This window comes from Lipophrys pholis, assembly GCF_963383615.2.
Source record: "Lipophrys pholis genome assembly, chromosome: 10".
NCBI classification, from domain to species: Eukaryota; Metazoa; Chordata; class Actinopteri; order Blenniiformes; family Blenniidae; genus Lipophrys; species Lipophrys pholis.
In genome coordinates this window covers 19,432,920-19,721,277 of record NC_137640.1, presented here as the reverse complement: position 1 = coordinate 19,721,277, position 288,358 = coordinate 19,432,920, and the positions used below count along the sequence as shown (strand labels likewise).

General features: G+C 40.4%; 7 protein-coding genes across 10 annotated transcripts; 3 read left to right on the top strand and 4 right to left on the bottom strand.

The window, feature by feature from the left end:
- Positions 1-108,113: 108,113 nt before the first annotated feature.
- On the bottom strand, positions 108,114-124,051 carry atg4c (autophagy related 4C, cysteine peptidase). 2 transcript variants are annotated; one of them, XM_080473548.1, is made up of 11 exons: positions 123,857-124,051; positions 120,980-121,063; positions 119,763-119,993; positions 116,769-117,111; positions 115,149-115,219; positions 113,518-113,720; positions 113,225-113,303; positions 112,373-112,449; positions 111,771-111,890; positions 111,180-111,363; positions 108,114-108,694 (listed from the first exon to the last, which is right to left on the bottom strand). In XM_080473548.1, the coding sequence occupies exons 1-10, from the start codon at positions 123,930-123,932 to the stop codon at positions 111,196-111,198; spliced, it is 1,452 nt and encodes a 483-aa protein (XP_080329674.1). In that variant the 5' UTR covers positions 123,933-124,051; the 3' UTR covers positions 108,114-108,694; positions 111,180-111,195. The 2 variants fall into 2 exon arrangements, with proteins under 2 accessions (XP_080329674.1, XP_080329673.1); XM_080473547.1 differs by lacking the exon at positions 108,114-108,694 and having other exon boundaries at positions 109,275-111,363.
- Positions 124,052-124,209: 158 nt separating this feature from the next.
- Positions 124,210-175,581, top strand: dock7 (dedicator of cytokinesis 7). Its single transcript, XM_080473286.1, has 51 exons — positions 124,210-124,305; positions 125,702-125,834; positions 131,994-132,093; positions 133,381-133,556; positions 134,513-134,581; positions 134,666-134,795; positions 135,135-135,347; positions 135,490-135,575; positions 135,676-135,742; positions 136,232-136,381; positions 136,865-136,945; positions 137,129-137,291; positions 137,879-138,021; positions 138,160-138,253; positions 138,366-138,528; positions 146,870-146,987; positions 147,146-147,216; positions 148,868-149,006; positions 149,577-149,678; positions 149,861-149,947; positions 151,071-151,302; positions 152,632-152,796; positions 153,346-153,515; positions 156,197-156,286; positions 158,036-158,131; positions 158,242-158,382; positions 158,553-158,666; positions 158,924-159,091; positions 159,227-159,366; positions 159,963-160,132; positions 160,781-160,959; positions 161,090-161,272; positions 161,806-161,941; positions 162,165-162,261; positions 163,032-163,049; positions 163,875-163,971; positions 164,161-164,295; positions 164,421-164,573; positions 164,879-165,037; positions 165,235-165,335; positions 165,436-165,628; positions 165,760-165,903; positions 166,371-166,502; positions 167,647-167,661; positions 170,212-170,337; positions 170,437-170,526; positions 170,612-170,848; positions 171,606-171,749; positions 171,837-171,943; positions 173,150-173,317; positions 174,808-175,581. The coding sequence occupies exons 2-51, from the start codon at positions 125,797-125,799 to the stop codon at positions 174,848-174,850; spliced, it is 6,333 nt and encodes a 2,110-aa protein (XP_080329412.1). The 5' UTR covers positions 124,210-124,305; positions 125,702-125,796; the 3' UTR covers positions 174,851-175,581.
- On the bottom strand, positions 139,440-143,890 carry angptl3 (angiopoietin-like 3). Its single transcript, XM_080473290.1, has 7 exons — positions 143,216-143,890; positions 142,680-142,790; positions 142,401-142,512; positions 142,171-142,284; positions 141,893-141,988; positions 140,862-141,134; positions 139,440-140,708 (listed from the first exon to the last, which is right to left on the bottom strand). The coding sequence occupies exons 1-7, from the start codon at positions 143,741-143,743 to the stop codon at positions 140,524-140,526; spliced, it is 1,419 nt and encodes a 472-aa protein (XP_080329416.1). The 5' UTR covers positions 143,744-143,890; the 3' UTR covers positions 139,440-140,523.
- A 613-nt stretch (positions 175,582-176,194) lies between the features above and the next one.
- On the bottom strand, positions 176,195-185,807 carry usp1 (ubiquitin specific peptidase 1). 3 transcript variants are annotated; one of them, XM_080473289.1, is made up of 10 exons: positions 185,668-185,804; positions 184,974-185,236; positions 183,681-183,825; positions 182,139-182,240; positions 181,737-181,903; positions 180,009-180,706; positions 179,401-179,559; positions 178,913-179,114; positions 178,006-178,472; positions 177,142-177,940 (listed from the first exon to the last, which is right to left on the bottom strand). In XM_080473289.1, exons 2-10 carry the CDS (start codon positions 185,141-185,143, stop codon positions 177,810-177,812), a joined length of 2,241 nt encoding a protein of 746 aa, XP_080329415.1. In that variant the 5' UTR covers positions 185,144-185,236; positions 185,668-185,804; the 3' UTR covers positions 177,142-177,809. The 3 variants fall into 3 exon arrangements, with proteins under 3 accessions (XP_080329414.1, XP_080329413.1, XP_080329415.1); XM_080473288.1 differs by having other exon boundaries at positions 176,195-178,472; positions 183,681-183,822; positions 185,668-185,792; XM_080473287.1 differs by having other exon boundaries at positions 176,201-178,472; positions 185,668-185,807.
- A 1,524-nt stretch (positions 185,808-187,331) lies between these two features.
- Positions 187,332-201,126, top strand: slc25a24 (solute carrier family 25 member 24). Its single transcript, XM_080473174.1, has 10 exons — positions 187,332-187,826; positions 190,926-191,052; positions 191,185-191,272; positions 192,731-192,842; positions 196,129-196,287; positions 196,462-196,614; positions 196,794-196,901; positions 198,421-198,588; positions 198,675-198,825; positions 200,199-201,126. The coding sequence occupies exons 1-10, from the start codon at positions 187,644-187,646 to the stop codon at positions 200,378-200,380; spliced, it is 1,431 nt and encodes a 476-aa protein (XP_080329300.1). The 5' UTR covers positions 187,332-187,643; the 3' UTR covers positions 200,381-201,126.
- Positions 201,127-207,285: 6,159 nt separating this feature from the next.
- Positions 207,286-212,935, top strand: insl5a (insulin-like 5a). Its single transcript, XM_080472674.1, has 2 exons — positions 207,286-207,553; positions 212,388-212,935. The coding sequence occupies exons 1-2, from the start codon at positions 207,382-207,384 to the stop codon at positions 212,528-212,530; spliced, it is 315 nt and encodes a 104-aa protein (XP_080328800.1). The 5' UTR covers positions 207,286-207,381; the 3' UTR covers positions 212,531-212,935.
- Positions 212,936-216,410: 3,475 nt separating this feature from the next.
- sgip1a (SH3GL interacting endocytic adaptor 1a) lies at positions 216,411-269,032 on the bottom strand. The gene is made up of 25 exons (XM_080473409.1): positions 268,598-269,032; positions 241,774-241,837; positions 241,244-241,268; positions 241,053-241,073; positions 239,981-240,043; positions 239,524-239,587; positions 238,646-238,824; positions 234,486-234,497; positions 233,136-233,157; positions 232,945-233,029; positions 232,313-232,395; positions 230,538-230,618; positions 229,943-230,014; positions 228,964-229,761; positions 228,407-228,528; positions 227,993-228,146; positions 226,798-226,857; positions 224,446-224,505; positions 223,378-223,489; positions 222,335-222,490; positions 221,134-221,269; positions 220,776-220,978; positions 220,420-220,484; positions 218,792-218,956; positions 216,411-217,618 (listed from the first exon to the last, which is right to left on the bottom strand). Exons 1-25 carry the CDS (start codon positions 268,605-268,607, stop codon positions 217,596-217,598), a joined length of 2,835 nt encoding a protein of 944 aa, XP_080329535.1. The 5' UTR covers positions 268,608-269,032; the 3' UTR covers positions 216,411-217,595.
- Between the last annotated feature and the right edge of the window lie 19,326 nt (positions 269,033-288,358).

The following is a 288,358-nucleotide window of genomic DNA, read 5'->3' as shown; positions in this document are numbered from 1 at the left end:
GTGGAGTGGAGTGCTGGATAATGTAATACCCCTTTTCTTTCTCCTCCTCCCCTGCCCGTTACCCCACGGTGTGTGTGCCCAAGGCAGTGGGCGCCCTGGCTCCTGTGACTAGTGGGTTTGCTCCCTTCAGCGGCACCACTCATCTCCCTCTTTAATGTCATTTAGCTGCGGGGTGGCCAGCGCCTCACTTGCCCATTAATCCCATTCCAAATGCCATAACATTTCCCAAAAAGCCCCTGCTTCTTAAAGCCGATAATTAGAATGTCTATTTAAAGTTCACCGCTCTCCCTTGCCGTTATCAATTAAAAGCCGTTTAAAAGAGATCGGAGGCAATAGTCAACAAATTAAATCTCTTCCTCGCTCTTTGACGTTAACTCTAGAATACATAATAGGGGTCAGAGAAGGCCCTCGGAATAGAGAGCAAATTGTGAAATTTGCAAACAGCTCTAGCCGAAGAGAAGAGCTCCTTCATGTCACTGTAACTCTCTACAGTTGCATTTTTAGGGATGTTTTTCAAAAGGGCAACATCCTCGTGTGATATAATTTAATAAAAAAAAGAACATACAGCAGGCCAAGTGAGGTCATGATTAACATTATCAAGGACAGTAAGGTCAACTAACCTTTAATTTAGTCAACAGACCAAACAACTTTGTTTTTGAGTCAATAAAAGCCACTAAACATAATCAGATTCCTCGCACTCTTGTCTTCCTTTATGCAGTGAAATTACTGTTAGAGAGATGATGAATTGACTGATACTTTCCTTACAAATCAATTAATACAGTTGTGACAAAACCACAAATAAAGATTTTGCGTCTCTCTCAATTTCACATCCCTGAGTGATTTTCCTACCAGTTTCACTGATGAACATTCACTTTGCCTCATGAATCACAGGCCTGTAAAGGCAAAGAGCTGCATTTAATTTGAATCAAGAAAAAGAAGGAAACACCGGAGGCAGACATGAAATTTATTTTTGAGATTTTCATTTGAAGGCGTCCTCTCATTACCGACTGACGATGACACATTAGTGTCACACACAGGAAAAGGATTATTTTCCAGTGGAAGCCCAAACCTTATTGTTGAGAATGTACCATCTGGATCTCAAAGGGCTCGGCTCCCACATCTATCTTCACTGGGGTATCACAGGAGTCGGCACGGGGAGGCAAGACTGATTGGTGATGAATTATGTATACTTTTTAGCAAATTGTGGTATTTGCGATGCTGCTTCATGACATCTCCAAATCATCAGCGTGGCCAGGCCCTAATGATCAATTGCACATTGTTGAAAATGTCTCTCAGCCTTGTTGCAGCAAATAATATTGAACTCGGAAACAAAGTGTGTATTTTAGGTCACATTTGTTAAAATGAAAGTTCCTCTTCATAGGCAAGAATGACAGTCCAGATGAGAAGCAGTAAAAAATAAAAGTCAACATGATGAATAACGTTTTGTTGGCTGTGTGCATGGATGCAAAGACCATTATGTTTGATGTCGCTCTCAGGGGCACACAGTGTCCCCTTGTTCCTCCTACCTCTGACAGTGATGAGGTGAGCCTGAGGAGGTGTGCCCTCTAATAAAACATTTATATCCAGGGAAACAGCATGTTCAGCTCCAGCCACAACACAGGCGTTGACACCGGGGGCTCTTTTGAAGTTAGCCACCAAGATTTGGTGGCTTTTCTAAGGGGGGCCCATTGTTCAAGGCTTTCCTCTCTTCACATTCCCTCCCCTTGGTGCTAAAGTCTCACAGTAGTCTGTAGCCACTTCAAAAGATGCCCTACATGAAAGGGCTCGGTTTGACCCCTGCCCAGTAAATAGCAGCTAAATTGGTAGAATCGAAAAGTGGGGTAATTTGTATCAACTCCGTAAGTTCCGACGCAGCCAAACAGGAAGGTCGTGCCTTCGTGCTGTGGCCTTAGCCCCGGCCCCATAGCAACAAGACATCAATGTAACATCAGTTCCACAAAACACCAGTGTGCACTCTCTGAAATGATACGTATAAACAAGACCCGATTGTGGCAAAACAATCAGCCTCCAATTGTGGTGCACAGGCGTGCAAAAAGAAGCAAAGTGAGGACAGGAAGTGTGTGTCTTGCGCTTCGTTTTTTTTTCTTTTCTTTTCTAATGCTCGCACAAGATAACTGTTCCACTCTGGCTTGGAGATTACGTCTGATAATGGTGGACTAATGATGCTGGGCTGATTGAATTAAGCCAAAGGTCCAGTGGGTCAGAGCCCTGGAGCCTGAGTGACTCACCTTCCCCCTGCAGCCACACACACACACACACACACACACACACACACACACACACACACACACACACACACACACACACACACACACACACACACACACACACACACACACACACACACACTCCTGGGAAAGGCAAAGATCGGTGTTTCCCCCTGGTCCCAGTTTTTACAGCTCAACCAAAATTCTCATGGCACTAAAATCAATGTTGCCATTGTTGGGGCCAAACGGCACATCCTGACCATGGCCAATGCAAAGAATTCCAAGTGGCAGAGCCTGCTGGCCTGTTGGGATCTACAGATTTGATTATGAGGAGGGCTAACGTTGTTTTTCAAGCCTGACACATAAAGGCGGTCTTGTTCAGCATCAGGACAATGGGACCTCTAAGTGGCATGTGAAACTGACCCGGCTATGTGCAATAATTCAAGCCTTTGATTTGACAAATGTTTTTGTGCCTTCTCCCACATCTGCAAATACCTCCACTTTTCTCCTAATGCGCCTTGTATTTATTCTCTTGAGCTCGTGTCTCTTTTCTTTTGCCAAAAGCCATTCCAGCAACGACTGGCTTACAAAAGATTTACCTCAACCAATTAAAAAAAAAAAAAAAACGGGAGCAAAACGTAAAAACGTAAAAGACCAGACGCACTTTGGCAGAGAACAGAACTCATTGTGTTGAAGGGAAAATGTTGGGCACGCAGATAAGTTTGGCTGTTTGGCTTTTGTTGTTTGAATTAAAATAAAGGTTTCCTTCTCTGCTGTCACATTAGATTAGCGGCAGCTGCGATGGCTGCTATCAGCCCTGCTCCTGGCTGCAGCTCTGTGTGGAGCGAAGCTGACGGTGTGTGGAAACTAACACAGGCACTGTGCTGTGACCGCGTCACCTGCAATCAGGCCCAGCAGCCAGCCAGATTAATCATGACAGTAGGCAATATTTCCAACATTATTAGAAGAGAAACCTAATATTTTGGGACATCAGGGATCCCGGTGCCGGTGTCCATCAAAGTGAGAGCCTTCATTTAATGCTCCTTGGATGGGTAACCCTGGCACTTAACCCCTTTTAGATATTCCATCTCTCTCCTCTCCTCCTCTGCACGCACGCACACGCGCGCGCACACACACACACACACACACACACACACACACACACACACACACACACACACACACACACACACACACACACACACACACACACACACACACACACACACACACACACACACACACACACACACACACACACACACACACACACACACACACTCGCACAAACAGATACAAACTGATGGCTTATGATGTGGCATCCCTCCCAAACAGAGGTGATGCATTTATTCCCAACACAATTTCTCACTGCCATTACACCATGTTTTTACAAAGCCAAACAAGAAAGTGAACACCTATATCTGCCTTGTAACATCAGCCCTATTTGCTGGGGATTGTGCAAAGGCTATGAAGGTTAGTGAAAACAAAATGGACCTGCCACACCTGTGTACGTGTGTGATTGTGTTTGCAAGCGGGGATTGTGTGCGTGTGTGTTTCAGTACCTTTGTATTTGTTGTACCTGTAAGAGGTGTATCCATAGGGTCTTATTGCACGTCTTTTTAACACATACTGCTGCTTTGCATTTTGTTTTAGGCCTGTAAGTCTGTGTACGTGCCCGATGGAGGTTGATTAGATGTGATTGCGTGTGGCATGTAGTGTGTGCAGGTGCTGTGAATCGTGGCGTTCCTAATCGCGAGTCATTCCCGCTCCTTTCCCCTGCTCCCAGGATGTTTCACCCCTCAGAAGGTCCATCGATGGACAATGTGTTTGCATATGGATTAACAACATGCTCAGACACAAGTACGCAATCACACTCATCTGTGGTACAAACAAAAAGCTGTCGAGTCTCTATCTATCAATCTATCAATTCACTAAAGGAGGAATGGAGGAACCCCCCCCCCCTCCCTTTAATGAATAGAGTCTGCAAATTATATGAATTTCATTGAAAAAGTTCATTACAACCTGAGGCTTTAAAGATATTAACAGAATAGATGTCATGATGTGATTCAGACTGAATGAAATGCCAGACCATAACAAACATTTCCATGTGTTAGTTACGAAGATTTACTATAACTCTTACTTACAGAATAAATGCCTCTAACCAGCAACAAAACACCATCAGAGGCAGTTGACATTAATAGATATCATTTAGAGACCACAAAAACCTGGAATTCAATCAAAATACTCAGAACAGGTTGAGTCATGTGTTGTGTATTGTGAGTGTTGGGAGTTTAGAGTTAATCACAAGAGTTTCACTCTCAGTAGTTCATGATAAGTGATTTCAAAATATAGTTTTTTGATCGTGTTTCTTGTGTGGATTAGCTTTCAGGCCCTCGTGATTGTTGAATTTAAAGTTTATCATTGATCCTCGCCATCAACAAAAGATTAGACACATTATTCTATTTGAAGTGGTACTTTTTTTTGTTAATTTAGCAGTTAGTGAAGCTGGTATACAATTTATACTCTGATTTATAAATCCAGGTGGATTCCTTATGTATGATTGTGTTTGATTGTGTTTTTCCTTTCCACCACTCAGATATATATCCATCGTATATAATTGTCTCATTTAAATCAGAGTTATGGGGAGCTGGAGTTTCATTTAATTTCCTTTGTTTTGTTCCTTTCATAAAAGCAAAGACATTTTTACAACAGTACACCCTAAATTATGAGAAACACCTCTGTGATTGGAAGGGAGTTCATCCCAACCAACAGTAGGCACACAGCAACGTAGATCCTAGACAGGTTGCTAGTTCATCACATTGCTAACACACATTCATTCAAACACTCTCTGTTGCAGGTGATTTAGACTCATTCAATAACTCTCACATGCATGTCCATGTACCTTGAGAAAACCTACTAATACACAGGTATAACATGCAGATTTTAACAAAGCGAGCTTGAGCCTTGAATGAAGACAGGATCTTTTTAGTTTGAGGAAAAAGTGCAAACCACTGCAGCCCAATCTGTGTTGCTCATACAGGATTTGCCAGGATGTCAGGATATGTTCAATTTATTATATTACCTCAGTGTGCAAGAGTAGGTTTGGAATAAACACAAAAAGATGTGTACTGCAATACCACTGTTTCATGGTGATTTTAAGAATCTACATCCTAATAGGTATTATTTGTAGGCCTAAATAAATCGTCTCAAGCAGCTTTTTATGGTTTCTGTCCACTTTTTTAATTTCACCCACACCCAGTACCAAACAAATGGTGCCTTTCAGAATCAAAACATTCTTCCGTGCAACTCAAAAATGTGAAAATGTAAAATCATTCCATTATTTAATCAGTTTGATAATTGAAACGGAAATTCTTATGTACCGCAAAAGGTCTTTGCGTCAGTTTGTGTTAGTGTAAGAATCATAACAAAACAAGTTTCACAATAAGATGTAGTTGCAAAATGGGATGTTGGAACACATCTGCAATCGTAGGACTCATTTGTTGACAACTATTCACTGACCTTTTGTGCTTTCACAACCTACATGCACTATGGCACGATGCTGCTTCAATGACCAGATGACATATCAATCACATTGATCCCTGAAATTGGTGCAGTTTATTTGCTTGTCAAAGAAGTTAATTGGCAATCAATGCACACTTTTATCTTGCTCATTGACAGACTGTACAGAATGTGTGCGTGCGTGTGCGTGTGCGTGTGCGTGCGTGTGTGTGTGTGTGTGTGTGTGTGTGTGTGTGTGTGTGTGTGTGTGTGTGGCATTATCCTTCTCCTTCGCAGAGCCTTGTTTAGAGGAGAGGAGAGCCAGACAATGTTGTCCTGCTGGCGTGTGCCTCGGCTGTGTTCATCAGGGGATTTGGGGTGCCTAATACACCATGGCGGTCCCCCATTTGTTTAATTTGTAAGGCTCTGACATCAATTGTTGAGCTTCATTTGCCCCGTCGAACTGTCACATGTCATAGCTAATGGGCCAAGCTGTGCGTGTGAAACGTATGTGTGTGGAGTGTGTGTCTGCATGTTTGTGCATAAATACAACAGGCCGGGGATTATGTGCCTGTATGTGTATATGCTGGTGGGAAGGTTATTTCCAATTTTGGTAATTTATTGTCAAGAGTTTAAGTTTTCCCAACAACAAATAATAAGAGGTAATACATGACGGAAGATAAAGGGAGCATGTGTACACCACCATTCTAAGCTTCATTTACTGGACCGAGAGTTGAAAACTGATTTAAAAGGCCACTTGAAATGTTTTTATAGATTGACAATATGACTTTTTCTTTAAAAAATGTTAGTTAGCTAGTTTGAGTTAAAATTACCTCAATGATAAATATCACAAAAGGAATGAATTTATCAATAATTTGTTACTCCCTATCAATTTCTACTGTGATCATTGAAAATCATGAAGCTAATACAGTTCTTTATTAGTTATTCTTACAATGTACAAACACAACTGAGTAAAGTAAAGACGAGTTCGCTTGTGGCAGGCATTTCCAAACTGTAGGACTTTTATTGTCTGATATTTTTTATGAGCAACATTTGGATGTGATAATGTGAAATATCTGGTGAGAGTTTTTAGTTTACAACTCTTGCAACTGTTACACATGCAGTTCTGCTATGATGCTTACTCAGTAATTATCATTAGTTGCCGTTACACAATAAATACATTTTAAAAAATGAGTCAAGAGTTTAACCCACTCCTTTTTTCATAATTTGTATAAATTTCAAATTACATTTGAAGCTCCCCTTGAGCTCATGAGATTCTTTAACATTTACATTAGACATTTAATTTGACCTTCCTTCATGCTGTGAACCATGCAGAGATGATGGAAAAACTAGTTATTTTCTTTTACCTTATTTAAAATGATCAAAATGTATAATGCTGCTGTGGTGTTCCACAATACCATGAGGAATCTCACAACTTGTTTAACTGAGGGTGGATGAGGTGCTGCTGGTCCCATGTCCACCAGGACATACAACAGACAATGCTTCCAGGCAGGGATCCCAGGGTGGGGGGTAATTAAAAGAATCTGTTATGTTACATCAAGGATTTTTAGATCACGTTACTTTGAGAAACCGTACAAAGCTCTCGAATTTTCTTGAACAGAAAAACTCTTTGCTTGAAGAACTCACACCCTAACGGGCTTTATGCTACTTAGTGAGGAATATAAGCTGATAATGTTCCTGTTGTAATCAAGTGTTCTGCACAATCTAGGATTTTCATCAGAGCGCTACATTTGTACTTATTAGTGCATTATTACACTAGAATGGCATGATAATTCCCAGATTGACCAAAGCCACAATTTTGCATGCAATTGTACAAATAAACAGTAATTGTGCAGTGCAGACTGACTTCATATGATTATGCTTCCTTTGGTTCTGGACTCCCTTGGCTGAAGGAACACATCATTTGACCCACCAATCTGTTTTGAACAAATCACTTGTGTTAAAGAGGCGACTCAATGGAGCATCATGGGAACTCAAATTTCCACAGATGCTGCATGTTCGTGATAATGACCAGTGGTCTGTTTGCAGTTGGAAAGGATGGCTTCACAGAAGTCTGCCGCTGTGGTCCATTCTTTTCCCTGGGCTGCAGTGACTCAAACACACACGCACACACACGCACACACACACACACACACAGGCACACACACACACACACAGGCGCTATATTGTCACTAAATGAGCATATGCATGCCAGCATTAACACCCACGCATACATATACACGCTCACACACAGGGACACACATAAATCTATTTGTCAGACAGTGAAAAGCAAAGTGCAGAGATGGACAAACAGAGTGAGTGAAGGCCCACGCACCGCAGCGATAACCCTGCTGCATGACTCAATTCATGGAATATGCCCAGTCACATCAAAACACGCTCTTTGTCACCAGGCCCCCGAAAAACATGTTTGTCATGTTGCCCTCTGAGGGTTATGTGTTCCCCAACTTGCAGGTCCAAGTATAATTATTCAGCGTCTCAATGGTCACCATTCATCTTCACTTATGGCAAATCGCTGGCCGGAAGTGATCTAAACATGACCGCGGGAACCTATCACAGAATATTTGAAAGCAAAGCGGGGGAGTCCAGGGGCATAATTCTGTTGTGAGGGGCTAATGCATTCACACCCACACAGATTGACTCACCCTGACAAAAGAGGCTGTGTTGTCTATTCTAGGCAGCTGGGCAGGATGGCGAAACTTGGAATCCTTTGTAGGCCGGAAGAGAAGTCGTCTTTGTCACATTTTTACTGAGTGTATTTTATCATACGCCTTTGCATGGTCGGTCAGACATTCAACGTTGCAATAAGGCTGAGGAAAGTTTGCATAGATTAGCAGTGTTATTGTAAATGTTGAGCCCACTTACGTGTTAATCAAGGCCTTTTAAAAATGCTGGCCTTGTCTCCTTTCAACAGTCTTCTGACACTCTGAGCTGTTCATACAACACACAGGCAAGCTGTGTAAGAATGATTCCTCTTTGTTTCTCTTATGTAAACCATGTGTTCACTCAGTGTCACTCAAAATGGAGCAAATACATTCATATAAGATTAGGATTTTTCCTCTGCCATGAATTTCTCCCCAGCAGTATAAGAATGGCTTTTTCAAGACACGCTACAGTGAAATCTACTGACAATTCAGATTTTGATGATCATCATCAATATCATCAGGAACAATTTCAACACTCAAACAAATACAGTAGCTCCACAGATTTTCTCCCAATATAAGAAATAAACCTGCAACAAACATTCAAGTTAATTGCAAGTGGTGTTCAGCTTGAGGCTCTGCATAACTTTTGAGTCTCCTTTTCACAAACCGACTCAGTGGAAAGTCTTCTCAACAGAGTGGTTGAAGGAGCAAGCTCGTGACGAGACGCTCACTTGATCACAAACCTGGATTGGCAAGAAACTAAGGTTGGGAAAGTCACAGCTTGTTACCTTTTCAGCCCCGTGGGCCCTTAAACAAGGTTGTAATCCCTGGATGCTGTTAGGGTTGGTAAAGTTAAATTGAATTATGAATAAGTTAGGTCAAATACAGATGAATAATGCCTCCAGAGGGATCAGTGAAAAGTAACATCATTCATTTAGTACCTTCACAATAAAGCAAAATGTTTTTGCCTTGTGTTTTCACAAGAGTTGGAAATTTGTTGTGGCGTTCTTTATTTGTATTGAAACTATCCGATGGTAATATATAACTCAGATTGCTTCACAAAGGATGGATAAAAACTCAAAAATGAAATATATTTATGAACAAACCGATCCTATTGTATCCTATAGACATGCCTGTGGAACATAAAACACGTTTGTAAATGCTTTTATTTAACAGAATGTTGAGTTGTTGCACCCCAGCTGGGATGTGAGAAGTTTCTGACCTCAGAAGAGGTCAAGGTCACGGGAGCCATTAGAACTGCTCAGTGCAAATGTTCAGCTTCCTGCTCTCCTTTACAACACTGTTGTCTGTGTTCGTTACTCATTGCATTTGGGTCACAAACTTTTCATTTCCCGCTCACACTGGATGCACTAATAGATAGGGAGTATCCTTACTGCCAATCAAAATGAGCCTCTTGCCCCCGGCTGGGTGGAGATTGTTGCACTAGCACTGAAGCATCCTGTTTAGTTATTCAATTACCTGAAAGGCCTGTTACCACAAAACAAGTTCATTGAGTTATATGTAAATAAAAAAATAAATAAAAGATCGTAAAACACCGAGCTATGTAAAATGGTCTCTTGCCTTTCACCTCTGAAATGCTTTTTGTCAATGAATGCAGATTGAATCTTTTCATTGTAGTGGAGGGAAAAACAGTTTCAGTTTGAGATGGGTTACTTTGAGAAGTCAGAGATGAAAAGAAATAAGATACAAGGAAAAATGAAAGCAGAGCAACGAGTAGAATCTCAGACAAAATTAACGGCTGTTATGTGATGATAATAGATATGTTTTCCCCATTATGTTCTCCAACAATCTGTCCTCATCTTCGATGAGCCTAATCTTGTCTTCTTCTGAACACCTAACATCTTTCATTGTCTTCTTCATAATTTCTCCACACACAAAAAAAGTGCCGGTGCCTGCTTGCGGGCGTTTGTGCATGCATGCCTGTATGCGTGTCTGTCGTCTTGTATTTCTCTAATTGTGGCACTTAGAATCTGGAGCTCCACTACACTTGTGTGTCCCCCGCTACACTGTGGTGTTCAAAATGAAGGGAACAACAGCAATTAAATGATATTAATTTCAAAGTTTTGTTTTTTATAACTGTGGTCACATTTGTACATTTGGCTAAGATTGGGTTTAAGAGCAGAATCTGTATCAGAGACATAGTTTTGAAGGATAAGGTTAGAGTAAAAGGCTAGGAAATGCATTCTGTCATTGAGAAGGCCACACAAAGGTCAGACTGCAAATCTGTGAATGTATGTGTGTGTGGCTGTGTAGGTGTACACTCAGGTCACTGTGTACAGTATGTGGAGCAGGGGTTTTGAGTCTCAGTTTTCTTGTGTGCTCCGTCTGTCACAATGCATTTAGAAGCTCTCATCCTCAAGTCAATGTTTAGTTACTCTGTCAGACCTCTTTGGCACAGAGCCCACGTTGCAAATTAATGTATAGTTCCTATGTACCTCAGTGATTTGTTCTCCATAGGACTGTTTAAATAAGGCATTAAGTCAGTGGTGTTAATCTACTAACCACGGGCTCAGCTGTTTTGCACGGATACAATGACTGTCAAGATCTCAACTGGACGTGTATCTATGCAAGCACAGCTGATCAGCATTGGTGTCCTCCTCCCGCCACATCTCTCACACTCTTGGAAAAAACACACTCTGCGTTTGGCTTCTTTACTTTTTGAAACATGATGATTGCGAAGACATGAGAGTTAATGAGCGCTTAAATTTGGACTTACACGCTCTGGATAGAATTGCACTCTGCAACAAGTGTGAAAGGAGTGTATGTGTGGGGTCTGGTACATAACCATTGTACATGCTGTGTCTCTTGATAGATAGGTTTGTACTTCTTTCTGTTTTCACTGTGATGTGTGCAAAATCCTCACAAAATATATACACCGGCTTCATTCAGTGATTATTTCTGTACTCTGATTGACTTCAGATGAGAGGCACATGGCGTTTTAGTTCATGTATGGAAATACTTTCTTCTCTATTTCAGCTGACCTTCAGCACAAAATTTTCAATGAAGTGCCAGACATAGCTGCACTCGTGACTTGTATTTGTGTGACTCGATAATGCTACTGTTAATGTTCCAGATTCAGTTTACCGAAGAACGTATTTTGACTGAACGAGTCTATAATGTTGTTAAATGTGAATCTGGTGAGTGATAAACAAAATGGCATCCTGGACTATCTTCCTCTGATAAGAGTCATTATCATCAGAAAAGTTGGTCTAAAGCGCTCTATTGCCAAAAGTGTATTAACAAATATGAACATTTCATACTGACTCCACACTGTGCAGCCTTGATTACTGAAACGTCCATCAAAAGGAAGAACATGCAGTTATTCATGGACCATTTGAGGACATTAAAATATTCAGGCCTCTTCAGGTGAAGAGACCCACTCAATGGTGTTTTTGGACAAAGTGCAATAGATTTCCTTGTGAGTTATGTTGGTGTTGACACATGTTGCTGATCCTGTCGCTCCAGGATTTTAAGAAAAATACCATTTCTAATAATAAACGCATAATGCAGTTACATGAGGACAGTTGATGTGAAACAGTTAAGAATTTCTTTTTTTTTTTAAAGCCCCATAATATAACAACAAGAGACATGACAGTGCCTTCCATTATTATTGTAATTATCAACGTGTGCAGCCGTGGTTGCTATCACAACCGTCAAAGGGAAGATCAAGTTATTTGTTGAATTTGATTTTCCTTTTTTGGGGGAACATATGAGAACACATGGCTCATTCAAGGTTGCCTCAATCCCTCAATCTATGTTTTACACCAAAGACCTTAAAGAAAAGCCTGGTCACATCAGTCTCCACGAGCTGTAACAGTCGTGGCTTTGGATAATATGTATGAATCCGTGTTTTTTACAACACTTTTTGAAACAAATTAGCTTGTTTTAAAAACCAGCTTGTTTTCATGTTGTTGGTCATGTTGGTCATGTTGATCATGCGGCGAGCCTGCAAGTTGCTCACGAACTGCTATGAAGTTAAAATTGGCCTGGATATCAGTACAAGCCTATTCATCTTGCTAATGCTTCTCCTTGATTCGTTGCCACTCAAAGGCATGATTTTACTTTGAACAAATGTGACATCTTTTTATGAAAATGTGAAATTTATTTGTTTTGAACTCCTATCAATTCAACCACGCTGGCTGAACGGTTCCATAATTGTCACCAATTGGATTAGTGTTATCTGGTGAGGAAACTTAGAAACATTGACCTTATTTCAAAGTGGTACCCTTTGTGAGCTCATCACATGTTCCTTTAAGTATGATATGAAGCCACTTTGATACCGGGTAATTGAATAACTTCTATATTGAGTTAGTGTTTAGAAGTGAAACAGAGAACACCCTCAGTTGTGACACAAACCTTCCGAGCTGGTATGCTTTGAGTGTGAAAGGAGGCACTTCGACAAATTAAATGACTGAAGCCATTTCTGTGTTTCTCTTCAGGGTTTGGAGCTGCTAATTACAACTTAAAAACTTTAAAAACCTACTTCCCCGAAAAGACAAAAGGAAAATATATTTGCCTGTACTTCAAACTTAGCAATGACAATTTCAACTTCTCAGATGATAAACAAGCACCTTTCAGAATTAGAATTTTAATCATGAATCTGCTTTACCAAGTTTATACATTAATACAGATGACACTTTTTTAAGGAAGCAGTGGATTTAAGGCAAGTTACATGGAGTATACATTACCATCTCTACTTAGAGATATCATAAGGAGACATACCGTATTATCACCTGCTGATTCACATTTACTGCCAATTTATATTCACTCACTAACTTAATAAGTCTGTATAATGTGGAAAGAGGAACTTGGAGAAAACCAGAGGAAGCCAGGGGAAGAACTTGCAAACTCGATAGCAAACCTGCAAAGACCCTCTTGCCATGAGGTAACTGTTTTCACCACTTTGGCACTATGCTGTCCTCATTTAAAGTCAATGAAAAAACACATAAGGGCTGAGGCTTTTGCTACAACATCCCTCCTTCTATTTTGTACCTGCCTTACCCGATTTACTGTAGAGTGTTGCAGTGAACTGGAGCCGACAGTAGTTGAGAGGCAGATCAAAAGCACTTTGGACCAAAAGCCTATCACGGGGCTAACACAGAAAGACAAACATCTACACACACAGTCACACCTCGGATGTTTGAGTAGCTAGGGAAAATCTATGCAAGAGCAGGGAGAACCTTCAGACTTAGAACTTAATTTGAACCTTGTGGCTGATAGACACTGTGTGGCCTTCACCCACCATGACCAAAGAATATTTGATTATTTATCCCAAATTAGTCTAATAAAACAAGAGGGTTAAGGACTGTGGTTTTAGTCAGCTGAATTTTTTCAAACCGAAACATAGCCACATTTCTCAAACAACAGTTAACCAGCATGACCTCAACTCCAGTGGCGGGCTGTCAGGGCCTGCAAGGCCTTCTCTGCAGGCCTAAGAAAAAATATCAGAATCACAGACTGATGTTGATTATATTTTGTCCATGAATACTGCTTAAATAATTCCAAACTGTCTGTCCGCTTCTTCTCATAGCTTCTCCCCTGTCTGTGCTGCTTCCAGACATGTACTTCCATATTAAAGCTTTAAACCAATCACATTTCAGCCATCACCTGTTGCCAGTGATAAAGAAATCTGCCTGAGGCCTTCAGATTCAATTCTGCAGGCGTCTGCAGCGTAAAATAAGTGTCGGTGACGCTACTGCTTCAACCAATCAGATTTTGATATTGGCAACTCGGGGCATTCTAGAAGGCCGAGGGTGACGTAGCATATTCAAGCTCTCTGATTGGATCATCAGAAAGTTAACTCTCCAGCGCTAGCTGACTGCATCTGTAACGAGCTGCATGAACAAAAATATAGTTGTGTTGATTTAAGAGCGGTTTTGTTAACCTACAATGGCTAAAGGAGAAGATAAAAAGATTTGGTTGCAGATTGATTGTCAAAGCAATTTACTTGCACTCACTACAATTTCCTTGGCAGGATTCAGGATTATGCTATTTGCCATTATATTATTTCGAAGATCACGAAAAGCTGACGTTTGTCACCCTCCTCAACCCCCAGAAGTTTTGGGAATAGGAGCCGCTTTTTTATGCAGCTGCAGCAGAAGGAGAGATGTGAACTCTGATTTTTTTCATCGTCATAAACAGTCTTCGTCATGAACAGCCTTCGTCATAATCAGTCTTCGCCCCGGGACGGAAAACTAGCCAGGTCCGCCACTGGTCATAAAGGTATTTATTCTGGCTATACGAGTATCTATCTTTAATGCAAAGGCTTTTGATACTGCATTTCTGCATGATAACATGGTTTTTGTAGCCATAAAATAGTTACTGAGGGGTGGATTGACTCAGACCAGCACTAGTGAAGGCCTCGGTCTGAAATGCACGGCCCGCCACTGCTCAACTCCTATTTTGGTTTTGATCAACTAAATGAATAAAAGCATGTGATATCATTTCTTAGACTAACACTGAACTGTGGTATCAAGGCAAAACAGAAACACACCAATGACCTGGTTTGAGTGAGAAAGACAAGCAAAGCAGTCAGGTTTTCTCACAAAGTTGCTCATATTCTCTCATGACATTCTTGACTCTTGACCCTCTGCAACAATCCCTACCCATCCAGCTGTGTGGCCAAAGTTCAGAAGAAGACCCTTAGGTGTCTTTGTGATTGATCCAGACAACCAACAATGGAGACTGTGTGCCTCATACAAAAGAGTCATCTTGGAATGGGTCAAAGTGCTGGCCATCTTTGCTCCCTCTCCAGCAAACAGTTGACACATCATGATGAGTGAAAGGTGTGCAGAGGGTGAGGGAGCAGGAGCAGCACTGGAGGAGTAACGGTACATGTCAGGGAGGTGCAAGCTTTGTTTGGGCCTGAGTATGTTGTAGGGGAGCCCAACTGGAAGAAATTTTAATGCTGTCGGAGGATGGCAGGTTGGAATAATCATAGATATTTGTTTAGACAGCAGAACCTCCGATTGACTTTTAATGGCTGCAGCCTGTGTACCACTTCCAAGAGCCCTGATGATTTTGATTGTCATCACTGTGTGGAAAACATTCACACATCTCTCCGGCTTTCCTCTCTTTGTTTACATGAAGATGTTGGGTTACATAACTGATGAAGTAGCACTGAAGCATGCTGGTTTGAAAGTTTTTGTGTGCTGTACAGCTCATCTCTTGGCCCAATTGTGACTTTTTAATTCAAGCCAATTTGCATAACACAAGATATCCCACCCCCCAGAAAGGTACAGCACAGTAAGGTAGAGTGAATAACAGTCAACCAAACCAATGGAACTAATCAGATCAGCTGAAGTGAACCCTCTTTTTGCTTTTTATCATAGAAGTTTCCCCTTTGATTCACTTCTTGTGGAGGAAAGGTGAAAGGCAATGCTGTTAGCTCTTTATAGCTGAATAATTTTGCCCTGGGTGTGGATAGGGATGACACATTCAGTCTGTCACTGCAGTTTAACCTGGACCCCCCCAAAAAACGACCCAAAATTTTGGGTTTGAAGATGAGTCTGCCATCGCAACAGAACAGAGAGCATTTGGACATTTGGACACACACACACACACACACACACACACACACACACACACACACACACACACACACACACACACACCGTACAAGTGCTTAATTACATTAATATGCAATATCAGTCGTTAGTGGCTCTTTAATTATGAATGGAGATGTAATGACACTACCATTAATATTTAATTAAAGGGCAATAAAGTGTTATTTGGCAGCATTACAAAACTAGACACTAATAAAGGAATGTCTTTAGCCAGTAATTATTAGAGACAGAGGACTCCTGTCCCTCTTAAAATTTGACTGTGTGAAACTGTAAATACGGAGGACAAGTGAAGGTCACAAGTGTGACCACACAGTCTGTTTGTGCGTCTATAAACTTAACCCTTCTGTGTGACCAGAAGTAATAGAATAGCTAATGGCACTAAAGTGAAACGATCTGATCAAACTGCAGCAAATGTGTTGTCTGTGCAGCTTATCTGCTGGACTCAAAAGACAACGCTGACAAGCACAATCACACAAGTAATAGGAAAAATGGGAAACAAAGGAGGTACGGTGGTGATAATAAAATACCCCACTAACATTCACAATATCCTCCCATTTGGTCACTTCCAAGTCACGAGGTTGACACAATAAGCTGATTTAGCTGCCAGGGGTTCAATAGGCTTCAGATTATTTCTGCTTAGTTTTCTTCATGATTAACACTTGAGGAAGTCCTATGTGACATCAGAGCTCTTATGACCCTTAATTTGTGCCCTTCCCAATGGCAATTCACATTGCAACCCGTATATAAATCTCTAAGAGGGACTCCACCAGGCAGAATTGTGTCCAAAGTTTGCCCAGGCAGGAATGCATGGTGCCAGCCGGAACAATGCATTGATTAGCAGTAGACACCCATGCAGTGACATTGAGATGCTAAAGCTGTAGCTTGTTTACACAACTTTCCCCCCTTTCTCCACTCAGACACCAGACAATAGGAACAATGTAGTCTTCGTGTGTGAGTGGGACGGACTGACAAAGCAAGCATTCAGCTGGGGTGCTCTGGTTTGCTCTGGAGTGGATATTTACATCAGTGGGAGGAAGCATTGATTTAACCTAGAGGACTCTGATGTACATACATTTTTCCGGGCAAATGAATGCTGTATTAATGTTAAAAAATAACATTGCATTTTTCTTCAAAGCCCCTTAATCTTGAACAAATAAGACGTATTGTTAATACTTTAGAGAAGAATGAATTCCCGCTGCAATTATTTTCACAAATTTGAATTTCACTGTCTACCATGTGATTGATTGTGATCCTTAAAGCTTCCAAATAAAAGCCAATAACTCTTTTTTTTTTAACTATTCCTTGACTTCAGAGTGAACTTTATTAGCTATGATTGGAAAAACAATGCAAATGTCATTGTTTAAATTGCAGTGTGGTTGAGGTAATGAAGATTTGGAGGCTTTGTTATAGAATCAATAGGAAAATATATTCATAAAAAGGAAACTGAACATTTGCCAAAAAAATATTTTTAAAAGCTGTTTTTTATTGTGACAGTGGGAAAATGTCCAATGCCAACATAATACTTGATGTTGCATGTCCTTTAAATAATTATTGTAATAACAAAAATTGAATAGTACACATTTTAAACACTAAAACTTGATTTAGAAACAAAGAAATGTATTTTGTGGGTGACTTCATTTCGCTATTTCCTGCTTCGCCCCTGTACCCCTGATAGAGCTGTGTTCTAAATGTGTAGCAATGTCTCTGCACTAACTTCATACAGAGAGCAGGACTGATATGCAGGCCCCAGAGCTCCCTCAGCGTATATTAAGTCCGGCTAATGAGCTGGTCAATGTGACAAGAGGCGGCTGTGATCGATGTCCTCTCTGAATTGATGTGCTCTGCCAGCGAAGGACACTGACCCACCGAGAAATGTTGATGAAGTAGCCGCCTGGAAACTTATGCTTCTTCCCACGGGCGGCGAGGAGCCTGCGCACACCATCGTCACTGCTGGGGTCATTTCAGTCAACATTTGGAACTCATCAAGAGCACTTTACCTCTCAAAAGAAACATGTTATGAATTTCTGTAGTTCAATGAAGCTAGTGTAATAGTGTCTGTGATAAACGAGATATGGATTATTTTAGTTAATGTACATTTTAGATTAGATTCGGAAAAAAACATGATGAGGTATAAGTTTTATTTGTTTTTAATGTTTTGTAAAACTATAATTACAAAGGATTGAGTGGAATATTAATTCACATTTCACTTTTGTAAAAAAAAAAACCCAACATTTTTTCATTCTCATAACTTTTTTCATTTATTTTAACTTTATTTACTGATAAGCTTTATCCTGTTTGTCTGTGTTCATATTGTTTACATTCTAATCAATGACATGAAATATGATATGTTTAGTAAATGTCAAGTATGGGACTCTGAAAGTTTGAACTTATGTACACACACTACTCAATGGCCTTTAGTGGCCAGGAGCAAAACTGAGGTTGTGTTTTCTTAATGATGTAAAACTTGATATGCAGTTCAGCTCCCTTCAACTTTGTTTAATCATGAACAATGTGAGCATGGCTCCGTTTTTGTTCATTTCTGGCCTAGTGGAAGCGACTAGGCTGAATCTGCATATAGTAATCATCAGAAAATTCCCCAGCAGAATATATTTGCATAAGATTATTACTCATTGGCAGTGACCCCGATTAAGGATGAGCCACATTACTTATAGGCTTCTCTTAATGCTAATATATAAATCCTGGGGTATATATCCGCTTTGACATTAATGACTAAATGTTACTTCTCAGCCTTGTCGCAACGATGATCAAAAGTACTTCACTTGGCTTTTTTCCCCCTCTCCTTTTTAAAATTTCAGTTCTGTCTTCCTTTTCCGACTAATATTGTGGATAAAAGATTTCTGCATGTCAGACTTAAAGAGAGAAAATTATTCAGAGACTCTGGTGGAGAAAGTTTTCGAAGCACGCAAGAACCGACAACTTCAAAGTTATTGATGGACATTAAATTTGTAATCGTAATAAATCAGACACTTTTGATATAAATATTTAAGACTGAACGACATACATAAATAACTTTGCTTTTAGTTGTGTCTGGAAAATTTGGTGTCATTCTTTTGTACAGATAATATTTTGAAGTTCTTCACATGCCTTTACCTGTCCTACAACAACCGTCTTGAGAGCACATTAAACAGTAAAGATGGAATGTTTCCCAAAAAAGAATAAAAAGAGGCCGTATCCCAACCGACTGGTCTACCATCCATGGGTACTGCTCAGTATGCAGCACGGGCAACAACTCAATTAACCACAAGCCCCTAGCCATCATACCAGCAGGCTGCCTCATAATATTTCCCATAATGTTTCATCCAATTTGGAGAGTTTGACGTTTACCCCCTGCAGGACTGCAGGGAGAGACAATGACTGAAGGCGAGGGGGCACTGAGGTGGTGGTGAGTGTGAATAGTAATGTGGGCTGGAAATCATCGCCCGGGCCTGCAGGTGAGAATGCATCATCACCGGGGTTTTTTTTTTTGTGTGTCGCAACCGACTCTTTCAAAAACTTTGCAAGCGCTGAAATATATTTTTCAAATTCTTACACATAAACTTTAACAGCCCACAAAAAGTAGAAACAGTATGGGTTAGAGAAAGAGTGTGTAAAAAATGATTTTGTGAAATATTGCACATGCTGCAGAGGTAATAGATTATTGAGATCAGGGTAGCAGGGTTGGGTTGGGGTGTTTATAGCGCTGTGCCATTGGATAAAGATAATGTTTTAGGAGACTTTCACAAGGCTAGCAGCAATATAAGAACCTCCGTGGTAAAGTCAGGATTTTGAGAGGCCTGACAATCATTTTAAGACCTCCCATCATTGGTGTGACCCTACTTTTACCTCTCCACCCTGAAGCCTCCACTCGTTCTATCTCCCAATCTCTCAGACAGAAGACGACTCAGCTTCTAAGTGACGGCAGAGGAGCCACCCCAGTGGAACTGATGCCCCCGATCAGCGATGGGCTGGAAAAGCATAAAGACAGGGAAGGAAGAAGTGGAAGGTGGAGAAAGAGGAGAGCGCTGAGACAGCACTTTCACTAACCCACAAAAAGAGAGAGAGGGCAGTGGGGTAGAGTGAGGAGGGTAGGGAGACAAAGGTAAAGACATGGAGGAAGAAGAGGGAGGGCTCTCATTTAGGATTAAAAGATAGGCCAGATAACCCTGTGAGCCTGGCCCATCACTCTCCTTTAAAATGAGGTTCTAATGGCGCCCAGGGAAGAAGGGGATACTTGGGCATCATTAACCAGAGTTTCTGAATCCTTAACCTGGGGTAGGGTGACTCTCACGTGAAGATAAAGACCACAAAAGCTGCTATATAGCAGTGAGTCATATACAAACGTATAAGTGAAAGTAGATTTACATAAGTGTGAAAAATGTGTGGTTTGTCAACATGTCTTTTGATTTGTTTTAACTAAAAAATCAACAAAATCCCTCAAATTAATTGAAATTAGGAGAAAATACTTGTGTGCATCAATGCACAGTATTTTATTTGTGCCACTGCAGATCTGTCACTGCTGTGTCGCTCTTGACCATGTCACTCTTCACGAGGAGCTGATTAATGATGTTTGTCAGTAGTTAATACAAGTTTCATCATGCCAAAGTGTTGCTCACACCACTCTGCAGCCATGTTTGAATATAGTTTCTTAGGGCACGTTCAAATCTCCCTGTTTGATCCAGGCCAGAGTTCTCTTCAGGGACTTTCTGGAAAAGTCTGTTTCCTTTGGGCGTCTTTGAACGTTCCTCTGAGCTCTGATGCAGATCTAACAAGCAGTCTCTGGTCCTCTTGAAGACGTCAGTCTTGGTTTTCATGCAAGCAGACTTTCCAGCAGGTGAGGTGAGAGGACAGGACATGGAGCGCAATGCGTTTTGGGTATTAAACAAAGCTAACCGCACAAATCAGAAAAAGGAGACGCAGAAAGAAAATGTTGGAAAATATCTTTGCGGCCAGACTTGGAGTAGTTAGGAAGAAGTAGTGAGAAAGGTGCTAATTGATATTTGGTCTGAAGACTATATATCGCAATTGTTCATGGCGACTCATTAGCCACGAGCTAATTAGCATAGCCACCACCAGCAGGACTTCCGCTTTTGGTCTGGACCAATCAGTGAGCCGTGTTTCTTCTTTACTTCCTCTCTGGTCAGTGTTTCTTATAGGCGACAGCGCCCCCAAATGAGCAGCTGTTGTAATTGCATTGAGGTTTGAACTGGAATGAGGCCCAAAGGGTAAAACTCTAAACTCAGGTAAAACTCTAATGGCAGGTGCCCAGGGCATCTGAGTCAGTTGTTAGGGAGGCCAACGCAGTCTCTACTTTGAAGATCAGGCTTAAGACTTTTCTGTTTAATAAAGCTTATAGTTAGGGCTGGTTCAGGCCACCATCGACTGTTTTCTAGTTGAGCTGCCATATGTGTAGACTGCTGGGAGACATGCACTTTCTTTTCTTTATTGCTCCTCATACAGCAATGTTTCACTATTACATGTCACTAACAGTGGCTCTCTCTCTTGTCTGTGCTCTCTCTCTCTCTCTCTCTCTCTCTCTCTCTCTCTCTCTCTCTCTCTCTCTCTCTCTCTACCTTCATGCCGAATCCCTGACAGTGGAAATAAAAGTTTGTAGTCTGAGGCGTAGACTCCGTCCCATCTCAAGTGAGTGGATTTATGACAATCTATTAGTTAGCCTTTTCTCTCTTTCTAGTCTTTCACCCCAACCAGAACAACAGAAGGCCGCTACCTCTGGGTCTGGTTCTACAGGTTGTTTCCTGTTAAAAGAGAATTTTTCTTTCTGCCGTTGCCTGTTCTTGTTCATGTGGAATTGTCGGGTTATTCTCCATAAAACTTCCTTGAGATGACTGTGTTGTTTTTGGTGCTACAGTATAGAAAGAAAACTCAGTTAAAGTGAAAATTTTATTTATTGTTTTCAATTAATTCTACACAAAATGTGTTGGAGCCAATGGGAAAAAAAAGCTTGGATATAATATCATAAGATTAGGTTTCTCCTACTTTGTTAAACTCGCTCACCCTCCCCTATCAATTTCTAATTGGTAGTTAATTCTCCACCATGAACTTCTAAACTTTGGTTTCTTTGCTCAGGCTTTGAAAAGGCCAAACTCCTGCAGCTGTTTGCCAGCCCCGACTTACAGTCTGAATTCATAGGAATGCTAACAGTTTGCAACCTGACCCAGTGTCTGCTCAGTGGTACCCAAACCGGCAAGTTCCTGAAACCAACACCAAGAGTGTTTCCATAACTCCTATTGAGATATCAGTGTCTTTATAGTTAGAAATCACCCATATTTTACCAGCTCGTTCTACACCTGCCCTCATAACTCCTGCTTTTCTGGGTTGCAAGTAACTTATCCATCTTATTTTGGGGCCCAAATCCGCATGACCTTTGAGAAATATCAAATGAGTCAGAATAAAAATGTAATAAGTAAATATTAATATGTAAAGGGCTTGTCAGTGACGAATATATTCATTGACGAATGGATTGACTGTAAAAGCAGAACAAACACTATTACAGGGAAGTGCTATGGAGTCTGATGGCCACAGCAATGAAAGACCTGTGACTCCGAACTGCACTTAGCTGGTATGAGTCTGTTGCTGAAGGCGCTCCAGCTGTTGACCACGATGTCATGGGCAAGGGACCTTGTTCATGATGGACCTCAATTTGGACTGGATCCTCCTCTCTTATAGTGGAAAAAACAAAAAGGGGAAAGTTTAACTTTTACCTCATCCCTTTATAACATTGTTATAAACTTGCACAGATTGTTCACTTTCCCTTATGGAAAAGCTTCGTGTTCATGGGGAGCTGTATTAAATGCTGTTACATTATTTAAGCCAGATAACATGCCTGTAACAGGAATTAGTTATACCTAAATGCTGCTTTTTTGTGGACATTTTCAATATTTCTGTTGTGTGATTGTGTTTTTGGGGAAAGTATCATCCAGTTCTGTTGATTTACATTGAATTGTTTATTTTATACTTACATCTGTCAGTGGGTCATCATAGTAAGAGTAAGAGCTTTGTGGGTTTAATGTCATTACCACAAGTTGAAATGTTTGAGAGACTCCTCAAATAGATTAAAACGTTTCTGCAAGCACAACGCCCCCTGAAGGGCTGAAGATCACAAACATCCCATCTTTGATATTCAGCCATGTCTTTTTCATGGTGAGTTCTCCTGATTTTATGAATCCTTAAAGTCTTCACAATTTTTTTCTGCAATTGCTGCACAATTTTTGAATGGTCTTTGTCACAAATTCTTGAACCTAAGTACATTTTTGCAGTGTTCCTTTTTCACCCACTGACGTTACTGACCCTTCAAACTAATTAGTTCTCTAATGCTCCTCCAGGTGATTTCTGCCAATTACTTTTAAATCCTTTTCTTACCTGCCAACATTATCCATGATGTGTTGCTACAATCAAATTCAAATTACCGAATATATTCTATGAAATTGAAACATTTTTAACATCTGATATGTTGCTGTTTCTTGGGAATAAAATGCAACTTTATGAGACTTGCAAAACATTGCATTGAGTCCTTTTTTCCTTTATGTAATTTGAATTTAACCATTTACTCAACATTTATTCGATTAGGGTTGTATGACTACTGGCATTCGTCCAATAGATTAGAGAAATAATTTATTTTTAAATCTACAACATAGCTTGATAATAGCCTAATTCCACAAAGTCAATGCATACATGCAATTACGCAATTGTGAATATATTTCGGTATCAGATAGGGGTGTGAAACCCACTATAATGCCTCTTCAAAATGAATCCCCTGTGGGCTCTGTGGTTGACTGATCAGACTGTCGGACTGGGGTAGGGTAATTCACAGGTTTAAGTGCTGCTTTGGACATCAGATTTCTTTGGCTGTCCTTGAACATGACACTTTAACACACTTGCTCCTTAAAGAAGCAAGTGGTGTCACCTCTTGGAATTTTCAGGACGCATGATAATATGCTGAATGGCACTCGGCCAAGTCAGCCATCTTTGGGTCCCTGATCAACAGACCCGGGAATGAAACTGTAGTGCTTGCAGTAGTTGGGTCGACAATTGGGAGTTGTGCAGGCTTTGAACCTAACAATCTAACCTGTGTGTGTGTGTGTGTGTGTGTGTGTGTGTGTGTGTGTGTGTGTGTTGTCAGAGGGGGCTGTTGACAGTGGAGGGAAAAACCCTTTTAGCACGTTCATAAAAGCAGCATTTAGCATTGTCACAACAACTGCTTAGGAAAAGCCAAGCCTCCATTAAACAAGGGCAATGATGCACTACAAAGTCACAGCCCCTCAGCATAGCGGCCGACATCCAGCCAGCGGCCCCCACTGCATAACTTACTGCCTGCTTTGTGTACTGTTCTTGGTACACAGCAGCATGGGAGAGTTTTTCTGAGTGATTTCCAGTGTGAAGTTATGGTGTTGATTAGCGCAGTGACAGCTGCCATGATTAAAATGGCTGATAGTAATAGTGCAGCATTCATGCATTGACAACTTTGCTCTGCATGGCTTTGTGAGTGGTGATGTATGACACCATTAGGGTAACCTCAGGGCCCTGGAGGACACTTATCTCCCTCGTCACGTCCTTCACACTTCCCATTCTCCCTCCAACAAAAGGACGCCTGCTCCCCAGTCTGCATGCTTATGAATTTGTGTGTGTGTGTGTGTGTGTGTGTGTGTGTGTGTGTGTGTGTGTGTGTGTGTGTGTGTGTGTGTGTGTGTGTGTGTGTGTGTGTGTGTGTGTGTGTGTGTGTGTGTCTGTGTGTCTGTGTGTCTGTGTGTGCAATATGTCCTAGTATCTCTTCACTGTCCATCATTGGTTGTGCAATGAACATGAGTTTTCTCTGTAGTATATTTTATTAACTCTGCATATAGACTGCCAGTTTGTAAAGCTGTGTTAAGTGGGCTGTTCTGCTACATTGTGAAAGAGAGGTGGTCTCATTTTGTGCTGTTATTGCTCATAAGTACCAAATTAGTTTTCTGACACCAAAGATAGTATTTAGAATCCAAATGAATACAGTTTTATTTCGGTCTGTGCTTTTCCGTACTTCAGCAGCCATTTCCAAAATGTCTAATCCTATGGCAATTATATAGAAAAAATCTATTCTTCATCCAATTTCTGGATTTCTTTTTTTAGGATGACATACTTAATGATCCTATTGGGGAAATCATTTATTTGCATACATCCCCATCCTGTTCATAGTTACTTCATTTCACATACTGGGAGCAGTTGTGTGCCACAGTACGGTCCCCAAGGAGCTGCTGCGGTGCAAAACTACAAAACTAGTAAACTGTTGGCGGTGGCATTCAAATGTGATGTCCGCACACAACAGGGAAGTAATGCCTTTTCATTTACTTTGATGAGCGACTGCATTGTCATGTTATGGGTGCCACCGTGTCACGCTCCACAGTTGCAGAGCATTAAATAGGCCAACGAGTTTCAGCTCACAATCTGGGTGGATTAATTTTAATGCAGCATCGTACTGTAAACCTCATCACGATGACAAGAGCAGGCAAAATGCTGTTCACAGTTATCAAGCTACGGTTTCTCCTGTTTTACAATCCGATCTCATGACATTACAATTGACTTCTTCAGTCTGGAAAGTTATGAACTTGTAATTCAAACCAGGCTTATATATTTGTGTTTGGTAGTTCTAATGTAATGTAATCTGACATCCCGGGGTCTCACAACAGAACAGCTTGTAATAGAGTTGGGTGACATGTTGAGTGCCTCTCAGAAAAAGAATTATAATTAATTATTATCTTTGAAAAGGTAATTGTTTTGTCAGTTGTTTTTAAACTGAAAATACATCAGCTAAAATGTTTCAAGAATTTTCTAAACTCTAATAATATACTTTTGTCTGACTATATTTTTTTGTTTTTCGAAATAAATTTTAATAATATAAAAACATTTTAAATATTTTGCTGGTGACTTTTTGAATGCTATGTCTTTTTTTTTTTTTTTTTAGGCTCACCTGTGCATTACAGCTATTTTTAATTTACTGAATAAACAAATAACTACTTTTATTCTTTTGTGTTGGATTTTTGTCTGTTCTTTAGTACACTATTTTGGCAAGAGAACATGAATTAATAGTGATAGGCTTAACCTATCCTAACCCCAACAAAAGTATAGCTGATGATTGCTAATATAAACATTTATTCTTAAATTTTCTTTCTTTTTCCAAAGTCTTACCCTAATGGAATACAAATTGTAGCTGAGTTTGAGAGTTTCAACATTGATAGAAAGTGTTTTTTTTACAACACAGTCAACATTATATTGTTGAAATAACTTGCTTCTATGGTGTTGGTGTGGACAGCTGGTAGGGGAAAACAGACAGGTTTCTGTTGTCTCTACGTTACTCACACATGTTTGAAACAGGCCTCGGTGATTCTTATAATATGTCAAGACTGATTATCGCAAGCACAGAACTCACTGTCATAGTTAATATACTGCCTCAGAGTACATCATGTGGATTTGTGCTCACGATGATGTACATAGAGCAAAGAAAACTGTAAACACCTCTTCATGCCCAAGGGGCCTGTCTGTCGCGCTGCGCTGGGCAAATGTTTGTGAGAACACCTCTGTAAACATGCACATCCTCGGGGGGGTCAGCCAAGGGGTGGCTGACACCTAACACACTCCCACCACAGATACTGCAGTCATGTCAACGGAAGTGTAAGGCAATACCCAGTTTTCCTAACAAGTTGAACCAAGCTGGAGGCGCCCTGGCATCCCGAGACTCCAAACATATGTCCCCTCCCCACTTCAAAAATACACACGCCCTTATTTTCGGTGGCATGCAACCCCTTAATTATTTCAGTGCACTGAATTTGAGACGATTAGGTTCTTAAGGTTTTGCATGGGGGGCATGGAGTCAAGATACCAAGGAATAGCAAGAAAGAAACACCGACGGCAACGGGATATTTCAGGGGTGGCGGTCGCTCGTGATTTAGAGGATAGACACGTAGACACACACACACACAAGCACACTCACATGTACAAACTGCTGTCCCTGTCTCTCTCTCTCTCTCTCTCTCTCTCTCTCTCTCTCTCTCTCTCGATCCCTTCCTCCCAATCGTCTTGCCGCTGCCCCTCCACCGTTGATGAGAAAAACAGACACAAGCGCTAAGCTCTCTCTTTCCCTGGGATTGATAACATTTGTAATTGAGGTGCTTACTATGGACTGCCAGCTTCCTCAGACTTGGACGGTAGTTTCCAGGTTGTCTCAGCGCAGAGACACGAGTCGAAGGGGTGATGGGAGGAATTTGAATGTGTTAAGAGTGTGTGGTGTCCACACTACCATGAGCAAACAAACTCAGGCGGGGAAAGCTGAGATCAAATTCAGTGCCATTTAAAGGCCCCCTGAAAGATATATACAAGAACCTTTTTTTTTATGTATGAGAGAAGAAACTACAGTAGGAAAAATAAACCTAAAAACATATCTTGACAGTTATGTGTATTCATCCACATATAAACTGTGCCATTTACTGTCCTGATACAAGTTGAAGTGTTGTAAATTTTTAAGTTGACGCGTTAATCAACGTGACCCGTTTTCAGATGACCGCCACATACTGGGTTTTTTTTTTCTGAGGGCACATATCTTTAGCTCCATGCTGCTTTCACAGGTTTTCCTTGAGACTAAATAACATGCTTTGTATTGATTTATATGGATGATACTGTCATTTTGAAAGTGTTGCGTTAACATGCTGTAAAATATAGCTAAACGAAGAGAATTTGTCATCTAAAGAATTTGTGATCAAATGTCTGACGGGAATGATCCGCCTTTAATGTGTGTTGTTCATGTCATACTTATTTGATTGCAAACACCTGTTGTTTGCCTATGAAGAGGGTTGTGTGGAGAGTGATGTCATGGAACAGCATGAATATAATTAGAGTAATGATACATTGACATGTGGTTTGATGCCAAAATGTGAGAAGCAACAGCACGCCATGATGAATGCCTGCGTTACAGATTTACTGATTGATGTTAACATGTATTTGATTTATATGCATTAAGCTTTCAAAGCTTCCTTCTCCTTTCAAATTTTTAGGAAACGTAAACTGTATACTTGTATAATGACTTTGTTTAATTGGGTAAACTTGTTGCCCTCTGGAAGTTGGTTCACATCCTTGTAGGACCGACATACTTAAGGGCAGTTTTTAACCCATGGGCCATCACAGCCATAAACTCTTGATTGTGCAAAAATTGCAAACAACAATATCCTTTTTTCTCACTGGAAATGCTGAAGCAGTTTTTTTCTTCTGTAAATAAAGCTATAGCATATTTAATTATTTTATTCATATTATATTATATTATATTATATTATATTATATTATATTATATTATATTATATTATATTATATTATATTATATTATATTATATTGATAGTTTGCATTGTTGAGTGGCAGCTGTCATGTATTTGTGAGGCCACCCACCCATTAGGACAATAAAAACATTCTTATTATTCTTATGATTAATGTCTATCAAAGAACAAAACAACAACATCAGACACCCCCAAATCCAATAAAGCTTAGATGGAACTCATCAGTACTACAACTGCAGATCAATAGAGACTGAATGAGAATAATAGCTTCACCTTAAAACACACATTTTTCAATTAAGCCCAACATTTCTGGTAGACGGATGGCATTTTTAAAGCAACTGTTGCTTGAATCAGCGGTTAAATATAAACTTCCAAGATTAATCATTGATTACTCAAGGCATCTTTTAAAGAGGAGACATAAATAAGAGCTACACATGCAAAAAAAAAAAGAAAAAGTGGGAGATAAATGATATCCCACTGGTTTCGTGTTTGGGAAGACTAAATTACCTTCTCCATGCGTTTGTGCCTCACGTAGTATTAAAGTTTAAAAGTAAGTTGTACAAATGACCTACAGAGATTGGGGCTTCCAAATGGCAAGTCTAAAAGGAACAACTCCGATAAATCATACAGGGAAACTTGAGTCCAGGGCTGTTGTCGGAGATTTATCGGCAGCTGTATTTTTCTAGTGTCAACTGATGTTCCATAAGACTTAGCCAGCGTCTTACATTGCTTCCACACACGCTCACTCCCCATAGCACACACACACACACACACACACACACACACACACACACACACACACACACACACACACACACACACACACACACACACACACACACACACACACACACACACACACACACACACACACTCGGTGCCGATCATACACCGCACCTCTCCACTCCATCAACAGCCGGCCAGCATTTAAATTTGAGAGCTATTCCTGTGAGACTGTTAAACACGACAGATTGAGATGAGTGGCAAACCTCTAGTGCTAGCATTATCCCACTTATCTTATTAGTGGGGCAGCTCCTACACACTTGATACCCCACGGCTACTGCTGCTGTGGCCTCAGGGAACCCGCAGCGGCTTCAAAGACTTGATCTGGCGTCCTGGTGGCTCAGCATGCTGAGATGCATACCACAACGATGTCGGTTTGAACTCGGTCCGCGGCAGTTGCTGCACGTCTTACTGAAACTTTATCTTTGCAGAGACCAGCGAGAGTAAACTATTTGAAGAATGATACGTTCCGGCAAAGCTTTAATAGATTTCATTTAAAAATTGTGAAAATAGTAATAAATGTGTGAAGCTGCATTTGAGGCTGTGATTTAAAAATGGATTTGTTTAAACTGTAATGCATACATAGTTGTGTGGCCTTTCACTTTTAATCAATGACAAACCAATAAAATGGTATTGAATTTAAATTTCTCCGATTTATGACGTATAGTAAAGGACTTCCATGCTGTCATTGCAAAATTGAAAACTATGAAGAATACATTTATAAGAGTGACGCAACTGCATTAAGAACAAGCAGTACTTCAGAGGCAGCTTAAACTTGTGTCCTTTTCACACCCTCGCCGTCTGCTGCGTGAATGAAAGGGTTTAAAGGTCTTAAACTCACTGACAGTCAGCGTTTCTCAAACCATGGCTACTGACCTCTGAGAGGGTCACCGGCCTATTTCTGGTCAGAACACGCAGCAACACTACAAGTTGTTTTTTCACGAGTGTGAGGTGCTGAGTTACTTTTTTCAGTCGGGTTCATTAAAACCGAGAAGGAGACATTACAGATGATATTATCACGGTTGTTGTCTTTGCTTAGTGTTTTCTTGTGTTTAACGTATTGGTTTGCAATTTATTGAATTTCAAATCAGAATTCATATGAAAAAAGACAAAACCAAAGACAAAACATGAGACGAAGCAGAGTGAAAGTGAGTTAGCAGCAGTAGGAGGTTCTTTTTTAACCTCCTCCTCATTTATTTTTTTTCATCATGTATAATGAATTTAGAGTTAGAATCCTGAAATACATTATGATAATTTCAACCATCAAAAATGGTGAAGGATATTGAATTACCACATATTCTACCAATAGTAGTAATATTCATGACAAAAGTATTGTAACTTAAAATAACAGAATGAAAAACCCAATGTGCAGGCATCACAGGGCAGTTTGATCAAGCAGCACTTAAAATTAGTTTTAAAGGTTTAGAAGTTCATGAGCAAAAGCGTCAGCATCCAATTCTCATACGTGAAATGCTGTTTCCCATCGTTGAATACAGAAATCTGTGTATAATTTGTCCAAACTTTGTCGATAATTGTTGCTACTTAATGACTTTATTTTTACAGAACTTTTTTTTTCAATTAAATCCATTAATTTTACCGAACAATATGTTTCTCCTGTGGGTGTTTTTTGAAATGACCCACTTAATAAGTGGTTAGTGTGGGATTGACAAGTGAGTTCTGTGGCGGTAATGATCTGGTGTAAAGGAGTCTCGGTGTGTTACTGTAAGTAGCAACACATAAGTCTAACCTTTAGCTGCTTACTGAAAACTGAGCTGAGGAGAACTGCTTTGATGAGTTGAACCCCGTGCTTATGCATCAGGAACACATACAAACACACACAGCTGCAGCGCAAGCTGAGCCACACACAAACCCGCCGTAAATGCTTATTTTGCAACCTGCTGAATCGTATGCCGCACCTTGACAGCCGTCGGTCCTGCTAAGCCCCACGGGTAACAGGAAACAGCTTGTGATCTCTCTCGGATCCCTTCCTGTTGGTACTTGGAGTGACAGGTGAAGGATAGTCAACGGTCTTCTTCAGCTTGTCTTCTCTCTCTCTCTCTCTCTCTCTCTCTCTGTCTCTCTCTCTCTCTCTCTGTCTCTCTCTCTCTCTCTCTCTCTCTCTCTCTCTCTCTCTCTCTCTCTCTCTGTCTCTCTCTCTCTCTTTCCCTCGCTCTCTCTCGCACATAGTTACACAATCCTCTCCATCAGCACCCCCACTGTAGAAATCGCTTACCAAGACTCTTTGCTATTCCTGAAGTAGTCGTGTGAACATGTTGGGTGGGCAAACAGGCACTCCACTGCTCACCTGCCTTTCTTTAGCACACTCCTCACTCTTTCTTTCTCACACTTTCTTTGGCCTCAGACACACACACACACACACACACACACACACACACACACACACACACACACACACACACACACACACACACACGCACACGTACGCACAGACACTTGTCACCATAAAACAGGTTGTGTTGTCAAGTTGCCTGTCACCATGCTTGTTCCTCAGTGCCATATATGAGCCCTCTCAGCTGTTCCTCACAGTTGAACCACAATTAACCTTACACACATGCACACACGGATATCTACACATAGTTTGCACTCTCTCTTGCTCTTTCTTACTGCGGTTGCCCTTTCACTATCCACTCACAGACTGCAACCCAATCTGTGCAGCGGGAGGGTCGTTCACTCTAACGGTGTGTAAGTGTCACTAAGTGAGCTCACAGCGTTTCTACCGTGGTTGCCGCAATGCATCCTATTTCTTGTTGTGTAGGACTCAGTGTTTTCACTTGTGTTGTAAACTGTGATTAGCAGTACTGATATAATGTGAGAAATGAGAGAGGGAAATCCATTGAGGAAATGGCAAACTCATAAACCAAGAATAAACTCGGGTAGAAGTCTGCGACCATAAACTCAAAGATGGGAAGTGACATGGGAACCGGCGGCATCCAAGTAATGTGACATCTAAATAAAAAACACACTAAAATGTTTCAGGCTTGTGTGCAAACAAAATCATGTTTTTGATGGACTTGTATTATTATTTATTGATAAATATAGATCTATACATCACACATCTAACTCTAAACAATCTAGTCTTGAAACATGTTTTTGACCACGTCCCTTTAAGTATGGTAAAGCAAATAATTACTTATTATTTAATTCTTGTTGATTTTGCTTATCATGACAGCATATCTGTAGCATAACTATCTTGATTGTTCGACAATGGAAAGATTATTTTTTAAAATGCACAATCTTTTTATGTGAATAATCACTCCTTAGTTGTTAGAAAACAAAATATAAATGTTGGATTATATAAAAAAGCACAAATTTTTCATAGCATTGCGAATGAGAGCCATTTAATGATCTTATGATTTAATTTTGATTATTGTCTCAATAGTTGATGATTAGAAAATGTGAAGTCCCAAAATGATCAATTTGTACATCAGTACATGTTGATACACCTTCTAAATATGATATATTCAGATCAAAACAGCTTATAGAATTCTAATTATATTTACCTAATTGTCAATTTTTTCCATTTCATTTCTCTTCATTTAATTCTTTTATTGTTTACTGGAAATGTATAGATGTTAGGAATTATTCAGCGAATCGCTTCAACTTGAATATTGCTTTCGTGTGATTTTTGCAATTTTACTCGAAAATATCAAAAAGCACAGATGTGAATACTACTGCCAATCCATGATACTGTGGACTGACTATATCGGTGTTTTGTGTGCTCACTGGGGGTAAATGGACGTCGGCGCTCTAGTTTTTCTGGCGCTACGCTACAGAAGCGTCGTGCAGTTAAACTGGCAGTGATGAGCGTATTTGTCAACACACGCGGGCTCCTACAGCAACACTTCGTGGCACAGCCAGAGTTCCGTCTAACAAAGCACAATACAGTTGAGGAAAGCATTAAAAGCCCCTCCACCAACTCCATCACCATCTCCAAAGTGATCTGATGGAGATATTACCTAAATGGCTGGCAAGCTGTGGGCTGCTAACTAAATGCTAATATGTGTCAGGGTGCGGGGGAGGATTTATGGCTCGCCATCTGCTCACCAGCATACAGTACAATGTTAGCTTACAGTGTTAGCTTTGATCAGGACCTCCCTGTTCATTCCTCCTCATCACTCATTCGAGTTCTTTCTCCTTAAACCTAATCATGTTCTCTGCTCGGCAATCCTCATTTGAATAATAATTAATTTGCTTTCTTGGGGCTGACTGTTCTCGAAGCATGCGTAGCAGTGCAAATACCGTTGTTTTTTTTGTTGTTGTTGTTATTTCCTAACATGATGAGGAGGATTTAAGGGTGTTTTTATTACTGGGTGTGTATTGTTTTTGGTTCGAGTGCGACGCCGATGCACCGGCGTGAAAATAAAAATAAACTCCGGGCCGAACTAAGGCAGCCGCTTTGAGCGGTCATGGAGTGACTGCAGTCTCACTCTGGTGCGGCCTGAATGCAGTGTGAAAGCAATTGCAGTAAATTACAGAGTAAATGTCCCGTGTCCCCCACAAGTTTGAACAGAGAAGGCTGAGAAACTTTACAAACTACCCGCAACACATAATAATAAGGATGTTTGTATCTTGTCTAGTAAACACCTCATCGGGAGGGGCTTTAATATATAGCAATGTCGCATAAATGCAAAAAAAACCCCTCCAAAAACATTAGTACATCAGTAACCACGTTACCGTGATCCACACCATGTGGTCATATGGAAAGGTGAGGCTCCACCCTGGTGGTGCAGTCTTTGGCAAAGATAGAAAAGTTATTTTGAAAGCAGCTGCATCCAACTAGCTTCTCATTTACATTTTAGTCAGCCCCAAACGTGCACTTCAGTTTGAGCTAACCAATGTGAAAGCACCTTCAGATGAACTCACTAAAACTGAAGAGCCACTTTTGTTTCTGAATGAAGACAATCCTTTTTTTTCTTTCTTTTTTTTTAATTCACTTTCTTTTTAGCAGTTTCAGTAAATACTGAGACAAAGTTACTCAAACTGTATCTGACACCACGTTTTGTCTTTAAAAACATTGTTGGAAATGTCTTGTGGGGTGAGTGCTTCAGTGAGCTTGTCTTTGTGCTTATTGCTCAAACACTATGTGACATTTAATAGAAGCCACATAATGAACTAACCATTTACTGGTGATCTATATGGATCTGTGAGGGAAAATAGTGAACTTTGTGAAGAATTCCATCCAATCCGTCTGTCTAAACAAGTTTATTCTAGCATTTGTCTTCCTGGAGAAACCTCCAGGCCCTGAGCATACCTAATGTCATTTGATGAAACAGTAAAGATTCTCCATATCTTTTCCACAGTAAAAGGCTAATTGCTTTGCTGTAGTCAGATTTACGTCCTCCTCATTCTCCTTTATGCACCAGGCATCTGTAAGCCCTCATGCTGCCAGTCTCCAAAGGGGTGTATGTTATGATCCCGTGTCAGCGAAATCAATCCTTATCAATTTTAAAGTTCAGATTTTTATTTCATGGCTTTCAAGGGAGCGCCTCTCAAGCGAAAATGACTGTTCCAGCTATTTTTTTTTTTCTCCTGCCCCCACCTCTCTTCCCATCTGCGTCCATATTGATTGTCTGTATGTGCGGCTCTCCTGCGTTTTTTTTTTTTGCCCCATGGCGTCCTCTGCACTGTTGTCAGCAACCGCCTGAAGACAGAGCTGAGTTAAATAATTATAACTAAAGCTAGTAATCTGCCTCAGTGTGATTTCACAGGATTAACAAGCTCTGGCAATTGTTGTGTCCTCCTGATTGTCTGCGAAGGAAACAACTAAGGTCAAATGTGGTTGTATGGCAAACCATGTTGATGGTTTGTGTTTTTATTTTCCAAACACTACAATTTCTCTGAAAATGATGTTCAGGCATGAAATAGATGCCGCAGATTTTTGGATTGTTCTCCAAAGAGTAAATGATTGGATACTCCACTCCTTTTCATTGTTGTGTTTAAGTGCGCGTGAAAAAATCAGTGTTTATGTGAGACAGTAAATGGTGTGGTAATGGTGTGTGTAAAGAGTCAGATTTCAATCTGCCAGTGAGAAGGTTAAAAATCGCATCACAAACTTGCATCATGCTCCTTGGGGAGATTTTACCTTCGGGTGAAAAAAGGTGTGTATCTACGAAAAATAGAGACCTGTATGCTTCATAGAGATCTAAACTGAGAATATACACCAAAAAGAAATCAGATATACAAGCAAGAGGGAAAAAAAACAACAAGGAATAAACAGGCATGGATTCTGTGTAGTCTTCTTATACATAGAAGCAGGTCATGCTAAATTGTAGTTTTTCCAGCTAAACAGGAAATTAACACAATTCATAGCTGCAGAATGACTGTATTGATAGTTTTCATCTCAAATGTGCCCCAGCTCACTATATATCCATTTCCCTCCAACTTGATTCAGAATCCTTAAGAGAAAATGTAAAGTGAAGCTACTTTTACCTTGCCCAGATTGTCTTGACCTGCTTTCAGTACAACAACAGAGAAATAGTTCCTGATAGTGCCAAGTCTAAGCATTTACTGGCAGCCAACAAAGTTTACCCCCTCGGTTTTTTTGACTCTTTTCCTTTTACAACTTGTGTCAGGTAAACATTGAAGGGCTGAAGATTAGGCAGAGCTGCTGTTCTCCACATTGTGCGTTTGTTGTCCCCCCCCCCCCCCCCCCTTGTGTGTGTGTGTGTGTGTGTGTGTGTGTGTGTGTGTGTGTGTGTGTGTGTGTGTGTGTGTGTGTGTGTGTGTGTGTGTGTGTGTGTACTGTGCAAGGGATAGCTGTGAGGCCTCCAAACAGTAAACTAATGGTTCAGCGCTAACAGCCCACTAAGTGGGTGGGACAAGGATGGCCTGACCCCACTGGCCTTCCCACCAGTCCCCTCTAACAGCTTTGGCCTCAGGGTCAGCTCAATTTCCCCACTGCTGAGTGGTCATTACGGAGCACGGCTTTGATAAATGCTCGCGGCTGCTGCTGCTCCTGCTGGCTAGAAGCTTTGCTCATCTGCCAGGCACCGAAATCTCCACTGTGCAGTCCAACAGTGGGAGAGGAGGGAAAACAAATAGGAGAAATGGTGGTGAGGGAGAGCGGAGAAGACACAGGATCAAACAGACGAAAGAACAACTGCAAGAAGATCGGGCTAAGAAGGCAGTACTCCAACCAAAACAGGACACAGATCCTGATGTCGCGTACAGCCACAAGGCCATCGTCGCCTAGCAACCACATGATCTGTGTCTGCTTGCATTTTCTCTCAGACAGAAAAGTTATACTGAGGAAGATAAAGGAGACGGTGAGGGTAGTGGAGGAAAAACAAATCAGATGAAGATTGTTTGAGACCCTGGTGACACCCCTGATCTTGTGCTCTCTGCTCCCCCTGCCTCACTCCCACGGAGACATTGTTGATAAAAACCTCTGAATGTAATCATCTTGCATTCACCTAATACCCTGAACGCTCCGAGATGCTAGTTTGACAGCACAGGACACGAGGCAGATTCGCTCTGCTGATCTTTATAGCCGTTCTGTTGTGTTCTCAGCATGGCTTCATCTCAACTCTCCTGCTGCCAGTTTGGTAACAGCAGTTGATTTAGAATAAGAATACAGTGCAGCAGGCACCGGTAATAACATTTTGATAAAAGTTCTCAATTTACGTGAGCCTCCAATTTAGCACACTTTAAGCGGGATGTTTGTAAATGAGATTTTTAAAAGTGTCGAATTGTAGAAAAAATGACTAACTGTAGCCTGGCGAATAACGAAAATAATTGAGATGACTTTGTAACCTCCTCCAGTTCAATTCAGCTCAACAATTCTTGACTGTAGGTCTTCAGACATCTTGAGATTTATGGTTCACATCAGCAGATGCTTCTTGTGAGCCACACAGTGAAAACGTTTGAGTGTGAGGTCAAAGTGATTCTCCTCCGTCTTGTTTTGTTGATTCAACTGGAAGTTTGGTGACTCCTGCATAAAACGAGGGACATTTGAGGGGTTCACACACTTTTTAATTGCCATTGTATGTCAAAAAGAAAGGTGGTTGGAATCCTTCCTCTTTACCAGTTTTATCCAGACTAGGGTCATAGAGGGCTTGAGCCAATCACACCTGACATTTTGGGAAAGGTGGGATACATCCTGGACGGGTCACTAGAAAAGTACAGGGCTAAAACAGAGAAAATGCCATCACCCACACACATCCACACCTACAGCGCAGTGTATTCATTTGAACCCAGACGGATGGACCACCATCCCATCCAGGCAAACTCCGGCAAATAATGTGACGAGATTGGAGCCTTTTGGTGATATTAAGTAATCATGGTGAACATTGAAACAGTGACTCGCAACAAAACATATCTATGTCATATACACTTGACATTTCTATTGAGCTTGATTTTCTGTGACAATCCATAAACCTGTGGAAAATAATTCAGTTGTTTATTTTAATGAATGTTGTTCCATTGTGTCTTCACAATCATTTGATTTTCATAAAGGCAGCTAAAATGGTGACAGGTAGAAAAAAATTTTTTTTCACCTCTTTTAACTCTATGGGCAGAGGAAAGCAGAGTCGTCACAATGTTAAAAGAGCCTTTCTCATTCACACAATCGCAACTCGCCCCACAAGCTCTTAACAGTCTTAATTGGACAACACACGGCAAGCCAAAAACCAGCCTTGTGACATATTGACTCCTCCGCTGCTGCGCAAGCACAAAACTCCTCCTCTTGTTTCCTGTGTTATCAATATTCTGACCTTGTCTTGCCTTAACTTTGAATTTGCAGCTGCCAACAACATCCTGAAAAGATATAAACCGATCCATAACAATGACAACAGATGTTTACCAATGAAGTGTGTATTTGAAACACAGATAAACACAATGTAATTTTTCTCTCCTTTCTTTCCAGGCTGACAGGGATTGTGTATTCCAGTCAGGCTACGGCACAGTTAATTTGTGCCACTTCTTTGAACGATAGACCCATTCCCACTTGAAACATGAACCACAGCGATGTAAGAGAGGGTGAGTGTTTATGGTGTCCTGTCAGTTTGTGTTTTTTTAACCACACAACGAGGGAGAGTTGATTACAACACCCAGCACAATCAAGAGGGTCTTTTAAAGGCCTCGTGCCACACCGGCGGAGCATCTGATGGACCAAATGTAAACTATTCACGGAAGCAGCAAGACAGACCGAAGAGAGTATGATCCTAAATAGCTAAAAACTGTCTTCTCACCTCTGCTTTCCTTTGCTTTAGTTTTTCATCACTTTGTGCCATGTATCTTGTATTTATGATGTTAGTCACCACAATATAATTTGAGGCTGTTGAGTCGATAGTAATTACCAAAATGTTCTCAGACTCATGAATTGTAGTTAAATACTTTCTAAAGATTAGTTGTCTGTACCGTGCAAGGGACATCGTCAATGTCTTTACCCACTTCACATCCTCCAAATATTGTTTTTCTTTCTTTGTTTTTTTTGCCATTAGTTTTGCTTTGATGCTCATGAATGATTAAGCTGAACTGTTTGTATTTGGCTTACAGGCATTTATTAAATTTCAGTTAACATTCACAACACACCAATTACTGATTAACAAGCCTTGTGATATAAGAGAGTGGAATTTAGTTGCATAGAAAATTTTAAATTTATTTTGTCAAATAGGTCTCAGTACCTTGTGCATTGTTTGTCCGTTGGCCATTGTGGCGTTGTGTCATCCAGCGTAGTGATGGTAAGCTATTATCCATTACATTACTGTAACATAATACATTGTGTGTAACATGGCTGGCGTGTGTACGAGGTTGATCCATGTATGTGTGGGCGTGTAACTGTGTGAATGTCTCCGAGCCTTAGGAAAAGATTGATGTGGTGCAGCGAGCTAAAGTAGCCTCACACCTCCCCAGCTGCTCTGCTCGAGACAGAGGCCTGCTGCTTCTGAAGCTGTGCAGAAACCCTGAAAACCTTTGGCTTTCACTAAACATCAAAACTAGAAGCTTCCCCGGTGGCTTTCACTCTATAGAACTGTTGGCTCTGGAGTAGATTTTCCTATCAACTGTTGAGCATAGAAATACCGTGCTGCCATTTTACACCAGCGTTGGACATAATATCACTATTAGTGAGATGACTCTGGAACTGTGCCACTGCTGCACTGCATGCTCCTCAGACATTTACACATCTTATTTAGGCCAACTACTGTTGCAAACTGTAGTAAGCAGATTAACAGTGGATGGAAAAAGAACCCTTTCTATTTCCCTTCTCATACTTTCAAAACCACCACATTTACAAGTTGTCAGGCAGGGTAAGTATTCTTTTACAATATGTGACGCAACGATGTCTGGAAATCAGACATGCTTGGACTGTGAAGTCTTTCCTATCCAGTCAAGGAGAAAATATCGCACTAAATAAATCACGTAATTTAAGATGAAGAGTTGAAACTAATAAGAATATATTTTAAGTACATTGATACTTTCTTTGTCTAGATGTGTGAGTGATGACATTTATGGAAATTTACTGAGGAAACTTTTGATTTGGGACGTTAGTATCCTCTGAGGTTTATGACTAAACACAGTCCAGATGGTATGAGCTGTCTGCACACTTTTTTTTTTTATACAGTAATCACAATTGGGTGTAAATTTACAGACTCACTCAAACACAAATTAACAACTGCACGGACCCTCAAAACAAACACTCCCAGACATGAAAACGAAACTGAGCGCACCTAAGCCTCAGCTCATGAGCTTTGATCTCAGTGAGTTAAAAGACTTTGTGGCCATGGAGTGGTATGTTTAGTACAAATGTTACTTCTGTTTGTTTTGTTAGAAATGAGCCGGACGCCTCTGAGTATTCAGCTGTTATTCTGAAACCTTTTTCCTTATTCACTAGTCCACTGTGGGTTTTCTTATTCAGTACTGAATTCTTAGTGTTCTCTCTTCACAACTGATCTGTATAATATTTGAAGTTCTCCCCAGGAACAAATGCTTAACATCCCAGTTATTTCTCACCTTATTATCGTGAAACTTGTGGGCATTTAAAAAAAAAAAAAGAATACAAGATTCACCCTGCTATAATTGGTACATTAATGCAATCCATTTGTTGAAGTGTTATTGGATAAATAGATAAGCAGTTCTATAAAGATGTACTGCCTGTACTATTATACATTTTCAATCTTCTGGTCCAATATTGCAAAAAGGCCTGTGAGCAGGGAGCCAGGTCGACCCAAGTACGAGCTGCAGTCTGAAGCAGGGAACCTCTCCACCACTCTAAACACTGCATATGACCGTCAAATACCTTAAACAGTCATTATTTTTGAGTCCTCGTACAAAGTGTATATGCTTTTCCTCACATAGTAAAATGTGTACGTGTGTGTGTGTGTTTGTGTGTGTGTGCCTGTGTGTGTGTGTGTTTTTGTGTGAGCTTTTGTGTGTGTAGCTACTGTGTCTCTAATGAGAGAAACAGAGAGCAGGAGACGGGGGGGGAAGAGGCGGGGCGGCAAAGGTAACAGCTTGGCTGTGAAATATTGTGGAGTCTGCCAGTTGCACCATGATGTATTGGGAATCACTCGCTCACTAATTACCTTAAATTAACAGTAGAGTTGGGTGTGACAGTTCATGTAACTGTTTTTTCTGCTGCTACAGATGAATGGGCTGGGGGAGTTGATGCCAGGACACTGTTGACAATCGAATTCTCCTTCAAACTCCTTCTAATCAATTTCTCTCCCTCTACATATGAGGCAGGAAGAGATGTAGACGGGCCAGTGAGCCTTAGATGAGGTTCACAGATTTCTGTGTCAATGATTTAACTGAGATTAGTAGTTCGATGATATCTTTGTTTATGATTTGAAATCTCCATTGCTTTCATAAAGTGGGCCTAGAAGATGACTCTGTAATCATGTGCCATCCACCATCCAATAATATTTTGGCAACGTAAATAGGCTCAATGAGCCCGGCTTGCTCTGTTGCCATGGACACATGGCTCATGTGGTACAGCTTCAGCATGTGCATACTTTTGTGCATGAGTTTGCTCCAACACATGCATTAATAAATGGACATTAAGGTTGCTTTGTATGAAAACAAGCCAGAAGTTGTAACCCTTGTCAGCATTATATGTTCACAAACACACACACACACACACACACACACACACACACACACACACACACACACACACACACACACACACACACACACACACACACACACACACACACACAAACAACCCACACATACAGTACATTATCTTCAGCCCCTTCTAAAAAGAGCTCAGGGAGGATTTGTGGATCTGTGGAAAGGACCAAGAAAAATGTTTTCTGATAAATTATTCACAGTCCCACAATCCCTTTTGGGCAGAGTGTTGCATTGCCCTGTGTGACGCATTACACCTTCACCATCTCTGTCTCTGTCTCTCTCTCTCTCTCTCTCTCTCTCTCTCTCTCTGACTCTTTCTCACTCTCTTTCACTTGCACTCATTTTTTCCTTCCTATGTCACTCAATCACTATTTCACTGTGCCCTTTTCCTTTCTGTGTTTCTGTTTCTTCCACTCTATCTCTCTCTCTTGCTCTCACAAACTTTTTTTTTAATGCTGCGACACTGGGCCTCGCACCCCCAGAGAAGGGCCCAGTTCTCAGGCAAGCTGTCGCTGATAATGGTGGCAATTAATAACATGTCATAATCCTGCAGAGAAAGAACTGTGTGTGTGTGTGTGTGTGTGTGCGTGTGCGTGTGCGTGCGTAAGAGGAAAGATCCACACGTTTTGTGTGCACTTAGGCTTTATGATGTCATGTTTGAAAGGCAGGAGGATGTTTTCGATACATGTACAAATGCTTGTTATGCTAACGTTCCTCTGTATGTATCCTTTGTGTGTCCTAATGCCCGTGTGTGTGTGTGTGTGTGTGTGTGTGTGTGTGTGTGTGTGTGTGTGTGTGTGTGTGTGTGTGTGTGTGTGTGTGTGTGTGTGTGGCAGTGAGGGCGGAAAAGGTTTAGCAGCTGCAGGTCTTTAGCACATCTAATGCTTAGTGGACACAGGTGTTGTACACATCTGAGGTCACCAAGCTTCATACACTCACAGACATGCACACACACTCACATGAAGGCTTTAGACTCTCCTGCCAAGGCACGGGCCAAGTCACACCCTACTGGTACATATCTGAACACAGAGCTGCACTGAACAGAGGGGACAGTTTTTTGTAGTATTTACCATAACATCTTCCTCTCAACATACAGAAGCCGCGGAGGATACAGAACATAAGAGGTTTGTGTGTTAAACAATAACTTTCTTCTTCAGTTGTGCCATGTAGTCATGACCTAAATTGCTCAAATATACTGGTTACTCAGGATATTTACTATTTGCAAAGATGTCTCATGAATTTAAGTCTACATTAATAACTTGGTTTAAGACATTATATTAAATCAGAATGTGAACCCTAATGTGTCTTCAGTATAGCTTTTCAATCGTACTCTCCATGTCAGCTATTGTAATTTAAGAAATACTTTGCAGGGACAGATGTTTTGATGGTTTAGGGTAATTGTAACAGGATAAGTAGACTCTAACTGATAAACAATTTAATTTGAACATGGCAAACCCATGAACATAGCAAAGCCATGCAGCCATCAGGTCCCTCTCTCCAGGTGCACAGGCCTGTATAGACACTGTATGCTTGTTGTGCCACCCTTCACCTGAGTGCAAACTGCAGCAGACAGGTGTGACTTTAAAATACTCTTCTTCGCTCTTAGAGACTCGATTATAAACAGATGCATCTGTATGACCGTGCACCCATTTCTAAAATGTGTCTCTTGTTTGTGGGTCTTAAAACATCGAATTACATAAACATATACATGTCCAGTGGTTTACACACCGCACATTAGTTTTGACGCGTGTGTGCGTTTGGATAATATTGGAGTGTGATAAGACAACATTTTCAAATGTAGGACATGTTGAGTGGTGAGGTGAGATGAGAGATCAGGGTGTAACATTCCTTCCTCAGCTTCCACTTGTCTGTCCTTAAACAAATGATATCTTCACTGGTACCCTCACTTCCTAATATCCACAGTGGATGGTAGCTTTTGATGACAGCCAGAGTATCATTCTGCCCACAGATAAACTTTATTTCACTAAGGTTTGGAATTCATTTTTCACACAATATTATTATTCTCTCTGTCTTCGACAGACAGATTTCGCTATTCCCAAATGTTATAGGTAAAGAACCTGTATGCCATCGTTGATATTATTGAAATAAGTATGGGCCTCATAATGGTGAAGGTTTTATCCCGGTACCTTGTGTAAAGTTCAAAAACATGCACATAAGCCATTCAGGCTTGCTTTCGCAAGGGGGCTTTGGCGCACAACCCAATGGTTAAAACAATTAGAAATCCAATGTCAGTGAAGATTTGGGCTTTCACTTGGAGCTTTGTCAGAGGTATAAATTTGCCATCAAATTTATATCTTTGAACAGTACAATGCACACTTGCAGACTCATCCTTTAACATTTTTATTCGGTATATCCATGCAAAAGTGGTGGTAGAAAATATCCAGCCAGCCATCTTCTATACCGCTTCAGCCTGTTCAGGGTAGTGGGGCAATGGAGCCCATTCCAGCGAATTGTGGGGCGGAGAGCAGGATACAACCTGGACAGGTCGCCAGTCTATCACAGGGCAAACACAGAGACAGACAACCACACACACTCACGTTCACACCCAGGGGCATTTTAGGGTCAACAGTGTTTGGACTGTGGGAAGAAACCGGAGTGGAGTGGAAACCCATACACATACGGAGAAAACATGCAAACTCCACACAGAAAGGCCCGGCCGGTATTTAGCACCAGAGGTTCTCGTTGTGAGGTGAGCACACTATATGGTAAAGCCACAAGTTACTCTTCTTACTGCATCTCGGGTCTCTCTTCTCGTCCTACTGTCTTTCCTACAATATTTCTCTCTTGTTTGCTCTCTTGCTCTCTTTTAAAGTGGGTGGGTCATTGTCCATTTGGTAATATTTAGACAGGAGTAAGTCTATGCAATCAAAAGAACTTGGTCAAAGTTTGAAATAAAACAAAAAACATTGTATCACTGGAAATTGCATGAGATGACAACTGCGAACAACAGGTGTTACACACATAGCAGAGATGACCTTGTTACAAACAGATTAGAGTGAACTTGTTAGTCTGTCTAAAGTCAATTTTTGATAAACTCACATTAAAACCCCCACTTTACATGCCCTCTCTTCCGTGTGTCATCTTCCCTCTACCTGTCTCATAGGTGAACTCAATGCTGAGAGAAGGACCTCTCCTCCTCTTTGTTTGAACAGAGTCCAGCCCCTCCGTCCCAGTGTGCAACTGAAGTGTTGATTTAGTTACCTACCTACATCCATACTGCAAAGCTGCCTGCAAACCTTACCCCTGCCCCAAACAGGCAAAGTTTACAAACCTCGGGCAATTTGTACACTCCTATTAGTGGCCATGGGAGGTGCATTAGTAACTGTCAGTGTGCCCTGCCCGATGCAGTGGTCTCATTTGACCCAATTCATTCCAGTGGGTGTGTCCCAATGGCAGTGATATATACCCCCTGTGATTTTACTGATGTATAATCATTCAGCTCCCTCACATCCCACAGTTATCTTTACCTCAATAGGCTGAGGAAACAATGAGAGTGCCATACATAAGCTTTCCAAGAGGTTGGGGCAAAAGGGGCTTTGTTGTGGTGTGTAAGTGAGCGCGGCAGGGATACTGTACTGTGGATTGGAACAAATGGCTCACAGCTGCCTACTCGGTTGAGAGCAAATATGGTGGAGCCACTATTTAGCTGGTGATGATGCTGCTGTTAGTGTTAAACAAATGCCATTGTGGTTTGGAGGTTTCACAACTGAATCTAATTTGGTTGAAGCTATATTGGTACAACAAGATAGTGGTCACCATGCCCTGGGAAACACAAAATCCTCACGGGTGAGACTGGAGTCTCACAGATTCCTTAGGTGATTGATTTTAAAAATAGGAATCCTCAAAATGTCTGGAGAATTATAGCTGCAGCAGCCTTAAACAAGGTGGTTTCCCCAGTGATTACATGGGGATCCGAAGACATTTCCAAGTTGTTGTGCGAGATGCTTCATACTTACTTACATACACTGTTATACTGACCTGCGATAAATGTGTTCATGAGTTTCCTCCAGGTACTCTGATTTCATCCCATGGTCCAAAAACGTGCATGTGAGGATAACTGGTGGGCCTAAATTACACTTAAATGTGAATGTGAGTGTGTGTGTGTTTGCCTGTCTCTCAATGATAGTGATTTCAATCCTAACAATGAAGGTGTCATGAATGTATTTAGTCATTTTCTAGATTTCTGCTTAGTGGTGTATCCTATCAGAAGCTTTTGTAGTTGTTAGTGATGATATGGCCTTAGAATACCATCACAGTTATTTTGGGGTATTCATGCAACATACAATGCCAACATATAAAATGTTATAGTTGGATGTCAGATTGAATATAAAAGACTTTATTATTCTGTGTAGAAACTAATTTCTCAGATCTTCATGTGCAAAATAAAAAACTTTGCAAGGTTTACTCTATGTCTATCAATCTCTAACTCTAACTGGTGACTTGTACAATATGGATATTCAGAGGTGGGTTTTTAAAAAAAAACATACTGTAGTAAAAATATTTTTACTTTATCATAGCATTAATGTTTTATGAATTATGTTTGTACCATTGATTGTGGAAGAGAGCTCATTTAAGGCATCTGTATTTATATCTCGCTTTAGAGAAATACTATTTTCTTATATGTTAGAATTTTCTCCATATAAGGAGGAAACATACTTTGAATGAATTACATTCTAAAGGACCTTTAAGAAAACTTTGTATATCATTAAAATCCCTTGAAGCTGGGCCAAACATCCTCTGCTTTAGAAATCAAATGATGGTCAGCCTATGTTTGCGCCACTGAATGTAAATCACTCCATAATAAACTGAATGTCAGAAGTAGAATTTTTATAAAAACTTGCGTCCCAAAATAATCCTCTGTAATTTTGCAGAGCTTTGAGTGAAATCACATGACCTGCTGGCTTTGTTTCATTAGTCACAGATTCACGTGCTGGAGCTTTAACAGGAAGTCTCTCCACCAGAGTAAAATAATTTAATTATTTTAATACGTCCCAGTCAATTGTCAAGCAGCATTAAGCCCAGTGTAATGGGGCTCAAGTTGTGGTATTTTTTTCTTCAGGATTGTAATCAAGTAACAAGTATGCTACATTTAAACTATTCTCACAAGCAGAATTTATCCCAAAAGTTCCTCCAGTGGATGCAATGAAATATATGGAATGCATTACGTCACACTTCTGTGCATTTTATACAATAACCTATGAAAATATTATATCAAGATTCCAATTTCAATTATATTATAATGACGATTGTAATGTACTATACATCTTTGAATACCTTTACTTCATCCTTTACCTTTGTCTTTTATCAAAATGTCCAGTACTTTTTTCCAGTTCTTTTTTAACCCATTTGTTAATATTTATGCATGCCATCAGGAAAACAAACTGTTTTATTTGGGCTGAATGTGAATTAGATTGGAGAGGCTGGCTGAACCAGACCCATCGCAGTGATTGTACCTGGCTGGAATGACTCTTCACCATGGATGTATAGATCCGGGAGTGTAGGAATAAATGCTGCACATCTCCGATTGGCTCCCTATTGTTGTTGCAAAAGTACATTCTGGTTTTCCCCTGTATTCCTAAAACGCTCTTCTCATTTCTTTTGCAGCATGTTTGTTATTAATATGGCATGGTGGACAGCACCCAGTGTGAGAAATGTATGAGATTCATCACAGCACCTTTCCAACCCCAATGCAAAACAACAACCTCTGCCCCACCGAGCTGTTTCATCACAGACCCTTCATCTGTGCTGTCTCTCTATTGCTCTGCATAGCATAGCATAAATCAAACCCTGTGGGATTCGCTCCCTTTCTCACTCAGTCCCCAGAGTTGTGCCCCTTCTGCCCATGTTACATTGTATTCACAGATTTAGTGGCATTGTAAATACATATACACAAGCAACATCTATCAACGCAACTCCAAGAGAGGGTCTGTAATCAGAGTGCCGGGCCTGCAGCCGACGAGGCTATCTCCATTTACCTTGGGATAAATCCATCGGTGTGACCAACACCGGTGCACCAGTGGAGCCTGACAAATCACCCCAGTCAGGCCACAGGGCTGCTGGGCCTTATTGGCCGGGCCTATAAGTGGTCTTCCCTCTCAGCGGAAAGGATGGGCCCTGTCAACCAAAGCCAGATTAAAAAGCATACTGTGAAAGAAATGATTTGTTATTAGGGAATGCCTCATTGTGAATCTTCAAACTAGGAAGCAAGTATGTATGACAGCAGCGGAGGGGGGACTCTGGTTGCACTGAAAGTCCTTCCTGTTTGCTTTTTGTCTGTTCCTCTTGGCTTCCTACTCCCTTCTACATGTTACTGTTTTGTTATTTCAGTTTGTGTGCGTATTATGTTTTCTGAATGCATAAAACAAGGCAGACTGACCGGGTTATGAGGATGGGTTGTGATCGTGCTTAATATTTCACAGTGGTGACTTTGTAAGGATTAAACAGAGAGAGCACTAAAGTTGTCAAAAGACAGATAAATATAACAGAAAGATATGGGCCTCTCCAGTCCATCACATGGCAGAGAGAGAAAGAGAGACTGGACTGGACTGGACTGGACTGGATCTTTACTTTTTTAAGATGCCACCATGAGGGCATGAAATGGTATCATTGCACACATTAACAATTTATTTGATCCAGAGGTTTCAATGTTCTCATAAGCACAACAATGTCCCCCAAAAATATTGATTTAAATTTTACTCTCACTTCATTTGCATATGTATTACTCAGATTAAGCCTCGCAGAAGATGTTTCATACAATAACGTATATAGAACACTCTGTGATCATTTCAACAAGCATTGAAGTCAAATGTTTGACCCTTGTTTCATCTTGATACTAACATCAGCTACTGTTTTTGTATCTATGGAAAAAAATATGTTAAAAAGATGTAAGTTTATAAGGTACTTTCAGTCAGTCTACACATCAGCAGAACCTGTTATCTAGGCATTCGTAAATACATTTACAGTGGTATTATTTATATGCATTTGACTTCAAATGTTCCTTACAGTTTTATCAGGTTTTAGTTTTTTCATTCTAATCTCCTTTTTATCATAACTGCAAACAGCAGTGCGTGCCTCCATATGTCATGCGTGCATACATACATTCATATACATGCATACGTGGGTGCGTGCGTATTATGCACATTGAAAAGCAGCAGTTACACCGTATGATGCTGCATGGTTTTTACAAGAAGAACCATGTAGAAATATAGTCTCTGTCCCGGTGATAAGATGGAGAAGTGCTGAAGATTTGTCCCCCGTGTTTAGAATCCTTTGAGCTCAGCTGAAGGTGAACCCTGTTCATGATAGCAGTGAATGATGGGATGTCATAACAAAGCAGTGTTAAATAAAAATACATCATTATTTTTCCAAGTAGCCAGCGTTTGATGGAGATGAAAGAACTGCAAAGGGACACAGATATTTTTTGGGACCTCCAGACAGCCACACTGCCACCTTCCTTCATCTTTTATGCACCATTTTTTTTTTTAAATTGTTAATTTATTCAGACATCTTGTCAAGATAAGTGACAGTGACCAGGGCTTGTAATTTTCTCTGGTGTAAGCTGAAAGTCCTGTGTCATCATCAGGACTTATAAGTAATGGAGAATCATGTGTGGCGGTGTTTGTGGTCACTATTAAAAGGCGACTTGTAGAGATCATGAGGGAATTTGCGAGATATATGAGCTACCGGTGTACTGACAGCATGGTTAAGAACGGGGCCAGGGCCGAGAGAAAATAAACATTATTTCTCTGTGGTTTACCTGACGTTTGACTTTGAGGGCTGAGATTTAGTGACACTTTTGCGCCAAACACTCTGTAGACACACGGCAGTAAATTACTTGAAGGTTGGGGGTATGCACAATCCCGCTGACAGAAAATATTAGGTGCTTTTTTTTCCTTGTGTGTGCGTGAGCATGCGTGGGTGCATGTGCGTGCGAGTAAGAGTGCGCGCGTGTGTGTGTGTGTGTGCTTGCCTGTGTGTGTGTTTGAGAAAGAGAGACCATTTGATTGTTATGTTGCCAGTTGTGGCCATTTCACACCTCAGCGGTGCTATTGAAACTCCTCTAATGGACAGGGTGCCCATTAAATACATTTCATTTGTGTTTGCATCATTTCATTGAGTTAATCCTAAATATTTATTAGATGTGAGCCGTAAAAGAAAATCTGTTCCCTGGAAATCTGGCCAACGACTGACACTGGGGACAAAGAAGGAGAACGCTTGTTTTTCCACCGAGAGATACGCAATCTGTGCTCTGCACTTGGCTATGAAAAGAGATCATACAATCTCCCCTTAAAACCGAAAAATCTTGAAAACAAATTAAACTTCTTGCATGACAATTAAATCCCCTCAGAGAAAGTTATTTTCTCCCAGTAAAAAAGAAAAAAAGAAACAAGTACAAAAACATTCACTCAAAATATTCAGCCTGAACACGCCTCTGAAGCTGTGCAAACATTTGCTCATTGAATCGAGTTGTTTGCAGATGAAATTCACAGTTAAGGTCAAAGGCATTGATGAGAGGAAGAGAGGGGGAAACTATTTGTCATCACTGGGTTACTGGGGAGCTTGGCCTTTTTGCTCTGACGTGCCCACATTGTGTACACAGATATACCTGCACCGTCCCTGCTCATTCCAGACACCCACATTCTGAGACATACCTACACACACTGGGACAACACAGCTGGAGGAAAGGCCAAAGGTCACAAAATTCCTTAGAATACACATAAGCTGATACACACTTGTCCTACTTGTCGATCCTCCCTCATCCGATTATGTCAATGCGTCTCACCTGTGTCTTCTCCTTCCCAAAAGTATACAAGCCTCTTTCCCTTATGTGGCCATCGCCAGATTATCTTTGTACCTTCGCGTCATGACTTCTCAGCAACTTCCATGCGTTTCCTAGTTTTCTGTTGTGTTTTTGGACATTTCGTACTTCTGGACTTTGCTCCTGTTTTGGACTTTGTTTAGGATAACTCTCTGGATATTTTTCCCCGGGGTTCTTCAGTAAGCTCTTTGAACGATATTACTCTCATATATTACACTCTGCTTTTGGGGTCTGCCTTGATCTGTACTACTTTCTCCAAGGCCAACCTCAGGAGTTTCACTGAAAAGTTTTGGGGACTCACTGATGCAGATGTTGCATTCTTCATTAAAAAAAATGATGCATCTATGCTGGTCCACGGGAGGGCGCTGTCGCTTGTTTTTGTAATGAGACCACACAGACTTGTGTAGCAATACGCTATAAACATGAAGAAAATCGAGAGAACCCGACATCCATATGGACTGATGACGAATCAGATGCTATCAGGGGTGAGTCTTAACTATAGAACTACTGATATGGACTACAATACTAGAATACGGACCGTGAGTCATACCACGACGGGTCCGCCATGTTTATTTACAGGCACATGAGCAAAGGAACTATTAACAGCGTGAGGGGAGGGGGCGAGAGATGCGCAGTAACAGTGCTTTGTCGCCTCTGGCAGTCTCTGAAGGAGGGACTCGCCACCGTGAAAGAATCTTTCCACCTTGGGAGCCGTGATAAAAACTTTGTGGATCCGCACACCAGTGTCGTGTAAATCGCCTTTGCTGATACACTCACATTCGCTGTCTTGTAAACGGACCCTAAAACTGCAATTTTCAAAACAGTTTTTAGACAGGAAGGTGGCGTCACATTTTGGTATTTTTTTCAATCAGGTATGCTATTATTTGATGATGATAGTAGTGGTTTTCAAACAGTGAAGACAAAGCAAAAGGTGATGTTAATTGATCAAACTCGGATATGCTGTATACCCAATTCTTACTCCTTCAGTCCTCACTTTGGTACTCACACTCAAACTTTCATGTTGGCTTTTGCATATTCATTGAAGATGTAACACACAGACTCAATTTGAGGAATACCTTGAAGTTCCTGACACACCAGAACAATCATAGGGATATTTATGTGGTCAAATTGTAATTCTCTAACACATTTCATGATGTTTTTGCCCGTCCTATTTTCTCTCATAGAGCTGTGAACTGCTGAATGAACACGTGTAGCTGTCCTCCACAGCAATGTAAAAAGGCCCAGGTAACATGATAGAAAATGTCTTTATTGCCTTATAGGTGATTCCTATTTTGTAGCCAATCCATGTTCATTTAGTATTTGACCGACCTGTGCTACACCTCCGTCAAGCTATGGGGAAGATTGCCTCTGCAAAAGTGGAAGAAAAAGAGAGAAATAGTACATAGAAAGTATGAGAGTGGCAGACAGTCTTCCGGTATTATTACCCTAATACTCGCCTACTCTTTCTTTTAGTGTGTTTTTCTTCTTTCACTTGCTGTCTTTCTCTTCCCTCACCATCAGTGCCATAGTCGAACTCTGGTCATACCGGAACAGACTCAGTGGCCCACAGCCTGCCTACTTTTCAAGTATTAATCTCCTCTGGCCCTCTGGAAGACCATGTATCTATTCGTATCAATTATATGTTTCAATATTAGACATCTGTGATTTAAATAATTGTCATTAGAATGGCTTAAATTCACTCCTAGACAGACCTACGCCCTAAAAAGATATTTTTCATAACTTTACTGACATTCTGTGCTGAAGGTTTTTTGTGTTAGGTATGTTTTACAAATCTGAACTCTTTCACGATGCTCAGAGCGGTACAGTTGTGTGCTGATAAAGCAACGTTTTCCCGAGAATTATGATGACCTCTCGTAATATTATAGTTCCCCAAAGTGGCAGGAGAAAATGCAATGATGGTGGTGCCATCAACGATGGAGCAGTTAGAATCAGGGATGAGCCATCTGTCTTCTATACCTGCTTTGTCCAACTTAATGTTGCGCGGGGTCGGAGCCAATCCCAGCTGGCACCGAGAGAAAGGCAGAGTAAATCCCCGACCGCTCGCCAGTCTCTTCTAGAGCTAAAACAGAGACACAGACACATTCATACCTACAGGCATTTTACAGTCACTGGTTGACCTAACAAGCTTAACCTAAAAAGCATATCTTTGAACTGCAAGAGGAAAGAATAATAACTTCCCCACCACCACCATCGCCCCACCAATCCGCCAAAAAATGCATGCACGGTGGGATCGAGCTGGGAATCCCAATACTGCAAGAATACACACCACTCCACTCACATGCTCAAGGAAGAGCTCAATCACATTTTTTGTTTCAAAATCGAATTTGGGTGTGGGATGAGCATGGACAAAGATTAAACTGTCCCCTATTGAGAGTCACTAGTTCTTGTGCTTGGTCAGAGCCATTTCTTTAAGAGAACTGGGGCAACTGAGACGGGTTATTTAATTGATACCTATTTGTCTATCAATGTTTTTTCTTACTTATCGTGGTGCCAAATATAGACCCACATAGAATGTCGAAATACACATCTTCATTTCCGTTTTGCCACTAAATAGCCACCAATAAAAGGTAACACGTCCAAACCTTCGTTCAGCTATTCATTTATTCCTCAATCTTTTACTGAACAAAACTTCTTCATAAAAAAAAAACAACAACAACTATTCATTCATTCATTTTCTTCCGCTTATCCGTTTCCGGGTCGCGGGGGTGACAGTCTGAGCACCATCACCCAGATCACAATGCACCGATTAAGAACCTTCCTGCAGGTGGTGAGCCCACGGGAAGGTGACGCCCGGCGTGGGACACGAACTCACTACCCCTGAGATTGTGAGTCTCATGCTCTACCAACTGAGCTAAAAAAACTAATTAAAAAATAAAGCTTCGTGGTCACAAACTACAAGTTTTTCAGTTAAACTAACCTCAGACACCCAAAGCGATGATTATTAAAGTTTTAGATAGTTTATGATAGTTTTGTACCTCAGAGGACAAAGAGGTGTTTTTTTCATTTTTTATATATATATATATATATATATATATATATATATATATATATTTCTTTCATCCAAGTAAACTCTCTGTCCTGCTTGGCCTTGCTGAATATGTTTGCCCGTAACAGTTTATTCTTCCTATGAAACACAAGATTAACATACTACAACATGTCAGCCACATAACGCCATACAATGTATTGTGCCCTGTAGCTCTTGTTTTATGATTTGGTCTGGAGAAGCATCAGCAATACAATTTATTACCATAGTAAATGTTCTACAAGCTCATCGGAGGATGACATTTTTTACAAATGTATTTCATTATAGACTCCTAATTAAATCTGACCTACATAAGGAAGATTTTAGTGGAACATTCTGACAGAATAAAGACTGGCTTTGCAGAAACAAACAGGTTAATTGAAGCCCAGAGCACGCCAGCAGACACCAAAGGGAAAAGGCGAGAGCGACGGCAGCATTTCCCACTAGTGCTGCCACACTTACCTTGGACTTATTAGCCTATAAAATCATCATATTTGGTCCCTCTGTATTTGTTTGATTACATTTTCCTCCATGCCACTGAGAATATGTGAGATGTTATGTTACACCCTATTGATTACCGGTGTTAATTAAAATTTTAATTAAATTTTTTTATGGTCAGCGTTTCACTTGTGATAATAGTATAGGGAGAGAAGACCCTGGCTTTCATAAATCTTGTCTTTATTTGCAGTGGCTGGCCATCAACAAATACAACTGTGTACATAAAATTTTACTAACATTGATTTTGAAAATATTAATATTACTTTAAACATTGGAGATGTATTATTCAATTTAGAACCGCAAAGCATAAAATCCTGCTGCTATAACTCAGTTAATGAACAGGAAAAGTCCATTACAAACCTATCAGTAGACGCATCATCTGATCCACATAAGCGGCTGTGATAGAAGCAGAATCATTTACTTTAAGCTGTACCGAAGACTCCTTTAATAATAGCGGGCGAAGTATTGTTAAAGCAGTACGAGCGCAGATGAATGAATGTTTTTTTCTTGTGTCTTACGAATACAGAAGACATCATAAAACCACATTTCATTTCGTCCTTTCATATTCATCATGTAGATCGCTGGCTATCATTGCATAGGGATCCTTCAACTTTAAAAATGTCCTGGGTGAGGTAATGAAAGCATCTGCGGGGGTTTAAATGCATAGGAAAAATCAATGAGTGGGTTTTCTTAATGCTTGCCTTTTGAAGTCTAATGGAGCTAATTCTGTCGCGGTGTAATTGGTTGATATGATAAATGAATAAACATTTACCACATCCAATTTGTTGGACAAACTGTTTCTTCAGATTCTGATGCAGCCATGTTTCCTTCTGCTCTCTATTAGCTATCACAAGACTCATGAAAAAATAAGTCGTCTGGAGTCTAATTGTGTTGAATGTGTGTGGAGTGATGCAGTCTGTGTACTTTCCATGGTATAGCTCGGACGTGTGTGGTGTTGTCAGTGAGGAAATTGCTGCAAGACAGGAAATTAAATGACAAGAGAGAAGATAAGATTGAAGAGCAAAAGAAATGTGATGACAGAGACATATAATTGAGTAAGCAGTAAAAATCAAGGGACACACAGACAAGGCTCTGTACTGGCTCATCTGTACCCAGCAGTGTGTGTTAATTAGAGGAATGTGAGTTTTAAATGAAGTGCTGAGTAGCGTGGAGCAGTAATGAACAGAGATTGGCCTGGCACTGGGTAATATGCTGGAGGCCTTATGGTATTTATGACCCAGGGGGCCTCTGCTTCATCCCTGTCCTCCTCAATTCCACTCCGTGCCACATTATTACCACTTTTTCTGTATACCTTTTACATTTCCTGCGCTATATTTTCCCAAAACAAATACAAATACCAGATTCTTTTTATCCGCCACTCCTTGATTCTTATAACCGAGTCCGGGAGTCCTTATTGTCTAACCTTATCAGTGCCGCCAGATATTTCACTCCTGAAAATGTCAGCACTTTTAGTTTTGCTCACTTTCATTCACACAATTTTTGTTCTCGTTAATTTATTGTGTTTGAAGTTTAATGCCACAGATTACATGCAGTAAAGGCTCGCAACTCCTGGACTGCGCTCAGGTTTATGAGTACATTTCTGAAATAATCGTACTTTTGGTGATGCGTCAGGTGTCGCCGCGCAGCTATTGTTTCAGGTTTTTGATTTCACCAGGAAAGAAAATGAGAACTGTGTCTCCAGAACAAATGCACAGGCTTCGGTTTTATTTCTAAATTACTTGTATTTCATTGTTTGTGTACAGCACTTTGTTTCAGCCGTGGTCGTCTTCAAAGTGCTATAGAAATAAGGTTGTTGCCTTTTTCTAAAAGAAGCAAAAATAATATATTATGATTTAATTTGTATTTGGATAATGGCACTTATCCCCCAGCCATCGTGAAGCTCTCCTCTTTCAGTTCAGGCCATGAAAAGAGCCGTCCCGTCGGGAGGACGTTCCCAACGGGACAGCACCATGGGGGCCCATTGTATGCCCTGCCACCGTCCCTCCCACACAGGCCTGACTGATGTGCACCGCTATTGTTTACCAGGAGAATCATTGGGATCATTGAGTGGCGTGTTGTTTTAAGGGCTAAGCTCTAACCGAATGGCTCCATTGTGTGATCCGTTCTGCCCATGGCTGCTAACAGCCCAGGGGCAGAGCCAAACAAGATGGACTTATTTACAGGCTCCGTGACGAGTTCAGTGGTGTCCAGCTTTGAACGATGCTGTGAGTTACTCGTACAAACCATCCTCAGTTTAAAATCACACCACCTCCCCAATTTGAGGGATAATATTTTTAAAACGCCTCTCATAGTTGTCATGGTAGTGAAAGCTTGTGGTTTTTGTAACCACATATGAAAAAAGGAAATCCAATAGACAGAAAAAAACCCAACCCTTAATAGTTCCTTTTCAAGAAAAAACATTGTTATATAATGAAGAAAATAATTAATTTTCAAACCAAGTTTTCAAAATTCACATTGAGCGAATTATCCTTTTTGATTGGCTCATTACTTTATGATCGCCCTGCAGGTTCGGGTTAACCCAAGTGTAAACTAGAATGTCGTTAGGTCTATATTCACATTAGGCGATTATTTTATGACTCTTTGTACTTTTAACTTTTTACACCCACTGTCACAGTTTTAATTGATCAAAATGTGGCATAAAATGTAATCCAAACTCTTACAAGCTCGTCTTTGTGCAATGTTTTGATTGCATACAGATGCAGCATCTGCTCTGTGATCTGGTATATTCAGGCCTGTAGTTCAGCCACATTCACCTTCTTTTTGTTCTTTTTGAGGATTAGTATTTTTGTTTTAGTCGAGTTTAGAGAAACTCTACTTTGAGATTAATGGTGTCTTCTCATTTGAAGAAGAACCACATATCGTCTTTTACTTTATTCCTGAGCCGCTGCAGTGTCCTTCAACTGAAGCACTATGGATGGAAAAATGCCTCCTTTTAACATGAGAGAAAAAAAAATACCCTCAACCACACTGAAAGCAGAGCATCGATACTGATAACTTTAGACATGAGTTCCCAACTCGTACATTATAAAGATCTATTTGCCTTAACACTTTGGAAATGTTTTTCAAAAGAAAATCCCTCCGACAAATGTAGATGCCCACAGATCAAATTCTTTCCCGCAGAACCTCACATACTCTGGGACACATTACTTTTATCACAAGCACGCAAAGATGCACACACACTCTCATATATAGGGACACATATCATAAATTTTCACTCACACACGTACACTTTACATGAACTGTGTCTGATCAGCAATTCTTCTAGAGGTGAGTATTGACAGGTTTTGTTATTCATAGCATATTCAAGCTATTATATTTTCTCCTCTGCTGCCATAATGTTGCCAGTGTTGCGGAACACATTGGTAGCTATCATTCGCCAGCTCTTTTTAAAAAACGTCTTGAGGCGTGACATTATTACCCATGAGCCATAACGAGCCTATTCAATGACCAAACAGGGCTGGTTGTTCCTTTTATGGCCGCCACGTTCCCGGTGAGCATCCAGGGTTCAAAAGGGCACGGCCTTTCTGCCCTGGCGACACACAGAAGCCATCTTTTTATACCTCCTTTAATCGAATCACTGTGTACTACATCACAGTTGTGCTTTGGGCAAATTAAGGTCACTATATTGATTTCATATTTGTCATTATATGCCAGGCACCCGTATGCTCACAAATCGTCCCGTTTGCCTCGTCCCTGTAGACAAGTCTCCCACATCTTGCAGTATGTCATCCTCCATAGAGCCATGTTTGTGCAGGAAGTGTATTGTATCTTCCTTTGTTTTGGTGTAGCTTGGGCCGGAGTTGCTTTTCAAGGCTTTGTCCTTCCCAGGAGTCACTTAGTGCTATAAAGGAATCCGGTTGGATGAGTGCTTTAAACATAGATTTGTTGTCCAGCATTTGTCAAAGGTCAACAGCAAACAAGCCCTTCGGTGGCCATTTAACTCTGCCACTGAACTTGTTCTGTGTCTCGCAGCGATTTGTGATTAGGAAATAGCTCTCACCTCTCCCAGCCACTCAGTTCAGCTCAAAAACAAGTGATTCATAACAGGGCTAAAAGGTCACGTCAAGTGGCATGTTAGTATTTCACTTAAACTTTGATTAAAGATTTTTGGAAAAGATGGGAAAACGACTTAATATCTGTGTGGTCCTCCCTCTTCCACCTCCGTGCCCGGGGTTCTATATTTCTTGCAGAAATCAATAAGGTGGGAACTGAAGAAACTATTGCTGCGCTCTCTCTGGGTGCAGCGCTCATTCATTCATCCTCAGCCTCTCTAATGGATCATGGGAGCTTGCAGGAGCATACAAACACAGACAGAGCTCTCTTCCCTGCATCACCTTCACAAGTTCTCCATAACAACAAGTTATTGGAAAAACAAAAACGAATTGTTTGATTAGATGTTAAATCTTTTTCATATAAAACTAGTTCAATATAAATGTGGCTTTAATTACTTTTGAGGTCAAACATTATACTTAAACATCAGCTTTGTGGTTTGCAGTTGCTCTGGGTTTAGAAAGTATCGTGTTTTAAAAGAATACCACGTTTAATTCAGGCCCACAAAATCTCCCATTGTAAACATTGTAAGTTTAATATAGGGCATGAACCCCCATGCAGAAGATCTGGTATGGACTGATGTTGTAGTGAGTTAATTAGATCAACAAGGAACTGAGTAGATTTATTTTACAGGCTCAAGTCACAAACAATACTTTTTTTAAAAAATTTTTGTGAGTTCCAGAACATGCTGGGGAATCTGTGTTAAAATATTCGAAGATATTATTTCTGCATCCTATAAAGTACCAAGAAAATACAAACATATAAATTACAATGTGCCATCAGGTGTAGAAAACTTCACCTTCAGACTGCTGTGACCCATGCCGGAGCCTGCCATGTTAAACAGTGTGATATATTTCACCGTTTAGAGGACTCGTGTAATGATAGCAATAAGGAGGCCCTTAAAGGTCCTTAAGAGCTGCTGCCTGTCAGCACCGACAGAAAAAAAACACACACAGAACAAATAGCACAGAGTCATATTTATCCTCACTGTCATTTGGTAGCATACCGAACATTGTCTCATACACATACACAAGACTGTAGTGAGACAACCACACAGACACAACCACACAGACACCAGAATAAATGCAGCCAACTGAACGCAGTAGCTACTGTATGCCTCTGTGGCGTACTGAATTATGCTGCATGCACGCTGCATATTGCACACATGCAAGTTCTCACATTCATCATGTCTCATTCAAAATACAAAAGTCCAACGCCTGAGGCCTGGATAGGCTAAATAGACTCTGTGGTCCTCTCAGGAGTAATAGAGCGACTGAGAAAAAAGGGGGGTATCAGCCCAGATAGGCCTTTACTTTCTGCTGCTGCTGCTGTAGCTTGCGAGAACAAATGTCCACTGGGGCTGCTGGGGGTGGGGGTTGTTACGGGACAATTTGTTAGCTGCTTGTTCATTAACTGTAATATGAATGTAACTGTACGCACACTCAGGGGAGCTAGGCGCCAACCACAATTACCGCTGACCCCCAGTGTATTGGGAAACAAATTTGTGGGAATATTGCTGGCTATTCATCTTTATTTACATGTGGTAATGAGGTAGCGCGTTAAAGTACTGCAAGGCCATTCTGTGGGAAAGCAGATACAGACAAGAGACCTACATGAAAGCAAGACATGCAGACACAAAGGTAAGCAAAACAGACGGGTAATCAGCTCGGAACACAGACAACATGCGAGGCAAAACTAGGCCAGTGTAATCCAGGCAAATTCACAGCACAGACTTATCCTAAACACAAAATGAGGAAATAGCACTCAACCTTTAAGACAGTAATACATGTAATATCTTGTATTCCTCTTTGATACTAAGCCATTATTAAAAAAAAAAAAAAAAACTTGCTTAAATTTGCAAGAATGAGAATTTCTGCATACATGGAGATTTATATTGAATTGTACATTGAGCTGATGGCATAGTCCAAAAAATGGATCAATCGTTCAGTAGTGCCACTGCCTCCTATTGATCTCACAGCTCGAGATGAATGTGTCCTGGAAACCTCCAACCTGCTTTAAAAGGAGCTCGCTACTGTCACACTACCTATTTTCCTTTGTTACACAGCTCACTGTACTGTTAGGTTTGTTCATACAGAAATGTTTCTGCCAATATGTGGGCCTCCATTGTGCTTCTGGTAAAAAATAAACAAATATTGAATTGAACTTTTAAAAACACAGCTTACATATGTTGGAGGTTTTCAACATAAACATTGTCATCAACATACATATAAAATATAATGAGTTACATTTTTATTTTGCATCTATCAATGTACCCTTTTTTTTAACATATCAATAACTTTGCATGCAGAGGTAAACCTACAACAAAGGTCTCGAGAAAGTACACTTTATATTAATATTACACTTATCAATAATCTTTCTAATCAAAGCTATTTCACCATCCCCTTGTTTTGATGGGAAACTCACACAGCGCTGGGAAATAAAAATCCTCCTCATAAACAAAGAGCCCTTTGTGAGTGTGTCCCTGTAAATATATATCCTCCTCTCATCGCATGCCCCACTGCTTCCTGAATAAGCGTCACTAAAGCAGCATTCAGCAGGACATGTTCCTGTCAAAGATGCTAAACCATGCAAGTCGGCACTCGGGTTCTCTACATGAGTCCCCCTAAATGAGATGTCCGCGGGGATAATAGGACGGCCTGCTTGCAAGCTAGTGCTCTGTATGGCTCTTTTCATGCCAATTAGACTCTGTGATATAGTCACAGCAGATGCACCGCCGGCGCCGGGATTCCCATCTGATCAGCTGCTTGGTCGTCCAACATGGCGGGTAGATGAAGACAGGAAAAAAAGAAAAGTATTTATACTTTTTGTGGAAATTCCAACAAAAAAAAAAAACGGATGTTCATGAGTGAAAAAGTGTATATGTCATTAATTGAAACACAGTAAATGCAAAGTATTTAAGTTGGAAAATTCTGAGTTATGTAGTAAAAATTCAGTCCGTGACTGGTAAATTAGATATTTCGTAAAAATTCTTTAATCAACCAGCAATACCTTGAATGTGATTGGTTTTGAAGTATCTAGTAGTTTTGGAAATTGCGAGAGACCTGCCTTTACATACTGTGGGGCCCTTCTGTGTGGAGCGTGCATGTTAACCCGGCATCAACATTTTAAAAACATTTGAGGTTAATTGGTAACTCAAAATTGTCCGTTCTTTTGAATGAGTGAGTGAGTGTGTGTGTGATTGTCCTATTATTTTTTTACTGGTGATCTGTCCAGTGTGTGCCGTACCTTCATATACACCTTTATATACTGCTGGACTCGGATTCAACCCCCTGCATCCCTGAGATGTAAAAAGCAGTAAAAAAATATATATATATACAATTTGAATGTAAATATGTTGTCACTTAGATTTTATTTGTCTGATAATATGTTACTTTGTTCATTGTGTCACTTGTAAACATGTTTGTCATATTTTGCTTTAAAATGCTTTTTTGTTTATTTGCTCACTACATTATCACAGATTTTCAAACTTCGCGTTAGTTTGTCGTGTTTTTGCATTTTCAGAGCATTTATTTGAACAGGTGTGTGCAGCTAAGGCACTACAAATATTAAACAGTATGCTTCAACAATGCATGGTTGTGATAACTACCCCCTGCATCTTTCTAGCCCCCTCTACTGCCCCACATACTTGCCCTGATGGTGTTCATTGTGTCAGTGAGAACATTAACCCAGTGATTAAAAAAGAAAAAGCCTGTAATACCCCTAATAAAGTGTGACTAGAGCACAGAATCTCCCCTGCTGACGCACAGGCCCCCAAAATTGGATTAGTGATTAACCATGTTGTCCCGCATTGAGTCTAATGGCTGTGGCGACACAAAAAAGCACTCAGTGCCCAGTTTGCTGGCCCACCCTGCTGTGAGCGGATGCCTCAGGAAGAGAGGTGAGGGGTGGGGGAAGAAAAAGAAACATAAAATGGGGAGAGCAAGGAAGAGGGGACAAACAGTGAAAGGATTGAGAGGGAAGAGAGAGCAGCAAGATAGGGGGGTGTCCCGAGGGCTCCTAGCAGCGCTGTGTCTAGAGGTCCCGCTGTGCAGTGAAATGAGAATGGCTCCATGCACCTGAGCAAGCCCAGAAGGTGCCTGAGGCACTGGGAGAGTCTGAGCAGGATTCTCCCGTCCTCGCTCCCCTCCTTCATCCTCTTCCAAGCTGCTCCTGACATATATCTTACCATGAGACAAGTGACAGTCAAACTCACCAGCTATAAATTACCCCTTTCATTCCCTCTCTCTCTCTCTGTCTCTGTCTCTCTCTCTCTCTCTTTCTCCAAATCTTCACCTTCTGCCCCAAAATCCTGCTTTTGCCTGTCATCTCTGCATACCCGCTGCCCAGCTCCACTCAACATGCAGCTTCCCATTGCAACATAAACTTGGCTGTCAGGGGGGCAGCTGCGACGTGGCAAACTTGCCATTGCAACAGACAGCTTGACAAATGCAGATGGGTGGCAAAGGGTTGTGGTCCACATTCTGCACCTCCGCCCTGCTACCGTCGGTGCATTAAGCAGGAGCGAGCAGGTGATGCAAGGAGAGGAGAAAGAATGGAAGACCAAGAGCAGAAGAGAGGCGAGGAGGCAGGGTGAAGAGAGGAACGAGAAGGAGGAGGAGGAGGAGGCAGAGATAGAGAGAGTGACTTTCAGAGGGATAATGAGCCTTTGAACGATGGCTGAAATGTTGCCGTCAACCTGCCCTTCTGCTGCTGGGTAATTAGGTAATCAGTAAAGGCCTAATTATGGGATCAAGGTGCAGGGAAACAATTAGCAGAAAGTATTGCCTCATAAAACGGAAATTTACGTTCTGCCAAAGCATGTTTAATTCCTGTATGTGTGTGTGCTGTCCTTCCTAAATAACCACATAAAAAGGACATTTCCCTTGCCTCCTACCTGCCGAGTGAAAAGGTTAATTTTTATGACCCAGTCGGCATTTGTGAATAAATATGGAAATTTTGTAGGTATATTATCAAATTGAATTTGTAATTGTTATATTTATTTATTTATTTTTATTTTCATTTTTTAATCCTCTGCTTAAATGCATTTAATCACTGGGTCACATATATGTGAAAGGCTCTCGTCACGTTTGTGGGTGTATAAGCGTGCGTGCACTATGTGGTTGTGTGTGTAAAATTGTAGGTTTGCTTTGTGCAAATAGATGTATTGTTAAGTAGCCTCATTGGTTTGGTAAGTGATTGCAATTAAATTGTGTTGCAGGGCCCCCCTCTGACACAGCCGCCCTGTGTGTGCTAGAATTTGGTTAAAGGATGGAGGATTTGCAAAGACAGAAGGCAGGGAGAGAAAATGTGGGGGGAAAAAAAGGATCACTCAATGCACTCAACAATGCACTGGCAGCCCATACAAACATAAAAAGGGAGAGGAAGAAAGAGAGAGTGTGCGAGAGAAAATTGAGCTTAACAGCCTGATTCTTAACTATTATTTATCCATTATGGGGGGAATGGAGCCGAGGCGCTGTGCGGGAGAGGATTAGAGAAGATTTGTGGGCTTTACAAGGCCCTGTCCTCCCATCCGCATCGCTCCAGCTCCCAGGGGCTCCGCAGCCAGCGCCGGCTCAGCTTGTCTGATCATTTATCCATAATTAGAAAATTAATATTTTAGATGGCGCTATGATGAACCCATTATGGTGATGGGCCCCGATATCAATTATAACTTCAATTTCAATTTCACTTACAGCCACGGCAGCAAAATGGCTCCGGGTGGCGGAGTCGAGTGATGGGCTCGGTGCCACAGAGCATGACGAATACAGATCACTGCACATTAGGATGAGCAATTATTTGAACATGTATAAAAACTATTTACAAGCATTGTAATTGACCAGGGTCAGGGGGAGATGCGGGAACAATGGACAGGTTGACAAATTTTTGTTCCCACCAACAGAAAAAAAGGGATTTATTAATTTTCTTTGAGGCTGTAATTGAATTTTTGAGAGGGGTTTCTTGTTAAGACTCTCCTGCGGTTCAGGGCTCATCTCCCACTATGACCTTACATACATCTAATACCAGAGACAGTGTAACCCCCCCCCCCAAAAAAAATCCTCTGATGCACACACAGGCAGTCCCCACAGCAGAATGGGGTGGGGGTGGGGGTGAAACAAACAAAACAACCCCCCCAAAAAAACCATTGCGGTGGGAAGAATAGATGAGGAAAAGACGATTGGAAAAAAAAAAAAAAAAAAGGAATCCACCGTCTGTTAAACTGTTTTATCCCCCCATCTTAGAGATTTTATAACAGAAAAACATAAACACACTAAATCCTGGTTTGTTTGTTTTTCTGGTGTTTGTTTTTGCCACATTTCTTTTATCATCAAAATGTAATTGAAACTATAATTTAGTCATTCTTAAAAAATATTTGTGTCATATTAAACATTTTTGACATATTAGTAAACACAGCATTGACAGTTTCTGATTAGCTTTTAATTTGAAATACATTATTATTGATTATTGATCCTACTCCTCCTGCATGCATGTATTCAGCACGGTGCTATGATTACTGTTTAGCATCCCATGTGCCATCTAATGTATTATCTTCATTACTTCATAAGTTTCATGCATTGTTTGCTAAATATTTGTGCATGTGTGTTTTTGCTGGCCCACGCTCCTCCTGCTGTTGTTGCTGCATAAAGTGAGATTATAATCCATCATTCAGCCTCATTCGACCATAGCAGCGGGGGGGATATTACTATCTCACCACTGCTCCAACAAGGTTAGATGAATCCCTGTAACAGCCCTAATCATACACACACTTCATCACCGAGGCTAAACCACTGCACGTTAATTATGTAGACATCACTCAAAATACACTGCTACGCTGGGCCCTGTGCCTCAAAGAGCTCATTTGTCAGCTGTGTGTGTGTGTGTCTCCCAGAAACAGAAAACAAAAGGTCAATCGGGTGGACTTGATTTCAGATAGTCCCCTTGTCGACTTTAGTAGTCCTTTAGGTATTATGTTTGTTTGCTTGCCTCTGAAATCTCTTTTATTCAAAATAATGTTGTCACATTGAATCCAATTTTGCTTGCATTTCTGCAAGCAAAAAAACCCCAACTAGATTTATTTCTTTCTTTCTTTTTTTAAATAATGAAAGCAATTTTAATCGTTCTGTCTTTACTCTGGACCTGTGGAAGAACAAAGACAAACCAACTGTTAATCCACCCACCGTAAGAACAGCTCAGTCCAGTTATGCTATTACCATGTCCTATTTCAGGTCCTGACCAAGACTTTGAACACCCCCCCCCCCCCCTCACCCTGAGGGAATGGTCCTTGTATGCATGCTCGACGCCTTGTTTTCCTCATGTCAGTTTAATTGTTCACTGTCAGGGGCAGAGCAGCGGATAACAAGCTTAGCAAATGATGTCTGCTGTTGCTACACATTGATTAATATTTTACATGTTATTATCCTCTGTCCATTACCACAGCAAATTAAACTATAAATCACCCCCTCTGCTGGTGTCACCGGATCATAAATTGTCTCTCCCCGAGCTGCACGCTGTGCTGTGAAGTGCCGTGCAAGGTCTTCTCTTTGGTGAGACAACAAAGTGGGGAAAGTGCCTGTGTTCTTTAGCCTGAGTTATGGACTAGTCACGGTCACCATATACATCAGAGCCGTGAAAAATGAGGAGTTTGTTCTGCTATAAAACAAAAAGAAAAGCAAGCAACCTACTGTTAAAGTTTGAATCTGCAATAGTTTTCATAAAGTGGAAACATGCGTCGACGGAGGTCTCATTATTGTTTATCTTTTCAAAAATGGATTACCGTTGTTTTTTTTTAGCAGGAATGGTATTTGTCCTCGTCTGGCTTTTTGAGATAAACAAATCAAAAGATATCAGGTGTTCTTACTGAGGTAATGTCATTGCCAACGAATGCACACATTACATGTTAAAATGTATTTTAATATATTCCTCATATGCTTCAGGTTTGCTCGCATTGGTTTGTGGTGCCGGTCTGCTAAAGTGGCCGCAGATAAACACCATTTTACCACGGAAGTGGTGTTACTGGTGTTAAATGGAAATTCAGATGGAGCTGTAGATAAATATTTTTTCCCTGACTGTTTAGACCCATTTTTCCCGGGATATCATCTAAGATATCAGATGACCTTTCCTGCCTTGTCATTTTTTTTCTCATTTTCCCCACGCTGGTGGGACTGATGCAAAGGTGCTTTACCAGCAGCTGGAAATCAATTTATACAGTCTTGCGTTGCATGTAGGGGAGAGATGGGACAGAGCGGGCCTGATATAATGACACGGCCAATTGCATTGTGTTGAGCTGCGGGGGTCAAGTGGGGTCTGGGTGTGCCACGGATGCAGGCTTTGTTCGTATGAGGGGCATTAGGCAGGAATTGCACAGCAAGGTCAAATGACCCAAACCCAAGGAAGCAGCCAGCCCCCCCCCCCCCCCCTCCACAACCCCCACAACCCCCACCTCTCCATCATCTGGCTGGGGAAGATGAGAGTGACACGGGCTGACATCCAAGAGAAAGGGGGTGGAGAAACACTCCCGCTAAACACTTCACCTACTGATAGGTGCCGTTGACCCTTCCTAAATCTCATCATTGTCGCACTCGACGTAGGTGGGATAGCGTGGGATTTTCTGTGACATCCCCTTCCATCCCTCTTTTCCACTTTCCATTCGGACTCTCAGCCGCCCTTTTGCTGGTTGTCTCTTTTACAGGCTCACTCATTTGTATACAGACGCATACGCCTCGATTTATTTATCTATCTGTCTGACAGATGTAGCGGATGTCCCCTGCTGAAGTTGGCAATACTCACAGACTGATCCCCTCTAAGCCTTCTTAGCATCTCCCAGCAGATTCAGTCCCTGTGCGTCTTTCAATGATTTATCAATTTATAGTGTTTGTTAAAAAAGCTTTGCTTTCATGTCCCACTGGCTTAACCAGCAATGTTGCATCACATGTCCCCGCATCACTTTTGAGCTGATAACCTTGAGATGTGCTTCATCTCACCTGTCTTCTCCCCATCCTTCATCTGATGGCAGTGGCACTGTTACCCATGTATTATTAATATAACAAGATAGTGCATGATCTAAAAGACAATATGCCATTTCCTGGTGTTGATTTCAGCGCAGAGTCGGGGATCCTTCATGCTGCTGGGGGCCCTGACCCTCTGACAGACCAATGGAGTGCATAGATCTGGGGTTAAGTCATCTGACCTGACTGGCTGGTCAGTCGCCTCCTTTTCCCCGTAATTACTGCTCAGACAACCAAACTTTTTCCCTTTCCTGCTCCTAAATCAACACCAATCCATCCCTCATAGCAGCCATAACCTCTGGCTGCGTGGCTCTGACATAACCTCTGTATATTGGCCTGCCACAGTCTGTCTGTCAAATTCACTTTGATTTATCAATATGACAGATTCGTCTCAGAATCTTACTGGCGATGCATGCAAAATTACATCTGTCGGTTGTCTGAGTACACACCAGGCATTTGAGACCAAGAATACAGGGGCAGCACAGAATCCAGCTCGTAATTCTACATTCACATTTGTCTTTTAAATGAATGCTTTACACAGGTTTGGTTTATTTCACCTCGGTTTTAGAAATTTCTGGCGTTTGGTTCCACACACTCTCACACATTTCCACCCAAGTTTCCTTCAGTGTTCCTTTCAAATAAAACCCCATCATATTTCAGACACAGTGCCCAAACAGAAAGAAAGAGAACAGATTTCTGATGTGTTTTCTGTCTCATTGTTAACTTTTGTCTTCTGGTGTCAACAATGCGGTGCGGTCAAAATGTTGTGGAGTGGGGAAGAGGTGGCTGTGTTGCAGGAGAATCTGGGCTTTTTTCAGAAGATCTTGATTCTCATTAATGACAAGATATTATTCAAATATATATATATATATGTATTTGAATAATATCTGTATATATATATATATATATATATATATATATATATATATATATATATATATATATATATATATATATATATATATCAGAATTAGAAGCGATTATGTGAATGCAATCGACAGTATATGATTGCCAGTAAATCCACTTAAACTATAATCTCACAATTTGGATTTCAGGGAATTTTTTCGCATCTTACCATTGAGTCAGTAATTGTGTATACTCTGGATGAAAAACTTGTGTGAACTCTTTGGCTTTGATGAAATGACTGTACATTTGTTTTTAGCAGGGCAGCACTGTGAACAAGCAGTGCATTGACCTTATGTATTCAATCCACAGCAATCCAGAGCCAAACAGCTTGTTCTCATTCAGTGGTTTGTTCCGGCATCGGCCATGCATATGTAACTACTGCTGCACATCTGATCTAAAGGGGATGCAAAGAAGTCTGATGGAGGGGAACCATTACAGCCCGGTTGTGACAGGGTGACAAAAAGCAAGAGATTAAACGGCTGAAGGTAAATAAAAGCACAGCAGATGAGAGGGGGATAAAGATGAAAGGGTGAGAGGAGAGAGAAATCAAGCGAAAGAGAGAAAGAGCAGAATGGCTCCTGTCAGCTGAGGTCCACCACAGTGAAACACTAACTGTAGCGACAGGCTGATGAGTCAGTGTCTCTTTAAATGGCAGCTTGTCAGGCCTCCAGCTCTGAGGTGGGCTGCCGACCTGTCAGGGCCCTCACCACATTAACCAGCTGACCCTATCATCCTTAACATTGCTCCACCACCGAGCCGCCTGTCACTAACTCTGCCATTCGGCTTTCCAGAGATCTGCCAGAGAGGGCAGGCACAGCCACCTCTTAGTGTTGTTTATTGATTTCTGACCTGCCGCTTAATAGTTTTCCCAGTCCCCCTGAATGGCTTTTGTAAGCAATAGGGTTTGTACATCTCACAGATCAATACCTTTTATATTTACAATAAAATTGAAACGGCTTCTTGGTGGAGCTCCTCGCACCTCGGCATTTGTCATCCTTCTGCAAGGGAAAACTATGTCATTATCTGAATTAAAACATTTATTTCTGATTAAGAGAGTGTCCTATCTCATTAATTTTCCCCTTTCCAATACAAGGGGAATGGAATCCTATTGATTTTTGCACTTTTTACACATCTCCACTACTGGGAAGATAATTGAGAAGTTAGCCAGAATAAATGAAGTTTCTAGTCCTGTAGGGCAGCCAATACCTTGGAAATGTGAGGTGTTTTTGTGGGAGCAGGCCTTTAATTTTGTACCAGCAGAGGACAGGGGGACTGAACAAATTGGATTAATGCTGGGGATGGGGTTGAGTTTGGGGGGTGGTGGTGGTGGTGGTGGTGGTGGTGTTTCGGGGCGGGGGGGGTTACCACACAGTGTGTACCAACACTGTGCATGTCTAAGTGTGTAAGTGGGTAAAGTTGGTATTTCACCAGTAATAGGAAAGACCCCCAACCATCCCACCTCTCAAATCACAAAGACGCCAAAAGAAGCGCAGATTAAAGCATCTTTAGGCCATTAATGAGAAGTTGCCTCCCCCACTTATCAGGAAGAATTGAAAGACAGTAATCAATGTTTGAACTAGACCTTTTAACACAGCAGGCCGCATTGATTAAGCATTATCAAATAATGAGATTGAATTAAGTTGTGGCCCTTTTTATGTTGTGCTGCAGGAACAATTTTAGCTCTGAAAATGTTAGAATTTTACATACAGTTTTCTATTTTCAGAATTTTACAAACACATTTGCGATACGTACTGAAATCTGTCAAGCATGACATGTTCTAAGTATACTTTGTTTTAGATGTATTTTGATCTTCAAGCAATTCAAACATGCGCAAAAATGAACTTTCATTTTCAAAAAAGAATGTGCTAGTGTCTAACTCGTTGTGATGTTTTTATAAATAAGGTTTAGATCTCTGTTTAAGATCTCATACATCTATTTTGCTCGTTGTGACATCGGGGGAAAAGAAAAAAAAAAAGTCACAGAGTTGAAATGTAGTTAAATGTTGCCCGCTCACTGTGGCATGGCCAGTGTGCAGATTTTCAGAAGACAGGGCCGTGTGGTCAGCTCCAGTTTGCACAAGCCCCGCGCAGCTGATATGGGGGTCGTGAGAAGGGTGACTGAACACAGCAATTGGACCTCACAAACACTGAAAGAGGCTCACGCCAGCCTACATCTGATGCTGCCCGATCTTGCTTCGGGGACTGAGAGAAAATGTTGTCGGACTTGGAGAGGGCATCGTCCATCATGGCCCCAGTCCGCCTGTCAGCTGGCTGATTGTAGGAGAAAAGAGAGAGGGCAAAAGAGAGAGAAAGAAGCACAGGAGTCCACCAGGAAGGCTTAGAGAAAGGAGGAGTGGAAAAAACAAGAAAAAAGAGGAAAACAAAGGGAGTATAGCCTCTGCGCCCATCCACTGACTCACTGTCTGGCTTTGGGCCACAGGGCCCCTGGGCAGATTCAGTCCTCCGGTCCATCCCTCCATTCTTCAACCACTACTCTCACCATCAAGAATACATCCCTCTTTTATCATTCCATCTCTAGGCCCCTTTGAAGCCTTATCTCTCACTCTATGCATCCAATGATCCCTCTGTCCTTCCATCCCTCCTTCATGGACAGCTGAGTGTGAGGCTGATAGGCCATGGAGTGAGTGGGGCAGCTGCCAGCGCCCTGCAGCAGAACCGCCTCTGACAGGCCACTAATTCAACCGACAGAAGAGAAACCACAACCAAACACTCAGATTATAGGTCCAAAGAGAGGGGAGAGAAGTTTAGAAAATGGGAAAATGAACTCGCAGAGACAGAGGTGGTAGGTTAAGGTCTGGGGAAAAAATATTCTCTTACTCTCTCCAAAGACAGAGTTTTTAATGAAAGGCTGAAAGAGTCTGGAGAGGAAGATGGATTGTGAAAAGATGGTGAAATTGTACTTGTCCGCTGTCGGGTTTTGTTCGTAGAAAATGAACAAAATGCCCGAAACTTTATTTGATTGTCCACATTTCATTAGTTATTTATGCAAAAATTGTACAAACTTCTATGAGACCGAGGGTGTATAAATACAAAGAAGGGAGAGAGAGAGTTTCTTTTTTTGTGATTCACAGTCAAAATATTAGAATGTGAATGGAATGTTTAGAAATTGCTTTCACACCGTAACATTTCTACTTTATTAATAGAATTAGGTCTGTGTTCTTAATATCTTAACTACATTTTTGAAAGCTTATTTTGACAAGTTTATTTATTTATTTACTTACTGACTTGTTTATTTCTACCTATTTAAGCTTCTTCCATATCCCTTGCAACTTCCTCTGGGGCATGCCATCTCTTTTGATGGGAGAACCATCTACATAGACGTGGAGTTGCTGATTCACACCCTAACCACCTCGCACCTGGTGACAGTCTGTTCTAGAGCATGCTGGAGGCCTTCACATAACGGTGCAAAAAGGATAATATCTTTTGCAAAGAGCACATAATGCCCTCCTGAACACAGCTGCGTCTCGACCTCCTGTCTAAGAAGATCGTGAGCAAAAGAGGAGACGGTGCGCAAGTCCAACTTAATGTCAAGTAAACAGAGATGTCTCTCACACTAAGTACAGAGAATATATTGCCCACCACCACCACCATGAGACGTCTTCATAGGTTTCTGTCATATTGTCCTGTATCTTGATATTAAAAAAAGTTTTGTTAATATTTTCTCTATGTTGTGCTATCACTAGTATTGTAGGCAGTTGTTAAGTTGTCGTTGGACAGAAATCTTTGAAAGTGCCATAACATAATAATGAATAAATAATGCGTATCTGGATAAGTGGACTGTGATATATGCAAATCCTCACCAAATTATAGATCTGCTACTCATGTCTGTAGGAAAAAGTGTATAAAAGAAAAATTGTGCAACCTTTAAAAGTAATTCACGAGTAAAGAATGTTGCGAAATAGTTTCACAACATGTAAAACTTGAAAATGAAAAAGTTGAATTAATAATAAAGAAATAAAAAAAAATACCATATGCCTCCTTTGCAATAGACCAGGCATCAAAACCCACAACACCACTTCTTTCCATTTGTTTATCTGTATAAACGTACTCATGGCCGGCCAGGAACAGTGTTCAATGAACAGCTTAATTTGTGGATGCATTTCTATGCCTAAAGTAATCTAAGGAGGGATGCAGAAAGGTTGGGTACATTCATCACAAACACAAGCTTAACATAAGTGAAAAATTACAGGATTCTCAATGACCTTCCAACCAATCAGGCCTGGTAATTACACTCATTCATTACAACGGAAAGGAGAGATGGAAGAATACAGAGATGACCCTTCAGGACAACAAAAATGTTTATAGATGGGAACAAAGAGGAAAATGCTAATGGCTTGGCTATCTGGTTGGATGGCCCTGAGACAATGCAGAATAATAATTTCCCATCACAAGCTCACTATAACCTTTGTAGATTCTTTACACGAGAATTTCTCTTTTTATCTCAGCAGCCATTATTGGTCTAGAATTTAAGAATGTCACTATACACAAACGCAGTTTATGCAGCACACTCTCTGGAGATGTAGTAATAATTTGTTATTACTTCGTATTGAGTTAATCAGTATTTAATGTGCCCACATCTTTATGTGAGCTCATTATAAAGTAGACCTTACACATGTCACCTTTTCTACTACTTTTGTTTTTACATTCCTTACAAGATCTTTTGGTTTTGACAGGATTGCTGGTTCTCTGTATTTTTATATAATCTTGGTACTGGCTAGAGGTCAACAAGTATATTGTCATAAGTTTTAGTAATGCATTGAAACTTCTTCTTTTTTTTTTTTTTTTACAAATTTAATGTATTCATATTTGTCCATGTTCAGTTTCAGTTCATGTGATCTCAATTCTCACTTTGGGATGCTTTCAAACTAACTGTTTGGTCCGCTGGAAAAGCTGATTTGTACTGATTTGGTAAGGACCAAACAAGCAAACTCAGGTCAGCTTAAAAATGTGGGCCTTGGCACATGTTGCAATCGAGAGCGGACTATCAGACAGACAAAATTCAGGAAGGGAACCAAAAGCAGTGAGGTATAAAACGTTTTTTTTCTCCGTAGCAAATAAATAAATAAAAAACAAGCCAACAACGCTCACCCAAGGAAACTCAAGAAAACAAAGCAAAAGTTGGGGAAACTTCTCGCGGGCAGATGTGGAGTAATGACAAGATGCAGTCACTTATCGATACTTGGTTAGATAACGATATATTTATTGCTTATGGCCATCCGGAAGAACAATGTTTATTTTTTTGTTCTCAAAAATTGCTCCATTGTTGTGTGAGTGATTTCATTAGGAGTGTGTGAAGTAGGCTAAATGAGAGGGATTCTCAACGTTCTCCTGCTTTTTTTTATTATGTTGTCATTTCAGCAGCTGCCCCCCAAAACCGCAGCTGTTGAAACTGGATAAAATTGTGACAGTGGCTTGAATGATTTCAAAGCTGTGAACCAAACCATATAAAGATTGTGAAGGTTTTTCGGCTTTCTTGGCCCAGTCGAACTGGGTCCCTGGATTACTGGTCAGGGACAGACAATATTTAAGACCGGCCTTAAATAGATATTTTTGTTTCAGAAGAAAGCATCGGGCTCTTTGTTAGCAGTGTGTAGATGTGTGATTAAAAAAAAAAAAAAAAAACGTTTCTTTTTATTGTTCAACATTTGACATTATCAGACATTTCTTGTCTTATGTGTCATACTGTATGCAAATGTAATTTTAAGATGAAACTGACATGACTACATAAAAGAAGCTTTATCAAACCTGATGCATTTTCTTTAGATGTTTGAAAAGTCTTATCTATCTCTTGGAGGTTGTGTGTCTTGGTCTCGGGTGTCTGCTCTGGGGTCAGAAGAGGCTCCAGATAACTAGTAGATTATAAAATAGACAAAGTGATAATTTACTAAGTGCCTGGTCTTTCATCCCAGATGGAAAATTGACTGCCAACACTTGACTGCTAAGTGTAATGTATGAGGGAAATAATGATGATTTGCTTTTTACCTTCATGGATTGCATTTATCTGATTGGTTGTTTCGTCTGATCTATAATTTAATGTAGACTATATTAGTATACAGTTTCCAATAATCTCTATGTGCGTGCGTGGATGCGTGTGTGCGTGTGCGTAATTTGCTATTTGCTTGGATAATAGCTGAAGCAGCCGCAGCACGCTTGTTTCCGACGCACTAACATGAAGATTCCTCGCTGACTTTAAATCGAATCACTATCGCGCATAAATAGCACGATGCTCCGGCACTGAACTTTTCGATTCAATCCATTTCGCAGACGATGGTACCTGACTGCTTTTCTCTGATTATGCAGATGATATTACTTTTTTTTCCCGTTGTTGATATGTGTTTAGGTGTCATTTGCAGTGGATGATGTTCTCATTGCTCAGTTTACCGCGCCCGTAATAAGATCACCTGTGGTATGAATACATTTCCCTACTCTGCTCGTGTATTTGGATTTGCAGGATAAATGAGTTTCTCTCAGCCTCGGAAATAAGGAGAGAGACGGAAAGAGCGAGAGTGGGAGAGAGAGAACACATCAAGCACGTTCTTAGATTCACTTTAGAGCTTGACACCTCTGCGCTCGGTCAGTAAATGGCTTTTCTACAGGAGGAGGTGGGATAGGGCTTTGTGTGTGTGTGTGTGTGTGTGTGTGTGTGTGTGTGTGTGTGTGTGTGTGTGTGTGTGTGTGTGTGTGTGTGTGTGTGTGTGTGTGTGTGTGTGTGTGTGTGTGTGTGTGTGTGTGTGTGTGTGTGTGTGTGTGTGTGTGTGTGTGTGTGTACCTGCATCAACATCAGGGGACGCCGTGTGTGTCTCGGTGCAACACTGTACGTGTGTTTGCTCATGTTTGGGTGTGTCCTTTGTGAGTGTGCTTGCGTCGATGTGTGTGCGCGTGCAGTGGAGAGGCTGAATTTTTACAGCCACATCTACATCCATTCACCCTCTTTGTATTCAACCCCGCTGCCAAAGCACAGGCCTCAGCTGTCATTATTCCCTGTCCATCCACAGAGAAGTTATAGTTGGCAAAAAACCCATCAGGTGGGCAGGACAACGGATAATTGAGGTGATGATCGGAGCTGTTCAAAGACAATTGATAGTGATGGAGACAGGGGGAGCGGGGAGCTGAGCCGGCTGACCGAGATCTCCAGGGGCTCCGGGAGCACCAGACCAGAATGTGCAATAACACATCGCATAGATAGCGATGTTTTTTTATTTTTTTTTACTCCACTCAAAATTAAATATTCCCCTTTCAGCTAGATGTTTTCAAAGTTATTTGCAGAAAAATAGTCATCATTTTTCTCCTTCGGCGGCAGCAGTACAGAATGTGCTGGCCCTGAGACCACCTAGGGTTTTATTAATAGCCCAAATCCCCTTCGCCAAGCCTACCTCAATCACACAGCAACATATTGAACTAGCTGAGAAAGCCATGACCCGAACATCATATTTCCACCTGCTCCAATCCGAGTGACAAGTTGCCAAACTTCAAAATCCCCCAGAAAACCCAGTTAAGGCAAAGCAAGTTGTAAAGGCGTTTTTCATAAGCCGAGGGACAAGGGGGAACAAATGGAGGTTATTACTTTCCTCCATTCCAAATAGCCCCCTACTGTCTGGCTGAAATAGGCTCGGCAAAAAAATGTCTTTATATCTCACATTAATACCTGACATCACACCCCTGGATTTTTCTATTACCCACTGGCATCTTTTTTATTCTTTTTTTTCAACATTTTTCTTTGCCCGCACACAAATGTTATCACCTGAAAGTCATCAATAGCGTACATATGAAATCAGCCCTTAAAGTTCGCGGCTCACCTGATTGACTAGTTTCAGGAAAGTTTATCTTCAAAGTCCTTGAATGTCTTTGCTGAAAACTTTAGATTCTGACAGCAAACCAAGCTGTGTGTTTCCAAAGAACGGCGTCGTCACCTGACTTGCGCGCAGGTGTTTACAGGAATCAATGGGTGGTTTGAGTCCAAGTGTGCAATATCAATAACGCCATCACACATACGTGGCGACACCCCGAGCACACAAAAAAGTCCGAGATGCTTGTGAACGCGCCGAGCGCTCTTATGTTAAACTGGCATGGTATCAATAACTTGCTCAGTTGTACAGCGATGCACACAAACTGTCACACACGCGCTGTCACACGGAGACACCGTATCAATAACTCAATATTTCAGGTGTCAGTCTTGCATGGCGTGCCATGCCCTCAGTGGTGGCGGAGGGGAGCAGGTTGGCAGCAGAGGACAGGGAGGGACACTGTCTGACAAGGCCATCACACCTCTCAATACCTTCACTCGCCTGTCATTAGGTTGTGTGTGTGTGTGTGTGTGTGTGTGTGTGTGTGTGTGTGTGTGTGTGTGTGTGTGTGTGTGTGTGTGTGTGTGTGTGTGTGTGTGTGTGTGTGTGTGTGTGTGTGTGTGTGTGTGTGTGTGTGTGTGTGTGTGAGAGAGAGATAGTTTGCACGTGTGTGGTGGAAATTAGTAGGAGGGAGGCCTGAGTGATAGATGCTGACAGTGCCAGTACAAGCCAGAAGCGCGCACACACACACACACACACACACACACACACACACACACACACACACACACACACACACACACACACACACACACACACACACACACACACACACACACACACACACACACACACACACACACACACACACACACACACACACACACACACACACACACACACACTTCAATATGACTTCCCATACACACCCCTCAACATCTCGACTTCCAGCACGCTTTACCTTAAAGCAGCCTCGCGTCGGAGGAAAACCAGCTCCAACTCCCCCCCACTTATAACTCGGCTTAACGCCCATCCCACTGTGCGATCTTCTACCAGCTTCTGACTATTGACCCAAGCTGTCACCCTGCCCAGCACCCCTGACCCCCCCTTGGCGACGGGGGATCCATGACAGGGCCGAAGGTTCAAATGATTTTCCTCTACCTCCCGCCAACCTGTTTTCCCAGTGAGCTGATTGCTAATGACAACATTAGAAAAGAGCATAATGGAGATTCCACAAACAATTTGCACCTTGGATTTGCAAACCTACATGTCTGCAAGGTGTCCAAAAGAATGATGGAAGATTGATTTGTTTGTGTTTGCTCATGGTCTTTTGTTACAACGGGGGCAAGGAAGTGTCGGGTTCTTGAAGAACACTGGTTGCTGTAGCTATTCAGCATTTCAGCATTCAGAGATTCCTGAAGTCATGCCTGCATACAGTGGTTCATAGGATGATAGAGAATCATGAGGTGAAACAGTATGTTACTTGGTGACTCTAAAACACAATTCTTTTGTGTAGAGTAATATTGCTGAGGTGTATGTTGCGATAATGATGAAAATACGATCTGATGACTTGAACAGCTTTTGTACCAGCTACTCTTCAGCCTGATACTTGAGATGTAATCCCACCCCATTCAGCAGAAAAACAAAACAAGCAGATACAGGAAAGTTGTAAGTAAAGAGTTTAAAAAATATATATATATTTCTAATGTCTGACTTTTGTACAAAAAAATAGCAAAACTGAGATTTCAGGAAAATCTCACCAAACAACAAATTTAGCTTTGAAACGTCATTGAAACAAATGGAACATGCCGAGGTTGAAACGAAAGCCCGCCTCTTGATCATAAAACAGCCCCTGCAGTCTTTTGTCTTGTACCTTTAGGATTAATGCTAATGTACCGTAAGTTTCTCTCTCGGAGCAACCAATAACAGCCTGCCAAATATCCTGAAAAGGATCCCCAGAGCAGCCCTGATGCTCTTCCATTACAGGCCTTATAATACCTGCCTGAGATATATGTATTTATGTGGCAGGAAATAACATTAGAGTGAATTGCCATAACAACTTTATAAATCAGGCAGGCAGAGGGATGGCAGGTAAAAGGAGAGAGAGAGAGAGAGAGAGAGAGAGAGAGAGAGAGAGAGAGAGAGAGAGAGAGAGAGAGAGAGAGAGAGAGAGAGAGAGAGAGAGAGAGAGAGAGAGAGAGAGAGAGAGAGAGAGAGAGAGAGAGAGAGAGAGAGAAAAGTTGGCAGTAATGCTGATGAGAGGTATCTGAGCTGGCATTTATCACCTCCACAAACCTCGACATGCATTCTGAAGAAAATGGGTTAAACCTCACTTCAACATTTCAAAGGGCAAAGCCCACCGACAAAAAAAAGTGCACCAACACGGGCCTGGTTCGGCCAGCAGTTCTTGCAGGTCGCCCTGTTTCGGCATTCGCCCAGACAAACTGTTGAGATGTGCCGATTAATCAAAAGTTACAAACAGACTTCAGCATGTCATAACTCATGTGATGGGCTTTTCTTTTGATTGATTCCTATACACACATACTGTCTATTTACCATAATGTGTTCTTGTGGCAAAAATCCTGGCAGCAGGGGTGAACATGGGTGGGGGTTTCCTGGGCGGCGGCGTTGGTAAGGGGTTTTGGGCGGAGGAGGTAGTGGGGGGTTGCTTTGAAGCGAGCGGGAAGTAAATAACAAATGGCCCAGACCCCACCTCATCCGGAGTGATTTCAATCCAATGTTCCATCATAGCTAGTGGAGAGAGGCGAGTGTTTGGGGTTTGGGCTATCAATTACAGATATGTGTAGGCAGGCAGACACTATCATTTCGCTGATTGTCACCAGTCCACCGCAGTGACATCAGGAAGTGATTCATCAGTCTATTTCCTGTGACACTCGGAGAAAGATGACGGGCTCAGGCTCGTGGAATTATGGGGCACCCTGAAAGAAGTGCTCTTTAGCATGCTCGGGGGGCCAAACACATTTTAATGCAGACATTTAACCTCTCCCCGCCCGTGATTTGCTCTGAACTGACTTGGCCCATTCATTCATTTCAGCCGGAGAGTCTGGCTTGCTGATGAAACCATCGGCACTATTTGTTCACCAACATGTCAAAAAATATACAATTGAGTGAATCTCTGAAAAGTTTCCCTTCAAAAGTAGCTTCAGACGAAAACCCCGGGTTTTAAAAAATGAACCCTTGCGGAACGGTAAAGAAGTATTAGACCCCACAAATGTATTTTTTTATTTTTATTTATGTTCAATATTATGACAGTAATGTTTAAAATGTTAGGAATTTTGTTGAATCTAAATAAAGGTGCATTTATTTCATCAGAGTGTTAGGTGAGCACAGTAATCACTGAAAAACTATACCGACAGTATACTGTAACTATTGTACAAAAAACGTCAGTAAGGAAGTTTTTTTATTCTTTTGTATTGTCCTAACAAATGGACATTTTTAAAAGCATATTTAGTTTGAGTGTTTGCATATAGTCATCTGCTCTTATTTTATTTTTTTTCTACTTTGGCCATTTATGCACAGGAAGCCTTTCATTTCAGAATCACTATTTATGGCTTACTTGTTCCACTAATATAGACTTTGCACTCCAAACATTGAAAACTCCTTTTAGGTAAATGTCGATGGACAGACTAAAAATTTTTTTAAAATCATAGTACTCTAAATAACAAAACTATTTTAATCAGTTGCTCAGTGCTTTAACGATAAAATCCACTAAGGTAAGAAAACTGCAAAGAATGCTCCGCACAGTGTCACAAAGCAGAAAATAGCGTCCTCAGGAAACTTCATGAAGCCAGCAGAAACAAGAGGTGGTTATCCAGATGTTTGTTAAACTGCACAATGAGATGCGGTAAAACAGGTCAAAGTTCAAAGCTTGATATAAGCAGTGTCTGACATTCTAGTTACAAAACCGCTGACATTAATTATAGAAATGTTATACGGGGAGTTCAAAATAAAAATGTGATGAATCCTAATTGAAAACTCAACGTTAAATCTGTTGCTTCAGTGATCCATTAGTCTACCGCTGAATTACATAATACAGAAGAAAAGGTGTGTATGGAAAATAAGATCTATCACTCGTTGTTTTGCAAACAATGCTGTCGCTATGGGGGCTTCACACAGCTACGTGCACGCACACACACACGCACGCACACACACACACACACACACACACACACACACACACACACACACACACACACACACACACACACACACACACACACACACACACACACACACACACACACACAAAGGAAACAGCAGTAAATGTCCTGGGCCTCATCTCTCACAGGTCATCCTTCCTCAGAGATTCATACCAAGTTGGAGGTAAGCACAGATGATACCAGCAGGCCAAACTTTATTCCTCCCCATTGCAATTGCGTCTGCGAGCAGTGACTCTATCAATCTGCTGGCGGTTGGGAAGATTGCCTAATCCGGTAGCCAGGGGACTGTTATCATCAGTCTGCCTTTTCAGTGTGTGTGTGTGTGTGTGTGTGTGTGTGTGTGTGTGTGTGTGTGTGTGTGTGTGTGTGTGTGTGAGAGAGACCAGCAGCCAGGGCTTCATTGGTGTGAAATGTATGTTGTGCTCCTCTGCTTAACATTATCACCCTCATTTGTAAACACAGTCATCCATCAGGCGCCGGCCCCCCACTTATCCAAACAGATGAAGAAGGTGTATGTTCTTATAATTTGCTCTCATCTCAGAGAGAGACGGAATAATAATAATCTCTCCCTGATGTACAGTTGCTCCCTCCTCCTCTTCCTCCTCCTTCATTTTTCCTCCTCCACTTCCATTGTGTCTTCTTTTCGGTTGTGAATAGTGTATTAATGAAGCAGCCTAATTTGACACCCTGCTGCAGTGTAACAGATTAAAATGCAACAGTGCCATCCCTCTGCCAGCCACAAATAAAACATGCAGTATGAATATTGTAATTCGTTCCTGTGATAGGAATCGTGGTGCCATCTTGTGTCTGCGATAATATTCTTAATCTACTGATGTTTTGCAGATCAGAAAATTCTGGATGGGAAACCCATATGTTTATTTGGATGCTTGCTGATAAAATGTATATAATCATCATGTGAATATTTTTGTAAAAGTCAAAGCTTATATGATTTTGTACCCCATATTTGTCATGGGGAGGTTTTGAATAGATCCTTTTATAATTTCTGGCATCATTTGTTTTCATCCATAACATCTTCACACATTAAATGTTATTGTTCTATTCGGTGGTAAATTAAACAGAACTGAAATGTACTCAATTAACCTAGTTTCAATGGCTGCCTTCTTTCTAAAGCATCCTGTTAGTTGGATCAAAAACGCCTTAGCGTCCGAGTAATGTTGACAAACTGGTCCGTGCATTTGTTACATTTAGTCCGAATGATGTTTTCGTTTCATATCAGGATGACTCAGTAAGTCCCTGAAGTTGATCCTGAAAGCTGCTGCAGGATTATTGAAAGACAGGGTAGATCATACTCAATATTCACTCACTCGGAATTCGATTTAAATATTAAAATTTTGTCCCCTAACATACAAAGCTCCAAACAACCAAACTCTCGAATAAAAGGCTAATAATAGTAATACTATCCCTCCAAAGCACTTTATGTCGGAGTTCTGATTTACTGGAGGTAGGGACGAGGTTGAAATACCCCTAATACAATAGGGTGAACCTGAAATGACACAAAACATAAACACGTGCTCTCTATGGGACCAACACATCATCTGAATGACCCGTTGAATAATTTGACTGACAGAAGCTGTCTCTTCAAGACTCACCAAACTATTGAAATATTAGCAAAAATAAAAGTATTGGTAACCTTGTTAAACAGTATGAGATTCACTGTGTATCAAAACTGCTTGGTCAGAAAATGATTGTAAACTTTCATCTTGTGGCTTGAATCCATCCAGTAACACACTTTATTCTCATTATGACTTGCATCCCTGTTCGAAAGTCAAAATACATAGAGGTTGTTTTTACTGCTCATACAGTTGACTGAGATTCCTATTGTCAAGGTGAGGATACACTACTTAAAGATAACTTGTCAAACATTATTATAGTACCCCCAAAACAATATTCTGAATATAACAATAACAGTATGCTCATTCGAACAATTTAACAACTGAATAAATTCCTAAACCATCACCTGCGATCTGCAGGTTTATAACCTCATCATTCTTCTGCTCTTTTTTAAACGGTCATCTCCATGTTGGTCATCACCGTAAAGCTTCTCTTCTAACGCAGCAGGTGTCTTCGCTCCAAAACTCTTCTGTCTAAGCCGCTCAGTCTCTCAGCACTTTAGTCACGCTCTCACAAGGAGCTTTGCTGCCCGTTCCTGATAAGAACCCGGCCATTGTGCTTGCGGCTTTGTCCCCTGCCAAACACAGTCGACACGCTGAGATAAGTCATCTATAACAACTTCACGAGTGGACATGACGTGTGGCAAGCTGCATGGGAATAGATCAGTGAGGCGGTTATGAGCGGACACGTTGCCATCTGTTCACAGCACTCGTACAAATATGATATAGCTTAGACAAAGCACAGAAACACCAGCATCTTATTTTAATTTGTGCATGCGATGCATTTTAAAACCTTTAAAATATGCAACATACTGCCTGTCAGCGCCGCAACTTTTCCTCAAACAAGTCTCGAAAGAAGAAATGATATCAAAACACCCTGTTGGTCAGTTAAATCAGCTGATTTGAAGTTTCTGCTATATATTATGCATCAAAGCCGCAAAGTCAGTTCTATTATCTCCCGGCGGACCAAAGTATTCAGCAGTGAACTTATTGTATAAGCACTCTTGCAAAGAGGGCCAATCCCATACGACGCTCACAGAATAGCAAAGATCCAAGTACCTGCATTTGCATTGTAGATGTGTGCGTGTGTTCTCAGTCGCTATTGAATTGTTTTCTTAATCGTTTCCTTTGTGCCAAGAAGTAAAGAAAACAGATTGTGTCTGAAGAGCATTGGAAGTGCCAATGACCTCCGGTCACGACAGCAACATTAGGACTGCCAGAGCAGCAGATAAAGAGCCAGACGGGTCAGCTGCTCTGTCTTGTCATGATTTGTTGCACCAACATTTTCTTAAAAGGAGACGAAGCTGAAATTCTGCTTCACAAAACAGAATAACAAGATACTAGATAAATGCGTGCCAAACAATATCCTCTGCTTTTTTTCCCCATTTCATTTTCATTTGATTTATTTATTTCATTCAAAGGTAATAATTAAAAACACTTCCAATCCAGCACAGTCTGAATGAAAAGGAGCAGAAGAGAAGATCTTATGATATCTGCCCCTTTGTTACCTTACATTCACTTTACATCGGTCCATTATTTTTTGCTGTGTCTTATTTTTTTTATGAATTAAGATGATATATTATCAAGAAAATACATTTTATCCTCACTGAATTACTTAGTATTGGAACCAAAATTCCTGTGTTAGTGAGTGAGTGAGAGCTTGTAGTGTTTTCTGCTGGTTTTGTATCGTTTTCATGTGTGGAAATAACACACTGTGATTTTGCAGTCCCAATTTTTAACATCTCAGAGAGCTCTGAATAAACACCAACTGAGGAGCCTTCAACATATATAAGTATGTTATGCAAGAAAACTTTACTCACTTCCACAATGAGGTTTGAGGTTCTAGAGTAATATTCCTCGTGAGATTATTGCATTTTTTTTTCATTTGTCCAGGTAGAAAGCATCTTAATGCAACTGGATAAGAACTTAGTATCACTCATGAAATTTGAAATTTTAATGTAGTCCAGCAATTATCTCTCTCACGTCAGCAGATTTATTCCTGGTTAAATCTGCTGTCCACTCGGTTCCATATGTAGCTTACATGTTGTCCGTGTGCCGGCTTGAATTTTAAGCAGATAGTCTGGCTTCCTTCTGCAGTGTAAATTTATTCTTTTTTGATTAAATGGCTAATTGGTCAGAAGGTGTGTCTCTGTGAAGGACATTGACTGTCTATAAACAGCAGCCCTCGTCTATATAAAGTGGATATATTCAGATAAACTGACTCAAAAATATTTTGACTTAAAAACGCATCTACTTAGTTACTCAATATTTCTAATTGTGTTGATAATTCTGAAAAACATTGGTTGCTGCTATTAAAAAGTGTTCAGAGATCACTTTTTTTTTCTTCTTTCGGCAAAATAACTTTGTATCTTGTCCTGTAAACATGAGATGTAATGACAAAAAGAGAGAGCACAATGTTTTACTACTTCTCTAGTCTCAGAAAAAGTCAATTTCTTGACTGAGACTTACAGAAAGCACTGAAAAGATGACCACACAGCCCAAAAAACTGTGTATGATTGGAAAGAAACCTAATTGCCTTTCAAACCTCTGTGGCACGCTCTATTTATTATTCTAAAAATGGCTCCAAATCTTGGGGATAATGAAAATCTCTTTTATAAATATGTATGCAGCGAAGTCACAACATAATAGGGTTCTGGTGAAAAACAGGAGGCAGCAAGGCGGCTGAGGGATGAGGCGCAGGCCCTGCAGAAAGGAATATTCCCCCAGCAGAAATTGGTTTAATTAATAGGACATTTTACATAATGATTACAGTGTAATTGCACCGACTAGCAGAGTGTCATTAAATATATCCTTGCTCCTTTACAACACCCTCCAGCTAAAAATAATGAGTTACATTGGAAATCACCATGCAACAGGTTCATAAATAACATTTAAGCCCATACAAGGCAAGTACTTATAAATAATAAATATTTGCCTTTTGTAATTGAAGAAAAAATGACTGCCTCTCTTTTTTTTTTTACCCCTGTCCCTGCACGCCGCTTTGTCCTGTTGTAGCCGTGGAAAGGAGATTTTTCCCATTTTGTCCTCCCCTTGTAAGTGCTGAATAATTTATTTGTTGGCTAATAGTCAACACTGTCAACACCCGGTGGTTAAAATATACCTGTGTCCAGATAAATGCAGCAGCAGGCTACGAAGCGATTATTCCCTGCTTGCAGATATTTTGTTGGATGCAGTCCCTGTATACACTGCTGTAAATCACCAACTTCCAATTACCTTCCTCCATAAAACAAGGCTTGTATTCAAATCAGGTCCCAAAAGAGAGACAGAGACGGGGACAACTGAAGCCATGCCTTGGGGCTCTGACTGTGCTTTCATAAGTCTGTGTGTGTGTGCGTGTGTGCGTGCGTGCGTGCGACCGTGCGTGTGTGTGTGTGCGCATGCACATGGGAGGGTTGAATTTGTTTCTTCGTTTAATGCTTGTTCTGTTTTACTGCAAAGTGACACCGCTCCACTCTCCCCCTGCTGTCGCACCTTCCTCCTCGCCGGGTTTTTATTGGATTAAAAAGTTGGCCACTGAAATATTTTCATTAGTTTTTCTACAACAAAGGAGCCAAGAGTTTCTCTTGACGACGGTCCAAAACAGGATGAAAGAGTTATGATCAAGTGCCATGATTGCAGAATTACCAAAGCGGTGGTAATTGTCCTTCGGGGATTGTTGCGTTGTAAGTGGATCTATCAATCACTGTATGTATTGGAGCTTGGCAAGATGTTGGAGGCCCTGTTTAAGTCCTCAGTACTGCTGGAGATTATTCCTCATCGTCAAATATGAGGCCTTTTAAGTGTGAAAAGAAAAAGACTGAAATGTTTTGGGAATTTAATTTGCTTTTAAAAGTTTCGTCAACATACTTGGCACAATAAAACTAATTAAAATGAAGTGCAATGCAGAAAGTAGTGACATAACAGTCTTTTAGACTTTTTTACGTGAGCCAAAAGATTATGACCACAATCAGGTGAAGTGAGTAACACAGATAATCTTTTTTATCATGGAATCTGTTAATGGGATATATTTAACAGCATGTGAGTATTTTATCCTCTATGTTGGTGTGTTTGAAGCAGGAAGAGTGAGCAAGTGTGAGAAAATGACCAAGTTTGACAAGGGTCTAATTGTGATGGCAAGACTGGATCAGAGCCTCTACAGCCCGGTCTGCAGTGGTCAGTGTCCAACAAAAGTGGTCCAAGGAAGTAAAAGCACTGAACCAGTGACAGAGTTACAAGTGTGGCCCAAATCAACGAATGAGAAATGTCGCTCATCAGCAAAAGTTGTTGCTTCTTCTGAGAGAAAGGTATCAGAATAAGCAGCTCGTCACAGCTTGCTGTGTAGCAGGAGCAAAAGGGAGGCCGACACAATATTCAAAAGGTGGTCATCATGTTTAGTCTGGTCAGTCTAATTCTGTCACTTTTGAAGGTCACTTTAGTAAGTCACGGTTTTTACAGTAATAAACAGGAAATATATGAATATATACATTGATCAACATTTTCAATTCAACTAAGTTTTTAATGTGTTAATGTTATTACCACAGCAAATGTGCCGTTTTTCATACTAATTCTATAGCAAGTTGCATTTATTAGTATAACCTATTTTACCAATTGAAAGAAATTCAAGCAGGGTTACATCAACGAAGTGAACATGCAGATTATATAAGACAATAAGAAGAGTCAATAAAAATAAGGAAGTCACATTCATATATTTTTTAAACTGAATAAAAGTTCTAAAAAAATGTGAATGAATCTCAAATGTTAATGACACAGTTTAGCAAAACAATTACTTGAATAACAAGCACCGGCTCACAGAACAGTTTTTGACCCTGTCTTTGAAACACTCGAACATGGTAACTTGTTCCAAAAATGTGTTGCATGAAAACTAAAAGCAAAGACCTTTGTGCATATATGTACATGTATTTTTATTTTTTTTTATCGTTTATTAAGTGAAATTACAATTTTGCATTAATTTACGTTTGAATGAATACAAAAACCAAGTAAATGAACTTAGTTGCATTCGCCAGTCACTTTCTAAGTACAGTTATACAATCTAATGTAACAGTACAACAGGTCTGACTTTTAGAAAGGCAGTAGTGTTGAGTTTGACTGGAGAGGTTTTAGGGGCGCTACCTATTCATTTTCTGAGCTTGTCAGGTGCAGTGGTGTTGATCTTGTCTGTATAATACGGAAAGTGGTTCCATATCTTCTGTCTAATGGTCAAAATACTAAAAATACCGCTAGTATTACTGATAACTTCTAAAATAAATATATAGTTAGAATAAAACCACTCAAGGTCAAGCAAAGCTGAACAATACTCCCGAGGTAAAAGTGAAGATTTACATTAGGGTTGCTGTGCTTTATTGCATTAGCAGTGGGTGAGTGTCCAATACACTACTAATAGTAATAAAAACTTCCACAATTTCATATAAGTAAATATATTGTTCCTATAAGCATGGAAGTGCAATTGCATTTTGCTTGTGTGTGTAAAATCGATGTCGCCCCCTTTCACACACCTCAAACCACCGTCTTTATGTCCTTTTATTATGAATCCCTCTTTACTTGGCTTCTCTCCCTGCATTGTGCCATCATTCTTGTCCTCACTGAGCCATTGCAGGGGGTCTGATAAATGTCCACCCGGGTATCATCATCACACATGCAGATTCCCCTCCAACACGATTCACTTTTGATCAGTTCCTCTGTACGCTGCTGGATAAAGACCATTTCAGATGCTTTCCCCACTGCTCGCCTCCCTGCCTTTGACTGTATTAGATACCTCGCTCTCACTTCTCACACACACACACACACACACACACACACACACACACACACACACACACACACACACACACACACACACACACACACACACACACACACACACACACACACACACACACACACACACACACACACACACACACACACACACAACCAAGTGCTTCCCTTTCATACCTATATTCTGGCAGCAGACACCATCAATGGATTGCATTTATGCAGAATGCATCAATAACCGGAGAAACTAAGAGGCCTTGTCAGGGACGGGGAGTTGTCACAGGCGCAGGCAAATGATTCTACGAGGTGCTCATCTGAGCTGCAATCAGCCCATAATCTGAGTATACATCAGGCCTCTGTGACATGGAAATTTCCTGCTCCTCCGATCTCATTTTCAGATGCAGTAATCACAGGGAGAGGCGCTCAACCTCACAGAAATGTATAAATAATTTTCATTCAAACATATTAACAGTCAAAATACCAGAATCCATCATGGCGGTGCAGAGCGCTTCTTTAGAAGCAATCAGGGCCCCTGCATGTGTTCTTTGTCTTTGGCAGCTGAGAGACAGGGTGCAGATTACTTGTGCGAGCCCTGTTTTGCATAATGGCCTACCCCCTTGGTGCTTTTAAACTTTCCTGCCGATCCATTACGTTTACCAAGCCCAGTTCCCTGCCTCTCTTTAATATCATGCTTCCGTGGGAAGAAGATCTGGACGAGGGTTTAAAGACCTTTTTATTAAGGCAGGCATGTGGGCCTCCATCCATCTTTCCCAACCAGCAGACACGTTTATGTTCCATGGACAGGTTATGTACCGCCATCTTAAAGAGCAAAAACTTGCCCTTTTTACTTCATTGGGAAAAAAGGAGTTTTGGAGATGAGTTGGTAGTTTTCAAGGTTGTCAGACCAGAAATGTCTTGAGCAGGAGTGGACTGAAATGCCTCTTGAATTGTATGCTGTGGGCCATCTGATTATCCCACACCATTTTTCTCAAGCTTTAGGTGAACGGCAAGTATGAACCTGAGCAGAGGCCCTTTGCTCCACTGTCAACAGTGTCATAGGTTCAACACATTTATGTCTATAGATATAAAATGGCACAAACCAGGCATAACACCATCTCATTAAAGTACAGCCAAATATCCCTTTTTTCATGCCAGAGGAGAAAGAGGATGTTAGCGCTATTCACAGGAGGTGAAAATTAAGGCAGTTTGAGCGCGGGAGCCACCCGAGCTTGACAGGACATGGGCTGCAGTTTTATGTCACGTCGTTTATCTGCAGTTTATATTTTCTATGACCGCATTGTCTCTTTCCAAATCCTTTGGAAAACACACAAGCTGTAAAAACAGCCACCTTTTGTCTGCATTGTACCTCACAAATGCTAATGTTTTTGTAACAGCTGCAGCCTCCTAATGATCCACACGTACTTTTCCTAAAGATATTTCTCTCTAATAGTGGTTTAAACGCCTTTTTCTGAGCAGCAGATGTGGGGTCAGTGAAGGTGGAAACCTTAGGAAAAATAAGAGAGTAATGAAACATTCTGAAAATGGTATAAAGCTAGTGAGGGATGCCCTCATCGTCAGCGATAAAGCACATTGAGGCAAGGAAAACACGCATGGATCACAACCCTTTTCATTACATCTGTAAGAGGATCCATGCTTTCCATTTCTCACCACCAGCCTTAAACGTTAAAACCAAAACTTTGATGTAAAGTTCCATAATAAAAAGAATAATAATGGCTCTCTGTGTGCTTACTGATTAATGGGTTGGATCCAGGCTGTGTTCAGAAAGACAAGAGAATATATTTTCAAAATTCTATCTAGAATTTAACTGAAAGTAGCTTGATATACATTTATTACACATATTTGCCGGTACTTGTACCTTGACCTGTGACGAACAGTGCAAAGATACGTTAGCCCCATGTTCATCTTTTTTTTTTCTCATTCAAAGCAAGGTCATTAAATATTTTCATTGCATCACCAGTCTCAACACTCTCCACATGATCAGTCACATTCACCCAGAGACAGACATTCCGATGGCGACAGCCGCCATTCAAGGTGCTGCAACAGCAGTGGGAGCAATGTGGATTTCAGTTTGTTTTCCAAGGACACTTTAATCCATGGACATAGCGAGATGAGGGATTGAGCCACCAATTGGGCTTGTGAGATGACCTGCTCAGTGCTGTTGGACATCTCTGTCCAAACATCAGCCATAACTAACATCCAAAGAAGATTGAGGCTGGTCTGAGTTTTAGAATCAATTTAAAATTGAGTGTTTAAAGATTAATCATGACCACCAGTGGAATCTCAATATTTGAAGTTCACCGCTTTATCACTTTTAAAAAACACATGACTCTGTTGCTTCTGTATCCAACAGCGCATGCGTATAAGCAGTATTTTTAACAGTCTGCATGCTTTTGGTATCCACCTGCTTTTATGCACCAACTCAATCAAATGGATCATTATCAACTTTGTTCAAAGCTTCATATTAAGATCCATTCACTTGAGTCAGCTTGCATGGCACTGGAAGATATACTATAAATCATGCAACTTCTTAAAACCATGTTACTTTCATTTTGTAAATAAGCAGTGTTTTATCGAGCAAGTAGTTGTCTTAATAGTCTTCAAACATTTAGCTTCTATTCATTAACCTTTTTTTAATAAAAAAAAACCCCAATGATTTATACTTGCAGTCCTTGCACATTTAAATAGTATCATACCATTCGAAACAAGGACCCGGCAGTTTTAATGACACATCAACTCGAGAGGCTGTATTGGGAAAAGCTTGCTCTTGTCATATCTGTTTCTTGCTCAGTTCAGCCTCTTTTTTTTTTTCTCCTATTGCTCCAGTCTCACTGGCCCTCAGACTGTAAGGGCAACAAGGAATTATAGCTCAGTGAAGTGCAGTGGCAAAGCCCCAGAGATTCATAGACAGTCTCAATGATAAAGTCCAGTCCAGGAGAATTGCTACTAGTGCAATAACAGCAAGAGAGGGTCACAATAAAGTTTAGTTTAATGACAAGAACAAATAACTTTAACATTTGGCTGGGGCACTGAACCCCTTCTCTGGGATCGCATCTGATATATCAGCAGGCAACTGGCCGTGACTGCTGGGCGATTGTGCTCGCCACTCTGGCACTAGTGATGCATGCGGGGTCTCGTGGCAGGTGTCCATTTTATAGAGTTATTCAGGTGGAAATGCTGGACTCTGGCTGTGGAGCAGGACGGGGCGGAGAAGCCTGGCTGGATTATTGTTAGGACACAGCTGACATTTCCCATCCTGCTCACTGTGCAGCTATCTGGACCAGGGACTACAGCTAACTGTTAGCTTCCGAGTCGCTGATAGCCGGCGTCAGAGGTGATATCAAGGCTACTGCTGCACAGCTTGGACAGGTTCCTGAGGACAGGGGCATTTATGCACTAATTGCCACACAAACGACCCCGAGCAGGAAAGAAATTATAGGTGACCAGCTGCTGGTCAGTTTACTCTGCTGGTTCTGCCAGCCAATAACACAAGACTCATGCATTTGATGTTTCTGACGGACTAGTAATGAGCTTTAACTATGACAGGCTTACTTATTCATTTAGATGCTTGGTAAACTTCGAAAGGTTTAGGGTTTGTTTCGAAACATTCCATCCAACCCCCATTTCTAGTAAAGTAAGAAAATTCAGGTAAAACAGATAATATAGTCTCTGCTGTTTAAGAACTGGGCGGTATAGATTTGTTTTATAAAATTCCTAAAATATTATTGTAGAAAATTGGCAATTAATTTTCAAGTGACAAGTGATTTTTTTATATTTTTTTTGCTTCTTATATTTAACAAAGTAGACTAAACTTGCGTTCTCGTTGTCATCCACAGCAAAGCAACAGAATAAATCGGTAAATATTAGCAGATGCTAGAATAAACTTTGCAGCGCGAGCTCCTCCGTCTTTCGTCTGCTAACTACACGAGTATGCATGGTGCACTGATGAGAAAGATCTATGAATCATAACACTATTCAATTTGCATCCCCAGCACCCTTTGATGGGGTACTTAGCCTTGGTGAGTGATGAGCTCCGATAGCCTGAGGTGCTGCCGACGGCTGCATGGGTCTGCTGGGCAGCTGCTGGTCTGTGGCTGGACCAAGGGGCTCAGGCCGGCGGCCATATTGTTGAAACCAGCAGGAGTGAAGGCCGCAAGGATGTAAATAATGGAAGATAGACACTAAGCATAGTCCAGTGTTCACATATGTAAGGATTATATGCTGGATTAATTGATGTTTAATGTGGTTTAGCTCACTATTTATTTATTTTTTAATATATATTCCCTCTATTAATACTAATGCTATTTCTTAAATTGCACTCAGCCATCCCAGACACTCTCCTTCTGGTTCACATGTTGCCACGATTTTAGTTTACATGGCTATTCATGACCGCTTTTTATCAAATGCAGGCCTCTTATGCAGATCTATTGGAAGGGGCCATTATCCCATAAGAATGTGTTCGCCAAAGTCAAGACAGGCTCGTGACAAATGATCAACCTGATAATAGGCTGTAGGACATGCTTACCATGCTAACAACGCAGCGCACAGAATGGACGCGCCTCCCCATCGAAAACAAACAATGTGCTTCCAATCTATCATCCTTGATCCGTGTCATCATTACCCCTCAATGGCCACGCGGACATCAACATGACAATACAAGATGCCGAGGCTGCATTAGCGCGATAGATTATTATCATAGAGAACGTGGCACAAATCTCTTATGGAGCATTATAGCTGGTGTGGCGAGTTACAAACAAACAGATTTATGTCGTGCTCTCTCTGAGGAGGCAACTTGGCCAAGGAGAGTGTGTGTGTGTGTGTGTGTGTGTGTGTGTGTGTGTGTGTGTGTGTGTGTGTGTGTGTGTGTGTGTGTTGGAAGGCTTTGCAGGTGAAATGTTGTGCTAATTCTGCACAGGTTGGGCTAATGTCGAGCCCCCGGGTCCCGTTCTGTTGGCAAGCTGATTGGTGATTAGAGATATAATTAAGAGCAGCTTTGACACAGGCACTGTCCTCCACCTCCTCAAAACCCCCGTGCACACATATACGTACGGTGACTGCTCCAGCCACCCAACCCTGCAAAGCCCCCCAGGCCACTTCCCATCGCTGTTTATGGTCCTTGCGCCATTATCTGACAACAAAAGGAGCCCTCAACACACAAAACCCCAGCCAGCTGTGTGCCTGACATGGCGGGGAATACACAGCCTCTCTCCTGCAACAATAAAAAGAAACTTGAGTTTAAACAAAAAAAGTTAGACCATATTTGCTCAGACTAACTATGATGAAAGGCAATGAAGACAAGGGATCCTCATGTAGGTATCAATATAAATATTACTGGAAGGTCAATTAATATGTAAATTAACTCCTCCATTTAATTAGCTATTTAACTATTTTCCAAGGCATGGACATATTAAATCATGCTTAAAGACCCCTCTAACTAGCCTCCTGACAATAGTGCCAGGGAGTCGTGGGCTCATAAACTACCGGCTTGACCTATAAAGAGCCCCGAGTCTGCTAATTCCATCTCAGCCTAATTTTATGACTTGCATAAAATAACCATAGTGCAGCTTTGTAGCTGTAAAGAGGATATGGGTAATAAAACGGAGCCGGGGAAAGCATCAGAAATCTCCTCTTCACTAGTGTCCTCATTTATTATTCTATTATTCTTTGCAGGGTACCGGGCTCATGTGAAAGACAAATGACCTTATTATATTAAATAATTTGTGAGGATATTAACCGTTAATCACACATAAACAGCATTTAAAAGGTATTGATTTTCCAACGCTCTCAACAGCTTGTTAAATTTACGTCCAATAACATGATAATAGATAATCAGGTGAATGATACTCATTTGTAGGGGACAAAGGAAAGGTAATGGGCATCACTGACCCTGACTTCACCATATTTCTTTATCCTGTTCTTTCATGACTTTTCTTCAGGTATTTGACCTTGAGCAGGTTTCAGCACAGGCTCACAGAGATTGACAGCCATGTAATGCATCTTATGTTCTTTTTAACCAGGACTTACACAGAGATATCCAAGCTTGGAAATACTTTTCTGGGAGTGTTATTTGGTAGCATCTCCTATTAAGATTAAGATATAAAGATATCCAAGATATGGAGGTTTAAACAAATTACAAATTATTTCTTAGATAAATGCAGTCAAATGTTCTATTTTTAAATTCTCCGTCAATAAATTGAGCCAGTTATAATTATTTGTTTGTTTGTCATTTTAACTCCCACGAAAATCACATATCCTGTCAGTGGACTGCCGAGGCTCCTGTTTTGCAATTTATCCAATAAATGGGTGATTTTAAGGGAACATTTTCCGATAAAGATATTTGTTTTTCAGTGAATTATGTGAACAAAACATAACTGAAAAATCTGTAAATTTTTCAATGATTAAAAAGTATTGCTGCAGGAGATTAGTTACAATATCTTTCTATTGATCCGCGGAGCACAATTTCAATTATTTTCTTGACTTCACTGGACAATTTAGTGTCAGATTAGATACATTTAAAAGCTGGTCACCGCTGGGGGAATTATCTACGATACAGCTTCAGTCACAACCTCCTAACAAATACTGCAACCAGCATGTCTTTGCCGGCCAGACGCACAATGCAATGTTGACCCTCCTGTGTGGCTTTCTCCGAGGCAACAAACTTTGGTTGAAGAGTTGATAAGTGCTTCTTTGTGTCTGAAACAGTCCAACACTTCATCAGAAGCATCACTTTGTGTTTGGTACCGTTGACAGCCGTATTCTGATCTCCATGATTACTTTTTGATGCAGCTTCTCCCTTTCGTCTTTGTGTGTATGTGTGTGTGTGTTACAGAGAAAGATGGGAGGGAGGGAGAGAGAGAGGGAGAGAGAGAGAGAGAGAGAATGTGTGTGTGATTTCTATGTGTCTCCTGACCGCCTGCAGATACCATTTAGGTTTGAAAAGTCCTCCAAGTTGCTGTTGGGGAAGCTGACTTGCCACAATAATAAATTTGCAGCAGGTAGCAGAGAATAGCGAGTGGCATGCAAATCTGTCTTGGTGTCCCTTTGGGGCCCCGGTGCTCACTGCGGGAGAAAATGAAGCCATGCTGCTCCAAACACTGTCTCTTTTCTCTCCTGGGCCTAAAGTTAATTTCAGTGGAGAGAGCCAAATAGGGTGTCAGCCGGTCGCTTTTCTCCAGCCATGTAGGCACACCGAGGCTTGTTCTAGAGATGGATATGTGAGAGGATAGACTCACACTACCTACCTGACACTGGCCCTCTTGATTCATTATGACAGGCCAATCTTTTATTAGCCTGGGCTTCGTATTCAAACCCCATGAAGGAAAAAAAAAGTGGAGAAGTTGAATTTTCTCTCGGATGAATACAGCAGATTTATTATGCAGCGCCTCCTCTCTACTCTCCCACTCCCCCATACAGCGGTAGATAATTATTGGCCTCGTGTTTTTGACAGATCTGGTTAGAAGGCTGTTGTTCGATAGCCACATTAACTGCAACGCCGAGATTGACAGATGTTCCTGCAGCCCACCATACTGCCCTGCAAATTATTATTTTAGAAGACATACAATGTCTGGGACCTTCTTCTGTGTTCTCTCTCCCTCGAGGCTGAAAGGACGTGATCAAAAACATCCTGTTTCACTATTCCTTTCAGATTTCAGAAGAGTAAATGAATACAAGGGTGGACGGTAGAGTAATTCAATTACAGTGTGGCAGTGCAGGCTCAGTTTTATAGCCTGCTCCCTGCTCTGTGAGCACATCCACAGCTAAATGAACATGAAAGGCAATGGTCATCTCCCCCTGTTGTTACAAGATGGCTGTTAGGCTGCCTCAGTAATGATATAAACCAGGCCTTGGGTTCCAGGACTATTTATGAGGCATAACACAATATTTCAATTTTGTCGAAGGATTAGATTTCTGTTTTTTATTGTTGTCTGAACACACGTCAACTCATTAAAACTTCAACACCAGCACTGATATGACATGAAGGTTCCTGAGACCTCTTGAAGCTACAGCTATGATTTTTCAGGTCAGTCTGTATATACAACAACTATATGTTTAATCTGTAGCCGTCTGGTGGATTAACAACCTGCAATTGTGCATCCTCACTTTGGCTCTGAGATATAATAGTCTAGATAGAGCAGATTTTAAGGAAGATTGGAGTTGAATGCTTCTGCATTTTGTGACACTATGATGTCATCCTCGGCCGTTCTTGTAAGAGTATTTCTCTTTCCACTCATTAGTACTTTCATCACACTTTGGCCGACCCCATCAGTGGTCTCAGTTGTTCATGTTTTACACTAAACCACACTCTCACACGCATACATGCATTTCACTAATGCAACCCACAATGCATTTACTGATTTCCACTTGCCATTTATGTAGGTATTTAGCTTGTTTTAAATTTGATTAGTTTACTACCATATTGTTTAAATCTATTTTCTTGTTAATGTTGTTGTTCTGTTTTGTTGCAACCATTTAAGCTGATTTGTGAAAATTGAATGACTACATGGAAAGATTAAACAAACAAAGGACATTTAGCACTAAACTTCTCAGGTCAACACTTTAACGTATATTATGGTATTAAAGTTATATATATATATATATATATATATATATATATATAAGTTATACTTTGAGAAACAGTCCTGTCCAAACTTTTTTTCCCCACAATTCCCTAACTCTGCCTGTTTCGTCACTTCAAACAGTATATGATTTTTTTTGTCAGAAGTAACTTATCTATAGGAAACAGCACTCACTATAAATCAAATGCACTGTAAATTTGTGAATCAGCCTTGAGTCCCATCCTGGGCTTTCAAAAGCAATACTTCTGTAAAATAAGCCCCATTTCTACATGACAGCCAGCCAGCCAGCCAAAAAGAGTCAGGAATTGCAGTGAGGCTGATTCTGCGGCCTGTAGATGCAGCGTTGTTGGATGGATGTGCCGTAGTGTCGGGGAACAGGGGTAAACTGTATTGATCCTGATTCAGTCTCATTTTTATAAGCAGACGGCGATTTCACACTGTGTTTGGGTTCCTTTTTGATGGCCCTGACAGCTTCTGCTGAATGCTGTCGGAGACTATTTGACAGGCTGGACGAGGGCAGGAGGAGGGAATGAGTAGGAGGACAAGGGATAGAGTGAGAAAAAGGAGAAGGAGGAGGGTTTCTGTTCAGCCCAGTGCCGGCTGGTGACAATCGCTTCAGCCTTGGAATCAATTCCCTCTGTTTACAGACCATTTCACAGTCCTTTACCTGTAACATCACTTGTGTCAGTCCCATTAATACCCCCAGAAATATAATGGTTGAATTAGCATAATGGCTAAAGCAAGGTCTTGGACTGTGAGCACACAGCAAATGTCAACATGTTCTCTTCACTAACCCAATTAGAGGCCATTAACAAGGCTGTCTGGCTGCAAACATCATCAAAGTTAAAGACAATTTCAAACAGCATCTCTCCAACCCCCTTTTTCACTGTCGTAATAAATGGGCCATAGAACCTGAAATGTTAGTAAACAGTCAGCAAGCTCACACCTCTGCTTGGTCGCCTTTAGTCCTCAAGATAAATTCTTGCACTGTATTAATTTGGCTTATCATAGTGTATTGCTTTGCATGAAGTGACGTCAAACTTGCAATTAGGGGAGAGAAGAAGACATGAAATTCTGGGGAAACTAATTATGGAAAAGAAAATAAAAAAATCTATATTTCTCCTTAAAAAAATATTTGTCATTATTAAAAACTGCATGCTGAAGTGAAAAAGGTAGGCAGGCATTCACAGATCGTTAATTCAACCACTCAAACATGTGCTCACCATGCCTGGCATAATTTAATGAATTGAAATGCAGGCTTAGTGGTGGCCTATTAACTTTGTTTTCAATTAACAGGTTCAAACAATTTACTCAATTGCACTTTTGTCTTGAGACAGCTGGTAATCTTGCACATGCTGGCAAATTAGCAATAAGGTAATTAGCAGTTTAAATATATACAGAGTTATTTTACATCTGAAGAATCCCGTATACATTCCTCACCGATAGTGTCCTTATGGCTTGGTCCTGCTGGACGACGTGGTCTTTTATATGTGCAGTTTCTATGTTCTCCCTGTGCCTGCATGATACTCTGGTCTTTTCCCATAATCCAAAGGTTTCCAGGCTAATTCTTGTGCATGTATAAATGATTGTGCATCTTTTTGTGTTAACCCTGCGACGGACTCGAGCTAGAACAGGGTTAATCACCTTGCAACCCTACAGTACAAAAAGCAGGTGTAGAACTTTTGCAATTAAATTTGATCAGGTAGTATGACTCTGGTCTCTGGTCTGGATTGCTACCATAACCCAAACAAAGCCATCCAGTCATTCATTCATCTTACTTTCAAATAAGGGCCTGATATACTGGAATCCTGTAAAGAGCCTGCGGAATCGCATGCTCACTCAAATATATTGTATTGCAGGTGATGAACTAAGTTCTGTATTGTTGCTTGTGTTCTCCAGGGAGTCATCAGATAGAGTCCTGAGCCCCTATAAGCACAGAATGAATATGCTTAAATGAAGTTGAATATCGAAAGTTGAAATTGTCCCCAAAGCATTCATTTTCTGCAACCAGAAAGCTTCGTCAATAAATAGATTTGTTGATGTGTGTCTTTAACACCAGCTTCATTATGAAATGAAAAAAAAAAAAAAAAGCTTGATGGGCTTATGGCCGTATAAGCCATAATCATGTTCTTATTGGCCTTAGTGGTTTTCAACAGTAAACAATTCCAGTTTTGAACAACTTTTTGCAGCCATTGTGTAGACTCCATGAGCCCCTAAATATTCCTGAACCAATCAGTTCAATCAGAACATATTGACAAAACCCTCACAGACGCTATTAGGCTCCAAGCTCTGCAAAGACGTTCCCCAGTATGGAACATTGCTAACCCCAAAACATCCATGTTTTGTCCCAATTTAATCGTATTACATTCCCCAATATTATTGCACCATTACATTTTTCTATTATCCTGAATACTTTCCTATTGCATCTGTCAAGCCTTATTTATCATTTAAAATAATTAAATTATTATTTGATAAATGGCCCAACCATAACCTGGCATAACTGCACTGTAATTTCTGGTTCTTAATAGAAAACATCTGCAAATGTCTGGTTTGAACAGACACTTAATGAAAAACATCAACGTCGGTGTCGCAGTCTCTTTGATTTTGGGTTGAAGCTCCATTCCCAGCAGCTGCATATGCTCTGCTTTAGAGATATTTCCCGTCTTTCTCGGTGTTGGCTCAGTGTTGGTTTATAACAGATTGTTTACTGCCTGGTGGGCAGGTCGCTGATGCGACCACCAGGCCTTCCCTCACGTCTGCATCAGGATGCAGCCCACTGTCCGCCACCCTGCTTGGCTCAGCTCAGCTTTGCGGCCAGGCTGCAATGATAAGTCACCCAGCCAGCCGGTATTGATTGGGGGTCCTCCAGGCTTATACAAAGGCAAGGAGGGAGGTGACTGATTGTGTTTTACAGAGAACATTATCACTCCACTCAACGCAGGAGGGCCGGGAGAATTTCTTCGCCCAAGAAATGGAGACGACCACCCAGGCTGGGAGTATATGACTTGACTCACTGAAGCGCTAAGTCCAATTTGAAAGCCAAATTGTGAGGCTTAGAACAAAAGGGGGAAAAAAGAGAAATGGTTACAGTTTGTCTGGTGATTTTTCTCCCTTTAGCGTTGACCAGTCCATATGATACTACCCGTTCTATGAATTCATAAAAGTGCTGAAACAAATTGATCTTTTCTGCACAGGATTTGCATGCTTTTACTTTTTGTCCCGCATGAAGGGAAACACTGCCTCTGTCAAGTCAGACTGAGTCTCATCTTTGGCACATCTCACTTGATTATTTTATCGTGTCAGGCCACAGGTCTGCAACCCATGGCTCCGTGGCATCTCTGTATTGTCTCCTTGCAGCTTTTGTAAATTGCATGCAAATAAACAGATATTGTCATTGATTATGTTTAATCTTGTTGCATAGCAAGATATTTTTCAAATAGATTCCTGCAGGTTTACGTGACACATGTGACATATTCAAAATTAAATGAAAAAAACAGATATCCTCAATTTCCAAACAAATTTCTTGTTCAGTTAACATTGCAATGTTTGTTTTTGCTCTGTATAAGAATTTGCTCTTTTTCTTTCCTTGAGCACCCTATAATGGGAAGAATTAAGTTAGGTGATTTTATCAATGTACCCTGAACTACATAGTCATAATGTCTAATTCATATAATGTGCTATTTAAATTTTTTTTATTTTATGTGTTTTGCAACTTTCGACATGCTTTGTTAAGCGTTAGTAAGGACAAATTGCTGAGTTTAAGAAACTTGCATTTCCTTCTTTTCAGTCAAATGTGACATGAAAGATTATATAAGATGCCCTAACTATACTGACCGATGCTGAATGAAGTGTAGACTGATATGCTAACATATAATTGACAAAAGGTGAAACTCTCAGGTTTCCAACTGTAAACATGACCAATAATGGACAGAAATATGCCCTCGGGTGCTAATTTGTCAAGTAAATAAATGGATACACCTCCTTTAATGTATTGGTATTTATGTTTCTTTTTTGGGAAAAAAAGACCTTAATGTGATAGATGACAGAATTTTATAATCCACAATAAAGGATGTGACTGGAAAAAAAAACAGTTCCAAAATGATGGTATCTTTGCCTTTTTCACTTTATTTTTCTCTTTTCAGCAATATTCATAATATTTTTTAACTTGTTTAGTGGCATAATAAAATGATTTCCAAAAACCTCTCCTCTCCTCTCCTCTCCTCTCCTCTCCTCTCCTCTCCTCTCCTCTCCTCTCCTCTCCTCTCCTCTCCTCTCCTCTCCTCTCCTCTCCTTCTTGATCATTTTCTGCCTAAATAAAGCTTGCACTCTCCTCAAGTAATCAGGCAAGAGTATCAGGATCTAATAGACTCACACAAGCTCCCTTATCAGCCAGGTGCAATCTGAAGCTGATGCCGCTTAACAAGGAATTAAACATTTTTCCATGCTGCTGCCAGCACTATAATTGATTGATGTTAAAAGTTTGGAAAATAAAAACCTGGTGCGTTTAAAGCGGCATTGCTTTTTGGCCCCGCCGGACCCCGCAGAGAGGTGAGTCCTGGATTAGAAGTGGCAGTTCAAATTTTCAACATCAGCCGGCCCTGTCATGTTGGCCGAGCCAGAATGTGTGTGTGTGTGTGTGTGTGGCATGTGGTCTGCCACTTCACATGGAGAGCAGCGGCTGAAAGACACATGTACTTGAAAAAAAGGAATCAATAGAACACTTAATGAACAATTAGGAGAACAGCTGTAGGCCTGTCAGACACCCATCTGCACACAGATCTGCTCGGGAAGAGGCAGCAATGAGATGGAGGCCTCGGTGCAGCTCTGAGGCTATTGCTTCAGGACATGTGTAACACCTCCCTCCCTCTCGCTGCTCCTGGCTATGAGAGCCAGGCCCAATTTAACCAAGCAGACCTCCATCTCCAGCCATCCCTCACCTCACATTAGCAGGAGAAGCTGCTAAAGATATGGAAATGGCACAGGACATCCTTCAGGCTTTTGTCAGGGGAGTGGGGGGGATCGATAAATTTGACAATCTATGGCATTTAATTAAAATGGCTGCCGGAAGCTAGGCAGTTTGTTTTTCTGTGTGGGACCCAGCCCGGCGTTTATTGCTCAAATGAATACATAAGTGTATTCATAAGCACCCTGTACATTAAATCCACCTCACTCTTTGAGATGGGTTGGGGGGCTTTTCAACTTTCAACGCTGAGCGAGCACCCGGACAGATGAAATTAATATCTCCACCTCTCCCCCCAGTGACTTTTAACGTATTCTTGATGCATAAAGAGATATCCTCCTCAACGAAGGCACTGACAAATGAACGTCGACCACAGTCAGCTCCCCTGATTTGCTTGTCTGTGACAGTGGCGACCTTATGTGCCAGTCAGGACGAAAAATAGTCAACAGTAAACGTACACTGACAGAGGTGTTGGATAGATAGGTTCAGCCTTCGTCTGGGTGTCTGACGTTTTTACGTGTAGATCAGCAGGCTATGACTGACAGCTATTATGGCTAACTAAGCACAGGGATCCAAGAACAGCATCAGGATGGGCAAAGTCTGATAATTGACCTTGTACAGCCTCACCGTCGTTCTTTATTAAAACTTCATTTAAAGAAGAACAACCCCGGGTGGCTGCTGCTGAAGACTCTTTATCTCCCGCTCCCTCTGCAGCTATAATGGATTACATAGGAATCCATTATGCATTCCACACAAGAAAGAAGTAGGGCCCAGGACCTGCTTAAAAATATATTTTTAGTACTGAAAATTAATGCGTTCACACAAGCCACTGAATCATTTTAAATGTTCTTTTTTAGTATATTAGGTATATGTGTTGAAAAGACCTATATTTCAATGAGGCCGTGGGCCCAGCAGTGTAAGAGTAATGGGTGTGCTAATTTATTCATGATTTTAGCTGTGTCGTTATCTGTGTTTTTTTCCCTGGTTGTTATTGTATTGTTAAGCAGTGTATAACTGTGTGCTTTCAGATCGGTGTTGCAATGGACCACCATTCCCATACACTTCTGTTATTGAATTTAGATACCATAAAGGAAGTATTAGCTGGCGTGTGAGCTCCTTTAAACCACCGGCACTTTGCACACCACCCAGGCTTAGGAACTCCTACTTTGCACACCATCAATCCCACCGCACCCTATAGACTATATTTAGGTCAAGATCTTTATAGACTTTGCCCGACAGACCAGTCTCAAAGCCATTAGGTGTTTATGTCTGCTGAACCCCTCTAGTTTAGCCTGTGCTCTATATTTTGGGGAGATTTGAGATCACTTGGAAAATAAGATGAAGACGCGCTCACATTGTAATTCTGATTCGTTTGTAGTAAGCGCGGTGCGAACAGTAAAGAAAAGACAAGAAAAGAAAGAAGTGGATGCTTCACATGACAGGAGGATCCTTTTCCCCAGCATATCGAATATCTTGTGCTTTTTAAAACGAAAGCATGTCCAAAAATTAATCTTGTATAATATATAATTATTAACACATACATTTTCCAATTGTATGTAATGATGACAAACTTAAATTGTTAAACAAGATGTCCACTACGGACATGAGTAAAACATTTGTTATGGTTTCAGGCCTGTATTTCGCCGTGAAAGAAGTTCTCAGGCTTTCTTGAACACGTTCAAATTCAAGTGAAACATTTGGAAGGCTCGGAGACTTGCATGAGTAAATTGTGAACACCTGCATACGTTTTGAGATATTTTGTAATATATCAGTAAATTATACGACAAGATTTTATTAATCCCAACATGTGGAAGTTCTGACATCACAGCAGCTCAACATTATACACATACTTAAAGACAGTCAGGATAGTTGCTCACAAGAGAATAGACTATATGTATATATTAATAGATAATTGTGTTGTGACCAATTCTCCAGTCACAGTTTGACCGATATCTCAAACAGCAGTCGTGTTTGCCGTCAAACTACATTGGTAGAATATACTAATAACCACCAGAAGGAAGGCCTGACATCACTTCATTCATCCATTCATCACAGCGTAGCTGCAGTTATCATTTGTTTTAACAGTAGGAACATGTTAAATAGTGGCACTTTAAACACTACCCTGCCAACTAGATTAGATTTAATTGACTCATTTCACATAATATTTGTTATTTTTTTTGCCAGGGGTGTACCTGTTCTGAGCAGAGTGACAGAGCCCTACAGATATTGTGTGATAATACACGAAGTGTCTTGTTATTGATCCGTACATAATGCATGTGGGAGCGTTTACAGCCAACTAGGAAGTAGAAAAGAGGAGAAAAGCACCTAAATTTCTTAGGTGACGCTATTACGGAATGAGTGGAAATGGGTCGATTTTATTATTCTGCACTATGATTTTGGCCACGTATTAAAAAGGCAGCAATAGTTCTAAATGAGTAGCAGTGAATTGCATTAATGTTATTGACCCACAACCATTATTTAATTTGTGTGTTTGCTTGCATGGGTGTTTATAACACTGTTAGTCATTTCTCTAGGAGACTCTTTTATGTTGCGTGAACTCAGACTTGGTAATTTCTCCAACATTCTGAGTTATCAGTGGCATAAACGATATAACAAGTATAATTCTTTCATTGATGAATTTAGTGTTATTGTCATTTCCTTCCTTTGTATATACGTACTTGCTTATTCATAGGTTTGTCTCCTGTGAGCATTTTTCCCAATTGCTAACATTTTCATCATATCAACCACAAAGGTATGTAAAACACTGATTTACAACCCGATGCTTGAAATTTGCAGCGACGCTTCAACTAATTGATTAACTCCAGCCACGCTAAGATTTCTCACTCAAGCTGCCATCTCTCTAGGACTGTGACAAACTGCAAACAAAATTCACAAAGGAGCTTTGAAAATATCATAAAACTTTCAGAGGTTCACAGTTTCACTTGCGAGGAAATGTGTTGTTTGAATTTGAAATTGTTAAAAAAAAAAAAAAATTGACATTATTCTTGCGCAAGAGTCTTGTGATATTCACGGACATTTGAAACCTGTCTTCCTCACTTTTTTTTTTTTTTTGTCCCGTAACTAGTCACAAGTTATTGCGACTTGGTAAGATAGGTGCTTAACTCACTCGCTTTCCTCTTTTTCGCACCATCAGACATGCCCACTCAGCAGACTGCAGCTTTAATATTTGCCTTGGACGATAGTCCACTCATTGTCCACTCAAGAGATTCAAAATACAGAATGATTATCATGTGTATAATTTTTTACTATTCTAATTTCTGGGGTATTAAAAGGTTAGATTGCGCCATTAGGTTGACTGTGAGCACAGGTGCTGATTAAGTTGATTCACTGAGGCAATTACAGCCAGATCCCCTTTAATTACTGTGGGTTTTATTGCAACTGCATGATAATGGTGCACAGGGCCTGCAGGAGTTTTAGATGGAGATGAGATTGCAAAGTATCACACAAAGACACAAATCTACAGGATGGAGGAGATCCTTCACACACACACACACACACACACACGCGCGCACGCATGCACACACACGCACACACACGCACAAAAGAGAAAGAAAAATGCCCAAAAGAAAAACTTATATGCCTGTCTCTCAGTTTTTCTCTGGATTTATCGCTCCCTGTCGCACACACTTTACCGTATGTCATTAACCATAAGGTTAAGGGAATACTAACTGGCTGAAACTTGCAGGTCAGACTATGGCAGAGACGGATGCAAGTTACTCTAAGGTCTAGTACGGCTAATACCGTGTGTGTGTGCGTGCGTGCGTGCGTGCGTGCGATATTCACTGTTACATTCATAGCATGTCCTGCCACACACATTTTACACACAGACAGGCTGACAACCTCCTAACCTCCACCCTCACCACATTCACACAAGCGCTCAACACACTCGCCACCCTGTTCAACACAGGCACGCAATAAGAAACAAGTCGACAGCTACACAGCAGGCAATATCCCCTGCCTTCAGCCTCGGTGCCTGTTTCGGATGCATCTGGTTAGTAAAAGCTGACAGAGGGCTGGCCATGCCTCAGAGGACAGCAGAATGAGGAATTTCGGCGTTCCTCCGCATCACCCCTGAGATGCTCGGAAACAAAGGAGCATCACCCCCGCCCCCCACAACGCACCCCCCACACAACACTCGTTCACACACAAACACAGCCCGTGACGTGCTCCTAACATCCCCTGTCACCAGGAATGGAAATCGAAAGTGGCACACACATCCGTTATCTAAATGTTAACTCCAGTGCCCTTCTTGTTGTCACAGGCGGGCCAGGTTAGCCAACACGAGGTGAGGAGCTTTTCTTTGGGCCTCTGCAATGAGAAATATATGGCCGAGCTAAGTAAGGCCGTTCTTTTGACATTAAGTTTTTGCTCCAAGTTTTTCTTAATCCATACTTTTAATATACCGTTCCATTGGGCACAATGAAATCAGCAATATGACCAAAGCTCCCTCCTGGACCAGAGCCTCGCTGTATAGAGGTTGAATGTTTGTCTTTCCTCTGGGGACGCCGCGATTGCTTTCACAATCCACAAACATGAACGTGTAATAATAAGTAACTCCAAATTGACTGTAGAAAGAAAAATGTGTGTATGTGATTGTTTTTCTATCCATGTTGGCGCTGTGACCCATCCATAGCCCATTCTACATGTGGCTGCAAATTAAACATTCAAAAGACTGGATCAATTGATCCAAGTCAGTTACACAATGTTATGAAAATACTATTATGCTGTTTTATAGGATAGATGCAAAAAAAAAAAAAAAAGATAAATTCTGAAATGGTCGAAATTAATTGGAGGGAAAGTCAATCTGGCTGTTTTTCAAATCAGTTTTCAAACTGGAAATGTTGTTCAAAGTATTTCTGAGTTGTCTGTGACAAACATTACAAAAGGAACAGGAGATGCACACACACTAGATACAAACATACGTACACATACACCCATCCATATAAATATAAATGGTTTAAAACTGTTAAAAGTAGTACAATTTATTTTTATTTTTTTGAATTACAATTTGATAGATATATAGAAATATAGATATTTGTTCTATCTTTTGCGTCTGCTGTCAGTGTGTCAACACCTTATGTTTAGGTAGTATGTGAGGGATATTTTACTTTGTGCTGTTTTATGACAGTATGGTTGTTTCAGCACAAATTATTGAAGATGATATTTTGATAACAGTTATTATTTATAATAAAGTGTGACATTATGCTGTGAAGATCAGGCCAACTGTCCAGGTTGCGCCCTTCCCTTGCTCTTAGTTTGGCTCGGCTCCACCGGCCCAAAGCCCTGAACAGAAATAAAGCGGTGTAGAAGATAGATGGATGGATTGACTATATACTGTATGTATTGAATATGTCTGTAATGAATACAATGAGGTGTTTTTTTTTGTTTTTTTTTAATCAACGTGTATTTTTGGCCACCATATTTATATCTATAGTAGAAATTTACATTTATAACCTGTATAATGTAACATATTTGCATTAGAGGCCACTAGACATTGCTCATGAGAACACGATATGAAACGCGGTTTTTAACTTTGAGAAGTAAGAAAAGGTGAGAAGCCTTTGACCTACTGGCTCCTGTAGGTCATGTTCATGTGGTGGAGCACCTTTCAAGCTCCCATCCCCCTGATTAATCACAACATCATGACATGTGTCTGGCTTCGGCCCAGAGGAGATGTGTGCGGCATGCAGTGCCTCAGCACTTCTCCAGGATCTCTGGGTTGGGTGGTGAGGGGGGGGTCGAAGGAGATGGGTGGAGACAAGTGGACAGTTGCATGGACAGACCCCAGACGCTGAATGCAGTCGGTTGCAGCGCAGGCGGTATTTACGCTCCGACGGCTGCGGGATCTGGGAGCCGGGTATATTTAGCCGTCCTAGAGATATCACGCCGAGATGAGATTTCAAAGTGAAGTACCTGTTTGAAGATGCATGGCATTCCACAAGGGTGGGCAAGGGCTACTGGGTATAAATCTAGCACCCCTGCACCTGGTGTGAAGACAGGGAGGGAGTGTGACACCTAAGATTTAGAATGTCTAACACACAGGCTGTACATGTGTAAACTACACATTCATCCAAATAAATTTACACACTACTTATGAATGAAAAAGACCAGAGACATCAATTCACATTATTAACATCCACACAGTTGCACACAGACACCCACACGGAGAATATTCCCGTTTCACCCGTGTCTCTCCCATTTTGTTAAATCTAATTCTCCTGGATGTCCTTGTTGTCATCCATCATAGTCTGGTCTTGGTCTGTGAGAGCCACAGGGTTGGACAGAATAGAAACAGTATTTGGTGGATCATAGTCAGCTTCAAAAATATTTGTAAATGCTTATATATTTTTACTGAAAACATAAAAAAAAGAAATTGTACAATATGAATAATTTTTTTTTGGAATGCATTTGTCATTAAAAAAAATCTCAAAGTGCAACAAGCACATAGTATAACTCTGTTGGCATTTAACTGAAGAGTGCTCACAACAATCTCTCCTCATTTAATCTGCGTCTAATAAGTATTAAAGAAAAACAATAAATGTTTAATATTTAATGTCTAGCTTTATGATGCCTTTACAGTGGTTGTTTTTCTAATTTTACTACTTTTCCTAATGTATTTTCTTTTTTTTCTCTCCCTCCTTGACATGTTGTTCGATTTTAAAGTGTGAAAAAAAAACATTTATCATGATTATAATATTATCATCCATGTGAAAATAGACAGAAAAAAACAAACAGTTCTGTCTAATGTCAGTTTTCACAGAACTGTAAGAGACCCTTTTTGGAGAAGACACGTTTCATTTTCAAGTATGTGTCACCTCATTCTACTTTTTATATAATCAAGCAGTATGTTTGCATACAATGTTGTGAGGAAATACATAGTTAATTTCAAATTAATTATTCAACTGGAATATTCTGCACAATTTGTAAGTGAATGTAGGATTTATGCTTTATTCAGCTTTGTTTGTATAGGTTTATGTTATTTTATTTTCTATGTAAGTACACCATACTGTGTGTATTATGGACAAAATAGCCCATATGCAGCTTTCAGGGGCCTGCGCTGTTTATAAAGACAGGGTTAAAATTACAGTACCTTTGTCAGGACACCCTCTTAAATTAAAAGCTCCCGTCACTATTGACCAAAAATATATTTTTTGCACAGGCCAGCTCTTTGGGATCTGTGCCACCTCTGGTAAAATGTTAACTTGATCGGGTCGTTTTCACCCTGAGGTTATTTCAATAGGGCGCGTTATGCCATTTTATTTAGCCTGAATCACGAGACAATCTTATCTTCAAATATGAAATATCATCTATTTGGCCATTACTTTATGAGTGTGACAATATGATTTATCTTCTGCTGATTTTCTACAGCAGTGACTCTGAATGTGGCAAAGTGAATTTGTCTCAATTACACTTGAAATCACTTGTCAGCTAAAAATGTGTGTTTTATGTATGCTCGTGTTGCATAATGATTTGTTTTTCTAAATTTAAAAGAAAATATGGTGGGAATAGACGGCCCGGCAGACCCTGACAGACAGCCTAATCATGGAGGTATGCTAAAGACAAGTATGACCTAAAGATATTAGAGGGCATGCTGATCCATGTAAAGGCTGCATACCACAAGACATTTCCTTCAGAGGAACACACCAAAATAAAATCTTTATTGGGCGTCTCAGTGTCTTTACGTCCATCCCTCCCTCCTCCCTCTGACCCGTCGTCCATCTGTGGAACAGAGGAATGACTCTCGCGGACTCCCTCTTTGAGAGGAATTTGCTGGGCTGCAGATTAGATTTTCAGGAATCTTAAATATCAATGTCACTTTAGGCAGCTGTGTTAAACGACAGTGTGTGGTGTGGTGTGGTGTGGTGTGGTGTGGTGTGTGTGTGTGTGTGTGATCAGCTTGCTTTGTAAAGCCACCACTTGCTTATTGGATTTCCCCTGAGCTTGTGACTCATTAATCAAATATTCATACGTCCCCTGTAAATACACCAAGAACACAGCCCCGCACATCGCTTCGTGCCCTCGGGCACAAATGCGCTTTCATGTTTCTGACAAAACTCCCAAATGTCTCATTGTCTCCCGATGCGTCCCCCCCTGTTCATTGGAGCCTTCCTCTCCCTTTCCATCTTCCCGAGCAGAAGAATGCAGCTGCAGACCCGTTGCTCTTGCATATTTGATGTTCCTGCTCTGTCCACACAGCCGGTCGCCCCAGCCACTAAAGGAAGGAGAAGAAATTTCAATGAGCACACAGATCAGACAGGGGATCTAAATGATGCCTTTATGTGCTTCTTCATGGCGGAGACGAGAACAGACGAGGGATTTTTCTTCCGTCTGTCCATCCATCCTCACCCTTGCCCCCGTTTCCCCTCAGACGGGACAGTTCCCTCCTTTAAAAAGCATGCCTCATCATAATACAAGAATTTGTATTGTACAGGAAAACAGTCCGGCATAGCTCACACTGAGAGGGCAACAGACATATTATCCATGGTAACAGAGCTTTGCACACAAGGATATTTTCTTTTCCTCCACACAGGAACACAATTGCTGCTAGTGTCACTGGGTCACATTTTTTCCAGTTCCTGGTTAATGGGCTGTAGAGATGGTTAGCACGTACGATTAGTTTTAATCTAGTACATTTGACTTGGAGAGAAAAGGACTGAATATGTTTCAACACACCACTGAGGTTTGTATCCAGCATGTAAACTGAACAAAACATTTTTTATTTATTTTTTTTATTAGTTCAGAGTTACTTCAAATTCCTTGTGTCGACAAAAATGAAGCACAAAATACGAAAGCAAAAATATTTTGACTTTATTCTGGTACTTTGTGGCCGACAGCGTTAATATACGTCATATTTGAAACTTAGAAGGATTTTTCAGCAAACAGTCATCCAACTGATAAGGATTAACCAGACAGAATACACCAGGGCTTTTCAAAGTGAACAATGTGCAGCTTGACATGTCTTCTTCACGTGTACGTCTTAAGTGACGAAGAACAGGAAAAAAATAAAAATCATTATTCAGTCACTGCTGGGAAGGGAAAGAAAGGAGTGGAACAGTTATTCAGGGATGGCTTGAAAAAAACTTTGCTTGTGATAAAAAAAACGAACTGCCATACTAATTAGTCATAACTGCTCGTTGTACATAAGACACATAGGTGATAATACTGATTCTTACATTTTCTATATATGTTGTTTGTTATCAGTCAAGAAATGTTGAAACAACTTTATTGTTATAATTCCCTGAATCCAGTTTATGAGAGTTTTTGCATGCGACTTCAGATATTTTAGTAAATATGTGTTACTCATAAACATATTCCCATATGTTTAAATTACTCTCTTTGTAAAGGGTAATACCAGCGAGTGCTTATTGAAGTACAATGTGAAATACCCCTTCAATAGACGCTCATCACTTTCACTGTAATGTCATACACAAGTACAGAAATCAAGTGACTACACTGGTGAAATGTGCTCTGATACGAGATAAAGGAAAAGAATAAGGATGAGTCTCTTTCAGAGTGCGTCCCGAGTGTTTCTGTCCGTGAGGATTTTATTTTGGTTTATGGCAGAGGTTTGAAGAAGTTTTCTTTCTGTCTTCAGATACTTCGACCCATAATAAATAAAGCTTTTATTGTAAATTTGAGACGGATATTAATCACACTTGGCAAACTCTGAATACTTGAACCTGTTGGTTACACTACAAGTTTTTATACATGGCACAAAGGAGTCAGATTGAACTTATGAGTCATTATCCAAACATCATGTGGTAAATATGTGACATTTTTAATTAAGTTGTTGTGAACGTCTTTTGTAATTCTGATTATGTCCATTTTTACTAGCCAGGGTTTAACTTTACCTTCTATTCCGTTTGTGTATTAATATTGTTTAATAATACAACCGTAAACTTCTCCAGCACTTTATTCACGTCGGGTTGAAGGAGTGCAGGAACAGGTCCCAGCTGATTGTGGGAAATGGCAGGCATCGTTTTATTTGTATTAGTCCGTTTTTCCAGTTAGCACATTTTTATATTTGAATAGATCTGAAATGATATTTGAGATTTTTTTCTTCTTTTCCTGCCTCACAGTTTGTGGCTGGTTGATTGTTTGTGGCTCTTATTTTGTAAAAACTCTTGTGCTCAACTTTGTATAAAAAGTGCTGTACAATTCAAGTTTGATTGATGAAAGAGGTTCAATACTGGCAGTGCCCCCTTTTTTCTATTCACAAGTACTCTGTAGGTCAATGTAATGTCTGAACGTTTGCCTGGTCAACTTCCTGTTCGGAGGACAGGAAGAAATTTGCATCTGGTTATCACGGCGTAACAGAAGCCAGGGTGCAGGGAAAAGATGAAGCAGTGTGGCTGCTCGACTCAGAGTTGAGTTCACTTTCTACAAAATGGTGTCAAACTTGGAGGAATTTGTTTCTGTTTGGACTGTTGGTCAAGTGCGGTGTCCCACAGAGCAGGCAAAACTGCTACTGCACTTCTGTCTGTGTCTGTGTGTGTGTATACATATATATTTTTTTATACCCACCTTTCAATTCCTTAGTTTGACATTGAAACAATAAAGGACGATAAATGTTTTCACTGACAATGTGCAATAGCACCTGTTTGAATATAATACAGTTTCTTGAAAGTTCCCTAAACTTTCATGTCACATCAGTCTTTGGAGATAAAGCGGTTTGGTTCATTAAATGGGGACAGTACTTTTAAAACTGGGCTGTCAAAGCAGCACAAAGTCCATGGCAGTGGTGACCGTTCTCCGCGGGTCACGGATGAAGGGCCACTCTCTCTTCTCCGGGGTCATGCTGCCCGACAGGTCGTAATCTCTGCCGTGACCTTGTGCGAAAGTGAACGCAGGGTATTTTTCCTTTGCTGATGGCTGCAGCACCTGGAACGATCACACACACACACACACACACACACACACGTTTGAGAACTCTGCTTCAAACTGGAGACTTGACATAACAAGAGGCGTTTTCTCTCTCACAGAAAGCAAGCGATATTAATTTCATTAGGGAGGAGAAAAAAAAGTTGTTTAAGCAGAGACAGGATAAGTTAAAGGCGGGACTTCTAGACTAGACCTATTCAACATAGAGCCTGGTTTGAGGAGCCGAGCAGCAGTCAGTTTCATGGCTAAATGGTGCCACCTGATGGCCACGACTGGTAAAATACACACAAGCGTTTGACACTACAATAATACTCACACACATTAATATGAGAAAATAAGCCATAAAGCATTTGTAGAAGTAAGTGGTATTTGTGGAGTTATTATCAGCACCAGACAGCTGTTCCCACCTTAGACAACTCCTGTTCGATTCGTTCAAAGTCCTGGACACTCCTGCAATAGAAACCAATAGTGCAGCTCGGGTCCATCTTGCTGAAAGGCATCTTCTTTGGCGAGGGGCAATGATATGACTAGAGGGAAAAGAGATAAAATACGTCTGAAAATATTCATTAAGCTGAAGAGCCAGCTAACTGCAGGGCGTGCACACACCCCAGGACTGCCCCAACACCAAATAAGACATATTCAGAGTCTTTGATGAATGGAATCCTATTTATCTGCTGTCACAGCATCCATAAATTTACAACTCTGGTGCGTTGTCACATTGTATACCACAGCATGCAAAAGCATAAAACAAAGTTGCTATATGGTGCTGTGTGCTGATTTTTATGTATGGGTTGTGAAATATTAAGGCCCACAGTGCCTGATCCTGTATTTGCCGTATTTCTCTTAAGTGGCAGCTTCACTTATCTGAGCAGCAAATAAATCAGCAGACAGCGACTGTGTAATTGGGCCGAGTGCTGCTTTGAGATTCATACCCTTAAGTACTAACAGAAACTATTAAATTCACATTACTGGGGGGCCCAGTCAGCTCGTCTGTGTAATTTCACATTACCTGCAGAGGGAAATCGCTGATGCTGACATCCACAAAAGACTGACAGTAATGAGGGTCCATGTAAATCAAGCTGTCATCTGCAAGGACAAAACAAAAGACAAGTTATTCAAAAACATCGGATTATTACAAAAACGCATTTCTCTCCAATTTCTATGCAGAGTAGCTCAAAGTCACCTGCATGGCCCACTGTTAGGCTTGTGTGCGTCAAATATGCCTCCCAGAAGGTTGTTGCTTTTTAATATCCACAAGGATGGATTAAATCCTGCATAATCGGACGCGTTTGTTCAAGCACATTCTTTACACCCACAAAAGGAGGTTGTCATTTAATTTTTGTGTGGGGGAATTACTTTTACAAACACGCAATTATATTCGCCCATTTGCATATGATGAATGCAGAGTGGAGCCGCGCCTTGGCAGGCAGAATGTATTGCTTGTCATTTAGACATCATCCACCACTGTATTTCAAATTGGTAAAATGTAAATGCGTAAATATTGACTGCCAAGATGTACAACTGAAGGTTCCTCCTAGCTCCTGAAGGTGATGAAGAGTGGCTCACTTTGGGGCCCAGATGAAATTTAATGCATGCCTCCTATGGAAATCAATTACAGCTCACAACTTGGGAGGTTTACTTGTGATAAATGGGCGAGGCTTTGATGGGTCAGAGAGAATAAAGTAAGCCCTGCTTCACTTGCTTCCATCTCCACTCCTCACCATTTTCCTCATGCAAACAGGAATACATTAACTCACTTTGTCTCTCCGCATGCAATGGGGGGGTGGGGGGTGCTATGCAAAAATAATTTGCTCTTCCTATGTGTCTTTCTCTCATTTCTGTTGCACTACATTACACTAACCTTGAAATCCCACGAAGTAGCAGGCCTGTTTGGGCTTCCCTCCGATGATGCCCAAGCAGTACTCCAGACTCAGTATGCTCTAAACGGACAGAGAAAGACAAGGCAGAGACGACTAGTCCATCAGACAGGCACTCTTCATACTTTTGGATTTGCTTCTTAATAAACCGCACATCCACTTTTAATTTTTTAATAAAATCACTGATTTGTACTTTTCCCCCCCTTAAGATCATCTTCTTCAATCTGAACCCGCAGAAAGCAGCCAGCGGTTCTGCAAGCCTCGATGCATTACTCACCTTTGCAAAGTCAATGTAGTCAGGATTTGTCTTCTCTATTCCCAGCCTCACTGGGATGAGGATGATGACGGCTCGGTCCAAAGTCACGGTAGAAGCAGGGGCTGCTCGGTCGCCCTGAGGCAGGGGAGGCCCCTCTGATGCCGCGACTGAGAGCTGTCCCGGCTGCAGTGCCCGGTGGCAGTCGATGACATCCGCACTGTACACTGCAAAGAATCCATAACACAAAAAAGTCAGATGTAGGTCGGGTCGTCTGTCTCCGCACCCCTGCCGTCTATCTGTAAACTCTGTTCGTACGGCCTGGAGATCCTGCCTTCCAGCCACATTAGTGGTTTTTGAATCAAAAATAGTCTCAAACAGAAATAGTGACTTCAAATAAATAAAAACAACAATTCCATTTTTAGTTGTAAAAGCCCCCCCCCCATCATCAATCTAATCCTTTTTTAAGATAAATATCATGGTCTCGAACTGAAAATTTTACCTCTAAAATTAACCCCCCCCCCCCCCCCCCCAAAAAAAAACACTTTTGTTTTCAAAATGAAATTCTAACATTTTCTCCTTCAATTTTACTAAATATCTTGTCCTTTTTGTATTTATTTCTGCTATTTTGAATGATAAATGTGGTTTTAAGCAGAAATATATATTCACAGGTCCCTTTGTTCTAAAGTGAAGCTCAAGTACTTGAAATAGCTTTAAAACATTTTTTTTTTTTTAATTTTTCAACATTCTTTTGCTTTTACTGGAAAAAAAATTTAAAATTAAAAATAGAGTATTATGAAGCTAATCAAAGATTTTCCATAAAATTAGGAACTTAATGTCTAACACAAACCTTATTTTATGTCTTCATCTTCATCTTTAAAAACATCTCCTTCAAAACTATTATTTTGAAGGAGATGTTTTTAAAGAGTTTTGGTTGGTTTGTTTATCACCACTCTTTTTGACTCATCTCCTCTGAAAGATATTTCTTTTCTTTTCTAGCTCAGTTTAACACTCCAAATGATTTTATCCAACAGGCATAGTAATGCAATAAGGCCTCAATTAGCACTCATTTTCTTTATTAGATCAACTAATTGTTAATTTAAGAATAAAGTGATTATTTCTGCAATACCACAGTGCAAGAAGTTTAAAATATCAGTTTTCTTATGTAATTAGTCGATCATTCATTTTGGCTTTTTGCACAATATTATGAAAAATCTCAAAATGTTCAAGTTATGAGAAGCTGTAAAACAAATATGTTCTTGACTTTTTTTGCTCCTCATAAATGACCAGTAATAATAATTTCATCCTAGGTTTTAATTGGATGCATTATTGTGATTAAATGCACATCATAGCAAACAGTTCTTAAGCAGGACGCCTCCCTGCTCGCTCACAAACAGCGATCCTGTACTGTTGAGAAGACAAACATGAATCAACACTGAGGTCGTTGAGGTTAAGAAGAGGTTATCGAGGGAGGTTATAGATTTGGAAAGGATGTGTTTGTTGAGAAACAGACGCAGCAGACTCCTGTCACTGCTTTAAGTAGCGCCAGTCTCACAGCAGCAGAGGGATGGAAGTGGGGAGGAAAAAAAAGAAAGGTCTGCTTGGGCGCAGTGCCCAGCATCCTCTTTTATCAACAGCAGGCTCATCTTTCATACCTGTGGAGTCCTGGGAGACGTAGGCAGTTATACCCGCCAAGCCAGGGTCCATCGCCTCCTCGACAGCTTTCCTAAGAGAAACGGAGGAACAGAGGATGAGAGGAAGTGGGTGAGGAGAGAAAATGAGCAAAAACAGAAAGTTTACATTTGAAGGTCATACTAATTAGATATTAGGGCTTGAGATGTAATTCTATCATGAAATTATGTACAGTGATCCTCAGATGATTTTACTACAAGACAACAAAAGTCAACCAGGGCTCATGAACACTACTTATTCGTTTATTTATCTATTCTTTTTTCCCCCTCTTTCACAACAATGATTATCTGAAGCAGATTAATAAATAATATTTTTTTTTTAAATAAGGATGTCAGTCTTTTTGCTTGTGGGGGTTTTCTCAAGGCACACTGGCTTCTCCCCATAATCCAAAGACCTGCTAGGTTAAGTGGTGAGGTTTGTTGTTAGGGGTAAGTGTGTGTGTGTGTGTGTGTGTGTGTGTGTGTGTGTGTGTGTGTGTGTGTGTGTGTGTGTGTGTGTGTGTGTGTGTGTGTGTGTGTGTGTGTGTAAATTCAGCCTGGCGACCTGTGCGAGACATATCTGCCCTTGGCCTTAGGGTCAGCTCGAATAGGTTCTAGCCCCCTGCGATACCGACTCGAATGCAGCGAGTATGTGTGATGAATGGACGGAAAATTGGCGAAACTGTTTTCTCTCGTTTTTATCTCCAGTGTTGGCATTCGGGACCAGCACTCTCATTTATTATAAAACCTTTAAAGATTATCTGAAAAACGAAAAGAATGAACATTTGTATGAAAAATGTGCCTGCACTGATGAAAGACCAAATTGAATGACCAAAGAGGCTTATCACAACTCCTAACAGTTGGTTCAAATTCTTTATTAAAATGTATTATATATGATAAATACATGTCAGAAGCTTTTTTTTTTTTTTTTAAAGAGTTACATACATTACAATACCTGCATGTATGTTTGGTATGGCAATGATAAAATCAGCTACACTAATATTTGTTTTAAGCTTACTCATGATCCACTGATATGATTCTGTTTTTTATTTCGGTCCATTATTTCTTTGGCTCCCTTGTTTTCACGATCTAAGGCGGCCGCTGCGTCTCATGTTGCTGTTTGCTTGAGGCTTCCACGAACAGTGCATCCTTAACACAAATTAGTGTTTTTAAGACACGTGAGGGCTTAGGCTTTGAAAACTCTAATACGGTCAATTTGCATACGCGGTTTATTTAAAAACAAACAAAAAAACGACCACATGATTAGCGATGGAGATTTTTAATTGTCATTTCAGGCAATTATATATTCAATTTGTGTGTTTTAATTAAATGTTTTCTCTCTCTGTGCTGAACACCACATACGGTTTATTTTGCTAACTTGAGGAGTTATTGTATACTACTTTATGAGGTAATGAGCAGCACATTTACATCATTATAAATATTCTTAATCATTTTCAGAAAAACATGGCTCAGCTACTGCAAATGAATGATAATTTTTTTTTTTATATGATTATATTTGATATAATCTTATAATACATTGTTAGGCACCGGGTTGAAGTGGCACCAGTCTGTGCAGGTACTTACAGATCAATCTGTTAACCTTACTTGAGGATGTGCGCTACCACAGCCGGCCCGTACCAGTCCCCGGCCCGCTTCCCCATGGTCAGGCCGAGGCGGATGAGCCTGTGGAGGCCCAGCTGAGCGGAGTGGCTGTCCCCAAACCAGGAGACCAAGGTGCGGTGGTACGCTTCCTTCTCCTCCAAGTGCCTGTCTGCCTCCTCTGCAGATCCGGGGATGTGGCCCTGGGGTGGAGGTGACTCGTGGTGGGGGGGCTTGGATGAGCCTTGCAGAGAAGCTTCCAGGGAGGCCACCAGGCGCTTGGCTGCGGTGGTTGTCCGCGTTTCTGTGTCTAAAGGCTGCAGTGCGAGTGCCTCTGACCAAGTCCACTCTGTCAGCAAATGAAAAATATGTACAACAACCCAAACTCAGATGACACAAGCGACATGAAACTCCGTGTATAAAGTTGACACCCACAACAATGATAAAATAAATGCCTTTACAAAAACTTAACTGCAGCGTTTTAAAAGGCTATACAATAAATGCAACATTTTAACAAATGTACTTATTTCACCAGTTCCCTGTGAAGCTTCTTGAACGATATCATTCAACACATCAAACTTCTATTCAGAGCATTAAGAACAAAAAGTCATCAGACCTTGAAATGAAAGATTTTCGCCTTAAAGAAGCTGAACCAAAAGTGCTTCGATAAAAGAATAGGTGTCATTCTGTTCAATTAGAAGTTTGATTGTCTCCGTATTTCACTTTAACAGAGCCTTAGCCTTACAAACAGGGTGGGAGCCGGAGGAGGAGAGAATGGGAGTGGCCCGGGCCATAAAGTGGACCCGAGTACAGTGGAAGGCATTAACAAAATGACCTTGATTCAAAGTGAATCAAAGTGAAATTGATCAATAAATATCCTGAAGTGGCCATTAGTCACTTTATAGAGAAATATTTCATTAGTGGCATATTTTAGATTTGACAGAAGAACAAGTTTTAAATATTGTTTTCTAAATGACTGCATTAAACCGACCGTCATCTCATTATGTGGAGCCATAAAGGCCGGAGCTCTTCAGAGACAAAAGGCCTCCCGAAGATACGAGGAATTCACTCACTTTAAAGCCTCGCATCAACTAAATAAAACTTTCTGTTTCAGGTTGAAAATAAAGAAACTCTGTCAAAGAGAAAACAGTCTTGGTGTCTGTTTGGACAAACGGATATCAAACCATCAGGAAAGAGATATCAGCATAATCCATTCCACTTATGTTTTCACATAATTAAACAGACATTTCATCGATATTAGAGCTGCCTCATTTACAGCTTCATAAACACCAGCTACAAAACTTTAACAGAGGGAAGCAGCAGTAAAGACCGGCCACACGGCAGCTTTGCCACCTGATCAAAGGTTGCGACTGTAAAATATCAAGATACAGACACTTTGTGTTTTTTCACAAACTAAAATGCAATCCTCCATCTTCACAGAATCGCTGCAAGTAAAAAATAAAATGATTTGTCCACTACTTCGACAATCATAGTCTCTAAAAATGAAACGCTAAAAAACATTCCTTTTATTGGATTTGTGGTTAAATATAACATCTGGTTAAAAATGTAAAGATATTTGATCTTATGACAGACTAAAACATTAACACGTTTCAATTAGTCCAGTGTGATCCATCGAAAACTAAATGGAAGTTAACCTGTTTCAATTCGATTATGGGAAATATGAACTTTTCCACTTATTTAGCTTTTCATTCTATTTTTTTTTATTGATTTATTCATTCATTTGAGCATCACAATAATGCCTGACCCACACGTCACTGTTCACAACACGGACCAACACCAAAATGTGGTGATCAGAGACTTATCATCCATTGTGCAGCTTTGATTAGGCAACTTTGGACTTTGGCCCATTTAGGCTAATTAAGTTCTGAATGAAAGTAACTAACAATCAAACTTTAACCTGGTTTACAACTGGCTTCAACCACGTCATAAATGTATCTAAGTAATAGAGGCCACAATTCAACGGTGGCCATGTGGACGTCAGGCGGCAACAAAACTTTGCATGAAAAACATACGCAGCGCCACTTTTATGCATTAAACAGAAACCAAGTGAAATAAAATCTTTGCCTCTGTTCTACATTTTAGTGACGGAGCTGAGTCACTCTTGATTCGAGTTCTGTAGGTGTATCAGCAGCACATCGTACAGTTACTTCAATAAAGTGATTACAGATGATACCGTGAGGTGGCAGTAGTGAGTCATTGTAGGAACTCGTCTGTCTTCAGTCCCATTTTGGAATTTTTGTTACTATTTGGCTTTTTCTTTTTTTTTTAAACTAGCAATGACCAAAATCCCCATCCTCTCTTATTGATTACAAGACCTGGCAGACTTGGGCCAGCTGGTTAGCTTTCTGACTTCAGTATTTGTACCTGCAACACAAGATACAGACACCAATGAAAAGACAACATTAACCTTGGTTTTCTTTAATTAACTTAAGCTGTAAAGTTTTAAGCGTTACATAATGTGGTATGAGTCTTCCACTTTCGTAATTTACTAATCAAGTTGGGATGACCGAGGTGGGAATACCTTTCAATACACTGTGTAATTTTGATTTTATTCAATACTTTCTTATCATTTTTGTATCTTTAAAGAATATTTATATTGGTTAAAATGATCATTTATAAAAAATATCAATACAATATTAGCCGTGTTTGTTGTCTAAAACATATATGAAAAGAAGTAAAGCCATGTTCCTTGTTAATTTCTACCTCATATATAAACCTTCATTTTCAGTAACTGAACAAAATGCAAATCCTCAGCTACTGCAGTTTCCTCTCAAGAACTTAGTATACAATGGAAAAGTTCATAATGCCATTATTCGTCTTCAATGACAAAATGTTAATATATTTAGATTTATTACATAATAACTGAAACATTTGAAACCATTTCTAATTTCTTCATTTAACGTCTAAGTTGCTGAAATCAAAAGCAGCAGTTCCTGTTTCTTCCCCACTCGTATGCTGCTCCAGAATCACTTCACTAACCTCTGCCCAAGAAGTGCAGGATAAGAGCCTGAGCCAGCATCATCTGTCCAGCCCGCAGCATGCAGCCCCAGCCACAGTCTGAGGTCAGCATGCTGCCCGGCAGGGGAGCAAACTCTTCCCGGTAGGTCAACCACAGGCGAGATGCAAAATCCTTCCGGAAAGCCTCAACGTCCCCCATGACAAAATCCTCATCAGAGGCTTCATAGCAGGCCTCGGTGAGACAGTCGTCATCTGAAGGGGTGAAAGGAGGTTTTCAAAATAACCTTGTTAATAACAAAGGGTAAATTCATACTTGACTCAACTTTAGATTATATCATTTTTTAATGATAACTAATTATGAGAAATGCAATAATATATTTAGGGCTGCACAGTGAAGCGGGTTAATTGGTGATTTTCAAATCGTCCCGAGGTGTGAATGTGTGTGTGTGTGTGGTTATCTGTCTCTGTGTGTTTGTCCTGTGATGGACTGGTGACCTGTCCAGGGTGGATCCTGCCCTCGCCTATAGTAAGATGGGTTGTGGTCAAACAGATGTGTTATGTATAAATGATATCTTATGTTGTGCTTTTTAGAGCTGCCGCAGTCCCGGTGCACTTCACATGATCTGTCACATTCACACATACAACGATCAAAACAATCAAATACTAATGCCGACAACTGCGATGCAAAGTGCTCACATATCATTGGGGAAACATGGCGTTTATCGTCTTACTTAAGGAGGCTTCTACACATGAACTGGGCCAGATGAGAACCACCAACCCCATCAATCTACCAATAAAGCCACAACCTCTCCACTGGCTGTGGTTCAGGTGGTATGAATCCTACTATGGCAACATAAGAACCTTTCTCTACTCAGGTTTGTTTTGGTTAAGACAAGCGTGAAGTATATGATTAAATAATAATTGACTTTCCTTTTAGATAGAGAAATATGTTTAATACCACAGCTCGACATGAACAAATAATAATAAATATGCTGGTCAACAATAAAATATATGATGTAGTCGATCCAAATTACCAGAGGCACATATAAACCAATTGAGAAATATGTTACGAGATGCAACTTTCTACCAGCAACGCTGGGATTTGGATAAATGCAACAAATGTACAGCAAACATTTTGATTTGACGAACAACTGAATGTTTCATTTGTCATTACGGTAACTATAGTCCAGGTGTTTGAATTGTACCCCTTTGTGTTTGTGGAGGAGTGAAAATCTTACCTTCAGCCTTAAAATGGTAACATTTTCCCAAAAGTAAAACTGGGGAATTCCTACTGAATGAAGTCTTTGTCTTGAGAGCCCAACCTGAAAAACACACAAAAAAAACAACAGATGATATATCAATGTGGTTTGACAAGGAGAAAAAAAAAGCTGTAACTCACATTTATAGTTGACTCCTACACACTATAGGGCTGTTCTTCGTGGTCTCTGTTAACATAACACACTGAAGCCTTTTAAACATGAATGTGCGCTATTTAATAACTTCTACTACTTACAACTCATTACTATTTCTTCATACTTTTACAGTGGTAGAAAAAGTATGAGCGGAATTTTGACAATTCATCCTTACATGAATACTTACAGCTAATCCATATTTATTACTCTCAACACATTTGCAAAGTTATTGGAATTGGAGTTTTTGTTTTTGAATCCCTTCCGTTTCACATTTACTTAAACATCCCAGGTCCGCTGTATCTTCAAGCAGCTACCAAGCGTTTAGTGGGTGGACAGTTACCCAGTCATGATTCTGCAGGACACCCGGTTAAACGTGGGAATTAATTTGCCCTTCGATCAACCACATATGCAGATTTATGTGTTATTTGCCAAAACATCCGAGTGGTGTTGTAGGCTGCCAAGGTGCTGTTCAGCAAACCTCAGTTGTGTAGTGATGGAGGTTTTACCCTGAGGCGTCCTGCCATGAACACCATGCCTGCATAATAGTTTGCCTATGATAGACTCATGAACAAGGACGTTAAGCAGTTTGAATGATATCTGATTAAGTTTAAGCTGTACCTCTACGTTTGTTTTTTGTTTTGTCACACTCCTGCACTGTGCTTGAGAAACAACTTTAGCCAAAGTACTTATTTTTTTTCGTCTGGTGATCAATTTGCCTCCGTATGGACTGCTGACTATTGAAAGTCTTTCAGGTGGTTTTCTAACCTCTTCCATGTTACGAAGCGTAACACTCCTTCACCTTCAGAGGCCTTGTTGTTGTGAGGCATGTTTCACCTCAAGTCAAAACGGTGGTGTTTCTATAGGTCAAAGTGGCTCGGCACCTGCACTGTTGTGAGGAAGCAGATGTGTGAGGAAGAATAGTAAAAAGTTCTCCCTGAGCGTTGATCCATGTTTGATCAGTAGCTGCAAGAAGTGCTTAATTAAAGTCATTGTTGTCAAAGGAGGTTCAACAAGTTATTAACTGCGTGTTCAATTGATAGGTTTAAAAAAGACAACGAAAGGCCAAATAATAAAGAAAACTTGTAAATTCCAAAAGGGTTTATATATAAATACTTATTATTGTAAATATTTTTTTTACTTAAAGTTCTTTGTTTCTGTAAAAAAGTATTTAATTTTTTTCTTTTCAAAATTGCTCTCTAGAGGAAGTTTATTAGTTCATAAACAGCACTTGTTTTCAATATGAAAATAAGTATATAAGTAATAAGTCCATAGCTAATAGTGCAGGTCTCCAGGTTCAGCCAAACGGATCAACATTTTCTCAGGTGGTACACACTGAAAAGTTTGAGAACCACTGTTTTAGGGAAAAAGAACAACATTACACATGAACCAGTGTGTGACACAGATCTATTTTAAAGACTGACTCAACAGCAGTACACTCTTGTCTCCTGACGGTTGTTTATATCAGTTCCATTACAATATTCAAAAAAAGTAGTGGTGAAAATTTGTCTTTGGTCATTCCCATATAGAGTGTGTCATGAAAAGCAGAATTAAAAACAGTGATCTGAACCACAGGCCACTCACAAGTGTGGTGCTTAGTGCTCATGCCACTTCGGAAGAAAGTCATGATAATCCAACAATGTGCATGTGAGGTTCAGTGGTGAATGGTTGTCTGTCTGTGTTTACCCTTTAATGAACTGGTGACTTCAGATGAGAGGATGAAAACAGTCAGCAGTTACTGTGACATACATAGACCAACTAAGCTGCTTTTGTGGTTCCCTGATGATTTTAGACACTACATTAACTATCAAAATGTTCTTCTCCTTTCAAACATACCAAACATGATCACAACAAAATACAGGATGCTTTTCTCTGTCCATCCAGTCTGTATGTGAATGTAGGTCACAACAATAAAGCAGTGATGCATGAAAGCATTAGAAATAAAAGTGTACACAAAGAGAGAGTGTGTGTGTGTGTGTGTGTGTGTGTGTGTGTGTGTGTGTGTGTGTGTGTGTGTGTGTGTGTGTGTGTGTGTGTGTGTGTGTGTGTGTGTGTGTGTGTGTGTGTGACCTCATTTACATGACAACGTTATCCAGTGAAAACGCAAAACTTTTGTTATGTTTTGTGTTCTGACATGACAATGGTGCTCGGGGCCACTAAAAATGCAATGTTTTTGAAAACAGCTCCCAAAGTGGAACTTTTCAAAAATGATCCTTCTCCATATCAATTGGCGAAAATGCAACTTTTCTGCTGCTACTGCGCATGTGCGCCATGGCCACACTCATGAGTAGATGGACAATAGAAACAATGTAACAACTCCCAGTCCATATTCTGCTGGAACTTGGGAGGTTTATAGTTCAGATCCACTTGTAACAACAATCTAACCTGGCCGTCTGTCCACACAAATCTCAATGTGCTCACCATTATTAATGTTAATAGGTATGTGTGGTTTTAATACATAAACAAATAACAGCACCAACTCGTGGCTCAACATGCGAACTACATCGGTGTTTCTGCCATAATGGACATCGTTTCAAAATGTGTAAACGCAAAGTTTTTCTAAAACTGAAAAGCAAAACCAGTGAGTGTGTGTGTGTGTGTGTGTGTGTGTGTGTGTGTGTGTGTGTGTGTGTGTGTGTGTGTGTGTGTGTGTGTGTGTGTGTGTGTGTGTGTGTGTGTGTGTGTGCCTGAAGCAAAAATACTTACTGTACTTCACATTGTGCCACACTGATAAGAACTTTGTCCTCAATTTTTCCACCTCGTCGCTCTCTTTATTCTCCATTTGGACCAGCGAAGGAGGAGGGAACCCATTCAAAACCCAGTCTTGACAGAACAACAGTCACTTGACACACATGCACGGGGACGGAAGTGGTTCCGTCAAGTCAGCTGATCCGTGGCGCTTCCGCTGATTGAGCGGAGAAGTTGAAGGAGGGCTCGAGTAATCACCCCGGTGAGCCGAGCAGGGCGGAGTTTAGGTTGTTTCCTGAATTGGGACGCGAATTTTCTCGCTGCACCGCTCACTCGGGAAACCAATTTCAGCAAAACTAAACGTCCTCTGCAGAATAAAGCTCAGCAAAGGGGGTTATTATTAATTCCACCACATTCCGGTCCTTTTCAGAGCGTTTCACCATTCAGACGTCCAGATATGTATCGGTGTAAGTATTCGATACCAATTCCAATATTTTTCCAGACGGGGCCACATGAAAAGCTGGGATTGCGATAGAGAGCTGAGCAATATATTTTACTTTATTCAGCTTATCATGAATACTCTACTCACCTAAAAGTACAACATGACATTGTTCCGTTAAACTACTGTTACTACATCAGCCTAGTTGTTGTAATTGCTGGTTTCGTGCGTTAATTAAAATTCCAGTTGTGATCTCTCAACATGGTGAAGATGGGTATCCGCCCACAAGCATGATAACGCAAAGCAGTTGCGTCACCTAAAATATACACAAATACCAATTTTGTTTATAATTCAGCGGAGACCCTCTGTCAGGGACAACTAGTTCTATATACAGTATGTGTTAGTATAATATCCGAATGAAGCCTTTTCAGTCGCTGTCATTTGTAGCTGTGTATTTCTGGTTCTGTTTTTATTTTCCATTTATTTTATAGACTCTTTCAACTCTACAGTTGATCAATGTTTTTCTTTATGTAGGGTGGACCTCTCCAGGGGTGCAGAGAATTTCAGGGGGTGTGGCATTAGGGTAAACAGTAGGGTAAATCTAAGGGTTTGGGGTGTGGCTTTTCCCAGTGTGATTTTTTTATTAGTATTAAAATATTTTTGGACACTATATCTATATCACTATATGATATTAACGTGGAGTGCAGAGATTTAAAAAATGAATTCATTGAGAAAAAATAAATAATAAAACATGCTGTATACTGCATTAAAAAAATACTTTAGTAGATCATTTTAATAATTAGAACCAACAAATAAAAGTATTACACAAAAGAGCTTAGAATTGTGACAATATAAAATAAAATAAACAATAATAAATGCTTAACACTTTCAAAAACTAGGGACAATATGTAAACTCCACAGAAAAAGACCTGGCTGGTATTTGAACCCCTTTCCAGTCATAGGTTGAGCTGAGAGCACTAATCATGGCAGCCAAATTTATGAACCTTTCCTTAAAAGGTTTTACGTAAGAATAAATTCTATTCTGAATCTGACCTCACACACACTATGATCACCTTAACTTCATTATAATTGCCCTGTGTGTAATTTGTTTCTGGGCTTTTCTGTCCACACAGCTGCTGTAACAATGCAGATGTTACTTTATTATTGCCATGGCTGGAATAATAAATATAATCTCATGTTTGGATTTGTTTGATCACATTATCCAGTGTTCTTAGAGTCTGATACAGTCTTCATCCTGATAAAACACTCATTACTTACTTAACAATGAGTATTCAGCTTGTACGGCAAGTACAGACAGAATACTGTGATTATGTTATGAGGTGCGCACACGGCTTTTCCTCGGGTGTGTTCCGCTGCACGGTGCTACGATCATTACGGTAATGATCCATTCTCCCGTTTTCCAGTTTTCCCTGTGGCCGTAGTGAGTGAGTGGAAAGCGGAGTCTGCCTGCTCCCTGCCTGCCTGGGAATCTCGCTGAAGCACACCAGCGGCCACTGCCATGGCTGAACGCCGCGCCTTCGCCCAGAAGATCAGCAGGTAAACAGCCTCGGGGCTGCGGGACGAGCTCAGCCCGCCTCTCCTGTCGGTCGCCCTCACGGAGCGGCGCTGGGGGAGCCCCCGACACGGAGGCCCGGCCGCCGCCAGCGCAGCCTGGCTGCGGCTCGCAGCTAGCCGCTCGTCGTTAGCCGTGTAGCGGCAGAGATGCTCAGACCCGCCCAGACACACAGCGACGCTGCTAGCGGCTCCTCCGACACTGGGAGCGAACAAAGGGGCCAGATAGTGGTCTTACTGAACGTCTGCTTCCTACATGACAGTTGTTTTCTAATTACTATCCGCACTGAAATGAACTTTGCAACGGGGAATTGGCGAGTATTCTGTTATTTATTTATTTTGTTGCGGCTGTCTCCTGTCCACAGCAGCGAGGACTCTCGGTTTAATTGACAGCTGCAGGGATGTGAGTGAACTTTGTCGAGCTGTGTTCGAAGGGGAATGAAGGCGAGAACAAATATGTGAGAGGAAATAAAAGGCCAATGTCAGCTGCTATCAAATACCGATGTAATAATCTGCTCCACGCCCCTCAGACAGATCAAAGTAATCTCTTTAACAAAGGGCTTTGTCCAACCTGTCAAATACCATCATCCCAGCCAGTGTTCAGGTAGAGACTGAAACAGTCCTTGTTATTACTAACCACTTGTGCAGGGACAGTCCAAGCCCTTCGTGTGAGGGTTGAGTAGGGCCGGTGTTTGGCTTTCTCTGCTGGTTAAAAATAAAAATGTCTGCATCTCTAGTGAGTTTCACATGTGTGGCGTTTTGTGGTTTTCTGTAAGGAGGGAAACTGGACCAGGGTGGATGAAATAACCTGACATTGTGTTCTTTACTGTAGGTTTGACCTTAATAATGATATTTTATGTAAATTATTGGAAATTAATTGAAAAGAAGACCTCTACCAATACGACATGGCAAATACACGATGCACCACTAAGTGAAACAAGTCAACATTGCTCTTGTTTATTGTGTGTACATGTTGAAAATTGTTGCATTTTAAAATTGTAATACCTCAGTGGGTAATCACAGTAACAGTCTGTCATAAGTTTATAGTAACAACAGAGTTTGAGACTTGATTATTCCTCTAACATTAAAGATAGTTGAAAAAAAGCAACCATGCAGCAATGAAGACATTATATTTGTTTTTTTAATTTCAGAATTGTCATATCATTGATTTCAGATCTATCTGACCTACAACATTTCTGCTAACCTATGGTCTAATACCTCTTCTATTAAATATGGTATGATTCGGAATAAATCTATAGTGCATCATTAGGAAAATTCATAGGATAAATATTACAAATGTGATTTTGACTTTGTATCAGATATGAATCTCCAGACTGCCTTCGTTGTATCGATTATGTAATTGGACTTTACTTCTATAGCACTTTATTATGCTTCAGGAGTCTTGTGCTTTACATGATCATTCACACGCTAATGGTAACGGCTCCCATGCAAGGTGTTCCCACATCACTGAGAGCAACGTTGGGTTCAGCATGTTGCCCAAAGACACTTCAACACAAGGACAGGGCGGAATAGGAAATGAAGTTACTACTAACCTTGGGATTGGAAGATGATTCACTCGACCGACCAAGCCACTGCCGCCCTAGACCATGCTCCCACTCTTTAAATTCACATCTTGTCTAGCTTTTCCACCGATTCATGTGAATTCATGGAACATGCAATGCATTTATAGGGCACGCTATTCAGAGAAAGTGAAGTAGAGAAGATGAGGCTGAGTTTGATGTTAAGCTCATTTATTCATCCTGTGATCACAGGGTCACATTTTGAAGTGTCCTTTAGCGCAACACCAAGCCACAAGTTACTGCTGAGGACTCGCGAGAACCCGCCTGCTTTGGTTCCATTTGTGTGTGTGTGTGAATGTGACTGAGGTGCAAACCTTTACAATATGTAATGGCTCCTGTACACTGTAATCCCATATAACTTTACTGTACCGAAAAGGCAAAAACAACTCTGAAAACAGCTCTAAAAAACATCGGCACAATTTTTTATCTGTGTTCAATTGGATTCAAAGCAAAGCTTCATATGTAATAGTCAGTCGGCATCTCTAATCTCACCCATAGTTAACAAATTTCAACTTGGAGGAGCAAGTCTTTTATTTTTTTTATTTTTTTCAAGTATCTGTTAAGGAGCCTCCCTGTGCACCGTCTGGGGGTAAAACCTTGTTGGAAAAGACTAAAAGTTCGGTTGACCATCTGCTGGAAATGTTTCATCTTTCGTCTCGACTGGAATTAGTCTTCGTCCTCATCCTCATTTTTATAACCGCCTCCCAGGCTGGATGAATCTGAACATGGTCAGAAGTTTGACATGTTGCATCTTTTGTGTAATTCTTAGCAATATGAAACAAAGCTAAACCTGTTTTTTTGCCATATTTAAGAGTTGCCTCTAAGAAAGGCTGCAGACTCTCGTCTGAGATCTTACTTTCCAAAATGTTACAGTGAAGCCAAACACTGTCGGACACAGTGACTCTCAGCAGCATACAAATGCACAAGCTTGTACTAAAAACAATGGGCAGCTCTACTTAACTTACGAAGTGCACTTATTCTCGGTTTATTTTACAAGTTTGAATCTAATTGATAAACACACCCAGCTCTTTGTTTTCTACGTAGCAACCCTTTCCAATAAGACTCAATGTTGTAATATTTTACCGAAAATTTGGTGAGTGTTCATAGTTTTGTACGGTAGCTGAAATCATACTTTATGTAAAATTCACACACGTCCTAATCATCTTGTCCTCCGTCAGTTTCTGTTTTATTTATTCCCTGGGAGTTGTTGTTGCAACTACAATTCTGTTTGTTTGATCAAGTTATTCCTCAGTGCAGTGACCGGGGCTAATTAAAGGTCCAGCAGGAGACGTTGTGGATGACTTTGGTATGTTTGTCGCTTCAGTGCTTTCTGCATTTCTCCAGCGATGACATTACTGCACTGCAGAGGCCAGTAGACCTCCTGCAGTAATTTATCCTTCTCATCTTTACCTGACACATTGGGTTATGCTGTTTGTTCTTTCCTCACCCTCTTTAAATGATAAGCATGACTTCTTTTTCACCGTGTTGTGTCAGGGTTAAAGATCCCTGTTTGGATGCATGATTTGTTGTGAAACAGAGGTGAATGTGGCGCTATCACTGTTAGTTTAGTGGGCACTGGCATGACATTGGCCTTGTTGACTACGTCAGAGCTAGTATTACTGTATTCTCCATTCCTACAGTCAGGAGTTCAAAGTAGAACTAGAAAAATGTTATTGTGGTATTTGTTTTAGGATTAGCGTGAGTGACAGAAGTTTTGGGTAGTTAATTAAGACAAAAATTAATACCTTTAAAGAAAAATTCAGTTAATCACACAATGACTCCACAGACTCTCTGTGTTACCGGTGTAACGTAACCTTGAGCCGTTTGTTGCCAGCTTTTCTCCCTCAGCTCTAATTTGTTATTTGTTTGTGTCACTTTGGGCTATCTGCTGCGTTGTTGTTTTGTTCAAGGCAAAGGTCTCTGAGTGGTTTTGGTGGTTTCTGTGATTTAAAGGACCTTCATAGGCAGTGGTTGAACAGCAAAAGCTTTGTGCTGACCACTTGGGTCTGTAGATTTTTATTTGTTTCTCCCCTCTCTGTCTGGGTGTAATATATGATGTTGTCTGAGGTGGAACAGTGAAACTCTGAACAGAGTGAACATGTTTTGAGAGTTACAATCCTCGGGGATAACCCGTCTTTAACATTCAGATCAATTGCTGCAATTGTTACTTAAGGCTATTAAGTGGACAATTGAAATTTTACTATCAAATATGAGGATGTTAAATATTATTTTTTATTGTTACAGTTGATATTGCAAACAATTGATAACACCTCTATGTTGAAGTTGAAAACATTTTATTGAATTCATGCATCTGCAGAGGATCTTCCACAGCCCTGAATACAGGGTTATATTGTTAATGCAGTGGTAACAGTGTTATGATTTAGCACAGTGCTTTTTGGTCGTTACACAGGCTATTTTCTTTCACCATGCACTTTTAAGGTTCTCATCTGTGTTTGGAGCATGGACAGGAACTTTTCACCATATAATCAAGATCTCTTCATCATCAATCTTATTGATACGATAATATGTTGTATATGACTATCTAGCATGCAGTATTCAAGACACATAATATACATTTTAGTTTTGTTATTGCACAGGACTGACTATGTAGATGTCATAGCCTGAACCAGGAACATGACAAAGACAGAAAAAGGCACAAGATGTCAAAATCAAAAATCAATTTTTTTATGTCTAAAAAATAGGTCAACATTTAATTCATTTAGACCAAGAGAGTTATATAGAATATGGCTTCATAGAGGCAAAAATCAGAGTTGAATGCATCTTTTGCAGTGAAAAACTGATGAGTGAAAGTTTCAAAGTGTGCAAGCTGAAGCAGCACCAGTCCACCAACACCCAGAGGTGTGTAAACCCAAAGAGTTCATCCTCAGAAAAATGAAGTCATAGAATAAAACTGTTTTCACATATTGTGTGTTATGAGGTTCCTTGGATTTTTTTAGTAATTGTGCAGGATTTAGTCGGGGTGCAAGTGCAATAGGTTTACAATGATGCAACTTTGGGTCCCTCAAGAAAAAGATTGGGAATCACCGATCGATGTAAACCAGAAGGAGTGTTATTCCTGCTTCATACATAGTCTTACACAGCCAAGTTGTCCTTCTCTCAGTGGTAATCAAGCTGTCATCGGTTGAACCTTGTAGAAAAGAAGCTGGGTGCTTTCAGCAGTCTCCGTTCAACCTCTTGCCGCCACATAATACCCTCACCAACTTGGCTGGCATCATTTCGGAGACCAAAGTCTTTATTAAACCGTAGAACTGCTAAGATAAGAACAGACACAGTAGTGTCTGTACATTTTCAAAAGCTTGCTGACTCTAGGTACCAAATAATTTCAATCTCACATTTCAGCAATCCTGTAAGCTGGGGGGGGGAAAAAAATCTTCAGTAGTATTCCACCAAAAGAAGGATTTGCTGGAACTCATTTTTAGTTGCAAGAACTGTTCAACCATAACTTCCTTAGACTGGACTGGATACATACAACTCTCTCCAGATGCATGCCCGAAATGGCTAATACCTTGGCAAACTTGCATTTGGCCAAGTTGAAATGCATCTGCCACTCACCCCATGGATACTTTGAACATGTAAATGCAAGGTGTTACTGTTGACATTAAGATCATCTACCGTTGTAGGACAACAATACAGCCTATCAACAATGCGACTCATCAGGCATCAGAAAGTTGTAGTTGGATTTCTCAGACCGAATGACCGAACTGCATATGACTGTGTAATGAACCCAGATTATTTACTGTGCCCACTTAGAAAAAAGTATCTGCCAAAATCTCGTAATTAAATAATTTTTTCTCACAGATTTTGAAGATCTTACCTGATAGATGTAGTCTAAATGTTTTGTTTTTCTGAAGTCTGTGCAGAACCGCAGAGTACCGCTCTACAAGAAGATGGCACAGCAATGTTGTTTTGTAGCAATTACCCCTTCTGGCTTCAAGTCTGCCCACACATGTCCATTACCCAGGATCAAATGAACACCTTTACATGGAAACTCAGGATACAGCCACTTTACCATAACCATACTGCCCACAACAACCTCATGTAATAGAATTGGCAGCACAGTTAACCCCATTCTGCCACTGAAGGAATGGTCACTAAGTATTTGAACTCTGTCAGCCACAGGTGCCATTGGTTTCACATTAGATTTAATCAGGTTTTTTCTCACTGGACGCTCAGCTTCCATGGCATTAACAGCAAATTCCTATGTCGCAATATTACATGTGATGTTGTCGTGCAAAGAACAAACCAAGGTATACCAAGATCCAGCACTGTGAGGACCATGGAGACAGTGAGCGGCCTCACAACTCCACAGGACCTTGGGATGTAGTTTCCTCTCCTGAGTTTGTTCCAGATCTAGCCAATTAACATCAGAGGACACAGAGTAGTATTATTCTTATAGAGACAGCCATGGTCTAACAACCTTGCAATCCTGTATTCTTCTGTAAAAGCTATATCGCATTCATTTTTACAAATACTTCTGCCAATGTTTAATGCCTCACTAGCTTTTCAGTGCTTGTAGTTACTCTGTCTGTGTTTCTGTTTACAGGACTGTGGCAGCAGAGGTTAGGAAGCAGATCTCTGGTCAGTATGGGGGCTCTCCGCAGCTTTTCAAAAATCTCAACGTGGGGACCGCAACAAGCAACACAGTGAGTGGAAAAGCAACCAATCACTCTCTGTTTACGTGCACTGGTTTACTGTTGACTTTCTCTGGTCAGTTGATTCTCAAAACATTATGTGAGACTGGGGAATAGAGGAAGCAGATGTGTGTGCTTGCGCGCGCATGCATGTGTGTGTGTGTGTGTGTGTGTGTGTAAATGCACACTGCGAGTACCAGCTTTATTATACACTTGCATGGAATTCTAAAAAATTCCTCCATCATGAAAAAGGAATTTGTAATTGTAACTACTAAAAATGTTTAATCGTTTTTATATTGGCTTGACTCAAATCCAACTAAGTATAGTTGTACCTCCGTAATAAAATCAATGTAATTCTCTTGAGTCTCCTGGTAGAGTTGAACAACTATTGTTCATGTCATATTGCATGCCATTAGCGACAAGTCATTGTCACCACATCTCGTCCGTGCTGCGGTATTTCTTTGGTTCCTCGCTCAGCCTAGATGGGATGTTTGCTGGAGGGGTAGTGCTGATTGACCCTGAGTAGCCAGGGAGCTCCACCAACAAACACTCTCTCTTCCCACTTTAATTAGACTACAGTTGGTATTTAATTACTGTAGAAATACACACACACACACACACACACACACACACACACACACACACACACCCACACACACACACGAAACATTTAACCTCTGCCTAAAGGAGCATACTTAATACCTGACTTTCCTGAATCAGTATGAGGACAAATTGGGTCTCTTTTTTAGATTCTATTTATTTTTCTATATTTGAAATTTAAAGATGACTGAGTTTCTGGAAACAGGAAGCATCAAGACTGTGGAGACAGTGCTGCTCCTTTGTATATAAGGGTAAAAAGTGTTGATTTTTGTTGTTGTTTTGTAAATGTATGATTGTTATTTACTTTCACACTTTATGAGGCTGTGTTTGTCACATGGGATCATCAAGTCACTTACTGTCGAACTTTGAAATGCAAACTTAACAGAAAATCTCTCTTTAAAATACTTTTAAGTTTAGCACTGTTGTTCTGTGTAGTATTATAGAGTGACGACTAACCCTTAACTCTCGTATCTTTCCCAGAGGCTGCATAAGCAACTTGTTGCAGCCTCTTAGAAAGGACAGGAGTAAAGCGTTTTATATTTAAAAATTTGACTGTCTAAAACTTTACTGAGACATTTATGTACAATTACAACAATAAGCGAGAGTAGAACATACGGTGTATTATGTCTTCACAGCAGATAAACCTTTCACATCCCTCTGATCTTTCTGCCAATTTCTCTCTCTCTCATCGCCCACCAGGTTCCCCTGACAGAGGCCGTCGAGCCAGTAGATTTTGAGGAGTACCTCATCACTCACCCTCCCATTGTTGAGTCAGGTCCCCTTAGAGATCTGATTGAGTTCCCCCCAGATGATATCGAGGTCATCTACACTCCCAGGGAGTGTCGCACTGTGGTCCAGGCCGTCCCAGAGGAAGGGTAAGGGTCTGAAAGAGGTCTTCGCAAGTATAGAGTTGTAGTGGTATGTTGTGTTATTGCTCAGTATTTGTCCTTAAAATATTGGCAAAAAAAAGTCAAATTAAAAATCACATCATTTGGAAATTACTCTGAAGAAGATATTTCAGATAGAAATCTTGTTTTTTCTTTCAACATTCCAGTTGTCTGGTACAGTCTCATTGGCTAAACACAGCACTTTTGTTTTCTCACCAATCCCTGCTGATGTCTTTGGATAGCTGCATGCTTGAGGTTTCTTATGTTAAACATAAAAATATACACACACTCGATAACTGTAGGGGATAATGTGGAGCACTGCAAGTACAGTTGCTCATGACATGTATGCACTTGAAGAATTTTAACCCACTCACCACATGTCTACTTGACAACATGAAGCTCCAAAATACGGGTCGCTGTTGGTCCTCATTCAGGTGTTGCTTATTGTTTTCTCAGTTGATTTTGAATTCTAAATATAAACTAGACAAATACACGAAGCACATTTCTTTGGTTGACACAGAGAAGCCATCTTTCTTTTTTCAAGCATCGTGGTAAATGTTTCAACAAATGACCTTCGCTGTGACTCCAGGCAACACTATAGTGGAGGCTCAGCTGTTGTCATGTTTTCTGACAGTTCAATAGCACCACGTGGATTTAGAACAGCGCATTAACACCTACGTCATTGGTATCAGGTTGAACTGATTAGTTACTGTAAAGTAATAAACACATTCCATGTTGTGGTGCGTTAGCTCTGGTTGTTGGTTTTCCAGAGGAGGTGACACAAACACTGTACATGTACAGTATTTCACTGTGTGATGTTCCAGAAAGATTAAATGACATCAGTTTCTTCGCAAGCCGTCTGTATTCACATAGACTGCGTTTAACATCTGACTCTCATATACAAATACGTCTTGTTCGTACTGATTAAGTTTGTTTGGCTTCAGGGACACTGATCCTCATGTCAGAGACTGTGTCAGATCATATACAGAAGACTGGGCCGTTGTCAACAGGAAGTAAGTTTTCCCTCTTTTTCGTCAACTCATTGCACCAGTTTGCACTTGAATAACAGTGTCTTTGTGTACTTTCATCTACTTCAGATACCACAAGCTTGGCACAGGTTTTAACCCCAACACTCTGGACAAACAGAAGGAGCGTCAGAAGGGTCTCCCTAAACAAGTGTTTGAAGCTGATGAGATGCCAGATAGCAGCAGCTATCAGGATGACCAGGTAATGGACTTTCCCGGATTAAAAATGCTGTTATTCATTTAAAAAATGAACGTGTTTGGGACATTCTGTGCTCCAGTCCTGAAAGGCCACCAGAAGGTCTGACTCTTTCTGATGATCTATGTGACACTTAATTTTGGGTATTAGTCTTTTTAGAGTGAGTTCGCTGTAAGATTGCTCTTTAGATCATGCGAGAGTTAAAAAAAAATACCAGTCTTGAATCACATAAAACCTCTTAGAAAAAATATTCTCTGCGCTGTTCTCTACACTGACCATTTGAATGCTCTTTTTATTTTATTTCATTTGTCTTTTATTTACATAAATTTTCTCATTGCTTTACAGGATGATTTGAAACGGCGGTCAATGTCTATCGATGACACTCCGCGGGGCAGCTGGGCCTGCAGCATTTTTGACTTGAAGAATTCCCTCCCTGACGCCCTCCTTCCTCACCTCCTCGATCGGGCCCCCAATGAGGAGATAGATCGGCACAATGAAGAGCAGCGCAAGTCCAACCGCCACCGAGAGCTCTTTGCTCTACATCCTGCCCTTGATGAGGTACAGAGAGCAACTTTTCTTGTATTATTTTATCGGTTATTAAATCCAGGTGACAAACTTACTTTAATCCTTGTTTTTATAAGCGGTTTGAATTTGTCAGCAATGTTTATATTTTCTTGTGCTCTGCTATGTAAATATCTAGGAGGAGCCCATTGAGCGCCACTGTGTGCCTGAAGTACCTAAAGAACACTTTGGCCAAAGGCTACTCGTCAAGTGCTTGTCCTTGAAGTAAGTGGTGAACAACCTCTTCCAGAAAAACAAGCTATGTAGCTCTTTTATTTAACTGCTACTTTCTGCTGACCTGCTGCTTTTTCTCTCCACCTTGAAGGTTCGAGATCGAAATTGAACCCATATTTGCTAGTTTGGCCTTATATGATGTCAAGGAAAAGAAAAAGGTAAGCTGTTATGCTTTCCTCAGTACCTTTCTCAGCCGTGAGTTGTTGGGTCACTTCTGCAAACCGTTAAAATTGTTTGGAGGCCAAAACGAATGGGATGAGTGGACTGTAAAATTTTATGTTCTGGGCCTGTTATGCTTTTGTGAATGCTGTTAAATCATATACTTGAACTATGTTTCTATCTGAAGAAGCCCATGAAAAGCAGCTTTTTCTGCACCCCATATAGTTAACAAACACTAGAGGGTAGCAGTTCTCTGGATAAGTTGCATGTATGGCTCCTTACAGGAGCTCCATTATATTTTACAGAGAGGCTCATTTCTCTATATAATGTCTTTGTCACCAAAAAAGTTACATTTCAGTTCCGCAGACATTCAGTCAAATTTATATTCTAATGAATACAGTTATATAAAGCTGGTTTGTGTCACATTATTTTGTATTTCACAGGTGTTAATATATAGTTATAACTGTCTGTTTAAATGTTTCTCTCAGATATCGGAGAACTTTTTCTTTGACCTAAACTCCGAACAGACGAAAGCCATGTTACGTCCACACATTCAGACGGCAGCCATCTCCACACTAGCACGCTCCGCCGTCTTCTCCATCACCTACCCCTCCCAGGATGTCTTCCTTGTCATCAAGGTAAAGCAATTATGCAAGAATTACCTCTGTTGTGTAAATATATAAAACCAATCACATTTACATGTCCTTATTGTTACATGACTATCATCATAAGATTTTACAAATGGAAGGATAACAAAGTAGCGCGAAGTGGCTTCTTGATTGATTTACTCACCCGTAGCAGTTAAACCACTTTGAAATTAATTTCCACTCGTCTTTATTTCCTTATTCGTACACAAATGCATTTCACAAGCAACAATTTAATATCTTTTTCTGGATTACTCTAAAAGATAGTGTAAAGGGACTTGAAGAAAGCTGCTGACAGTTCACAATGTGATTTTCATAATTAAATAATGTGTTATGCAGATCCTGTTTAAAAAAAATAATATCTGATGTTGTCGATTTTGTAGTCCTCCATTTTTCTAACTACTAGAGAGTCAGGTCTCTGGCCCAGTCAGCCCAGTGTTGAGTATAGTCACTGAAATATTTGTGCTTTGTCAACAGTTGGAAAAGGTACTGCAGCAAGGTGATATTGGGGAGTGTGCAGAGCCTTATATGGTCTTCAAAGAATCTGATGCTGCCAAGGTATGATCATTGCAAATCAGATCATAGATTGCATTATTAAAACACTTAATACAAAAAATCACATTATAAGATAAAGTGGGATTTTTTTTCTCCCAGTTTTAATAGAAAATGTAAAATTGCATTTATTTGAACAAATCACATGTTAAATTTTTTTTTTATTATTTTTGTTTGTTTATTTAATAGAATAAGGAGAAACTGGAGAAGCTTCGCAGCCAATCAGAGCAGTTCTGTCAGCGTCTCGGCCGATACCGGATGCCTTTTGCCTGGACCGCCATCCATCTAATGAACATCGTAAACAGTGCTGGCAGTCTTGAGAGGGATACGGAGCTGGAGATGAGCCTCTCGGGTCTGTCTTTCCATTTTCACACAAAACTCTAAATTGTGATTGAACTGTAGACATCACAGTATCTACACTCTACAGTATATCATCATAAAGTCATTTTGGGGAAGAACAGCTTTAATCAACATTTCTGTGTCACAGATTTAAGGGGGGAGAGATCGCAACCGACCTGACAGTCACGCATCAGGCTCATGGACATGTCAATACATTACCGCACTTTAAAGCCTTTATCTGAAAAAAAAAAAAAAAGTTCAAACAACACATAGCACGAGCAGCAAACTCAAACAAAGAGCCAAAGCATCCAAAGAAAGAATCCAGTCGTATTGATTCTTGGTGTGTTATTTTAGGTTTAAATCCTTGTGTTTGTCTAGCCTTTGACCTCACACACTATCTTGGATGCTGACTGTGCTGATGCTTTTTGTTGGGAAATAGTTCAGGATCAAAGAAACTTTGATCACTAAGTTATATGGGGCAAATATATTGGTCCAAAGTGTTGTGGTTGTCAGAGTGAAAAAAGGCAATGTTTTACAATAATCCTTCTTTTTTTTTTTTTTTTTATTAATTAATGTACTTGTTCATTTGTCTGTGCGCAGAGAGAAAAGGCTCGTGGTCTGAACGAAGGAACTCAAGCATCATGGGAAGACGTTCCCTTGAAAGAACCACCAGTGGGGATGAGTCATGTAGTTTGACAGGCTTCAGGCCGGCGACTCTCACCATCACCAACTTCTTCAAACAGGTGTGCATACATGCTGCTGCACATATATTCTTTTTGCATGTGCTTTATACACTTTCTTCACCATCTACATCTACCATTGGTGGTCATTTTCTTTCTCTTTTGAATTTTCTGTTTTTCTTTATTACTGCACATTTTTAGGAGGGGGACAGACTTAGTGATGAGGATTTGTATAAATTCTTGGCTGACATGAGAAGGCCTTCATCGGTGCTGAGAAGACTCAGACCCATAACAGGTACATATATAACTACAACGAGTTACTTTATACTGCTTTATCACGTTTGGTAATTTGTTGACATCACTCTTTTTCTCTACCCTTTCCTGTACCATGTGATAATTGTCCACAGCTCAGTTGAAATTGGACATTTCTCCAGCTCCAGAGAACCCCCACTATTGTCTGACCCCAGACCTCCATCAGGTTAAACCTTACCCAGACAGCAGGGTGCGCCCAACCAGAGAGATCCTGGAGTTCCCTGCCAGGGATGTCTATGTGCCAAACACCACATACAGGTACAGATAATCAACCTCTATTGATTAGTCCTCAAGTTGACAGTACATGTGGTCTGAGTACTGATGCAAATTTCAAAATTTATTGCATTAGTTGCTGTGCTGTTATTTAACTAATCTCAAGGCACATTCTTGATATGCCTACTAACTTAATAATATGTCTTTTTGTTAAAATGGAAGTCACTTTCAAGTCTTTCTTGTATTTAAATGAACTTAATTTCAGCCTAATTTACATGCTTTATGTAATATCCAGTTGGCTGTTGTTGGCCTCTTGTTCCTGTGATGATGCAGACATCAAAGTTTGCAGAATATGTCTTATTTGTTCATCAAATCTAATTTATTTTGTTGATCACTGAATATAGAAGGCCTTGTTTTCATCGGCCAGTCATATTTACAGAAATTATTTCCAGTCTATTCATTGTGATTTGAATGGATCTTTGAAGAGTTTGAGCATATGATATTATGGATCTCTAGTTTCATCTGACCAGTCCTGCTCCCTGTCACTGAGGCTGTCGGCTTCCATATGGAATAGCACACACATTAATAGGGGTTTTGTCCTGTGTTTCTGGAGTGAATGTTTTGCGATGTTCATGCTTTTTACGCTGATTGTTTCATGGTTAATTTTCTCTACATTAGAGGACATTAATATAGACCTACCCATTTTGTAGAACATCTTTTTGTACTGCCCCAGACACTTTGACTGAATGATGTTTAACTCCCATTATGCTGTGTACTTAATGTACATATTCCACTTGAACAATACCTATTTTTGTCAAGGTCACCTGGGAGAGATGAACATTAGCAAACATGGCTGCTGGAAGGGCCTCAACCAGTCCAGTCTGTAACAACATTTGTAGTGTGTGTGTGTGTGTGTGCCTGTGTGGATCTACAAGCCCCTCATTGGTGAACAGTTTAACAGAGTAGTCATATATTTTATTTAGTTTTTTTGCATGTTCACAAAAACAAAATTTTATACTTACTGGCTATTTTGGACAGATTGATTTATTTTGTTTTCATAAATATAATTTGCTACTGCACAAAGCTACTTGTCATTATGTTTGTTAGTATGAGAGCATGAGCCCTGTTTACAATACATTTAGTTACAATGCAACAATGGACAAAAGTCAATATGACTCAATAACTAAAGGAATACAGAGAAAATACGCTTTTGGTTCACATGACAGCCTAAATCAAATAATAGCTTAAACACAGTTTAAATACTTTACAGAATAGAAAAAAAACAAAACATCTAGAAAAGTATCATCAGTGTGCTGTCACAGCTTTTCGTCACCAATATTTTTTACTGACTTTACCAAATGATGTTGCACCCACTTTGTGCATTCTGGCCGTGGTAAATATCAATGAACAAGAGCAAATCTATCATGTTAGAAAAGCACTGGTCAATCCACTTTTTCAGGAGTTGGAGAAGCAGTCTTTCTGTAGCCATGATGTAATAATTTACATGCTTTATGTAATATCCGGTTGCTGTTGTGCCTCTTGTTCCTGAAAACATGCAAAATATCATAACATCACAAAAATAAAATGTACAATAAAATGGCTTGGTTAACATAGATGTCAGATACATTTCAATGAACCTAAAAATGCCTAAGCAGTTGCACTTTTAGGTTTGAAACTCCTCTATCGTCGTCTGTCCTGCTGCAGCTTTGTGACCTTTGTCAGCTGACACTTAATTGGGTTGCTGATGTGGATCAATATATCTGTTTTGCAAGCGATTGCAGCGGTTGCATAACAACAATTCTGCTGTCCTAGCTGAATCAGACCCTATGGGTTAACAACCGACATGTCATGTTGCATCATTGCAATAGTGACTGAATTTACTGACTTGTGACATTTTTGCCATACGATCTGGTAGTCCACAGCCGGCCTTGACTCAGGCATAGGAAAAGCATGTGGTGCTTCTATGGAGATTTTTGGCTGAGCATTACATATTGTCATTGTATGCAGAAAATGCCAGGGCCTTTGTTTGAGCTGTGGGGCCTAGTTGGTGCTGTCAGCAGTCAGGGCTGGTCGTATGGTGATTTTGGTCATCTTCAGGGTATATGTTGATCCTGTGCTAGACCTCAAGTGGATTCCCTTCCTCCTGGCTGAGCGTCCCCTTGCCCTCAACCACAAGTACCTTCCGTTGAGGTTGGTTTCACCGCAAACGTTGAACCACCATCCTCCTGCCAAAGGGTCACAACAGAAACATGAGTTATCAAAAACTACCATCAAAAACTCCTTCATTTCCAGTAACAACGAAGTTTAAATTCTCCTTCACTTTTGATGATTGGCATACAGGTCACTGTGTTGATGTCGAATGAGCAAGAACCCTTTACCTGTGTAATTACGGGGACAATTAGCACTACGGTGGCTGTCATTGTTTCTATCTTTTGTGGAGAATCTGATGCCGGTGCTGTTTCCCATGACGTCTGGCAAGTCACCCGACAGGTGGCTGACATGAAGGGTATAGTCCTTGGAGGGACCTTCCAGGGTGAAACGGTACTCGGCCCAGTGCCTTTCCTCCTTCCAGTCCTCTAGATCCACACGCAGGATGTGAGGTCCCTGCTGAGTGAGGCTGTAGATTTTCTTCAGGCCCAGCCAGAACTCCTCTGCAGAACAAATCAAGTTTTACTAACATGTACATTTTTCAAGATTTAAACAAAAAAATGTTTCCAGTTCAAATAAAATACTTTAATTTGATTCATAGCATTACCAGTGTTTGTTCCAATTAAAATATCCCTTTGGAACAAGTGAAAATATGTATTTCTTGATGCGGTGCATAAATCAAGTTCCTATGAAAAGACTTTTTTGTTGTAGCTGACGGAAACTGCAGGACACTGTCTGTCCATCTGTACAGCTTGTAGCAGACAAGTGGAAAACATTCCAGGGCTTGTACAAATTTATATTCATCACATCAATGTTTTTTAATCTGTATTTTGTTATTGTCTTCTTTTTTTTTTTGGTGGAGTTATTTGGTGCCTCCTATAGTAGGAAAAACTATGTAAGGCCCACTCACAAGGCAGGCAATAGAAAAAAAACTGTTGTGACTAAATTTTAAAGCTGCAGTAGCCATTTGTTTTGAAAAGCAGTGTGAACTCATGAATGAACTGCTGTGTGAGCTTCCCCAGACAGGTCGGGAAGCCTGCCAAACTGATTGTATGCTCAGACAATACTCGAGGTCTTAAACATACCACCACCCTCTGAAGGTTAAGTTACTATGAACGCTCCTGTCATGGATAGATATTAAACATAAATACAGGTGGTCACTCTACTAATGGAAAGCTAGTTGCTTAATTAATTGTGCAAATTAGCAACTGTCATACATTCCCACATTCAATATGACGTCTGAAAAATAATTTCAACTCACTTTCCATATCACCAAAGCCTTTCTCATAGTTTTCCCATGGCTGGTCAAACTCTATTGCACCATCAACTCTGCGCTGGATGACTGTTGAACCTCCATCTAAAGAAGGAAGAAGATGCATTATTGCATAGATTGACAGTTGCAGAAACCAGACAAAACTTGTTGATTTCATACATGCATGTGTCGAGCTTTATCTTAGAAAGTCACTATCTCTAAATAGAGAAATGCTTTTATTTTTTGACGCTCTTGCTCAGATTTTGTTTTGCTGGAACAGCACCTACCTGAATCCATTTCACAGTAAACATTGAATGGTTCCGATTGGTTTGGTTTGATGACGAAAATTCCACTGTTGGCCTCTCCTTTGGTAAACAGCTCACTGCAATCTGTGGCAAATTCTGAAACACAGTTAAGGAAAAGTAAACTCATTCAAATGCTCCTCTCCTTGTATCGGGTGGCTCCTACTGTTTACTCAAATCATTTTGTATGCTCAGTGTAAAGCTGAAGCGGTTACCGATTGTGTCCAGGCCAGTTGAGTTTCCAGTCAGATATTCAAACATATCAGGAGCCGCAGGGTCTGAATCCTCTGGCTTATCAACTGTGTCCTGAAAACTGTCGTAACTGAGCTGCAAGAGGATGCAAACAGACCTTTGAGGTTAAATAAAGTTGTGAGCGTTAAATTAAATAAAAATATCCACTCTACATATTCTAAAGGAACAATACACTCAGATAATTGAAAGCCCATAAATATTTTCAACAATTTAAAAGGAAGAATTTTAAATAGAAAAGCTACCTTTTCCTCCAGATTTTTGATCTTGATTTTCTGGTGGTCAAGCTGGTCATGCTGCTCGTTCACTGCTTTCAGGAGACTGGTGATCGTTTTCTCCTGAGCGTCTATCACGTCCTGTAAAATACCCAACAAAAACAGGCTTTGTGCATCTTGCGTGTAAATATGTTGTTTTGTTTGCGTCATTGTAAAGAGCAGCTGCGATAAGTCTGTATCTGACAGCATATTGTGTGTTTGTTAGTTACACAAAGTTTGTCCTGGATAGTGGTTTGATCAATAATCACTGGATTGTGGATCATACTCCTATGAAGATAAATGTTGCAGTTATCTTGGACTCATTGCTTTTTCTTCACATAAATGGACTGTTTATTGAAAGTTGAGTTCATTGAATGTATTTTCAGTACAACACTCCGGAACAGGAAAACTTTTCTTGCAACTTATTCTTGACGATTCATTTTTCTTTCAATGAATGCATCTTCATTATCAGATGCACTTAGATGTATAATTGTGAAGAACTGCTACAGAGAGTTGGGTCTGCTCACCTTCAGTGTTGTTATTTCACCGAGCTGCTCCGCTGGGATCACGCTCTGCGACAGTCCCTTCAGCCTGTCCTCCAGACTCCCCACCTTACTCAGTAGCTGGGTTCGCTCCTGCAGGACGCTGTTGATCTTTGAGTTGATTTCCAGCGACAAGTTCCGGATCTCCTCATTGTTTACCTTCAAGAAGTTGGTGGTCTTCTTGAGCTCTTCCTCTTCCTCCTTAATCTCCGACGTGACCACGGAGAGCTGGTAAAAAGAGCGGTCGAAAATGTTGAGCTTTTGGAAGATGTCGTTGATCTGGGCTTTGGTCTTGTGGACAAACTCCCGTAAACTCTGTCCTAACTGGAGGAGGCCGTTTGCAAGCAGGCGAACATCGTCAAGCATTGCAAAGCGAGACTTTGCTTCTGTTGGACTCGGCGCTGTGGAGAAACTCGGGAACGGCAGAGTGGGATAGTCTTGTCTACTTGAGGTTTCCAGACAGAGAACAGCAGTGACACTAACAAGCATCACCAACAAGCTCAGGGTCTTCATTCTGGTTCTCCTTCCCCGTCCCAAACTGTGGAGTATTTTCTAATGTGTTGTATTTCTCCTCTTCTTCTTAACTCCTCTCTCTCCTTCCTTGCTGCTGAGGTGATATGAGCAGCAGGCTGCCGTGTGCTATATAACTGCCCTCGCAGTAGAGGAGGGGGGATTAGCTGATCATTAAACCCTACTGTTTTTAGGTTTGTACCCCACCTCCTCCCAAATCCCCCTCAGGCCCTCCCTCTCTCGAACAAACAAATCACAGCAGTGAGCAAATGACATATAGAACCCCCTCCCCCTCCCTCTACTAACCATTTAACCCCAATCCCCTCTATGTACAACACCCTACTCTACCCTGCCCTGCTCTCCATCTGTGTAGCAGCACTTTAGCTGATCAGCAGAAAGTCAACAATGGCCATCGCTGTTTTTGATGGATCGTCAGTCTGATCAATCTCAAACCTTATAACCCTCCACACACTTTGCTCTGATTGATAATGCTGTGTGTAATTAATGCTCCCAGGTTTGATTTAGCATCATGCTGAATCAGCTCAACACCAGACTTTCTCTCCGCCCCCGTCTCTTTTTCTGTGCGTGGGGACGGGAGCGGCCCTGTCATCTCTGCCAGGCTTGAGCTTCAGGCCATGAATGATGTTGTAGAGTTTGGACAGTGTACTCATCAGTGTGGTTTTATTGCTCAGTCTTGGCATTTTTTTTTTTAAGTTTGTCATGATGTGGGAGATATTTCTAACACCTCTTGACATGAGATGGGGTATACATAATTTACTATGTGGTTTACTGATAAGCTTCCAGCTTTTGAATAATTATTCTGTGCTTCCACTTCTATTGTAAAAACTATTTTATGGAAAATTCTCAGTAAGATGTTTCCTGCAGTTTTGAAATGTTGTAGATTAATGCTCTCCTTCGACGAGGGATTGAGAGTAATCAGAGAATGACTGTGTAATATTTAATTAGAATATAAACATTATAGCTTTGGCATGCCAAACCCAGTGTTTCTGCATTTGATGAATAAGGTCTATAGCTGTTTGGAACTGATTGTCATTTTAGAATGTGTGTAGTTTTATTCCTAAAAACTGTTTAATACTAATCAAAAAGAAGTTATATAGTATTTGTTAGCTTTTAGGTCGGTTTTCAGTTTATTTGTATGCTAGAAAATAAAGGTTGGGGCTTTATTACAAACCCATTTGACGTTGTAACAAGCATATTTTGCTCATTGCTGTTACCGTGCACCATAATACACCTCTGTAACGAAGTCTGTCATGAAGAAGGGTACGTTTCCATTGTAACCGAGCAGAAAGAGAGGATTATATGCTGAAAAGAATTGCCCCTCAACTGAGTAAACGCGAAGAATTTACTTTATCAGCAAAGAAGCTGGCAACAGTATTCACAAATCACCATCCTTCATTCCAGCACAGTGGTTAGTACTGTGGTTCAACAGCAAGAAGTTTATGTTTGAAGCTAAATTGGAGTAGACTGTGTGTCTGGAGCTGACATTGTCTGCCAAGTTCAGTTTTGCAGATTAAAATGCAAACATGGCACTGAGCTACCCCTCCAATCAGTTTAGAATAGTTTCAAGAATCCCATGTTGATTAACTGGTTTTCTTTGTGGGGGGATTGGAAGCGGGGGTTGCATAGAAGTCTTATAGATAATCTTCTTGACATCTGTTTCACAGACACTCACCAGCTTAAGAAAATACTTGGTCCCCTTCACGCAAAGAACAAAATAGTGTTGAATAAAAACTTCCAAATCTAAATTTAGCAACTGAACAAAACAAATATATTCTTCTTGGTTTTCTTGTATGCTTGGTTTCTTTTTGTTGGTGTTTTTGTCTGTGAATGTGAAGAAATTGTTGCTTACGACTGCATCTCTATTAAAAAGCACTTTAGGATACACAAAAACTTCACTTTGATCCATGTGCACATCAGTTTGATTTGTTCACAAAATATATGTCAAATGAAACAGTTGTTAATGATAACTGTGAGAATTACATTATATTTTAGTCGGATCTTAAAAAAGTCTTGAAGAAATTATTTAATTGTTATGACCGCTGACATTCTGGAAAAATGTACGATAAATCAAATTTTTGTATCCCAATCTAAATATTTTTCTTGTATCTGGAGCCTTTTTTCTTGGGTCCAGCTCTTTCAACACTATTTCATTCCGCGGAAATTTGAATAGTTGCACTGCTTAGTTAGTGTCGCTGGCAGCTGCAGGATGTGACATCAATGTTTTACTTTGTCACCTCGTCCCAGAGTGTGAAAATCTTTCCTTCAGAGTCGGTAAACACTGGTGTTTTCCCCTCATGTAGACTGTCGGGCCAAAAGTATTGAATGTGCAATGCTGCTGCTGTCAGCAAGTGTACTGGGGAACTATGGAGTCTATAAAGCAAGATTTGTCTGCACAGTGTTGGGTGGGTACTGATTAACTTACATTGAATCTGATGAGAGGAACTGAAAAGTCGACCATACCATTTGTGCTTATATGGGTAAAGTCATTCTTGGGTCTATTTCAGTTCAAGTTCAACGGCCCACTTCAAAGCAGCATGTGCTGTTGTAAGGACATGCTGGACGGAGGTTACCGAAGAATAAAATTAGTAAGATTGTAACCATCAAAGATTCCCACGCTTCCATTTCTGTTGTGGTTCCAGCTGTGGTCTCTGTGGAGCTGTCCCCCCACGTCACTGCGGTTTGTCAGCTGATCCTCAGGTTATTTTATACATCTACTCAGGGACCGCCTCGTGCTTCTCAACATTTTTATAAACTTTTTGGAGAAAGAGCAGAAAATGACCCTTTGATCAGAATAATAAATGTCCATCCATCCATCTTCTATACTGCTGGATCACGCTCAGGGTCGTGCTGTGCTGGAGCCAGTTCCATCTAACTTTTGGTGAGGGCAGGGTACGCCAGTCAAGCACAGGACAAACACAGAGAGATTGACAGACGCACACTCATATTGCAAAAAGAAATGTGGTCATAAGAAATTGTTGTCACACTTGGGATGTTTATCTATGGTGCAGGTTTTTTGTATCTTGTTATGCATTTCTGCTCCAGCCAAACATAATTTGATATGCGTGTTCTCTCTTTCTCTGTGTCTGCACATATATGTGTGAATTCCAGGAATCTGCTGTATGTGAACCCTCAGAGTCTTAACTTCGCGAACCGCCAAGGCTCAGCCCGTAACATCACAGTGAAAGTGCAATTTATGAATGGAGAAGATCCAAACAATGCAATGCCGGTACGCCATTTTGAAAGACTCAATGTTTGTTTTGGAACTAAATTTCATTCTCATTAACAGTACAATGTTTCATGTCATGATATGCTGAAGACACATTTCCCTGATGGCTGTGTAATTGTGTGAAGATGTCCGTTATACTATTGCTCTTTATAATTCAGGTGATATTTGGGAAGTCAAGTTGTGCAGATTTCTCCAAGGAGGCCTACACTGCAGTGGTGTACCATAACAGGTCAGTGTGTTTTGTTTGTTGACGCTGACACAATATGGAATATGTGCTGTGCAATTGTGGCTTTCAAATGTCTTTCCAATCAGTTTTTTTTCTTCTTCTTTTTAAAAGAAGCCATATTGAGAGAAACAATCAAGCATTGTGCCATTTCTGTGTGATTTGTCAATTTTATGAATAAAATTACTTAAAATCTATCAGCATGTTTTCGAGTTGCTTCTAAGATCATAATGTTGTCTAAGTAAGCTTCACAGATATTTTTCCATTCATAAGTGACAAAATGTGCAAATCAACCAATTGTCAGCCTTTCAGAAAGAAAGAAAATACAACCTACAATTACAGGTCAACATCTGCCACTCTTGTACTTCCTCTGATGTACATTTTATTTCATATGTTAAGGAATAAGCTGAGTCAATTGATTAGATGGTGTCAAGTGATGTCCTTGGAATAAATTCTTCCATTTCTAGGGAGGTGTCTGTTTTATCACCACTATTAGGTGCTCTTTATGACGTCCATCAGTTTGTCATTTGTCTCCCAGAGACCACGCCCTTTTCACAAAAATTTATCATCCGATGAATAATGCCGCGACGGATACAATTGTGCAAAAGGAGTAGTAGAAATGCTTAGAGTTAACGGTCAATACAGTCTTCATTTCACTCAGCAAAAGAAGATTATTTTCTCCTGACAAAGCACCAAAAGTAACATCGTTAGAACTGAATGACAAACTCTGGTTTTAAAGATACTTTTAGAAATTCTGGAAGTTTTCCACCTTTGTACTTGTATTGGATTTTTGCTCCTTCTCTTGCCAAACACACATTATCTTTTCCACAGTGATAGAAGTTAAATTTCCTTCTCTGGAGGCACAATGCTTTTTTTCCCCATGAGAAATGAAAGCCTTTCTGTGCCTTTTTGTGTTCTTTTGGTCACTCTGGTCCTTTTAGGCAATCCTCGTGGATTTGTTGAAGAGTAGCTGTATTGTGTTTTGTTTGTTTCTGTGTACTGGTGTATGGAGAAAGCTTCCTCCCATGGGAACTGAAAGAATTTAGCTGAAGGGAATCATTATGTGTTATGTAATTCCTCCCTTTTTAGATCACAGAACTTCGGGCTTGTCACCGCATCTCCCAAGTTATAATTGGTCAGATGAATATAAATTAGTGCAGATAAGATTGATTTGCATTTCTGAACTTAAAGAAATGGAAAAAAAACTATTTTAAATCAAGTCTGCAGATGGCATCTACGTCTGTGAAGTGCATTTATTATAGCACTAGCATTAACATTTCTATTAAGTAATATGTGTTCAGAATTATAGAAGTCATCTGTTAAAGTGGTTGGAAATCTTGGCTATTTATGATTGACTCAACATTAAAGAGCTTCTGACTGCAGAACAGGCAGGTAGTAGAAAAAATAAACTACGAATTCACACTCTTAACAGATTTGATAACGATATTAATCACATGTTTGTTGATGACTAACGTTATGTTTAGATTTCTGTTTCAAGTGTATGATAACAGCAGTATTTCAAATGAAATGACACCGAGGTGGCAGCCTGAATGAACCCCGTCAATTTAGCTGCACGGCTCCTCAGCTGTCACTCAGTTGGCTATTGGGAAGTTTGTAACATTCTTTTTTTTTTTATTATTGTTATTTACTGTCGCAGATCTCCTGACTTTCATGATGAGGTCAAGATCAAGTTGCCTGCATCGTTATCAGACCACCACCACATACTTTTCACCTTTTACCATGTCAGCTGCCAGCAGAAGCAGAACACACCACTTGAGACCCCTGTGGGTTACACGGTACGTAAAACTCTAATGCACAACAGCTTTCTGTGCCGTGTGGAATACCAGACAATTTTTGGCACGAAAATTAAATTGAATACACAAATTAAATTCAAACATTTACTGAGACCACATTATCTAACTTAAGGTTGGGCCTGATACAGCAGAGTACACCCTGAACAATTCTACACTTCGAAATAGTGTTTGGATTGTTGGAGGAAGTTTAAATACCTTTGAAAAACCCCACAAACAGAGGGAGAACTTATAAACTACTTGGTCTGAAACTCTGCTCTGGCTCGGTTAGTGTGTGTGTGCGTGCGTGTGTCTTTATATACACACACGAGGGTAAATGCAATATTTCCCTAAATGTCTTTGCAATTTTGAATTTTAAATGTCATAATCAATTCAAATGGGGCTTTAAAGTTACAATTATTGTTAATGTTTTAACTGAAGTCTTTCTTTTTACTGGCATCTGCACTCCCACTTAAGAATGAGACTTTTGTTATCTTTAATTAAAGGATAAAAAGTTCTATATTAGTAATTTTTGTCCATCTCTGTTGTCTTTTTTTGTGTATTTCTTATCTCTAGTGGATCCCCATGCTGCAGAACGGGCGTCTGCGCACAGGTCACTTCTGCCTGCCGGTGTCTCTTGAAAAGCCTCCACAGTCCTACTCCGTTCTTTCCCCAGACGTAAGGCAGTTCTGATCTTTCAAGGCATAAATGATCCCAATGCAGATCAAAACAGACGTGTGGTTGTTAAAAGGAACAGTTGTAGCAGTTGCTTATCACTTCAAGTAATGTTTAATTCATCAGCTTGATCTAGTGTTGATCGCAGCAAACCCTGAATTTACTCAACTATCATTGTACTTTAGGTTCCTCTTCCTGGAATGAAGTGGGTGGACAACCATCGAGGAGTATTCAATGTGGAAGTGGTGACTGTTTCAACTATCCATACGCAGGTATTTGTTGCAGGTTCCTAAGATGTTACAAGAAGTCCATTCACATTTTTATTTTAGCCAAATTTAACCTTTAGACAATCAACTAAAGACACAAGCTGTTTTCAAGTTGTTTTTTAAATTTTTGGGGGGGCAGGGGGGTAATTTTGGTTTGATTAATTTATCAAAGAGGACCGTGGTGAATGTGACGACTTCAGACATGGTTATTAGGCAACATGCTTATACTCATATATACAAATATCCATAAATTCCAAGCTACTCCACAGCAGAAAAATCAGTTTCCCTCGCTGCAGAAGTCAATGAGTAGGTGTAGCCTATGTGATAACGTCACATAACTACATTTAAAATAATTTTCAAACCAATTTTTGTTTATTTTCATCTGTCCTAATGTTATTATCTAATTATAATGATGTACAAACTATATTAGAAATATCTTAATTTACAATAATAACCCACAGTTTTATTGTAATTAAAGTTTCAATTGAATTGTTTTTAGGAGCGTGAGCCTAGTAAATTTCAGCTCGGTGGAAAACCGCCACATGGTGGTTGCACGTTTAGATAATAATTCCTTCCCTGCAGCAGTTCATTAGTAGATGAATCTTATATTGCCAGTAATTTACTGTGGTCCACTCCATCTCTGTGTCGACTGTAGTGTGAAGGGCTTGGCTGTGGTTCGTAGAAGCAGAACTGGGCCTATTGTGCCCATAAATCACTGCTCCTGGCACAGATTAGACTTGCCGGATTCTACTATGTTCTTGTAGTAATGCTCGTTTTTTGGGCTTTTTACTCAAGCGAGCCAGCCTACCAGGTTTGAGACGAGTACAAACGAGTCGACCCTAGCGCTCTTTAGTTCGCTGCATTCCTTCCCCCTTTTCATCCTCCCGCAGTTCTAACTTTACCACTAATGTGTTTTCTTAAGCTCAGTTACTTCCTTTCGCTCTGTCTTCTCTCCATCCGTCTTTGTCATGACCCCGCCCCCTCCCCCTCCTCTCGTCTGTTCTTTTACCATCCGCCTCCGTATAAACCTTTTTTACCTTTACCTTTTTTTTTTTTTTTGCATTGTGTTACCAACGTTTGTTTTCGCCAAATGGTTTTTCACACTATTTTTCTAACTCTCCATTCACAGGACCAGTACCTGGATAAGTTCTTCGCCTTGGTCCACGCTTTGGATGAGCACATGTTCCCAGTCAGGATAGGAGACATGCGCATTATGGAGAACAACCTCGAGACAGAGCTCAAGTCCAGCATCGCGGCGCTCAACTCTTCCCAGTTAGAGCCAGTGGTTCGATTCCTTCACCTTCTCCTTGATAAGTTGGTGCTGCTTGTAGTTCGCCCCCCCGTCATTGCTGGCCAGATTGGTATGAAACACAAAAGTTAAGACATTACTAACATGTTGATATAGCAATTGATTTAATGATGATGTTGAGCACAGTATCATCACATTTTGCTACTTCAAACTGATTGTGATTTTTTAAATAGTTTTTTCTGTGAATGTGACTGTCCACACCACCCATTTCACTCTTTCTGTGGGGTCCAATATCTTAGAATATGTGGCACTTTTGGGGTTTCACCAAACTTGTATGAGCTGAAATACTGAATCCAATAACTTTCTTCTTCAGGTATTAACATGAGATTTTTTTAGCTGAAGTTACAATTTGGTTAACCTTCAGAACTTCACTAGAATACTGGTGCTCCCAGAGCAGTTGAACATATATATTATAGGATCTCTTGATCCAAAAAACCTAATCTTATTGGGGAAAATTGGGATGAATCGTCTGTTCATTTGATGAATTGGAGTCTGGTTATTTTCTTTACTGATGGATTTTGTTATGCAAGCCATAGAATAGACTGTCCTTTGACTTCATTCAGTAAATAAATCATTATCTTATTATTCATTCCATTATGGACCTCCATACTGAGCTGTAAAGACTAATAGTTGTATTTCCATTTGAATAAGACAATCTAATTTCTTCTTTGGTTTTTTCAGTTATATGAATTAATAAACATGAAAAAGGTTATTTTCAATCATCAGGCAATGGTTAACACAAATCAAGACAGTCTCTTGCTGATACCTAAAAAAAAAAAAAAGGATTATTCCTTCTGTCTGATCCCTAAAATGAACTTTTTCATAGAAGACCATTTGAAAAAACACATTACAAAGTTATAGAATATGCGTATAGAATTTTTTTTATTTTACATGGGTTTTCACGAGGTTTTTTTTCTTTCCCTAATGAATGAGAAAAAAACCCCATTTAGAATCATTTAGAGACATTTAGAATCAGTCATTCTGCATTTCATAATCATTCTTGGAGAAATTCAGTTTCCATTTTGTTTAGTTATTATGACATCACTGCAGCCTACACCTTGCAACAGAGCAGGTTGTCCTGAAAGATCCGGCCTGCTCCTTCATCGTACTTGAAGAGTTTGAAATTTTACATGTTTTTTGGTGGGGTTTTACCTTGAAAGATCAAGTGGACAAAAAGCAAGAAATGGCTTTGACACTTCACGGTTAATTATACAGTTTAACACTCAGTTTGTGTAGGTAGTTTTTAGGTTTATTATTTTCTACAGCGTATTTCACATAGATAAAAAAGTTTTTGCAGGAACTTAGAACATGACTGTTGATGAATACCTTTTTGAAAAAAAAAAAAGTAATTGTAATCCCCACAAATTGTTTTTGTGTTTAGTGAATCTGGGTCAGGCATCCTTTGAGGTCCTGGCATCCATCGTGAATCGGCTTCACAAGTATCTTGACACAAGCCAGGACATGCACGGTCGCAACAGCCTGCTGTCGTCTTATATCCACTACGTCTTCCGCTTGCCCAGCACTGACCCCAACTCGCCATCGCCAGGTATTGTCCCGGTCATTACAGCTAATCTCTAAATACTTTTTCACATATTCCTTATCTGCTCTTTTGGGTTTTGTTTTTGAGTTTATCTTTCATCCAACTCCCAACTCACCTTCTCTCGGTGACTTTGGCTAAACTCATTGCCACCGTTTTTCTCCTTCTATTTCTTTTTATCTTGTGAATTTTTTTTTCTCCCTACATCCATTTTGTCTTCTGCCTGCCCAACACAGACACCAAGTCATCCCTGACAGGTAGATATGGTCCACTAATGTACATCTTGAACTGTGTGCACCTGCCATAGCCTCTAACTTGAAAAAGAAAAAAAAAAAGTAGTCGCTTGTTTAAGTCATATTTGATCTGCTCTCTAGTTGGTATCTAATCTTAACAGACCGATAAACGTGATTTTGTATTTGCTAATAGAACAAGTGCTGCAAAAAGATGAATCAGTTGTCTAACGTGACTGTAAACCCTGAAGAATAAAGACATTAATGTGTTTCGGGTTTTGGGTTCAGCATCACAGTCACATTTTCCATCTTTTGTGTGTCGTCTCAGGTCCCGGAGGTTTGGGGGGTTCAGTTCACTATGCGACGATGGCTCGGTCAGCTGTTCGACCGGCCAGCCTCAATCTCAACCGCTCCCGTAGCCTTAGCAACAGCAACCCTGACATCTCTGGTACTCCCACCTCTCCCGATGATGAGGTGCGCTCCATCATTGGCAGCAAGGTAAGGCCAAAGGGGTTTTCAGTTATTATCATACAGTTGAGTTTCTGCTTTAGCATAAAGCAGAACTCAAAATGTTACATGTGGCCAAAATCAGCATTAGTAGAAGTAAAAAAATTTCCCTGTTGAACTTTTGATCTTTTATGTCTCACAGGTGATTTTGCGATGTATTTAGACTTCTGTTGGGCAGTTGCACTAAATCTATTCAGTATTTCTTAACCCACAAAAGATAGAGGCCTCTATGTGCACAGTGACCCAGGGGCCTTTTTTATCAACATGTAAACTGTATAGCCAATGCGTAAACATACGCTTGGACATCTTATCTCCCGAACCGGCGTAACACCAACCCGTCACACACCCACCCACGGGGACGCACGCACCAACAATACTGAGTGTGAGCAGGTTGTGAAAAGAAAACATACATCACTTTTATTTTACAGTCAAATCAGTAAGGCAGATGCTGTCAGGAAGATACAACAGTGTGTTGTTTTAACAGTCATATATCTTTTTAGAGGCATTAACAGTGAAAAACACTTTATTGGCTCTTTTTTTTTGTTTTGTTTTATTTCTTTTGATTTATTTGTTGTCATGTATTTTGTCTTGTATAATTTGTTTTTCCCACTTCGGACATTTTTAACCCTTAAAGCACTGAGTGAATGATACAATGTGACTTTCTTAATGGTCATGTTCTACCTTGAACCGTGGTATGATGGATGCAGCCCCCTTTTTAAGGAATGTACCCTTTGCTACTGAACCTAATCTTTCTGCTTTTGTCAGTGAGGGAGGGGAAGTTATATTCAGCAATCAGTAAGGGGAAGGGAGAGAGAGCATCTCTGCTTGGTCCTTTGTGGTGATTTCTCCTTTATTATTAATTTGAAAGCTAACCTTTTTGGGCCCTTCGCAACTACAAGCAGTCCTGACCTCTGAACCTCTTTAACTTGTCATTGTTCCTTCCCTCCTCCTTCCCCCGTGCTGCTCGCTTGCTCCCTTGCCTTCCTGCCTGCCTTGTGTCCTTTGACCTCGGCATCCCTAGGGCTTAGACCGCTCCAACTCGTGGGTGCACACCATGGGCTGTAAGAGTGCCCCCTGGGGATCCAGCCCTGGTTCCGCTCCAGAAACCATGCAGGTGGTTTTATGAATGCCCCGTCCTCCACTTTACCTCACTGCAAAAACAACCTTCTTCACATTGAAGGGATACTATGATATTTGGAGTTTTGGTTTATTTCTGTGCTTTGCTTGAGTCAAAGATAAAAAGATGATTTTTTGGAATTTGTTTTTTTCTTTAATCATTTTATTTTAAGTCCAGTTTTTGTTTTTTTTGTCATTGTTTCTGATTTAAGACTCAAGTTAATGTGGAGTTTTGCACTGTGGTTTCCAATCACATTAATCTCACTACAATCAGTCTTTGTTAAGATGAAGAGATTTATAAACCTTGCATAATACAGCTCATGTAAAACAAAGACATAAAAGACCAAAACTTTAGAATATTACAGTATTCTGGTAAACTTAAGATCACAACTCTCCCATGATCCCATACTTGGGAGTCACAGCCACCTCCATGACCCTCCTGCTGTCCTATTAGTCTCTCACATGCCAGCTCTCTTTGTTTATCACACCTAACACCTCTCTTTTTCTTGGTAGTAAAAGACAAAGTAGCCAAAACCCACATATTGCAATGCGAGAATGAAACAAATCCAGTTACCCACCACAACAAAGTACATTGTTGACTTCTGTGCCCGTCCTGTGGGGCCTAATTATTCCGCGTGTACCTGCATCACAGAGGATTGTTGTTGTGGTAAAGAAAAAGAGTAGCGTTAGAAATCATATCCATCAACCGACGAGATTTGACTCATTTTATTTATTTCCTTTTCCGACTTTCTTGGTTCCACTCTTAACCAGTAAACCTGCATGACTTTGTTACTAATCCCACACATCTCTCGCTTTGTCACTTCAGCATGGTATATCTGTAAGTGTGACTGTTTCTACTCATCTGTAAAGTCTTTGTCAGTCTCAACCTTCACGTGATGTTATATCCTCTGACATATTTAGTTGTCATGTAAGTTACTAACATGTTTTTTTAATTGTAAAGTCTGTAATCATAGCAACACCTACACTCTCACATTACATTATGTATTTCTGTGCTAACAGAACAAGTACACAGTCAGCAATTAACATGGATGAATATTCCTTTCATAATACATACAGAAATGTAAGTCAGTGTCCCATAATGTCATTCCATGTCTGTTGGTTATTTATCGTGTTCACCTGGAGAGATGCAGAATGGTACATCATGTTGGCCATGACTTTATTTTTAAGAAAAATCCAATCACGTGATTCAAGTGGCACTTTTGTGCAGTTTTTCTGCATCTCTACCTAAATGCACTCAAATCTATCAACTGTTTTAGATTTTGGGTTTAACATGTCCTAGTGTTGTTATCCTGTCCTTTGTCCTGATTGTCTTCATCTATGAACAATGTGTTGTACAACTGTGTGTGTGGGCGTGTGTGTGTGTGTGTGTGTGTGTGTGTGTGTGTGTGTGTGTGTGTGTGTGTGTATGAGGGTGCGTGAGTGTGCGAGACCCAGCAGACACATCTACCTGTGTGCTGAGGGAAAAGGTGCAACCCCACACTCCCGTTGCTCCTCCACTAACCTTGCTGTCACCCTTCCATTCATCCCACCCATAGGCCATGGAGCGCTCTGGCAATCGCATGTCTTCGCACACTGAGAGCGCCAGTTTCTTGCAAACTTTAACAGGACGGTTACCCACAAAAAAGGTAGAGCCACTTGCACTGGGGGAGGAGCCAACCCCACCCACCTCTTAATCGCCTCCTCACCTGTCTTGCTTGTGGATGTGTGCCTCTCGATTGGTTGGTCTTGTATTTGGTTGTTGTCGAGTCTTGTCGAATGCCGTCTGTCTCCGATCTTCCTCTTGTTCTCAAATATGTTGTGGATTTTTTTTAATGTTTTTGTTTTGTTTAATTTTTGTTTTGCTTTGTTTTTGATGTGAGATGAATGATGATTGTGGTCCGGCAATCGCTGACTTTGGTACAGTGAGCTGTATCCATGCAGTCTGGGAAGTCTTCCGTCATTCAGCCTTCACAGGTGCTGCTACTCTGCCAAAAACATGGAACACTTCCTCAGCTCTTTTCTGTGGTTGGCTGTAAAAGCCAACTGTCTGCCAGTCTCACAATGAGGACACAAGGAAACCCACCAGTGACCCATATGGGCTTTCTGTGGGTAATATACTGTACATCCTAAAAGTGCAGTTGGGTTGCTTGTAATGTAATTAGACTTACTTAGTCTACACAATATGTTTAAAGCAGCAATAATATCCTCCATCCATCTTCTGTACCTCTTTATCTAGTTTAGGGTTTGGGGGGGGGGGGTTCCTCCACAGCTGATCCAGCTAAGCAAGGGCAAAAGCGTGGTGCACCTTTGACAGGTTGCCATTGCGTCACATTGTAAATGCAGAGAGTCCGACTTAAAGGCAACTTAGGCTGATCCATTAATCTTACATGCATATTATTGAAATATCGTACTACAAAGCATTTACTTACACAACTGAAGATATAGTGTATGTTAATCATGATAAATAGGGAGGGTTTGGGTTTTTTATTAAAAAAATTTCTAGCATTTACCTTAGTTCTTAGTTTTTTATCATAAGCCGTTCTAAGATGTCAATACTGACTTCTTTGTAGAAGAAGACAATGATGGTAAAATATGTCTTTTCTTCATACAGCAATGAAACCCTATAAGGATTTCAAAAGTAATTTTCCTCTATTTTCTTTGTTGTATTGACAAGATGAAGGAAGACTTGCCAGACTGCGGGCAGTACTCAGTGCATTAGCCAGACCGTGTTTGATGTTACTCTTGCATAAAAACACACATCTTGACTATTGTTCTTGATGCATAATGTGAGTGAAACAAAACAAATTCTTTTTGCCATTCAAAAACTGATTTCAAAGGAACTGCTTTTCACTTTTACATAGATTTCATAATAATAGGAAAGAGATTTATTCCCAAAAACTAAATTTTGTTGCACAGAATTAAAATATATTGTGAATTATATTTATTTCCCAAATGCATTTGTTTAACGATTTTGAAGCTGATAACATGAACTGTTCACCATTTTATTATTGCTGTGTATTTTCAGTGTCTGGGTCGTATGACCTTTACTGGACTGTATTATTGTGATTTAACATTGTTATCCATTATTATTAGTCCCAGAACTGATACCTGCGAGTCAGTTTAAGTTTGGGACAAGAAATCTTTTGAGTGATATGTCTAACATTGAAGCTTTAGCCAGTTAGGACTCATTTATCCCCTACAGGTAAATACATTGAGGAGTCCTGTTGACAATATACAACAAACAACAGAAGCTACAATTTAAACTTTGGTAGAGATGCTTTTAAAAAAACCTGACTCATATTATCACCATCTGGCTTTATTGCTTTCTGCCCCCACCCCACACCCCATTCCACCCTCCCTTTGTTTTTTTTTTTGTATTTTGTTTTCCATCCCAGCTCTTCCACGAGGAGTTGGCTCTTCAGTGGGTGGTGAGCAGTGGAAGCGTACGGGAGGGAGCTCTACAACAGGCCTGGTTCTTCTTTGAACTCATGGTAAAGCATAGAATTAAACTTTGACTTGCATGTATATACAATTCACAGATGGTTTTATGATCGTCAAGACATCGGCTAAACTCTAATTTCATCAAACACTTAAACCACAGGTGAAGAGCATCATCCACCACCTGTACTTTGCTGAACGCTTAGAGTCTCCTAGAAAGAACCGTTTCCCTGAACGCTTCATGGATGACATTACAGCCCTGGTCAGCACCATCGCTGGAGACATTGTCTCTCGTTTCCAGAAGGTAAGTTATGTCCTTGTCAGGTGTTTCATAGTTTCATGAGCAGGTCTGCTCATTTTGGAGTGCTGAAGGGTTTTGCTGCATGCACGTAAAATTGCTTAGTCGTTTTGAAAAGTGAAACGACGTAGTCACTTTTTATGAGGTTTTCAGACTTATGTTTCTCAACCATTCAGGATCTGGAGCTGGTGGAGAGGCTGAACACAAGCCTGGCTTTCTTTCTCAACGACTTGCTATCAGTTATGGATCGAGGCTTTGTCTTCACTTTGATCAGAACCTACTGGAAACAAGTACGTTTCTCGTCATGTTTTTCTCATAGATTTTTCCTTTTTATAATATCATTGTACAACATCAAATGAACATTTTTATTAAGTGATATTCAACCTATGGAAAGAACACGTTTCTTCTCGTAGTACACAGAATCTATATTGTGTTTTTCTTATTTGTTTTTGTTAGTCTTTTTACAGAGATACTTGTGTTGATATTTGGAGCAAAAACATTTTTCTAAAGTGATTATGAAAATACATGGCTGTTTTGTCTCCTACAGGTGTCCACAAAACTTTACACTTTGCAGAACCCAACCTTAGAGTCTCTGAGGCTTGATTTCTTGAGGATTGTCTGCAGCCATGAACACTACGTCACCCTCAATCTGCCCTGCAGCCTGCTCACCCCGCCTGCCTCACCCTCTCCCTCTGTGTCCTCCGCAACTTCACAGGTCAGACAAAAAGAGATGGAGGACAGTTGCAATGGTTGTGTCATAGTTTATACTCCAAACATGATGACGCTTATTAAACAGTATTGCGATCACACTTAGTTTTATTGTTTCGCTTCTGTCTCCTCTCTCCCACAGAGCTCTGGGTTCTCCACACACGTCCAGGACCAAAAGATAGCCAACATGTTTGAGCTGTCAGTTCCCTTCAGAGAGCAACATTTTCTGGCAGGACTTGTATTGTCCGAACTGTCGGTAATACTGGAACCAGACAATGAAGTGTTAGTATTTTTTTTAAAGACTTTTTAATGAGGGACAAGTGCAACTGCACATCTGCATTTTAGTGTTTTATTGATAGTTATATTCAGCTACAGAGATGAGGTAATGGTAATATAAAGTCGACACGTCAGCTGTTTGGTGTCTTCATCTCTCTTTATAGTTGTAAAACTGTTTTGTGGTCTTACCTGGAAAATAATCCCATGGTGAGTGATGGTTGTCAATCTCCACTTAATGAAAGACTTTTCTGATTTCATTCTGAGCCTTTGAGTTTGCATGTTTATGTGCCGGGGTTTTAATCAGATTTTTCTGTGTTCAAGAATCCAAAGACAGGGATGGGTAATTGGATTACTTTAAGTTTCCATTTTAAGTAGGATAAAGCAAGTGTAACACTAATATCAGCTGTTGAGGAAGCTTGTTTACACACTGAGATGCATCCTGTATGTGTTGCAAATGTAGTCACGATATATTATTGATTTGCAATGTTGCCCGATTGTTCTCATCCATATTTATTTGTTATATGAAATGTAATACTGTCAGATTGTGTCTTTAACTTGTTTTTTGTTGTTTTGTTTTGTTTTGTTTTCTACCTTCGGTACAGGATGTTTGGGCTACATAAGAAGGTGGTGAGTGTTGTTCACAACCTCCTCTCCAGCCATGACTCGGATCCACGATATGCTGATCCTGAGGTCAAAGCTCGGGTCGCCATGCTTTACCTGCCTCTCATTGGCATTGTCATGGAAACCCTGCCTCAACTCCATGACTTTACAGGTACACATAATCAGCTTTTTCCATCAGGTTTTTATTTTGGGGGAATTTCCCTTATTTGTTGCTTGAAATAGAGCTGTTAACACAAAAATGTTTTATATTTGCTGCCTTCCCATTAAATTGTCCGTAACTACAACATCATTTGAGAAAATCTGGCATAGATACTTTCAGACTGTGTAATGACGCTGGTGGAGTGAAATGTGACAAAATGCCAAACACTGTGAGCTTTACAAACAAAAATACAAGTGCAGTTATAATATGACCTTTAATAGAATATCTCATTGAACATGAAAGTTGACCTGCAAAGGGATATTAGTCTCTAACATCAGGTACCAGGTACTTTCCAACATTAGTTCATCACATTTCCTCTGCTCTTTGATTCCCACTAATTCATTGAACCTGTGTTCCCAAGCGCTCTTTCAACTATAGTTTTGCACAAACGTCACATCTTTGTGAGATTTGTGAAACTGAAACCCCAGCTGTGGTTGCCAACATCCAATGCAATGTTATACAATTGTTTAATTGTTTAATTGTTTGGCTACAAAAAAGTATCAATACATTTGGGAAAAAATAAGGTTCAGCCTAATTCTGACCCAAGGCTAAGTACTTTATAATAATTTTATTATTTTCTGTTATTTCTTGTGTAATCAGAGTCCCATAACCAGTGGGGTCGGCCAGGTGGTCCACAGGGGGCAGCAGTAGGCCTCTGTGGGGAAGAGACCGAGGGAGAGGGTAACAGCATGATCAATCAGACTGTCGCTATGGCCATAGCAGGCACCAGTACATCATCCCCCATGTCCAGACCAAGTAGCTTCTTGCTCAACTCGCAGGTAATCTTCTATTGAACAGGAGCTCCAGGACGTAGTGATTGTGGCTATGAAAGGAAGGATCTAACAAACATATACGACTACATCTTGTGTATTTTTTTTTTCTCTCTACTGAAATCTCCCATTTCAACAGGCGAGTCGGCAGCATGGGAGCTTCTCCGCTGAGTCCAGTCGGAGTCTTCTGATCTGTCTGCTGTGGGTGCTGAAAAACGCTGATGAGCTGGTGTTACAGAAATGGTTCACCGATCTGTCAGTGTCTCAGCTCAACCGTCTGCTGGATCTCCTCTACCTCTGTGTCTCCTGCTTTGAGTACAAGGTAACAGCCGTGGATGGTCACTGACAGATAAATCCAAACAGCATATCTGTCAAGACACGTGTGCAATATAGCATGTCATTATCAGCAGTCTATCTTTTTCTACATTCATCTACAAACGAAGAGCTGTTACTGGCTACCTAAAATGTGTATCTGGATGAAACTGCATATTATAGTGGACCTTTGATTTATCCTCCTACAAATATTTTGTCTTTGAAAATAATAGTTGTGCACTTTTCGTTTCCTCATGGAATATTCTTTGTGGTGAATGTGCTTTGGCTCCTGTGGAAATTCAGTAATAACAGCAGACCACTTGCTGCTCTCTATACCATAATCTTTTGCTTTCTTTCTGCGTACTTTAAGCACTTTCTGTGTTTTCAGTTTCTTTTAGCATGCCTGTACAACACTTTAACCCCACTAATCTGCTTTGCTTTCTGGGTGCTGTGCTGCAAATAACTTTCCCGCTGTGTGTTCTCTGTCTGTCCACTCACCCTCTGCGTCATGGATACAAGGCCCATGTTGTCTTCACCATGCAGGGCAAGAAGGCGTTTGAACGCATGAACAGTCTAACATTCAAGAAGTCCAAAGATATGAAGGCCAAGCTGGAGGAGGCCATACTGGGCAGCATCGGTGCCCGACAAGAAATGGTGCGACGGAGCAGGGGACAGCTAGGTACGGTTCCCTATCTGGCACCTACACACAAAAGTCAAGATAAGCATTTAACAAGTTTGTGAAATCTCTGTATCCTCAATCTCACATGTACACAGCGCACATAATGACCTTTTGAATGCGCTGTGGATACATCTCCTGCCAGACTCGGGTCACGTTTCTCTGTGTACACACAGCCTCTTTCACCGCCATTAAAAGAGTAAATAAATGTTTCCCCATCGTTTAGAGCGGAGTCCATCTGGCAGTGCTTTTGGCAGCCAGGAGAACCTTCGCTGGAGGAAGGACATGACCCACTGGAGGCAAAACAGTGAAAAGATGGACAAGTATGTTCCATTTCTACTTCTTTGACTTTTCAGTTTATCTAAATTTCCAAACATCTATAAGCCACTGACAAAACACCAAAGGTGTTCTTCTTTAGGAAAATCAAGCTCTGAATTTTTTTGTTATCTTTTGTTTTTTAAATCTGTAGAAGATAAAGCAATTAATTGTGTCTTGTACAATATATTCAGTTAGTAACAGCGTTAATTCTTTTTCTTAGTGCATATAAACTTACAAACTGCAGAACAAGTTTATGTACTTGATAGAGCTCAAAGTATGACACAACCTTGTATAAAAAATCATCAAATGTTATGTTTGTTTTAGGATATGTTATGTTTTCTGTGTCAATACAGACGTGTTTTTGTCAGCTCACACTTTATTTGATCTGATCTTTCTATCTGTGCTTTTCTACTACAGTATAAAGGTTTTATGCAAATCATGTAAACTTTATAAATTTATACCAAATACATACTGTGTTTCAGAGTTGAATAAAACTTTTATTGTATTTATGTCAGCAAATCACTGACTAAGTGTGTCTAGAAATCTGTGTCCATCATAAAAAATTGTGCGAAGTTTTCAAAATTTTGTCCTGGATTTTACCCAGTGACCGTGTTGCTATTTGAACGACAACTCAAGATGCATTTTAGCTTACACTCCTAAAGCTTCACCTGTATCTTGTGTAACGTTGATTTCAGTTATTTTGTGAATTCTCCACCCCTACATTTTTTGCCTCTTATTTCCATTTGTTTTCTCGTGTTGCTGTGTGTTTATGTAGGAGCCACAGATCAGTCAGGTATTGTATGGTCCATAATTGCTGTGTGCTCCTTTGAATTACCCTCTGCTTTAGTGCCTCTTTTAAGGTGTTACGCATGCATGTGGGAAGTCCTATGGTTGAAATGGACACAAATGAACTTTAATCACTTGTTTGTCGACACAAATTTCAAGATAATTTTGAACTTTTGAGTTTTTCCATTGAAACATAGCCATGTTGTAGCCACTGCTCCAGCCAGTGATACCTAAACACATACCTAATCTCCATTTCAACTTTTTAAGCTCACACATGTACAGCAGTGCACTAACGGAGACCTATTGATCCAGATTCTGCCATTAAATTCCCATCCCAAGCAGTCCCTCTGTCCTGGTAACAACATACATCTTTTGGTTGGTAGTGGTTGCAGTGGGTCTGTTTTGCTTTTTAACCAGTCTGCTTCTTGTTTTTGGGGCTTTGACTTGTGTGTCTCCCTGGCTGCTGCAGCAGCAGCAAAAAACAAGACAAATGTAGTTCTTTCTGTGGTTGATTGTTTTTCATAATATAATTTTAATAACGTTCATATTAACAACATGAAATCTACCCTTTTATCCCTGCGGGAAATGTCAGTGCAACAATACAGCTTAGCGGCGTATTGTATTATAAACTTAGTATTGTTTCGTGTTAATACTATTAAAGCAGTAAAATCAGCGGAGGACTCGGCATATACAATTCTTAGAAAAGTTCTCTTATATATGATTGTGCAGTGGTTTGAATGCAGTGACTGGATTTTGTGCATCATTCAGCAAAATCTCATCGCCACAATATGGGATTTGTTTGTGAAGTTCTTCTCTGAATTCTTAATTACAGGACAAGAGCAGAGCTGGAACATGAAGCCCTTATTGATGGTAACCTTGCCACAGAGGCCAACCTAATCATTCTTGACACTTTGGAAATCATTGTGCAGGTAAAGTATTAAACAGTATTCACTTGTTAAGAATGCAAATGTTCACAGACATATGAGTTGTTTTTGGTTTTGCAATCCCCCCCCAACCCACACACACACACACACACACACACACACACACACACACACACACACACACACACACACACACACGCACACACACACACACGCACACACACGCACACGCAGACGGTTTCAGTGACAGAATCCAAAGAGAGTGTCCTGGGAGGGGTGTTGAAGGTGCTGCTTCACAGCATGGCCTGCAACCAGAGCGCCCTCTACCTCCAGCACTGCTTTGCCACACAGAGAGCCTTGGTGTCTAAGGTTAGGCAAAAAGACTATTATTTACATTGGAATTCATGTTATATTTCATATCTACTTCACAAATGCCCAGGATTGCGTGTTTGTCATGAGTCCATTTTTCTGTGTATTTCTCTCTTCTCCTGCAGTTTCCCGAACTGTTGTTTGAGGAGGAAACTGAGCAATGTGCCGATCTGTGTTTGCGGCTACTGAGAAGCTGCAGCAGTAGCATAAGCACCATCAGAGCTCACGCCAGTGCCTCGCTCTACCTTCTCATGAGGCAAAACTTTGAGATTGGCAATGTAAGAATGCATAAAGATTAACAACTTAAAACCTATGTGGCATGAGTTGAATAGCAACACATTGGACTGATGCTTGATCGATGTTGTAAAGCCTCCTGGAGAGTTCTTTTATGTTGACACTGGTATTATTTGACCAGGAAAATATGTGTTTAGTGGTACATGCATTATTTGAGCTGTTATGAAATAGAAAATTTTGAAAATTAATTTACGCTAAACAAGTCTTACTTATTTGTATCCTTGATCTTGTCACATAAAAGTTAAGTTTTTTTTTATTTAATTATATTTTGTTCTTTTTTCCTTTTCAGAACTTTGCAAGAGTGAAGATGCAGGTGACCATGTCTCTTTCCTCACTGGTGGGAACGTCTCAGAATTTTAATGAAGAGTTTCTCCGCCGCTCTCTGAAGACCATCCTTACTTATGCAGAGGAGGACCTGGAGCTGAGAGAGACCACGTTCCCAGACCAGGTACTGATTCACCCATCAGGTTATTTGCTCCTTTTCAATCACTGGGCGTAACTAGGATTTTCACTGATTGAGCTTGTAGTTTTTAACATGATACTCGGCAACCTGTTGTTTTACTCAGTCAAAGACTAACACTGAAGATTTAATTAGTACACAGAAAACCAGCCCCCCTGTTCTGAGCCTTTTGCTCTTCCTTCCAGGTCCAGGACCTCGTGTTTAACCTGCACATGATCTTGTCAGACACAGTGAAGATGAAGGAGCACCAAGAAGATCCTGAGATGTTGATCGATCTCATGTATAGGTACACAACACCTGCAATTAAGCCACTTTTTGAAATGTATTTTGTTACTTCAGCTACCAGGAATGTGCCACGTGTACTTTTTATGTGTTGCTTCATTAAGGATTGCAAAGGGTTACCAGACGTCTCCAGACCTTCGGCTGACGTGGCTACAGAACATGGCAGGCAAACACTCTGAAAGGAACAACCACGCTGAGGCTGCTCAGTGTCTGGTGCACAGCGCCGCTCTAGTGGCAGAATACCTGAGCATGCTGGAGGACCGCAAGTATCTGCCCGTAGGCTGTGTCACCTTCCAGGTAAAGACATGTCTTGGAGAAATAAACCTCTTGAGTGATCAAAACAGCGTTTTGTCCCAGAAGTGTCTGCTAATCTATTTGTTTGCACCTTTGTGTTTTTGTCCGTGTGTTTATACGTACATGCCATCCAGAATATTTCTTCGAATGTCCTGGAAGAATCTGCAGTTTCTGATGACGTGGTGTCTCCAGATGAGGAGGGAATCTGCTCAGGGAAATACTTTACTGAGATCGGCCTCGTGGGCCTTCTCGAGCAGGCCGCTGCTTCCTTTTCCATGGTGAGAGAAGAGTGATCAGATTGACGTTGCCATACAGGGACTTTTGAGCAAACGGGATTTTTGATAGATAGGATGCAGAGGCCGTTTTAAGCTGTCCAGTCATTTCAATTCAGCCCTTCAAATCCCTGAAAATGAGAATATTGGAAATGTTTTGGTTGGAATTTGGAGCGCTTTAGGCGACATTCGCATTGAAAACGGAAAAGACACAAATCAGGCTTTTTTTATTTCTATGTGACCATTATCAGATTTTTGATGTGTGTTCCTAATCTGAAAAGATATCCAATATTTTTCGATGCAACTTCAGCCTGAACAAACAAGCTGCATTGCATCCAACTTTTACGTCATCAAGGTGGTGGATATAGAGCTATATAAGTAGATGCACCTGATTGCAGCTGTCTATTGTAGCTGACTATACAGCGTGGCCTCACTGGAGTTTTCTTTTTTATGTTTGCTTATTTTTCACTCAGGCTGGCATGTATGAGGCAGTAAACGAGGTCTACAAAGTGTTGATCCCCATTCATGAAGCCAACAGGGACGCAAAGAAGCTCGCAACCATTCATGGTAAACTACAGGAAGCCTTTGGCAAAATTGTTCATCAGGTAAGCACTTCCACTCACACATGATAGCTCATGATAAAACTCTGAATTTAAACAAGAAACCAAGAGACACATGTTTTAATTTTTCAGTTTAAACTCAATTAAATGTTTTTCCACCGTCAGTCTTGAAAATCTATGAACAAACTGACACATACTAAGTTTTAGTGTGAATTCAGTAAGAATTGGGTGTGTTTCTGCTATTTTTTCCAAAAAGTAACAAACACCTAAACATTTTTGTCAAAGTCATCAACTTTTATCACCTAATAATTGCCATGTTAATGAGGCAGTGAAAAGGTTTTAGATCTTGAAGATCCTCCCCACTGCCTCAGAACAACCTGCATTTCTCATGTCCTCTACACGACACTCCAGTCTTACACACACTCAGCTTTGCTTGGTATTATTTAGATTTTAAATGCCGGTGTCCTTGTGTGTTTATATTACGTCTGATCCGTGGCATGCCTTGTTTTAATTCTGAAGTGTGTTATTGATGCGCAAGGTGCTGGAAGAGATCCCGCTGTGATCTTTGTCAGAGTTGTTCAGGCCAGTTGTGTGACACATCAGGAGTATGTTGGGTTACAGACAGTCATGTGATGTGCAGAGCAGCCGTTTTAATGAGTGTTTATGTTGGGATGAAACCGAGCAGATGACAAAACTCATGCTTCAAATGGTATCACAGTTTTGCCTCACATGTTGGATTTTTTTATTTAATTTTTTTCTGATCTGGAAACAAAGATTAAAAAAAGATATATTTATTTCACTTTTGCATTTGAGAACATTTGGACTGTTTTCTTTATTCTTTTTTGCACCGAGTAGAAGATTATTACATTGTGCTGCTAATAAAATAATAATCCTTTTTAAGATTTATAGGAGTATGACTTTAAAAACACTAGCATTTTCATGATTTGTCTTTAGCAATTACTCCATGTTTGAGATCATTTAACCATAGCTGTGCTGCGCCCTTTGTACAACTCTAATAATATCAGAGGCCCGATGGTTTGTTCTCCAGCTTTAGTACCATTTAGTTAGTGGATTAGTTTCAATGCCGTCATCATGGTTGTAACAACGTTTGTCTGTGTGTGTGCGCGCCACACTCGGGAGGGTGTTTGTGTCTGTCGTTCACATGTCTTGTATTCTCTTTGTTACACAGAGTACTGGCTGGGAGGTAGGTGGCTAAACAGTTCCTGCTTGGCCCTGCTCATGTTGTTTATTTTCTCTTATTTTTATTCACTCATCTTTTTATTTACTAGCCGTGGTCATCCTGTTGCTCTCTTTTGCTTCGTTCCATACATCCAAACCATTAACACCTGCAGACAACGGCAACTGTCTGCCCCCCCACCCCCCCCCCCCCCCCCCCCCCCCCCCCACTGGGGACTCTTGTTGTATGCGCAGCAACACCCTCGCTGTTTTCCTCTCACTGCGCAAGAGGAGCTTGAGTTTTTGTTTGTTTTTTTTGTTCACATGACAGTGTTGACAGGCTGTGCATGGGAACCACGGTGTGTGACACTAATGACAAAAGTCTCCGTGAATGCATCACCTGCACAACCTGCACTTTTCCCCGTCCTCACCTCCCGTCTTGTCTGCTGGTGTGTCGGTGGACACCGGCTCATCGACTGGCACCATCTGCTGTCACACTTCATCTCATCTTCAACCACAGGGCTCGATTTCAGTGCACCGTTTTGACATGAAGGGTATCCGTTGGCCTTCCTGCTTTAGCCGTGGGTCACTCTTGCCACACACAATTTAAAAAAAAAAAAAAAAAAGAAAAAAAAAAAAAGAAAAAAAAAAAAGCCTTGTTGCAAACTTTGGGTCGAAGCTGGAACCATTTTCCAGAGTCTGTCAGGTTGTTTTGTTTTTTTATTCAAAGAGGATTCAACTCACAGTAATCTCAGTATTACTTCATTTATCCCTTTTGATTTTGATTAGGTTTACTTTTACCCTTTCTTTTAATAGTTTAAACTAAATCGATCCCTGATTTTTTTTTTTTCATCCATTCTGTTCTCTTGTTAACAATATTAACCTCTTGAGTTCTCATGGTTTGTTGCATGAACTGGACCACGCACTCATCGTTCTTTTTGGAAATGCACTGCGAGTGCATGGTGTGTTGCTGATGGTTGTGGATCTTTATTTTTCTCACTTTATCTTCAGTTTTTCCTTTTGTCACTGTTTGCCTTTGCATGGTCCGGATCCTCCACAATGAGTTTATGTGTTTTTTCTCAAAAAATCACAGCAGATATTCTTTGCTGTTAGTTTGTGGTACTTTAGAATTTTTCTGGAAAAACCCAATCCTGATTAAAATCTGTTCTGTTTTCTCCTTTTTGATTTCCCCGGTTGCCGACCCTTCCTTCCCACTTTACTTAATTGTGTCTTGTGGTAAGTGCCTCAGTTTTTAGGGCTCCTTAAGTTGTAAACGTACATTTTCTTGAATCTGCTGTTGAAATACACAACCTCTTTCTTCCCTTGGTGATTTGATCTTTAAAGAATCAGGAAGGCATTATTTTATTATCACGTCATATTTTTTTCCAGAGCTGCCACTCCTTTCCGCTACACACACCCACACAGTTTTACACACCTGAACACACCTGCTGTGCCTCCTGACCCTGACAATGGAATTGACTGAGGCGCTACCAGCCGAACATGTCTCCAGATATGACCGGGGGTTTTCCCTCACCTAGAAACAGTCTTTTGCCTCATAATCACTCAGATTATGTAGTTTGAAGTAGTTTTGTCATTTTTGTACCTGGAGACTCTTATTGTCTTTTGCACTTTTCTGAATCTTTGATCCTTCGCATTCTTTCAGGTGACGTTGAAAATGTGTGTAGTTAAAAAGTGATTTTCATTTCTAAATTCCAATTTTTCTGAAATGTGTATGTTTTGATGAAAGGAAGCGGTCTTATCAGAAAGAGCAAGTCATATTAGCAATGAACAACACTACTAAATTTCAATCAGGAAATAAAATCTGCATTTTTTTATTTTTTATTAAACTTTAGCATCATTCTCTGGTTGCCGAACCTGAGTTTTCTCAGCTCTACTTGCGTATCTCCACTAAATGTTTACTGAGCTGTAAGCTGAGGACATCCATGGTGGAAATCCACCTCGCGCTCCACTGTTTTACTAAAAGTCATAAAACATGGGACTCTCAGACACATTCTGTTCGTTGGGTGTAAAACAACTGACATGATGGTAAACAACGTTTTCCACATGACGCATGTGAGCCGTTCAGAAACGACATGTTTCATCGGATGCTGCTGATACCCGTTGAACTATTGTCTGTTGTAGTACCTTTAATATTTGTCCGGTTTGTATTTTTTTTTAAAACTGGTAGAAGTACATTGTTAAAAGATTTTGTTATACATCTTCACCTTCTCACAATTTTCCTACAGTTTTTCTTTCAGATGCGCCCGGTTATTAAACACCAACAGATTAATCAAACATGAAATTTAAAGTTTACTCAAGTTACTATTCTTACACAAACAGAGTTTGTCCTATGGTTGGCGATGTTGAGTCGTTGGTGAAGTTTTTCGCACGTTATGTGAAGCTCCAAACTGTCAACATTGTGATCCAGTGAGGAAGAAATTCTTTTAATACAACTCCCCATAAATGATGGTTTTCTCTCTGTTCTGCCCCGTTTCTGATGTTGATTGAAATGTTTATCTTTTTTTTTTTTTATTCATTTATTGTGACACTCATCTTCCTGTGCTCACAGGATGGGAAGAGGATGTTCGGTACGTACTTCAGAGTTGGATTTTATGGTTCAAAATTTGGAGACTTGGATGAGCAGGAGTTTGTGTACAAGGAGCCTGCCATCACAAAGTTGGCTGAAATCTCCCACAGGCTGGAGGTAAAACACCAGCATGTCGCCTCTACATCATATTCTGTATTTGTGGGTTAAAATGCTTCAATTCAGTAAAAACAAACTCTGTGACGTGTTTCCTGTCAGGGTTTCTATGGAGAGCGTTTTGGGGAGGACCAGGTGGAAGTCATTAAAGATTCCAATCCTGTGGACAAGTGCAAGCTGGACCCAAATAAGGTTGGTGTTGGCAAACATATTAGCCCCATGTCATAAGAGAACCTGATTTAAAAAAACAACAACATGAATGTGGCGTTCTGTATAGGCTTTCATCCAGATCACGTATGTGGAGCCATACTTTGACACCTACGAGATGAAGGACCGCATCACCTACTTTGACAAAAACTACAACCTGCGACGGTTCGTCTACTGCACGCCCTTCACCCTGGACGGGCGGGCCCACGGCGACCTGCACGAGCAGTTCAAACGCAAGACCATCCTGACCACCTCGCACGCCTTCCCTTACATCAAGACACGGATCAACATCATCCACAAAGAGGAGGTAGGTTTTCTCACATTTTCATTCACAAATGACGCATAAAAAGAAGAAACATGGTGGGTGGTGGTGGTGGTGGTGGGAGTGGGTGGGGGGGTTGCCTCTGACATTGTACTGGCATTATTTTTGCTAAGAGGACTTTTCATCCATCACCTTAACATCTGAATATACTACAGCTTTTATTACTTTAGAGTGAAACGGATCCTTGGGCTGCTGTCATTGCACTTGGTTCTCATGAGACTTGTCCAGCCAGGGAGGAAACTTGTTGTTTGTTGATGTTTTTGCTCAATAACAATGAAATGGGTTGATGGCTTTATTTGCCATGTGGACAGTTTTGTTTTGTTTTTGCTAACAGGGCTTGTCTGCAGTGGATATTATTCCAAACATAACAAAGGAGAATCATTTTTCTCTGAAATGCCTGTCTGTATTTGAAGCAGGCTATAAATCTTCACAATGTTTTGCCTCCCAGCCATGATTTTCTCAGAGAGTTGGAAACCCCATAATTGAATCAGGCCTCACCTTGAGCATTTTATCCTGGTACAACTTTCTCGTCACCAAACACAACTCTGCACTATGATAAATTAATCTAGTAAACTGATCGACTCTGGCTTTATCTATAGTGCATTCTAGTAAGTTTCATTTCAAACTTTCAGAGATCTGTCACCTGGCAAATGTAAAAAGACTTTCATCTATTTTAAGTGTCTGAACCAAACGAGAGGAAAGGTGTTTTCTGGTGTCAGCAGCTGCTAATTTCCTTTTCCAGATTATCTCCACGCCTATAGAGGTGGCGATCGAGGACATGCAGAAGAAGACCCAGGAGCTGGCCTTTGCCACCCACCAGGACCCTGCTGATGCCAAGATGCTGCAGATGGTCCTGCAAGGGTCAGTGGGCACAACTGTAAACCAGGTAGGAAAGAAAATAACAATCTGTTCAGTAAATTCATAACACAAGGGATGTTTGTTGCCTGATAATGATGGAGATTTTTGTTCTCAGGGTCCACTGGAGGTTGCTCAGGTGTTCCTCTCAGAGATCCCCAGTGACCCCAAACTGTACAGACACCACAATAAGCTACGGCTCTGCTTTAAAGACTTCACAAAGAGGTAAGGTGTAAAAAAAGAAGGTGTTTAATGCCTAAACATGAGAATTATGACAAATAGATAAAAAATATAAATTGTCAACATTAATTATGAGAGAAAATATGAAATGATCTCAAATTCTACAACCTACCAATGATCTAACGTGTTGTGTGTTCTTACAACACTTGCTTTGTCTCACACCAAATTCCATTCACATCAAGCTAAAGGGCTTTTTACTTGTGTACATTTATAAGTTGGTAATTAAACCTTTACAGACTGGATTACACAATTTAAGCATATGATTATTAGCAGATGAAACACAGACCAGTGGTGAATGTTGTATTTTTTTTTAAAAACCTGACCATTTTCTCTTTAAATTTAGATTTAGCTACTTGTGGAAAAACAGGGTTAAACACAAATATTAGTCCAATTCAGTCTTCAGCTGCTGCCACGGTATTAAAGCGTCCCCCACTGCGGACTGGTGAAGACGAAGTCTTTCGAGGCGGTTTTATAACCTCGTCCTGCTTTAACAAATCTGGATATTGAGAAGCATTGTACTTGTGAAGCCGGCTTCATTTCTGCAGATGCTTCTTGTGAAGGGAACAGTCGACTGTCTTTATGGGTCAGAGTGGTTCTACACCTCGACAACCTTGTTTCACTCCAGATTTGTTAAATCCTGACTCCATTCAGCAGAGGAAGCCACTTAACTCTTCCAGTAGCACTGCGCAGGTTTCAATGTGTGTGTTCAATGAACAAATATCTTAGGATTGTTTTTTTATTTGTCTGTACTTGTGACTTTAATGTAAATTGAAAGATATTTTATGACCAATAAACTAGTGAAGTCCAAAGGGTTTAATCACCTTTTGTTCCCTCTGTGCATCACCATGGAGGCTTAAATTTGACGCCAATGTATTAATCTCTATGAGAGTTTGCATGGCTGCGTTCACACACCAGCTCTCGGACGTGTTTGAAGATAATAGTGAAACATTGTCCGAGCGCTCTGAGAGGCTAAAAGTGAGTCTGAGGAGGCAGAAACACATTCAGTGTCCATTTTGGGGGATTTCTCATAATATCACGATGCTACTATGATGACTGGTTGATACTAAAGTTCACTGCACAATATTGTTTTTATCAACATTAACCAAAAATTAAAACAAATGTGCAAAACTTGTATTTAAAATAAATTGTATACAGTTTGTGGAGACTTTCACTTTAAGTTTTCCACTAAAGGTGTGAAGATGCACTTCGTAAGAACAAGAGCCTGATCGGTCCGGACCAGAAGGAGTACCAGAGGGAGCTCGAGAGGAACTACCATCGGCTGAAGGAGGCGCTGCAGCCCCTCATCAACAGAAAAATCCCCCAGCTTTATAAACCGGTACTGCAGGTCAACTCGCACAGGTGAGACTCGCCATTGTTTTCCGAGCGTTTGCTGGTGAGAGGGGGCGCGAGATGATCATGCTCTGACTGATGCGTTAAACGTGTTTGTTTCTGCTTCTGTGAACAATCATGCAGCAAACGGACAGCTTGACAAGGTAGTTTGCAATTTTCAGACTGTTTATGTGCCTGTTGTGTTCTTGTCACTTGCACAGCCCCGGCGGCTCGTTCATCTTTAAAAAAAAATCTTTGACTTTTAGTAGCATATCTGGGAACGAGAAACAAATGTAGATATTTTTTCTTCAGTATGTGAGGAGAGAATTTACCTCATTATGTAAAGAGATTAGGAAAAAAATCTTTTTGTCTTGTCATTCTCACATGCGGTAGTTTTACACCTGCCTCATCACCCTATCCGTTGCTGCTCTGTCTAATGAACTGCTGAGCTGGCATCAGCTCCAAATAACAGTGTCAGACATGGGATTCAGCTCTATATTTGTGGGAGCAACACTGACTGCTGTGTATTTCCACAGACCTGTGAATCTGATGATTGGATTCATCAGGTATCACATTCTTGTGTTTGTCCGTCTAAACTGTCTTACTTTAAAAAAAAAAAAAAAAAAGGCTGTTGCATAAACCAGAGCTTCAGTCAAGAGACAGAAACATTGGAATTGATGATTTCATATAACTGGACGGCCAATGAAGACCTCCAGTTTTCAGCCGAATGTCTTCATCCTCGGCTCTCCTTGTGTGGTAGTCGTCGTAGCCAAGTGGAGGACATCAGTTTTATCCTCTGCTGCTGACGATGAGGTGAAAGGGAAAGTCTGCGGCAGAGTGTTGCTGAATATGGTCAAGCCATTATGAACAAACAGACCTCATGGCCGGTGACAGCAGGCTGCTACTGCTTAACATGTATGAATTATTTACTCTGATCAGTCGTAACATTATTCACTGCCCGTTGCTGTGTAGTTCTCCTTGCAGCCTGATACAAGCCCTGTGATCCACTGGGTGGCGCTGTTCTTTAGTAGCCACTCAGGCCGGCCTTTGCTCATCTTGTGTATCAGTGTCTTCAGACCAGGAACGCACAGCAAGACCGTTCACCATTTCTTCCTTCTTTGAATACATCAACAAAGTGTCATTCACTTCACCCGTCAGAATGTTTTCACTGATCAGAGTAAATATTATTATTATTATTATTATTATTATTATTCCGTACTTCCATGTAGTCATCGTTTACCCGTGATATGATCCGAGGCAGACTCAGCATTTTAAAGTCCATGTAAACACACTCCCAGTGAATGTTAGACGTAAAGGTTTACCCAGAAGTAAGAAAGGTACTTTGGGTTTAAGAATCTGAATAACTATTAAAATTGTTCTCCTCCAAACAACCTCCAAGTTGTTTCATCATAGGAAATCATTGAATCACAGTGAAAGCGGCGGATAAACTACAGATCACCAGAATATCGTTCTGAACTTTTTCCTTTGTGTTTTTAAGAAGTGTGTATTTCTAATTCCAGAGATTCCTTCAGCAGACTGAGTCTTCGCAAACTGGACATCTGAAGATGAAGAGGGAAAACACTCATAAGCACCACCGCCACAACATAAAACAAATTGCAATATTAATTTATTCTCCTTTGTAAATACGAGCGTGTCTTGAAAGTTGGTCAGTGTTTTGGAAACAGCGTGAAAACGAAGGACAGCGCTGCAGCTTGGTACGTCATTCCAGTGTCTTAATTTGTTTACAAACTTGTACACAATCAGAGGAGCAGGTCCCGGGAGATTATAGCGACACCTTGGAATTGACATTTTCTTATTGTTGCTCATTTGTTATTGTCGGGGACAAGCGGCGATTTGTCTCTACACCTTTGAACAAAGCTCTTAGCGTCAGCCCTCACACTCACAGCCGACAGAAATAGAAAGAAAGAAAGTGCCAAAAAGCTCTTTTTCCGCCAAATTTTTACACGTATCTGCAGAAAAGGTACAATTTTCAGAGTCACGGTGTCTTTTTAATGAAGTACGATGTGTCAAAACCTGTATTTAATTTCATGTGTGCACTTTTTTCTTTTTATAATGGTGTAGCAATGCATTTTACATCTTGAAAGTTTATGTAATCCAAAGGAGGCGATGAAGTGAAAAGGAAAAAAAAAGTTAACGTGCAAAAAAAGAATTGTACCCGTATTTATCATGATGCTTTATTATCATGTTTAGTTGACGCAACAATGTTTTAAAGTTAGGTACTTTAAATCCTTGTACAATTTTATGTAGTTTTGTTTTATTTTAAATATTTTACTAAATAAAAAAAATTTAATGTTGACATGGCGCAGAGTGTTTTACTATTAAAGCTGTGTTTCCTTGTTTCTTCTGTGCGGTTTGACATTTGCCCTCGGTTCATGACTATCTTCTACATTCTGCAGACGAGGGATTAACTATTGACACGCTCTTTTCTGATTAGGAACTCCCAGTTCAGTCACGGCAGGGAAGCTTCCTGGAGCCGGTGGAGGAACTGAAGGACAAAACAAAAACCTGTAAAATACTCATCGTATTGAACAGAACGCTGGAGCAAGCCAAAGCCGTGGGTCGCCAGGAGCATGGAGGAGCTGGACGGGACACTGCAGACCAGATTGTAAGGTACGGCCACTCGTCCACAACATCTGGAAGGACTCGTTCAAATGGACCCGGACACGAGGACGACGTGACTCAGAGGAGACTGGACCAGAACAACCAACATTTCAATGGACCGAGTTTACTGGACATGGAAAACAATATAGACCTGGACGTTAACCTCTTGTCCAACGTCAAGAGACAACTGCCACCACTACGCTGAACGGTACAATCAGAACTGCAGATGACAGTAAGACGGCAGCAGTGATGGAGGGAAACAAAGGCGGAGTCCGTATTGTGTTTGGCAAGAGAGAAAACGTAGAGGTGAAACTTTATTGTTCATAGTGTGAAACTCCAACTTCTGTAAGAAACCTTTCAGGAGTATGGCAGGTGAAGTATCACCTACACAGCTGGGAAGTGATTAAATATCAAGTTTTTCAATACCAAAGCCTAATTTTATAACGGATCATAAAAAATATCACATTCAAACAGTGGACTAACCATGAGACCTTATATAAGTGTAAACTATGATTCTAAACAAATTACTCAGGACCACCCAAAAGTGGGGGGATTGTGTCAAATGTTGAGTAAAAAGAAAACTGCTTCAGAGTTTGAATAAGTTCAGAGCGTGTATCCAGGTGGGGGATCGTGGCCTTCAAAACTTTTTCACTTTCAGATCGTAGGGGGCGTGGCTTCAACTGAGAAGGGCGTGTGTTTGTGAGTGACGGCGTCACAAAGAATGCTCAGTCAGGACCTTACCCAATTAATTTGCCTTCAGGAAGTGAGTACTTTGAAAGATATAACTCAACCCTTTCTATACACTGTATTCACCTGGTAGCTGTAAATAAAGCTATGCTGAGGACACAGATCACTGTTACAGGCTGGTTTTGGACAATTCTTTGCAGTTACCCAGAAATAAAAAACTGTAAAACAGTCCAGAACCCAAAAAACAGGATTTGAATGTGGAAAAAAAAAAAATCATAATCTCAAAACAAACTGAAAAAATTATTTGGTTTTAAAAAATGAGTGAAAAATCTGAACAAATGATTTTATCAAAAGAATTCTGGAGCCGAATCAAACTTATATTTAAGTTGGGAAAACTTCAAATTTAGTTTTTTCAATCCATTTTTTTTTTTAAAGAACATGTTGGATTTAGCTCCATATGGATGCAGATCCCAATGAGACCTTAAATCGTGCGCACACGCCGACACACACGTTTCATCAAACAGAATACAACACAGGCAGTTTTTCATGATCAAAAGTACAAAGTGTATTTCAAAATGTACAAAACGGAATACATTTCAAAATAAACACACTGTGCTAAATGTGTATTTCGGTTTGTGGGTCATACTTCACCAGAAAACGCCACATTGATTTCACGGTGTTCTGGAAACGTCTGAATTGAATTCATGTTCTTCAGATTTTATTTGCAGAGGAAAATCTTCCACGAGGCCGAGAGAGAAAACACAAACGATACAGGTATTAATGGGCATTTTGATTTAAAAAAAAAAAAAAAATTGGGGTGGAAAAGTGCATTTTTCATTTGATAAAAACAAGATCAATAGGCAAGGAATGTGGTTTAGACACGATAAGAATAACTGAAGAACCAATTTAAAGAAATGAAGCAACACAAAAAGGAGTTTCCTCTGTAGGCAAACACACACACACACACACAATAAATCAATCAGCCTCACATGCATGAACTCATCTCCATTAATAAGTTTTTCAAAATCAAATTAAGGGATCAACCGCAGTACTTTTGGCATGGTTTATTGTGGAAGGAAACCTATAAAAAAAAAAGAAGTCTTTTGTCTGCCAAAAGGTCTTTCATTGTTCCGGCTTCCTCCTGTAGAACAGAAGGTAAGGAGTCGACGAGGAGCTCGTGTCTGGGGAACAGGCTCCGAGAAAATCCTCCTCCTCAAACAAACACACCTCCGAGTCGTCGAACAGCAGCCACTTCCCCTCGAACTCCTGCAGACGGTGCGACTCCTGCTGCTCCCCTCCGCTGGAGGCCGGCGGCTCCGGGCCCGGCTCCTGTTTGACCGCCGCCTCCGGGTTCTGGCCGGAGGCGGCGACAGTTTTCCTTCGTTTGGACCCGTGCGTCGTTTCCCCGCCGTCCGTTTTCTCGGAGTGTTTGCTGCTCCCCAGCTCGTAGCTGGACACGCTCCTCTGGCCGCCCAGCAGTCCCACGTTACCCTCGGACAGCTTCTTGCTTCCCGATTTCCTGCCGGACAAACTTCGACATCTTTGATCCCTGGCATTCACCTTGAAAGACACCTCTCCATCATCGTAGTCTGGCACTTTCACTTGTGCTTCCTCTTTAACGCCCTCGTCCTCCTCCTCCTGCTTGGATTCCTTCCTGACCTGTGGCCAAAGCTTCACTTCCTCCAGGCCGGACATGCGGATGAAGGAGGTGTAGTGGCCGCTGCTGATGGTGACGCCGCTGTGCATGACCACGGCAAACAGCTGGTACTGCTGACGTTCAGAGGACATGGAGTTTGTGCACCACTCGTCCAGAGACAAGGTCAGAGGAGTCTGCAGGGGAGTGTTCACTTTGGAGAGGCCGGCGTACGGGTCCAACCTGAGCGCAAAACAAACAAGGAGATAAAGATAATAAATATTTATACAGCAGAGACAAGCCAGCAAGAGATCAGTGGAATCAAACATTCACTTCAATCCATCCAACATACTTTATATATAATATCGTTCAAATGTATATTTGCTCCCGTTACATTTGTACACGAGCAGGATGGTTTTGTATCAGCAGGTCATAAATGTTTTTTGTTCAAACGTTATGTTGGGATTTCAAAATCTATTTTCTTCTTTCCCTCGTTCTGTATATTTTTCTGTGACACTGTTAAAGGACCAGCTCGTATTTTCTTAACTCCATAAACAACACTTGAGGATTAAATAAAGTACTTTTTACTTTTCAAATACATCAACTCACGTCCAGCGGACACTAGAGGTCATTTATTTTGGTTCATGTAAGTGCAGCAGTTCTGAGGTTTAAGACAAACTTACTCTAGGCTGCTGGCGGAAAAGCGCTTGAGGTGAATCGTGATGACTTCGGGTGTTTTGTCAAACAGCAGACTTCTCTCGGCCTCGGTGTAATGACAGCAGGTCTCACAGAAGTATTTGTCCTCACCGACGATGCGCTCCACGGAAGCAAACTGACCAATGGCCCATTTCAGAGTCTTCAGCTCTGGTTTAGGGTCCGGAGACACTGAGAAGACAAGGAATAGCAAGCAGTTAATGGAAACACGTATACACCATACAGTAGATGGAATATTCACCTTCAGTATAAACAGGTCTCCATTATTGTAAATGTAAGCAAACTGTGACAGACAGGACTGCCTCATCACATAAATGTATGAATTCTGTCCTATTTGACAAGCTTTTGTAGGAGTGTAGCACTGATATTGTCCTTGACAAAACATTTCTTCCCCTCAAGCTGCATGAGCCGTCATAAGTGTGCGAGATCAGTGGTTCACAGTTGGGGCAGTCCTCACCCTCAGGGAGGTTTCCTGAGCTGCTGGGTTGCTCGTCGAGTACCGGGACACTGATGTCCTGGAAGTCCTCCTGCCGCTCTGTGAAGCTCTCACACTCCAGACATCGAGTCCTGAGAACCAGCCGGCCCTGGAAGAGGCGCTCCATGAGGCCCAGATCACCTGAACCAAACAAAGATGGAGGATTAACGTCACCAAACTGGTTTGAATTGCATTTCTTCATGTTAATGACTCTTCAGCTCAGACCAGGGTGTCATCACAGTGCCACAGGGTTCTGTGCTAGGACACGTATTTTTCACATGAAACATGCTTCCTGTAGGAGATGTTATTAGGAAACATGCCATTAATTAGCACCTTTTCTTAAAGACACAAAAGCCTGGATGAGCTGTAATTTTCTGCTTCTGTACTCAGATGAACCAGGGTTGGGTTTTACTCTGTCAAAGTGGTATTTGGGTCTTCATTGGCTGAGGGACTGGAGTCCTACAAACTAAAGTCTGGAAGACGTTAACCTGTGGCTCAGTCATCTCTGTTCAGGCTCTCCTAAAAACTTCATTTTTCCCACCATCGGTAAAACAAAGTAAAATCACTTTAGACCACCTTCAGTTTCCTACCTTGAGGTTTTGTGGCTTTCTTGTCTTCATCCTTGTGAAGCGTCTGCTCCTGAGCGGTGTCTTTGCTTTGTCTGTCTGCCCGTCCACCATCCTGCTCCACTTTGTTTTGGTTCTTCCCAGATGTGGAGCTGATCTTCCCTACGCTGCAAAACTTTGAGAAAATACTCTGCTGTTTTCCAGACGGCTTAATCCAGCTGAGTGCTGCTTTTGGTTTCCATTTTCCACCCGGCTTCTGAGACGCTTTTTCACCCTTGTCTTCCTCACCACTCCCTCTATCAGTCTTCTTCTTCCTCTCTTGCTTTGCATCAGTTACCTGGCTGCTGTCTGACACGATGTCACTGGAGGACTTCCTTTTCGATCGGGTGACGGGTGCATCTCGAACAAAGTTTTCCTTGACCTGATCCGATTTCTTGGATTTGACCGATTTCGGCTTCTTCTTGGCGTTGCCCTCCTCGGTGTCGCTCTTTCTCTTGCCGCCAAGTTGCCGGTCGTCTTCTGACTGAGGTTTGGATTCGCTCAACGAGCCACTGGACTCGCAGTCGTTGGTGTTCTCCGTCTTGGCCGCCGTCGCTTTGTCATCCTCCAGTTCCTGCTCCTTCCTGATGGTGTCACAGGCCTCCTGGAAGTATCCCAAGATGCACTGCAGAACTTCCTGAGCATCGTGCTGGAAAAAGCCTTCGTACATGGGATTCAGCTGCCTGCAACACAAAACAAGCTTAGAAATCTCACCTGCAGACGGAGCTTTTACATCACAAACTGGATAGATTACAAGACACAGCTACAGTCCTTCCAGCTGAACCTACAGAGGAAACAAAGCTCTCGTCTTTGTTGTTTTGGTTTATTCTTTAATAGTGTGGAAAGTTAAGATGTAAAATTGTTTTATCAGTCAGTTTTGGCTGTAATTTCTAATCAGAAGGCAACAAGTTCAGCGTTTTCTGTGTTCAAAGATTTTCTAAATAAAGAATAGATAATAGAATAATCTTTATAATCCAACTTTTTTTATCAAGACTGAAAACTTCAACTTGGCTCCACAGATGACTGCAGTTTATCGACTATTAAATAAGAGTGTAAAGTCATTTTAACACTGTCAGGGACTCTGATGATGCCGAAAAGTGTGAAAAACAAAAAATACCTGCAGGATTTATTCCATTTCATTGAAGGCTCAACTGAACATTTACTTTGTGTTCTTTTAAAAAGAAAGAAACAAGTTTAAATTGATTAAACAAAGGTTTATCAAAATAATGTCTTTTTTATTAATACCGTGTTCAAATTAGTGGATGATCTGATTTATACGTCTGCAGGTTTACTGAGCTCAGTTAAATAGCTGTAATACATCAAGTAAAAGTCATTTGGCTTTAACTACAATCTATCATCACAATATTTTAGCATTTGTCAGAAATGTATGTATATATTCTCTGTTCCGACAGGCCACTGGAATATATCCATCCTTCATCGAACTCAAGAGATGTGGCTGCTGGAGCTGCTCCTCGCTATCAAGGCAGATACACCCCTGGACAGGTCATCAGTCGCTCAGGCAAGCAATTTGACGTGACCAGTTCACTTTAAACACACATTGTTGGTCTGGTCAACAACAAAAAGAGGAGCTGGAAAAAAACACCAGCGACAACATGTGGACTCCACACAGAAAGACTCGAACACATTACATTTTAGCTGCTTGGTGAAACTGCGACACGGACCAGGTTAAAAAAAACAAAACAACATAACTACCGGAGTGTGTGTAGGATTTTGCGAGGCGTTGCAGCCAGCTCTGCTCTGCCGAGACTGTTGGGGTTGAGCAGGAAACTGGACTGCAGCTGCTCCACTGAGGTGATGAGACTGTTGAAGCTCCCGAGGAGTTCCATGTGGGGGGGCAGAGCCTCGGAAGCACCATCCGACTGCAGGGACAAGAAAGATAAGAACCCTTACACCTGGACTATTAACTTGGTTTAGGAGGGTTGGAAACACTAAGAAATATATATCCACCCAGCTTCTTTACAGCTTTATCATGAACAGGCAAGAATACATCCTGGCCAAGTCCCCAACCCACCCTGGGGCAACTAACATTTTATTTGTTCAACTCTAAAGACCTTTCACATGAAGTTAATTTTGGTAGATTTGCTTTGCACCAACCTCTTCACTTCCCTCAATGTCTTCCTTTGGTTTGTCTTTTCTTCTTGACAAGTCGTACATCTTCTTAATTCCTTCTATGAACCCCGGACAGTAATACAGAACCTGCAGGAGAAGACAAAACCCAAACAATTAGGTTCTAACCAGCAAAACTTTTAAGAGATTCATCTGCATGGAAAACCCAAAACATTCTCCTCAACTTCCTCATGAGGATGGAAATGTTGTTGATCTTCGAAAAATAAACATAAATTAAACAATGGTAAGGTGCCCAAGAACAGGAAGTAATTTACTTTTGAGCAGAAAATTGTGACTGAATTTTGTGAAAATCCTTATTATTGTGGTTATTAACAATCACAAATTTAAATTCTATTTATTCTCATATTTATCAGCAAGAACATAAAACACATAAAAGATTAAGGAGCAGCTGAGCAGTTTAAGAGAATAAACCAACAGAAATAATTCAAACATTTGTCTCATTTACTCAACTTAAAAACATTTGCTAACAATTGCTGTTATTGACACATCTGGGTGAAAGGCGAAGGGAAACTTAATGCTCCTGAACAGTTTCAGAAACTGAAGCAAAGCCATTTAATCCTTTTCAGTTCCTGCATTGAACCTGTGCAATGTCATCGCTGCTGCAATATTCCCAGTAACTTAACACTGAAAGTTTGCTGCTTGCAAACAAACCCATCGATTATACAACCTATGGCCTGAAGGAAGAGATCCGTGCTCTTACTTTGACAGGGGATTGTCTTTCTTTTGGAAAACAAGAGCTGAAATGTGAACCTGCAGTGACAGAAAGTGAACAGATGTTCCAAAAGAGATCGTCACATGTTGTGATGCCCTCAGCGCTCGTCTCTTCACATCTGAACACCTCCAATACAGAGGAGCCACTGGGGGAGGATCTCATTTAGATCATCTGTCATTCAACACTCGAGTTTTACCTCCAGTGAAGCTTTTCTAACAGAAAGATTCCACAAAACCAAACTACACTTTATACCTATAAGAAGTAATTTTAGCAACAGAATATTTTCTGGCTGTGAGTTAAATGCCACACATGTAGGTATGCATCTTTTTTCATCACCCCCCCCCCCCCAAATGTATTACAGATTACGTCTCTTAACTGGACAAACAATTCACATTTTCTGAGCTCAATAATCATCAAAGTGGAGAGAAACGGACTAAATGACATCTGAACATGACAGATCCTTCAGAGGACTTGTAAATTAATTCAGATCTCACAAGTCATTTTCAAAATATTAAGGTTTTTTTTTTTTTTAAATGCAAATTTTATTGTTGGAGTCTGTGATTCTGTCTTTGTCACATCACACAGTAATTCCTGGAGGAACTGGAGTCAGCTTGAGAGCCGATCATCACCACAAAACAGACAAACTAAATACACACATACTTGGGAAATTATGAGCATTTGTCAAAAGTTCAATTCCTATTTTAATTTGAACTTTTAAAAAAAACAACATTGAAACAAGTAAGAGCGGTCTCAGACTTGATGGATATCCATCTTCTCTGTCTCCGGTAACAACCCACCTGGAGGATGCTGTTGAGATAGCAGGTGTTGCCCAGGTTGCTGAGGCCCACAAAGGGCACCAGGTTCTCGCTCCTCTCACATGGCAGGAGCTGACCGGGTGAAGACGGACACAGGGCGGGGCCAGGGACCACCTGATCACAGCTGCTGCACAGTGGAGAGGAAAACAAGGAGACAAACTAATCAGCTGTTATTGTGTTTAATACATAAACCAAAGCTCTTAGCACGACATGAAAGAAATGCTACAAACTAAACACAAAAAAACTACAAACACTATGATTTCTTTCTGAGAGCTACTATGACTCCATGAATACCAGATTATCAGCACTTCATTGACCCCATGTAGGGAAATTCTGGGAAGTCTTCTCTTTGCCTGATTTATTTTGATCAAACTTCATGGTTCAACCCATATTCAACACTCAAAAGTAGAATCAATACATGATATTGGAGATATCAGCTCTAAGATATTGCCCAAGCAGGTATTCTGCAGACACACACACACAGACACACACACACACACACCAGAGTCTATAAGAGGTCAGACAAACCCATGACATGCTTTATATATATATATATATATATATATAACCTCGGGTGAAGTGGTTTTCTTATGTTTCCCCATTGAATATTGGAAAAACTTTATCCATCACAGCAAGCCAAGCATAGAGTATTTAAAGTGCCCCACAGACATCAATTCATATTATCTAAAATATCTGTGCATTTAGAAGTATTTTGTTTGCTATAAATTTAATGGACTCTGAACTTTTGAAACTTTCCAAGTTTGTTAAATCAAACAGTGATGGTATAAAGCTACGCATCTCTTTGAAACGATTTTTCTATCACATAATTCCAAGCAAACAAATGCTCATATGGTATGTCAGTAAAAAAAAATGTGGATCTTAACTATTAATGTTGGAGCTCAATACAAATATGTGGCAGAAAATGCAGACTATTGGGACTACTTTAACTATAAATGAACAAAGTAAAACTCAAACCCTCTGCATGGGATAAATACATACAACATTTTTATTAGCTACTTAAACCTTATCATTTAGACAAACCTTATTATTTAGACACGTCTGTGTCTACAGACATGACACTTGTTCTGACTCACTTAAATTATTCAGAATTGCATTTCGTTTAGTAGTTTATGTCCACATGTGTTAATTGGACATCAGCATATAAGTGTAAAACATTTTACCACTTTACAGTGTTTGTATTCAACAACAGAGTGAATCAGATGATCGGAGACTTAAAGGTAAAAATAGCAGGAAGCTATAATAACAATATCCCACCTGGCCTCCGGCTCCTGTGGCTCACCGCTCTGGGACTCCTCTATCCGAGATTCAGAGAAATCCAAAGCTCGTTTGGTTTCTTTCTTGTGGAAGAACTTCAGAGAGAGTTTGCTCTTCTTCACGGGGCTCCCCGGCGCCACCACGGCATGCTCACCCTGCAGACCTGGCATCCTTCTCGGTTCACCGCTTTCCAACTTCGGGGGCGAGTCTCCTCTCTCTCTCTCTGTCGCTCGCTCTTTACAGGGACGCAACAGCGCGGCCCACTGGTGAGAAAGAGAAACGGTTATAAATCCAGCGGGCGCCATCAGAGTTGAACGAAAGTAACGACGTATTTCGCGAAGCGCAGTTTAAACGACTCCAACGTCACTGTGTGAATTAAACACGGGCGCGTGGTCATGGCCGAGACCCTCGAGCTGCATTATATAACACGTTAGCCGGCTAACGCTAACTTGTCGATGCGTGTCGTTTCCCCCCCGAGTCCTCCACAGTTACCACAGAGCCGTTGGCTGTAATATCGCTGGAAAGAGACGAAGTCCAGTGCAGTGATTCTTCTTTTAGTACTTTGCAGGCAAATGTGGGTCGACACAGTGCGCCGTCGAATAAGTGGGAGGGGAAAACAAAACACTAAGTGCTCGCGCCAGCAACTCGACGAACTGTCCCCGTTCCGGAGATCAACCAGAGCGTCAATACTCACCTAAATAAATCATTGTGAGGGGAAGCGGAGTGTATTTGACAGAATCCGTTGACGGTGCGGCTCTCACAGTTTGACTAATTCAGACGGAGCGCAGCAAGTTGGCGCTTTTTCCTACCGAGAGACCCGCTGCCCACGGTACTGCCGACACGACGTCGAAGAAAACATCCCGGGAGAAATACAAAAAAAAACTGTCACTTTTCCGTTTGAGCTTGAGTAACAACTAAACTCTGAATAAGCTATGCATGCGATACACTTTAAAAATATATCTCAAAGCAGAGTTGCGTTCCAGAACACAGGCAAACATTAAGACACCTATTTAAGATATAGCGTTCATGGGCGCCATTTTTGTAGTTTTCTTTGAGCTTTTAATACATTAATTTATCATATAAATCATATTTAAACTGATATTTAGACATTAGACACGGTTTTTTTTAACACTTAAAAAACAGGGTTGGGAAACATCTGTAATACTGCACATGCATTGTCTCAAACACAGTACTTTTAAATCTTATACATTATTATTCTTATGATTTCCACTCATAATAAAAAAAACTTTACAGTTTTGAGCTGTTTTAAAGTCGAAATGTATGTCTTTATATATCATCTGAAACTGTCAGAACTGCTACACCTGTGGTTTTGCAGAGACGCTAAATTTGTCTTTATTACAGTTACAATAAATTCTGTAATTAATAAATAATCTTACCCTCTTATTATCTAATTTCATCACAATTTATTCTCAACAGTATAAGCAAAGAAAAAATATTTCCAGGGAAGGGTCTTCCCTGACCCCCAGATGATTTTTCCAATAGTGCTTCAGCTCTCTGTCGCCCCCTAGAGGAGGCCGCACGCTTTGAAAACCACAGGTTAAAAAACATGCTTCCACCCCCCCCTGAAATATCCCGCTCTTAGTTTTTTATCATTAATGGCACCATGTTGAACCACAACATACAAACACATTTTCAGATGAGGATCCAAACATGACTAGATTGTCGTGATCAGTCGTCTCCGGAAGTCCTCGTGCAGGACAATGGACTGGACTCACAGTTGGACACTTTTAATAGTCCATTTTGCCTGGACCAGCTGTGGGATTCCTGTGGCTATGACTCACTGAGCTGAAACAGAGATTGTGTGGCATCAGTCTCAGTGTATGGGCGGGTTATACTGCACATTTATATTGAAAGTCTCAAGTTCAACTCCCTGGAAGTACCTCTTTAATAGGGCCTATTAGATCCCGTCACATGAAACGCAACGTTGACGCACGTTTGAGTGATTATTTACCCTTTTCTCTTATACTCACAACTCTGTTATGAAACTACGAAAGAGTTAAAACATTTTTTTTAAATAAAATTCAGAGCAGACTTTGCGCGTGCGTGCGCTCAATGTGGGCTCTGTGTTATACAACCACCCAAAAAGTTTGTGAAAAAAATAAATTCTATTTCATAATTAAATGGAAAAATAAAACTGAGGAGGAAATGCAAATACAAGAAAGCCGCAGCTTCACCTACACGAGTACCGGTGCAAAATGTAGGTCAACGTAATTGTGCGTGTCAGTGTGTGGCGTGTGTGTGTGCGTGCTTGTTGCTGCGGAGAAGGGTGTGTCCCTGTGGTGTGTGAGTGCGCGCATAGAAGGAGGAGGTCGTCTCAGGAAAACTGAAACAGTCTCCAGTCTCCACCCATCTGCTACGTACTGCACTGCCATCCAACCTCATTCTCAAACTGCATTTTCTGCTAGTCTTCGCTTACTCGGAGGCTGTTTTGTTTTGTCTTGTCCCAGCACATCGACTCATGAGGACTTTAGTTTGACTCGCTGCGCTGCGGAGATCAGGCTGATAAACACGATCCAGCTGCTCCAAACCAGAAGTGCAAAGAGTCGGTTTGTGTGTTTTTCTCTGTGTGTGTGTGTGTGTGTGTGTGTGTGTTTGTGTGTGTGTGAGCCGGAGCTCTGCAGGGCCTCAGATACCAATAATCGTTGAACCATGTATCAAGTTATGAGGAAGCTGTTCTTCGCGGACTGTCGGTGCGCGGGACATGATGCGTCGAAAACCTACGAGGATCTGTTCGCCAAGCTGGACACCAACAAGGATGGAAAAGTGGATGTGGCCGAGCTGAAGGCTGGCATGGCTGCAATGGGCATCAAGACCGGGAAAGGGGCGGCCCAGGTGAACGCATTACTACCTCTTGTGGAGTGAAACTTGTGAGAGATACTTGGTGTTTCTGACAGGAGCGAGCAGCCTGCAGGTCACGATTAACGCTGGAGCAACTTGTAAACCAGTGTAGGCCTTAATCGGCTTCATTTCCTCCTGTGCAGTTAGAAGATCACTGCAAAAGTGCAGCTGATCATGGTGCATTTCGGATTCATTTCCCAGTCTTCACATGAAGCCTATTAGAGAAAACTAATAGAGGAGAAACTTTCAAATTTTCTAGAATGAAAACCACATTGATGTGACATTGATGGCTACTATTTTACTTCTTACATTTTGAAACTGAACAATGATATGCTATGTGGCTTAAAACATCTCACAGGGACACATTTGACACTGAACTCGAGCTATAAAATCCTCTTATTCGCTCTCATAATCTATTGAAGGCTAATATCCAACTATGTCATGTGTGACCTGCAAAAGATATGTGTAACATGGACACCCCGAGGTGTTTAAATGTGCATGTAGGTATGAACAAAACAGTGTCAGATTTAAATATGTTCACTTTCATATCAAATATTTCCAAACTAAAACAGAAGCAATGGCAAATATGTCCTCATTTTCAGAAATTCAAAGGTCTTCCTAAACCTGAACTACAAGTCTCAGTGTTCTGCACTGCTTTTCCCATTCTGAATTATGGAATTTCTGTCAGAAGACGATCTTTTAAAGTCACCAAATAAAGGTTAAACATAGTGCCCAGTAGTTTATAAAGGCATTGCAAAACCACAGCCTGTAATTATTAGTCACTTTGACGTTTCTGATGATTGAAAAGGTCCTTTTTAAAAATGATAATATCTTTATCATAATTATACTGTAGAAAAGTGCAGTTAGAATGCTTGAGGCTTTAGACACTTTCGCCTCCATAATTGGTGTGTAATGATAAAAAAAATATATTATAATTCTTTAAACACAATTTTGATCGCAGCAACTGATTGCTGCATAGCTGATTGTTTCCTCTGGAAATCTTGGATGTGCCGATCCTCATTTCACCATGAGTGATTGACATCTAATACGGTCGTGTTCAGTCATATTCTATTAACCTTTTCTGCAGAAGGAGCTTCTCTTGTTGATACTTAAGCTGTTCAAACTTTGTAGGAGCTGTTCAAAGACTTGTTAGTCAAGTTGAGTTATGAACCTGGAGAAACAGTCCCACCTCTTTAATGAAGCTTTGCTCCAACACACCAGCTGAGCTCTGAGTTTAACATCGTGTCGTCAAATTCACTTCCCTGATTTAGGGATTTTGGCTAAAAGACTTCTGTCCCCGAGAGGAAAGTGACTGAGGTTAAGAGTCAGTCAGGAGGAAAGAATTGATCTCCAAACTGCTCCAGCATGTATCAGGGCACATTCAAGGCATTTCCCTCTAATTATTGTTGATGTGAAGTTTTTCCTCTTTGTTTAACAGCTTAAGCCTAAAAATAAACACTCGTCTGCAAAATCTACAACTATCTTTTTTAAGTAGCCGGTGATCCGTGGAAATCATTAGAAGTTAATTGTTTTTCTAGAATTCTTATCTTAAGAGGGTTCAGAATTCAATTAAATCAGTTTCATTAAATTACAACAAATGGCAAAAAAAAAAAACTATAAAAGGAAAATACAAGAGATTTAAAAACAAACTATTTGAAATAAGTTTATGTTTGAAACATCCGAACCCAAAGACAAGAAGTCAGAATCATTTTACTTAAATTAACTTAAATTAACATGACTCAAAACCAAACAATGAAAGCAACATAAACCTTATAAATAAATGTATATATGTGTGTAAACTTTACGCACATGGAGGCACTGACATCTCTGTTGTTCAACCGACCCAGTGATTGATGGGTTGATGATCCACCACCTTCATCTTACTGTCACTTCCCAACGGTTCTCATCTCGCATTTGAAGTTTCCCCTTAAACGAATAACATTTCTCTGAACTGTCTGGATTTTCTAGATGCCTGATTTCGCTGTGAAAGTGGGCTGGTAACCTCGGGCTGGTAACGACCAGGAGGGAGGGAGGGGAACTACGCCAACATTTTATGAAACTGTGACAAAGTTCACACCGCAGATTTACATTTATTGTGGGCAGGGAAGATAGGAGAAAGGTTGCACCTTTGTTAACTAAATAATCTTGCATTCCACCGCTGTCATTGCAATTCCTTTCTACGTAAAGGTTGGAATTTTATCTACATTTAATAAGTTCATTCCATTTGGGTGCTTTCAAGTCATAAACGCTTTTCAGATATGATATACTGTATAATGGTATAAAACTGTATGTTTAACTTAAAAGTAGAATGTTTTACTTCCAGGTATCTCAGTGAGTGGTTTCCCCTGGGCTCTCTCCCGGTACTCCGGTTTTCTTCCACAGTCCGAAAACATACATGTGAAAGTGCGAGACCACATTTATGCTGATTTGAATAATAAGGATTTTATGTGCTATAAGGTCATCATTAGTCCCTTTGGAGGTATAAAGTACTACAGCCCTGTTAATTTAGCAGTCACAGTTTACCTGCAAATAGAAAATAAAGGGAAGCAGCAAGTGGGACTTTTCAACCCGGGGTTGTCTAAAGTGAGACCGTCCAGTCATTTTTCAGACTATCTGGATTACTATTTGAGTACTCTGTGTTCTAATTGCTGCTGCGTTTCATCTGTATTTCACAGATGTGTATTTTGTTGCTGGTACCATAGTCTGGGAACCGTGACACGTGCATGTGGGGTTAATTGGTGACTCTGTATGATGTCCTTCGGTGTGAGTTTGACTTTGGGTGGTGGACTGTCCCTCCGTGTTACAAATGAATGAAAAGAAAAACCGTATCTGAAATTATAAAGGGAAACAGCTTGAGGGATGTAGGAGAAAATGACTGTAGACAATAAAGCTGAGCATGTGATGTGCTCCACTCGGTGAGATTGAGGTTTTCTGCCGATAGCTGGCAGCATTGCGCTCGCCCTGCCTGAGAAACTGGCTGAAGAGAGGGAGGCTCTTCCTTCACCTGATGTGGAGGTCAAACAGCTGGTCCACACACCGATCAGATACACGAAGCCCCTAACAATCATTTTTATGATATGATTTGTCGTGCAGAAAATAGTCTCATCTGGAGACCAGGACAAAGACGAAGGGCTCGACTTCGGCGAGTTCTCCAAATACCTGAAGGAGCATGAGAAGAAGTTACGACTCACCTTCAAAAGCCTGGACAAAAATAATGATGGTTTGTTTACTGAATAAATAAATAATGATTGTAAAGAATCCAGAAAAATATAAAGCAAAAACAACGATTTGAATTGTATAATCTTCGAAGAGGATGGGATCTTATATCTGCTTTGTTTTGTTTTCTCTAAAGGTCGAATAGACTTCATGGAGATCAAGCAGTCACTGGCAGACCTGGGAATGGACATCAGCCAAGGGGAGGCAGAGAAAATCCTTCAGAGGTAGTTCAGACTACTGGTTTTGTTTATGTTTTACTGTACTGCTTCTGTGTGTTGACGGTTCATAAAAATCTACAATACAAAAGCAGCTCACTGTCCCCACGCAGTGAAGGTAAGGATGATTCTGAGGGGCTGATCGGAGCTCACGTGCAGATAAAGAGCTGGACAGTAGGGGGCAGCGTCCCACACCAAGTTATCTGTGTCTGGTTTTCTTTTAGCTTTGATTGTAAAGTTCAGGATTGATCATCAGCTGTTGATCAAACTGCAATTTATTAATAACAAATGTTCTTGTCCCAGGACTCACTCTGTCTCTCTGTATTGACAACAAACGGGACATCTTAAGTATTTTTATCAATGAAAATGTGTCTCACACGGTAACACGTCTCTAGTGCTTTTTCCTGCAGGTGATTCATGTGGATAAATCTTCACAGTAAAATCCTCAGGAAAGACAACGGTTTAATTCAATGTACAAGTTTTTCAGATGCATGTCACATTTTAAACGGAGACTGCTTTTAATTTGTCTGGTCACGCTTTCATTAGTTTGTTTTTATATTTGGAGGACTCAATTAGGCCTTTATAATTCTATGCAGGGTCGCCCCTGAGCAGATGGATTCCAAAAGCAAACGGAAATAAATGAACAGCCGTTTAGGGCGACGACCCAAACGAAGAAGACGAACCTTTACATATTTACATGTCCTGATTATATGTTGTATTTATGCCAAAGTGGGTCTATACGTGTCTAGTTCTCATTCAGTGTCTGGACACATTTTATTCAGGGGGAAATTGTCCATTTGACTGTGAAGGTTGCAGACTCGCCTCTTCCATTTTGATGCTATCATACTTTGCTGTGATATTTAGAATATAAATGTAAGTCCTTAAGAGTTGCATATGTGAATTACAGACCTCTTGATTAATTAGCGTACAGTCTCTCTTGGCAGAAAACCAGTAAATGATGCTGTCCAAGTTTCTACAGCCTGACTCCGGCAATGTGAAGCCACACATGGTCAGGAACAGAAATGACAGTAACAGCAGGAAGAGGAAGTGAAGCAGGATGCGCATGACTGTGAATCAGAGAGAGCGGCTTGTTTCAAAACCGCAGAGCCGATGTGTCAGAGAGGAAGGAAAGAAAAATATGACAAGTGAGAGCAGATGGGGACACAATCAGAGGAAATTTTCCTGTTTTACTCTCAAAAGAAACATCAATAATACATCAATTATGATATTTGTAGATGTAACTTTAGGACTGTCCGGATACCGAATGCGTTAAAAATCTGTCTGTCTGTCCGTCACTCCACATATTATTCATGTTTTTTAGTCTGAATAAATGTGCTTAAATGTGATTCACAAAGTCCTTTCACTGCACACAGTAACTGTATTTCTGTCCTGTAATGGAGCCCAGGCACTTGATTCTCAACTGGATAATGCACTCAAACATATTTGTTCCTTCCTTAATGTGTGCAGCATCGACGTGGACGGCACCATGACTCTAGATTGGAATGAATGGAGGGAACACTTCCTGTTTAATCCTGCCACCAACCTGCAGGAGATTATCCGCTACTGGAAGCACAGCACGGTGAGACCACGCTGCTAATATGCTTCATGTGTCACTGTGTTATTGTGAATCTATTTCTTTCAGTTTCTTAAAACCAATTTGGTGACATTAACCAAATACGGAAATGAACATTCTCTACATTCACATGAACACAGAGATAAATATACAGATTAGGGACGTATATATTTCTTTAACTTTGAGGTGGAGAAACGTGTTGTACACGTGAACAGACATTTGCGCCCTGATGGTAGCGCATCACTGAGACATTCAAAGTCTACGGGGTGAAATATAAAACTCGCACATAGAAGTATATCCCTGGTTAAACGTTGCATCATCGAAGACATAATGTCCCTCCTGCACCCGGCGGCGTCCTTTGGCTGTGAAAGTCCTCACTGTAACAACCGCGGGACTAAAGGGGAAAGTCATGAAAGACGCTCGCCGGCTAATACAGGATTTGTCCGACAGCTTTGGCGGCCGATCACAACGTCTGCGTCAAGAGATTAGATCCATTCACTCCCGGAGCAGAGGTGAGAAAAAGAGGAGGGAGTAAGACGAGAGGACTGGGTGTAGCGGCTCGTTACTCCCGACTGAAACCAACTCCACTTTCAAAAAAACACTATTTATAAGTCAGAAAAGTTTTAAGTTTAATCTGTTAATTTCTACAAAACTGGTCCCAGTCATTGATTAATGGATAAATATATATATATATATAATGCTGCTGTTTGATAAATCAAGTAGTAGTTAATCTCACTTGGGGTCTGTACGGTGACATAATTGCTCCAAACGCACCCGGTTCTAGTCAATGGCTAATCTCTGACGTTTGTGGTTGGATGGCACGGCCCCGGAGGTTAAATTAACCCTGGTTTTCTAAGATGGGCAGAGATAAGCTGCGAGCAGATTAGCTCGTCGGTGGGATTGGGACATGTTGAGGTGAGAGGAGGAGAGCGGGATGCGAGCGCAGAGGAGCCGGCGTCGGTAACATTTGCCTTCATTGCCAGTGTGGAAAACTGAGAGTTACTGTCCAGCAGTCGGCTCTGCAGACCCCCGACGTCTGACTGGTCAGCACTGTGGGCTGCAGTTCACCAGGAACCACATTGTACAGAGTCTGTGGCTTTATTAAGGAGGAGGGATGGCCATGGCTCTGCTGCAGCCTCAGCAGCAGCAGCAGCATCAGGGAACCTGGTTTTACATCGACTTTGAGGAGGACGGGGGGATCTACGAGGTGGAGGTGGATTTGGTAGGTTCTTGTGTCGAAACCTTTAGTTTGGACGTCACCGTTATATATCGTCACAAATGCTGGACGTCGGAGGGAAACGTTATATTGCTGAACGTTTATTTACCAGAAACTTCTTGAGGTGTGTGTGTACTAACAGTATTTATAAGTCCCTGAAATATATAATAACAATAGATCACAGTGATGGTAAATAATCTGACAACAAAAACAGTAGGAATTAAAGATGTCATAAACATTTTGCTCATAGCAACAGCAGTTAATTTTGATATAACCCATGGTTTGATGGGCAGATTTCTACAATCACATGCAGTTCAAATCATAAAGACCTCTTTTACTAGTCTGAAATATATCAGCTGATGAATTAAGGAAATAAATATGTGTGGGAAACATTTTTGTCCTCCTCTAAAGGTAGAATTGTAATTGTAATAATGACACTAAGACTGTTTCAGAGTTACTAAGTCCTTTTGTGGAGCAAAAAAAAAAAAAGGAAAATAATCAACAGAAACCTCAACAAAGACAGAAATGTAAATACCAATTATGTGTTTGACATTCATGTGACAGAACTTTGAAAAGTTCACTGTGAAATGCTGCACAATTAAGATAAATGTGATTTTAAGCAAACACAATGTAAATGAAGTCACCAGGAACGCTGTCATTTCATATTTCACAACATTTGTCTTTGAATATTTTTTTAATAATACACACGTTTGATAATATTTTAGAGAAACATTTAAAGTCTGTATGTTATAGTTTCTTTTTCACCGACAAAGTAATGCAGGAGGTTTTGACCTTGTTAGCATGTTTTGGCTGCATCTGGAATCTTCCTCAGAGCGTCGTCTGACACGTGATGACGTGTCTTTATCTTTACTTTCTCAGTGAAAAAGAATCTATAACAAAGTTAAGACGGCAAAATGAATCGAATTCGGTGATTAAAGTCTGTATCGACTTGCGGGACCATTTTTCACACTAAATTTGTCGGGATTTCGTTGCTACGCGTTGACGATGTTTCATAATAAGACTCGTTTTATTGATGAGTGAAGTATTGATTTTTAGGCCCCGTTTACACGACAGCGTTTCACATGACAACACCTAATCCATTAAAAGAAAGGAGTGTGTTCACACTGCAGCAGTGCACAGAATTGTGTGCAGAGAACAATACACTGGAAACGTCAAGAGAATGGAGAGAACCCGACGTCTGTATGTACCGACTAATATTAAGTTTGTGCAAAGTTAATGAGCCTGTACAAACATGATGGGAATGGTAAGAGTAACTATACATAATACTTACACACTTGAAGAAAATGTTGTTTCACATTAAAAGACGCCTTTTCAAACAAATGATCATGATATATATTTTAAGAACTGCAAACATGAATTGAAACAAATCACCTTCAGACTTGTTCAGACAACCACACGTTTGGTTTGAAACAAATCCTGGTATGATTCTTGCAGCAGTCCTCTTGTGGAGGAGTGATCGTTCCCTTCTGCAACCCCAACTGTTCCAGACATGAGAACCATTTCTGCTGCAGTCAGTCCACCTTTGTGCACTTTGCGTCATGATGAGTTCAGACTTCCACCGGACCTTAATCAAAGAGCCGTAAGCAGACGACTCTAGAAGCACGGAGTCCTCGCAGCTCATCTTAATAAATGTTACCTCACCAAGGAACTTCTGCCACAGTTTTCACTCTTTTAGGAACTTCACACCTTGTCAGTGAGTCATACCGCAGCCATGTGGTGAGGGTCATGTGACAGAATACTTTACCGTGGCTGTACAGCCTCCACTGTGTTGTTTAGGTCTTTTGGTCTAATGATTAAAATGAAGTCTGCCAGGTCAGTTGAAAATAGTTTTGTTTCCCTGACCAGGACTCCACCAGCGGTGCGAATGCCGCCCTATGTAGCAGCCACTTATCTCCTAACACCTGAGGTCCTTACAACGTTACATTATGGTTCAAATGGTGTCTTTTAAAAGCCAGAGGACTTTTGTTTTTGCTCTCCTTTTAAACTCAGATGCAGTGACACCACTGTTACATATCTGGGACTGTGGTTTGACTGGATTCTGTATTGCATGCGCAGGCTTTGGACATCGGGGACAGCCTCGCCATCCCGGATGAGTTCACAGAGGAGGAGAAGACCACCGGCCTGTGGTGGAAGCAGTTATCTGCAGGTGCTGTGGCCGGTGCCGTGTCGCGGACAGGAACCGCTCCGCTGGACAGAATGAAGGTCTTCCTGCAGGTAAGAACGTCTCCGTTTGTCCTCTGGACCACATCCACAGAAAAATGGCGATGTAGGTGTTGTAATCGGTTCATATTAAATTAGCAAGAATGGGATCAATTCAACCAGAAAAAAAAAAAAAGTTCCTTTATTTGTTGTATTCAGCCTGCTCACAACAAACTGTTTAACTTCCAGGTCCACGCTTCTAAGAACAACAAGATCAGCCTGGTTGGTGGTTTCAAGGACATGATAAAAGAAGGAGGCATGTCATCACTGTGGAGAGGAAACGGTATCAACGTGCTGAAGATTGCTCCCGAGACAGCTATTAAATTCATGGCTTATGAAAAGGTAAACACATTTCACCCCCTCTGACAAGGCTTCAGCGTGCACTTCGCATCGTCTAGAAACTGTTGGCTGGTCATTGATGAACACGTTTTCACCCAGAAGCTGATTTATTTTATGTTTTTTATGTTGTTGTCACAATTGGCTGATTCTGAGTGACCTCTGCGGTCCCTGTGTTTCTCCAGTTCAAGAAGATGCTGGCGAGTGAACCAGGAAAGGTAAAGACCCACGAGAGGTTCATGGCAGGATCGCTGGCTGGAGCCAGTGCACAAACTGCAATCTACCCAATGGAGGTGAGTGAAAGTGTCTGAGGATTAACACAGGATCGCTGTAGCTCAGGAGGATGTTTGAGTAAAGTTTCCTGAAAGGATTTAAATGTTCAATGTGGTCTATTTATGAGTTGAACAAACAGTGAGGTGAGGAAGGAAGAGTTAAACGTAGGGCAGGCAAAGTTAAAGTTGGTGATAGGAGTCGACAAATTCCAGCATGAGACTCACAACCTCATAATACTAGCACACACTTTCTCACACTGCACTTTTCCAATACATGCCGGTTTGTGTTGTTCATATATTAAGAGAAAGTGAAACTATCCAGTGGCCGCCCCTGAACCTGAGTGTAAAATACAAGTCGTTAAAAACTTTATTACGGCTGCTCATTGCTTCTTTAATAAGTAATGATGTTATTTCTCTACTTATTCAAGATAAAAACAATTCGTTTTATTTGTCTCCTCCAGCAATGCTGTCATGTCCATACTGTGATTTTAGCGTAACACTTCAACTGAGCTGTCCACTCTGTGGGTCAGTCTGATGAAACATTAACCCGTTAAGTTCAGCTGAAGTTAGTCAGTCAGCTTGGAGTCGAATGGTCGATCACAAATGTTATCCTGGTTTTGAGTTCATCAGCTCACAGAAATTACAGTTACGGGATTGTAATAGTGGTACTCTTGTTTGTTTCTGTTTGTGTCAGCAGTGATTAACTCTTACACAAGTTACACTGACTAAATAACTGTTTTGAAATATAAGCTACTGCTGACATGCAGGTTAATGGAAATGTTCTACAAATAAAAACTGTATGAATCTTTATTGAGAAATGAAAAGCTCCTTTTCATTTAAGTAGAAAGTTTGGATGTGAGTCGTTTTTTTTTTTTTCTTGCAAATGTGAGTAAGCCTCTACAACAATTTCCAATTTTTAATTATCGACAGTACAGTGCAAAACTATGGTATACCAGTTTTGTCCAGCAGGTGGTGCTGGATTCAAATAGACTTCCTGGTGGCAAAGCTGTTGTCCTTCCTCTGTTTTAGAGTCACAGATACACTAAAAACAACTTCATGAGAAACTGTGCAGTGGATGAGTTTTATATACTGTATATTATACTATATTAGAAACGTGCTTTAACTAATAATACCAGCAATCAACATGAAAGATGCAATCATCTAAATGCACCATGTGATATCAAATATATATGTGAAGTTTTACTGTAAATCTTCTGCATCATTAAAATGTTTGCCCCTCTCGCTCTTCTTTTCTATAATGAAGTTATATTTTGTTGTAATTGTACTTCGGGCTCCTCCACACACAATCAGAGCAGTAAGGTGCGGAAGCTTTCAGGGTTTTGATGGTTAAACGGTTGTTCATTTCATTTTGGAGAGGGAAACACCACACTGAGCCAGAACTCGTCTAGTGTTCAAGATGAATGCTAATAAATGTAAACTATCATCACAGTCTTTGCTGTGGCGTCGCAACTTGTTTCCTCCAACGTTGAAAATGCCGCCTGCTATTAAATAACCTCTCTGACCGTGTTCGTGTGTTCAGGTGCTGAAAACCCGTCTGACGCTGAGGAAGACGGGGCAGTACTCGGGGATATTCGATTGTGCCAAAAGGATCCTGAAGAAAGAGGGAGTGAAGGCGTTTTACAAGGGCTACATTCCCAATATCCTGGGCATTATTCCCTACGCTGGCATAGATCTGGCAGTGTACGAGGTGAATCCGCTCTCACACGTTTATCGCATCACATTTGGAGCTCAGGGTCGGTGCTGCAGCACAGTCTGACCATATCTCCTCTGCAGAGCTTGAAGAACTTCTGGTTGGCTCGTTACGCCAAAGACACGGCCAACCCGGGCATCCTGGTGCTGCTGGGCTGTGGCACCCTGTCCAGCACCTGTGGGCAGCTGGCCAGTTACCCCCTGGCTCTGGTCCGCACCCGCATGCAAGCACAAGGTAACGTGAAGGAATCCTCCAGGTGGTGGTCCCACGGCGTTGGTGACAAGTTACAGTGTCTTTTTTTTTTTACGTAAGACAAATCTGCGTACATGAAAAAAACTGCTTAGTCATAGAAGTGGAAAAAGGACATGTTCAGTTAAGTTATTGAACTTTGGTTTGAAAATTGAGGCTTCAAAATAAATCTTTAAAATGAATTCATCTCTATTATACCTGGTTTATAAAGAAATGTCCTAATAATTTAAAGTAAATAAATATAATGATGAATGCACAACTGCAGCATATTGCGTTTAGCACATTGCTAAAAAAAAAAGCAATTTTTTTTTGAAAATGTTTCAGCAAATAAATAAAAAGTAATTTTTTTTAAAGATGTCCAAAACACATAAATAAAGCTCTGACTTTTTTTTTTTTTTTTTTTACAAATTATCAAGTAGGAGGAACACAGTCCTAATTTTGAAATATACAATGTTGTCAGTCATAATAATACTTACTCATCATTAAGGGAGTGAAGAAGCAAAGAAATCGAAAAAAATAATTATTACATTTTTAAGATGATTATTATTTATCCTTCGAAAAACAGAAATTCATAAAAACGATGAGTTTTATTTTTGTTTTTAAACGTTTGGCAAGTTTTTGCCGTCACACACAAAAAGAATTCTAAATGAACTTTAAAGAATTGAACATAAGCATGAGGAACTCTTTACTCTGGGTCTAAATTTTTAAAAAAGGATGATTTTAATCTATAAACTAACTTGTATTCAAAGGTTAACTTGTGTTTTCATCTTATTTGCGATGCAAAAAGAATTAAGTTGAATTTTAGTATTCTCAAACTGATGAACTGATTTTTTTTTTCATTTCCTGCTTGTCAAAGTAATGTTGGGATTCACACATAATCCAAACTTCCACCTCATAAATGTACAAAAAACCCCAACTTGTGATATCTGTCTCTGTAGGAGAGTTAAACTTCTATAAACTACAGTCAGAGGCTTCATTTGATGTTGTCTCTCAGCTGTTGATGGGTGCGTTCCAGTTGGTCCAGATGCTTCACAGCCTTGGCTGCATTCAGCTGTTACTAAAGACCAAAACTTTATATTACAATCCACCTGATATTATATTATACAAGCTACAAATGCACTATTTTCTGTGTAACGGCTCTATGGTCAGAGTCACGGGACGTAAAACAAACTAGTTTTTAGGTTGAAGTGTTGATTTCCAGGCAGGGTCCCTTCTTCTCCAGGTTGGGTTTTCCTGTGTGGGCAATGTTTTGTTTTGTGGATAATTCAGGCACAAATCAGAACAAATCCCAAAAGCTTTACCTGTTTGAACCACTGAGTGTCTCTGACCTCAGTTTACCTTTCGCTCCGTCTCCTCAGCTTCTCTGGAGGGCTCGGAGCAGCTGCCCATGACCAAGCTGGTGAAGAACATCCTGGAAAAGGACGGCTTCTTTGGACTTTATCGTGGCATCCTGCCAAATTTCATGAAGGTCCTGCCGGCTGTCAGTATCAGCTACGTGGTGTATGAGTACATGAGGTCTGGCCTGGGCATTCAGAAGTAGACACGAGTCTGCGTGTGTGAGTGTGGGACGGTATGCAGACGTCCTCCTCGTTCATGAACTCTCACATGACTCTTACAGATGTTGTTTACCTGCACACCGCTGCAGTCTGGACTCAAACCGCTGCAGACGGAGCCGTTTATTGACGCAGGAGTGACGGCAGGACATGCTGAGCCACGATCAGTCACAACAACCTGCAGCACCCACACACGAGAGGGACAATCTCTTTACATTTAGTTGTTTTTTTTATAAATGTTAGTCTCAGTCTAAGATGCGTTCACAGTTCCACTGCCGGTCTCAGGGCTCTCTGGGTAAAGTCTACCGAAACACTTTGTTTAGTTCCTTTTTTCACTCATCGCAGTTGTAAGTAGAAATACTTTTGTTTTCAACATCAAGGTGTTCTATCACTTCGTCAGACATTTATCTACTAATATTTGACCAGAAAGCCCCTTATCATCATAACTGTGTCCTGATAAGAAGCCCAGGACGCCGCCTCCCACCAGGTGAGAAGTTGCAGTAGTCCCACTTTAGTTTTTTTCCAAAGAGATCGACACTGCTGTCCGCCACATTGTGTTGTGTGTGTGTGACTGGTGGGATCTGAGTGTCGTTGGTATTTTAAGGGCTTTGACAAAGACACGATTGCACTTCTTTGAGCTTTGTGAATGTGGAGGAAAAATGTGCCTTATTTGTTTAATTTCCAATTATTTGCGGGCTGCTGGAGTTTACATCAATAAAATCCTTTAATACCCAAACATTGTAGTCGTCTTGTTTTCTAAACCATTTGAACAATGGAAACCATTTTTAAGCGTCTTACTGTGATATACAACCTGCAGATTCAAAAGGCTTTTTGAATTTCATGAACATAACTGCTGCTCATGTGAGGGATGGTCGGAGTCTATCAAGAGTGAACGGAAAAGAAGTGAACGGTTTGCGGGGGACATGGGACATGAACGGGGACCCACGGAGGTCCCACCGTCCAACTGGCAGCACTTAAAGAACCCGTTCCTCACGTCTTGGTGCCCGACAAGACGGCGTGATGTCATTCTAGGATCAGATGGATTATTGTGACACAACACTGGCACATAATATTAAACATTTATAATGGATGTGAAAACTACTGATTATCAATGGAAGTTCTGATGTTTTGCGACGCTCGTAGCACGTGGACTTAAGTCTTGATTTAATCCATCTATATCGCTATATCCTGTGCAGGGTCACAGCGAGGAGTGAGGGCAGGATTCACTCGGTCACCAGTCGTCACAGGAAAAACATTTCTTGCTGCGGATTATTTAGCGTCTGTTGACATGAATACTGCGACACTCGAGCAAATGTTAAGTTACTATGAAAAGACCGTTTTATATGGTTATGGTTTTGTTTATGTTGTGTAAAAGGTGTGTTTTATTGAGGTAGGAACGGGACACGTTTTATGTGAAGGGGAAGAGGCTGAATGTTCAATGACCCGAAAACACATTTAATGAGTCATTTGGTATCGACGTTCGCTCACTTCCTCTCTCAGTTACGCTGCGTATTTACGCTCCTTTTCTATAAAATGTCACCGAAAATAGTTTTGTTGACAGGAACATGGTCTTCTTTCTTGGGAATGCAACAGGAGGAGCCTTTATTTAACCGTCTCCGCACAGGCGACGCCACACAAAGCTGATTTCTGCTCCAACCTGTGAGGCTTGAATGTCTTCTGCAGTTTGTGACTCATTAAAAGCAAAACAATCTCATGAAATACACAAGATGAGTCGGCTCGGCCTCCATGTAAGATGAGAAAACAGCTGTAAGATACGATCGGCTGCAGATATTGGATCAACAATTTTAAAATTTAACATTTTGATAACGATGCTTCTGAAATGGTCTTTCTCTTTAAACACACTCTTCTGTCGAGGATGTCTCCACTATGGAGACGCTGTACATTCACTAATACAAGTGGAAAGAAAGGTTTGTGAACGGACTGAATGGTAAAATCGCTGACGACAGAAACTTCACAAAGGACAAAAAAAAAGACTTTTATGTTCATGTTTCTTTCTATTTTCAATTTGCGAGCAGGTGTTTACTTTTGTATTCTTTCACTTCTGGTCCTTTGTCTGTGGAGTTTGCATGTCCTCCCTGTGCATGTCGGTGTTTCCTCTGCATTCTGATCCCCACAATCCACAGACAAGTCTGGTTGATTGCTGCTGGGCAAATGTGTGTTATTGTGTCTGTTTGTGTTTTGGCTCAGTGGTGGAGGGTCACCTGCAGGACAAAGCAGGCATTGGGATGGATGGATGGATGGATGGATGGATGGATGGATGGATGGATGGATGGATGGATGGATATGTAAGATGTAAACCCATACTTGATTACCAATGGAACTTTAACAAAGTATGAGATGGTGGAATCAATATGTTTCTACCTCTTGATTATAAATTATATCATTAAATTATGTTAAGGCATAACAGAACTGAAGCACACAAATTAGATTTTTTCTTGTGTAGACAAAGAACTCTCTCTCTCTCTCTCTCTCTCTCTCTCTCTCTCTCTCTCTCTCTCTCTCTCTCTCTCTCTCACACACACACACACACACACACACACACACACACACACACACACACACACACACACACACACACACACACACACACACACACACACACACCGGACAGGTTTTATCAGTCAAAGTGAGAAAAACTATCTGTCAGCCTGTTTTGGTACAATTGATGACTTTTTATCACACCCTCACATGTAATCTTTGCCTCTTGTTGACATTATGCCGGACTACAGTGTGTGTTAATGTACTTTTCTTGGCTTTATAGCATTTTATGTCGGCAATTTTGAACCATTATTCCCAGAATCAGTCAATGACGGGTGCACATGGCAAACACTGGGGAGAGCTGCGGGTGTTTCTCCTGCAGGTGGACTGAGGAGAGGAGCATCCCATCTTAATGCTTCAGACACACACACACACACACACACACACACACACACACACACACACACACACACACACACACACACACACACACACACACACACACACACACACACGCACACACACGCACACACACACACGCCCACACACACACAGAGATGTTTTCCTGAGCCAATTAGGTTTGTGTCTGTTTCATCCATTTATGTGCCGGCTTTCTCTGTGAGTTTCAGTTTGAAGAGAAGGGGGCGACTGAATGTCTCTGTGAGATATGAACAATCCCATTAGGGCAGATGTTATCAGCACACATCACATTTCCTTGTTTGGATTTTTATTGTCAACATATAGCAAAACCGTTTCACTCAGAACCAATTCTCCGGAAATCAGGAGTTTAGATATTTAGAATGACGAAGTCATACCTTTGTAAACTTGTTGGTTTGGTTTCATCAGTAAGAAGGACGGCAGAGGAACAAAGTTTGAATAAAGACAATCTAAACTAAAATAAAGGAATACTCCATGCCATGCACAAGTAAAATGTTCCAAATTTCTTTCAGTTAAAAGTCTTAAAAGAAATTGTACTTCAGCTTCATAAAGTAGCATCTTCCAGTAAAATATACCATTCTTAATAACATTGTGTAACAACAATACATTGATTCATGTGTCCGAATTGTGGAGCCATTGAAACATGTGCAGGCTGAAAGGACCTCCAGGGCAATACTTTACGTACAATATACACAGTTCAGAAATCACATTCAGATTTGGATTCCACACACATGAGACTGGTTGAAGTCCTTCAGCCGCAGCACTAAAAAACAAAGAAACAAATCGCTTAATTCATTTCTATACTTTGTATTTAAGGTGGATTTAAACGTTACCAGGGACTGAAGCTGCAAAATAGCAGTTCAGAAGAGATGTTCAAAGTGGAAAAATAACCTAAAACCATTTTTTTTTCTTGAAGGTTTCTCTCAACTTCTTTACACTAAACACACACTAAAAAAAGCCTCTACCAGATTAGAAAATCTATCACGAATGTGACTATATATAAGTTAAGTGCACAAACTGTAATAATGAAAGCGATCAGAAGCTGTTGCTTTGGGATCTAAAGACAGACAATGATATGTTTAGAACCTCAAAGTATTTCTTGTCTCTGGTTGTGAACAGTGTGTTATAAACAGTTTAAAAGGTTTATCTTGAGAAATGACACCCTGAAAGGTAAAACTCGGGACAAAAAAGGTTGAAAATCTCTTTCTCTTTCATGATTTTGGTTCAAACTGTACTATTCTCCTTAACTTTAACGTTAACTTTTTGTAAATGTTTTGCTCTTCTAGCGCACACAAGCAACAAAACACTGCTTGGTTACTTAGAGATAAGAAAGAAATTCTACCTGAAGTTTTTAACTTAAAGAGCGTCGCTGTTGCAAACTGGATGAGCCCAATAAATTGACAAAATATGACGTTCAAAGATGGAAACATTCATTCATTCATTCATTCATTCATTTTCTTCCGCTTATCCGTTTCCGGGTCGCGGGGGTGACAGTCTGATAACTGTCACCCAGATCACATCGCACCATTTAAGAACCTCCCTGCAGGTGGTGAACCCACGGGAAGGTGGCGCCCGGCGTGGGACACGAACCCACTACCTAGAGATTGTTAGTCTCATGCTCTACCAACTGAGCTAGCCGGGGGACTTAAGATGGAAACAAATAAAAATAAAATGCGGAAAAACTTACAGCGTACAATTTACACGGCAAGATGTGTTAATGGTTTTGAATTATTTTATCTGATAACAAAGTTCAGGATGAATGAACAGAAGAAATCCCAGACCTGCACGGCTTCCAGGATACTTTGTTCTTCCCACTAAAGGTAGCACTTGATGACATACTGGCTGATATTTTATATAGAATCTCTCCTTTTTAGACAAGGCTATTACATTAAATGTCTAAATGAAAAGATGATTGTCTGAAGAGATTTGATCTCCCTCAGTGACCAGAGCTTTATTCCTCACATCCACGAATGTTTGAAGTTTGACTTGCGCTGAGCGCTTCAGTCGGTGCTCAGCAGTCAACTTTTAGTTTTCCATCGCAACACGGTTTATTTTTTCGAAAAGAAATGTTGTAACATTAAAAAGACATTGGTCGGGCCAGATAAACAGCTGCTTTTATCCGAGAGAAGGGTGGGAAGCATCAATGAGCCTCCTGGAAGACATTTGTTTTTACATTTTCATTTTATTCTAAATCAGTGTGTCCACATATTTGGAGCATGTGCTGACCTTCCATCAGATCTGAAGACCCTGTCCGAAAGGATTGTCCAGAAGACATCTATTTTGATGTATCGCATAACATCTTTAATTTGCCAACCTGCAGAATAACCCGACAAGGCTGCAACATTACTCCAAAGCATGAATCTGCACAAAGTGTATTGTTTAAGAGAGTTGAACTCAAAAGGGAAAAACAGAAGCGTTTGATTTTTCTTCATCTGTCATGACAATGACTGAAAGGTTATCGGGGTCATCTTCACTACCTTTCCTGTTCTGTGCAGCAGTAATCAGATCAGACAACGCTGAGTTCAGGTTAACAAAAGAAGACAGAACAGAGAAATACATGAGTCACTTCCTCCACACAAGTAAACTGTGGGAAACTTTTACCTTTGAGGTATTTTATTCAGAAGAAAAGGAAAACTAGTAGTTTGTAAAACAAGTTTTGATAAAGAATAATGCTGAATGCAGGCAAATATACAGAAATTGACCAAAGACAACATACTTTTGCAATATGACCCTCGAACTGAAATAGTGGGACCTCCACAGGGGGAAGTAGAAACAGCACGGACTTTCATTGAAACATTGCAGGTGGTGTTGTTTTTTAGATTTTGTCACATTTTGAAAGTTCATTGAACAATAATTTGCCGACCCGTTTTGGCTGCAGGCGTTAATGCTTCCTTCATACTGCTCTCCTACAATGTTTCCTACATGAAGGTGTGTGTAATTATTACAGTTATTTATTCAAACTCTCCAAAGAAGAGTTTTCGTTGAAGTGGCCATATTGTTTTCTCACATACAATATTGTGCTCAACAGGATTACTACATCTCAGCCGGTTTCCCCAGGAAGTGACCTCCTTCACTGGCGAAGCTCCATTGTCGGAGTGATAACTGATGTGATGACCTTTATAATGTAAAAACCAAGGAAAATGGCTGTTCTCTTGCATACGAGATGAGATTAAATCTAATTAACGTGATTATTTTTACTGCATGCCTTTATTACATTTTTACTACGTTTTTAAGCGGAAAAAGACCCTTTTTAATCGCTGTTGTGGCTGGTGCCTAAGGGGAACCGCAGATTGCGTCCAGCTAAACGTAACCGAGTTTGACTGACCTCTATAAACGGGATCTCCCCTGTTAATGATCGAGCTGAAATGTCTTTGAGAGGATGGCATCGCACCATCAGCAACACCCTAATGACTCCATGATAGACAGTCAACATTGACTTGTTTCTCCCACGATGGCCCCGGACAGCTGTAAAGTGGAAGACGCCGGGGCCATCAGCGGGTCGTAAAGTCACGATACGTCTGTTTGACTGTGGGAGAGGTGGAGCACTTCGCATCCCTCAATTAGGCCTGCAAGTGTGGGGAAGGTGGGCACAATCATGACCTTAAATCGTGTAATCAGAGGAGCCTGAGGAGGCTGCACCTCATCTAATGTGATCGTCAGCATAGGGTTGTAAAAAGTCTTATGGTGGAGAGTTGCTTTTGCGTGGCTGAAAACGGTGATGGCGGAGACAACAGGAAGCACTATAAGTGTGTGTGTGTGTGTGTGTGTGTGTGTGTGTGTGTGTGTGTGTGTGTGTGTGTGTGTGTGTGTGTGTGTGTGTGTGTGTGTGTGGGTGTGTGTGTGTGTGTGTGCGCGCGCGCTCACAATCATGGGGATGGGCAAAGAGCAGACAGTGCTGGGAGGGACAGTGAAAGGTGGACGGTATATAGGACGGATGCGCTGCGCTGCAGCCCGCAGGAGACTCAGCTGAGACAGAAAGACATCAAGCCGCGGGGTTTGGAAGAGTGTTGAACGGCTCGACAACAGACAGAGAGACAGACAGACATCCAGCATGCGTGCTCTGGTAGTTTTGCCTTTGCTGTTGTGTGCAGTGGTCTGTATGAATCAGGCGAGGGCAGAGGTCAAGGCGGTGAAGCTGTGCGGCCGCGAGTTCCTCCGAGCTGTCGTCTACACCTGTGGAGGCTCCCGCTGGAGGAGGTTCTTGAATGAGCCCGAGATGGAGGGTGAGGAAACTCTTCTTTTTCATCTAAATCCCAAAAAGATTTAATGAAGCAAAATGCTTTTCAAAACAATGTCACTGAAATATCTGCAGTAGGTAATGAAAGAACACTTTGAAATGTTTTCTTCTAAATTCATTGGTTACGATTTAGTTTTTTGGCTGCTTCAAAGTTTGTTTGATGAGATATTGAGGCAAAAGAGAAATGTGTTTCAGGCATGTGAGCAATCTTACACTATAATATATACAGTATATATTGATAAACTATAATACATGTTTCAAAGGGATTAATGTGCTGGAGTTTAGTGGATCAGCATCAATACACTGTTGAACCTTAATAATAAAAATCTTTTCTATCAGATATTAAATATAAATATATCAGATTAAATATATACAAATACCGAACATCTTCATTTTTTTATTATAAATGTAAAAACTTAATGTAACAAGTTATTGTAACCTCATATAGTAAAGATGATATTTTTCGTCAATAAATTCAGGTTTAATTTTTTTCTACTTGTAGAAAAGTATCAAACAATCAAACTACACCAGATTTACTTGTTAAAGCTTAAAATGATTTTGGAGTTTAAATATAAGAACTTAAGGGAACAAAACCCGTCTGGATAAATAGATCCAAGAGCGAATAATTGTTTAAGGTATAAAAGGATTTTAGATGTTTAGAGGGATGTTGTGATGGATGATGTTTAGAGGATTGATAATGTCACTTTATAATTATCTAATGTGACCTTCCTTATCAAACAGTTGAACTCTATTTAATTAAGTTTTATTCATATGAGGAGATTATATAATAGTTTCACAACAATTATGAACCTTCACACAGACTGAGAAAAACTGTCACTAATGATGAGTGAATAAAAAGTCTGAGTTCCGTTATGATACAGATGTTATGTTCTATGTTAAACATAAAAAAGTAACACGTCTGAGAACCAATGAAACGTCTCTCTACTGGTTCCTTCCACGAACAACTGTGGCAGAGCTGCTGTCTCTCTCTGACCTGCTCCCGAAGCAGCAGTTAGCTTTAGTATTTGGTATTTGCAGCCATAAATAAACATCATATTACCTTCATACCTGCCTGCTGCCATTTGCACAGTGGCAATTCAGCTCTGCTGAGTCGTCGTGTTTCTTTCTTCTTTTTGCTTTGTAACTCAGTTACTTGACAGAACAGGCGTGTTGAACAGACTTTAATCGGATTTCTGAAATCAGTGTTGAAGAGAGGGAATCCACATAGCTGGAGTACGTGCAGTGACGCGGTCACAGTTCAAACTGCTGAACTTAAGTTGACTAACAAACTCCAACAGACCAAAATAATGTGTACAGATGTAACTTCATCTGAACCTGAAGGGTGAATCAGTCAAAGTAACACAAAGTCACAGGAAGTAAAATAACTGCTACTTTTAAATAAATAGATTCTGTAATTTTCAATGTTATGACCATTAGATTTAACACCAACATGTGAAGTTTTCCTTCTTCTACCCTTTATATGCAGTTTTTGCTAAATCAATCCTCTTCCTTTCTTCTGTCTAATGGCAACTCTTTTAAACTCAACGAGCATTTTATTGGCCCAGCATTTTTATAATTCTCCCTCGTGTGCGTTATTGAGGTCTTGGCTGGTGGTTAATGGCCTGGATAAGATTTTAATAATGACTGGGGAATTGTCAACAAAATACTGAGAGTATACAGGCATTGTAAAATATTGATTTATTGTCAGGCCATTGAGCTAAATTACACAAGATTGCAATATTTTCTAATAAAGTGCTCTAAGTACCGGTTCATTGTAGAGATTAATGAATAATTTGTTCTGAACTGGTTCAGCGATTACTCACCACCTGTCCCTGTTTAAAGAATCAATGACAATGTTATTAATCGATTGGAATTATAGAACTCAAGGAAAAGAACACTGATCCAGATCTCATAAACAATAATAAAACACCACAGAGAGTATTTATTTAAAGAGGATGTGAAATGAGCACAATTCAAGCCCAGTAATTGAGATTTTCACAAAGGTTTGGATCCTTGCTGACGGTTATTATTTTAAAAAAAGGACTGTAACTTTTCTTCTTTCTTTGCTTCAGGAAAGTCTGAGTTACTGTGTGAGTTTTGAGCAATCTTATAGTATTTTCTGTCACATAAATGTACGTGTTCACACCAAACACATAAAATACTATTGAATAAATACACGCACGCACACAATTTAGTGTAAAGACATGCATAATGCGACAGCCACAGGAGAAGTTTTTTGACATTTCACTGTATTTTATGTCAGAAAGCCTCATTAGAATTAACTTTATTTTGAGATTGTAGTCATTTTCTGTAATAATTGTTTGGTTTTGCAAAAATGTTGACATTTTCATGACGTTTAAATTAGAAGTTAAAGGTCATTACGGCACTATGTCATTTGTCCGGCTCACGCAGAACGAGATTGGGTTGTATTGGGTCGTTCAGACCTGTTTTCAAAAGTATAAAAGACAGTACATAAATTCAATTCCCGACCTTCCAGAGCGAAAAAAAAAGTGTGAGATATTATGAGGAAACAAAGGGTCCGTTCACACCTGGCGTTAACGCGCATTCCAGGTGATCCGATTCCATGTGGCAGGAAGTCAAGTGTGAACAGGCCCCAAATCGCTTTCACTCAAACCACTTCCCGAGGTGGTCTGGGACACATCTGACCTCATAGGCTTTGTAGTGTGAACAGCACACATTGCCAGAATGGCGGCGTTGCAGGGAAATACGTCACGCGCTAAAACGTAAATATCATCAGTGCGTGCCATGTTTACGTTGGGAGAACACGCCAATCTGAGTTATACAGTCTGTTAACTTTCCAAACTTTCCAAAGAAACTCTGGAAAAGAACCTGGACGTGTGTGCCTGGGGTTCTTATAGCGGCCTTACGGTGTCTTATAGCGGCCTGGGCAGTGGTTCAGTGGAAGTGACGTGTAGAGTATGGTCACGAAATCTGAACTCAAGTGGTTAGCGAGAAACGCATGATAAGGACAAGTGTAAACAGTCTGCGTCAGGGCTCGCCACATGTGATCAGATCACCCAAAATGCATGTTCACGCCACGTCTGAGCGAGCCCTATGTGATCTACAATGAGTTTGACTCCCCTGCTCAAACCCCATCCAGAGACATTCTCCACGTGAGACAAACGTTTTAAACGCTGCAGCATCCAGTTGATAGTCGGGCGTCAATTTTTCTATGTTGTTTTATCCAAATGAGAGGTTCTGGAGTCCGATGCTAACTGATGTTCTGCAGTGCAGTGGGTGTGCAGCAGGTCGGCAGGCGTCCCTGCATGGCGGCGAGCCATCCCTCGCTCAGGCCTATTATATCAGCGGAGGCCACATATCGCTGATTAAATGCTGGAGCCGGCAGTTCCCCGGCAGCCCCTCTGCTGCTGTCTGGCACACATAAACAAACTGAGTTAGCGTATCGGCCTTGCTGATTAGAAAGAGGAAAGTGACAGTGCAGAAGACAAATAGCTCATCTGTCCTGTCATTTAGGGTTTCCTTATCTAATGAAAACATGGACGCGAATTAGAAAAGCATTGATCTCATAACTGGTGCTCGTACATCACACTCCGGGAAAACAGCTGCCAGAAAACACTTGGATTCAAATGAAGAGAAAACAGAGAGCAACTGGATAACAATGTGATCAGAAGCTTATGAATACATTTCTCCTCTCACCACGGAGCTTCAGCCAAGCTGCACGTGTGCGTCAGGTCATTATAACTATAATTATAACTTTAACTTGTGGCTCACACATTGGACCAGAGAGGTTAGTGGTGTAAAAAGGGGGAGTCAAACCCATTTCAGTCCCGTGGTTTACATTTAATTAAACATATCGTCACAGAACCTGAACAAGTTGTTTCAGATTTGATTTATTTATTTAGTTATTTATTCATTTTGAGAAAATTGGTAAAACCTCACTCTCACACCAAGCTCGCACTTTATTTCACACAATCAAATTCACGTCACACACCTCTGATTATTATGCCATTATTGTGAAATTCACTAAGGTAACATTCAGAGGTTTGCTGTGGAGATTCTGTGATCACTTTGTTATTCAGGTCAATTGAAAAGTCGTTATGGTGAAATGAATAATATATCATTACAGTTCCCACACACTTTATTACAATTCATACTGTTAATAACATTTTATTACTGTAATTGTGACACGTAAAAGACAGGATGTAGATGATAGCCATTATGGGAATCTGGTTATAAAAGTGGATTAAAGTGAGTCACTACACATGTGCTGTTGTGAGTTTCTACTGTCGTCAATAATCATTGTAAAAATAACAAAAAACACAGAATCTGTACCTTTTCTTAACCCTTTGAAAACCGGCCTATTGTTTTAGGCCTCGCTTCTAAAATTCCACACACTTCAGTTAGCGTGGAGCATAAAGCAGCAGTTAGTGTTAGAATCCCAAACTGTGACAGGAGTGTTGAGGAAAAGAATCTGCTTGGATTTTGATGATTGGAGCAGGAAAAAATGGCTTAATGTTCATTTTGTAGCCCAAAGCCTCTCGTTCAGTCCGATGTGTCGCATCAGGGCGTATTTTATTTATTTACTTTTATTGTAAGTTTTCCATCTCTTCTTTTCAAGCCTTAATGGAGCAAATGACAAAAAGTCCAAATATGCAGTATTCAACTCTCCACAGTGTCATTCACATTGCAAAGGTTAATCGCCGTAATCACAGACAGACATTCGATAAGGACAGTTTACATCAACCTGTTTTTTTTTGGACAACATTAGATTAAGTTTGTATGCAAGGATCACTATCAAGAGATACGGAGTTGTTCAGGTTGCTGTGTTTTGATTGCAGGTCTGCCTGCAGCGGAGCCGAGCAGCATCGAGAGCATCAGCAGCCCGGGCTCGGAGTGGACCAAACGGGACATTAATAACATCCTCACCACTGTGTGCTGTCAGGTGGGCTGCAGGAAGAGCGACCTGACCTTCCTCTGCTGAGGCCGCTGCTCTCTCTTCTTCTTCCTCTTCCAAAGTGACTCTTCTCTTCCAGATTGACCTTACCATAAAAAAAAATAAAAAATAAATTAAAAAAATCCAACTCGATGATCACTGTACAGTTTGTAAGGAGTGTACATGTGAGGGTGGACCGCTGGAGTCTCTGTGGATGTTTCTGAACCTGAGCTGCACCATATGTGCAATCACAACTCTGTTCTTCATTTTGAAAATAAAAACAAAGATGCAGGCCTCCATTACTTTTACCCGGATTCTGCATAAAGAGAGGGCAGATATCTCGGCCTGAGCTTGTGTACATGTGCGTAAGGTTTGTAAAATGTTTTGCTCTGCGTTGAGGTCTTTATAAGAAGCCTCAGCAACTTTGTTTGTGGCAAATAAATGTTCTTGCACAAGTCTGACTTTGTGTGAGCTCATTCCTGACCAGGGAATCAAACACAATGAAAACCGGACAGAGAGTAGAGGAAGATGCTCTAGGATCTGAATGTCATCGTTCCTTGGAAAATAAGACGTTTCTGAAGTGATGAAGAAACGAAGGAGCATAAAGAGAGCAGATTTAGAAACTCGCAACATGCAGACAGCGGCGCTCATTTAATATGATGTAATGTTTGTCAGGTTACATCAGGTACTGTGGATGCAGCGTGAATGCGGTTTAAAAATCAGACAGTCTTTCGTTGCAGCAGGACTGAGTTAGTTATTGAGACACTTTCCTTTTGATTTAATAAAAACAGTTGACATAAATTCATTTTTTTATTTAAATTAGTGAGATGAGATCCATGCAAATACAGAGGTGAGGACAAACACCAACAATATCCAATCCAGCTTTTGATTTATTATCCATTTGTCATTAGACAATACCTCTATATTAAAGATCTGCCCGAAGTTCATAGATCAAATAAACAGATTTTGTTCATTCGATTAGATTTTTAGCGACAGAAAAACGTTGAATAGAGAAATAGATGTTTGACACACTAACTATAAATTTTTGACTTTTTTTCTTTGTGATATTACTACAAACGTGTTGCATTTTGGTATTCAATGATATTTGGTATTCTATCTTAGCAATTATCAACAATGGCCCTTATTATTCTTTTAAATATCAGAGGTCAAAAAATGAAAACTGGCTGTTGGGATGAGGGAAATCATTCATCCTCTCTCTGCTCACTTCGTCTAAGTTCACGTTACAGGAGTTAAGAATAGTACCAGTGGTCAGTTGGTAGAGTGGGCCGTCGTTCTATCTTAAGGTTGTAGGTTCAATCCCCCCATCAATTTGTTTAAGTGTCTTTTACCATTACCATTGGATGACTTGCAAGGCAGCCGTCACCATTATTAGTGTATTCCAGTGAACATACTACACGCACAAACACACCAAGAAAACAGCAAACCCAGAAATCCAGTTACAACTTTTATTGGTTTTGGAAAGAAGCAAACTAAGTTTCTCTTAGCGTTGTTATGTACTGTACAAACAGCTTGCACATGTGTCTGAGGTTAACGGTACAGAACCAAAAAGCATTCTGGCTTATAGCACACATAAACACACTCCCTGCTCTCGTCTCAACATTAATACAAGGTCACTGACACTCGGCACGCCACGTCACACCAGTACTATCTATGGCCACAGATGTTCCAGCCTTTTTTTCTACATGCTCTGCATGCAATGACGAGTTACTGCAGGACAAGTTCACCACAGAGAGATCCAGAACGTCGGTTTCTTCAAAGATGCAAACAATATCATTGTTATTGTTCACGGTGAAAGGTGTGCAACCCGTCGTGTGGCGGCAAATAAAAGCAGGTTGTTGGATTATGTGATGGACCTCTGTAGATAATACTGGAGTGACTGTCGCATGGATCACCTTGAAAGTTCACCTTGAGAGTCGCGACCTTCAGCCGGACGTGTCGATTCAACTCAAGCGGTTGATCAAGGAGTGACAGGAGATGTTACCAGGTGACTGTTTACCAGGAGCTAAATGATACCAATCATCCATCACCGCATCGCGCCAACAAAACACTGCTGTCAGACTGGATCAGCATGTGAAGGGTTAAAAACCTCATGAAGATTTTTCCTTTTGACTGTGAAGTCCATATCTGAAATAAGTGAATCACTCAAAACACTGATGCCAGATTGATTTTGTTCTCGTCCTGAACTGCACTCCAGCTCTGACGGGACAATGATTGGTAACATTTAGCCGATTGCCGACACACAGTACCAAAGATTTCAGCAACACCTCGCACGCACGCACGCACGCACGCACGCACGCACGCACGCACGCACGCACGCACGCACGCACGCACGCACGCACGCACGCACGCACGCACGCACGCACGCACGCTTTGTTCTTCATGTTGAGTATCGGAGCGTTCAGGAAGTTCAACATCATCAGCACAGTGTCTTTTTTTCTTTTTTTTCCTTCTTTTCACATTAAACAATATAATATTTTTAAATTTTTAGCTGTTTTAAAAATACTCAGCTTATTCTCCTTAACAGTGGACTGACTGTCCGGGCACACACACACACACACACACACACACACACAGCCACACACACATACACACACACACACACACACTCACAAAATACAAAAAAAAGAAAAAAAAAGAAGAAAGAACAAAAGCATTTTGGTCGACTTAAGCCTGCTCCATAACTTCATTCAAATCACGTCATCTCACAGAGACCATTACGATTATGCAAAATAAAGCCATCAATTCAAGCACTGGCTGGATGATCAACTGAGAAAGTTTCGGTACGTGTGAGGTGAACGTCAACAGGGAAGAAACAGATGAGAAACTTAAAGACCCCCGGTCAACGCTAAGCACTGAAGCAGATCAATGAACTGACAAATTTACTTTTTTTTATTTTTTTTAAATCTGAATTAAATGAGGTTTGAATTAAAGAAACAAGCTGGTCCCAGTAAACCGATTCTGTTCCAGTATCACGATCACCGAACCTCCTGACGGAAGAAACTGTTTCTGTTATCAATGTCTGATTAAAGGAATAGTTTGACATTTTGGGGAATACGCAGTCTTGTATTTGACTTTTGACTGTGAAGTGGAACCAGCGAGTTCGCCTGCTGCAGCATTAGGATTAAGGTCAGAGAGAAAACAGCTCGCATTTCTTTATCTAAAGGTAAACAAGGCTTCAGAGGCTTTGAAGATAAAACTTTCTTTCTATTCTAAACTGGAACATTTGGGGGCTAAAATGTACGACAGGCGGTGCAGTGATCACCAAGTGCGGCTGAGGTTGACTGGAATGTTGTGAGTGTGTGTTAATGCCACATAATGAAATTCTGACCTGCTGGTAGCACGAGAAGACATGAGGGGTATTTACTGCATTTGTTTACACAATTACCATCTATGTTTGTGAGACAGACGATACAACAGACACTGTGATATTGTGAATCCAGCAACATTAAGCCTACAGGATCCTCTTCAGCTATACACTGGATTTGTTGTATTTTGTTAAGCCAAACTTTTAACAATGACAAAAAAATAATAATAATAATGCAAAACTGATATTATTTTCAAGGAACTGATTTTACTGAAAAGCAGCCAGGATTTTTGTTTCCAGAGTTGTGTGGGAATAAATTTAATTGTTTTGATTGGGGGATAGCTCAAAATGTCAAACTATGTCCACGGTATAGCGAAGTGTACATTAACACTGCTTTCACAAAGCATAACACAGCATCCAGGGAGATATTTATCTTTTTTGTTAAATTACCCCCGATCCCACTTGCAACCCGACCCCACCCACCCATATAGAGCTCAAATCTTCTGTCGCACTTCAGTTAAAAAATTATATCTGAAATAAATTCAAAAAGTATACCTTATACTGTACACAGGTTACCCAACTACACAGATAACAAAAATGAGAGAGAATTCAAATATCTTTTTATCTTTAAGGGTTCTGAGTCATGTGATACCACTCTATTCAATATACAGAATCACATGTTTTATACAACAAATCATCATCATCATCAATAAATAAAAATAGAATATGCTGTCATGTACTCTGGAGTCTAACACTGCTGTCCCGTGGACAACAGAAAGGCTATCGGATAACACGAGGAAAACACCAAACGCCCTTTAAGATACATATTATTGATTTAAAATGACACTTTGTACACTTTTTTTTTGTTTTTTTTTGTTCTGACGCAAAAAAAACAACCCCCCCCCCCCCCCCCCCAACAACCTCAAAACAAAACAAAAACATGTTTTCTTATTATGCAACCAGTGAACTGACTCGTCATTGCAGCTGCCTAACGTGCTGGAAAACCTCCCGTGTGTCTGTTCAGGGGAGAGAAAAGAACAGATTGATTGGCCGTCAAGTGCAGAGGAATCAAAAAGGAAGTAATCCAAAGTCATGTGACCCTGTTATACCAGTGCGTGATGCTCGCAGCTACTCGATTTCCATGTGATTGCACATAACCACAGACAACAGACGCTCCCCTTCGGGTAACTATGTGTGACTGCGGTTCTCGCAGGTTGGCTAAAAGAAGTGCATAACCTCAGGTGTCAGCTCAGGCTCCTGACAGGAGGATTAACTTGTGTCGTCGTGGGTTTTTGTTGCTCATGAAAGTGTCCCTACAATAGCTTTGCATTAGTAAGAAGTCAAGGTGCCTGTCTGACCGCAGCAATCTTATTCAAAGATGTTTTTACAGCCAGAAGATTTTTGGACAATAAGCAACATGTTGAGATTCTGGAGCGATTCTCTCGGTGTGTGTCAGGCAGCTGCAGTGAAGCTTTTACAATCACCACCACACATTGATCAGGAGGATTTCGACGGAGGCACAGACTCAGAGGGAGAGAGAGGACCCAGGCGTCTAACTGCAGCAATACAGATGTTATGGAATGAACACAAATACAGAAGTTACGTGACCTAAAACAGTTCCACAATGCTATATGCGAGTTATACAATACTGCTGAGTAGGCCGAGGACCGGCGGCGTGGATTCAGAAAAGGTTGGTGTCTGTCTGGTGCGGGTCTGTCCTCCGTCCTCAGTGTCAATCTCAGTGCGCTGCAGTCGTTTGTTCAACAGTGCTGCTCTCAGTGACGAGGGTCAGTTATCAGCAAGGTACTTTCCTGCAAGGCACCAATCAGTTTTAACTTTTCCACAGATAGATTACCAGAAATACATTATTACATCAATCTTTTTTTTTTTTTTTTTTAAATGTTCATTCCAAGGACATTGAAATATTTACAAAGGCAGATGAATACAAATACTTGTTTTGGAAATATCACATGTGTACTAAGCATGTGTCACTTGGCATTACAAACATTTAACAAAAACAAATACTGTGAAAAAACCTTAATGTAAACATCGGACGTGTAGAGATAGTCTGTTATGCTGTGCAGGAAAGCAGGGAAACGATTCTTCAAGAATAAAAGGAGGAGTGGTTTTTATAAGTTAAAAAGAAGTGAGGTTTATATTGGTCATTGAGACTAAAGGATAAATGCATTTCATCATGTCACTGGAGTTTAATTTAACCTCAAACTCTCGCTAAGAGGTCATAATCTTTAATTTCATCCCTACGTTTTCAGAAAGAGAATTTTTGAGTGTTAATGTGTTTTCCGTGAGTTACAGTCACCTCTTAAAACTTCAGCAGTAAAAACACAGCAGAGTCAAGAAGACAGAAGATTACAGTTTGAGCTCAAACTGATCAAAATTAAACCGACGTCTTTGGGTGGTTAAATGGTTAAATAATAACATACATATGGGAACGTAAGCTTTAGCGTGCCGTCAACCCCACACTGACAACCACTTTATTTGGAGAGGTTCATGTATGCGATCCATATTTAAACAAACAGACACTTCAAATAGACGTACGGGGCTGTCAAACAACTGAATAAATGTTTACACTGTGTGGATCTACAGCAGGTAGGGACAGCGGAAAACGTTTTTCCACATAATTTCATTCAAACTGAAAATGTCACGCATTTGTATTTCTCATTCGTTTCAATAAAGATATTAGAAATTTAATACTTTTGACCTTTGTAGTTTCGTTATTTGTCATTACCTCTTATACGTTATATGGTATAGTTTCTCAAAGTATGATAATATACAAGATGCTTGACCTATATTAATAAATCAAGTAGAGGCCATAATCATCGAAATCTAATTTTTGAAATGATCTCGTCTTATAGGGTATGACTGCAGATTTAAGTGACAAAATAGATAAACCCCTTGAACAAAATTCAGATTGTTGAGACGCCCCTGTAATGAAATAAGTTTGAATCCAGAGACGCTGAACTGACCTGCGGCAAACCTCTTCTTGACGAGAGAGAAGCGATACCCCGGCCCGGCCAGTTCGATGTCACAGCCCGACAAGGTGCTGCCCTCACTGGTGAACTGAACCGCCAGTGGAGCTGGTTTACTCGGACCCTCTGTTAGCTGGAAGCGCGCCAATAATGATCCCACACCTGAGGGACGACAGCAGGTTTAGAAAGTGGTCGAGTCTTAAAATTCAGAAATGAAATTCATCTTAAAACCTCGGTAGAATAAAAAGGAAATAGACACAAACGCAGGCCAGAACTCAAAATTACTTCAGATTAAAATAACTTGTACGGGTGACGGGTGATTTTCAGAAAGCTCATTGTTTTTGTACGCAACATTCAACAAAATTTGCATAAATAAGTTCCTGAAGTCCAGAAGCAGCATAAATCTTATCAAAGACTCTGGTTTATGGAAGAGAATATTCCTAATCTGTTTCAGCGACCTGGTCCTGCCCATCAGGTGCCTCCTGGAGACTTTCTGTCTGGCGTTTATGTGATACAGGCCAATGAATGAAAGAATTGTTTGTCGCGTGATGACAGTTTGTTATGTCTGAAGGACAAATCCAGCTTCTCTTCATCTGGTTGAGCAGGATTACATATTAAACTGTCGATGCAGCAGACATTTTTCTCTTAAGCTTACAGAACAAGGACACTGCATCGGTGCAATCAGACGTCACTGCAGCATCACAAGGCGATGTAATGTAGACACTGCAGTCAGGCAGAAGGGGGCGCCGTTTACTTTATGGGCCGGCTACCCATTATGCATCAGATATTGTTGTAGCTTGTGGCTTGCTGAATCCAAGACTTTAACTTGTTTGACTTTGAAAATATTCCGTCAGCACAACAAAATAATGGCCTACTCATATTCACTCATTTTATGTATTTTATGTTTTATTTTTTGTTTTGTTCTGACAGACGCTATTGCATTGGGAGGATTACTGATGTAGAAAAAAAGTGTATTGTGGTAAATTTCCTTAGTTATCAACCTTTGTTATGAACAATCACACCCTCTGAAGTGGTCTTAAATTATCATGAAAGAATCAGAAAATCTTTCCTGGAGCTCTAAGCATCAGAATGCCGCCCCTGATACGGTCTTTAAATAGAATAGAGAGAGAGAGAAAGAAAAAAAAAAGGATTTTAATTTTAGCTGAATAATAAAAATGTTATAAATTGTGTTTCACCTTGAAACGATGAAAAAAGTCAAAACAAAAGATACGCAGTGGAAAAACTTGTTAAAGCATTAAAAAAGGATTATTACTTAAGACGGGTTCAATTTTTTATTAATTTTCATAAAATAAATGGATTGATATAATCACATATTGCATAAGATGAAAGAAAAATCCTGTTAGACTGACAAAAAAGGTGAAGTCACTTGTGAGAATAAAAAAGGTGGTGGGTGGCTGGTACTTCCTTCTTCTCATTCTTAAAATGGTTTTAAGTTACTTAATTTGAATGCTCTCACTGTATTTATGCATCCGATATTGACCTGCGGTGTGAGAAGATCTCCTGCAGTTTGCTGAACGGACCGAAGACGGATGAGTATACACACACACGAGTGTGTATGTTTTTAAGATGTTGGAGATAAAAAACACTAACAACAACTACATTACCTCCATTTTCAGATTTCTGTGAGATATCAGGAATCTTCCAGAGAATTCTTTGCTGCTCTGCGTTCCTGTCGGGATTAAAAAGAGAACACGACGCCAGTGAAGGAGGCGACTACTACATGTTACATCAAGCTATTGCTTCCATCTTCATCATCATTCAGTTCCACGCCGATCACTCACAGTCAGCTCATTTTGAAATTTGGTAAGTAAACGATAAAGTCTGCACTTATAGCCACATTACTGAAGTATACAACAGTCTGTATTTTACCGAGAAGATATATATGATGCAATGTGGATGAGGGTATAGTAAAGTATACAGTATAAACATCCCAAAGCCGTTACGACCACGTGGACAGTACCATGCAGCAGGAGGCAAGACCGCCTGTAGTTTTGAAACGCCTCCATCAACAGGAACAAGGAACTGGACGTTGTTGAGAGCCATTGGCGAGGACATGGCCTCCCCGTGGTATTTGTAGTCTATCCTCAGGTCGGTGCTGTTGGGCTCACACCTCCAGTTCACTGCCAGGTTCAGAGGAGTCGACTGATGGCCCTGCGACGACACCTGCCCGAAGACACGTGACGACAGAAACACTGAAGAGAGCTCTTTGTTTATCTGAAGGTCCAGCCTGTTCCGATAAAGATTCTTTCTGAAGCATCCAACAAAACATGTTCAGGGGGTCAGTTGAAAAAAGAAAAACACCAGGAGGCAGCGCTCACCTGATACTTGAGCATGTCCACATTGTAGTATGTGGCTTGAGGCTTCTGCTCTGCCACTTTTTTTAAATGGGTTATCAGATTTGGCATGTTCACCCAGAATTCCTTGGAGTCGGCCTTCGCTTGTGTGGTGGTGTCGCTGGAGGGGAAGAAAAGCAGGTTCAAACCACAAACATTTCCGTAAAGTAATTTCTTCTCCTATGGTGTAAAAGTACATTATTCCAAGAAGTGTAGAAGATTAAAAAAACAAAAAACAAACAAATACCAGGAAATACACTTAATGTTTTTAACTCTTAGAGGTGTTGGTCATTTTTTAAACGTTCGCAGAGAGCCACAAGGTGTCAGGCTTTACACAGATTTAACAAAAACTATGTGAGGTTCAGGAAAAAGAACTTAATTCGAATGTGCAGTGAAATAAAAACAGTCCCAGTTTTTTATTATTATCAGGAAACATTTGAAAATACAGAGCAACATACTAATGAATCCTCCTGAGTAAAGTTTGGTTCGAGCCACGTTGGTTCTGTTTGGTAGTACGGATATGAGTGATTGTCTAAATATGTTTAATTAATGTTATTTTCTACTTTTCTTTTAATCACTCACAAGGTGGTTTATGAAGTACTTTCCAGACTACATGACTGTTTTACTATGAAAATAAAAACAAGACAAAAATGACATTAAAGTAGTTGATCTGGAGAAATGTGATGAGCTCATGATGACTGTAAATACAGTCAGGGTCTGAAATGATGTCCTCATCTTCACTAATCATTTAGCTTCATAGCAAATAAACCATTATTGACAAACATTACGATTTATGAACTCACACAGATTGACCAGTGCAGTACATCCATGGCCAAACATGAGGATTTAAATTTTTGAGGTGCTTGAAGAATCTCTTATGGGAAAATTGTGGTAAGCGTTTGATGTCAAGTGCTGGTGGATGCCATCTCTCTCAGTGGGTGGAGTCATCGTTATCAACATGTTGTGTAATGAATGTTAAAGGTATATTTGTTCTTAGTCTTCACTATGTTTAATTACAGGATGAAATAGCTAGTTAAACATTTAGGGAGAATTTTAACGTTAGGCAAAAAAGATAAATGACGCACGTGAAAAGGAAGGAGTGGAAGTTTTAATTTCATAAAGGGACATGCCAGTAAATTTAGAGTTTGTTCTGCCCGAGGCCGTGAGTTCACAGTGGTGTCATTACCAGCAGAGGAGCTGGGGGTTAGGCAGCACATGCTCCAGTCGGCTGTAGTTGGTTATGCTGAAGGTTAGCACGGCAGGGGACGGGTTATTAGCAAAGTGCCGCGTGATTCCCGCTGGAAACGACAAAACCATCTCACCTATGATCTTCACAACACACCTGGGAGTAAGAGGAGAAGTTAGAAAAATACACAAGAAAGAAAACACATACACACACACAGCGCCCAAATACAGCGCTACTTAGTTTACTGCTATTCATTCAAGTCCCTTCATAATAAATGTGGCGTGGAGCCATCGATATACATTTCTCAGATTGTTTAAGAGTTTTTGCAAACTGTTAACATTTGAACTATTGTATTCAACACACTGCACTATAACACGACACAGACTTAAGTGTTTTCGGTGAACAGTGAACGTTTAGCATGGTAGCTACGGCAGGAACATTGCAGGCTATAGTTTCTATCAGGACTACTCTAACAAAGTGAACTTTCAGGTAATTGTAGTTTTAGTTGGTCAGTGCTACTTTTCTTTGCCCTCGGACAGCAATATGCCCCCGCAACTCATTCTAAAACAAACATGCCCATGGTTGCTCATGGTTGGACAAAGTTTAAGTGCTATCCAAACAGTGTGAGCTCCAGATTTGAACGTGATGACTGCTTCTGTTTGAAATGCTTGTGCTGTACTTTACACCAGTTAGTGACCAGCTTAGAGACACCTCTAAATGTTGGATGACCTCGATGCCACGCATTTCATCCAATGCTTCTATATATCACAATGATGTTAATGTGTGTCATCATGCTGTCATTAATACCCATACAGCCATTACAGAAGCATGCGAATAGAAGCTGCTGTAATATTACATTATCAAAGATAATCTGTGTCATCAGCATTATGTTCAGTCTATGTTAGCTTTCAGTTGCTTAATCTGAGCAGGTTCTGTCACCACTGTCAGTGACAAATATAATTGCTGTATACTTGATGTGCCAAGGAAATACAAATTTGGTGTAAATGATTATTTACATGATCTGTGAAAGTGTGAAGACTTACTTGGTGGGATCAGCTCCTTTAAAGAAGGCATTGACTGTCTCTGTGAAAGCAGCAGCGACTGGGAGGGTGTCCTGAGCCCCCATTGTGAGAGGACTGGGCCCTCGGGAGCAGCCTGGAGAGAACAAGCCCCGACATAAAGACACAAAGTAAGAATGTAGAAATACAACATGCATTCAAAGGGCTTCTTCAACTATATTGAAGCCATTGAGCTCCTTAGGTACTTTTTAGTTTCCTTTTAGGCCAATCTATTAAAGTTACAACCAAATCTCTTTTTGTCCAAGTCTAAAACAAAACGTGACATCAATGAATAGAAGCTTCTATGTTGAATACAACCTTGCAAGTATCAGACTTTTGTTTGAACTCCCAAACCAACCCTCTACACTCTTCCTAGGTGATGGCGTGTGAAAGACATGAGGAACAAAACGTGGGCAGACGGCTATGAAACGAAAACCATGGGAATCAATACTGGTGTTAGTAAGATGGCATGAAAACAGGAGGTTAGGTCTGTGGAAGATACTCATTTCTCTCTGCTCTTTGACTGTGAAGCTGTTAAACACTATTGCTTGAAAAACTCTCAAGTTTATACGTTTTTATACAGCACAATAGACACACAAAGAAATCCCACAGCAGGATGCGTGGGGGAAAATACACAAATAACGACCAAGACAAGTATTTGTGCATGCTTCATTGAGACATGCTGCTAAAGCTGAAAACTCAGACAAGATCAAAGATCAGCGAGCCCAAAGATCAAACCAAAAATGACCAAGAGGAGAAAAGAGATTAGTAAAGTGCATGAAGAATGACGACTCTTGAGGGAGTGAAAGGTGGCCAGTGCAGACAAAATGAGAGTGGAAATGTTGGAAAAAGGAAGATGTAACTGCATTTTCGGCCTCAGATGAAGAGTCAGCCAGAAATTAGCATGGCGGGACGTTAGGGTGATGGAAGTATTTGCAATGGCGGAAGGCAGGGAAATGAGGAGGGGGAGGGACAGAGGAGGGGCAAAGCTTGCACGCGAGCGTCAGAGGAGTACGTCTTTGTGCACACTACCCTGGAGCAGAGTAAACTTACCTTCAAAGGTTAAATAAAACTTCCCTCTGTCAAACCAGACAAGGGATGGCTGGTCATTCTCTGTGTGGGGTTGAGGGGTGGAGGAGGGTGAGGAGAGAAGGACGAGGTGGGGAGGGAGGAGGTAGAGGGATGAGGGGGGGGTGAGGGGAGAGAAGGACAGTAGCGTGAGTCTCACATGGCAGGTCTATAACACGTCACAGCGAGGTGGGATGTGGAGGTAAAGGGTGGGAACGAGGAGGACAGAGAAACGGCCAGGACGCCTAATGGGACAATATGGACGACACAGGATGGCTTGTCTTGGTGAATTCTTGCTTGTGTGCATGCGTGAGGGAAGGCGGGATTCAGGCATCAGTGAGAGCAAGGTGAATTCTGGTGCATGTTTGCAATGGTGCAACCTAATGTGGGAAATGTGTAATACAACATAGGGGCGTCAGGGCACATAGTTGAGACTGACGTATGTGGAGGAAAAAAAAAAAAAAAGACATATTGGTTTCAGGTTTATTGGGAGAAGCCAATGTTGGTTCTTTTTACAAACTGATGCTTTAATTATGAAAATTCAAAATCTCAACCCTAATGGGAAACAACGGACGAGTTCACGCTGCACATGTCTTTTACTGCGCATGTATTTTTCTGAGGCCTCTGGTTTTCAAGTTATGAAACAGAGGGAAGCTGGCTGCCGTTCATGAGGAAGGCCTGCGGAGGGCAGCTGTGAGGTGAAGAACTGAAGAGCGCATAGAGAAGGAAAGATTGTGGCACACAACTGAGAGGCTGTATGAAAGACTAACAGCTTTAAGGCGAATCGTTCCAAGAACCTAAAGCCCTGACTGAATTTGAAGGAGTGTAAATAAATGTGGCGTGAGTGGCAACAAGGTCAATAACGGAATATCTACTAATTCCACCTGTTTCTAATTTCCAGATTTTCTCTTAGAAATGTATTTGAGTTTTGAATCTTCTTAAGGGACGACAAAAGTAAAAACTATAAATTGGCTGTGTGCCTGAGTTTGAGCATAAAAAAAACAAAAGTTGAGCAAGTCACCAGACCAAAGAAGCGTCGGGTGACGGAACAATGAGAGGCAGCGCATCGCTTCATGGGCAGAACAAATGGGCAGGTGTTCAGATTAGGAGGGCTCGATCTGATGCTGTGTGTTCTGTGGCTGGGGAGTGCACGAGTGGCAGGTGTTAAAGGTGGACGTTGAGGGTCAAGTGCAAGTGAGTGTGAGGCTTCACCATCGGGAGGCACATTGATGTTGAGGCTGTTCTGTGAACTCCAGTTGTCAAGAGAGGATTGTGTGAATACCAAACAGCTGCTCCCCGTCTAATTCAGACCCATTCTCATGCCAGACTTCAAACGACTCGGAGCAGCAGCTCTGAGGTGCAAGTGTTCATGATGAGTGGAGCGTGTGTGTGTGTGTGTTTGGGGGGAGAGAGAGAGAGAGAGAGAGGAGAGAGAGAGACAATCCTGATTGGACAATGTGGATCTCAAGGGCTTACAGAGCTCTTCAGACATGCTCAATGAACAAACAGAACATAGACACAAAAAAAATACTTTTGTAGTACAAATTGAAAGTAAAGGTAACTGGGAGTGGCTGCACTTCACTCTGCACACATTATGTGTAGTTGAGAGAAGAGATGGGGGGGTTGCCATGGTGACATGGCAAGAAGGCCACTGATGCACAGTCATAAAACAGAGAGAAAAGTCTCACGAGCGAGGAGATGGGCAAAGGGAAGACACCTTTTGAGGATGTTATGCAATAGATGCAGTTTGTGTGTCACCACGCTTTCATTTTCTGTGGTAGATTTTGTGACATTCGAGAGAATGAATGAAAGTAAGAGTGAGAAATGTATGCAGATAGGATTAGGAGAAAGTGAAATGAGAGGGAATATCATGTGTAAGTGATTTAGTAATGTGAGGAAAAGATGATTTAAGAACAAAACAAAGAAAGTAAATGTATGAATTTACTTAAAATACTACCACTTTTGAAAAGTAAAAAAAAAGTAAAAAAATAAAAAAAATGAATGTGTGGTATGTCCCTACATCTCTGCACAAAACCTTGAGCAGACAAGTGAAGGAAGTAGGTATCAAAACAATGACACGGATAGGGTCCTTTGAAATATTTCACAAATCGATCTGACTTAAACTATATCTGTTCTCACTGTTTGAATACCTACACATTTTGATTAATGTTCATCAAAAGTAGCACAAGAACAGTCTGATGGCCTTTAGGCGTCACTCTCAAGTGTGCTTGAGGTAAAGAGCATCAAACAGATTGGAAACACACAGAAGGAGCACTCCAGCAACCCTTTCCCCCAGCTTGTCCCCCTGTCCTCACTCAGAGGGGAACGTTACTGTACCTGCAAATGAATCAAAGTGTCTCTCAAATGTGGGAAGTTTTTCTACAAACGCATCATCTTCTGACAAGCCAAAAATAAAAAGACAAACGGCAAAACAAACAGAATAGAAAAGAAATGAAAAAAAGCTGAAAAAAGGACAGCCATACACACAAAGAGAAAATATCACGGATAAAAAGCTTGAATAGAAATAGAAACATAATGAAAAAAAAAAAAATTATAATATTTCATGCATAATAAATTTGCTCTATAAAGGCTTTTGTGCCCATCTTATTGTTGTGAAGCGATTCAACTTTATGATTGACCAACAAAGCTATAATGATAAATAATGGATGGATTACAGCTCGTAGTGAAGGCATCAGTTTCCACCCAGTGTTCCTTTCATGTTCATCTCGATTCAGTTGAATCAGTTTAAAAAGTGCACCTTCCAATCACCAGCTACATTCTGTGTTTACATAACTGCTGCTGCTGCCTGGAGAGTGCATACTTTTATATCCACTATGACTCAGCCATGTTACAGCCTACTGAGATTATCTATTATCCACTCACAACTCTGCTCTACAGAGTCCAACAGCACAGAGTCTAAAGTTAGATGAAGGAATATTCATTGTAATCGAGTCACTAATTCATTAAAGAAGGATTTGCTAGGAGTGTTTGCGCTTTAAAATTAAATTCCTTCTTTATAATCTCACCGCCAACTCACACCATCCATATGTGAGCTCAAAATGTAATTTATCTGTGTGTGTATATGTGCGTGTCAACCAAAAGTATTTGTGTGGGGTTCAATAACTAACTATGTATGAAGAAGACTCTTTATGCATCATTAATTCTCATTTCAAATAAATGGGACTCAAGATACCAAATTGTATCTTCATAATGTGTAGGCCTTAATGGTGTAAAATAATTGAAAATTTTTGCAACTTAAAAGTAATTGGATGAGGTAAATCTGTAAAAAAAAAACATAGCTGAGAAACTGTTGCCATTTCCAAGAAAAAAAGAACATAAATAAATATATAAAAGCATTACTGATTGCACACAAACTGAGCGCAAGGAAAGACAGGGCCAGTTCATAAAATAAGTGACAAACTTTTAATATTCCAGCAAAACAGGTAAACTTAGTACGGACTGTTCAGGCTGTGAGAACAGCAATCGGGTGACAGGCTATGCAGCTCAATGACAGCTGATAGATCACACACACCTGTCACAGACACGGAGAGTTCCTTGTTGACTGTGGGGGTTGTGGCGGCACTCATGGAGTTGGTGGAGGAGATAGAAGAGGTGCTCTCGGCTCGCGCCAACGGGGCGATGGGAGGAGGGCTGGCCGAGTAGATGGGGGGGCTGAATGGGCGATTCTGCAGAGGCACAAAGAAGAAGGGTGAGGACTTTGTAAATTTGTACATTAGAAGCGCTGATTCTGGGTCAGCATATTTAACCACTATGAGATTTTTAAAAAAGATTGTTATAAACTCTAGTCTGCCTGGCTCAATATATACATAGATGCATTTGGCTTGTCATTTTTAAAAGCGGATTTCTATTTGAGTCACAGGCCAGACGAACTACTGACATAAAAATGAGACTTTCAAACTGAACCAAAACACAAAATATATCTTACCAAATCTCCCACAGAGGGCTTCCCTGGGGGAAGTTTTGGGCGCGAAGGTGGGCGAGGTGGAGGTGGAGGAGGGGTGGGGTTAATTGATGAAGGAGTGGCAGGTCGCACTGGTGACGAGGAACCTTTGGAGGAACAACAAGAATACATTCAATTTGGGTTATTCGTGTTCACTTTGGAAAACTAAAGCTATTATATCCAGAGTCTAATGGCACAAGTCGCTCAGGATTAACAAACAATATCTTGAGATACTTTTGACATATTTTCATATTTACAAACACTGAAATCACTCACACAGGAGCATTGTTTCCTCAAATATAATTGAGTGGACCATTGTCCTGTACCGCCACACTAGTTTATGCAATTAGTTAAACAGGACAGCTGACAACACAACCTCCACTTCTCACTTTGCTTGTATGAAAGCTATTGGTATTGCCAGTCAGATGCGTTGCACCTGAAAGCTGTCTGTCTATTTTTGAAGAGGTTATTCACATTCAAATATTTGAACTTTGAGTCCATTGTTAACTGCTATTATCAAGAGGAGACCACAATATACTAACCACTATTCGTGCCACCTGGGCCCGACGTTGGACCGGGTGATGAAACCACCGCTCGGTACGTAGGGGGAGGAGGTGGGGGTGGAGTACTCCGACTCCCCTGGTTCGCTTCTTTGGGTGAGGTGGCAGTTTCACCTCCATCCTCTTTAAGCTGAGTGGTTTCTGTGTTTTTGAGGTCCTCCTCTCTCGAAAGAAAAAGTGGTGGCGAGACAGTGCATGCCGCAGGTTGCTCAGCAGGAGGGGTCACTGCTGGAGGTGTTGCTGCTTTAGGGGCAGGAGCTGGTGGTGTACTGGTAGAGGAGTCACCCAGAGGAGGGAAAGCAGAGGGAGACGCAAACTCATTTGATGCTAGGGGTGGAGATGCGGCATTCGCGAGAGGATTTTGCTCTTCGGGTGTGCTGGGAACTGAACGGACAGGTGGTGCAACAGGCTGATCTGAGAGAGGTGGGGAGGCGGGTAGAGGGCGAACAGTGTCTTCTTTTGGTGGAGGGGAGGGAGGAGGAGATGGTGCAGAGTCTTCTAGAGGAGGCGGTGATGTAGGTAAAGGTGGGGCCGGGGATTCAGGTGGTGGAGGGGAGGCTGGTAAAGCAGGGGCCGGCTCCTCTGGCGGTGGGGAGGTGGGGAGCGGGGGTGCAGGATCTGTTGGTTGAGCCAGACGTTCTGCAGCATCTTCACTGAAGCACACCCAGGATTCTCCTGTATCATCGCCACCATCAAGGGTAGCTGGCTCCGGCCCAAAAATGTTATCCAAGTCTGCTATTGAGGGCTTCCGAGTAGATCCATGAGGTTCTGTTGACCCCTCTGAAACAAAGATGACACCTGAACAATAAGAAGCTGGATTCCAAAGGCATTCGGGACGTTTACATTCAGAGTGACAAAACAGACAAATACCCCAATAGAAAAAAAGTACTTGTAGAGAGATGGAAACAGTCAGAAACATAATATAAAGGATTTATTAAAAAAGATGGAGAGGAGTTTTCACCAGTTTCATCTGCAGACAGAGGGCTGGTTGTTGGAGGAGATGGGACACATTTGGGAGGGAGTGGTGGCGGAGCTGCAACGACACAAGATGTTGAATGGTTAAACTGTAGCAAGTAATTAGTGACTGTTTCACAGTCCTGCGACATCTGCTGGGCTGCATACAATATGCCAGTGACCTTATAGCAACATACAAAATCATAAAAAAGGTATTATCACCACCTGCAAAATGAACCCATAGCAGCTGTAAAAGGGGGTCAGACTAACCAACCATTCATCATGCAACACAGTACATTCATTCAACATCATGCCAAATGCAGGGAAGAGCCAGATAATGAACCTCTTTCCTGTGTAATAAACTCCAACCAAAACAGCACCATGTGCATATGAAATGACTCATGAAATGACATAGGAAAGCGCCTTTTAATTTTTTTTTAAAGCGGGAGGGAGAGTGTTATCACCACATGGTTGTTTGATCAGGCCGGTTTGCAGGTCTTTTTGTTAGTCGGATGATGGGGGAGGTGAGCTGATGGATCGGTCCATTCATTCCAGGGAGAAGGGGAAGTCGGGCACAATGCAAGGAGACTTATTAAACTTACTTCCTGTGGGGAAGGATCTTGACAAAGAAGATTCAGTCCCTGACAGAGGAGTCCCCCATACGTCAGACTCAGAAAGAACCACTAAGTTCAAGGGGTGATAAAAAAGTCATGTGAAGGGCATTAGCAGCAGAATATTGAAAGGTCTCAATTCATTGGGACTGAGCTGCAATGGGTAAACAATGTGAAACCAATGCTGACACCAGGCATTATGAGCTTTGGGCTGTGATAGGAAGATAATACGAGTATGGATGAGGAATTGCGATTTCATCGGTTACACCACCTCTGGACACTGACAAGAATGCATTGTGACCTTTCATATCACAAGTATTATTAAAACTGCATGGTCAGCCAATGCAATGCAGCAAATACCAGTCCCTGTGTCTTTTGAATAACATTGGCTGTAGTCTTTGTGAGCTAAAACCAAATTTTAATAGTATATACAATGGTTTATTTGCATACTTTTCAATGGTTAAAGATCTTATGCTGCAAATGCACAATAATACTGTATAGGCTGCTTTGCTGAGGGCTTTACAAAGTAGTAGTGAGTGCTCCGCTCTTTGTGGCTGTAAGAGGATGTGCTCAGGGACAATGTGAGCGTAGGTCAACCTTAATCTGTAACCTTTCAGAACCCAATATAAAGGGAATGAAGCTAAGCATGCAAAATGCAAAATAAAGACAGAAACGGAATAATAAAACCTTTTGTTTTGTTCTTGGTCTTCAGAAACCTCAGAGATATGTTGCAAGAAAGACCAAAGAGACTTGCTCAATGGCTATCCCACATGTTAATGTAAACAGATTAAAGTTGTAGGTTGAAATAATCTGGAAGCAGATTGTAACAGACGCAGCAATTGATGTCACGAGTTAGCATGTCAATAAAATCTTTAATTTTGGAAGAAATATTTGAGGTCAGTAAAAAAAACTGTGGTCAGGATGAGTTAATACACTGCAACACATATGATGCATTTCCTTACCCTACACAATTGAAAGTCAGCATAATCCACTGTTATGCTGATACTGGTTCCTTTGTGATTACTTTACTTGGTCTGGATGACTGTTTATCTTGGAACAGTAGGGCTTCAGCAATATGATACAAATCTCGCTTGCTATTTGGCTTCAGTGCAAATTATAACAGTCATTATATACACTATAGTAATGTGGTTTTTATGAACCGCATTAGTCTTTAGTTTTATTCTAGGGTTTTTCTCCCCCCATCACATCATCAGGGAATTAGTGTTAATAACACAACTGCATGACATCAAATAGTACATCCCTAAAACCAACTGTATCAGATTCAGTGCATAAAATGACTTTCTGTTGAGCTGCTGTACGTTACTCCTGATATGGCACTTGCTTAACAGCTGAGTATTTTCCCCTTATCACTGAATTCTACAAGGTCTGAATGAAAGCAGGCAAGACTGGGCCCCTTATGTTAATGATCTGTACTCTTCACAAGCATGAGCCCAGAGGGCCAATTTCAACTCTGACCACAGAAAAGACATCCAGGGTCAATCAATGACTACACCATGAGCTAATGGAAGTAGCAATATTGTTACAGAGATCTAGATAAAGGATGGAAAGGAGACAGAGAGAAGGTATCTACTATGGCAGCTTAGTTCACAGCCTTAGGGAAACATTAACACTGTTCATCATACTGCTGTACACAGCATATACAGATCAATTCTGGAGACTATCATCACACACAAACACATTGTAAGACCCAGCACTGACAGAAGTACAACCAACAAAAGACGAATGCATAAAAAAAAGGGAACTACCTTCAGTTTTCTGTTCTCCAAAGGCTGTGTCTAAAGGAGGCCCAAATAAGGCTGTGGTGTCTTCAGTGACTGGTGGCTCTTGACTGTGGAGACAGACCAACAATAGTAATATAGAAGAAGCAGTAGCTAGTGGTTGTACAGTCATGTGGTAAATCATTCGACCCAGTCAGGACTAGAGCTGCGTGATAGAACAATCTTGAAACAGGACAGTAACAATATTAAGGTAAATTACAATGAATTGCTTGAGTCTCATTTTCCCAATGACACTAGAGTAGAGGCTCATTATATGTGATGTTTGAAGATCTTTCACATTCAGAGTAAATATCTCTGTCTACAACCCATCAAGAAATAGAATTTATTGCCTATGAACAATCTTATTCGATTTATTGTGAAAATATAGAAAGTCCAACATTCAATCTAAAATTGCAAACATCCTAATTTATAGCTTAGCTAAAACAGTTTCCACACACCAATCAGTCTAAGTTTGTGTTGTGGTATGTTTACAAATGAAAAAAAAAAAAAAAGTCTCTAGGTTTGTGTATATCATTGTAGGTACATACCAAATTGTATGTACCACCTTTAAGTGACTGGAGCTAAATTTCAGCTTTATATTTAAAGAAAAAAAAAAATACCTGGGGGGCTGTGGTGCTGGGGGTGGTGGGTGGGGCACACTGGGCACAGTAGTGACAACACGTCTTGGCCTGGCAATTTCTTCACCTGTGACATCAAATCAAATTTATTCACTTCAAGTGAACCCTCCAACACGTTCCCTTATCCACGATTTGAAACAATGAGCCTAGAGCACAGCCAAAGTCACACTTACTGGATGTGTTTCTTTTCAGACCCTGTAGGAAGAACAAGGACAGTAATAATGTAAAACTGCAGACATTAAACATTTCAAATTAAAACCCTACATTTTTGTTTTTTAAACAAAGGTCTAAAATCTGCAAATACATCGGAAATGAAAAATATCAATGTAATCAAATTGATCTACTTTTTTTTTTCCTCTCTTTTCTTTGTGACCTGCATATACACTGTGGTTTGAACAGAACGATGCAGCAGGCTGGGCAGTACTGAAGGTCAAAAGATGAAATTCAGCCCCGGGTTGAGTTGATCTGATGAGAATAGAGTAACTCTTGTGTAACTACACTGGAGTAGAAATGACTAATGCTCACAATGATACACAAAAGAGATATTTCCCCTATAAATCCAACACTAATTGAGGTATTATCAATAATCAGGAGAATGATCTGATAGCGACACATTTCATACTTTCTATTGAATCATTATCATACAGACAAATGTGGCAAACTTATAATATTTTCCATCATTTACAAATACCGGTAATTGCACTAACAATTATAACATATTGATATGGTTAGAGGAATATGGTTTTAGAACTACTACAAATAGATGTATCAAACAAGATAATTAACTACCAGTCATAGTGTTAGTATCATATTAGTGAGAAAAAGGCTAATTGATAGAAAAAGATGTTGCCAACAGTAAGCTGGTGATGCCAATACCGAAGGTTTATGGTGTCAAAGCAAGAAATACTGGAAAGCTTTAAGAAGGTGCTTTTCAAGTCATAAGAGGCCCCTCTTGGTGCTACATGATGTCCAAGACTGATGAAGTTGGTGTGTGGAAAAACCAAAGAGATCATATTGATAGTGAGACAACAGCAAAAAATAGCCCAGCCTTTCCAGCTGTGCCTTGAACAGCCGTGTGTAAGACAGCATATGCATAAGTTCACAAGACACAAGAGGCCACGAGAGGCAGAGGGCAGAGGAGGATGGAGAGGAAGAGGAGGGGAGGGGATGGGAGCAGATGAGAGGACGCGAAGGGGAGTGACTGAAGTAAGACATCAAAGGGTCCCGCTGTCAAAAGTGCAAATATTCTCCCAGTAGAGAGACCAAGCAGGAAAACATCCAAGATAGAAAACAAGTACACTAACAAGCTTGTCATCCTAAGAATCTGACAAAACAAGTAATATATTCTAAATGTGCAAAGTTTTAAAAGATATTAAAGACTCGCCACCTCAGCCACCGAACCCAATTTTTTCTTCTAACTGAACCGACCTCGCAAACGAAGTGAGAAGCGAAAGTGAAGAGGACATCTTGTGACTTATTCTTTAGTGTAAACTCACACAGCGACGGGAGAAAAGGACACTTACCGGACTACGTCTCTGTGACCAGCAAAAAGGAAGAGAGAAGAGATACCTGGTCAGAGAGTGACAAATCAGTAAAGCAGATATCATTTGCATCAGGAGAAGGTGTTTGGCCTGGCGGGTGGGATTCGTTGATGTGAATAGCAGAACCCTGAAAGAGTTTCATGAGCCACATTTGTTAAATGTGACTGCAGTGACTTTTCTATATAAATGTAAAAAGCTGAACTAATCAAATATAATAAGGCAAGCCGATAATAGCTGAAGACAGTGTCTTAATTAATCTATATTTCTGAGTTCATGACCTCTCTTCGACTGTCTTGTAATAAGAAAGAGCATGCCAAACAAACGTAAATAAATGACAGTATTTGCTCAGATTTCTGATAACGTGTTAGCCTGCTGCATTTGGATGTAATCCAAAATACCCAGTTGAGCTGCTTCAGCCACTTCGTTTGCCTTCTCTTCCTCCCTCCCGCATTCATTTCTATGCAGCCATTGTTGAAGCTTTGTGAAAACGGTTATTTTGCCATGTAATCTTTGAGTTTTCTTTCATTTTCCCATCGGCCACCGAGGTCTTTTTAATTCCAACAGAAACCCCTCCATCTGCCTGTGTCATGTTTGCGTCGCACCAGCCCCCTCTTTCTCTCTATCCTGCACTCTCGCACGTGTTCCAGTTGTGCAGTGAGCCATGACTGATTAAAGTGATGCAACAGTAGGCGGATCATGCTGGTGGAAGGAATCCATTTCATTGGCTGTACTGCTGAGAGAGACAGCTCAACACTGTTTGTCATGACCAATCATTTTTGCTCTACTTATTGTAAGTGACTGCACAGCGGTTGACAGCACCAAGACAAATAAAGTGTCATCAGTAATCAGTATTTATTTTTTTTCTTAAGAAGAAAAAAAACAAAAGCATTTCTTTTGGGCTGTCTGACATGTGAACTCAAATTCTGAACTGTTTCCCTGCCTACCATTCTTCTTGTATTCTTCTTATCTGAAATGAGGGCTGAACATATTTATGACGACTTTGTGTGTGGAAATCCCTTGAAAACAACAGGGGCTACTATTGTAGTCTGACCACCTGGGAAAACAAATCAAGTTGCAAGTGGCACAAAAATGGCGAGCAGTTGCAAATAATCACACAATGGAAGACATAAAGAGAAACCATAGAGCGTTAGTCAAATGCACTGCATATTCCAATGCTTACAATTTCTACAGACTGGGTTACTGTTTTTCCTGAGGTGTAGTTAGCTGATGGGGAGCATTGCAGAGAGTTTAGAGTGAGTGGCAAGTATACAGAAAGAGTAAACAGAAGAAAACAAAACAAACCTAAACTAAAAACAAATGAAGCAAGAGCTTACCGGACTCCTCTATAAGGGTTAGCATCATGTCAGGGAGCAAAAAGAGAGACACAAAGAAAGACACAAGAGGAATTATTAGAAGACCTCAGGGGAGACTGAGCATATCAACAAGGCAAAGCAAAGCGTTTTGTACATCATGGGATCTGCAGGTCAACATTCAGGTGGAGGTACAGAATATTTCTGCTCTAAATCTGTTCTTCATCAACGCATACATTTTTTAGCACTAATCTTAACTTGATGTGAATACTACATCTATTTCAGGAGTTAAAAATGATGTTTTAAAGTGATGACATCAAAGAACTTCACCTTCAATCCTGTTAAGCTGCGTCCTTTTGCTAATATCACAAGATTGCATAAATATATAAATAACCCAAGCACATTATCCCAAACAAAAACATTCTGATCACGCAGGCAGAATATAGTCAAGAAGGCAAATGTAGTTTTGTCATTTGTCACGTGAAGCTTGTAAAGGTTTTATATTGTGCCAGGGGCATTAGAATGTCGAGTCTCTGTGGTTATTCAAAGGAATATTTACTACAACCAAATGGTTGTGTGTTGTTCTTCAAATAGAAATGAACAACAAATGTTTCTGGAAGAGGACAAACTTTTGCCCATAAGAAAGAAAAAAGAAAAGGTTGTTTAGCTTTTGGAGGCCTGGTAACAATTGGTTGATCTTCCTCGTTTCATTAGGCCACTTTATTTGCAGACCCTTGCCAAGGTTACCAGGCACTGGGAATGACTGTGTTACTCATTTAATTTATGTGTGAGCCAAAACCTCTTCTCAGGCAAACATGATACTAATTTGAACAGGAGGAGCCGAGGGTGGAAGTTTTGTAACAAACAATGCAGCCATCGCATCTTTCCAAAAATGCTCAGAAGACTAAAAAAACTACAATTTTAAGAATATTCAAGAATAATACTGTACACGTGATCAAAAAATAATATACACACATTTATTTGAGACCTTCATATAAATAAAAATACATCTCTCTAATGTAAAACTACTAGAAAACCCAACTTTCTCCCATCCATAATTATTATTTATATTGACGAATAGTTGAAGATATGACATAAGAAATACGGTAAAATGTTTATCGTTGGTCTGGAAAATTTACAAAACTTTGGAGTGAACTTTTGTAATAAGCATAAAACCTTGATATATTGGTAATGTCATCACAGAGAATAATAATAATAAAAATAATTAGAATAACGTAATCAACATGAAATGAATCTTGGTCACTGTGTGATAATGAATCTTGAACTACATAAGGAATGACAGTGTCATAGCCAAAGATTCAGAAGGCGACACATTTAGCAAAACCCCTACAAAGCTTCTATATCACGACACAATTACCAAATTTAGTACAATTGATGAGATTGCTGATGAAACCTGAATATTTTAATCCAGTACAATTTGTGAGCACTACTGCCTTTTCATTGAGCTCCTATACTTTCTTCCAAGCTTCTGCTCACAGAGAAAGGTGCTGTGCACGTGACCCTTTATAGCCGAGTTGACTGATGTGCTAAATGACATAGAGCATGCACTCGTAGGAAGATGATAAAAGCCGAACTCCAAACAATTTGGATAACAGTATACATTGACACCTATAGGTTCCTGGTGGAAAACAGGTGGAGATTCCAACAACAAAGGCTTCATTTGACTTCATTGCTGACACAACAATGGAAATAAACAAGCTTGTTTCTGACTAAAATGAATTCTTTCAGATTCAAAGCCATAACCAAAACCACCCTCAGTTCTTTTTTTTGGCACACAACAAAAAAAAACCTTCACACCTGATGAGGTTAAAAGAGTCTGAGGGTGAGCACAGTGAACCGAGATTAAATTATTGACAGCAGAATGCTCAAATGACCACAAGCAGTCTCACTGTACAGCAGACTGCCATACAGGTTACCATGCCCACTTTCCTACCTAAATTATTTAAGCCGGACACCCAAGCTAAACGGCCTCCCTGGGAAACACAGGACTCATGGGTATCACTCGGAAAGGAAGAGGGCTGTGCCCTTCTTTGAGGTCCTGTTTTCAATCAAAAGCTGTCTAAAGGGAATATATACTTGAATTTGGTTTGTTTTGGGTCGTCTTCCATGCGTCGGTTGGCTTCAAAATAAACAGTTCATTACGAGCACTGAGCAAGTATTTCTTGTACATTTTGTACTATGATATACTGGCCTATGGTCATCGAAAGAAACAATACATGATAAACAGGTTGAGATATTGAAGGTAATAAAAAGAGCAGCCCAGAAGACACAAGCAAAACAAGATCATGCAGTGTCTCAGACAACTACATACATGTGCTGCCACAGCTGCACAAATATATATGCATGTTAAAAAGAGAGAAAAAGAGGAGGGCAGGATCTGATTCTATAGTAAAAGACAAATGGCCTGTTTTTCCCTTTAGTAAGGTCTCTTATTCAGAGGACAAAGATTTCATCTGAACATGATCATCAACAAATTCCATAAACACGCACAAATGCCAGAAATGCCAGGCCACTAATTATTGCTTTTTTGTAATGGTGCAGTAATTTAACACTTTGCTGGAGCAGTGGTGTTAAATTCAAAAGAGTAAGGAGCACAACCTTAGATTCTAGTCCACTATTATTATTGTTGTTGATCTACTTGTGCATGTGCAGAAAAACCTTTGAAAAATCACACAGTCACAGTTGCCGTGTAAAGGAACAGCCGAAACTCAACAAAAATTTACTATTGCCACTCTAAAATGTCAGGAGCGAATATCAGTGATCATTCATGAAAGGCTGGAGTGGGCGGACAGTGATGTCAGAGCTACTCACCAGTGGAGATGGGGACAGAGCTATGTTGCCTATGGAGGCTTTGAGCTCATCAACTGACGGCACCATCGCCACACGATCCGGGGGCAGTGGCTTGATCTTGATTTTGAATTTTTTCCTATGGTCCTCCTCTCCCTCTGACTCATCAGAAGAAAAGAAGTGGGGCTTTTTGATGGTTGGAGGTGGAGCAAGGTCAAGGAAAGCCATCCCAGAGAGAATTCGTTGCCATCTTGGCCTCTCGGTATTTACATCTGTAACGTCCACTTATGACTTTGCAGTAAAGTTTAGATTTTCTGTGGCTTAATAAAAGTTGTAACTTTGTTGTTTTTTTTTACTAATGTGCATTTTTTGCTAGTAAAGTGGTCCATGTAGTGATTCCAATGCTGTCTTTCTTAGAAATTACATGACATGACACAAAGGTTCAATAGAGCAAGACCTAACCCTAATTTAAGAATTAATTTGGAGAATAACTCCCAACAGAACGATGCATGACCCAATAAATTAACCAATTTCTGAGATATCTGAAAAGAATGACTTATGTAACTAATCATCTCCCAAAATAATATAAAACTAATGGAACAGCTGAGAAAATCAGTGTAAGAACCTGATTGCCATTTTCATACATGAACGTTACAAGGCTTTTCTCTACTTGCTCTTTACTGATGCATCAACAATTCATTCTTTTCACGTTAAAATCCATTCATTTTCACAGTAAAACGTGAAAAAGATCGACTATGGAAAAATGAACTGACAAACAATAACCAAGTCTATCAATGTGAACATATTAGAGGGATCCTACACTAATTGTGGAAGACTCTATTTCTACTGAGTCAAAGTGACACAAGCAGAGAAATGCAAGTTAAAAAAAATGCGAAGGATATTTCCCTCTTCTGACTCTTCTTCAGGTCTGATGCTGTATCCCTCATCATCCACCTCCGGCGAGTTCTGAAACACATATAGAGGAGGTGCTTTAGTTTATTCTTATAAGTACATGTTGAAGCCAGCACAATGCCATCTTTGCATGTCAGCCTTAGTTATAAAATACTGCCACAAACGTACTGACGGCCATTATCCTCACTGAGAAAGTATAAAATAACATTTTTGTGTTCAATCCCTCCCACAGATTAATAAACAATAATAGCTGTCAAACATATTTTGCCAATATATTTACAAAAAAACAAAACAATAATACAGTATTGATTAAATAATATAATATCTCAGAGCAGCAGTAAAGGTTTACTTTATCAACAAAACAAAAGTAGCAATATAAAAACTGAGGCTGGACAGATGACACTGTTTAAAAGGAGTGTCAATTATTTCACCATCTAAAGTACTCACATATCTGTCCCAGTCGATATCTCCGTAGAAGCCATTCGGGGCCCCGTTTGTCTTCTTCTGGGACTGAGGAAGCAAAGACTGTTTGATTATAATTCCACCCAGACACTGAAAGAAAAGCTGATTTTGTGTAACTACACTACTACTATGCAGGATTCAGTACAGTTAATACATTTTTGATCTTGTCCAGTGTGCTCTAGGATGTCATGATATAGATGAAGAAAGTTACAGAAGCTTTCTGTTTTCCTTTTGAAGATGAGTCACAGTATTACACTCACTAAATTGCCTTCAAATTAAAAGGGATTTGTTTTGATTTGTGCAGATGGTAAATACATAAACACTTGGTTACTAAATACCTAATGATAATGATGATTATTAGTATGAACACTGTAATTGGGCTGTAGAATATTTGAAAACTTGAGGCCCAAATATGATTGATGCTAAATACGCAGACTGATATGGGTGGAGGCTTCATCCGCCTTCTGCGCATCTGTAATTTGGTGCTTTTTCAGATAGCACACAGATGAGTAGCAAAAAGAGGAATACCACTGATGTCCATCGAACAGTATTGTGAAGTATCATTTATGTGCGACCAGCCAAAGAAACAAATAAAGGCCATGTACGTGACACAGTGTGCATGAGCAATGTGTGCATGGACACAAGCGACTCTACGGCATTACCTTGCTTGAGCATCAGGAGAAAGAAGCATTGAAAAACATTTGGCAGGGGCATTGATCTTCTACACTTCTCTAAATTGCACGGCCCCCTACGGAATGTATAGCTTAACAACCATGCAGACATAATCACGTGTGTATGAACATGTGACAATGTATGAAATGCACCAATGTAGACATTTATATGCATAAAGAGCACGTATTGCAGCCATTAGGATTCTTGAGCCACCTTAAAAGTCTGGGATGCTCTGCTGGCCTTTCAGCTTTTTCCCCCCGATAGTTTCTGTAGAGCTTGCTAGCAGCTCCACGTGTATCTATCCATAATGTCTACAAAGCAGTCTAAATTCTACACACTACATCCTATTGGGGACTGGTCTACTCTAAAGAACTTAGTTCAATACCGATTCAACCTCTTGGGGTTCCTGGTGGGTAGAAAAAACCAAAAAACAAAACAAAACACAGTTTCTAATTATTCTGAAATTAACCAGGGTTAAATTCCTTCATATGAAATTGTACAAATGCCAAATAAATTATATAATAAATGGGCACATTTCTATGTATATGTATGAGTTTGATGATTTGCGTTACTTACACCCCCATCTCTGTCTGGTGACCCACTGGACAAAGAAAAAACAAAAACACCCAAGTCACTAAACACATCTGCTATTCATAATGAAATCCCTTCGTTAATTAGTTGAGATAAAATCGCTTAAAAGCCTGTTCGGGATATCGTTCTCACACAACCTTGCTCACTCACTTAATTTACTCACAAAGCACACTCCCACCGACGTTGCTGCACACAAAACCTTTACAGCACGTCTAAATGCATCACATAGTGTTCCAATCTGCTATACAGCATTATTAATCTCAGAGATACAGAATTCACTAGTAAGCATTTCTTATTGACCCTGCTGAGGTGCCATATCTGTCTTTAGCTTTATATTTATCTCAGTCTTTGCAAACAAAAACTGTCACAATCACTGTAAATATGAATGGTTGCACTTTTCACAGTTGCTGCCAAACATTCCCAGTATTTCACCAGATCAGCAATTGACACAAGGTGAATTAGTAATATGTCTTTGTTTTGCTCAAAGTAGAATCCCAAAGAGAAATTTGACTTACGCAGAGTCATTGTCTTTCTCTTTCTTCCGTATCCCAAAGGCCTTCCTGGTACGCTTTTTCAATCCTTGGAAAACAAAAGAGGGAAATGATCAATTATGGCAATGAGAGACACCAAAGACATGACTAACTGCTGTGGGTTGGGGGATCAAAGGGGAGGTGGGGTGAAATAACTGATACATGACAGCTGTTTGGGTTTTCCAAGAAATAAATGTAGGAAGTCTTTGAGTGGTGTTCCAAAAATAATAAAGTCTTCTCAAGAAAACAAAATGGACAGTATGCTCATGTAGCAGCACAGAAAAGGAAGCACCAGAAAACCACAAGATCTTCATCTGTACTGATTCAGTGAAGATAAACTTAAAATGCATCTCACAGATGCTCTTTGCATTCCTGTCACTCAAAAATGTCCAATCACTTCTCTCCCCCAACAATGACAAGTTGTGTGCCACTATGATGTTATCTCAACAAATTACACATACAAGCCAGTCCAGATCACCGCATCACCTAAACCTCAACAGAATATTACTTTAGGAATACCTTTTTCTGCACTCATTCACACACAGAGTGGACTGTGCCTTCAAAAAGTAATTTAACACAGTTCTTTGCAATATTTTTTGGGCCAATTGCAATACACAAATATGCTGAACAAACTAGTTCCACATGCTACCACCTCTTTCTTACCCCAAATAAAAGCCCAGTTGTCCCCATCCATTTCTTCTGTGATAATGCCTTTACCCTCATTCTTCCTCGTCTCTGTTGGGTAGTGAACTCAACACATAATCTCTTCCTCATACCACATGCAGAAGAACACTGAGCCTCAGATCAGGAACCTGATGCTACCTCCCTCTAACACACACAAACACATGCTGATATAAAGACACACACACACACACACACACACACACACACACACACACACACACACACACACACACACACACACACACACACACACACACACACACACACACACACACACACACACACACACACACACACACACACACACACACACACACACACACACACACACACACACACACACACACACACACACACACACACACACACACACACACACACACACGCGCAGATAAGGTATCACACTTTTGTTCTTGGTCTGTGTGGTACCCAAATCACTCATGAATTATAGAAAAATGTCATCATCTTGGTAGATTATGCAAAAATTACACGATTTATTAAAACTTCAGGACATGTCTTCTAATGACAAAATGAAACAACTGGATACAATGCAATGTAGTAATTAAAAAAAAAAAATCCTTTGTATACATGTATATCTCTTTCTACATATTACTTATTCGCTTAGTGGTGCAGTGGTTAGCAGTCTTGAATCATAGCAAAAAGGTTGTGGGTTTGAGTTCAGACTGGGCTCATTGTTCTCAGTGTGTGTGTGTGTTTCCTGTCCATGAACACCACCTTACTCCTACTGTCAAAAACATTTGTTTCAAAATAATTGGTGATTTTGCCAATAAGGGTGAATGTGGGTGCGTGAATGTCTGTGTCTCTGTGTTTGGCCTTAGATATCTAGATTTGCTCCCGGGCCTCGCAACCCTGAACATGGATGGATGGATGGATATATTTCTTAACTTGCACTCATTTTTTTATTTTTGGTCAAAATAAAAAATCAATCAAAGATGGCTTAAAGGACCTTAAATACTTGCCTATTGATTCTGCTGACATATCTGGCCTTGATTGCGTCCCACTAACAGTCACTCAAACCTTCGGTAAATAGCCAAGCGAGAAGGAGCACACACATACATCAACATTGATGCTGTGTTTAGGTATTCAAGCAAAGAGTTTTGCCCTTGTCTACAAAAATAGAGGTATGCTTATCCTTTTGATTTGATTCTTATCGAGTTAACAACTACATAGAGACAAGTCAAGACCATAGTGAATATTTCCAGACACTCATAAGAGGCACAACTTGTTTGGGACAGGAGCTATAACGATTATAACTCAATATGGACCATTAAGACCATTTTTACAGAAGGGTGCAGTCTGTAAAACAAGGGCATTTGTTAAATTAGACATTACCCATCAACCCAAGTTCAAATCCCAAGGGGTGGGTAGAATTCTTGCCCCATCTCTGCTGAAAAAGTTGTGATTTCACAAGGTTGGTGCAACATCATCACTGAAGCAATAAAGCGAGGTAGACAAAGTAATTCAATGGTTCTATAACTTGAAGACAAATCTTCTCTCCACTGATAGGTGCAGTCTCCCTTGTATGCATCTTGCCAGGTCAGCTATATTTTTTTGCTGAATTTTCACTATAATCCACCTGCTCCGTGGTCGCGGTCCTGTTTCTATTAACAGTAGTGCATGCATTATGTGTTTTTTTGAGGATGTGATTGAACCACACTGACATTTACTGCACCTGCTGACCAGGCTGCTACCAATCCTGTGAAATTAATTATATATCAAACATCAGTACTGGGGATGAATAACATGTCAGGTCTGAATTAATCGAAAGTAAAAGGGCAATATCTGTGAACTTATTTGTATGTCTGTGACCTTTGTATTTGTGAGAAAAAAATTCAATATCAGCTCTTTTTTTCTTTTCTTTTTTTTTCTCTTTTCTCCCCTTTTTTTCTCTTTTTTTTCCTTTTAAAAAAAAAAAAGGAAAAAAAGGGGGGGGAAAAGAAGGGGAAAAAGAAAAAAAAAAGGAGAAAAAAGAAAAAAGGAGGAAAAAAAGAAAGAAAAGAAAAAAAAATATCAGCTCTTAAGGTTTGACAATTAGACGAGTGATATTGTTCTCCGTGTTCTAAATCTCTTATATTGACACTGTTAACACAGTTGATCTCTCAAGACTCTAGGTTTAACAGTTAGGTGGTCTTTCAAAATAAAGGACATTGAAAAGGCAAGATGTGAATAAATCGTACCAGGGTCGGACACCCTTGGTCATGGAGGGCTGCAGTTCTGCACATTTTCAGTATTTCTCTGCTCCAACATGCATTTACTGAATGTATCATGATGCAGCTCTGCAGAAAGCCTGATAAGGAGCCCATCATTACAATCAGGTGTGTTGAAGCAGGGCACATTGAAACAATGCAGGACTGTGGTCCTCCAGGAACAGGAGGCCCATCGCTGAATCATATTATTTGTGTGTGGGCGTTGATGTTAACAGATATACTAGGGGGAACATACAAAACAAGGTTTTAGTTTGTTCACCCAACTTATTGTAGACTTCATTCTGGGGAATCCACAAAGAAAATTTCCTCTTTCAATCTGTGGATTAAACATTTGAACATGTTCCCTCCATCTGATCTGAAACTCAACCAATTTGTCTGAAGCCTATTGCTCTCACAGCATCTTTTCATGGGGTAGACTTTGATAAATAATCTTCTCTATTTCTCACCCCTCTGTTGGCCTCCCCTCCTTTTTCTCTTTATGTGTCCTTCCCTTCCCTGTAAAACCACCATTGCCCTAAGCAAGGGCTGACAGATTTACAGCTCTGTTGATGAAAGAGAGCTGTGAGAATGTGTTTTCGAAAGTGTCGGCGTGTGCATGGCAACTGCACACTACAAGTCAGAATGATTATTCGATTTTCTTTTGTGGTCCTCTTGTTTTCCTCAGCTTTGTAAACTTTGTTTTTCTATCTTTAATTTTTGGATTACTTGACTTGCAGATAAAATTTATTTACAAAAAACACAAATACAAATGTTTTGTTTGCATGTCTATCCAGTAAGTATAACAATAGTAGCTGAATAATCGCTGCATCCAATTCAACAATTAGAATATTATTACTTAACTGAAATGACAAAATTATGCAAAACCAAAGGAAACTTGAAAGCTTCAAGGCAGGAGTTTATTATCAGAGAAGGGAATAACATAGTTTACAACACAGTTTAATGACTTGATGACTTCCGTTCGGGAGGACGCTCGCACAAGTGCTAACTTAATTAGGGGTCTCCTCTCAAATCAGAGTAATGTAATTCTTGGAAAAGCCAACGGACATGAAGTCCAAACAAACAGGACACTGCCAAACCTAAAAAACTCAATGACATTTGAGGAGCAGCAGCACACCTTTTAGTGTTTGTAGTGCTATATGTCTGCTGTGAAAAACAGATTGTTTTTTCTTTTCCTTCTCTCTAACATTATAGTGGGACACAGCAATAATATCTTGGGAATTGTTTTCAAATAATGTGAATCTGCTTCCTGAAAAGAGTTAAACATGTAATGATCAGCCTTTAAAGATGTGGGAAACGCCTTTTAGAAAGGGTTTCAAAAATAGAACACAAACCCACAACAGGATGGAAAATACCCTGGGCAGCAATGGATGTGTTGAATAAAAAGAATACATTTACAGGATAGCTTTACTTCTGGAAAGGCAAAGCAGAGACCATTTAAAAAAGCTGCTTTCAACTGGAAAGAGATGAAGAGGTTCTATCAGCCAACCACCCCGCAAAACACACACACGGACAAACACACATATCGAATGCTGCCAGCCACAGCCGGGCAGATCAGGCCAGGCCACTCCAAGCTATGAATGGGCGAACTGTGCTGCTGTGCATAGTAAGTAGAAAGAGTTATAGTGCACCACTGAGATTTAAAGGTGCTGAATATTTGCAGCGAATAAACAAAATAAGACATGGTTTTGGTTTTTGAATACTATTTCATCAGCTCAAATTTCTCAAGCAATCAACAGGTTTTTTTGCCACTATCTTCAATACATTTGTTCTCTAAAGGAATGCATCTACATAAAAACATGTTGCAGCTTGCTTGAGGGGGATGACTGACATGACAGATTTCCATAGTGAAGTCAATGTGTCGGGTTGAGGGTATTGAACCATGCGGTTGAGTGACCAATCAGGAGAAGCATATGGAGCCACCAACAGACAGGTGGGCAGACAAGGAGACAAGTGGTAAGTGGACCCAGCTGGGGCTGATGGGTAAAATAACAACCATAAACATTTTAATCTGCAGAGAGGCCATAAGCAACAGTTGTGAACTGTCAGACAATTAGGCCGTCAAACTGACAAAATACAAACAGAGCGGTAGATAGTAATATAGCAATCAGGAGGTTTGAAAGCCGGTTTTGTTGAGGTGACTCATCCATGCTCCTGGCCCTGACAGACATGAGTAGAAACAGTTTGGTGAGGAAAGCTTTGCTGCTCAAGACTTGTAGATACACTGCAATGACCTCACAATGCTGTGGTGATGCTGAGGCGCAGAAATGCTCTCATGTAATGAGCAGAAAAGTGATGTGCAACGATGAAAATGCAGCATCCATTATTTATGTACAGATTGTTTGAGGAAAATGAGAAACATCCATGTAACATTTACAATTATGAAAAGGCATGTCTAAAGATTTGTTCTGGATCGCTTAATGATTCAGTCTTATCTTTAAAACAGCTCTTCTCTACCAGCTGTGGTAGTGGTTTGTACCATTTTACACATTACATTTCCTTGATAATCTTTTTATATATGTTCCCATATCTATGGCCTTTCAGACTCCAACACAAAGATTGGGGCAGAATCGGAAATTTCAAGGAAAGAAGATAAGAGCTTGCCTATATGGACGTTTATATCCCATTATTTTACTACCCAAACAAATCTAAGAGGGCATGCATATGAAAATACCCAAAATGTCCACAGACATCACAAGCCCTGAGCTGTATGTATATGTGCGTGTGTGTCTCGTGAAAGAGCCTGTGTCAGTATGGAGAAGACAGAACGGTGGTGTCATTTTGCATTTGAGCTAAAATTAGGACTTGACTGTTCTGTCCAGGTGGCTGCACTGTGAGCTATCAAGTGTAATACTTGCACACTATCCACAGTAAATACACACATACAAAACCTGGGATTTTAATGGTATGCATCTATTTTATGGCTCAGATTAAAAAAAAAACAGAAAAAGAAAAAAGTGACGTCACCCATTTTCAAGGAAAGTGGGTCAGGGCCAGAAACCATATAGCAGTGTGTCAGGAGTTGATAAAGAGATGAACAAAAGCATGGTGATGATGCATCATGGGTGCACCCACTCGCGTCTGACTCAATGTCTCTGAGATCATTGATATTTCAGATGTTACAGGGACAGAAATGCCACGACTTTGTCAAAAGTCATTTGGAGAAGGTAAAGTTTTAATCCATTTGATATGCTGCATTAATAAAAGTTAATTATTTATACCTTACTGTAAAGTATAAATATAAAGTATATACATCATTAGAAAATATTCACATTTGAGAATTGTCATCAGTCAAAACAAATCAAAGCCAATTTGTGCATTTTTATGTTTTTTAAGTCACTAACACATTCCTAAAGTTAAACATGAAATAACTTGCAATGAAAATACAGAATTATTATATTAAAAACAGCTGCAAATGTGTTTAAGCTCTCCAAAATAAAGTCCAATTATTAAAAAAAGCAAAACAAAACAAACAAAAAAAACTGAATATTGACGCTCTCAAGCAAGCCAGTGCTACTGCAAAAGAACACAATCAGCTTTCTCTGTTTTTGATTGTTTTCCCCACATTCCTCCAGTCCCGCAAAAGTATCCTTGACATTCTGAACTCTCCTTCTGCTGCTGTTTGTTTTGCATATTTAAAATTTGCTTCATAGACTTTTCTCATTGGCATTATTGTGCTATCAATCAAATACAGTTATAATAGGGGTTGTCATACCTTATGTTGTCATACATTGTCATCTAATAGTCCTAGATGGTATGTAGTGGCATGTTTTTTTATATAAATGTTAGTAGTGGTGGCCTAGTGAGAGGACCGAGCGAGAAACAGACTTGAGCTCAGAAGTATGCCGGTTTGTATGACAGGTCACCACTAACTTACAAGCTGTGAAAATTTGTAAAATTTGAGGATAACTGCATTTGCTATAAGGGTGTACATATGGCTGTTGCTCGAATATAGTTGTTATACAAACATTTCATAACCAGTTACCTTTGCTGTGGATGATGCTCAGCAGCAGCAAAGGACAAACAAGCCAAGCCCTTTCAATATGAGCGCTTAGGGTACATAGGCATGCTATGTAGCTGCTAAGCACGCCTGTGGTCCTTAACACCTCACAGGAAATGGTGAAAGTCTCATAAAAACCTTATTTAAAAAAAAAAAAAAAAAAAAGACCTTGCATAGGAGTAACCGCCATCAAAATGGCAGTTACAAATAGATATTTTTGTGTGTTCAAAGATGACACTGAATTTACTCATTTGAGACCGATATGCTTCTTAACAGCCACTTCTGTTCGGACAGGTAATTCAGATGTGACGACAGCTGGTGCATTATAGGCAATTTCTCAAGGCTAATGTTGCCTGCCAGTTTTGGTATTTGCCTGGACAATAAAGCAACTAAACAATAAACTAATCAGTTTGCAAGGGTTGTGAAAATACTTTTTTTTTTTATTCATACATGGTCACATTTTGTCTTTGATGACCATCAATCCATTCTTTAGGTCATAGTTGATTCTGGCTGACCATGGTTGCCTGTCCATCAAAGGGCAAACATGGAGAGATAAAAACCTACACTCATTAACACCTACAGGCCATTTTATGGAGTCGCCAATTAACCTCAAACAAATATTTTTGGACTGTGGGAAGAAACTGAAATACCCTGAAGAAAAACCCAAACTGCCACAGGGAGAACTGTGGCCCCGAACACGCCATCAAACTCGAGGTGTTCTTGCTGTGAAGCGAGCGTGCAATAGCCTCACTAGTCTTCTAATTGGTTGGATTTCTCTTTGGCTGTGAAGTGATCTCATTGGCTGACACAACAAAATAACAAACCACCCTAACCTAAGCTTTTCAGATGCGTCTACAGACCTTCAAAACACAGCTAACTGTATTTGTGCTTTAAGCTCTCATTTGGCTTCTGACTCATGTCTGAAATCTTCAATGTCTTTTATCATTGCACCTTTAAGTGTCTCAGACTTCAGATTTACATGATGAGCTGTCATGGCTCAAGTCTGACTCACAACAATATACTAATCAGGTATGGTAGACAGCTACATTCAGGAAAGTAATTCATAGGGTGCAGATATTACATAATGTCAAGTCATGTGGAGAGTAGAAGTACACAGAAGGATAATATTAAACCTACCAACTGATATCAAATGTATGACCTTATGATGCCAAAAACTATTGGTATTATTGTTAGACTTAATAAGTAAATTCCACCACAAACACACTTTTCTGTTGAATGGGTGCTGTGTCAGAAAATAGGTAAACAAGACTGGGTTATGAACGTTTCTTTAACAACCACAGGTTTTATTTGTCTGTTTGTTTTTTTTTCTTTCCACAAAAAATCCTTTTTGAAAAGTTCCAAAAATTGAAAAGTCACAAATCCCTATTCTCTACCTTATTAGCATTGTTCAATTGCAAATAATCAAATTGAAGCGTGTCTTATCAGAGTACTTTTAAAACTGAGAACGTGGTCAAATATCTTTGTTTGTCAGTAAAAGGAATTCTTAATCAAGAGCCATTTTTGACAGGGTGCAACCCTTTGAAATGTAGATTGCCGTTATTTGTTGAATTTTGGAACAGGATATTACTTGGTTTGTACACTACAACTTGAAGGGATAACTCAGTTACATAAGGCACAACTAAAAGCCTCACCATGACCACGACTCAACCGTAAACTGAAGTAACCCTAGCCTTAAAAATGTAACAGCCTTGGTTCCACCATTTCAGTTCTTACAAAAGTAGAGTTTCATTTCCGACAAACACCTCAGATAAGTAAGGTTGAATGCTCTTATGGCTGGTGATCTTTGGGCGTGCAGTGGGGGCTGCGTTAATAGACATAACTGTATGAGAAAACAGTATGGACTCAGAAAACCTTTAAGAAAACCATTGTCTGAAAACACACTACAATGTGCAAACCACAGCAGCAATTTAAAGCTGTAACATGTAAAAAGCCATTTGTGGACACGATTCAAAAACTTTGCCATATTTTCAGAGCCAAACCTCACTAAAAATGGACCAAGGCGAAAATAAAAACCGTTCTGTGGTCAGATGAGTCAAACGTTTGAATGTTTGGGGGTTTTGGATGTCATGTCCCGTAGACTGAGGATGGGAGCGGACTATGTTCAAAAGCCAGCTTCCACGGCTTTGCAGTGCTGCCTTGCTGTTGCATTGGCTTGTCTGCAGTTTGAGCCTTTCACCCGTTTAAGGTACTTAAATCCAATACAAAAACAAACGATTGTTGAGAAGCTAGAATTATTTTTATGTATCAACACACATTCAGGGCTGGACATTAACAACCACCTACCTTCAGAATGTGGGTTAGAAACTGTGAAAGGTTAAAGTTTCCTCACCTTTCTCTCTCTAGTCTTTTACATGTTAAGTACCTTAAACAATCTTGTCACATTGCAACAGCGAAGAACTACAAGTCCCATGAGCACTAAGATTGCTAAGTTGCCTTGTCATTAGTTGAACTTTGGCAAAGTTTGGAATTGGGAGAGATGAGGAAGTTCCTGATGTGTAAAAGCAAAGCTGGTATCTCTAATACCAATACCTCTGGGAAAAAAAACAACTTTATGTGTTACAAGTCTACAGATGCACGCGAGCGAGCAAGCGACCCCTGCCACCAGCAGGATTTTAAATTTACATGGACTCAAGAGTCCATTTAGATAAATAGAAAGTTACTGTGACTCTTCGGGCATGTTCACATTCCCGTTTGGTCCGGACCAGTTCTCTTTGGGGAAAAACCGTTTCGTTTGGGCGACGTGAAAACGCCAATGAACTCTGAACCGGAACAAATGTGGATCTTGGTTCATTTGCAAACGATCTTTCGAGCGGGCGGGGTGAGAGGACGTGATGTGGTGCGCAATGCATTTTGACTAGTAAGCAAACAAAGCTAACCCCGCAAATCAAAAGAAGCGGATGCAGAAAGAAAAAGTTGGAAAATATCTTGCGGGCAGACGTGGAGTCGTGAGAAAGGCGCTCATTGATATCTGGTCTGAAGATTATATATCGCGGTTGTTTGTGGCTACCCATTAGCCGCGAGCTAACAAGACTAACCACCACGGGCTAAAGCGGCGGGAATTCCGGTTTGGGTCCAGACCAATCAATGAGCCGTGTTCTTCTTTACTTCCTCTCAGGTCAGTGGTTGTTTCAGGCGACGGCGCCTCCAAGCGAGCAGCTGTTGTAAGAGTGTGACATTTAGCAGGCGGTTTGGACCGGTCTCAAAAGTGAATTTGAACACCACCTGAACCAAATAAAGGTGTGGAAATTCCCAGACTATCCAAATGTGAAAGGCCCTTTAAATGCTTGTTGGACCCCTGCATGATAAGGTCGAAGCTTTTTTGGGTGTCACAGTATTTACATAATTCATGCTGACTTGGTGATAAGGGGAAATAGGATTTATAATTAAGTTAATATACATTACAAAATGAGAAAGGTAAGGTTGAGATGATTTAGTTACGTAGGTAGAAGGGCTGGAGGGTTTATGAAGGCCAGTGAGGATCATGGATGCAGAGAGAAAGCCAAGTGGTGTGATGAAATGAGGTTACAGGAGACAAAGGGCATTGGGAGATGATCTGCTGTGGCAACCCCTGACAAGAAAATGCCTAAAGAAGAATATAAAGATAAACACCAGAAAATCTAACAGCGCTGGCAATAAATGATAGAAAATGCTGTCACCGAGTTTAACAACACTGTCACTCAATTTTACTCTAAACCCATTTCTGCATCTTCTCTCTGTGTTCCGCTTCTTCTTCTTTCTTTTATTCCGCTCCCAATGAATATTTGACTTCCTGTGTCCATATAAATATGATAGCAAAGCTGCATAATAAATGCAATTTCCTTTTGTACAAAAAGTCCTGTTGAAAAGATAAACTTGTTTAGAGAGGCAGCTCTTGATACGGTAGCACTGCTTTATTACACTGCAGATAAAATAGTAGCTCCAGTAGCACCACTACTGATGGAGACCTTTTTTCCAGTCCATTTTATGTTACTCGATTTCATAAAAAAAAAAAAACAAACAGATGATGTTGTCATAGTGATTAGATTAATATTTACTGATATTTCAGCTGATCATTTTGATGATCTACAGTGGTACAACTCAGTACATCCCACTGCCTTGGAAAAGTACGACTGTAAAGTGCACACTGCAGGAATGTGACTGTTAAGACAGCAAAATCACTTACTTTTCAACAACAGCAAAATGGAATAAATCTAACTGATGTATGAATATAAAGAAAGCAGTTGATGCAAAAATGATTACTATCCTCAGTGGCACCATGTGTTTAAACAGGCAACCACAGCTGCACTGATACTGCCAACTAAATTATGCTCAGCAGAAGCAATCATAATAATTAGGTTTACCAGTTATGAGCACTAATCAAGCAGTGGTATGGATTGAAGGATTTATTAAAAAAATTCTTTAAACTTCATTCCCTCAACAGTCACAATGTCTTTTGATGACTAAGGTCTCCAGATGTATAAATACATTTGTACTTTTACATAAGTGTTTTTACTCAATCAACAGCAAATCATAGTTCAGCGGAGACTACATCATGTGTATTTGTATTGAGTTTGCCTTCGCTCGCCTTAGCTGGTGAGAAAAATAAAACCTGCATGTAGGTGAGAGGGCGAGTCCCAGGTAAGGAAATGATCTGTTGATTACCAATCAGATTATGAGTCTACACACAATGAGGGATTTTCACAAGCTGCATGCATGGGTGGTGTGTGTGTGTGTGTGTGTGTGTGTGTGTGTGTGTGTGTGTGTGTGTGTGTGTGTGTGTGTGTGTGTGTGTGTGTGTGTTCTTGTGCCGATGAGGCTCGTCAGAATGTTGATATGTATCGGTGGTTCAGATACAGCCTGGCCACGTCCTCCTTCCATGTGCCTCAAGAGGAGAACAGGAAATAATATTGTTTGGAGAGAAACAATTACCAAAATGAGGGCAAAAGAGGGGGTGGAGTGTGTGTGTGTGTGTGTGTGTGTGTGTGTGTGTGTGTGTGTGTGTGTGTGTGTGTGTGTGTGTGTGTGTGTGTTGTGCCAAGCATTTACACTCAACATTTAAGGTTAAAAATGAATCAGTTCATCCCAATACCAGTCTCTCGCAAGAATCAGGATCCTAAAAGGCTGGTTTAAATTCCTATGGATTACATTTGCCTTACTACCTCTCAGAAATCTAATCTCGGTCTAATTTGGTTAAGGCAGACCGCTGACTCCACCCTTCCCCTGTTCACACCCAGATTATAGGTTTGACCAGATTTTGGTGGACAAAGGAATGTCCTGATGGCTTATGGTTCATTAAGGACACGGCAATAAAACCTTTCAGAACAAAATGTCACATTCACAGTCTTAAAATAAATATCTCGAAAAGGTGAAGCACTGTTTGTCAGTGAAGGCGGCGAGGATTTGGGTGGGGGGTCGGGGTAAATAGTAGAAGTGGAACAGGCAGAAAGAACGAGTGGATAAACCACAAGATCTGGAACCACTTTGAGAGAACACACCATTACACCACCAATTCCAACGACACCCTGACACCCAACAATTAAAGAAATGCTTACGCAACCCAAAAAATGTCTGAGGCTGCACATACAGTCGTTGTCTACCTGACTGCATGTTATGGCTTTGGGGCAGGTCGACAACTATCTACTTAAAATAATAACAGAATCCCTACGGCAGAAGAGAGACTGTCCAACTAACTAATTCAGATTGTGCACTCAGCTTATCTATTTGATTTGTGCCATTTTGCTAAACTTTGCTTTTTGAAAAAATGTATTCAAAAAAATTACATGAACGCTTGTACAAATTGAATGCTTTCTTTCCATTATATCCTTTCTGTTTGTTTAAAAAACATCAAGATGTGGTGCAGTCTGTATGTATAGCTAACGTATGTGTGAACGCTGTACCAAGGCCCTCAAGAAAACAAAAACAATGTTGCTAGGGACGGTTGTATAACAAGCCAGTACTTGTGTATAACAAGCAAAGAGGAGAATCCTGCAGCCGTGAAGGAATGGAAAATGGAAGACTGGGCGACTCCAACAGCATTCCTCAAGTAGCTGCATGTGTACACAGACACAGGAAACAATAGCATACACAGACGCATGCAGGCTTGCGACATGTTGCTTTGTTGTTGTCCTCCTTTGGAACCATGCAATGGTTGTTGTCAACGCTGGAATAACTCAGATACGTCCTCCCAGTATAACCAGAACAGTCATGCCTATTGTAGTATTTTGTGAGAAACTATCAAATAAGCGCAAGAAAGATAGATATATTGTTTTAAATATACAATGTAAAATTCCATAGGCTGCATACCAAATATTGTACTTAAATTTCAGCAGCAAAAAGTAAGTACCTAAAATAGGTCCAACCAATTTAAAACACTGACATTCTTGTGCTTGCAATTAGAACGATACAAAAAGAAGGACAACAGGGATACAAATAACAAAATAAATACAAAAAACATTAAACCTTTAAAATCCAGAACGAGGCATGGTCCACCAGAAAGGTGCTTACCATGTTCCTTAAGGCACAGGACCAATAGGCAAGGCAAGTCTGAGTATCTTTCTTTTCCTCTGTTGACAAATTAAAGACTTAACTCACAGAGGAGGTTTTTGAATTTCTTTTTGAAGGATGCCACAAAAATAAAACTATGACTATATCAGCAATCGAGTAACTAATGGGGGGGCTTCGTCCTTGTCAAAATGCTAAGAGTTGGTAAGCGAGAAAAGTGGATATTTGAAAGCTTTTTACCTGCTCCATCTCTATTTATGCTCTCTTCATTAAGATTAGTACAAAGTACTTACAAATATGTAATTTGGGAAGACACTTCAAAATAACAGCACAAACAAGATAAGGCAAATTTAATTAACTAATATAATATTTTTTTTTTTGCTTCTCTCTTTTCCAAGTCAGTTTACCACTTCAACTTAATCTGAATATATAAGAACATAATCTCGTGATTTGCCTCGTGAAGTTAAAGGACACCACAGCATACTGAACTGTGGGGAAGTAAAGTGCAGCAGATAATGGAGTGATTATTTCTGTTGACACCCCAGCTGACTTAACACTCAAAATTTTCTTATCACTTCTCCTTTCAACACTTCCAGGCAGAACAGATAACACTTGGTTTTACAGTGGAACTACACAAGTTGCTTCCTAACTGTTAAGGATTTTTACACAACTGCTAATAAGAAAATAAGGATCAGTCTGGGGCGTTGATGTGGAGGAACTCCAGTGAGGATGCAGGTGTAAAGGGCCAAGAAAAGTACAAACAGAATATCAATCATCCTTTACAGCTTTCATTAGCTATAAATACTGAAGAGTAGTGTGTCTTCGACTGGGACCAGAGATGATTTTGTGTGATTTGCACTTGTGTATTTTTCTTTCAGCTGCAGCTCTCACTGTACTTCCAGTTCCCAGGTCTCCCCTCCTCCTTGACCTCCACCTTCAGTCCCTCTCCATGCTGATATGGTGAAAATCAATGGCTCCTCTGTTCTGTGCACTGTCTGCTAATGAAATCCTATCTGCTATGAGTCATCCATCTGATAGCAGCTGGGCCAATGACTGGCAGATGGATCCACTCCTGAACATCGTTTGTGATTTGGGAAAAAACAAAAACAACCATGCACAACTTAATGGGCACAGTCAGCTCCTACAAACATAAATGTGTCACATGCGGTTGTAAAAACTGACAACTGAGAACCCAGTATGGAAATATTGAAGACATTAAATTGACTAACGCTTACTTGTTGATGTAGTGATCATGATCATGTAATGCAAAGCTTTTCATAATGACATATTTCATTTATTTTTGATATCATTCAAAGACACATTCTATAATAGTTTTTTTTCCATTTTTAAGGTTAGGTATAGTCCTCCAACTTCACAGGATATGTTTCCACACAAAATGAACATTTACTGTAAAATGCAAGCCGTGACAGCAATGAGAGAAGAACTGACAAATAAAACTGAAAGATAAAAAAGATCTCTACCCAAAGCATGTTGAAGAGATGGGCCTTAATCTCCTGCAACTCCAAAGTTAAGTAGCCACGAGTTCAAAGATATCCTTTAGTGGAAGCTTCTCTATGGTAGTATCAATGACTATCTGCTTTTGAAAGATCTATTTGGCAGTAATGCAGTTTCGGGGTAAGTTCTCCAGTATATTTCAGATTTTTTCAAGACTTTTGTTTGACATCCATGCAGACAGTGGTATTAAAGCAAAATAGAACTGTAGCCAATATATTGTCCAGGCGGAAGCGCTGTGATGGACAGGTAAAAATGAAAGTCAGCTTTCTATAGGTTTACTTTTAATCAATTGTTACAAAGCCTAATATGTGTGCATATGGAATAAAAGGTGGGAACATACTGGCACTTAACCTGTTTACACATGGAGCACCCATATATGTCTGGGTAAATTTTCACAAAAAACTCACCATGCAAACATGTCACATACAACTGGTCTCTCTCTCTCGCTCTCTCTCTCTCTCTCTCTCTCTCCAACCTTTGAATCCGTCTCTCATCATAACATCTCTCCAGCCACCCAGTATCAGTCTAAACCCTGCTAATCTCTTCCTGTAGCTGTGCCTCTGCGTCACAGCGCCAGTGCATCCTCTCCTGATTGAAACTGACATCTGTTTGCACTGGTATAGCTTGTAGCCACACAGTACAAATACACATGAAGCACTCCACCCAGATAATCTAGAGATACGGCAAAGAGGTCATTTATCACATGTAGAGGTACAAAAAGAGACCGATTTTCTAATTAATATACTGCTAAAGACGAGTTTATGTATTAATGTTTCTTTCAACAGTTTTTTTTATAAAAAATTTTTTTTAAACTGCAAATATTTTTTCTGAATTCTCTGAGTTCTCATTGACACAATATAAACACTGAGTTTTAGCATGCTTTCTTAGACAATGAAAGGGCATTGTGTCCTTTTAATGGCCAGAAAAATAAGAGAATCAAAAATAATTGGAATGGATGCTGTTGTCAGACATGTTATGGGTCAATGAATAAGAGCAACAATTTCCGCAAAGGAAATAATGTCTTTTTTCAGAGCACTGGTATTTCTTTATATTCCTCACCAATGAATTGCAAAACAACTTCAAGTTGTTTCCCAGGGGATGTTTAAAAGATATTCCCTGAGACCAAGGGCAGCACTAACTGGAATAGATGATGTAAGCTGAAGTGAAGGGAGTACTCCAAAATAACACTAAATGACTACAGTAGTCTAAAACCTTTAGTTCATGACTGTTAGCTTACATGCATGCTTTTTTTTTTTAAATCTCACAATTGGATTAAAAAAGGCCACACAAATTAAAGTAATTGAACGGCAAAATATTATCATGTTAATTTAGTAATTAACTAAAGGTAAGAGACTAAGCCAAATGCAAAGTGTCAGCTTGGAAGAGGAATATATTATGCAGGGAGTCACAGCAATATTTCATAGCCAAATAAATCCAATTTCCCTGAGAAGTTTTCCCTGTGACCATGCTGATTCGTTCCATTTTTCAATAGTATGAAAGATAGTACATAAATGCAATTCCAGACCCTCAGGAGCCAAAAAAGTGGGATAAATTACCATGAAACAAAGGACCCGTTCACACCTGGTGTTAACATGCATTTCAGGTGGGGAAGCACCGATAACGATACCAGTATCGTTTCGATACCAGGCCTGAGTACTTGTACTCGTACTCATAAAACTGCCACTGATGCCACGACACCGATATCACTTTACGGCAGCGCGCGGTTTACGGCACTCCACTGCAAGGCGCGGGCGGGCAGTGAGGAGCGCACATCATGCTCAAAGCTCCGTTCCACCGAGCACACCCCCACCCCGGGCGGCACACCACTCCTAAATGAATGTAGAGGAAACCCTGCAGTTTTACTGAAAGCACTTTAGTTACATGTTAGGTCTCAGTTTATGACAAAGTGTTTACACTTCCTGCTCTGGTCTCCAGACCGTGGTCGGAAGAAGCAAGGGAGACCAACTTCTACTGCAGGGCCGAAACTGTCCTCAGCTTCGGGGTTAACTCCCTCGCCTCACAGCCAGTGGAAAGCAGGATATGGAACTCCGTTTCTGAGATGAACGCTTGTTGCATTTGTTGGCTACTTACTTTTAGTGTACAGCTTCTTGCTAGATCCGCTCAGCGTATGCATGCTCGCTCCCTCATGCACACTGGTCAAGCGAGCAATGTGGCTGTTAAATGAACCAGGCACACGCACACGCACACGCACTCTGATAACAAAAGTTTTATTGAAGTGTTTTCTTACAGTATATGTGGCAGTGCCATAAAATAACTAGTTTTGAACCTCAGTACATCACAATGTAGGAATGTTGTTCAAATAACACCTGTGGAAAAAAATAAATGTGTGTATTGGCCTAAGTACTCAGTATCGGTGAGTACTCAAAAGCAAGTACTCATACACTACTCATTTTTGGAAAAAAGTGGTATCGGTGCATCCCTAGTTTCAGGTGATCAAATATGTAAACAGGCACCGAAGCACTTTAACGCAAACCACTTCTTGAGGTGGTCTGGGACGCGTCTCAGTCATTGGCTGCAGGACAGCGGCATAAAAGGAAAATACATCATATGTAATAAGTAAACATCATCAGTGTGCACTGTGTTTTCATTTAAAAGAACGCGACACTGAGTTTCAGTCTTTCCAAAAATTACAAAGAAACAATGGAGAAGAACGTCCACGTCTGTGCCTGGGGATCTGCAGAGACATGCGGCCTGGGCAGAGGATACCGTCCTGTCCTTTGTCTGGGGACAGACTGATGTAAAACTGCACACCGGGCCCTTTGGCCTTTTGATGGAAGTGACATATAGGTAGTAATACAATCCAAACTATAGCCCAAAACGCACAATACGGACAAGCGTAAGCAGTTTGTGTCGGGGCTCGCCACATGTGGACGAATCAGCCAAAACACACGATAATGCCAGGTGTAAATGGGCTCCAAGGTTCTCAGGTGTAGAGGAGATGTATAAGGTAGACAATGGCAGAATATGCGGAGATACAGTAAAGACAGAGATCCTACTGGAGTTATAGTTACCGCAAGGGCTGTTGCGATATACCAACAATAGGACGATAATTATAATAACCTTTTGCTTTTACATAGCATTACAGTGTGCATATGCCAATACTTTACACATGTATCAGCTAAATGATTCAGTGCCACCTGGGCCCAAGTTCTGCAGAGCCCGTCATGAGCTGGAATATCTCTTCATGCTTCACAAGACATTGCATCCCTTCACTATCTTAACGTTCCAAACAGTGGCCTGTAAGAATAAGAAACCCTAAAATGATTGAACTCGTCTGTGTGGAAGTTTGCTTGAGATCAGAAATTGGACAAACCACCAGTTTGCTGAAAACACCAAGCGAAGGAGTCTTCACAAAATTGTTCATTCACCCCCTCCTAGATCCTATGAGGATTTGTCCACCGGTAGAGTGAGTAAGATGTATGAACATTTGGCCACTTTGCCTTAATCTATAGCTCGCTTTGATAGCTAGAAATATCAGCAATGGCTCTAGTGAGACAGACGGCTGCTGGATAGAGTGCAGGGATGGTTGTTCGAAAGTGTCTAACAGTTGCACATCTGATCCTATAACTTCCACTAAAACACCTCTCATTATTTTCCAAAATGTTTTCATAAAGATTTACTTCCGTAAAACATACAAGCAGGCAAGACAGTTTGGGTGGTTTGTGTTTTTGTTCCTGGAATGACCTTGAAGCATACTCGTTGTCCGAGCTTGATTCAGAAGCATCTCGTACATCCCTGCTACTGTACATACTTTAATAAGATGAAGTAGATGGCTTTCTGAGACACACTGCTCCAGACTCTGTAAACTAAACTATAATAAGAGCAGCATTTTATAATGTCTGTGTGCCTCCAGGCCCCGAGCAGATACAGAACATTAGGATACAAGGCATTTTAATCCATGGTGATGAAATCAAAAAGGACCAAGCTCAATAAAGCAATGTTAGTATTTTCAACCAACAGGATCAATATTTTGACGTCATTACCTCATAATGATGAGTTAGTATAGCCATTATTTGCATCAAACTAGTTGGAGAGAAGTGAAAGTCAGAATGTTTGGACTGTTTCTTCAGTGTGTCAGAACAATCAATACCAACTAACAATTTTCTTTCTGCAGACGTTTTCCTTCAGTTTGTAGCTAAAGATTGTGCACATTAGTTTGGCCTCTGAGATATATATATATATATATATATATAAAATTAAACTATTGTTGGGGGGTGTTATGACCAAAGATGGTTTATAGACCTGAAATGACATTAATACGACAGCCTCCAGCAGTGTGGATTTACTTCCTTCCATTTCTTTTCCACAGCACAGAACGAACAGAAAGTTGTTAGTCATTTTATGATGCATGATAGATCTGTGCTTGTTACACTGACGCTCCTCTCAAAGCTCAACCATCGTCTATTGACAGGTGTCTGAAGACTATAGCTTGAAAACAATTATCTTTCGGGGATTAATAAAGCAGCTGTATTTGAAAAGTACATTTTATTTCCAACTCATATGACCTTGTTCAACAGCAGCAACCAATGAGGTGTTTGAAGATAGTTTGGAATGTTGGTCATACAAACATATGGCAATTTTAAAGAAGTGTGGAATACTAATTGTGAACATGGAATGATTGTTTTACGAAAGACAAAAGAAAAGAGAAACACAGACTACCGAGACATCAGCTTCAGGTTGTGACCCAAATCTTAGGGGAAAGCGAAGAGTTCAACACATTAAGAAACAACTACAACAGACAAAAAAGAAATAAAAATTACCTATAAGTTTATATCCAAAAAACAGCTGCAAGTTAGAATAACCAGCTTCCTTTAAGTCTTTATTGATATCCATGATACTCAACTCATATTTTCTCTAGAACTCACCTACATTTTAGTGTCGCGTCGAAAAAACGGCAAAATTACACCAAAACTTTGCGAATCATTTCAAGTATCTCACTCTTCTGTGGCGACAAATGAAAAAACTAGTATTTCTACTTTCCTATTAAATTAATCCCTCAATTCTTTCATCACAACTACAGCAAATGAAAAAATCACGACCAATGACATAACCTCATCAAGTTTCAATATATTACTTGGATGGATTGATTAAAGGAGCTGATATTGGATTTCATAGAGACTCACACAACTTTATCCAACTGACAATTGAATAAGATGAAGATAACCTCTGAACTACATTTAAGTGGTTATCCTTCTTGACATATCTTCCAGGAGCACTCCCCGACACTTTCTATTCTTAAAACACATGACAAACGAAATGATGCTACTACAACAGGGAATTTAGTGTTGGAGGGGCAAAAATCACAAGTTTTGAAGGCAAAAAAATGTTGGTTCAAGATTTGTGCAGTTTGCTGTTAAGTTATTGCTATTCATAGCTCTTTAATGGAAAAAAATTTAATAAAATGAAAAACAGCACAGTAGGGAACTGTTGTGGAGTCAAAACCCCAGTGCAAGAGAAATGCATAGAAAATCACCTTGTAAACTATGTACAATGGTTCTTATTCATAAATTTACTAAATGTAATTCAACTTAAGTAAATAAAGCTATTAATAAAGATTTTCAAAATATATATATATATATATAGCAAGCTGGATTTCATAAATAAAGTTGGAAGTATATTAAGTGTACCACATCTCCCCCTAGATGCCACTGCATTATACAAACATGTCTGTTTATCTGGGTCTGAATACTGGACATCATTACATAAGCTCTCTCTCTCTCTGTGTGTGTGTGTGTGTGTGTGTGTGTGTGTGTGTGTGTGTGTGTGTGTGTGTGTGTGTGTGTGTGTGTGTGTGTGTGTGTGTGTGTGTGTGTGTGTGTGTGTGTGTGTGTGTGTGTGTGTGTGTGTGTGTGTGTGTGTGTGTGTGTGTGAACAACAAAGTTGGATGGGTCGATCTGTTGTGCATGTGAATGCGTATGTTGTGACAAAAACTGAAAACAACTCTTCAACTGCTCCTCTCCTGCAGCTGAACCCCAACATTCATTTGGGTTTCTGTCAGGCAAAGCCACAATAAACAGATTTTACACTCAACAACAAAACAACGCTAAACAACTAATAGGAAATGACTGCATGTGCCCAAAATACTGTAGCCTCACTTGTTAGAAGCCTTGAACACTTAAGTCAATATCAGAGAAAGGCAGTGAGTCACACTAGTCATTTCTCTAGATGACACACTTGCACCAGAAGAAGCCTACTACCTCCTCGTCTCTTACGTGTTTCAATTCAGACTCCATGTGCTCATGGGCTCTTATACATACATGTAGAATTTGAAGTTTAAGTGTGATTTAAAGCTATGTAATTGTGTTTATAAAGGGTTACACAGTAGGCAGTAATCCTCTTGCAAGGCAGGGAGATACAGAAGGTATGTGTCCTTCACATTCATAAAAGATACGCTGCTCTTTTTCCTACCACAACAAAAAAAAAGGCCCCAAAAGCCAGTGAGGACCGTTTCCAATGGTGGATGGAAGTTGGGTCAAGTAAAAAAATAAAAATTAAAAAAAATCATTAGCATTTGGCTATGGAATATTAAATACTGCATCAGAAACGACACCAAGAAGCAGAAGATGTTATTTAAAAAAAACCACAAACAAAGTACTTGATGCACACCTGACTAGCTTTGGGAACAAACATGCCAAATGACCAAGAATAATAAAGTACTAAGGAAACAATATGAATGTGCACTGGGGAACCTCAGATTCCACCAATGTCGAGTCTCAAAACCATTTGGATGCTCTGGTGAATTGAGTAGTGACGATGATTTAAAATTTGCAGGTCAATTCGAGTCAATTATACTGTGCTTTGTGCTCAACAATGTATTGCGTCACACATTGATCATTAATCAATTTATTGTGGCACTTTTCACAAATTATTCTAATTAGTCTCAGCGGTTAAGTTGTCAAGCATCATTCTGGGGTCAACACAAGACAATGTAACGTAATCTATTGTGGAAGGGTTCAGACTCACCTTCTCACCTTCTGTGTTTGTTTTTTGTTTTTTTGACTATTTACTTTGTAGATTCTCACTGAAAGCATCAAAACTATGAATGAACACATATGGTATTATGTAGTAAACAAAAAAGTGTGAAATAACTCAAAACACATTCTATAGTTTAGATGCTTCAAAATAGCGCTCGGTGGAACAGACTGAACACAGGCAGTATTTTTGCTGCTAAAGCCAGTTTAAGTAGCAGAAGCTCCATTTCACTGCTCAGTTTAAGGCAGCAAGCCTCCAGACCTCATTTGGACCGCCAATCTTCAAAAACGATGGCGGAAAAAAATAGCGCACACTTGCTGAAAGCCATCTAACTTATATAGACGCTACAATATAAAACATGTTTTGATTAATTTTCCCTACCGTGATTCAAATCTTTATTCCTTCATAGTTTTAATGCCTTCTGTGACGATCTACAATGTAAACAGTCCAGAAAATAAAGAACACTGAATTTGAAGGTGTGTCCAAACCTTTGACTGGTAGTGTATATCTCTAAGCACAATACCTTCAATCCATGGCACCACGCTTTAAAATGTTTCTGCCACAAAATGTTTAAGCCTTCTATATGACACCACAGACCAATGCAAAGCTGGCAATCTTGAAATAATGACGGGTTAACGTTAAGAAACCATCCAAGTACTAGGCGCATAAGAAAATGCTTAATCCACAAGTTTCAGCAGCAGTGTGTTCATGCTTTTAAAACTTCAAGAGATGTGTTTTCCTTCCATTTTTATGATTAGCTGATTCAACAGTCTTTACCTAATGATTTTTTTTTTGCCATGAGCTGACATGTCAATTCAAAGAGGATTTATATTATCTACAAAAATCATATTCACACAGATATTTAGAAATCTGTGAAAGCCATAATAAAAAATTAAGTTGGCTCAATGTCTATTTGAAAATGAAGTGGAGCCCACCATATGGCCCAATGTCCCCACTGCCCTCTGCTGTGCAGCATTCCAGTCAAGGGTTTATCCAAGTTTCAGCCAAGCTCTAAATACTGGGCCTCCCTCTGACACTCTAATTCCAACTGCTTCCAACCAGGATTAACAACTATTTCGACTATTCAAAAGCACACCTAGTATCTGTAACAAGCTTATTCATTACTACCACCAAATGGTAAAACGTTCAGACCGAATCCACACTCGTGCTAATCTTAGAACACTGACACTACAATTTTAACATGACTTCTAATTTTGCAGCCACAGGAAATGCCTAGACAACAGTAAAGGTTTTTCAAGATCGTCAAGATGTGTAACTTATGTGTTACTGACATTCTGTGCAAAATTAGTTCAGGACGAAACAAAAAAAATTGTGACTTAAGCTAAAATATAAATTTTCTGCTCTTGTATTACATTTTTTTCTTTGGTGGTAGTGGTGGCAAGACAGGGCAAAGGGGAGGAGAGGAAGTGTTGATTTGGGTGATACAGCCTGAGCAAAGGTCAGGTCATGAGTTAGGCATTGGGATTTAAATTGCACAGTACAATAAAATTCACTGCACACAGCACTTAGTTTAGTCTTACTGTAACCATTCATGGAGCTAGAGGAAAATCCTGCACAGTTAATTACAGTTAAACAATTATGGATTAACAATATTGCAAATATAATGATCTGTAACTTTTATATGTGTAACCATATCACAAGTGTCATCTCATAACCAAATCTCCCAGGCTGTGTCAATCTTATGCACAATAAAGATGAAAACATTTTATCCAAAAAACCAAAACATTCATGTTTTGGTTCTTTGCGATGACTGATTAGATTTAGCAGAATCTATTATTACAACCTCAACTGGACAAGATATTGTCAATACAGACTAATAGACTGTGGGAAATTATAAGAAATGTTTGCTCTCAGCAGTAATCAGCTTATATGAATATATTCTAACCATTTTATTGAAAGTATGATCACTAGGAGCCAATATGTATAACAAGCTGACATGAGGGAAGAGTCAAGGTGGCAAAATCAGTTGATCTTACTTTTTTGTCACATTAAAAGCGGCTATCATAAATTTTAGATAACATTTTTTGATCTGAGAGAAATGGTTGTATCAGCTCATGAAAAAAATTTGCATGAAGACATATTTTCCGACTAAATAAAAATTTAACTTTTAGTGGCAACACAACAAACCTGTTTAATATCCTGGAGCAAAAACATGCCCTGGGCTGGAAACGACAAGCATCTGTTTAAGACTTAGATGCTGGTTTCCGTTCCATTTCAAACAAACATCAAAATCTGCTTCCTTTTCCTGTGCAACCCAGTAGGACAAGCATTAAAAAAAAAAAGAGAACCTGATGTCAATTTATAAAACTGAAAATGCTAGGGCACCTGGGATGTAGAAAACTGTCTATCCACTGATAGATGACTGTCTCACCCATATTTATTTCACGACCAAAGCAGCTATTATTTTGGTACATAGCTGCTTAATATTAATTTCCTTGATCCATTTTCCTTCTATCTGGTGTGTGACAAACAGCTCGTCATCCGAGTAATAAGCTACTGAACGTTTGACCTTCCCTATTTCATATTGCAATCAGGCAACCACTATGTCTCTTGCCCTGTGCTACTCGGAGACAAGCATGCTGGCCATGGCATTGGGCTTAAAAAAGCAGAGCTAACCAGGATTAGCATCCAATTTTAACACCTGAATGTAATCCTGGCCTCACACAGCCCACACTAAGCTGTGCTAGCCATGCTAAAGGAAGCCAGGCTGTTTGCAGACCTTTTCTTTTTTTTTTTCCTGCTTTCAACTGTTACCTAACAACCTGGCTCGTGACAAACGCAGTTGATGACAGGTCAGCACACTTGCAGAGAAGGAGGAGTATTAGAATGGCTCATCCTTCATCTAAAGTGGGAGATTTTGTTCCTGGAAAAATTACTTTTTGGACAAACTGATCAATTCTGTGACGGATTGCTCTTCTTAGCACCATTGCTGTTGGGATTTTTGTTTTCTAATTTTCTAATATTAACTATAACATAATCATGGCGGATTCCTGTGACATGGAAAAAGAAATGATCTTAATTACTGACTGAGACACAAAAATACTCAGGACAGTTTTTTACGTGATACCATTACCCTATCAACATTGAAAACCTACTTTCCATGTGAAAACACTTGATAAACAGTATTTTAAAGCTACAAAATATGGCAGTAAATTCAGTTCCGATGCTGCCTATTGTGTGAAGCATGAATTTATCAGGCATAAACGTAAGAGTCCATCTGGTATAAACACAACTCTGTACCACCGATGTACTTAACAGGACAAAAAAGAAAGTCGCTTATCACAAAAATCACAACCTACTGAAAACATAATTTGTATAATGACAAGTGTGACAATCACAGACTCTGGTAATGGTAACTATAATGACTATTGTGTTTCTTAAAAAACCAACACAGCAAAAAACAACAACCAAATATTCAAGTGATGCTGTTTTTTGTACCAGCCAGGCCTGTATTTCACTGAAGAGGCTATATCAAATAACCAGGTTTCCAACAAAGCTGATCTCCAAAAAATAGTAACCTGAACATGACACAATTAGACCATTGTTAGGTTCAGCAGATCGAAACTACCACTGGGTGTGACAATGATTTCAACTCACAACACTCAGTACTTTTAGACTGTGTATTAAAAAATACTCAAACAAAAGATGCAGCTGGATGGGGACAGTAAAACATGCATCGCCAAGAAACAGCAACAAAGATCCAAACCATTAAATCAAATCAGTTTTCCACGTGAGCACACCTTGCCACTGTTAATGAGCATGTGGCAGGAATATACACGAAGGTCTATGACATGATATACAGACATACACCCATTCAATAAAGTACACCACGCATACAACTGGGCACCATGCTAATAATATTCTCGCTTGGCAGCAGACGCACTGGGTTCATTTACTAAACGCACCGGAATGAACCAGTTTGAACATCATCTCACGTCTATGAGCTGTACAGCATTATTGTTGTTTTTTTAAATCTGCATAGGAATTATGCTTTTATAGTTACAGCCTTATAATGGTCCCTGTGGAATTCAAGGTTTTTTGAGAACGTCTGCTTCATTGTTAATGTTGTTCTATTGATATAACTAACGTTTAAGCATTAACTATTTGGACAACATAATGGGTAGGAAATGAAAGATAAGATGGATGGATAGGGATTTTTGTGTGCCATCTGTAATGTTACAGGGAGTTATTCCATTATCATCGTCCTGCCCCTGATGATGTCATCAATTAAAGGGACACGATGCTAAAATAATCTGCAATTTTCTTCGTTATCACTCCAATCAACCCGACAGGGATGGATCAGTTCAGCCATGGGCGGGCGCATATGTAGGTATGCACTCCGCAGTGGAGATGGCAATCCAAACACAAGTGCTGTGTTAAATAGCTATGTAGTGCGTGCACGAAGCAAAGTCATACTGCACAGACAGCGTGTACATGGGTTTTAGAAAACACCATATAAAAAGAATTCATACTCAGGAGCCAGCTGGGCACATAAGCCCTCCTGCACATTAAATCCAAATAATCCTTTACGATGAGAAGCGGGGAAAAAGGGGGGTGAGGGGGTGCACGGTCAAATACACACACATTCACAAAGGTGCACACGCTTCAATTAGTCCTGCCATTGTGCCCCTGTGGAAGACATTCACTGGTGGTGCCCTTTTCCTGGGAATAACATGCAAGTCACTGAGATTCATGGACCTAAAATAGCATGGCAGCTTATGACATTTGAACCTCTCAAAGCCACACACTAACAAACACACCAGCCAGCAGATCAAGCACTGTAGGACAAGAACATAAAGCAGGATTACCCTGAATAACAAATAGGGAGGGGGGGGTAGCATTGTAGTAATAGTGAAAAAAAAAATATTACCTTCCATCATGTTTGCAGATTTGCATTCCTCTAACTCCAAGGAACCTGAAATGAAAGCAGGACGTGTAGGGAGGGGAAGAAGAAAAAAAGCCCCTGGTTACTGATATACAGTAGAATTGATGGACAGCAGAGCAGCTGTGTGCTCGTGGCTAACGCCCTGGCTAACTGTGATTCTCCAACACCCCCAGAGGTCTCCTGTCAACCAGCCCAGGAGGGTGAGAGACATACAGAGAGAGAGAGAGAGAGAGAGAGAAAAAGAGAGAGAGCGAGAGACAGAGACAGAGAGAGCGATAGAGAGGGAGACAGAAAAAAAAAAAGAGAGGAGGGGTAGGGGCTAGACTAGCTGTCGACCAGAGTTCCAGCTTAAGCCATGGATGCTGCTGCTGCTGCTGCTACTGCTGCTACTGCGGCTCTAACCTACACAGAGCTGAGGATGCTGAGAGGTTGGGAAAAAAGCTAACAGGAGGAGAAAAAAAAAAACAGGCTGGGTAGGGAGAGGGACAGAGGAGAGGGAGGCGGAGAGACGGGGGGGGGGGGTTGCCTGTGTGTGTGCGTGTGGAGAGAGGGGGGTGTAGAGCTGAGGAGGGACGGAGGCAGTCTGCTGAGGTCACACACAGATTCAGCCAATCCCTGCAGGTCTTTCCGGAGTCACATGGCTCACAGCTTGGATCTCCTGACACTACAGACTGGGACGACGCTACATTAGTCAACCCAGTCTTACTTGACAAACAACTGTGAGGGTTTACTGAACACACATGCATCTTTATACGTTCAAAAACAGACACAAAAGTCAACAGACATGCACAAGATAAACACAGAAAAACACAGAAATGTGGTACACCCACACAGACACACACCCCTCCCCTTCACCCTACCTTATGTCAGTGCTGTGAGCTGAGCCTTCCCAGTGGTAAATGACAAATTACTCGGTTATAAACAAAACCATGTGCGCGTGAGAATCGGCTAACTGCTTATGTTGACAACACATGCACACTATCATAAAACACTAATGCACTGTCCACTGTGCAGTGACTATTTCTGTAGTATCTACCTTTGTGTGCCTCCCCCTCTGTCCCGTGTTCTGTGGAATATCGGTATGGCTTCACACTGCTCTCTTCACCTACTCTCCCCTCCGCTTCCCACCCCACCCTCTCTGCCTGCCTGCCTGCCTGCCTGCCTGCCTGCCTGTCTCTTTTACTCAGCTGCCTTTTTCAGTCCCTGCACCGGGGCTGAAATCAATCACCGTGACGTCATGGCAACGCAGGCTACAGCTGCAACCAACAAACAGGAAGGCTTGAGCACAAGACCAGCCTCCGAAGAGGGTTGTGCACTTGTGTTTGTGTGTGTGTGGCGATTCATTTTCGATGAGAGGGGTGGGCAGTCAGGGAGGGTGGGTGTTGGGGGTTGAATGAATATTTATGTGGGCAATCAGGAAAACGACAGGCGAATCAGTGAATGACACTTTGTTTTGAATGAACCACAAATGTCAATCAGTTTGTGTCTATTGATTTGAGTGCCAGTGTTAATCCAGCAATTATTTAAATTCGTGAATCTAATAATAGCAGCAACATTTCTCTTATTCGCCAATACATTAAAGTTCTATATGTGATGACTAAATGCTTATGACAACAGTATATTCCTTTAAATATTGGTAGTCAAAACAGCACCAATATTTGCATGTTCACAATCTAGGTTTTTTTTTTTTATGAATTGTAAACAAGATTAAAAAGTCTTGAGATAAAACTTAACGCATATCGTCAAATAAGCAAACAATTAAAAGACAAAGACGTAAACAACAGTAACAGCAATTCCAAAAAGCTAGACATCATGAAGACAATATCCATCTATTCAAAGTCTCAATATTATTTCTACAAACTGTAAATGTGATTTTACACAAGAGTGACACCAGTCAACCTGCTAGTGGACATTTACAGCATTTATTGTGCCCGTTTGCTCCCACATAACTTGGACAACTCAATGCAAACTGTAACGACTCTATACAAGCACACAAACAATATTTATTCCTGAGTAATAATTAGTTTATAAAATTTGTGGTATATAATTCTAGCTTATAGAGACTGTAACTCTTTACATATTTACAGAAATATCACAAAAATTGATATGTGTAGACTGTGTAAAGAAATAATGCGCTCAGAAGCAGGGAGAACATATGGTCTTCATTCATGCAGCAATTATGGGTATGTGTTTTGCACGCTGTGTGAATCTGGAAAAACCCTATAGTTGATGACAGCTTATTTACAGAACGATGAATCTGTGATTTTTGTTCATCCGTGCTCAAAACCTCTCAAGTCATCAAGTCACACTCGAGCCCATTTCAATGTGTTTTGATCAAATGCTTCTCTCTTACAAATAAAATTCTGCCTCCTTTTATTCTTGTTTTCCTCCTATTCTTGCTTTCAGGGAGTTATTTTTGTCATTCTGCCTCCATGTTGCTCATTCGGTCACTTGCCTCCTCCCTCCTTTCATCATTCTGTCGCTCAGCTCCTCTGTATTAACAACAGCAGATGCTCCTAAATAGAGGATTCCCACCCCCATTCACTTAATTTTGGCCGGTCCATGGGCTCACTCTGTCCAAGGCTGTATTTAGTGACCTTCTCACCCCCTCTCAATCTTCTCCCTAATTCTACATTTCAATTCTCATTCTCTTCTCTCATTTTCTTCCATCTCTTCTCCATTGCTCACCCTAGTTCACGTCTCACAAGCTGCATCTTTTCCTGTACTGACATCTACTGTTCACTGAATATCATGACAAATATTTCATTGATCTGGTGTTGTGGCTTCAATTTTAAGCAAGCACAAATGGTGCACATTTACTGATCACACAAACGTTATCTATTGACATTAGTGAGATTCATATTTGGCCTATATGGAAAAAGTTGTGCGGTGCAGCGTGACATATATATTCTACTGATTAGTGCTGGAAAGCCAACTAGTGGAGGAATGTAGAATTACAGAGGAGGAAGGGAGGGGATTTGCTAAATAAAGCCTAATGCCCTATAAGCTCTGTTTTGAAGCTACTGGGATGAAGCAGTGCACTCTGTCATTTAGGAAAAAGAGGAACACACAACTCTTACTTGTAGAAAAGATAAGTAGGTATTTGCAGGAACAACAATCTGGTGAACAGTGAAACGTTTACCGACAATGATTGATTCACTAGGAACAAACTAACTTTAACTAAAGTCCACAGATGCAAATGAGCCTCACAACTTAAACAGCAGAAAACCAAAAGAGAAATTCGTTAATACTGTCTTTACCAATTTTGTATGTGACACAGACCTCATGTGATGCATATACCATGTGACAATATTAACAACCTCTGAACAGGAAGCAAATGCTGAAATTAATTTTTACATTTTGCTGTTTTCACTTGTTCAAAACTAACAATAATATAAAAATGAAATAGAAATTTGGGAAACGCTTGATAATATTAATCTCATTATACTGCTCAGACAGCAGATTAAAGAAATAATAAAAGAGAATGACCACAAAAAACTAAATCACTGTCACCGATCACAGGTTAAATTAGAGTTGAAAAGGGTAAAAGAAAAAGAGCGTTTGGGTTTAACATTCAATATTAAGGAAATGAATGAGGTGTACACAAATTGCACATGAATGCATCATTTACTCCAGCTTCCTAACTTTCACTACACTGCACAACAAAAAGAAAACCCCCACACATTATAACAACATAGATCAACTAAAAATGGCCAACAACAATGACAAAGAGCTACAAGGGCACACATTTACCCACACAGTAAAGCTCTACCTCAAAAAGATAACCGCTTAAAAGAGGAATGTGTTCTATATTCCTTTCCATTTTTGAGTTTATCATTCTCAATACAGAAGCACTGTTGTAAATAAATTGTTTTACCAACTGTACGTACAGCTATACCAAACCAGCCCATACACAACTCCTTGGCCATTACCAGCTTGCCATATGAAACCCTCTGCTCTTATGCCTGTCAGCTAGAGGGATGTGAAGGCAGGCGATTGAGTGGAAGATATACTGGAAAATAGTACTGTGACACAATAGAGGCTGTGATTAGACTTCAGGCATTAAAGGCTAACATGTCCTCAACTGCAACAATAAGACGTAAAAAGAACAAATCACATACAAACACAATGCAAATTATTTTCATTCATTCATTTTGGACAATTATTGGTATTGGTAAATTTCACAAACTATTCTACATACTGCACTTTAATGTGGGCTTGGAGATTCAAAGCTATATTGAATAGTTGTGTATTACACAAATTGGTTTTTTGTCATACATTATATGTTAGAATAGGTTTGAAAAAGGCTGCCAATATTTGTTAAAACATATTTTGCTGTTCATTTATGAAAGATGCAATAAGTTCAGTTAAAAAAATGTAAACAAAATAAGATGATGCACAAACACACACACACAACTTTAAAGTCATACCGAATGGAAAATTACAGATTAAACGAATCAAATCTTTGTTATTTTACGTCATAGAAAGCAAGAATGCACTATTGGCGCCATCTGCTGTTCATGTAAAGACACTGCGTGATCTCGTCACTGATCCACTTACACCTGCTTGAGGTATACTCACACTCACTCACTCACTAAAATATAAAATGCGGCATTAAAATGTTTTATATTTTAAAATGGATGCTTCCTCTTCCCACACAGACATATGGCCCGATTTACCCTCCTCAAGTTCAAAGAGTGCATAAAAAAAGATGTTCGAATTGGATCCAAAAGGTAAGTGTCTTAGTATTGACAAAACTAACCAGGACTTCTTCATGTAACAGCAAACCTTCAAGATTATTCAAAATACAGCTCGATGGCAAAAGTGAGACCTTTTCAAACAAACTTTATTTTTATACCACCAACTACAAACCACCTTCTTCAATCTTCTATACTAGTCTACCTCGCATCTCTCCGTCAACTCAAACCAACTGGTAGACTCCCTCTGACCTGCTTTCTCTCGGCTTGCGGAGTGCACTGCTGCTCCAATCCACCCGTTTTTCTCTTTGTCTCAGTCATCATTTTAGATGCGAAAACCAATTAAAACACCAGAGAAACCTACAAGACAAATTCAAATTGGCCATCAATGTTAGTAGATGAATTCAATTAAGAAAAGAGAAGCTCTATTTATCAGGAAACTGCTCTTTTAGTTCAGTGAAGGATGAGGTATGGGTTTCCATCTCAGTGGAACACATTTCACTTTGTTCGGACAATCTTCGTGCTGTTAACGGTTTCATAAAAAGCAGAAAGCAGAAAGGTTTTTTAAAGCATTTCATGATTTGGCCCTCTATATCTCATTTGCTAATTGACTATAATTTAACCAGACCCGCCCTGTTCTTTAAGCAGTGGTCTTCTAGCTGTACCTACAATCACCTTAAAGGTTGGTGATTGTGTTTCCAGCTACTGTGCTCTCTGAAAAAAGTTGACTGGTGACTTAAGTTCGAAGTTATTGCCTTACAATATCAAAACCAGTCAAAGGTACAACCCATTTGCACAGGACCATGTCATTTCATAATAAAACATGGATGAAAATGAACTCACTTTTTAAAAATTCTAAATTAATTTCCAACAGGCTGGTTTCTATTTTTTGTGTGGAATTGACTATACAAAAAGATGGAAAAAAAAAAAATCTGAATATTTTATGTCCTTTCAATTATTTGAGAAACAAAATTGGGAGTATGTTACCACAAAATCAGAAACTTCTTAAAAAGTGCACTTTCATGAGGTTAAAGTACATATTGTGGAAAACTACCACAGGATGAAAGAAAGTTTTAAAATGCTCCGATTCTAAATGTCTCATGTTTCTGCTTAACCTTAAAACATGTGAGATCAATATGCATATATATATATATATATATATATAAATATGCAAAGCCTCTTCCTAAATGTCATATCTGTGACCGAAGCACGTCAACCTAAAATAATGTCAAATTCTGGAGTTCTGACAAAATTTCACTGACTAACTTGTGCCTAAAATTATGAGCTCATGTTGCAATGGTCACATCTCATGTCCCATGGCCTGGTGTCATTTTCTGGACATGGCTGAAGAAACATCTTTGCATCCTGCTCAATCTCTCCCCACCCTCAAAATGCCTTGATGACGGGTGATGATTAGGCGGCAGCCATTAAACGTATACAGAAGCAACCACCCACTGACTGGGGAGCTGTGAGTGCAGTCAAATCACAACAACATTCCAATAAGTGGCAGGGGAAGGCATGCGGAGCAATGAGGTGTGGCAATGGCGGAGTGCCATATAGTGTGCGTACGTGCCACCCAGCCACTCCTGATGCACTCCGTCTGTTAGTACTGCCCAGCAGACAGACGCTTCTCTGTAGCTACTCCGACGCCTTCAAAACACACGTCGACACACAAACATTAAGACACACCACATCCAGCAACAAAGTTATCTTTGTAGGGAGCACCTACTTCCTAATTAACTGACGATAGAGAGGAGTCCGACTGCCATTTCAGGAGAAAACGTGTCTTGTTGAGTGTCTGATGCTACAAAGGTGCATCACAAATTATTACTCATAGTATAGTACGATATAAGACTGCTTAACATTGCATCCTACTGCTCCCTTGCAAAAAAACAAACAAACCCATTTTTTTCTTATTTGAGTGGTCACAAGCTAAACTCTCTTTTCTGTGTGCAGTTTGCATGTTCTCCCTTACCTGTGGGTACTCTGGTTTCCTCCCACAGTCCAAAAACCTTCAGGTGAGATTAACTAGTAACCCTCCATTACATGAAGGTGTGCATGTGAAGTTATGCGTGTCTCTCTATGTTTGCCCTGTAATGGACTGGTGAACTGTCCAGGTATACTCGGCTGTTGCCTATGGTTAGCAGGGATTGGCTTCAGCACCGCATGACCCTGCAAAGGATAGAAGATGGATAGATGAATGGATGGATGGATAACTATACTCTTATCAGGATTCAGTCGTTGTCAAAGTGCCTGTTAACCCAAGACAGTAAACAGTGAACAAAATGAATACCCACTTGAGACGTCAAACCAATAACTGAGTTAAAGTTTTCCCACTGCCTTCCTGCCCTATAAGCAAAAATACAAAGTCTATTTGCTGACCCCATCATGAGTTAAGCCCCCGTCACATGCCCCCTCTGAAACTGAGGTCCTCCCTGCAGCCTCAAAGTAGGGGGTGGAAAAAATGAGCTCATCTTTCTGATACTGCACCAGTCTGCTCTGTGGTCTCCCTAATGGCCTCCCGAATGTCAACACCAGTCTAAGAAGTCCCTCTTACTCACACCAATTACCATTTCCACACAGGCTGCAGGCCTAAATAAACACAGACCAAACTTGCCGTACAATCAGCTTGAATCTATAAACAGTAGAGCAGTTTAAATTAGGCCACTCCCAAAAGTACTGTACTTTGCTTGGACAGCCAGGCTGAGATGACAGAATGGAGCCACATGAACTCACTGCAGGGATTTTCAAAGGAGTATTTTTAAAGATGTCGGGAGGAGAACGCGCACGCACACACACACACACACACACACACACACACACACACACACACACACACACACACACACACACACACACACACACACACACACACACACACACACACACACACACACACACACACACACACACACACACACACACACACACACACACACACACACACACACACACACACACACACACACACACACACACACACACACACACACACACACACACACACGGTGAACCCCCTCCCACGGTGAACCCCCTCCCACCCACCAATAGCCTTTTGTTGTAATTAGTAAACTCACACATTCAGGTGAGAGTTGGGGCAACTCTCACTTGATTCCTATGTTGCAAAATGATGTCTTTAGGGGGTCCATACCCCTTAGAAAAGTGATTTTCTTATACAACCCCTAAATAAATCGAATGTAGGGACAGAAAATTGAGAGTTGTTGTAGTCCAATGCTGGATGATAACTGAGAAAAGAGAAGAAAGTGCCTCCGCTTGCTCACCGGCTCACTCTAGTTTTGGCTGGACACCCACAAGAATGTTGCTAATGTAGGTTATATGTGTAGACGCAGTGACGTAGAGACAAGAGGAAGAGAGGCCTCCCAATGACGCACTTAACTAGGCCAATGATTTATAAAGCATCTTAAAATAGGTGAGGGTTTAAAAAAATAAAATAAAATCTGAGATTAAAGCGCTCTTCAGAATTAGCATGAGAAAAACTTAGCTGCCTATGAACATTTATAGGTTGCAAAGCAGACAGAGTTGTAACAAAGTGAAATAGGTGACAAGCTTAAAGGTACGAATGTTTTCAGGCTAGTTTCAGGTCTGTATACAATACAATGGCCTATCTAAACGGAATGCACACATTCAACCCTTTTTACAAGATGCAGGCTAAAAACAAAAATGATGAATAACACCATCTACATTTTCTACGACGTAATGATGACAGCTGGAATTGGGATTTACATGTATGTTTGTGCAGTGCAAGTGAAAGCAGAGTTGCTCTTTTGACAGAATTCAGATCCAGTTGGTAATCTTATGTGATAAATAAAGCTGAATGCAAATTTGCTAGACAAGGGTTCAAAAGGTCATTCCCAAAATAGCTGACAGTTTGAGACGACACTGCTTCTTTATCAGCGACACATATTGAAGGAAAAAATTGAGAGTATGTTACTAAAGGTTATGTTAAAAATGTTTTGCAGTAGGTACCATTAATATGGAAAAATTAAAATGTCTTGCTCATTTCCAAATTACACAACAACGTACATTTTTGGGAAAGGCGGTTGTCACTTAGTTAAACATGCCCCAGCATGTTTATGTTTTAAAGTAAAAAAAAACCAAAAACTCCAGCTTTGTGATCATGATTATATAAAACTCAGCAGCAGATAGCAGCAGCAGGCAGTGGAATTGCAGCACGCTGCAGGAGAGCTGTTGTGGTTCTGTTCGCTGCTTCACAACACATAATGAAATACAGAAGATAAAGTTGTCAGGTAGTAGGAACAGTCCTAAAGCACTTTGGAAATGATGTTTCTGAAAGATTATTTATCTTTGTTGCTCATCTGTCCTCTGATGATGAAGATATATAGAATTCAGTAAACACAGATATATCAAACTTGATTCTTGTGCCATTTTCCTCTTTGCGGTGATCAGCTCCACAATGAACCATAATAGAAAAATGTAATTAAAACTTGCCCACCAGAAACACAGTAAAGGACTGCACATGTTCATGAGAATGCCGAATGCCCTTTCTGGCCTTGTCACTGCCAGCAAGGAACAACTGAGGCCTTGTTTACCCTCAGAACAATGGAGGCAGTAGTGTCTGCTGGTTGTCTGTGCAGTGATACCCTGGTACTGTGATGTGCAAAAGCTGAGGTGCAAAGTTTGCTTGAGGATAAACTATGAAATAAGGATTGAAGATTTTCCTCTGAATTAGTTATACATAAATTTCTAGACACCGACAGACACTACTATATATCAGAACACACTTCAATCCAAAAGGTAGCGCACACTTTGCTTTGTCTTGTTCACTGATGATTTATTTCTATTTGCAAGAGAACATTTTTTGCTCTCCCTTACAAATGCTACAGCTCATCCACATAGACGGCACGCATGCATGCTGAAGTCTCTTCTTTGAAGTGAGAAACACTGGCGACAACTGCAGTGCAACGATTTCAATTTTCACAGATGGCAAAATGCTTTTTTTTCTTCAAACTACACAACCTCAATTTGCAAATCAATAGTCTCGTATGTGATTTCTATGTTCCTTTAAGCTCTTTAAGGGAACTATCAATAATACTTCTAAATTCACAACACAACTGTCATTTGAATTTTACAATTTAAAACACATAAAATATATCAAGCGCTATACATATACACACTCACAAAACTCTTGCCATTAAATCAGTAAGAATAGGAAGGGACTGATGAATTATGACATAACTCATTGGTTGGCTGGTCTGCAGCTTGGTGCTTTCCCTGAGCATGCAGACTGGCTGGAATGACACGTGAGGAAACACTCTGTTCCTTCACACAAGCACATAAGGCTTCCCCTGTAAAAAATCGATGGCAAAGACAGTCTGAATGACTCACTTCTTCTTCAGCAGCAGCAACAACACTTTCTGTATTTTCCTGAGCAAGTCAGCTGAGGCTGACTTGAATTCAATTCATCAAACTCTTGGGGGAGACTACACATAGATAAACAAACCCAAAAACGACCACATTCAGTGACTTGCTGAAAGTCATTGACAAATGTTTATGGGCAAGATTCATTGAAATTATTTATTTGTGAATTATTAAGCCAATCAATTAATGATCTCTAAGCTCCTAAGAATTTTGATCAGGTAACCTTTGAGACAAAAGTATAGAAACACTAAAATGGTGTATTCAGTTATTCAAGCACAAACCATGCAGCTATGATACGACAGAAAAAATTAAAATGCGAGTAATGAAAATGGGATATTCACTTTTGAATCCTTGTTTGAAAATTGTTGTCACTTATTTATCTGCCAATTTAAAACCAATTTCAACAATTTCATGGAAAGCATCTGTGACGTCTTCTCAGACACCAGGACCTGGTAATGCTGCAGTTTCAGCTTGCTTCAGGAAGCAGGGATCATAACGTTTCTCAGGCTTGATTCCCAGGAAAACAACACCCAAAACTAAAACCCCATTTCACATTTAGCTTGGTCCAGCTTGGCAATGCATCCTCTCCCCCACAGTTTTTCCCACACTTCACTAACCTGCACTTGAACTCCTCTGATTTCAACACTCACCCGGACTTTTGGATAGCTTAAGCGTTCTGATGAGTTGCACTCAAAACCAAAGTTAGAACACACTCTTAAGACAGTCTGTTTCAATACATGTGTATTTTTAAGTTCTTGGGAACCTTTCCAAACGGGGGTGCTTCAGGGAAGTACAATCTGGGGGAAAGGGGTATGTCTTTTCCCATGCATGAGCTTCTCCTTTTTAGTATGATTTCCTCTCAAAATGTAAAAGGATATAGTGGAGATTACAGCTGTTAAGTTTTACATCACAACATATTTGAAGAGTGGAATTAAGCATTTGGTTTAAAAATAAGGAAGTGTGGAGAGGATATGTATTCAAATCCATCCACCCCTGTTCTATTTCACTCGTACGCACGCGCTCACATACAATTTGAGTGTCTGACTGTACATGAGCAGGGAGGGCAGTGACAGGATTACAGAATAGAGCTCTATGATACTACTTTGTCCAAATGGCTATAACTGCAGTACAACAGAGGACAAGTGATGAAAAACTAAGGTGGATGCCCTATTGTAATTGTTGCTTTACATCCAATCAACACTTAACTACTAGATTTGAAACAAAGCAATGTAACATTTTGTCTGGAAATATGTTCTTCATCAATCTCTTTCAAAAGAGATCTGTTAAAAGAGTTGCTATCAGCAACTGTACAGTTCTGAGGCCTTGATGTTCGAAGATATTGTCTTGAGAGACACTCAGAAACAAGTCCCATTCACATGTCTTTACTCCTGTGGAATAAGGTTTAAGGTTCAATAAGCTAAAGGTTTACATTTGTCCTTAAGAAAAACATAAAGGTAGAAAACAAATAAAAAATTGCAATTCGAAAGATCAACTGTTCAAATGCGACATGATGTTTGAAGAAACGGCTTTCCAAATAGCTATGATACATTTTTAGTCATAGTTAATTAGATGACTGTAAAATACAGCAAAACCCTGATTTCATAATGTGTTGCACAAGTGAGAGCTTGCATTACAACTGATGACTTTAGACCAAGTGACAGCAGTCTTTTACTTGAGGTGACAGTGATGGGGAAATGTTATTTCATTCAGTGGCTGAGACAAGTGAGGGAAAAGATGATTACTGCAACCAAAGCAACCCAGTTCTGTGCTCTTTTTTTTGAGGATGTAAGATGTTCTGCACCCGGTTTCCATGGTTACAGGTGCATCTCTAAAATCCCAAAATATATAGGCCAGCACTGCAGTGGAAAGTACCCCAGTTACTAGAAATGATGCTGGGGCAGACAGTCACCGAGCAGTAGGATAAATTCCCTGAAAGCAGATTTCAAATCTGCATAGATGCTTCTAAACGTTTGAGGATTTTATAGGGGGGGGGGGACGTTATTTGTTGTAACAATGCTTATTAGCACCTAATCTTATACCATTATAAAGTATGATGATGAAAGTCTAATTTTTTGTCTAAATCGTGTCACATTCATATGGACCATGTATTTTGTCTCATGTGAAATGAGATGATTGATTGGCTGGGTGTAGTCTCTTCTAGACTGGCAGAGCAGGGAACATTCAGCCATATCCACCTGTCAAGGAGGATATGGCTCTACAAACTGGACTTGACTGCATATCTCTCATGGGTCCTATCTGGAGTTGCCGATTCTTAAAGCAGACACCAACTGTCCACTGTAATAAGCCCCATGCTCCCTGGTGCAGACAATCAGGTGCCAGTCAGTCACCTGAATGTCAGCACCTGGGGGCAATTAAAGCTCAAAACAAACGAAAAGCTGTTTGATATTGATATATGTATATATATATATATATATATATATATATATATATATATATATTTATTTTTTCCCCATAGGGGGAACATACTCAAATTTGCTGCTCTTCACACAAATGCATATTCCTTACAGATATTCAATGACGTCATAAGGAAGTAAGCATGTTTTGTTTCCATGAAGCAATTTGTGGCCCTCAAAACATACATTTCCTTACTTCTTGCGCAAAATGTATTAAACTAAAAGTTGTCAACCACACCATGTGTTCGTCCTGACTCCCGACCGGGGCTACACCACAAACTGTACTTTAAGATGACTTATCCGGTGTTTGGAAGATTTATAATATTTCAAAAGCGACTGCCTCCCATTTAAAATCAGAGCTAAAGTAATAAAACAGTCGACGGTTGCGTTCCTGAGCAGCGTTTAAAGCGCAACCACCTGACGTGCAACTCATCTTCGTACCGTTTTCTACGTACGCCGCTTCTGTTTAAAGTTCAAAGACAATGTGACACTTACTGCTTTGCAAAATGAGCTGGAAAGTCTTCTTTCTTCTTTCTGTGTAGTCTTTTTTTAGCGTCATTAAACAAACTCGGTTAAAAAACCCCAAACAAGTTCCACACCTTTCACGATCAATACGGGGGGATTAAAGATGGACACCGGAAGTGACCTATGTCTCTGTGATTTGCAATTCCCAGAAACTTTTTTAAAAAAATGCATTTTATTACTTGCTGATTTGAAGTCATGGTCCTGAATGGAGTCTGCACCTTTCCATTTCCATGAAGCCTTTGTTAATCATTAATCATTGTTAACTCGGAAGGGCAATTTCTTCCAGCAAATTACAATATTTTGACTGCCCATTATTTTTGTTTAACAAGAGAGATTGTACCCTGGAATTGGATTTTTTTCAATTTTATAATTTGATGTCGACCCTAAGTCTAAGTCTACCCTATCCATGTACAGTATATCACATCGCATATTCGTGTTCATGTGCATTCTGGTCAACCTAAAATCACAGACATAAAAGAAATGGGAGCATAATTTTCCCCACCTTTCCTACTGAAAACAACAAGCATTGCTTTAAGAAATTACCCTCTGGGATCAATAAAGTGTTTCTATTCTATTCTATTCAATCTATTCTATTCTATTGCTCATTATTGGCTAATCCTTTAAGTTTATGAACTCATGTATTAATACATATTTAAGATGCTCAAAGTTCACTTGACATGATTAGATGTAATAATATTGTTTAATTAATTAATTAATTAATAGATATAATATCCAACCATCTCAGTGCTCCCATATTATTACATTATTGGTCAACCTGACCAATAAAGGGAATGTTTGATGCAATAAAATGAATGGTGTTATAGGCATGTCAGCATCTCTGTGTCTTTTTTATCCTGATTTTAGTCATATAGAGAAGGACTAATATTTACATGAAGCTTGATGAACAGAGTTATTCATATGCCACTATAGATGGTCTGGTTCAGGTCTCTGATCATATTCATCTTATTTCCTGCCACTCAACACCTATAATAATCATCTATAATCGGCATCTTTATTCGGTGTTTACACACCTTATCATTTTGGTTTCTTTAGGAACCAAGAAGATATTAGCTGTTCCATGTTTCTCAACATCAGAATAATATCTTTACATGTACAACACAAATAATCTAAGTATAAACTGCTAGTGCACACGTGAACAGGTGGATCAGATAAAGCTAATTGACAGCATTCTTTCGTATTACACATATATTTAGTCATTTACACACACTTGAACACACTTGTAAAAACACCCCAATCAGTTTATGAAGGGAAAACTGCTTATCCACTAGGGTAGGATTAATTACAGCACTGTCATATTGACAAAACAAGTAGGCTTCATGAAAAACACCAAGGCAAAAGTTTTGAAACATCATACTTTATCATCTTTACATTGTGGCTATTTCTGCCCTACATTGATCAGAACCATAGTGGTTGCATACCCCATTTTTATACACAATTTTATCAATTATTTTCCTTTTCTCTTTTCTGTTTTTCTTTCTTGGGAATGATCCCAATGAATATGACATGTATATAAAATCACAATCCATCCATCCATCCATCCATCCATCCATCCATCCATCCATCTATCCGTTCATCCATCCATCCATCCATCCATCCATCCATCCATCCATCGAGACAGACCACATACACTGATACCTATTTGCAATTTTAGAGTTGCCAATTAACCTCACATGCATATTTTTTGGACTGTGGGAGGAAACTGGATAACTCTGAAGAAAACCCACTGATGTAGAGAACATTCAAACTCCACACAAAAAGTCCTGCTGGTATTGGAACCCATGAACTTCTCACTATCAGGCAAGTGGGCCACGGTGCTCTCCCATATGTTGATATACTGACTTAATTTCTATTTTTAATGCAAATTGGCTTGGCACATCATATGGTTATAGCCTGATTGATACCATGTAAGTGTAAGTGACCCCTTCTAATTTTTAAATCATATCTATATTATCAACTGATAAAAATTTTTTTTATGGATAATACAAGTAAAAGATCAGATTAATGGATTGTTTTGTTATTAATGCACATGCCCTAAATATAAAGTTTTCAGTACTACTACAGCTCTACCTGTCAGCAGCTTTTATTGTATGAGTCCTGTCAGTAGATTTTGATCATCCTGTTGTATTGTGTTGCGCTTGCCATTTAGTATTGGAGGTCACTTATAATGCCACTGGAAGGAACAGCATCTAATAAAACTGTGACAGACAGATAAACACGCGTACACACGCACACTTTATAACACAACCTCTCATCCAAGCTGAGAATTGTTCCCATGTGGTGCAGACCTCAGTGATCTGGTACGGCTCCATGAGAGAGCAACAAATGATTTATAAAGCCTGGAATCAAAGGACTCAATGATACATCTGTTAAAGAAAGAAAAAAAGAATAGAGGCGACTGTGAATTTGGTCACGCCACAGGAAAAACACCCATTCCTCATTCTAGGTCTCACACAGGAATTTTGTCTCCCGCTTTGTCAATGAAGCAAATATTCGAGACTGTTAATCAGTTGTTAGTGTGTCTGTATGTCTGCTTGATGAAGGACGAATGAGTCTGGTGATTTGTTTGAGGGCAGCCAGGTCACATGATCTGTGACTATGCTCTTCGTATTTGGAGCTGAAAGTTTGTACATTCTGCACAATTTATCATCTTTACTATCTTTTCTTTTGTGTTTGTGTAACCAGCCACAGCAACACCGCTAAAGATACCACTAACGTTTTTCATTACGGTTTTCTGGTTCACCTATATTCTCCCATCTTCTCTGCACCACCGGTATTATCTGGTGACTTGTGAGCAGTACTTTGAGATATGGCCAGTGAGAAGTAGGATTCAACATTACATCTCATCATTGCCCAATCTACCAAATGTCACTAGAAACCTTCCAACAGTGCTGATGGTGTGGAGATTGCTCAGACTTGCGTCCTGTGGTTATGGGTTTAACAAATCCTGACTAATACTGATTGTATATGACAACCTCACTGCATCCTTCAGGTAGAGAATGTTCACGACTTTAAATATTAGGTGCAAAACGTGACCACTCCGATGTCTGGAGCACTCCTTTCATTACTGACTGTCATTGCTGTTTCTGTGCACCCTTGGTCACTTCATCATTTCTCCTCTAATTGGCTTGGGGATATAAATAGCCACATGTATCCATCATGAGACTGATTTACTTGCTTCACTTACAAGGTTAATGCAGCCTCAAGGGGCGCCGAAAGGGCGTCCAGATGCCTTTTCAGTGAAAACAGCCATAAAAACAGCAACGCATTCTAACTGAGGTCGTTTGTCTACTATTGATAAATGTCCTATAAAAGATTTTATATTTCACAGACACAATAATCAGTTGCCAAGCGTGTCATTTTTAGCAGTGTATTCCACTGAGGGCAGCAGCAGTATTTGACCCAGCTGGCCCTACAACCCACAATGACGCAGAAGCAGCAGCCTCATAATTAGGATTAAAGGAGAAGGTATTTAGCCCTGGGTGGTGATCATTACTGTATTGCTAACACTAAAAGGATTTTTTATTCGATATACCTTGCATCTATGTGCTCTTACTTATTAAAATGTGTGAAGAAGCTGTTGCATACATGTTTTTATAACCATATACAGAATTGTGATAGGGACTGCCAACAACTTCACATCAAAGACTGAGCCGGGTTCACACATGTACTGTAATGACAGTGTTCACTTTCTGGCAGACAGGCAGCATACCCTCATTTAAATAAACAAAGAATCACGATGAGCTGTCGTTCTGCAGACGTTATACTCTAATAATCAACATCTCGAAAAAGTTGAACCTCCGACGCACGTTAGATTCTGCAGTGACGTTTTTCTTGGCATCCAACACGACGTGATCTTTCGGAATGTCATGCACACTACTTTTCTTTGTCTGGAGATGACAAGAGAAAAAAAAAGGTGATCTTTTGTTTAAGCATTTCCTTTTCAAACATTCCACCAGTGGGGATTGTTTAGCTCTGTTTTTAGCATAATGAGGTACCTCCCGCCCCCACCTCCACTTCAAGCAGACCTCCATGCCTTTGTGACGTAGGCATAGTCAAGAACTTAAGTCATCAGTTACATATGCGCAAGGTGTGCCATCAAATCGAATTCCCTCCTTTTTGGTGGTTATGTGAGTGGCAGGGTTTCTCACAGGGGAAAGTAGGAGATAGTCAACAGAGAAGAGGAAGAAATGAAAGGAGACTGGTGGGCATTTAAAGATTGGAGGTTTGTAGCCTGTGAAAATCCAACAGATGATAGTGATATGAAACATTTGTGACCCACTTGAAAGACAAGGTTGGAGGGTATACAAGGGCACACAGCCTTAGAGCCTGTATCTTATAGGTCAGTATGAAATTGTTTCGAGAGGTCCATGGATGGGATTTACACAAGGCTCTCACCAATGAAATTATGTTATCAAATTTGGATTGAAGGGCTTTTTCATCTTATCAGTTAATAAATGACATATAATGATTTTTAAAGCTTGGATTGAAAAGTAGCTGCCGCCTCATTAAAGATGAAGCCACAAAACATAAAGCCATGCTGCGACACCTATGGTTGTATTGCATAATGGCCTTTCTTTTCTTCTGAAAGATGCAAGTCAATTACAGCAAATGCAGTAAAAATGCATTCACTAATGCACAGTGCTGGACTTCATGAAATGCTTCAAGTGTTTCAGAATGTGGAAACCCTGTAGCCTCAGTCATTCATAAAACAGTCATTCATGTGAAATAATGGTCAAATGGACCATTCCTGGAAATGTTGCTTCATCAAGCATTCTTGCCTTCTCACCCAGGCTGTACGCAAGAGCTAACATGTTATATAAACTTGTTGAATAAATTCAGCAATTAAACAACCTAACTGTCCACATCTGCATCCTTTCCAGTAAATGTCAGTGGGAAGTCACTACAGGAGGTAACACAGCAGAGGCAAAATCAAGTTGTTGCCCTAAGCCGAAGCTCGTAATCATTCAGAAAGTAGGTATTTCCACTGAGGTCACTGGCTACTCTGGATTTGAACGCATGTAAAAAGGTTGGGCTGTTTTTTAGTTAGTTTTTTTAATTCTATTGCCTGTGACTGGAATAGTACCAGAGCAGCTCAATGATACTGACAAGTATTGGGGCTGTGTGCTAATTGACTGGCGTAAATTTCAAAACAGTCACATCCTTTTAAATGTCAGTTTATATCATATGTGTCACAGATCGTGGATGGACACAAAAGCAGACTCGCAAAGTTCCATAAAAACAGAGTTTATTTTGAGAAGGCAGAAGTGTGGGTAATCCACAGTGTCATCCATAAAACCAAAACAAACCATGAAACAGGAGAGCACAGGATAATGCTGAGGGTCGGACATAAAACAAGATGAACTGACCTCGACAACAGAGGGAGAGTTTTAATTCACTGGAAGGGGAGGACACAGGTGAAACTCAAGACACAGATCGGAGCACAGAGGGAGGGAGAAGACAATAGGATAATTGGAAACAGGATCGGAGACACACATTCCTGACAGTATGGGGTCAGCATGTGCACCTGTAATCTAAGGCCACGTTTACATGTACATAGGAGAACGTGCGAGTGCAGGCAGTAACAATTACCAGGTGGATTTGAGTGAAGGGAAGGTTTTACATGCAGTTCTAAGGATAAGCATTTTAACAGAAATCAGAAACAAAAACAAAAGAGGTTCTGCCAGAACAAAGGGGGAAAACAAGGGGGTATTTCCTGACGGCTAACTGTACAAAGTAGACCGATTAAAACAAAAAGGCAGCTTCTACTCGAGACGGCCTGTAAAAAAAAGTTTAAATCGATACAAATTAGGTAAACAGTGGCAAAACTAGACCAATAAAATAAGTAATTCACTCAAAATCAAAGCAGCTGGTACATCCACTAAGCTGAAGTTGCCTGGATTTACCTTGAGGCCAAAACTTACAGAACCAAGTGGAGCAGAGTTCAAGACACCGACCAAATTAATTCCAACACACACAAAAGTTTCCTGAGGCAGACACATCCCACAACAGCCTCCCCGAGGAGTCTGCTGGAGCTGCTTAAATAGAATTAGCAGGTGGGCGGCTCCCAGGCAATTGGCAGACATCCTCCAATCCGAGGGTTCCATGTCAGGCCAGGAGGAGGCGGAAGTCCTGGAAGGCACCTCTTGTCTTTATTCCACAGCAAAATCACACATTACCACACAGAGGGAGACGAGGCAGTAACTAATGGATATTATCCCCTCTACATTAGAATATTCATTTTCACCTAAAAATGTACACAGACCACATGTTAACATGGTTTATAGCTACTATGAGCATGCCAAACCTGTAGGGGGCAGTGTAACGAGATTCATGCTCGCCAATCAGAGTTTTGGAAAATACACAACAACTAACCCAACACAAACAGAGATACAGAGTTTTTCAAAATCCCCACTGTGACCGGAGTTTTCAGAAAACATTGTTTGAAGTGACTTGTAGCTGTGTTCATGTGTAAAAGCAAGGCCCAAACGCAGAGAAGTGTCAGTTTTTTTTAAATACCCGGGTATGTGTAAAGCGTGGCCTAATTCTGGACACATTGTCATTTTATGGTAGTTCATGACAGTTATTTTATATAAAATTCTATTTATAAAATAAAGTGAGGGACGGTATAAGTGGTTAAATCTATGCTTTTTGTCTTCACATTATATGCACTTATTATAATTTTGCCATCC

Excerpts from the sequence above, each read along its gene's own strand:
- dock7 (XM_080473286.1), top strand. The coding sequence starts at position 125,797 with ATGGCTGAACGCCGCGCCTTCGCCCAGAAGATCAGCAG. Across the intron at positions 147,217-148,867 it reads GCAGTGGTGTACCATAACAG|ATCTCCTGACTTTCATGATG; the intron begins GTCAGTGTGTTT and ends TTACTGTCGCAG. Across the intron at positions 165,904-166,370 it reads CCGCTGCTTCCTTTTCCATG|GCTGGCATGTATGAGGCAGT; the intron begins GTGAGAGAAGAG and ends TTTTTCACTCAG.
- atg4c (XM_080473548.1), bottom strand. The coding sequence starts at position 123,932 with ATGGAGAATAAAGAGAGCGACGAGGTGGAAAAATTGAGGACAAAGTTC. Across the intron at positions 121,064-123,856 it reads GTGGCACAATGTGAAGTACA|GTTGGGCTCTCAAGACAAAG; the intron begins GTAAGTATTTTT and ends TGTGTTTTTCAG. Across the intron at positions 113,721-115,148 it reads CGTCTCCCAGGACTCCACAG|TGTACAGTGCGGATGTCATC; the intron begins GTATGAAAGATG and ends GATTCTTTGCAG.
- usp1 (XM_080473287.1), bottom strand. The coding sequence starts at position 185,143 with ATGCCAGGTCTGCAGGGTGAGCATGCCGTGGTGGCGCCGGGGAGCCCC. Across the intron at positions 183,826-184,973 it reads CCACAGGAGCCGGAGGCCAG|CAGCTGTGATCAGGTGGTCC; the intron begins GTGGGATATTGT and ends TCCACTGTGCAG. Across the intron at positions 178,473-178,912 it reads TTTTCCGCCAGCAGCCTAGA|GTTGGACCCGTACGCCGGCC; the intron begins GTAAGTTTGTCT and ends TTTTGCGCTCAG.
- slc25a24 (XM_080473174.1), top strand. The coding sequence starts at position 187,644 with ATGTATCAAGTTATGAGGAAGCTGTTCTTCGCGGACTGTCGGTGCGCG. Across the intron at positions 191,053-191,184 it reads CCTGGACAAAAATAATGATG|GTCGAATAGACTTCATGGAG; the intron begins GTTTGTTTACTG and ends TTTTCTCTAAAG. Across the intron at positions 192,843-196,128 it reads GCTACTGGAAGCACAGCACG|GCTTTGGACATCGGGGACAG; the intron begins GTGAGACCACGC and ends TTGCATGCGCAG.
- sgip1a (XM_080473409.1), bottom strand. Across the intron at positions 232,396-232,944 it reads CCAGCACCACAGCCCCCCAG|TCAAGAGCCACCAGTCACTG; the intron begins GTATTTTTTTTT and ends CTGTCTCCACAG. Across the intron at positions 222,491-223,377 it reads AAAGGAGCTGATCCCACCAA|GTGTGTTGTGAAGATCATAG; the intron begins GTAAGTCTTCAC and ends TCTTACTCCCAG.
- angptl3 (XM_080473290.1), bottom strand. The coding sequence starts at position 143,743 with ATGAAGACCCTGAGCTTGTTGGTGATGCTTGTTAGTGTCACTGCTGTT. Across the intron at positions 142,285-142,400 it reads AACTGGCCTGGACACAATCG|AATTTGCCACAGATTGCAGT; the intron begins GTAACCGCTTCA and ends ACTGTGTTTCAG. Across the intron at positions 140,709-140,861 it reads TTGTCCCCGTAATTACACAG|GAGGATGGTGGTTCAACGTT; the intron begins GTAAAGGGTTCT and ends ACCCTTTGGCAG.
- insl5a (XM_080472674.1), top strand. The coding sequence starts at position 207,382 with ATGCGTGCTCTGGTAGTTTTGCCTTTGCTGTTGTGTGCAGTGGTCTGT. Across the intron at positions 207,554-212,387 it reads GAATGAGCCCGAGATGGAGG|GTCTGCCTGCAGCGGAGCCG; the intron begins GTGAGGAAACTC and ends TTTTGATTGCAG.